Raw genomic sequence first — 251,872 nt, forward strand, 5'->3', positions numbered from 1 at the left:
TTTGATTTAAATACTATTTTACTCCAATGTGTTCAAAAAAGCTGAAGCCAAATATTGTAACCATAGCTAATTTCAAAACAAATGAGAACATTGCAACATAGGATTCAAACCAAAACATGGAAGCTGAATGTTAAACAAGGTCTAGGAGAAAAAACAGTCATATAATTTAAAGTGTCATTCTAAAAAAAAATAATGGACATGAAAAGCAATTTTAAGTAGTCTAGTTAGAAAAGGTAAACGAACAGGTTCTCATGTAATCAAATCCACTGAGTTCTACCTGAAGTGTCAAATTGTGTAACTGTAGAGGTAAGACAAAAGCTCGTTCAGAACCACGACCTAGACTCACCTCAAAGAAGAGGTGAAAGAATTAATATTTCTTTGAAACCCTCAGTTACTTTAGCGCATCATAAGCATCAGATTATTATAAATCTCTCACTAGAAGTATCTACAAACAAAAAGATTGCCAACATCACTACATCTTTTTTTTTCCTTAATCAGCCCAGTCAGAAGTGAATGTGGTTACTTTTTTCTGATGGAAAATTTTACTATTTTAGGAAATTCTGCTAAAAAAGTACTGCTCAGGAAATTGACAGGCAATCACCAAAAAATATCATTTAAAATCGAGGAGGCTTGCAGGCTTAAATAAATATGTACCTGCCAAGCAGGAGTGCGGGCAGACAAATACATATATGACTGTTTCTGAATTTATCAACCGAAGGCTGATCTACTCCCACTTGTGGCCCAATAACTAGTTTGTCAATAGGAAAGTACTGTGTAAATATCAGTTCAAGGGAATCATCAATGTAATTAATTCCAGAATAGGGAACAAGTCAACAAGAGCAAAAAGCACCAAGGCCCTTATACCACAATAGTTTGCGAAGAGAACAAATACATACATCACGGAATTGTACTGATATTATTGCCTTGTCATCCACAGAGAGACTTTTAGTATTAAGACAGTGCATGCTTGTTTTAATCATCCATGGCATAAGCATTCAGGCTATGCCATTTCATTTTTTACTTTGCCAGAAGGAATACTGGTGTCACTGTCTAGTGCTCCTCTTCTGACATATCTTGGAAGGCATCTTTCAGTATGATGTAAAATAGATTAAAATGCTGTTATCAGTAGGAAATGGGATTGAATCCAACAGATTCATGTCATGCCCCTTCCCTGCCCCCCAAGAAGGAAGTTTGTATAGGAAAAAAGTAGGTGCTACATAAAGAGAAACATGATAGAAAAAAAGGGAAGATAATCCAGAAAAAGAGATAAACAGTGAAAAAAAATCTGAACTGGCTGACAAAAGGAATCTTAGACAGCTCTCAGAATTTAACACAATACTATTTGTGAAGCTCAGCTGGAGATTCCAGGACGAAGGAGGCTGCCTACGAGGCCTGTAATATCTTTGATCCTGGGGCAGGCCCACTGAGATGGCAGCATTCACCCCCACCGGGCACAACGCTCCTTCTCACAGCATGGCACTCCTTACATAATAGCTATGTTGGACAAATATCCAGCAAACGTCTCAGAATTGTCTGGAAGGTGTCATCCACTCCTGCAGAAAGCAATAAAGTTTTGAATGTTTTCCCCCCTTGCTCTGGAGGGAGGTAAAAACTCAGAATTGGGGGGGTTGCTCTGAAGAAAGGGGATTCTAAAAAGCATTATTTTGGGAGAATCACACGAAATTTTCTCTTCATGATGTCTACTGAAAAAAATCCTGGCACTTTCACAGGAACAGTCTAGACTGATAGAGAAGCAGAGCACCCAGGTATATTTTTCCCTCCCTTGACTGGCTGCTGAAGGGGCAGGGAGGCTGCAGGGTACTCAGCATCTTCCTCTCACAGAAAGATATTCAGAGGCAAAGAACTCAATTTCATTTTCTTCAGACAGAGTTTTCCTGAGGGGAAAATACTTTCTTTCCCATAGAAAATATATGATTTCACCAAAAAGGGCATTTTATTTAAGAGACCCAGGGGATTTTATCATCCAATAATACCAATTTCACTAATTTTTTTTTATGTTGAAAGGAACAGGTTATTAGCTCTTGAGAAATCGTTACATTGCCTTTCTATTTAGATCCTTTTTTTTTTTTTTTTTTTATAAAAACCGTTTCCAAAGGAATAACTTAAAAATAAGCTTCCTTTCCGACTCGGAGTTACTGCTCTTTCCCATCTCTGCTGCTCCTCCCAATACCCCAGTATTTCACGTGCCTGTCTGGAGCCATTGGGGTCTTTGAGAAGTCCTCAGCCTCATAAGGTGAAATGCTGTCTGTCTTAACATACGAATATGCCTAGACCACCCGTTGTGTTTCCTGGAAGAGGTTCAAGTCATCAGCTGGGAGATTCGGTTACCAAGCATAAACGGTCAGTAAAATTTCCAGCCTCAGACATGACACAAGAACTGGGAAGGTTGAAGTAACTAAAGATTAAATGGAACCTCCACTCTTTAGAGGTTTACACGGAACGATAAGCAGTGTAACCACAGAACCCTCTTGTGCCCCCTCAGCATCATGCAGCGAATCAAGCTCAAGGCCCTTTTAACTTTAGTAGCTGTATTCTTGCTCCATGTTACTAAATTGATCCCTTAATCTCCATGTGCCAAGTGAACTCTTTGTTCTCACGCAGCACACCTCCTCCCAAAGCCCTGCTGGAACCTCAGGGGCTGCCTGTGCTCTCTTGAGGCTCCCAGGTACTTACTGCAGTGATTCATTCAGGAACTTTAAGTTTGTAACCATTAATGCGTAAAACAAACTTTGTATTGGTTTCAGGTTGGGACATTACTTCTTCATTCTTTCTTAAGTCTAATTTCAGTGGTTCTTAACAACTATTGAAAGTATTCCTTAGAAAATCCATGACACAAACAAATCAATGTCACTTCTCTAGATAAATGTGCTCAAAGAATGAGTCAAAAATATTCACTAATTGCAAATAATGAATTATGAATCTCTGAGCGAGGAACATCAAATGCAAAATATCTTAAATGATACAGTTAAATACAGCTGTATTTCCCTTATTCTGCAATGTAGCCAGTACTATATAACAGCACTTTACACTTTGCATCATTTGAAAATTCACCTGTCCTGGCTTTACCAAAAAGTCAAAGTAGAATAAATACCAGCAATTTTATGTGAATTAAATTTGGCTGAATAACAAAAAAAAAAAAAAAAAAACACAACCATATCAAATGCTGTAACAACTCCACCTAGTTTACTGTATGTTTTACTAGGAAACTATGGTTTTCCTGTGCCAAACACCTCTGGAAAGACTACTCTAAAAGAGGAAGCCTTGCAAAAATGCAAATAAGTTCATGTATTTCTTCCTACTCTCCATGTAGCCACAAAATCTTCATACAAATCCTCCCATTTTCAGCTGAACTTGCAGCCCCTTGAAGAATCAGAATAAATTCTTGCCATAGTTAGCTCACTCTGACCTTAGGGAAGTATTGCTCTAGAAAATCAGAAAGCAGCGTGCCCGCTGGCCTTGGGGATATAATCAGATAGATCCGATTCCATCTCATTCTTAGGTCAGGAGCATCTAAGAATAGACACCTAAATTCTTCGACATAAGCTTTCAGGGACAAAGCTACTTCAATTGAAAGCTTCTTTACTGTTCACTCACATGCCTCAAAAGGCTGGGAGCATGGGTTCCTCCTGCAGGTGATACCTCACTCTAAGCTGTTTACACCTTTGGCATGTCCTGAACCTGGGTGCAGCCTGCTACAAGCTCCCTTCATTATGGCAGTTCTCACCACTGGGCAATCAGGAATACAGGATGCTGGGCCTTGCCTCAGCAGCACCAAGCATTTGGAGTGACACCATGGACCAAGGCTTCTGTGAACACCAGCTGTTATCCCACCCAGCAAGGGGATGGGGGAGTAGCAAGTGGAGTTGAGTACATCTTTCCTGGGAGGCAATGGGAGCAGAAAAGCACTAATGAAAATCAAGACTCAAAGGAAAAAAAGTAAAAGCTATGAACAGATGGGAGGGTTTCCTCCCCTGGTGGTATCAATTCTTATTTTAAGAACAGTCTTCACGTCTCTCATCCCTTACAGGACAGGTGCAGTGGGAACATCCTCTGCTGCAGCAGAAATACTTTGCTTGGAAATCACTTCTGGATGTCTGGAGCTAAGACATGGTATCACCTGGTTAATAAGCTACTTCATGGATTTGTGATCCTTTGTCAGCCTTGTACACAACCCCTTGCACATTTCTTTTTACCATTCCTGTAGCAATCGAGCAGAAGCACTGAAATCTTTGTGGTTTTCTGTTCTTGGAAAGGAAGATGAACAAAGCAAGTGCAATCCTGCCTTGTAAGTATTCCAGCAGAGACACCTGATGAGTGAAAGTTCTGATGAGGTACTGACAGCTAGAAACTCAGACCTATAATCATCCTTGGGGTACTTAATAGGCTTAACTAATAATGCCTTTAAATATCAGCTTCATACAAGCCATTAGTTGAGTCATAGATCTCTGTATAAATGAGTACCTGGGAAATCTGAACAACTCTTGCATGACATTTTCAAAAGCTGAAACGTGCCTTACGGAGGAGGTTTCATTCCCTGGTGTAAGAGTCATTGCAGACCTGTATCAGGTACTGCAGACAGTACCAACCCAGCCTCCTGAAGTTAAACACAAGGGCTCATACATAGGGTCAGGAAGGATCCAAAATAGTCACACAATAAGCAGGGGGTGACCGTAAGTGTAGATAATTGAAATGTGATGCCAGGTGGCTGTTGCTGGCTCTGGGACAATTTCCGACCTACTCAACCTGCCTGAGAACAAGAGGCCTGCAGACGCCGCTCTGGAGCAGGTTTCTGCACAGCTCAGCGCTGCACCTCTCTGTAACACCATAGTAACACCATGCCATGCATTTGTTAACACTTAGGGACAGAGATGCACCTCTATTCTTGCTCAAAGAGCACTTGGGGTAAATATACAGTGTTCAAATACAGGGTTTTCCAGTCTTAAGAACTAACTGAAAATGAGTAGAACACAAGAAAGCAGGCAAGTGTATTTTCTTTCATTTTAGACTTAACCTTCCTTCAAACATCAACTGTACCTCTGGTATTTCAATATTTGTCTTGTCCTGAAGTTTCTTTATGGTATTCATTTCTGGAGATGTGTATATACATCTTCCATTTTAATTATAGTTTCAAGGTACTTGTTAACTTATGATTAGCACAGTGTGAAGCTGAAGGGGAGCAGCCATTGGGCCCAGAATAACCTTGTAATTTTCTCCCTGTTCTCAGCTTTCTAAGCTCTGAGGCTCCAGATTGTTTGATTCCTGTTTGGATTTTTAGCCCATCATGAACGTGACACAGTTGCTAAGATACATATCAGTCTGCACCATGTTGATACAATATTATTTAAACACTTTAAAGGGCAGCCTAACAGTTCTCTATAAACACACATCTCCGCTGTAAACTGTTCTCAGCAGAAACAAGCAGCCTGACACCAAAATTAAATCCAGGGTATTTCAAAGATTACTGTGCAAGGCTTCACGAGCATCCTCCCACGACCACCACAGCACCTCACAGACAACACGGGTGTGTTGCCACCCCTGCTCTAGATTCAGTGCGCACACGTCCCCTGGCACAATGCCCACAGCTCCGTATCGAGTGAGATTCCTCTCCTGCTACCGCTGTCACAAATAGCAGGGAATTTGATTTGATGTTAGCAGCCCAGGGACACGAGTTGCTTCAGTAACCTGCCCAAAGTCAGCCCAAGCAGAGCAGCTGGGGCTGAGCTAGGGTTCCTGCCCACTGCCCTCACGTGCTGCCTTGCTGCACACCACCACACCACTTCTCGTGCAGCAGCCAGGGGCCCTGCTCAAGGCCAAAGACCTTGCTGCACCATGTGCTGGTGGAATTTAAATTAGAAGCTTATAAAGCAAGGCAAGAGATTCACATGGTCAGGAGGAAAATACTAGGAAATACTACAGGCCGGGACTGGCGTGCCTTCCTATGTGACCACCCGGTTTCCCTCCGCATCTGACAGCGCCCTGCAAACAACCAATAAACCCCAGCAGCTAGCTCGCCATGGGACAGCCCTGCAACAACACTGATTTTAGTAGCTGTTACAAAAAACAGCAACTCCCATGACCATTTCCAAATTTCTGAAGCTAGTGAGGAACATTTTAACGGCAAAACATCCAGACTTCAGAAGTACATAGTTGGGGCCCAAGCTCCAAGGACGAGAATGTCTCACGGTGGCTGCCAACAGTCATCCCCTGCGCCAAACTGAAGTCACAGCAACAGAACACGTTTTCAAACCAAAAAGTTATCCCAAAACAGTACACTGTTTTCAGTGCGGAAAAAAATATCTATTTACAGCATACCTTGGTGAGTCCAGCATACCATAAGCCTCAGAGCTGTTTCACAAGTGTCAGGCATCTATGTAGGCAACGCAGGTGCTCTGAGTACCTGGAATTACTCTCCCACTTCCTCAATAAATGGTTGCTTTTTTTTAATACATCAAGTGTACCAAGTTTCTTCGCATTGGCTTTAAATTATAACAGTATCTTCGGCTGTTTTCCCAGTGTTATTTAACTGTATTATTTAAGATACTGGTAAATATTTATTGCCTCCCTGTAATTCTTACTTCCTCTACTAGAGCACATCCAGTCTATTCATAAATATTTCCTATTTTTTTGGATTAAACTGCAATTTTTTCAGTGCTTTATTTTCTCTCTCCTGAACACATAGAAAATGCTGCTTTAACTCTGCTTCTTCCTGGTTTCACCTCTGCTTAGATGTTTCTGTTCAGCCCGTGAAGCAGTAAGCTGAAGATGTTGAGACAGCAGCAGCCAGGAGCCCAGCTCACCAGCCAAGCCCACAGCCACCAGGCAGGACAGGGCTGCAGTAGAACTGGAGACCAGACCTACTTCCAAGCTGCTTAAGGAGGGAACAAGCCCCCTGGGCTGAGTTTAAATGCAGCTCCTGGGCCCACGGCAGGTGAGGTGGGTGCCGGAGGCTCCAGGTGTTGCTGGTCAGGACCGATAAAGAAAGTGAGTGTCTATACTGGCCTGACACCACACACACACGACCAGGGGTGTTGCAGTAGGACAGGAATGACAGCAAAGTGTTGCTGCCAGGTGAGATGCAAGGTCAGTTATTCAGGAGAGGACAGAAGGGTGGCCTACAGGTGTATGGCTTTTAAGTTAATACACTCACTTGCCTGATTAGTTAGGCACAAGTTAGGCACTTGTGAGAATCTTCTCCAGAATGAAAACAACAAAATACTCAATATCTATAACATATAAGGAAATACTTTTTTTTTCTTTAATATTTTTCCTGAAAATATTTTCAACCTTCCTAACCCAGGGAAATTATAATGTATTGATTTCTTTTGGGTGCACTATCTCATCTGCCCAAAAGTTCTCAGTTACCATTTGGGCAAAGACCCTGACCAAACTCTTCTCATAAGCATCACAAGCATGATGTCTGGATCAGTCACGTCTACATTAGTCATCTGCCTTCAGAGACCATCAGGCCAGACTCAGGAAAACTTTGTGAGTCTAACGATGGAAATAATACAGTGAAAGCAGCAAATTGAATCAACTCTGACAAAGATGACCTGTCCCTCTGTTGTGTAGAAAGACAGAATAGGCCATGACACTTACTGTTTGTTTCCACGTGGGTTTTTAGGCTCTCGTCATTTTGTGTGCTTGCTCTTTACAGAACAACTGCTCTTCATAAGTCTCAGGGCTTGTTTCAGGGGCATTTTCTTAATACTCATGATCTCCACTGACAGTATGCCCACAGATAGTTCTGAAAGGCCACACCATGGCCACTGACCTAGTGTTAACGTGTCACGAGGTCCACTCCAACTTTTTATTTTTTCTTTGCAGATCATACAATTATTTTAAAACTTGTTTTTAAAACATGTTGCCAAAAGGAACAAGGTTTTTACTCTTTCCTACTCCCAGGTCCTAAACTTCATGAACAGCACCAAAAAGTTGGTTTTGACTTGTTCAAATTTTTATATTAATGTAGAACAGTTACTTAATGTTAAAAATGTATTTCAAAATGTAAAAACATCCTGCTTTGGAAATAAAATCATAGGACACCCCAACATCCAAGAATTGATCCATATTTTTTAATCAAAAACAGAATTTTCTTATGTTTTGGTATCAATACAAAAGGATAACTAGACAATTTTTTTGGCAAGCATTTCCTAGTCAACTGTACTTCCTGTTCTATGCACTTATCCTCCTGGTATGTCCTAACATTTATAATATCTACACAAGTTTTTCTTGGCCACATGGTATTTCATTCCATTGTTAACATTGTCCCCCCTCCCCAGTGAAAATGGAAAGCAATCCAACTAATATCTTCCTTAAAGCCAAGGCTGAGTGATACAGTAATATCAGACCACTAATGGCACGAATTACCCCACCTGGCAATCCTTCATTCTTCTGCTCATCCTGCCAGCCTGGAGCAGTTGCTCGCCTCCTTTCTGCACAGCCACCAGCACTCTGCAAGCCCGGCAGCGCCTCCGAGCATATGGCGAGTGCTCTGGGCTTTCAGCAGTGCGAGATGGCATCAGTGGCCAAACTATTGTACACACGTAGCCGCCTGCTGTAAGCACCTCTCTGCTTGTAAACTGACTGTAGTTTCAAAAAAGTCACTTGCTTCAGGAAGTATGGCAGGAAAACTCTTCTGCCGCCACTTAGCTATGCAGGCATTCTCTGTTTTCTTTTCCCTAAAGATGTCTCTTTGATTTGAAAATCACTATGTAATCTAGGAGGTAGGATGACATGGAATACTTTATTTTTTATGAAGTGCTAAATGACAGAAGACATTACCACTTGTTGATGCTCACAAAACATTTTTTTGTCACAGTAGGGTGTGGCAATTGCCAGGCCTCTTGTGTCGGAGACAGATGACCATGGAAAAGCCATTGGAGATGAAGGAGAGCACAGAGGAAGCACCTGGTCACAACAGAGATGACGCTTGCTAGTACGAGGGCCTTGCTGCACAGGGAGGGAGAACAGGAACTATTCTCTAGTCCTGCTCTGATCTCATGAAACAAAACGTGGAAATTCAGTAAATAAGAACCTTATGGAGACTCATGATGTTCCAATCAATACATTCTAGGATCCATGTCACACTACTACATATTTGTGGGTAAATATTTCCACTATTTTTTAAAGAAAATAAACCAAAGTACTGGTTTAAGATCCTGGTGCTTGGATGAATATTGAACTCAGCATACATTCTTCATCCTGAACTTATCATTAGTAAGTGTCCCCACGTGTTCTTAGGCCACAATGACACTCTCTAGTTAGGAGTTATGAGGAGGGCGATAATGTGAGAAAAATCAATAGTGTTATTTTAAAATGTTCAGCCATGAAAGAACAATCAACGCTTGAAAAGACCAGAAACAATCAATTTCAATGAGCAGTTAATATTAGGTAACAAGGCAGCAAAGTGATAGATAAAGATTAAACTGATGGGAAAGAATATTTAAAGCATTAATTAGATACACTAGAGCTTAATGCCCCCCAGAAGAGTTTTTAAAATAAGGCTCTATCTTAAAGTTTCACAATCCTTTGCAGAACTGCATCAATCAAATAGCACATGACAAATGTGACACTGAAAACTATTTTTTAAAACAATTATAATTTGTTAAACTAAAGTACGTACTGATGGCTGGATTCTGCAAGAGTAGGTGATGACTGATAATCCTTTCCCCCTATGAAGGCAATGTTGTACTCCCCAGAATAAAGTTACTCACACGCCTAAGTGCCTAAATCTATGGTAATGTAAATTACATTCTTAGGATTTCGAGCTGGAGCTGTCCTAACATAAACAGTATGACACCTTCTTAATGTGAAAGACATGAATGCCAAAAAAGCAGATGACCCTACTTTCATATTCTTATTCAGAGGCACTTGGAATCTGGTAATCATTTTCTTGCACTGTATGCATACAAGTGGTACATCCCCTCTTTGTCATGGCAAACCAATGTATTCTTTATTTCAGAGGTTTACAGGAGAGTTTCAAGAGAAGAGAAGCATATCACAAGACATTAAAATAAAATTTAAAAAAAAAAAAAAAAGGAGAAAAAGAAAAAGAAACCAGCTAATAGCAGGAATCTGTAAACCATCTATAAGGTGCAGATAATAGAAAATGGGACTGTATTTAGAAATGGGGGGAAGGAGGCAAGGGCATACTCAGGGCTGAGATCTCCAAAGTTTAAAATGTTCTCTGAAATACAGTGAGACAGGTTGACACTGGACTCACATTAAGGCTTTGATTTACCCGTGACAGTATCAGACAGCCAATAACAGTCTACCCAAAGATAAATCAAACTGGTATAAAATAATCTCTGTCTAGAATAAATCTAAGAGTGCATTCCTCTTAGCTAGCACAGCAGTAAATGTAACATTAATTATTCTTCTCTGTTGTATTATCAAGTGCTCTTCAGTAGAGATACAATTTGAAGGACAGAGGACTCTTTGTCATAAGCAAAAATCCCAGGTCAGCATTTTGCCTGATTTCCTATTAGTTTGTCATGGAAACAGTATAAAAATTTTCTAGGACACGCCTTGAACTAGCAGAACATGTAACAGCTATATTTCACCATACCAAGACACTAAACAACCCTTCCCTCCCCCAGACTCACTAATGTCACTTCACAGAGCATTCATTTATCTTGTGGACATATAGAGAAAGGAACACGTGAGCAAAAAGCACTACATATTTTTTTCAGAGAGAGGGGAGAAAGGTGATTTACATGTGGTAGAAGTCTGTTACCAAAAGCAGTTGTGTCCCTGTGGAAATGAAATAGGCAGTAAGAAAACTTTCTTACAGAAGTACAGAAAGCCTGAGCTCAAATTTGCTTTCCTATGTTCCTGAAGGTGAGATTATGCTTAGATTATGCTAATTTGGATTAAAACTTGTCAAAATGTGAAATTTCTTTTTGGTAGCAAGTCTCAAAATATCACGTGTATTTGAATGCCCAAACCAGATGGAAAGTAGAGAAATCTGAATTTTTTTGGAAAAAAAAATTACATGAAGTGTTACTTAGTTCATTTCAAAAAATGTTATTATGAAGGGTTCTCAGCATTTCTCAGACAGACGTTCAGAGTATTAATTCAGACAGCATACTAGAGATTTGTACATCTCTCTGTATCTACAAAAATAGCCACAAGTGATAAAACAGAGGAGAGCTTCCGAGTAGAAATGAAATGCCAGCAAGAGTACAAGGCAGAACACGTGGTAACTGGTCAAATTCCCAGTACCTTTCAGTACATAGCACTAAATCCCTGACACATGTTGGTAAAACCATTCTAGAATCATCTGTGGTAACTACGTGCAGTACCTGTTTCTGAAGTGCTTACAGTGATACCCTGGTCACACACAAAGGCACACACAGGAATGAGTACAGTGCCAGAGCAGCCCCTGCTCTGGTGTTCCTTTGAGATGTCTGGGTGGGCTTTCCCTCAAAGATACACCAGCTTTCAGCTTTCCATTCCTCAAAGTGATTCTGCAAACCCAAAAGAGTGCTGCAAGATGCTCTAAACAGGATATTCAGGGTCTAGGAGATGCCTAATTAGAATCATAGAATATCCCGAGTCGGAAGGGACCCATAAGGATCATCTAGTCCAACTCCTGGCACCACACAGGTCTGCCCAAAAGTTTAGACCATGTGACTAAGTGCACAGTCCAATCTCTTAAATTCAGACAGGCTTGGTGCAGTGACTACTTCACTGGGGAGCCTGTTCCAGTGTGCAACCACCCTTTCGGTGAAGAACCTCTTCCTGATGTCTAGCTTAAACTTCCCCCGCCTCAGCTTAACACTGTTCCCGCGGGTCCTATCACTGGTGTTACGGAGATTAGGTCACCTGCCTCTCCACTTCCCCTTGTGAGGAAGCTGCAGGCCGCGATGAGGTCCCCCCTCAGCCTCCACTTCTCCAGGCTGAACAGGCCAAGTGACCTCAGCCGCTCCTCATATGTCTTCCCCTCTAGGCCCTTCAACATCTTCGTCGCCCTCCTCTGGACACTCTCCAACAGTTTTACATCCTTTTTGTACTGAGGTGCCCAGAACTGCACACAGTACTCAAGGTGAGGCCGCACCAGCGCAGAGTAGAGCGGGACAATCACTTCCCTCAACCGACTAGCAATGCTGTGCTTGGTGCACCCCAGGATACGGTTGGCCCTCCTGGCTGCCAGGGCACACTGCTGGCTCATATTCAACTTGCTGTCAACCACAACCCCCAGATCCCTCTCTGCGGGGCTGCTCTCCAGCGTCTCATCGCCCAGTCTGTACGTATAGCCAGGGTTGCCCCGTCCCAGGTGCAGGACCCGGCACTTGCTTTTGTTAAACTTCATGTGGTTGGTGATCGCCCAGCTCTCCAATCCGTCCAGATCTCTCTGCAAGGCCTTTCCACCCTCATCCAAGTTCACAACTCCTCCAAGTTTGGTGACGTCAGCAAATTTGCTCAAAACACCTTCTAGTGCTACAACCAAATCATTTATAAAAACATTGAAGAGGACTGGCCCTAAAATGGAGTCTTGAGGGACTCCACTAGTGACCATCCGCCAGCCAGATGTGGCCCCATTTATCACAACCCTTTGAGCCCTGCCTGTCAGCCAATTGCTCACCCATCGCATGATGTTTTTGTTTAGCTGTACGCTGGACTTTTTGTCCAGTAGGATCCTACAGGAAACCATGTCAAAAGCTTTGCTGAAGTCCAAAAAGATCACATCAGCTGGTTTCCCTTGATCGACTAGATGGGTGATCTTATCATAAAAAGAAATCAAATTTGTTAGGCAGGACCTACCCCTCATGAACCCATGTTGGCTGGGACCAATGACTGCATTGTCCCCCAGGTGCGCTTCAATAACTTCAAGGATCATCCTCTCCATAATTTTACCAGGCACTGATGTGAGACTGACAGGCCTGTAATTGCTAGGGTCTTCTTTCTTACCCTTCTTGAAAATTGGCACATTTGCCAGCTTCCAGTCCAATGGGACCTCTCCAGATTCCCAAGATCGTTGAAAAATAGTTGAGAGAGGTCCTGCGATGATGTCAGCCAGCTCTTTAAGCACCCTGGGATGAATTCCATCCGGACCCATGGACTTGTATGGATCCAGGTGGAGCAGCAAATCCCGCACACGTTCAGGGTCGGGTGCACACGTTCAGGGTCGGATTACCCTTATAGATGTTCATTTTCAAACATTTAACTCAGTGTACAGTACCGCAGGTTTTCCCCTGCTGACCACACTCTCCTTGTCTTGCATTGGCAGGTCCTGATTGAGGCATTGCTTGCAGCCTTTAATAGCCTGAACACATAGGATTTCAGTTATTTTGGATATTCCATCTCTTCTTCTGTGGTACCACTAGATTATGTGCCTTTTAAGAAGTTAGGCCAGACGTACTGTCACAATGTTCAAGGGGAAAAATGGCCAGAACATAGCAGGAAGGTTTACAGATGGTGTGTGCAGAAATTTCAGTTGGAACAATTCAGAGGGTGAAGCAACATCCCCACAGTTCATATGGTTATAACAGCACAGCAGAAATGTATGCCAGGAGGACACAATGTTTTCCCCTGGTGCATTCATTCTTTTGAATCAGTCTTTATTTTTTATTCCTGCTTGACTTTCTTCCACTGCTTGAAAATACACAAAAGAGGCCTCATATCTGTATTGTTCAGAAATCTCTCGATCTTCATGTCAGTCTAGAACAGCATCTGCTGCTGCCTAGCCCAGAAACCAGCATCCAGGGGGTGATGGCACAGACTGGGGCAACCTTACAGCCTGCTGCAAATCAGTCAGACAAAATTTTGCATGGAGACCTCATCACGGCTCCGCTTCCCAAACCCATTGCTTCCAATGCCACAGTGTGTCCCAGCACAACCCAGTTCACCACAGCCACCTGTAGGGAAGTGCCACCAGCCCTGCTGGAGCTCGCTGCCTTACTACCTGACAAGCCAGGCACTGTCCGGCCAGGCAAAAACTTGCCATAGAGAATTTATCCTGTCAGGTTATTGCATATGTAGTTTCTGTCACTATATCACGACCTTTCTCACACACAGGATAAGAGCCAGGGGAAAGAAAGTGTTGGGTTCAGACTTCTTGGATGGACCACACAGCAGAAACTCAGGTGAGACTAAAAGCCAGGCAGAAAGTGAATGCCTCTACACTAGAGATTCAGTTGTTGTGTTTACAAGAACAGCTAACAGAAACCTGAAGAATTTAGGAAGGAAAAGAGCTCTTTGATGGGAGCCGAATTCCACAGGAGTTACTTTGAATTACACCAGCCAGCTGGAGACCCAGGGAAGGCTGATTTTCCATTGCCTGGCACCTTGTAGAATCATTTACACTCTTCAAGCGAACATAAAAAAGTTACCAACCATAACAGCACCATTTAACACCCACTTTGTAGAGGTGCTAATGTCTAAACAAAGTATAAGGTCATAGAGCACACGGCCCAGAGAAATTCAATTAGGAGTGGTGGCTGAGGAAGTGCAGGCTCCCCTCCTGCACTGACAGCCAGGGCGCGCCTCCCCCACCTCCCCAGACGGTGCACCGCCTTTCTGTGGGAACACAGCACAGCGGTCAAATAATTTTTCAGAGTTTACCTTTTGGTGGGTGTCACACATGCTGGAGAACTGCACCCCTGTGATCTCCTGTCATCTGGGGTGATGTTTCTGAGACGGCCACAGCGCTCTGCCTGTTTTCACCTCAGCCAGCACAGGGCCTGTCCCCACAGGAAACATGCAGAACGCCGCCATTATCTGAAATGAGAGCACAGGAGGGAGGTTGGGATGCTTCCTCAAGATGGCGGGCATGACCCACAGGAATCTTGTCAGCCCAAAGCCCACTTGGCAGACCTGAGCATGGGGTAGCTGTGCCCCTGCTTGTCTCGCAGGCTGAAGACCAGAGCTCTGACTGCCGGCTCACCTCAGTGGCTTTCTTGCACTGGAGCCTGACGTTTAGCATTTGCCGCCATTTTCCCAGCCATTTCTCACTCCCTAACTCCAACCGCCACACTCCCTCAACCTGGGTTGTGAGACCCAGCCTTTGTCAAGGCATGACAGCCTGTCCCTCACGGTGGGGCTGTCAGCCAGGGAGCCCGAGCTGCTTCCCCCTGTCCTCCTCAGGATGGGGCCCTTCTGTGGTGGCCACCTCACGCCTTTTCATCTTCCTGGAATGCCTGGATTTTTATTTTTTTTTTTATTTTTTTAATGTAACCTTGAGGCAGCAGTTTTATTTTTATTTTGGTTACATCTGTAAAGATGTACATCTATAAATGTGAAGTGGTTTAATCCAATGCATTTCACGTTTCTCTCAAGGATTTAGAAAACATTTCTACTAAATTCAAATTGCATCTCAGAGTAAATCATGTATTCTGGTAAAATGATTCAGTCACATATTATGGCTGGATTTGGATCAAGTGAAGCCTCTGAGCACAAGGCCCAGTTGTGCCAGAAGCACATGTACCATCACTGGCCCGCTGAAGGAAAAGCAACCCAGCTCCCTGAGAAGCCCAGCCCCAGAAGCCCATCCTCTCCCAAATCCCATCATCTCCTGTCATCCCAGCTGATGTGCCCTACACTACCTCCTACAATGCCCCTGCTCCTCAGAGGCTGCAGTGAGTTCCCAGCAGGTTTGTCACCCATTTTGCTGCCTCCAACCCCAGGGCCAGGCACAGTGCAGGAAGGTGCCAGGTCCACACCCGTACCTTGCTTGAAGGTGAAGCTCTTGGACTCCTCTGCCAGCTTCCTCAGGGCTAGGAGAGGTAGGCAGAGCTCCTGAGCCACCGCTGCGGGCTGCTCATGGCGCAAGAGATGTGCACGAGAGAGGTGAGAGCTGGGGGAGAAGGTGTATGGGAAAAGTTTTCCTTAGTTTTAATATACTTCATTTTACTTCCTCCTGGCCTGCGTTGATGTCCTGCCAGCTGCAGTCAGAGAACCTCTCCCCTAATGCCTACTCTTTCTATTCCTCCACCCAAAGTTGCTTTTGGGGTGAGGATGTTAAAGCCCAGGAGAAATGTGACCACCAGCCTAGCCATTAGCTTCGCTGCTGACTGGCTAGTACGCCAGTAGCCATGGCCCAGTATGTAGCTTCTCAGTACCTCCAAGTTTTATCCACTCTTTTTAGGCACGTCTGAATCCCTTCATAAAGCTTGCTGTATATACACTCAGACCAGCAGCGATAAATGTTATTATTTAAAATGAAATTGATGATGCTTCCTGCTCCTGCTTTCTTTGTACATTTTCATGAAGGGTTAGGGAGCATGGAGCCAGCTGAGAACAGAGTACAACACTAAAAGGAACAAAAGAGGAGAGGGGAACTCTCACTGGTACCTACAAATATATTTCCCAAAGCACACCATGAAAGAAATGATTGAGACAGAAAGAGAGAAGAGGACAAAGAAAGATGATGCCACAGGTGGGGAGAGCACTAAAACAATCACCCATCATTGTGCCAAAAATCTCAATTAATAGGTGACAGGTATGTAATTTTGTTTTAAAGGCAAAACTGTACCATAAAAGAGATGTTGGCAGGTTTAGAAAATAAATGCCAAATGTGTTCAGTCTTGCCTTTGAGCAGTGTTTCTTTTCAGTTGTCTTTAGTTTTTGTAAATTTTATTTAGTTTCCTGCAGTTCCCTTGCCAGCTCTGTCAGCTCTGGCCATAGATCAGAGGGATGTTGGCCCATCACTCCTCTAACGGCTGCTCGACTTCTCCGCTTTGCTCAGGGCAGGTTACTTGTTCCCCAGCAAGACAGGCCCCTGCCTGCTTTAATTGCTTCGCAGCCACTCTGGCACCAGCTAAGGTCACTCTGAATGACTGCAGTGAAGAAACAGCAGTAACTCCAGCCAGTGTTATTGTGACAGCTTTTAAAATGCAAAGGGAGCAGAGACCCAAGATATAGCACTGCAGACACCTTTCGACTTTCAAATAAACTTAGAGAAAATGCAAGTGTAAAACTCAACCATTGCTTTTTATGGTCTTGTCTCCTTTTAATTTAAACCTCTTCTGTTTAAGAAACAATGGCACATAGAAAGTGTTTCTGCAGTGGCAAAGCAAGCCAATGCACATATTCTAAATAGGAAAAAAAATCTGATTTTGCCCCAGATTTATGCTCCTTGCTGCATTTGGCAATCCTCCCCCTTCATTCCTTCTCTGGTTCAGTTGCCACTGCCTCCAGCAGTAGTCAGGCATAGCATGGGGAGGGCACGGATGTTGGGGGGCATGCTAGAAGGTCTTTGGAAAGGAGCTAGGAGGCTGGACTTTGTGAACTGTCCTGCTGAAAAGAATAGACACAACCTGACTCTTAAACTGACAGAAAAATACCTTGTTCTCTTTTAGGTCTGGAGATCTTTGGAGAAATCCTTGCAAAACCTTGTTCTGTTCATTTCTAGTCATCCCTATAAGATTTCCCTGTAAAATACCAAGCCTAGGACAAAAGGCCACAGTTTGCTTTGGAGGGTGAGTCACTCTGAACGTCCATGGCAGTGGCTGCAGAGAGGAAGAGGAGCAGAAGGAGGTAGCGAAGCTCTTCAGCTGTTTCACAGGCATTAGCAGTGGGGTTGCTGCTGAAGAGAGAGGGGCTGTGCCTCAGGGAAAGCATGTGGGTCCAGGAGCAGGAAAGCTCTTGGAAAGCACTTTTTGGATATCTGCAACCTGATTCAGAATCAGCTCCTGCAGAAGACAACCAAAAGAGTCCCGCTAGATCCATTCTGCATACAGATACATACAAACATGAATAATGTAGCACTGGTGTCAGTGCTACAGAAAGAACATTACTGCTCCTTACTGGGTTCTTTTTTAAATAGTTGCTTACTTGCTCTTGGAATCTTTATATTATAAAATCTCATCTCAAAAATTTAGGATGGGAGATTCTCAGTTACAGAATCCAGTCTACAAAACTTCAACAAAATCCACGTAATGAAAAACAGCACTAGAATATCAGTATCATTTGCAAGGTTGTACAGGTGCTCTCCTTCCTCCGCAGTTCCTGTCCTGTCCCCCACTGCCCCACGGACGTTCAGAGTGATTTACATCCCAATAGGAGTAAAGCTTCTGGCCGGATCCACATAAAATTACACTGACTTTTAGATAGGTTTTTTAGAGCTTTATGGAGGGTATGATGGGTCCTTCTCCCCTTAGTGGATATTCTACAAATGCGGAGATCTCCAAAGAACAGTCTTTGATGTGACCATCTTCCGTCCCAAACTCTGATAGGTACTTGAAGAAAAATCTTCTGGATGCTCTTCAGAGAAATCTTATCATGAGCATTTACTGGAGGATGGCACTCATGGCATTAGATGCAACCAGGCATGTCTTGCAAATACTAACCTATTAAAGCAATTCATTGATTTCCCTCAACAAATGATGCAATTACAAATGTGCCTAGGGAATTCTATAAATACACATCTATGACTTGACTTTCCTTCCAAGCAATCTCTGCCTAATCCCTAGTGAACAACACAGCTTTAAGATGAAACCATCGAATGAAAATGAACAGCCAAATATTTTAAACTATTGCTTTTTATTATAATTACACTGGAGCACAAATAAATAAGCACTAAAATATTGTAAAATATTGTCAATGCACTAAAGAAAGCAGAATTGATCTTCAAACAACATCTTATTACTTCAGAAGTATCAAAGTACATTTAATTACATCTTACCTAAAAAAATCAAGTACAAAAATGAAAAGAAAATTAATATGTATTTATACTGTGTATATAGAAACGGCTAGTAATATATGATTACAGTTAGCCTCTAGCTACTCCTTACTCCTACACAATCTCAGGCACATACCTGACAATTTCTAATGAAATATGAAAAAAAGCAACATGACATTCAATTTTAAGATATTGGTAAATGTATTACATTGGAATGAACACAGAATGATTTCATTTTATTTAAAAACCCTGTAATTTAAAAACATAGTGCTGTTGTCCACTTAAAAAGAAACAACCCAAACAAACAAAATAACATACCATTTTATACCATTTGCTTTAATTTGTCATAAGGAGCAATAAAGTAGACATACATTGGCTAATATACGTAAACACATTTTTAGTGCAAGAATAACAAGACCTGTGACTTTACTGTGCTTTCTTGAAATCACAGTGCACTTTACACAAATTGCTACACAATAATGTTTAACTTCAGGAGTTTAAAGCAAAATAAGTGCATACCAAACAATTTCATATATACAGTCTTCATAAGTGTGTGTATATATGTGATCTGTATGTATATACAGATTGCATATTTATACAGACTACAGCTTCAATGAGTGCATGTAACTAAGCACTGTCATTCACCCTGTGACACAGAAACTGCTGAGACAATAGGTGACGTGGGAAATGTGTGAACAGCGTTTTGACAGCACGCTCTGGGCAGTACGACGCACCTTTTACTCGAGCGATGGGGCGAGCCAGCAATCACCGGACAGAAGGAAATGCTTGTCGAGCCCAGGCTCTGTCTGTGACCTTTGGAAATCACTCAGCCTGAGCCTCACTCCCCTCCTCTGTAAAATGATTCTCGCAAGCATGAGGTTCAGTCCACATTTCTAAAGTGCTTGGAAGGTAAGTGCTAAGTTATATTTTACTTTTTCATGTGGTGTTGCACTTTAAAACAAAAAGCCATTGTTTCCATGGGATACAATGGAGGTCTGGAAGCACATGGGCAGTTATTTAAGGACAACATAAATAGCATTGAGTAATAGAAGCAAAACATTGAGTGGCTTTTATGGCAGGCTGAATGTACAAGCAAGTGTGTTTACGACAAGAATGCTTCAATTCCCTGATCATTATTCCTATTACGCATTGATATGAAAAGGACACAACATGAACAAACACTTTTAAACACGGTAACTGTTCACATTAATGTTTGCCATCCTCCAAAGGGCTTGACACCGCAGTGCCCGAGCATACCCACGGGTCTGGACTGCAAAGCCAGTGCTTCGGCAGGGCTTTGAAGTGACTGCTCCAGGAGGAGAGCAGCGCAGAGAAGAAGTACCGGGACTGCCTGAATGCTGGCTTTGCTTTTGTTGCCAGAGATTTAGTGCAGCGGAGGGAAGGGGTTGAGCTGAGTATTTCACACATGGTTATGAGAAGTTCTTCTCTTGCCACATAACAAGGAAGACAAAGCATAAACGCTTTCTGAACAATGAACCTGTTATCTCAACAGATTCTTCACGACCAACAAGTCGTCTTCTTTCCAGGAGATTCTGGAACTTTGCGAGATCTCTTGAGTTTTTCTTCTGCCATTTTCTTTCTTTAAAAAAAGAGAATAAGCAGAATGTAGAGTTGGTGTTGTGGATGTAACATGTATTCAAAGATTCCTTCACAGCCTCTGGAGTTTTTCATTTCTTCTGTCATTTGGGCTGTGAGGGGCTCTTTAAATCTGCATTTTAATTGCGTACCCATTCCAGCCACTGTATATTCATAACACACACAAATATTTAATGCACACATTTATGAGTATAAATAGATACATGCATATATACATATATATGTGTGTATACATATGCATATATACATACACAATAATGCTAATATACATAAGCACATATAAACACACACTTTATCTTTTACAGAAATCTCAGTTTGGACATCAAAATATACATTAGTTAGTTATAAAATATTTAAAAACTTTATTTCAGAGGCTGAAAAGAAACTACTACTGATAAAGCATTACTCAAACTCAAAACTTTAGCAATATAGATTACAAAAACCTTCTAAAATTTGATATTTTTGGTTTTTTTTTGATCAGCAATTACAGCTGTGGCAATGCTGTCAATAGAATTTCAAAGAAAAGCCAATATAACAAGAAGTTTCAAACAACACACCTTTTCTTCTCAGAGAATATAATACTAAAATGATTGTTTTAAAGAGGAACTTTTGTGCTACCAAATTTCAGACACATAGAAATTTAAATATACAAAATATATGCCATAGATTTTTTTTTCCATTCCACAATTCCACAGCAGTACAAGTTTCCCTTGTTCTCAACAGCTTCTTTTGGAAGATTTTTCACCTCATAGATTTCACCCTCATAATCAGCATAAGCCATCTTTTTCTCCCGTTAAAACCAGGAGGTCATAATTCTTTGGTCATGACATAATATTCTGCTAAAGTGGGTGTGATATAATACACGATTGTAAGCCAATTGCAGAGGCAGCCAGGGAGACGACGTGGCGTACCTGGGAGGATGGTTATATGGCCTCTGCTCCAAAACCACATGAAATCAAGGGAGATCTCCCTACCAGCTTTTGGGGGTCTGAATGCCAGTCTTCATAGGTAACACAAGGTAACCTGACACAGGACGTGTTGCTGGATTTAAAACTAATAAACATGTAAACAGGTTTTGTCACCTTTATTTTCTGGACCAAAGACAAATGCGGACAGGAGCCGTGGCTGCAGGGCCACGGCCTTGACCTGCTAACGACTGGGGCTCCTCGCCACGGGCTGTACAACACTCAGTCACAGTGAACCATGGTCTCCGCTAGCCAGCTGAAGGTCATGAAGGAGGAGGTTCTGTCGCAGGCTTTTCTGCAGAAAATTTAGTTTCCCTTCTTGGCCAAATAATTATAGCTGGAGATTTTAATAACTGATTAGGATAAAACCAAGGGCAATTTATGTGATTAAGAGAAAACTGATGCAGAACAATTTGTGTTGTAAATGCAACTTGGGCATCCACATCGAGCACTTGTATTTGCATTGCTTGCAGTTTTGTTGTTTCCCACCAAAACTCTCTCCCTTGTCCAGCCCTCCCCCAAAATAGCTAAGGATGTCTAATGAGCACAACTCTAGGTAACTTCTACAGCCCTAGCACCGAGTTGTTTTGTACATTGTCATGTTAAACAAAAGGTACAACCACATGCTTTTGTACAGAGTCCAAATCTAGGCAGGTAAGAGAAATAAAATGGTGGGGGGGAAGGGGGTCAGAGGGGAGCATTAGAATACCACATAGAAAATAGTTAATAAAACAGTATAACAGTAACATTATATAGTAAAATTCTTCATAAATTTTTTTGAATTTATAGATATATATATATATTTAAGCAGTGTCATTAGTTTGGGTGTTTTCAATATATCGGCAAAATATTTACATTCTGATATCTTCTGGATCCAAAAAAATCCTGGATAAATATGTATGTCTTAATCCAGTCAGAAACTTAAATCTCTCTCTTGATTGACAGGTGAGCACTGTATGGGTGTGTTTTTTCCTAGGAAGTTCACCACCTGCAGGTAAGTCTTATGCTAGAGCCTTTGCCTTATTAAGAAAGCTGGCTACCTGTGCATGGTGCAACATGGTGGAGAGGGCATCCTCCACACGCCTGTCAAATTGCAGTGTCCCAGAAAACAGTCTGTTGTTTGGAGTAAGGAGGAGGGCTGTATTTCTTGGTCCCGGTATTCTTTTTCCAACTCGGTAAAATAGGCATGCTGTCCTGTTTGCAGAGTCCTTTTTCTAATTTCTGTCGAGCTTTTATTTCTTTGCAGAGGCAACGTTTTTTCTCAATCATATCCAGCATTGTATGGTCCCCTTGCAACCACTGCATACACGTCACCTGTTAGGGGGAAAAAAGGATAGAAAGAAAGGAAAAAGAAAAAGCATACAAATAACTATTTGGCCATGAATTGATGACATTGTTTCTTTCCAAGTTAGCATTACTCTTGAAATACTCTCATTTGTCTCATGAACAAAAAATCTCTATGCCAACAACAGAAACAAAGTCAGTCTTCACTTCTAACTACTACCCTATGGGGAAAAAAAATGGTAATAAAAGGTCCCCTTTCTAACTTCTCCAGAGCACTGAAAGCTAATAAAGATAAATGTTTTCAGCAAACTAGCACTACTTGGATTTTAAATGATGGAATAGATCTTAAAAAGGCACATGGATCTTAACAATGTCCTTAAGTTGTGGAAATAAAAAATTCTATACACTCAAAACCATGTTTTATATTGCTTTCCAAATCCAATCTGTCACATTAAAAGCATGGTGTTAACACTTGTGAGTGTCAAGCTAAATATAACTCTGTGTTTAATTTTTTTTTAAATGATTTAATGAACTCCATGTGAATTATATGGATTAACCTATCCTCCTCTATGATGATATTTCATTAACTGGAAAGCATCAACTGTTTAGAAACTCCATGTCTTCACACATGTAGAATATTTCCAAACATGATCCTGATCCAGAAAAAGAGGTTAGCATATGTTTAGTTGTAAGTATATGTCACAGCCCTGCCAAAGCCTGAGAAAGTGGCTTCATTAGAGTTCAGTGGGGTGCTCACATGATTGAAAATGTGTGTGCCTTCAAATGCTTTAGACTGGAACTGAAATGCCAAATACTAAACTATCTTGAAAGGGCTTATCGTATTTGGATCACACACTATACCTGCAGAACAGAGAACTTCCTCTGAGCACTTACTTGCAAATCCGAAGTGATTTCTTAAGTCTCCCAAAATCTACTTTCCACATTAGTCATAAATTAGGGATTTGTAAGTAAATGCATGCCATACATTTGCAGGGGCTGTCCAAGTACATCTCTGATCTTGTCATGCAAATGCACATGTACAGTAATACTTTGGCAGCATTTTATGATTCATGAAGGAAACGTGTGTTTATTATTAGGAATATGTGAGTATATTCAACAATGCATATACATTTCGACTACAAATCTGAAAATGCTAAGTGTGGGCATGCACCAAGTTCCTAGCACTGGGGATTGGTCTTCTTAGAAGCCAACAAAGAAACGGTCATTGACTGCTACAGCTTTTGTGGTCAGCTTGAAATGCATTTAGCTTTTATGGATAAATAGATAATGTTCAGATTATAGCAAGAAATAGCAAAAGGAATAAACGTGAACAAGAAAAGGTAAAAACAAACAATGCAGCCAAACAGAAAAATAAAGAGAATACAGAAATGTAGTGTTTTTCAAAAAATACATGTAACAGAATGTTTTTAATGGCTGACACAAAATAAAACAATTTCAGATAAAATTACCTCTCTTTATGAAACAAAAACAAGTTTACCTTGCCTTATACGTTAAATAGTATTTTGGGTACCTTGCTTTATACATTACATAGTATTTCAGGTAGACCACAATAGGAGCTTTGCTCTCAAATGTTCTTAAGAATTTAGAGTTACAGGGGCAAAGTATCTGTGGGGTATCCTCCTGCACGGATGAACTGAAAGACTTCTGGAAGCCCACCACGCCTGCTCTTTCTAATCCCATCCTTGGGTTTCACCTCAGTGGTGATCTAACATGGTGCAGGTGTGAGGCATGCCGTCTGCCACGACCTTCAGACTTTCTCTCTTTGGGTGCCCAGGCCTGGTCCAAAACTCACCGAAATGGAGATACTTGTTCCTCCCCGCCCCCCGGGCGACTCCACGCATCTTTGGACGAGGCCCAATGTGGGGCAGATTTCCTGCCACGCTATTCATCGGTGACGTGTTACTACTTACGCAGCAGTGTCTTCGCTTTGGCTGGGTCCTCCTATGTGAGGCAGCACAGGGACAACACAAGTCTGCACACAATTCGTTAAACACAACATGGACAACACACGGTGGCACACCGCCTTCTGGGCTGAACCTGAAGACAACAGCGCTTGGGTGCCAACTGCCCCTTGCAGACATCAGGAGCACCTTCTCCTCCACAACCATCCCGTCAGCAAACAGCACGCTAACACCAGCCCCTCAGCTGCCTGCGGCTCGCTTCAGTTCCCCTGCATCACGAGCACAGCCCCGGCATGTCCGACAGTGCAAGGTGCTACCACCACGCCACCCACGCTCCCGCCATCACACTACGCGCAGAGTTGCCAGCACAGCGTCTTCTGGTAGCTAATCCATGGGATGCAAGGGCTCTGAAGTGGGATTTTAACATGCTAAGCTCTAAAATACCAGTTGCAGCCTCCCAAAGATAGAAATGTTGTTGCAGAATGTATCAGTTACACCGACACTCTGCCACCCCCTTAAACAACAGCCCCTAAAATAAACCTAAGTGTAGACAGCTCCCAAATCCTATTTTATACTGGCCACCATATTGCGTAGCAGTTAGAGAATCACTTACTATGACGAGTTTGAGTATTCCCACATTCCAGGACAGAGGTTTTTAAGACTAGTGTTTTTTTCAATGTTATTTTTGCTTGAGGGCTAAGCCTTCCATACCATACACAGGTATGACAATAATCACAGAATCATAGAAACATAAGGTTGGAAAGGACCTACAAGATCATGTAGTCCAACCATCCTCCTATCACCAATACTACCCACTAAGCTACTACAGCATATCTTGTAGCACATTGTCCACGTGTTTCTTGACCACCACAAGGGACGGTGACTCCACCACCCCCCTGGGCAGGCCATTCCAGCACCTGACCACTCTTTGAGAGAAAAAGTGTTTCCTGATATCTAATGTAAATCTCCCCAGGTGAAACTTGTGGCCATTTCCTCAAGTCCTATCTTTAGTTATCTGGGAGAAGAGGCCAACCCTCTCCTCATCACAACCTCCCTTCAGGAAGTTGTAGAGAGCAATGAGGTCTCCCCTCAGCCTCCTCTTCTCCAGACTAAACAACCCCAGCTCCCTCAGCCGCTCCTCATATGACTTGCGCTCGAGACCCCTCACCAGTTTTGTTGCCCTTCTCTGGACACACTCCAGGGCCTCGATGTCCTTCTTGTAGTGAAGGGCCCATATTGCTAATATGAAATCCCAAAGAGTGTTATCTAAACTTTCAGTGTCTGTCAGACAAACCATGGGCACCAAGGCTCCCAAGCCAGCACAGCACTCAGCACACTGTGAAATCACAGCAATAACCTTTGATGACTTCAGTAGGGCTACTACTGAGGTGTTTAAAGCTCAAGTGTTTAGCACTGTGGACTTAGGCCTAATCCTTTCTGTGACTGCTGAACCGACGGGGCTCACGCTTCGCTCCAGTACTAATTCTTTTCATATCCTCCCTCCCTTCTGGCTTCAGCTGGCTCCTGTGGTCATGCACCAGGTTGTTAATATCACTGCTCTATCATAACAAAGGATTTATTTAATGTGAGAGACACAAAAAAAAATAATGATGTTACAAGTTAATTTACAGAAAAAAGTAGAGCATTCATTCTATGTACAGCTATATGACTCTCCTGTTCCTGGAGGATCCCAGAGCACATGGGTCCTGTATGCATCCGGCAGCATGTCAGAGCTTGGCTGCAGATGTGGATGTAGGCACACAGGCGCAAAACCCATCACACTGGTGCTAGCAGCCAACGAGACACAGCACAGGAGAAGCAAAGTCGATTTTGACTGAAGAGTCTTGGCCCAAAGCCTGTTCTTACTGAAAAGGGAAGAAAGAGGCAGCATCTACCATGAGGCCTGTAAGAACAGGAGGGCTCTCCTGACCACTCCATATCAGGTGGATCAGGCTGCCACACAATCACTCATGAACTGGGAAATTTGCTGATTCTTCTTCTTGTTAAATTATCTGGGGCCTAAGACACAATTTATCTTCAAAATCAGAGAGAGCAAGAATTTTCCTCAAAAATCTTATTTAAAGCAAATGTTTGTTCCAAACTTGAACATCAACAACAACAACAACAAAACGCAAGAAACCTCTTCCACTACGCAAAAGTGAATTCTTCCACACAGTTTTAAATAATAAGTTTCCGGAAGGCCTTAGGAGATACCAATGTGTTGTCACCTTACTTTTAGTATCTGCCCTTATTCCTCTGATAATTTTATTCCCAAAACATTAGAAGTAACCTTTACGATGATCTGTTAAACACTCTCAGATTTTATGTTGGCAGTGCCACAGAACAAGAAATAACATTATAAACCATCTTTCAATTAAGAAAAAGCGGTAACACCAACAACTTTACACATCCTCAAAACATAATGCAAAATATTTCATCTAAGAAAATCTTTCTGAGTAAAAGATAGAGCCCAAAAGATCACTCCTGGTGAGTGTTTCAATGCTTTATGAAGATCTGAGAGACAAACGAGACAAACCCTATCCCTCGTCACAGGAAGCATGACTGGTGTATTTGTGTGTGTGTAGGTGCCCCCATTAGCAGCGGGCCTGTATTTTTTTCTTCTTACCTCAATGGACTGATATTTTGCATCATTCTAGAAATACAAGAAACAGTCCCAAGGGTTTACAAATTTGTAGTTAAATTAGATTGCCCTGACCAAGATCACAGAACTGTCTTGGGGCAGTGGTTTGATGGGCAGAACATGTACAGCCCAACAGCTCTTAGAGGACAGGTCCTCCAACCAGAGGGCAGTACGCTCCATAGCTCTCCGCCACATCAGAATTTATTGAGAAAAAGTCATAATCCTGGAGAAAACCCAGAAGAGGCTTTGGGGAACAGGCAGTGACTCACGCTGCCAGGCCCTGCCTGGTGTCACAGCAGACTATTTCTATTTTCTCCTGCCCTGGCATGGGCTCTGCCCTGGCCCCAGGCACCCCTACAGCTCTGGCAGAGCGATGCCAGCCCCAGCAGCCTGCACCTGCATTGCTCTGCCCATCAGGCAGGCAGTGGGTTCACAAAGTGCTCAAATGTGGATGTCTAAACAAGAAACTTAAATGAAAACTAGCATAGTTCTTCCCCATTTCTTAACTAAGCACAATAGTTTTGTTCAGCAAAGAGAGTAACAGTTATGGATGGAAAAAAGGTAGAAGGAAATATTCTCCAGTAACATGATTAAGCAGCTACTGATGGATGTGATTTTCCACACCTGCTAGCTGGAGTTAAAAAGTACAGCAAACATCTTGCATCTCTTTGTTGGTGACAACTGAGAACATGGGATAGGACTTTCTGGCCCTTCAGGAATTGGACTTTCACCCAGAGGACACAACGTGCCACACGAAATGCACGAACGCAGTGCACAAGCAGTTCTTTGTGAGTTGCTAAACACATGCACACTACTGAAGAAAGATGCAACGACACCTTTGAGCTTTATACAAACCAAATGATCCCATATAGCACAGCCTTTCCACATGAAAAATACAAGGGCTGTGAAAAGAAAAATGTGGAAGCCAGACTGAAAATATAGAGTGAAATACCCTCAGCACCAGGCCTGGAACTCTGTTTCTTAAGTGTGATTAAATTTTACTTGCTTGTGTGTGACAGATAAATAGATTCATAAATACGCAGATAATCTCTGTCTTGGCAAAAAGACTTATGTGCAACCTAAGTCCCACTCCTATCCTCTTGTCTCGAACCGAGCCCCGTGAAAGATTAATTGTGAGCCCCATGCTTGGGGCAGGCAGGTGCCCTGCGCTCCTGCTGCACCGGGACAAGAGGAACAAGTGCAGGGTGCGACTCTGCTTGTCCGGACCCAAAGAGCATCGTCCTCGCTGCGGGGTCAGCGGCAGCGCAGGGGCCTCTGCTCCCGACTTGGGGACTTCTCTGGAGCCAGGCCAAGCGGGTGAAGCACAGGTTGTATGAATTCATGCTGCTTCCCAGTCATGCTGAGAGGCATTTCAGGAAATGTTTCATTGAAAGGTGCAATACAGTTTCACAAGAGTGCCCATGAAAATACGTGCTGCTATAAATTCCATGGGGGAGAAGACTATTACTAGTCACAAAATTCAAAGACGTTGCCCATTTTCATTAATTTTTGAGCAAACTTTTCTAATATTTGAATTGACCGCTCAATATTTCATGTTCTGAACACTTCCATGAGTGTTTTCTTTTGTGGTGTATGAACCTTTAATGACCTAAAAGAAGTATTTTTCATTATATGAGGGCTTAGACAATACAAAATCTTATTCTAATGCTTTTCCTTGTGACATCTTGGCTGACAAGTTCCTGGTTTGCCTATTTTTATGCTGCTGGTTTTTTGGAAGGTAAATCAGAAGCAATAAATGAGTCCCCTGATACAGTGGTCTTTCCATAATTTGTTCCTAGTACTGTAGGTTCCCAATTACATTGCTGAAATTGTATGGATTATGGGGCTGAAAAAGATACTGCTGTCTTCTGGTCCTTTTGAGTGTCCTCCCTCTCCTACAGGACAGTTTGACTTCACTTACAGGAACGATGGGAAAAACCACATCACACACGTGTGATTGTGGATGCCGTACAAATGCTCTTTTCTTCATGACAACTGCATACCATAGATAAAATGAAAGCCAAAGAGCTGACATGAGGCTGTAACAAAGCGATCTTAAACAAATGCAAATTATACTGAAATAAAAACATTATCGACATTTGGAGGAGGTTATTAGAAATGTCTCCAGTATCAGTACACAAAGTGAGCTATGAGCAGTGCAATCTGTGAGCAGTGCTACACATCACTCAGCAGAGCCAAGCATGCTGGTTTGCCTTGGCAGGCTACAACAAGTGAAGAAGAAAGGCTTTCTGAAAGCCACTTACCATCCTCTGGGAGGAAGAGGTACTCCCTCCCTGTCGCCTTTTCTCATACGGGAATTTCCAAACTCTCTTTCCCACTGAAACTCTCGATGGTACTTGCTCTGATGCAGATGGGTCCCAGCCACCCGGCCGGGCAAGGTATTTCCACGCAGGAGGGTGACTCCTAGGAGGTAGCCGTGTGCCATGGGTGCAAGTGGCGGAGGGCCATGGTGAGTAGCAAGAGTTACTTCACGGTGTGTTATCTGATAGTCTTAGCTTGACGTGGAGATCCTCTTAGCACACGTGCAAAAGGGGAGTTGCCCAGCACAGGAGTTCAGCATGAATCAGGTTTCAAAAGCTCTGAGCGCTGAGGACCTTGCCAGAAGCCAACAGGAATGTGCCCACTGACTTCACGGGTCTAAGAATTCAACTACAGTTTGTTCAGACAAATAGTAAAAAACACTCCAATGTTTGAAAAAGCCTTCTGAAAAGCGGTTGGAAAATGATGCTGGACAAGGTTTCTGTTGCTAACTGTGAGCTATAAACATTGCACTGCACTTAAACGTTGCTAATTCCAGTGGCTGTAAAAGCTGGTAAGTGAGGGTAAAGCTACAGGCTACATCTGCAGCCATATCTCTCTGTGACAGAGGTACTCTGGAAAAATATTGACACAGAAGACCGAGTAATTTGGCCCAGGACAGTTAGCCAGTTATATAGCTCTGTGCTGCTACTCAGTTCTTCCATTACTGCTAAATTCAAAACAACAATTGATTATTAACACAGAGGTGACTAAAAGCAGTAGCATGTTCAGGAACACGCAGCATGTGCACCGTGAGCTGTGAAAGCAGACGCTCTCCATGCAGCCAGCAGTGCATGGTAACGCTACCAGGGACACTTGTTAACGCGACTGCAAATTCTCTGGAAGTGCCTGAGGTGTTTTCTAGCAGGTGTCCTACGATACCAGCAACCGCATGAAGATGACCCCTGTGCAATTCCATACTCCCATCACAAGCACAGGCACACACTATGTGCTAAGCGCCTCACAAACTGCCTGCTCGGTTCTTTCACAACTTCTTCAAGAGACGCAAGTAAACACTCCATTCTCCCTTGAATAGGGCGCGATATTAACTGAAAAAAGCGTAAACAACTGTATCAATGGCCTGCACTAAGCATATGTTTTCATAAACCTTGATAGCAGTACATTTCTGATTGACACACAGAATACACTGGAAGTGGGAGAAAACACAAGTGTGTTCTGCTTTCTCAAGATTTTTTCCCTCTGCATTTCTAATGCAATACAAGCCACTAAAAGCAAATTTTCTATTTTTGTTTTTATAACATCTTTAATGTTACTGGCAGAGATCTGGAAATCAACATTTGCCAGTTAGCCTGTTATGTCTGCTGTGGCAGAAATAATGTAGGTGTTAGGAACACAGAGTCTTACTTGGTACTAGAATCCAGGTGATAATACATCTAAGCACCGGGAAAGGATTCTCCTAGCACACCAGTTTTAATTTTAACAAAATATTTGTGCAGGAAGGAACACCTTGTAATCTTACACCATATATTTAACATTAAAGGAGTTCACTGACACCTGCTATTTCAACTTATAAAACCGCACGTGCATCATATTTTAGGGCTATTATAATATTGTAACATAGGAATTGCTGTGTTTAGTGTTTTGATTTCCATTACTCTGAATTTCTAAACTTCTGGGAATATATTTTCTTCCAAATGATACCACTACAGGAAAAAAAAAAATAGAGTCCGTGTAAAAATTGTTCTACCACTTAATGAAGATCCTGTAACTATACGATGCAATATCGTAAGAGACCTTTTTTAAATATGGGACTCACTTAAAGACTTACTACATCATCTGTGTTCTATGGCCCAACTGATCCACTACTTAAAATCAGTTTAAAAGAATCTTTGGAACTCCAAGAATTCTCAAAGATTCGAGATTATGAACAATTAACACTTATCCTAAAATTAAATTAGCAAATGGTTAGTAAACCATCAGCACCTCTGACTCCAGACCTCCAGTTTCATGATTCATTGCTTCCAATTACTAAATGTCACAGCTACTTTATACAGAATCAGCACTACACACACTCCTATGTCTCAAGTTTTCCAGCTACGCTCAGTTTATTGCTGAGGCTATCAATAAAGCAAACTCTAAATGATAAATTCACCATCCTGCATTTCATTTTCACTCTGACAGTCTGGCTATAGATCTTCCTGACCTTGCATTATTAACATATTTGTAAACATGTATCTGTCTCATCTAAGCTAATTTTTTTAAGCCAAACAACTGTCTGAAATGTACTGCTTGATCTGCTATTAGTTAACACATCCTGTAAATGCTATTATGTTTAAAGTAAAAGTCTGTAGAGCAACTTGTATTAGGCATATCGTGTAAAGTTGTCTCATGCATCTCATTTATGCAGTGGTTCATCACAAAGTGAATTCCTATTGAGATTACTTATGAAAAATCAAAACTTAATCTATGCCTTTGCTAAGCAGTGAATGCAGAACTCAAGCAACCCACCATGATACATCCTTTCGCTCACTGTAAAATAGAAAGGAAAATTCAATGTTGTATTAGGTCAGTCACAGGAGGAACAAAGGACAGAATATCCAGACTTTGGTAGAGTTCAGTGATACAGAGACCTCATGCTAACTGCATTTTGCAGTACAGCACCTGCAGGGTAACACTTTAACATCCCAGATTACATTAAGATGTTACTAACTCTGTTTCCTCACCTTTTCCTTGTGCTAGAGGTTGCTACTTCATCACGTGTGCCTTAACTGTTCATCAGCCAGTCTTAAACAGCAAGATGGTTTGAGGCAGCGACCTCAATGATCACTACAGCTGGCCCTGACTATGATTGAGTAACCATGTCCACAGTACAAAACACCTGTAAGTAGTGTTTCTTACTCTAAATTGTGGTAGGTTTGAAAAACTGCCAGATTCTAAATCTCATACTGTAAGGAAGAGTCTGTCCTCCTTTACGCTCAGATGTGGCATGGAGCAGTGAGAGCTGCTGGTGGGCAAGATCCTTATCTCTGCAAGACCCAACCCTTGCAGGCCGCAAAAGCTCTCATGTAGAAGGGTAGCAGAGTGCACACTCCAGGTCATTGTTTCCGCTCATTCAGCAGCAGCCAAGAAAGACAGAGAAATTAAATACTGAAGAATGAAAACGAGTGCAAACAAGACCAAGACTTTGGAAGAACTAAGAGAAAGTCAACAGTGAGGCCAAGTCTAAAGTTAAAAAAAAAAAAAATGTGACATGGAGAAACCACAAAATCAATGAGTTTCTCTACTTTGGGGAACCTAAATTGGACCTCATTTTATCCAAGCCAGAAACACATACATGAGCTTCAGCACTCTTCCTACTCATGCTAGTATTAGAACTGAATATTTAACTAACCTTCATTGCTATGACAGCTGAAGAACCTCAGCACTCCAGTTTTTCAGCAAAGCCACTAAAGCTTTGCATTTATCTAGCATTTTCAAGAAAATGGTCACAACAATATTTTAAAAATTGTAATAAAAAAAATTAAAATGATCAAAGTAATATAGGAAGGGAGAATGCTTCAGCTCTGAAAGGGCTGGTTGGTGCCTTCAAATCCTCATTTATTATTTAGTGATCTAAACACACTAATACCTCAATTAAAGACTATGAAGTTGCTTTACAGATGAGAAATTTCAATATGTGCTCTTCCATTTCTCCTTTTCTAATGGTGAAATTGAGTCAATGACCATTTTCTTACATTACATGTCATTTTTCAAGTATTGTATTGATTGCACAGGAGAAAAACTTTTTAGGAAAGTATGACTGAAAACAACACAATGTACACAGACGATCTTGTTCTTTTATGTGGTCACATCTTCCTTTTTAAAGACGCATAAAACGAGATTAATAGACAGGGATAACCATTCATGATTCACCACTAACCCCAATTTGAAATGTAGTTAATTAACAGATACTAGACTTATAAACTGTACTGAAAATTTCTAAAGAATTCGAATGTGAGAGATATCCTTAGTATGAGATAAGCCTTTACTCTAGACTCAGAACAACATCGTGTAATCTCATTGATATCAAGAATTGCTAAATAATACAGTACCCAAATCTCATATAGACATGATTTACTGACACACAGAAGAGTTGAAATACAGGCAAGAAAAAAAGGCCGGAGACCCAAGAGTCCACTAATTACCACTCTGACTTTTAAGATCAGGCTGCTGGCCCATGCACACACAGCTCGACTAATGGAATGTGTCCTTTCCCCATCCTATTTTCTGTTGAGAAAAAGCATTCCTTGGACATTCCAGTTGTAGCTTATGCGTTAAATGGGAACTTGCTAATGACGTGAGTGAGGTCAGAATTTAACCTTGCATCTTTAAAGAAAAAAATGAAAAGGATTTTTTATCTTCCACTTTTAGTTGGGGTGGAGGCTCTTCGTAACAGTGGCTGTGTCATGCTAAAAATTCTTTTGTATTTCCTGTATAAGGATCTATCTTCTAAGATTTTTTTTTCCTGAGTAGCTACTGCCACTGTGCTGCAGTAACTATACTATGCACTGAGACTGGCCTGGCTGACAAGATAATACGACGATAAGATTAACTGCAAAGGAAGTAAATTTATCACTCATAGGCCTCAGACAGAAACACATATGATTATCATTGTAGCTCCTATTCAATGAAGAACAAATACACACTCAACTGGAAAACACGTAATTGTCCCCTTGATTTACAGAGATGTTATCTATTTAAGATAACCAGTGCTTCGCTGGCTCAAGGCCGGTTAGCTGTGCCTACATGCAGTTGCATGGTGATTAAGAATAACTTTACAAAGGGCTAATAAATGACTGTTAGCTGTTTCAATAACTGCTTAATCAATTGGCAATTATATGTTACTGTGGACTGCAAACTAAGAGGCAGTTTGAAATCATAGCTGACAACCAGTGTCTGCAATGTTCCTGTTCAACTGACTCATAAGGGATGGTACAGCCACCTGTTTCTACTGTGTACCTGCACTGCAGAAACTTTTCTTTCCAGGCTGAGTAAGGCCCTTCTCTATCCAGTATTGGTATGTGCAAGATGTTACAGACATAGGTTGTCCCCTAGATTTATTGCAAGTGCACCAGCGAATGGAGTTGGGATTTTCTGCATGAGAGTCCAGCTGGGTAAGGGCATCTCCAAACCTAGGAACCCCTGAGCAGCACAAGATACAGCGAGCCAAAGCTACAGAGTGTGGACTGTTATCAAATATTTTTCAACTACAGAAAGCTGTCATAAGAAATACAAGTATCTTTGCATTTTTTTTTCTTTTTTTGCCTGAAGAACTGGAAACCTTAAATTAGTAAAAAATAATAATCTTTTAAAGTTCTCATTTAAAATACATGACATTTTTATTTTCATTGTTTAACAAGACAAAATGAGGATAAAAGTAGATTATCAAAAGTGGGTGCCGGCATTCATACCTCTTCATAATAGGCATATAGAATGTATATGAATAGCCACACATTGCTAGTGAAAGACTATGAACAAACACACATACATATACATAGATATATAAACATACTATACATACATACATGAGTGAATATACATATTTATGTGCATACAGTATACAGACAAGATACTATACAGGTACAGTAAGTGCAATATACTGTATAAGGCTATACAAACATCGAAAGATTCTGGTGAAATGACAACAACCATGAGAACAAAGCTTGGGTGGTTCGTGACTTAACGCAAATGGTGGGGAAAACCTTGCTGTTCTGTGTCGTGTTTTATGCATCAGGCACACACAGTTCGAACAGAAAAGGTGGTGCAATACATTCAGTTCATATACGGAAAAGGTAAGACAAGTGGGAGTGCATGGAGGTAATAGAAATGTGTATGAGCAGACAGATAAGTTTTTTTTCTACCTAGAATACAGAAAGTTTGCTTCATTTACAGAAAATGCCTATATATAAACCCATGCTTTCATGAATTCATGCCATTTTTATTTCTACTTTTTTTTTCCTTTAAGAATATTATAAAATTCTTGCCCTGAGTTAAACATAAATACACACAGAAAAGGGAGAAAAAGGAAATTGCATGCTTCTGTTTTGTTTTGTTTTTTATTCTTTTTTTTCTTTTTTAACCAAGGCACAATGTCTTCAATAGTGGTTGCAACACCATTTGAAATAAACTTTTCAATTGTTATTGTTCTGGTACTGCATCCTTCTTAATGTGACTAAGCTAATTGTTTGCACATAAAAGTCTCAGAACAAGTTTTGAAGTGAATTTACAAGTTTTAGAAGAGAATAAGCAAATTTATGAGAAATGCCTTAAAGAGAGATTCCGTAAAGAGGAAGGAATGCTACCAAATGAAATCCTTTATAGGCAACTTATGGATGCTTAGGCTGAAATTATTTCACATAATTACATTATATATTTTTTACTACTGTAAATTGTTACTTATTTGTAGTAGAATCACAAACATTGCTGTAAGAGCTGTTAAAAATGAGATGAAGAACCTCCAATTAATTTTTAGTTTCTTGTTATAGACAGGATATGACAGTGATCTCACTAATTCAGTGTTTCATAAGCTGCAAGAGGTATTGCTTAGTAACATTTTTCCAATTAAACAGTAAGACTTTCAAGGCATACATCTCCCCATATGTCTCATGGACCTGCCTAAGTCTTTTATTGGGAATATTAGCTCGTTTCTGTTTCTGAATACATCACACTAAATTCTACACCCCATGCAGAACTCTGACTCTCTCAAAAAAAAAAAAAAAAAAAAGCCTGGGCGGAAAGACTGTGCTTTGGCTGCTGTGCCTATGTCTGAGCCCTCTTTGTGGGGTACTGGAGGCATGCAGCTATACAAAAGTCCTACAAAGAGAAGGTGCAAGAGTAAGCCCAAGTTGCTGCCCTGTCAGTCAGGACACGCAGCACCAGGAGCAGGGCACCCTGCCCTTCACTGCCTCCTTCCATCTCAGCTCCTGACTACTTTCTTTCTTTTTTCTTGATAAAAGCATTGTGTGCCCACACTAGGAGGTGCTGATCCGCTTTTGCTTTAAGCATGCTGAGAACCTACTTCCTTTCACTTACAATACAGGACGTACAATGGCCTAGAACTGCCTGTCTTCTTGTCCTCCAACTGATGTAGTCTGTTTTGAACTCCTCACCAGCTTCCAGGGGCTATGGAGTGTAAGTCACTTTCCAGGGAACTGCCACATACATGTGCTGCATCAGCTGCAGTGTCTTTCTCCACACATTTATTTCTCTGTTGAGCTAAGGCTATTTTTCAAAGTACTGAAAGAGTGTCCCAACTCTATCAAAAACAGACACAACCTTCCCACCTCCTCCCTCTCCTCCCCCCCCCCCAAAAAAATGTAGATAATATCTTGATAATATCTTCTTATGCCTGTCCTCTCGATTTTTTAAAAAGTAATCTCCTAGATCTGTGAAACGACTAGGTAAAGAGAAAAAAAAAATGAGAGGGAAGTGAAAACCATCATAAACACTGTATTCCATTCTTTGCCAGAGTATTATTGTATTTGAAAAGTTTCAGCTACTTATGTGAGGGAACAAACCTCTTTCTGTACTCTACTGGCAAGCTTACAAGGCCCATCCAAGAACAACAAGAGATCAGAGCAAGCGAATGCAATATTCTTCCTCCCACTCTCTTCCACTGTATCTTAAATAATGGCAGCCAAGCTGGCACTCGAGGAGTGAGGAAAGGTAGGAAGACAAAATATAGGCCTGGTGCTCAGAGATTGCAAGGTCTGATCACTCTGCTCCCATGTCCAACACCCTCTTTCTGCAGAAGTACATTTCTTAAAGCCGGTCTGCTTCCCCCAACAAAACATGTGCCTCAAATTGTGTGTCCTAAAAGGCCGTGACCATTGACACAGTTGAAAAACGAGCAACAGCGTTGTAGGAGCTCTGCCGCAGTGTGGTCACAGCCCAGAGTGCTCCTGTTCAATACTTTTTGTGCCCAGGAGGCCAAGCAGAAGCCCCGCGCTGTCAGCGACATGGAGAAGTGAGCCACCACCGCCATGCTTGGGCCTAGGGGCCTACTGCGGCCACAGCATGTGCTCGGGCCTCACAGCGTGCGCTTTCTCAGGCTCTTCAAAATACAGGGTCCTGGCAAAGCAGGACCCAGCAGCATAGTGACCTGCTTTTGCTGCATGACCAGACCAGCTGAATACTGAAGAAAAAATTCTGGGACAGCAGCAGCAGGGCTGTCTGCCAACAGAAGGTGGCTCTGACACATTTGCTTCCTGTGCCAATCAGCCAGGCGTGCCTTGGAGGTGAGGGATGACGGATGTGGCAATTCCATCCACTTCAAGGTCTGCATTTTCTTTTCTTTCTTTCTTTTTAATAAGAGTTCTCAGTTTGCAGTTTGTATATTTAGAAACAATTTGCACAGCTTTGGACCCGTGCACTGATTATGTAAGACCAGATTCAAGCTGAAACTCAACATAATGCACTGTGGAGCTTTCCCTACAGCATTAAAATTCTTGTTGTTTCTCTCATCCAAAATGTTGACAGTGTTTTTAGCTGGACTGATGACAGCAGAATTTTGCCTTCATGTATGCAGAGTATTTGTCCTTGCAGGAAAAAAAGATGGTGTACAGTAATCCAATTGCTCCCTCTCGTGGGCGTGGGGCCCTGCTGCACTTTGTAAAGGCATGAAAATACCAGTCTCCAAGATCTTTACTAGTGCAAACTCCCCAGAAGGATGTATGGCATGGCACTTCAGGACACAGGTCGTACCCTAGCACTTCTTTCTAGGTGGTGGCAATTGGTACGATGCCTCATCCCTGTTCTGTGAATATTTGGCCTGAACAAGGCCTGTGGCTCTGAATGACTCGGATTTTCACATACACTCAGGCCAAACTTTGATCAAATCCAGACATCATCTCCAGGTAAAAGTTGGCCCACATCCTATCAGTGAATTGCTGTGCCAGGGGGTTCTCTCAGTACTCCACCTTGGGTTCTTCCATGCCTGTCCATCCTCCCAGGTGGGACCCAGAGGAGCTTCTCCTTCCCAGCCATTTGCAAAACCAGCATTACAAAATTCAGTCTGTGCCTACCTTTGTTTGTTTTCTCCTACGCGGACACTAAAGACATATCCATGGAAGGAGCACTCCACTTCCATAAGTGGAACATTTGAGAAAGAGACATCATCTGTAAACTTCTTCTAATTACATTTACCTTGTTATCTGGTGTTAGACATCCAAACGCATTTCATTATGTTAGTGGCATATAAAACTAATTAAAACCACTGTCAAAGATATATGGATTTTACACCATATAGTTTTGCACTTTCTAATTTCAGTGTAAACCAAAGCTTAAGCAGTCACATATGTACCAATCTATTCCCTTCTACAACTGCTTTCTTTCTCATCTCTTATGCTGGACTTATAAAACCTCGGGTAAGGACAGGATTTGTTCTACTCACATTGTCTACCTACACGGATATCTTATTTATGATATTTAGACAACCTTATTTATGGACCTTATTTATTGTTCTTCAACGCCACAGATGGTATCGTGGTAGATCCTACTGGCCAGCATTAGGAACGCTTTGGAGCTAGTGACTATCCCAAGCCTTATTAAAAGTGATGGTTAAACAGAAGGAGTAATTAAGTCCCTTTAAGGAAACAGCATCACGGGCAACCACCCAAAGCAATAAATGGTGTATAGAAAGTGTAGACCTAAAACCCATGAGACTTCTGATTACAGAGCAAGAGGCTAAGGGACTGTTCCTGCACTGTGGACATACATTTTGAATGAAGAAAAAGATAAGAAGATCAATTAGCAAAAAGGAACAACCACAATGTTGGCTCCAGGAGCACAGAGACAGAGATCTCAGAGCCACTGCACTGGCTGAAGGGGAACACAGACTTTACACATACGAAGAAGAAAACTATCATCACCATCCCATTAATTGTTCTATATGTTTCTACATATCCTACATTCAAAATACAGAGTATACTTTCAAAAATTTTGAAAACGAGGGGAAAAAAAAGAGAGACAGAGAGCCATACCAGAGCAGTAATTAGCACTGTAGCTAGGTATGCCTTTTGAATAGGAATTTGGGACTGCGCTTCACCTAAGATCTTTAACCAGCAACCCAGGGGGATCTTTACTTTCCCTCCAGCCCAGAGAGCAGGTATGACAGAAGTTGGTGCTTTCATTGCAACCCCCTGCACTATTAGAACCATAAAAGCAGAATCATTAGGGTTTGATGTTGCTTTCAGATTGTGATTCTTCAAGGACTGCATCCAGCAAGGATTTACAGTACTGAGCAATGACACTCATTTACGCTATTAGCAGACACTAATTCACTTACTAGCACACTTTTTTTTTTCCTGTTACAATTTCACTAGTCTTCAGACAGGATGAAAGAGTACTCCAGTCTACAGAGTTCTCCATCTACCTGCAATTACTGTACTTCTTTCATACAATGGAAGTTAAAAAAGACTGCTGTGATCAGATATGGAACAGCATGGATCTTCATTTATAGATGTTCGTTTTTCAGCAGCGGAAGTCATTAGATGTGGCAGCCAGGAACCCAGCCCTGCTAAAAGGCCTAACAAGTGCAGGGTGTTTATCGCCTGCGCTGAACTCCTGTACACTATTGCTGGGGAAAACGACAACTTTAAACTGAGAATAATAGAAGAGCACAGATGCATTGTTTGTGCTCAGAGTAATATACAGACCATATGCTTTCAGATGCACATTTGCCAACTAAAGCATGATAATGCCAATTCATTGGGGATGTTTTTTGTCTAGGTGCTTTCAGAAATAATTATAGCCATAATAGTAACAATTTAACCTTCTTGCATTCATTAATTACAGGGTGAACACAGTGCTTACAAGGCATACAAAGACTATAATATGCTTTGTATACACAACGAAGGCCAGAGACATTAAGAACTGGGTTTGCGATACTTAGTTGACCCAGAACAGAATTACTCATGCACTTAGCCATGAGGCAAACACTTGGCTGTGTTGCTGAGGCATGCTCAGTACCTGTCAGGATTCAACTCTGCATTATTTCTCTCAAGTTTTGTGAATTTCTTTCGGTGAGCCTATACTGCACTTAAACTACAGGGCATTGTTCTAAGAATGCATGTGGAGAGCAGCTAAATAGATATCTAAGCTTTTTTTGTGTCATTGTATTTCCCTCCCACCATTCTTTTACTTTACAGTGGAACAATTCAAACTATGTGCTTGGGATTTTTCAGCTAGAGTATAAAATTAAATAGCAGTTGCCCTGAGGATAAGGTCTCACATCAATTTTAATGCGAGAAATTTTTTTTTTCATGATAAAACGTGGGTGTTTTAATTGCATTTTCGTTAGCACCTAAACATTCAGGCTTAAACAAAACGCTATCTATGCTGCTGTGCGGAGGAGTTTGGGATTTAACTGGTGAGAACGGTGCAGGCCCTAAAGCCAGCGCTGCGCTGCAGGGCGCGGGGACTGCACCAGCCAGGGAGCAGCCACGGACAGGGACAGTTTGCAACCACTGCTGCACAAGGCTCAGTCTTTAATGTATCTCCCAGAGACCTGGGGAGGGGTCCTCAGCACACGCCGGGCTTTTCCCCAGGCCCTGCCCGGAGCCTGCCCCGTGCCGCAGGTGGGCTCGGCGAGGGCCGTGGCGCTGCCGGGGCCGCCAGGCGGCGCCGTCGCCTCACGGAGCGCCGCGACCGGACTCAGAGGGCCTGACCGGGCCTCGCTGGGATGGGCCGGGCCGGGCCGGGCCGGGCCGGGCCGAGCCGGGCCAAGTCGGGCCGAGCAGGGCCGGGCTGGGCCTTGCTGGGCCGCTGCAGGCGACAGCCGGCGCCTGGTCGCCCGGCGCAAGCTCCGCCCAAGCGGTGACACGACAGAAACCGCAGAGGGTGTGGAAATAGGCCGGTGGCGCTTGGTACTGATGGGAAACCTTCAAAAACGTCCTCCAGCTGCCGACTGGAAGTAGAAATTCTGCTTTCTGCTTCCTGCAGGCTTTAATACGTACATAGTAGAAAACTACACGAGACAAATCCTGGTTTCTTGCTTTCAGGACTGTGCAAAGCTCGGTTTTCCATTTCCTTAAAACAGCTTTGGTAGTGAGTTCAAACACCAAAAATAAGTACCTAAAATTCTTGCCCATCAAAGACATCCACTCAAATAAAGTGTTGGCAGAGTCCCTTCCTTCGGTGCTAGGCCACAGGGACATGGTCGGGTGTGGGGGCCCCCTCTTGTAATCCCGTACCCGACTGAGGGCACGGGCTGAAAGCTCTGCCCAGCTGCTGGAGGCCCCTTGCCTGCGCTGGGATGAGGGAAGACAAACACTGCCTCAGTCTGCTGCAGGCTGGGGCAGATACCACAGGTTTTGAACTGCATTTTGGGAGGAAAAAAAAAAAAAAGGCCACACAAAAAAAAACGTTCAGTGTTGATTCTCTTTTCTAGTCTTTTCTCTCTGTTCTTGCAATGGAAGTTGAAGCTCCTTCATAGCTGCCTGCCTATCTTTATTCCCTCCTCTAAATTATTCCTTCTAATCTCAGCATGGCTTCTGGATTTTACTTTGATCACCACTGTTAAGTTTAAACCTTCTTTCCTTGCTTAAATTGGAGATAGATATCAGCGCCCTGTCCCCCCCACAAGAAGACACCAGGCCTTGCAAGGCATGCTTGCCTTCCAGAGATTAGGACAGCATACCTCAAGGAGACAAAAGTAAAGGGACTAGAGTGCTGTCTTCCCACTGAAAAGCAAGTAACTAACTGGCAGCATGAGGAGAGGCTGCATATCTGCAGATAAGGTACATAGTTTTGTGGAAATGTCTGAAAGCAGGCTCTGCTTCACAGAAAAGCTGAAATACTGAATTGTAGCTATCAGGGACTTTGTTATCAAAGGGTGTATTTTCCCTGAGGTTGTGGATCATATAAACGTGTGGATCTTTCCTTCAGGATGCGTCTATAAACATGTGCCATTGTGCTGATATACAGCTTAATACACGTGGCTGTCTACATCTTAATGAAATTTCATTTTGCAAAATTCGTTTGCCAATAAATAAATAAATAAAACAGGAGATAGTTCTATTGGCTACTCTTCTTTAAAATAGAATTTAGCAGAATTGTGTGTGTGTGTGTTTCAGAGAAGCCTGGCAGTGACCTAGAGATGGCTTTACGTACATTAAAAATATGGATGCAAGATGCTCAGCTATCCAGCAGGGGGACTTCCACAGTACAGGTTGCTTGAAACATTTTACTCTTTACAAATAAGCATGCTCAGTGCACATATATCCTGTATGTGACATGGATTTTTGATTCCTATGTAATCCTTTGTTACCCTGAGAAGACAGAGAGAATGACAGGAGGCAGGGAACCATTGAATCATTGCAGTGGTATCCATGACTCCAAATCCTTCTTACTTTACGCAAGTGAACAATTCAGTTCACTACAGGTGTGCCCTGCCATGCTTGAGGATTTGCCATTGCAGGGGCAAGAACACCTGAACATGTCTGCTACAGAAGCTGCAGCAATATGGGAGATCATTTATTTACTGGGGCATCCTGGGACCATACTTGATTTCTACTTTATGAACCTCATGTTCTGGTTAACTTCTGTTTTGTCTGCTTGGGTGGCTACAAAAGATTGGTACTTGTTTGCATTTCAATATAATGGTCAAATTCAGATGGACTTCCACTGTTTCTAGTTTTATCCACACATTACTTGATATCTAAGGTGCAACTTTCTTTACTGTCTAGAACACTTTTCCATTCCCTGTAAGCTCTCTGTTAACACTGGAGAACCTCTATAGGGGAACACCTTCTGTGATATGTAGAACACCTCTCCACTACTTACATTCCTCTCTTTAGGGTATACATTTGTATTAGGGTATTTATTTAGTGTATATAGCTATTTGCCACTTCTGTAACTCAAAAATATTCCATACTTCTGCCATATTATAGTTTCATGTTCACAGTTGAATTTTGACTTTTTTTCTACTTCCTTAATTTCTTCAACTTTTTTCTTACACAATAACTTCAGTTACGTGATTTTTTTTGTTTATCCTTCACTCTAAATTTAGTTAATTCATGACTTAATCCAAGGTTGCTTCCTGCAACCATCTTTCAAAATGCCCTCACCATTTACCAGAAGTACAGAACAGCATGCTCTCTGCCTCTGCATGTCTGTAACTGCTGGTCACCACTTCTAAGTGTTACTTTTAAGTGTTCTCCATCAGAGACCAGCCACATAATTCATTGTAAGCCCTTTCTTTTTATTTATAAGTGATCGCTGTAATGCTTACCATCCATACGCCATAAATATGTTCCATAAATATTATCTGGTTAATCCTCACAACTCCTACACCATTACAGAAGCAAGAAAATAAGGCATACAGGAGTTAAATGCCAATAGTTATAAAATTAGCCAGTATTTGTTTGAAATTCAAATTTAGGTTTCCTTAGTTCAGACCTTCTTTGAGTTACTAAGCATTCTTACCACTTGCATGAGTCATTCTGTATTAAAACTGATGAGCCTTGGAGAGCTCGGTTGTACATCTAAATTTTTCTCAAGTTAAATGCTTGAAAAATATTAGTTGGGGATCCATGAAGATTTGAAAAAAACAATCAAAACAGTATTCTGCCCTTTCCCAGATGTACCCCTCTACCTTGAATCCCTGTGTGAATGTCAGCTGTCCCCATATCATCAACACAGAGGTGGATGACAAGAAGCATCCTCTTAATCTTTTGGAAAGCGTAACTGCTGATTATGATGTAGTTAAGGAAACCAGTATCAATATAATCAATAGCCACAGCACGCAAAAACAAATACACTGTATGCCACAATCTGTCAGACTCAGAATGGGCTAACAACCCAGCCATTTCCAAACACATTTCACCCATCATAGATTATTTGCACATTAAGATAGAGTAGGTGTATAAAGAACACAATCGAAGCAATGTTTGTATCAGCCAAGGAGATAATGAGACTTATGTCTTTCAGCTGGAATCAGGGTCAAATCCACACCTTTACAAATTTATGCATTCATAATAAATGACAATTTAATAGATTGATAGTAAGAAATTGACAACTGGAGGGGAAGATGAGCAGAGATAAAGCTTTTACCAGTTTTTGTTTTTTCTCACGAAGCCATGCCCATACATTATTCAATTAACAAGAATACCCTCTACAGTCACTTGAAAATTCCTCTTATCATCTTTGCTCCTTTCTTCTGTATAAAGTGAGGTGGATTTTTCCTCCACAGTTTCAGTGAACCCTGACTGCAGCTTCTAAGAGGCTCATTATCTCTTCTATCACATCAGCTTCTGCTTTCAAGGCTTATTGTTTAGTTCTTAATATAAATTGAGAGACTAAAATGCCTTCAAAACACCCAAGGTGCCTTTGCCACTGAGTATCCAGCAAATCATCATGTCTGACGTGAGACCTGTTTTATCAAAAAAGGTGTACTACATGAACACCAGGGCACTCAAATCCTTTGGAAGTACTATTACCTTAATTTCTTCCTTCAAGAAAAAAAATAAATAAATAAATACTTGATGCACTATTTAAATAGGCTGTCATTTTGAATCTCCATTATGGATTTGATTTTATGTAAAATATGTTTTAGAAACATGCAAGGCATTGTGTCCAGCAGGACTCTAAAGTAATACAGTAGCTTCAGTTCTGCAGTTAAATAATTTTAACCAGTATGGACTAGGCTACACAACTATAACCTTCCTAACAAGTACGTAATGCTCTGGATTGAGTAAATTGACCTTATTCTTCTGGTCTCTGCTTTGGCCAAGAGCTTCTTGAAGCAGCTCACCAAGCTACAATAAACTTAAATAGGGAATTACATGTGAAATAGTCCTAAGGGAGTTTACCACTCAGATCTCATTGAAGTTCAATAGGATTATGGGAACTAATTCCCTGAAAGCCAATTGAAAATTCACCATCTAAATAAGGGTGCTTGTGTGTGTGTGCATACCTGTATGTATGTGCACATATATACATACGTGTTTATGCCTGTGTATACGTACACCCACACACACACACAGCCATGTGCAGGCCCATACATGTACACACAAGTGGTACAATATTGGAGCGCTCTGAGCTTGACAGAAGGTATTCACGTTATGTTTAAGTGAAACCCTTCCTCTCAATTACTACTCTCAGCAGTTCGTTCTGTCAAACTAATAATACAGGTCTGCGCAGCGAAATGATACAATATCAAGTATTAGCATATAAAATAAAGGTAAGTATAGGTTTCCCATGTCTTTATTTCTTTTCCATTTTCTCTCTGTTGGAGAAATTTGCCAAACCCAAACACTTCCATTTCTTTCTTAAGGGTCTGTGTGGCATTATTGTTTCTGATGGGGGAAAAAAAGTATCTCAATTTAAGATATGAGGAGAATTTTACCCCTTTAGTTTGTTTTTTGGTTCCTAACAATATACAATAGATATAACTACAGCAGACTATTTCATAGTCCTGTAAGCATTACATGGCCTAAAGCTGAAGAGAGCTGCCTTAACTAAACAAAACAACTTGCTGTAAGAGCAGTTTTCAGGACAGTGATAAATCACAGTGTAATACAATCATGCACTGAGCTCAAAACAAATGTAAGACTGGCACAAATATTATAGTACGACTGGGCAGAAGTCAAAGGTATGTACAAGTCATTGACAAACATTGGTGCAAGTGCTTTAGATGACATTTAAAAGAAATTTACACTTAAACACAGATTAAATTTATCAAAGTGTGATAAATTTTAAAGACAGTAAAAAAGTACAGAAAACGTGAAAAAATAAAAAATCCAGCAAATTCATACAGTACAGTTTTACTACATTTATATTACAGAATGAAGACAGAAAAGGATACAAAGAATTAAGAGCAAAGAAAATTCTACTGGCTGCATCCAGTGGAATTTCATTGCCAATGAGAGATGCGCACACACAAATGCACGCAGACGCACAGAAAATAAAGACAAGAAAACAAAAACTCATCTACTGTAACAAATGACAGACACAGAGGTGAGAAACGTTTGGCATGTTGCAGCACATGGAGTCATTCACGATTGGCTAACGATGGTACCTGGCTCGGCTGAAGGTCACTGGCTTGCCTGAGCGGAGTAACGGATGGAGGAGGCACACCTGATGTGGACGCAGACCGACCTAATCTGCAACTTGCTTTAGGCTCTGGGAAAGAAGAGAAAAGAAAAGAAACCAGTGAATTGGAGGCTGGTTACCGCTGCATTAACTGAAACATGGTGGACCCAGGATTCACTTGAAATGGAGTCTCCAGGCTTGGGTTCCAGTTCGTCTTGGACATTTGGCCCAAAAGTTGAGTTAGAAGAAGGGGGGTTAGGACAGAACCCATCCAACATCCCGGCTTCTCTCCTTGCTCTCTATCATCTCCGAAGCCGAAGTAGAGAGTATAAAGCAGCAAACAGACAGGCAGCATATCAAAAACTTTCTCTTGCTTTCCTCCTAAGGAAGGACTGTACAAAAGCAGTGAAGATACTGTGGTACTTTGGATTTGGAATGACACCAAAAGCTCTAGGAAATGTGTTAAGAGCAGTAACTTGAGAGACAAGAAAGCAGGAAGAAAGGAGAGAAATTGGAACTTCAACAGTGGTAAATTCCAAACTCAGTTCCCCAGCACTGAGGTGATTACAGAAGCCTTGAATAGAAGAGAACGTTCAGTTTCAGAGAGGAACTGAACAGAAACGACATAGGTATTGCATTTCCCCTCTGTTGTCCATGTAGGCATTTCTCAGAAGGCTCCCCGCTGATTTCCAGTGCAGCCTACTACTGTTAACGTCCTGGCATGAAGGTGACCGTGCAGCTCAAGAGTTCTGGAGGGTTTTTGTGTCTGAGCTATGCTGACACCAGTGTGCTACCCCACAGTGTTCAACACCCCCTGTCTGGTCTAGAAGAAACTGTTGTTTCCTGAGAAAAGGGTCTGCCTGTTTGTGCTTGAGAAAAATAGCTGTCCCTACAATTCGTGTTTATGGCTGAGGAAGTATCTCCTTGCAACCCGTGACTTCTGGCTTAGATGAATGTGTTTGTTCTCTTCATGTTTTATAAGCCTTCCTCCTAACCCTGTAGGTGTCTTTTTTATATAGCGGGTAAACACTGACAACAAGGACACTCTCATTCAGCAGATACACTTTGTACAATAGTAAACTTCCAATTTTATCTGAAATGATAGTGGTTTAATATGAATAACAATTACAATAGTACCATGCCTCCTTACAACGAGTTGAAAGAATTTCTATTTGGTTCTATATTTTCATGAAGAGAAGAAGGACTTATGCCTTCTGTAGTCCAGTTTTAGGAAGTATGCCTTTGAAGCACATATTCTCATATATCTTTTGCTTCCATCTCTCTGAAATATATTTTCTCATTTCTCATTTGCACTGCTGCTTTGTCTGTGTGTGGTTTACATTAATCTCTCTCTCCCACCTGGATCTCTAATATCATCATTAGCCACTGGTCAGGCCATTGTTTGAAAGGAATAAAATTGTCCATCACTAGCACATCCTTAAGGTCACTTGGCATATCTTGGAAACTTGAGGACAGCTGGCACAGTACGCCACCTACGAGCAGTGTGCTGAAATATGTCCTTCTGATCTCACTGATGCTTTTTCATTGTCACCTTAAATGCTTACTTTCATTGGAATTCAGAATTCAATAGAGTATGGAGAAGAGCTATCCACTTAAGCTGGAGCACGTAGACCAGTGAAAGCATCTGTATGGGTGAATATTCATCAACTAAATATTAATAGGTTGGTTAACTTCCAGCTGGCTGAGCAGCAAAAATATTTATGCTGTTTGACGAATGCATTATTCAATTCACTCATTCCTAGTCAGTCTGTAAACATACCACGAGTCAACACAGCAATAAGCAGGCAGAAAGGAGCGGACTGATCTCCCCCATAACCTTGTGTTTTGTACATAATCTGTTGTTTTGCTTTTTTTGGACTCGGGTAGTTATTTCAAAGGTTTGATTAGATTTTTGTTCAGATTTCACAGTCTGCGTGCCAGATTTCTGACTGGTTCTTTCAGTAGTATAGATGTAATAACAGATCTCGTGTCTGTTCCCTCCTAGAATTTTGCTGGGGTTTCAGAGAGGGCAAGAAGTGGGGTTTTTGGTTGTTTTTCACCTACTGCTAAGTAAAGGCTTTTTTTTTTTTTTTTTTTTTTTTGCTGTGACAAGCAAAATCAGACATGCAGCATGTCAAAAACTCTGAGGCATTGTCTGCCATTGCTTCTGAGTTGTTTTCTTTACTTTGGAAAAGCAGAGAGAAGTGTCACAATCTCTAATTTGGATATATATATATTACCATTTCCTTGCCAAAGAGAATCCTTTCATCTAGAATCAAAGAAAGAAAATCTATCACGCACAGATGAAGTATTAGTTCCTTTATCTCCCTGTAATATATTTTACAGTATTAAGGAAACTATTGCAATTTCCATGGTGATCCTCACCAAAGGTGGTTTCAAAGACTGTTCTATCCAGCTTTTTTTTTTTTTTTTTTAAAAAAAAAGTTCGGGAAGTTAGGTTATGCAGTGAAATGGATTTTTTTTTTTTTTTAACAGCCATTCCATTGCTCTCAGAGGGAATATTTTTAGACCAAATAAATACTCTATTCTACTGTAATTAGTGCTCTGAGTAACATCTTCACACTGCACGTTACTGTGGAAAAAATCCATAAGTGATGTCCAACTCACTGTTCTGCATTCTTCGGCATGTTATTTTTTGGCTGGACAGCTTATTCACTGTACTGAGGGTAACTAGATTTTGAGTACAATGGTCATTTCAAATACTAATTTGTACTTTAGGCTGTCTAAAAAGTAGTGAGAGGTTTTCTTGAATGATTTTGTCCACTGTCCAGCAACTTTCAGTATCTTGAACTCTTGATTTCCATGTTCATATGGTCAGTTCAGCTTGTCTGCAAGGTCTGCATATTGATACCGATCCTGGTTCTAGAATGAAAATGGTTTTAATATTTCCTGATGAGAACCTTGAAGGCAGAACAACTTCTGGCAGCAAATCTCAGGGATAGTTTCTAGTGTGAATGATATTGAGATAGCTCACTATTAACATATTGAAATGAGTAGTCATGAGACTTCTTGAGAAGTTCCCTCTGTGACTGTAATACATGGTGTGGAGCAGGGGACATTTTTATCAGGCAGCCTAAGCACATAGGGAAGACTCTGTAGACATCTGTCCTCTGAGGAGGACCCATTTGGTCATGCTCCATCATACTGCTAGCTAAAATATGTCTGGTGGGAGGTGGTGGTGTCACCGTCCCTGGGGGTGTTTAAGGAAAGGTTGGATGTGATGCTTAGGGACATGGTTTAGTGGGTGACATTGGTCGTAGGGTGATGGTTGGACCAGATGATCTTGGAGGTCTTTTCCAACCTTAATGATTCTATGATTCTATACTGATAAAGCTGTCATGGCACCTTAGCTCTGTGCTGCACTTCACTTCACTATGTGGATGTATCCTCTGGTTCGAAAGCAAAACTGCTTGAAAGAGTTCCAGAGTCACCACTCTGAACACAAAACCCTCTCTGCATCCACCACTAGGAGCCTTTTGCCATTGCTGCAAGCTGTTCGACTGCTGACGAGGACTAGCAGCCTACTGCCAAGCAAGGGAACTCATAGGCGTATGTCTAAGTGCTTTACTGGGCGGGGGCCAAAGGATGCCGTGCACTTGAGTAGCCGTTAGAAATGCCCCTTGCAATCAATGGAGTTTGAATTCTGGAGCATGAGGTTGGAATTCAGTAGATTATTCAGGGTAGCTACCGAGCTGCTCTGTAGATTTTATTTAGTTATGTTATGCACAAAAACGTTCATAAGATTCAGTTGCTATATTTAACCTATGAAACTTTTGTGGTGTCATTTTGCACAGCTTCAAATGACACATCCCTCTTACCGTGCCGTGTTACGAAAACCGCGCTGCTCACCAAGTGCCTGAACCACCTCCAGCAGCCAGGTGCTGATGCAGCACAATGCTAGGAGGGGCTGGCTGGTCAGCTGTGTATCAGTCCCATCAGGTCACCCGTTCTGTCACCCACAGCAGCCACAAGATTCCCAGCAGTCCCCGTGGTAGGGAGCACCTCCACCTCCATGTGAAGTATGCCCACAGACATAGTCAGCTGCGCTGGGACTGGCATTACTCAACTCTCAGGTTTAAAGCTGAGTCCTGACAATGCCAGAAGGGTTACATGTGGATATAAGTGAGCAGACAGCCCCAGTAGGACAGCATTGTGGGTGAGAATTTTAGGAGAGAATACCCAACACAGAAATACAGGTTTTCCAATCACAAATAAGATTGCCTTAAAATTGTGTACTTAATTATGTATTTAAGCACTTGCATAAATGACCTCTTTTCTGGAAGTATAACAAAGTGCTGTCATCTTAGCTAAAAGATGTAGAAGCTTGATTGGTTGCATTTAGGGCAGAGGGAGTTGCTGGATTTTTCTCAGTAAAGCAGAATGCTGAGATGAGACAAGATTTTATGGAAATATTTTCTATCAGTTTTATACCAATGTGTTATGGCTTTCTATATTCTCCAGAAATACAACAGCTCTGCACAATTTTTATTTTTGGATCTTAACGGGAAGAGTTCTTTTATTCATCCAAGGAAGACTTCATTCTGCCTATCCTAATCTTAATTCAAAAAAATACTCTGGCTGTCACTTACATTGGAGAAGCTTCTTATCCTGTCACAGTCTCTTCTTTGCACATGAAAAGAGAAATATTGCTTATTTGCTACAGCTGCCAAGAAGCACGTTTTGAATTAAACAAGGCGATGTGACAGGCTGAGAGTAATCACATGCAAAAAAAAAAAAAAAAAGAAAGCATGCATACTGGAAAAATGAATCACACCTATTATCATCATACTGGCCTGGCCATGTTGGTCTCCTAAAAAGGAGTAAGCTGAAACACAACTGGAAATTATGCAACCTTCAGGTGGAATGAAATATATATTATTCTTTCACATACAGAAAGTATTCAGGACTTCACCTTCAGGAGTCACTTAGTGCTGAAAGCACAGGAGCATGTCAAACTGAACTGTTTTCACAAAGGAAGCATCGAACCCATGCAACTCCGTGTTACTAGAAATCAAGAGGCCAAAAGCTTAGCTGTACTCAAAAACAACTCAGATGACAAAAACCATGTCTGCATTAGATGAGGTATGTTTTAAATTAAGATTTGTTCTGAACTGTCATGCTTCAGATCGATGTCAACAACATAAACAATGAGGTAAGGAATAAACTCTGGCAGCGTTTTTTTCTTTAACACTTCTTTCTGTTTTTCTCTGAAGCTTCTGGCATGGATATCCATCAATCTCAGGACTCTGGACCAAAAGGACAATTTGGGAATTGCTTTGTTTCAAACGGCTGTAATGCCACCGCTGCAGAGAGCAGTGCATACATCTGCAGTCAGGCTCTGGCATGGTGTGACCCAGCACACTGGAGATCGCACGCCTGGCTCCTGGCACACTGGGTTGATCCCCATAGTGTACAGTGCCCAGTACTGCTCATTTGGTTTTAGGTGGCAGGTGCTGCTAAGGGAGAGCCTGCCAGCTGAGAACACAGGTGACCAGTGTAGGCAAGCTCCAGCAGCATCGGGTCCTGGCCTGGACCTGGCTGCCCAGTAATGTATACCTCCAGCGTTAAGTTGCCTTTGCTTCAAGAATCCTTGAGGATTTAGTAGCGCAGTGATACCCTGATATTGCTTGAGGAGAAAAAATAGGGTTTGGTGGGAATGCTGTGTCTTTGAGTGAAGCAGCCCTACCTAGCATTAATTGGTACTTTGCCACTATTCCCTTCTTGTGCTAATGAATGTGTCTTGCACCTCAGGCTCCACAAGCATCTCTTCGTTCCCAAAGATCTGGAAGTTAACTATTCATTGCTTCTGCAAATCCACCACAATATGAACCAGTAGTTCCAGTGAAAGGCAGATATTTACTCCCTTCCTGATTATCTGCAACGTTTGCGGCTTGAATACTAAATGGATTGTCTGAGAGACAAGACCATGGAGATTCAAAACCAGTACACAAGAGAATTTGATAAAGGCAGTGCAGTGCCTGTCTCTAGCAGCAGGTGGCAATGCAAAATACTGCTTCACGGTTGCAGTTAGAAAAAAAGAAGCAACATTCCAGAAAATACTCTTCAAAGCTCCTGGAGTGAAGTTATCACAGCTTTCTGTTTCACAGATCTCATTTGGCTGTTCAGTACAATCGCAATGACTTTCTTAAAGGCCAGTGTGTCTCCAAGCCACTTGCATTGCTTACTGTTAAGAAACAATAGGATGACAAGAAACAGAAAGCGGTCTTGACAAATTATGTGGCAGATGAGAGAACAATCAGTCATTAGTGACAGTGCATCTGACAGGCCGTGCTCATTTGAACAAAATGACCAAAAGATTCAAGATCCCATTTGGAGCAGGTTAATTCCCCTTCTGATCTTACTAGCAGGTGCAGAGATCCCACAAAAAAATCCGGTACTCACTCCAGTTCCTAGTTAATCTGTCTCAGCAGAGCTCCCTATTGAACAGACACGAAAAGTCCTTTCAGATTGTTTCTGTTTTACTGCAGAGCAATTCAACCCCATTTTCTTTAAATTATTCCAACAGTGCCCTAACAAATGGTTGGACCAGTGCAAACGAGGAGGTAGGCAGCAAACTGCAGTCTTTCAAGGACATGACCACACAAAAACTAGACTTTTTTTTTTTTTTTCCTCATATCTGTGGTGTTGGAAAGAGAATGAGAACTATACTGGGGATTGCCCTGATTTTATTTGGTCCTGTGGTAAATCTAAGTTCCAAATTCGTAGCACAGAATCACTACCTCCTGGATCCCAGAAAGCATTTATACCCATACAGATGTATTAAATCTCTTTTCTTGCATTCAGTTATGGTTTTAATTTAATTGTAAGAAATGAACTGTTACAGTTCACGTACAAGTTCATTGATGAGAACTGTATACAGCATTTTAAATGCAATGCCCAACCGATTAAAGGTAAACCATGTTGCTCAGGCAACAGCTAGAGACACTGGGGAAAAATACTCCTGGCAGATGAGAGGCAATATTCATCAAATAAAATATCACAAAATCTGTGGGGAAGGAAAAATCATAATCAGCTCACAAATTTTCATGATAAAAAAGGAGTCAAAATTGAGCCAATAAATATTTCTGTAATTTTGCTTTCCGTATGAGTCTTTGGAAGTCTTACTTATGCAGGACAAAGTCACAGTTAACTAAATCAAGGCATGATTCAACGACTATTGCAGTTTGCTGACACCAAACTGAGGCCAAAATGTTTTGTATCCTTTTGGAGATCAACCAACTGTTTAAAGTAAAACTTATGCAGAAAGTTTGGAGAGAAGTGCCATATTTTGCTAAGAACTTGCTCTTTAATTTTCATTTCCCTTCCGTTCTGCTCCATACTGTCACCCAGCAGAACTGAAAATATTCGTACAGACCTTTGGTGTAATTATGAAATGTCCTGATATGATTTGATGCATACCTGCATTAGCACTGATGTCGTGTAATATACCGGGAACAGAATTCTTAGCAAAGCTGTGAGCTAACCTGGAAAATTTCTAGGTACCAGAATGCTTTGTAAGAACAGAAAAGTTAACAAAATGAACTAAAACCTACATTACCCGTGCTGGAGTCATGAAATTTGCAGAAAAGTTCCTTTTGCTGTTACAGGCAGGACTGTTTCATGGGCATGCTGTAGCAAGAAAAGCTGGACTACACAACTGCTGTAAATGATACTTCACATCAGTAAAGGCTGTTCAAGTTATCTACTGAGTTTCTGGTGCAATTTCCGGCAAGGCAGGGAAAATGCAAGTTCCATTATCATACAGGGAAGCAATGCCCTGCATGAGTGCCGAGTAACTCTTCTATCTCAGCACTGTAAAGACTAATCTCTGCCACTGACTGCCCAGCAGACCACTCCTGCAGGAATAGTTTCTTGTTTGAGTAGTTCCCTCATAGCCTTATTTTTATTGAAGACTGGCCATGAGGCTCCAATTCTATATATGCCAGCCGTTTTTAAAGTGTGTATTTTTCACAACCCAACTAATAAGCAATACTCTAAGTGAAATGTCAAATCTCAAAAGTGACAATGCAGTGCTTATCCAATAGCTATGCATATCTGTTTAGATGGACATTCATTTATCAGGTGTGTTTGTCTTATTCAATTTATTAAACAGACTATGTTACTTTTCATGGTTTATGGCAATCCATTATTATATATATATGAAATACGATGGATAAAATGCATAGATATGAATTTGAGACTTCTGAAATCTATAGTCACTTTTATAGAAATTTATGTATAGGCATAAAAAAAAGCGACTGCGTCCACTAACCTAGTATATCAATAAGAGCCTTGTTTCTGCACAGTGTGTTTTTGTTACCATATGTGACATCTGAATTTATGAACTTTTCTCTAAGTTGTCGTTTGCAAAGAGGAGAGGGCTCTCTGCCTTAGTGTTCCTCTTCAATGTCAAATGGATTTTTTTTTAACTTCTTTTAAAATAGCTGAATGGCAAGTTTACAGGTTTACGTTTTCTATCACCATCCCAATCCTGTTCCAGTAGAGAGCACAAGCAGACAGTGCAACGCTTATTACAGCAGCAGCTAATGGGCAGATTCTAGAAGATATCTGGAAGCCTGAAGAATCCAGATGCTTCCCTACATCTTCAGGGATCTTTTAGCTCACAAGGAGATTCATGAGATCTTCCCCCCTCTGCTATTTGACATACCTGAGCTGTTGCTTCCAGCCAACATGGTTGGACTGACAGAGGATCTCCCCATTCTGCTGGAGACCATGGGTGGGCCCGGCGTTCCATCCCATTCCTGAGCTTTCCCTGGCTCCCTGGAGGAAGCTGTCCCATGGTGGCCTCCCCTCTCTTTGTGTTCCAGCTTTGGTAGTGGTTCAGTGCTGTGACTTCTGATCTTCAGCTCATCTAGCGGTTCTACAAAATACACAGATGCATATTTCATAATAGAGTGCCTGCTAATTACCTATATCATATAACAATCTTATGCTCAATATTCCGTATATACCGATCATAAATCTTCTAAGCTCAATTTATATCGATATTTTACTGTCTAGGCCCCAAACTTATAGCTTATGTTGGTTTCAACACACTTTTTAATTAAAACAATACACAATGCAGGAGATGGGTAAATGTGACTTTTCTGCTAAAACTTTTATACACCAGGAAAATATTTCTGAAAATGTTATCCTATCAAATTATGCTTTTATTAACAGTTTAGGGAAATACTTCAATTCTTTTGAGCTGTCATTTATCTGAGAATAAGTTCTTCTCTAGGCACTTTCTAAGGAAGCTGTCTCCTAAGGCAATATTGTGCAAGCAACATATCTCCACTCCTCCATGAGCACTAACAGAAAGCACACAATCCACAAATCTGTCCAGCATTAATATTTTGGGTGTACCCAACACCATAACCTAGGGAATAAAATTTCACTTCACTGAAAAATACTTGGAGTCGTACAATGACTTTCTGCTTGCAACAACATGAGTCAATATAAGGGAAGGAATTCAAAAAACAATTGAATGATTTTTTTTTTTTTTCAAGCAGTGATATCAGCTTTCTACATGGCTGGTGATTTTCTGTTTCTTTCTTGAGACCCTCATTTCTTTTCTTGCAGGTTGAGCAATGCAATGGAGAAACAATTCAACCTTTTCCATCCGTAGCTGTGAAAAATTCACATGAAAAACTATACACAGAAGAAATATTAGATTACTAAGTCATAACAGCTAATCACTGCGGTACTCAGTTATTCAAAGCCTGCTTAACTGTTTAATTCCTTTTAATAGAAAACATTTGTATGAGTCTGGATTTTTATGCATCATATTTAAGCTCAAAAACATCCTTATGTGATGCTCTCAGTTCTAGCCATCCAGGTTTAGAAATCAACCCCCTGATGTACTTTAATTTCAGCGTGTACCAACAGTCTTGGAATTTACACTTAATACAGATGGACAATCTTTCCTTGAGACTTGCCTGGAAATCTTTTTGTGGCTACAAAAGACATTCCAAGATGGAGGAAAGCCAAGTGGAGGGAAAATGCCAGGAGCCATTCACAAGCAGGAGGTGACAGCAGCCCCCAGGGGATCCACGTATCTCAGGCAGCGCTCTGGGTGCGCAGGACTGCCAGAGATGCAGTGCCAAAATTTGCCTGAGTAACCCCTTCCTCTCCTGATCCCCCCAGGGCCTGGAACTGAGACTATCCAGCGGGAACTGCCACTCAGGTGGTACAGTCCCATGGAAATGAACTCTTGATTTGTGGCTCAGCCCTTCTCCCACCACTTACCCTTGCGACAGTAAAAGTGGTAGAGGCAATAGTTGACATCTACATGGGATGACAGGGACAACACCTAGGCACAATGGCAACAAAATCTCGTATTTTGGCTTTGAGTTCTTTGAGATTCCAGTCTGCAGATGAACTTGTTGAAGAGCACCAACACAGTCATTCTGAAGTTTCCTCAAGGAAACATCATATTGGAAAAAAAAAATCTAACTGGATATGCAGTGTAATATATAACCATTACTGTATTTCATGAATTATTATTTATTAATAGTGAAAATTCATGTTAAGGATATCATACCACAACCTCCAAGATTTTATTTATTTTTTTTATTACTCACAGTAGTAACATTCCATCAGAAAAGTACAAAATGATCCCAGTTTAGCAAGTCCCATAAACAACACTCAGTGACATTTGTGTGACAAAGGCTTTCAAAAATCAAACCACTTCCTTGAACTTCTAGGTCACTTACCTACTTTAATGTATGCAAAAAAGAACACTGTAATGAAAATCCAAACTGTTTGTTTTTCCTGTTTGGTACCCCCACAGGGTATAAAGTTGATTAGCAGTCTGTACCAGTATAACATGACATCTGCCTTTCAGGGACCTGTGCTACAAAATGTCTGTAACACAGCTCTGTGACTGTGTAAAGAGACTTGCTAATACAAAGAGCTGTGCAAAGAAATGCTGAGCCCAAATTACTAGATTTGAACTGTTTCACTTACTAATAAAAAGGCTTTTTTTCTGAATATCAATCTATCAAAAATAATTACGCATTTTTTCATATAAGATATGTACACACATCTGATTTTCTTTTTGCCAATAACATGCACTTGGCACAACCAAAATTTCAAAATATTTTGGAAATGCACACAACTCTTTTTCCCACCGATACAAGACTCTAGCTTGCAGTGCTTACACTCCAGCAAAATGAAGAGAAAGCCAAAAGAATAGCAAGCACGTTCAAAAATACTGAAGCTGGCCTTACAAGCACCCCCCAACTCAACGCATCATGCAGTAGAGTTAATTTACTATGCCATTCTACTGGAAATGCTGTGATTGCCTTGGTGAAAACCTTCCCTGTGTGCATCCCATTGACACTACTTGAACACCAGCCCTTGAAATCTCACATGCTCGTGCAGTCAGCCCTTAGTTACAGTGGAAACACTCCATCTGAGTGTGGAGCTAAGGATTTGTCCACTTCAGTTTACTCAACAGAGGAGCATTTGTACTTGGTGCTTGATAAAAATGATTTGTGCATTCCTAGTTTTATTATCAGCTGGATCAAAGTACAGCAGTTCTCTGCAAACAGCTGGAAACTATGGAAGTATTCAGGCTAAATAAAGAGTTGGCTTATAGTCTGTTTCTTTGTAAGGTGTAGAAAATCAGTTTTCAGCTGGCTGTCTAGACTTTGTAAATTTATATTCCACTTTTCTTTCAGGGGGGATTTTCAGTTCTCAGTTTATCTGAAAAGTAATATATCCTAAAAATGAAAAGCAGATTGAATCAGATTATAATGTCAAGCAACCCATCCCAGAGCCCAAATCATTATTATTTTGTGATCATTATCAGTAACACTGATACACAATCAGAAAAACAACCTGTCAGTGTTTTATATAGTTTTCTATAATATTACTTTCCTGTTTACTTCAGAATACATTTAGAAAATAATAAAAAATTGTACTGCTTCACTTTCACTCAAATAATTTGTGCGGAATTTTACAAGAATTTCAGCTTCCTTAATAACTGTCAGTGGGAATCATACTCAAAGTCAGTAAGAAAAAATCACTGTGCTAGTTCTTGCTTGATTAAAAGAGTATCTCACTTTTAACGTGCCTGGGACAGCTCCAGGAGTGCCAAACACTCCTCTCCCAGGTCCTGGAGCAACACTGGGACCTTTTGGTGACTCCCACCTACACTTGGAGGTTTACATATTGTCAGCTACTCTCTGCTGAAAATGCTGCCACATGGAGCAAACTGAGTGGTGGAAATTATTGTCCCTCGTAAAAACATGGTGGTCATGGCTTCGGATTTTCGCTCATGCCGTCAGGCAGGAGGCACTGGCAGACAGCAGAACACACACGTAGCTCCTGGCTGCTGGTACCTATGGAGTGGTGGCCTTATCATCAACTGAAATTCAAACCAGTGTATTTTAAACAGGACAACACTTCAAAAAGACTACAGCAAGATTTAAGAGGCCACTTTATCCACATTGATGCCATACTAAAGACACAAACTCTAACTGGTCACATATACTCTGCTGGAACATAACAGTAGCTGACACACATTTTTTTATTATTATTATTATTACTTTTTGTCTGAGAAGTGCAGCAACACAGATGGGATCTAAGTTACCTCATGCTGCTAAAAACCTTAATTTGAAGTTAGGAGATACTGAAGCTCAGTATTATGCTGGGAATTCACCGAATCATATGATGGCCACAGGCAAATCTTTTCACAGTCAAGTGCTGTATTTTGAAAGCTGAAATTATTATGGAAAGCATCTTTATTGTTCAATAATTCGTAAGCCAAAATAGAACATAAAAATGTAAATTTCAAGAAATAATTCACTGCTTTAAATATTTATGGATACAGTTGGTTGAACTGCCATAAAGGCATTCAAATGCTTCAAGCACTTCCAGGTGTCACTATTTTAATATTCAAAGACATGCATTTTCCTTATTTATATCACGTAAATCTCAGCCTTTTCAATGTCAAGAATAAGATGGTGGCTAGAATCTTGTACAGAGAACATATTTTATTTATAATTGATGTGTACAGTTTCCCCTTTATGAAGGATCCCCTAACAGCTACACACTCGGAAAGGCTGGCATGTGAGCTGGGGGACTGGAAGACTTGTAAATGCTGAAGAAAGTGAGAAACTAACCGGATTAATCAGCTGTAGCTCAGACTAAAGCAGACTGAAAAACACAGCTAAGGAAAATATCTTACCTGAAAAGCTGCCATTCAAATGAATGTATACCCTGTGGTCATTCTGCCGCTAAGCTCTTAAAAACACAAATTAATCTCAGGTTCTGGTGGCCTCTTAGCACAAAGCTAGGTGATAAACAGCAGAACCTTTGTAACCGTTTGGGCCGTTTCTGGGGGAGGGAAGAAGAGTCATTGTCTTAAGGAACTTTAAACGAGGCTTTCTCTCTGCCGTCTTTGTCAGTTGTGAGCTGCAACGTATAAGCTAATCAACCATGCATTATTCATATAGTCTTCTTCTGTGTGTTTGTTATAAACCTAAATAAATAATACATCACTCCAGGCAGAACTCGGATACTTTGGGAAGTAAATGGCACTGCTCACAGGGCCTATATTTAAGCACGAGCAGGCACATGTAAAGCTAGGACAGCCACCTGGGATGGGGCGATGGGGTGTAGATGCAGTGAATGACAAGCCCCAACCACCCCAGCCCCAGCACTACAGGCCTCACCCCACACCTACGGCTGCACGGTGGGCATGCAGGAGCAGTGATGTCCCCAAGGGCACACCTGGCCACCAGCAGCAGTGAGGGACGTCCCCAAAGGGACACCTGGCCACCAGGAGGGATAGAGACGTGGGATCAGAATGCAGCCAGCACATGTGTGAAGATCGGAGCTACCACAGACATGTCTCAGGCTTCAATCCCTTCCTCATCCTTTCCCGCTAGCTCCTGGTGAGGACAAAAAGCCACCCACAGCTCCACCCGTGTCCCACGTCACGTCACCAGCACAACAGCTGCATGTGCCCATCCACTGTGGACATCGCATGCGGAGCCCCTGAGGAAATCCCAGGCCGGTGTTACTTCTTTTTGCACACCAGGAATTTGTATTTATCTGTACTACACATTTCAAAAATAGGATCAGCCTTTTAATGGCTTTCTTGATGTGTGGTTGTCTGATCTGTACAGTCATAAATGTATCACAAGCCTGCCCAAAGAAAACAAATAGGCTATTAATACTGCACATGAGAAATGTGGGTAATGCTTGGTGCTTAAGCCATTTTTCCCCCAAAATGGGAGTATATTACACTGCCAGTGAAAGCCATTTCCTCATCTTTATTAACTACGGTGGTTTGTCTATGCTGACTTCATCTGCTTGCTAATTAGGCAGAAGTTTGCTTTGCATATCAATTTTTAATACCCCTTTTTACAGTTAAGTGAGAGTTGCAGCAGCCAGCTTGTTCAATTAAAAGCAGCTCTGACCTAGTTCCATGCAAAATCAATAGAAAGCCTGAAAGAGTCTCACAAACCATCTAACATTTAAGGAGACATGGCTGAAATGCTCCTCGGTGTTCACTGAGCACATGCTCCTGTGAGCAGCGTGGGGTTTGTTTTTACACAGAGAAATACGGATGAGTTCACATCTGCCTGGTACAGACCTGCCAAGATCAGCCCTGCCTGCTACAGACAGCAAGGGGAGGGGAAAGAGGGACCACTGAAGAATCTGTTTGGTCGATTTTCTGTGGCTATCCCAAAGCTGTTAAGTGGGCAATCCTGGCAAGAACAACGACGAGATAGGAAGAGAAAAAGCCCACACTGCAATTAATTGGAGACCGACAAAAAAAAAAGGGGGGGGGGGGGGGGGGGAGCATAGATTTATAACAAAAGATCATCCAAAGCTTTAGAATAAAAAAACATAAAAGAATACGGTTTAAACACAAAAAAGAAATTTGGAAAAGGAGAAAAACATTGTAAAGGGAGACAGAGATATTCTCATATGTTAACTATATTGAGTAAACTTTTTATTATTCCATATGAAGCTCCAGAAATTTCTGAAGAACCGTTAGGAAAGTAAGCAATATTCAATGAAAAATTAAGATTATTAAGATCTAAGTGAAAAAAAGAATTCTTCAAATTTCAATAAATTTCAACTAGCATTATCAGTCACTTAAAAGATAAAGTTTTAGAAGTTCTGCATTTTAAGACATACATTTAACACTGTTTGATGGCATACAGTAAGAGGAGAAATCCTCTTGTGATTTAGTCAGTCATCTTCTTGATTGACTGAAATATAGGAAAACCTGTTTTTAATCTTACATAAGGAGAGCCATTTAAGACAGTTATATTTTGCCACATATTATAGAAATGGTGACAACATAATACCTCCCGTTTCCAATGGGGCCATCATTATCTCATAATGATTTCTTTCACTCCCACCCTTGATCTTTCACATGTGCCTATTCTGATCCAGTTCACGTCACAGCGTGATCTTTTGACTAAGAATATACCTGAAGTATATGCACTGTTTTACAGCTGTATTACCAAGGCAATTAAAAATCAATGTCCTGGGATTCTCACCGTTAAATCAAGTGGTATTCTTGGAAAGGATGCGTTGTGGTACTCTATTAATAGGTTTACTACTTGCCTCAGAGCAGTCACAATTACGTAATTAAGCAGAACACTCTATTCTCTGATATTCACTCCATATTTGTCTTTTTTCCTCTTTTTTTTTTTTGTTTTAATTCCAGCATTCAAAGCTGGATATATTGGGAATAACCAGAACCTCAACACAAGCCTCTCTGTTCCCCACTGCTTTCTTGGGCAAAAACCTAAGTACAGCAAGTCAAAGGCAATTTTGTTGTTGACCTCAACAAAGCAAGGTCTTTCTTTCCTGCAGTTGTTATTTTGGGCTAGCCAGCTAGGCTGATTCATATGAGTATATAGCATAGTTTCTATGGATGAGCTGCAAACATTTCTCTTACATACTCTGTGCACCCAGATCTCCCACTGATAATCCAGGCTGCCCTTTCAGTCAAACTAAATGTGTGCACATAGAATTCATACTTGTAGATGGGTACATACGTGGTCTATGTCTATTTGCAGCAAACAAGATTTAAGTGCAAGCAGAAGAAAGATGATTATTTTGAAATGCTGGGATGGTTTTGTGGCAGTCTTGAGAACATTACCTCTCCTCCTGCCTTCCCCACTGGTATCACTGACACTGCCCTTGGACTACTCAGCGACATGCGCGTGCAACACAAGCGCATCCTGCCATCCCCACCCTAAACTCAGCACTGATCAAAGAAAACACTGTTAGACAAAATAGGCAATTAAACTGTGGAAATCAGTGACACTTGCTATGAAAGGCTGCCCAACTGTTACTGGCTTTCAATTTGAAAGGAAGATGGAGCCTACTCTTACTTAACTGCTTTCCTTCCCAACCTTGTTCATCTCACTACATGCTCATTCCATTATTCAGGTTCTTAGATGCACAGCCTTCATGTTTTGATGTGGAACTGATGGTTTGATGGTTACTGCATATGTCCTAGCACAGTATGACAAGAAATCAGAAGGCAAGGGAGAGCCAAAAAAGCTGAAATATACAGACATTTTAATAAAAATGTTTTGGAAGAAAGTTCATGACCTTAAGTTTCAAAGCTTCACTTCAAAATACCAAACGTTAATAGAACTGCTGACTATATCAAACTTGGCAATATTTTTTGGTCAAGTTTTCTGCTGAAAAGCAGCCTTTGAACTACAACAGCAGTTCAAATGCACTGTTTTACCATTGTTTGATCACTTTCATATCTTTGAAAGCATACAGCATCATCCACATACAGTAGGAAACAAAAATCTGTCATTGGTCAAAAAAATACGGAGTACGGATGTGTGCACTGGTTGTGAAAACTGGAGACCAAAATACTCACCCTCAAATTTTCATGTAAAAAATCAGACAGAAAGTTGGAAAGAAAATAAATTATTTCTTCTTTTTCTTTTTGAACTACCTTTATAAAGTTATTGATGGTTTTCTCTTTATAGACCCCTTTAGCAAATGAGAAAATTTACCTTTCAATATTGGAACAAATATCTCATCTGTACAGCTTTCCTTCTATCACAGTATGTTACCAGTGAAAGGAAAGACTGAAGTTGTTGTAATGTTGGCTCTACCCGAATTTTGCTCTCAGCCTTACAAAGCCAGGCACAAGCACGTGGACTTTTCAATGCAGACGCTGTGCCAAGCCATAGCTGGGTACTATTCTGCAAGTTCTACCGATTAGAGAATGAAACATCCATACCATTCTGTCTTTCTCTGTCTCTTAACAAAGTTAATGATTTTAGTCCCTCCCTCCTTTCTAATTACTGGTTTCATTTTGTGAAACTGTTTTTTACTCTTGCTAGCTAAGCAACTGTTAAGCCATGGCAGCACAGACTTCAGATCCTGAGGAAATAAGTAAAACCGCAGATGGCCTTACACAGCTTCGGCTGATGCCCGTGCTTGCAAGACATTACTATTATTGCTTTCGCAAGTGCACAGCAAGTGTGTCTGTATGTGTTACAACACATATAAATTAAAAATAAATTACACAAACGTTGCCCAAGCAGTAAAATGGTTGTAGATTTCCTGGAGAAAGGTACTTTTTGAGTTATGAATTCACACATTAAAATAAAGACATTCCCATCTCCAACAAAATTATACATACAGCTTCTCTTTTTCAGATGAATAGTTACAAGAACAATAGTTCTCCTTACTCATTCTTAAATGCCAGATAAAGTGCTAATTGCATGTTACTGTTTTAACAAAAAATAATTATTAGGGATGGATTATTCCATTCAGAGAAGTGAAAGTAACCTGAACCTTCACAGAAAATTGAATGCAAATGAACCTATTTTTTTTATATGCATTATCATCTTGACAATTATTTCTTCAGTGTTCCCGTACTTCTCACCTTATCTATACCTAGGATGTTTATACACTCCTACAGTTTAAGGGTTCAATATTTGAATCAAAGTTATGTGTATAACCCAAATAAAGCTATTTCCAACTCGGTGATTTCTCTTGTTATTGATAAGACTCCTGGCAAGCCCAGAGAAAACTTAAGGAGACCATATCTACCTTTTCTCAATTCAGAGCTTTTTTTTAATTTATTTTATCACAGTATTATGGGTAGATTAGATAATACACTGACAAAAAACATGTAGAATACCATGCAGTCCACATGCTATTTTTTCTTAGTCTTTGTATTATTCACTGTTACATTCCAGAGGTATAAATGCCTTGATTTGCAGAGTGGTTTTGCAAGGAACAACAACCTAATAAAAGGAGAGGAACCCTCTTGCCGTAATTTATAATGGGATCCCCTGAAGTATGTCTTATCTCATACTTCAAGGACCTTTGGATTGGACCTTTAATGATGGGGTTTAAAAATTGAGCTCACTCTGCCAGGAATCAAATCAGACATGCCAGAAAATCTGTGTTTTTAAAAATTGATATATAAGCCACTTAGCCCAAGAAATTGTCAGTCTTCGTTACACAGATCAGCACGGTAAAGACGTTTTAAGAAACATCACGAGCAGTCAGAAGTACTGGAGGATTTTAGAACTGAGGGAGGAAACCTTGTTCTTTCCTTTATTCTTCCCAAAATTCCCACCATCTTCTCTTAAAACCACATAGCTTTTAGAGCAAGAGTTTTTTCACTGTAAGTGCAGATAAGGCATTTAATTAAACTCCACCTCTTGTAAAGATGCAATGACAGCAGCTCAAAAGATCATGAAACCAGGTTTGAAGTCATAAGCTAGCATTCAAAAGACTTGCATTTAAGAATGATCTTGAGCAGCTCCTTTGGCTATGATGCAGATATTCCAATTTCAGGGGCGAGGCGGGGGGGGGGGGGGGGGGCTGTGTTGCAGATTTTTGCTAGTGAAACTTTTTTTTGCGTTCATGGTAAATTTGGGTGAAGTTGTTAAGCTCTGCTCTCTTTGAAACTTGCACACTGTTTCACCTTGCTAAAGCTCTCAGTCCTCAGGTTGGTGGTGGTAGGTTGGTCTAGGTGAATTTGGTTATTTTTCCTAAACAAAATTGTGATCTCATTCCTTGTGATTTAATTTGAGCAAACAGGCTGAAATGCTATCTCCATATGCCTACCTATGGAATACGTCATATCTGCTTAAAAGCACTTTATGAACATTGTTCTTAAAAATAAACACAGACAAAATGTAGGCCTTCCTATTCAAGGTCTCTAGTTTTACTTTTTTTAAACAAAGAAAAATGCATTTGAATCCTAACTAAAAGAAAAACTGGTTCAATTCCAGGTATCAGCACCTGGTTATGAAGTCCAATTCTAAAAGATGCAGCAACTGCCTTGAAAAAGGAGCCCTGTATTGCCAGCCAGATGGCAACCCCAAAATTCATGGCTTCACCCTGACAGCCTGGCTGACTGACCAAAAGATGCACTACCTCACCATCCACTGGTTTGATTCACACTTCTGTGAACTCACTTTATCCCCTTTGGAAAGCTAACATGCACAGATACCCTTTTCGTATGCCCAAACTGCAATTCCACTAAAACTGCTAACTCTCCAATTGCTGCAACACGTGATACGAGTTTAGAAAGGCACTCCATGGAAGTGCTATAAACCAAAGCTGAGTGCCTGATGCCAGACATCTCCTCTAGTGTGAGATTCCATATTATCTTCAAGTAAATTATCTCTAATTCACACCAGTTTAAAAATAATCAGACAGTCCTGTAACACCTCTCTGGGGTACAAAGTTTCAACATGTCCATGCTCGATGCAGCCATTCACTGTTCTAGCAGACAGGAATGAAACGTGGCCATGTATCAAATCCAGGGAATGGATGGCAGCATGGGGTAAGGACAGCCACCCACCGTAGGTGTCACAGCTGCCACCCTTTGAGCTCTGGGCACATCCCCTCCAGCATCTGGCACTGCCAACCTGTGGAGCCACAACACTGCCAGCCTGGCCTCTGCCGTTCGATACAGCCACGCAAACATCCTGAGTAGAGGCTATGCAAATAAAACTACATCATTCCTTTAAACCAAAGTAGTTAGATACCTACCTTTTTTTTTTTCCTTAGTTCCATTGGAGAAGGGAGTACCCAGATACCCTAAATGGATACCACCCTCCCTAAAAAATGCAGTGAGAAATTTTAACAAATTGTATTTATCTCTTTCATTGAAGGTAATATATGCTTACGGAAACCTTCACCAGATTAAATGTCTTTAACTACTTCTACTGAGCACCCACAAATTGGTCCATAATTATGTAGTCCCATTTAAAACAAAAAGACAATAAATTCTCCAATTCACGGTTCTGCTGTATGACTACCCCATTTTGAATATAAGCTGTTCTAGCCACAAAGGACAAATTTATTTTCTTGAAGCCAAAAACACAGATGGTGTAAACTGGAGTACCTCTTCTGACTTCAAATAAGAAGTGGTGATTTATAAGTGCTGAGGATTTGGCCTAAAGGTCAAGATATTTCTCTGGCTTAAAAAGCTTTGTTCAGGGAAAAAGAAAAAAAAAATCAATGGCACTCAAAACTCAGACTCTTATCATTATTCACATCCTTAAGTGCAGCATGTGTTGCTTTGCTTATTGGTGACACAGTAAAATAGGTGCCAGTAACTGAATTAAAGGGGCTTTTTCCTTTATTTTTAACAACTTTCAGACAACTCAACATTATCCTGTTATATTAGAAACCCAAAGAAACCATCTTTTTTAGTCTTTTACCTGAAACCATCTTTTACTTGAAATCTAACAAACAGAAAGTAGCTTTATCTCTATTTTTTTCCTTTTTACCATTTATAAGTTGATTTCTTCTTCATAAAAAGACATGTTGATTAAATTGCTACCCAGAAAGTGTATCAAGCAGTCAAATAATACAAACAGAAGGAATAAATAAATCCATATACATCAATCAGAAACAGCAGCTGTTTCCAGAAAAACCTGAGCAATTATTTATGAAATTATGTCTTCTTCAATGATTCTGTATACGGTCGTGATCCCAAGAGGACCTGATTTTCTGATGAGCCTAAATTGCTGAATTAGAAGAGGAGACAATGTCATGGTACCAATTAGCAAAACCGTTGCATATCATCTCAAAACGCGTGTTTTTTGTTTTAATAACTGTGAGTAACGAAGACATTCATTCATCTCAAAAGTGGAGGGGACATCCCACCTTTTAGTGACTTGACTAATTAAAGGCCCTTTAAATAGACATACTCACTTTTGTGTGAAAGCAGCAAGACGAAAAATGGTGTAGTGTGCATTTCAATCAAGGAATGGGTACCTACTGATTTATCCTTTCGAAACACAAGTTCTCAAACCTGGCATTACCCCTGGTGCTGAGAGAGGACTGCATTACTGGCACGCAATGCACAATGAGGCAGCGACGGCACAGCGAAGGCACCCAGAGACACACAATCTGCCACGGAGCTGCCATGCATCTTTTCACACGTTTCACTTCTTCTTTGTATCTTTGTTCCGCAGCTCAATCTTTCCCACTTAGCGTAAACCTTGGAAACGTTGGTTAGCTTAGTGCTTAGCTGAATAACCTGACTGCCATGTTACGATCTTGCTTTCTGCTTATTTCCTGTGATTGCAAAGTGGGGGAACATATTTCAGCTTTAACAAGTAAGAGGCTCCAGCTGGCCAGACTAGCTGATGCGTATCAAAGTATTTAGCCCATTGCCCACCATCTCACAGTGGGGAATTTAGGGATTACTAGTAAAGGACAACAACAGGTATGGCTGAAGCAGTACTCAACACCACTCAACTGCAAAAGCTATTTATTTATTTATTGCTTCAAAAGCTTGGTTCCTGAAGGATGCTGACCACATCCCATCATTCCTGTGTTTACACTTCCACCATTTTCAGTTCTGTCTCCCAACAGCTATTGCTGGCACCCAGTCATCACAACAGGCACATTCCTTAGCGCAGGGCACTGTTTCAAAGACCTGCTGCCAGCAGACCAGGCAGCTCGTGGCTTGTGTGTGCACAGACATATGCAGCTCTTCTCCTGAACATGCACTTACAAGTGGGCACCTGAAGAAAGCACTTTTAATGCTGCAACGCTTAAGCTTGTTTATATCTCAGTGAATAGCAGCTCAGGGGCAAGAACAGAGACTTCTTCAGGCTTTAACTAAATGCAACAACCTGTGGTAAGCCCACATCCTGCCTGTGGTGAGTGAGTGTCATCCTCATCAAAGCTGGTGTTCTCCTTCACTCTAATCCACTTCCCGCGGCATTTCCCACTGCTCCCTCACCTAAGTCTCTTCTTTCAGATCAACTTTCAGGACTGTCAAACAAGATGTGATTGCTGTGACCACCCGGTCTAACCCCCTGTATATCACGGGTCACTAGACTAGAAAATACAACCTCTAGTGGAACAGCTGCTTCGCCTGTGATGGAGAAGCCAATATACCTCTGGCTCAAAAGTACAGCATCATTCACGAATAATTTCAGGTATGCAGTGTTATTTCTGTTAAACTGTAGCTATCTCAGACTGAACAGAACATTCAGACTGCCTGCAATCAATGGCTATAAAGGGCTGAAGGATTAGGATGACAACCCTCTATATAAAACCACAGAAAATACATTAACCTAGAGGTTAGACATTATTTCAGCTTCTGAATTTCAGTATCTGATTCTGACTGTCAGCTATGCGGTAGCTCAGGAATAGCGGTATGCAATGGAATAGCTCTAACACTTTCTACGGCCAGCCCAGTCTTGTAGGCAAGCCCCACCCATTCAGAATACCAGAGGCTGAGAATGTACCCAAAGTTTTATAAAGTTCAATGGCATGTCAAGTCCACCTTCCTTAAGTCAGCATTTTCCATTCTAACTTCATTAGAAATACATAGACTGAAATCCTGCCCTACGTCCCTCATCCTGCGTTCAATGCAGAGGCGGAGGTTAAGCAACCAAACGAACCCCGTCAGGAGGATCTGCACTTGACTCATTTCCCAAACTCTTTTTCCAACATACTGTTCTACCTAACGGGGACCCCAAAGCTATTTTCAAGCTCTCTGGAAAATAATAGCATAAAAGTAAATAAATAAATTAAAAAGTGCATTTAAAATGTCTCCACTAATACTCCACAAATTCTTCATGGCAGGGCCTCAGCTGTCTGAAATTGGAATGAGCTCCTTTTTAACAAGTTGAACCATTTTTCCTCTCAGCCCTCCATTTACACACTATTTGTGAAATTATAATAAAATATTTTAGATTCCTAACATAGTGGGCACCAGCCAAGAACAGGAAATCTTAATAATCATCCCAATTTACAATCATTTTAACTGAATTTTCAAAGTAGCACATTCACAAATTTCCTCCCTGTTTGTGACTAAAAGCTGAAGAGGGAAACTCTCCATAGGCAAAACCCAGAAGGTACAAAGCCCCACAGAGCAGCTAAGGAAAACTGCAGCAAACTGCCCTGCATCGTGTGTGCCGATCTCATGCATCGTGCACAGGCTCAGAGCATGCTACACAGGTGACTATTAGGTGCAGTTCGTTAGGAGGAACATTCGTAAATTTGCTCAAATCGGGCAGGAGGTTCCCAGGAAGTCAGAAGGAAAGTGGAGCCTTAACAAATGGAAGCAACCAGTACACAAACAAAAAGGTTTGGTCAGCCGTGGCAAGGGTTTACAGGACCATTTTGCCCAGAAAAAAACACTATGAGTGCAGCTCAGATACACAGCAACAGCTTCTGTGCTTTGCTTTCCAGTAGGTAGGTGTGCCTGTATGTGAACGAGTTCAGGTCGGTATTTTCACGGAGCGCTATGCGTTTCTGTGCTGCAGAAAAGAAAGACACAGCAAACAGCTCCAGAAAATCGGAACACTATTCCCACCTTCCCTGCCTCCCTCGCTCCCTAATTCCAGCTTTCTGAAAGGCATGTGTAACACAGAAACTTGGTGAATATGCTACAAGGAAAGGCAACGTGGTGTTCAGCGCAGCTGGATACAGCAGCCATACACACACCTTCCAAAGGCATTAGGAAAGTCCACCGTGTATCCCAACGACAGCAGTTGGCACTCCTTAAACAGTTTCCTCTAACCTCCGAGACTGACATTATGCTTTATGGGGCTCTGCCAACTTCAGGGCATGCTACCATGTTACCTCACACAGTCACTGACAATTAATAACATCTATCTTTTCTATTCTTTCACATTTTTCGTGCTTGACATCTTTCTTCAGTTTTCTGTAGGGTTCTCTCCATCCTTCTGCCTTTCTTTGCGATCTTCCCTATTTTCATTTCTGATTTCCCCTTACAATTTATTTTCCTTTGTTCTTCTCTCCCCACCTTCCTAATTGCGTCTTAATGCATATTTAAGAAGCTAACAGCACACAAGAGAACTTTTACAGGAACAGAGCACAGTAAGTGAGCTGCCTGTAAAATCTAGATACGCACATCACAACAGCAGCCTGAGGATGCCGAGCGCGTTTGGTAACTCGGCTGGGGCTTCACCAGAAACTCGTATCTTCAGAAAATGTGGCCCTGAGGTGACAATCCCCTTCATATCACTGATTTACCCCAATTTCCCACTGTTGTAATTCCAGTGAACTCGGCAATAATAAAATGGAAGAGGGGGGTGGAGGGAGGAATGCCAGAAGAACAAAGAAAATAATACAGAAGGGGAGACAAGGGCAGCTTTACATGACTGGAAATAGGGTTTGTGCAGTTTCCCTCCCCAAAAAGAAACGCACTCAAAAATGCCACGAAATAAAAGCCAGGGAATAAATTCTGAGTCTGGACTCAGGTGCAAAATTTCCGCAAAGTCAGTTGCAGCAATAACAATAAAGATGAGAGAGAATTTTCTCTGTAACTGCTGCAATATTTTCCAAATACACTCATCTGAATATAAAATCTAGTATTGTGCTATTTTTTTGGACTAGCATATGGCAGTGAGAGCTTCAGACAAGTCACAGAGGGCTGAGTCTTGGAGGATTCAATGAGAAAGTTACTTGAGATGTTCTCAGAATAATTTCATATTTTAGAAGCACATATTCTTAGTTTCTTAGCAGAATTTCATAAAGCCACATAACTCTGCTCTTCTGTGTTTTTCTCTTTTTTTTTTTTTTTTAATTATCCTCTGGATTCTGGAAATCTTTCTTTATGTGGAGACCAAATTACACTAAAGTGACAGATATAAAAATGTGGCAGTCCCAGTTAGTCCCGTGCTATGCTTTTGCTCTCTCGTAGTTTAAAAAACTAATCCAGAACTGAATGAGTGCCTTAAGCTTCCAGTGTGATTTACAGGAGCAAGATTTCTTTAACACATCTTACGATTAGTCCAATCTACCCATGGTATCACTACATATCATCATGGTAAGGAAATGTTGTAGTCTGAGCACGTTCTACTTTAAAATCCCACAATTTAGATTTATTTTTTTTATGGTGGATCATTTCAATGCAAAACTGCAGGACATGAAATGCTAGCCCTGTATGTGTTTTTTATGCATCCTAAAAGGACTTCTATAATATCTGAGTATAAACCTGGTTCTTCCTCAGTGCAGTAATCCCATAGGATTAAGGCATACTGTAAATACCAGACAAATTACAATCGGATTAGGTGTGCAGTCAGTTCATTTACTCAACACAGCTGCAGTCCAGAGTCTTTTCACCACTGGCATCCATTTATAAAATGAATGTTTTGTCCTTAAAGTAAAGGAACAAGGTTTCCATTTCATGACTCTTGTATTACCATTCATGACCAATGACGAGCACATTTCTACTTCCTAAAGAGGAAGCACAATGCTTCTTGAGAGGCCAGTAAGAAAAGCCGCTCTTGGTACAGATCTGCAGGGCAAGATTTATTTTAAATTTATCACTGAGATGTCCTTCGATAGTCTGTATTCAATTTCAGTCGAGTGGAATATAGAGATCTTTTTGGAGTTAGGTATGGGACAGAAGCACACGCATTGCCTAAAATTTCCCTGGACTTGCCACACTCACTGCAGGTATTTTCACAGGTTCCAAACCTAGTACTTCTGCCAACATCAGTAAGCATAAAACCATCAAATTTGTGAGGCTCAACACTAGCTCTGGCGTAGCATGGTGTTTATAGAGGACTTCTGGTCACTGCTCAGTAACTAGCATGTTTAATAATGTTCAGTCTTGTCTGCATTTTGCCAAACTCTCTCTACCACTTCACTACAATTATTTATAAATGTCACAGCACATCCCTCATAATTGTTCCCAATTGCAAAAATCACCTTACCTTTTAGGCACAGTTTTGCTTCTACCCAACATACAAATCTGGTGTTTTTGTATTTTTATTACTGTAATCACTTCATAAAACCCTACTGAACCATGGAGCTATGGCTCATATAACAATATTTATGATTGCAGGCTACAACAGTATTACAGCCAGATAAGGAGAGTTGCTGCCCTGACTCATATTCTCAGTATCCTGCTCACTCTCAGTATCCATTCTCACCTCCACCTTCTGATTTCAGTCATTATTCCTGATTTGCAGAGACGCAAGAATAAAACTGCAGGGGCTGAGGCAGAGAAGCCCATAAATGATGAGGAAGGCTTTGTACGCTAACCCAAACCGTTGACACCGAGCTCCTCCATACTTACCTGTTTGCACGTACTTGTTCAGCAGCTGAGGACGGCACTGATGGGCAGCCCAGTTGAGCTGGTGGTGATCGCAGACATTCAGGAACCAAGTGAGATGCTTACCAAGGAGAGGTGTTAGAGGGACACCAGTGCAGTACCTGGTACCGCAGGCACCTCATGATCAACCACTGCTCACCTGAGCTTTGCCACAACCAGCACTATGAAGAGCAAGGTGACCTGGCAACACCAGCCTAGCTTTCTGTGACTGAAGCAGATGTGAAAGGCAGATGCAACCTGCCCATGAAAACCTGGATGGGGAGTTCTTGTGAGCTCCCTGAGTGTGCCCCAAAGCAGCATGAGCTAAGGAGTTCAGCCGTGACCACTCTGCTATCAGTAGGGTAACAGAGCAGCGTAAACACAACTGGAAAGGCATTGGAAAATTCACCTTTTCTGCAGCAATATACTAGCCTGGAAACAAGGATACCCTCTTTTAACAGCCACCCCAGTTTGTCACATGGCACTTTATACATTACAGCTACCAAATAGGTATAACACTTGCACAAACATAAAATTGGCCGTTCTCCAAAAAGAGCTTTTCTTTTAGGCAGGCAGTAAGACTTCATAAACTGATTTTATGGAAGTCAGAGGAGAAAGTGTACTGAGCACACTTTGCTCTCTGACAAAAGGTGTTACGGCTAGCGTTCACGGCAAGACATTGCCTTTGGCACCACTGAGCAGGAACATTTCTTTGCACCAGAAACACTGGTGCCAGGTTTTGCTTTCCCTCACACCTCTGACTCCTGCTGATTTCATTAAGAGTTTCCATATTTCACTAACTCAGAAGGCGTGCTTTGTGTAAACCTGAATGCACACGGGACAATGGTTTTACGATACAGTATATTCAAAGTCAATATTGGCTTAAGGTTTTCCTGCACAACTTCCTCCTGTACTTCTCTCTGTGTGCGGTTAATGTGTTTTAGGTCATGTTGGTTTTGAGATTGATTCACGCAGTATGGCCTCGCAAGCAGTTACACTACCACAGCTGAAAGAGATACTCCATGGCACAGCACAGAAGCCGTCAGCAGGAAGGAGGGGAATGGCTTAAGCTGGTACTTCTGGTTTCCACCATACACATAGTGATCATTGGAAAAGTTAAGGGCGATAAATCTGTCTCTGCCAAAAAACAACTACAGTCTGGTTATTTCACTGCAGACCTCTTGGACAATCACTGCGTCTTGGCATCCGTTGCGAAATTAAGAATGTGAGATACTGAGAGGACCCTAACTCACATGAGACCACTATGACTGTGGAAAAGTTAACGAAACTGACTCCTTTCTCAAGACTGAGCCATGAATTGTACTCCTGCCTGATAGGCTTCTGTAGTAAGGTATACATGCTTAAAAATCTTTAAATTATAACCATATGAAAACTAATTTTAACAATAATTACTTTTCTTCTCGATAAATATATATATATATATACAGAATTCAGACTTTTGAGGGATTTGCTTTTTGCAAATGTTTGATTTAGTAAACTACAGTGGAAGCTGTTACTCTGTGAGGAAGAATGAGGAAAAAATATATCAAGAACTTACTTTCTGCAGGTTCCTTAGATCTTCTGCCACTGGAGGACTTCCTCAGGAGACTTCGTCCTGAGGTAAAGAGGCTGGTTAGTTCCTCCAGAGGACTGGTAGGTGTCCGAGAACGGGAACCACTCTGAGATGACGACCCATACGTACTGACCGAGACATTTACCATCTTTCCTCCTTCTTGCAATGTATTTCTGGCTGTAGAATGAGGCACTGATGGGGAGCTTCTTGAGAGACTTCCTGAATGTACAGAGTCATAAGGTGGAGGTCTTTTGAGGCTTAAAGGGGTAAGAGATCTACCCATACTGACAGGAGAGGGTGAGGCAGAGTGACTTTTAGGATAACCATGTGGAGACTGTGTTCTGTATAAGGTAGAAGGATGAGGAGGTGAGGAGGTGTGCCCAGGAGTGCTAGTTCCATGAGATACTGTCTGCTCCTTCTCCAGTTTTTGATGGCCTGGTGTATGAGGTGGCAATGAAGATGGAGAAGCTCCAGCTTGTTGTTTGATGTAAGACACATTTTCTAAAACGGGAAGCTTTGTGACCTCTAGCGGAGTTAGAGGAGACTCATCAGAATTTGGGGAACACTGCACTGGTGCTGGTGGGAACACCAGCAGTGGAGGTCTGTGAGAAAGCAGATTTGGAAATGGTGGGGGTATATCACAAAGCAAGCCCTTGGGAGTAGATGGCACTGAAGACTTGGTGAAATCTAGGTCAGGCACTGTGGGAGTAGCACACTGAGAAGAACAAGTGTGATGGTCATATTCACATTGACATTTTGAATCTTGGCCTACATCATCAAATATAGGGTATTTCATCTCCTCATAGACTGCTTCACTTTGGTCATCCTCATCTTTTTTGAAGTCTCTGAGTATATTCCCAACCATTTCGATATATACAGGCTCTTCTTCCTCTGTGTCTGGGGCAGGACTGCTGACCTGTGACAAGGAGGCATCCCTAGTGAGTGGTGTCTTCATAGGGCCATGCTTTTTGATATAAGTTTCATCAAAAGATGTGCTTAGCTGAGTGTTTGGATTTCGTTTCGGTTTAGGAGGTGGAATCTTCTTTGTATATTCATCACTGTGAGGTCTTGGTTTGGCTGACACTGAAAACAGAACAAAATACAAATTCATCAGAAATATTTAACAACCTTTGTCAAACGTAGGATGTATGTTACAGTGTCATAATTCTGGAATGGATTTACTGGGAGAAGCTTGTTGCTGGTTCTCTCTAGTATTACATCAGTAGAACACTAGTAGAACACTAGAAAAAAAACATCCTATTAAAAAACAGTCCTAATCTTTCCCAAGGAGGTTGTGACTCTCCAATATTCAGTAGCTAGCGAGCACTTCCATTCCTCTAAGACAACTGTTCTCTCCTAACTCTTTGGACAGGGAACTTTCCATTTTTAAATATTATGCTTTTGAAATACCACTGTAGGATTTAAAAAAAAAAAAAAAAAGAAGTTGCCAAAGACATAAAACTAAGTTTCCAAATGAACTCCTTATGGCTGCAAGAGAACAGTTAAGATCCTGGACTCACGCTGGAATGACAATGATGCAACTCTGCAGTAACACAGTGGTGAATCAAGACTTTTTTATTTGTAGTAACTTTTTGCATAAAGTACAACAATTGTCTGAGCACTGATTGAGAAAGGAAACTCTAACATACAAATACTGTAAAATGTACTGTTGGGATAATCCTAATCATTTATCTGGATTCCATCCTCTGGCTTCACAAGACTTCAGTGAAGTCAAGAGGAACAAAATACCTCACAGATTCAGATTGTTCCCAAACAGGTTGTATCTAGAAATGAGATCATTTTATCTGTGAAATTACAAATCAAAATACAGTACCAAAATTAATTTGAAATGACAGGTTAAGGGTTTCTTAAAAAAACATCCTGATGAATTAAAGACAAAAGAAACTCATTTTGTTCTCTCTCAATGAATTTTTAATAAAATATCTCATTAAATGTTGGGGTTAATAAAATATCTCATTAAAGGCTTGGCTGAAGTCAGTTTTTCTCCTTTGTGGACTCAACAAACTAATTCAGAAATTAAATTTACCACGTATACTAAAACTAATTAGTATTCCAGAGGGTAAACAGTTCTTGCAATGAAAGCCTTGATACCTCTTTTGTAAGTTTCTCAGTTTTCAAAAATCCTAAATGATAGGCCAACTTAGAATGGCAGCTTTCTGGTTTTACCAGACAGTATTGCTCCTTGCAATTCACTGCTACGGATCTGTTGCTGCAAACTCAGCATTCAGAGAATTTCCAGATACTATTTGCTGACCCATCAGACAACAGCTAGTGAATATCTGTTGTTAAATCAACCAGGCAGCGCTCATGGAGTTAAAAATCCTCTTTCAGAAACAGCCTCAAATGTGCTCCTACAGCCAGCAGCTCTGCTAGCTGCAAGGCAGCATTTTGAGGTCTGCTAAGACACCGGCTGTGGGTGGAAGGAGCCTGCACAACAGCATTTTACTGATGTGCTTTGGTCAGTGTCAAAGGAGGTTTCTAATACCATGTTACTGCTTTGTCACTCTTCTGCTTTGATCTGCTAAATAACTCCTCTGCACTTCTTAAAACGCATAGCAACAGAGGCAGGCGTTAAACAAGATTCTAGCTTTGTTTAGGAATAAGAGACTTGAATGTCGGTGTGTACACAACAAGAGCACTCTTATTCAATGCATTTGTTTAAGTTGAACATATAACTAAGAAACGAAAAAGAAATGTAGCCAAAATTAAAAAAAAAAAAAAGAAAAAAAAAAACACAAAGAATGATACTATGCTTTCATGACAGTTCCAATTAATGTGTTCCACTTTGCAGCAGGCTAGGGACATGCAAAAGCTACTACAGATAAGTGCACTTGGTAGCTTGATAGTTTTTCACTTTGTGGATATATCCTAATGCACTTTAAATTTGTCTTTTTAATTAACCCAAATTAATTTTCTTGAATGTCTTAGAACAGACTTTGGGGAATGAGATGTAGGCTACAGGAATCATTTGGGCTTTGCAGCAAGTATTACTCCTCATGTATTTGACAATACTATCAGATTTTTCTTGCTCTGCTCCAGCTAAATCACCATTCCCTTTCTATTTATTATGTTATTTGTATATTACATTCATACAAGTTCTACTGACACAAACTTGATCTCAATCCTCTCCGCACACCTCTGTTAAACTCATTTGCATCCCTGGCAAGCACAATGTTCTTCAGATTGGCGTGATTAAAATGAAGAGGCCGTCAATGAGACTGGCACAAACTGCCTGAGCATTTCTGAACATTTTGCACAGGACCTGAACTCTGCTTTATACCAGCTCAAGGATTACAGACTTTGCTGCATTTGGAAATTGTGTATTTTGTACAGAGGGGCTCCCTGCAGGCTTCAGTTCCCGATGCACCATAATTGTTTCCTGTTCCTCTGCCCTCCGTAGACCCCTGTTCCCTATTCCGTCTTCTACGTCTCTTATGCCGCTGGTGTCACACAGAGAGTGCCATCATAGACATATCCCCGCTCTTCCATCTTTTATCTGGAGAGATGATGATGGACAAAGTAAACAAAAAGACATTCTTGTGCTGGAGGTGATTCAATGCCAGACATTATGCTAGCATTAGTTGACACTAATACCAGTGTCAACTGGTATTTTCACTTAAAAATGGATAAAAGTGGTTAAGAGCACTGTGTTTTCCAACAAATTGCTAGAAATAGCATATTTTGCCTCTTTTTGTCTTCTATTTTCACAATTTTTATCCAAGCTGATGAGGTTCTGCCATGTGGTCTAGACCTTTCCCGAAGTGTTGGGGTTTGCATATACAACAGTCAGACATTACTACATTACAGACAAGGAAATGAGAAATGTCATGGAAAAATGAGTGACATTCTGCCATCTAGTCTTGTAAAGTATTTTTGCATGGGTTGAAATTAACTGCCGCACTGACACACACAGCATTCTCATCTGCCATCGCGTGGTATGTAGCATTAGCCTAAAATATCTTGGTGACATTATCAACAAAAAGGTCAAACGACCCGGTCCTGCTGAATGAACCACAGGATAAAACATGACAAGGTGAAAGATTTGCTTTCCTCTTTCTATTCAAAGCATTTTTCCTCTGCCATAGTTTATTTTATTAAAGCATCTATTGCCAGTATGTTATGGAGATCTTTTTCTCTCCTTAATAAAGAGGACTATTAAAACTAAAAATTAAAACTATGTTCTTTAAATACTTTACAAACCTTGTAAAAGTACAGAGTTACCTCCTATATTCTACTTAGAGTGGGAACATTGGGTCCTGAAAGACTTCCTAGAGAAAATACCAGAGCAAAGAAATCTTTTTATCGTGATTGGGAACAAAGGAGCTGCTCAACACCTACTCAGAACTCCCTTCAGCTGCAATGGCGCATTCAGGAGATAAACTGAGTTAGCTTCAAGAAGGCTATGATGCAAGACACTTACTATGTTTAATGAACTAAGGTTCTACTCCAAAATACAGCTCCATAGCAAGGGCTGCTCTATGGCACACGTGGTTATGGAATACCTGCTCACAAACTCCTGCTCTGTCCCTGAATGACAGAGGAAAAATAGGAATCCCGTAACTGAACAGAGTGCTGCAAAGCTAGCGAAAGGAGCAGGGAGTATTTGCACAGATCCTGTGTTACCAACATTTGGCAGGGATACATGTGCATGAATGCAGAAGGCCTGGCAAGAGCCCATAGCCAATGAGAGGAGATTATTTGGCAGTCTCCTGAGAGGAGCAGGCAAGATTGCTTTAAGTACTTGACATTTATCAGGCAGAAAAAGCATTCAGTGCCTGCTGGGAACATAAACTCCTATGAAAAGCAAACTATGCTGACATATTGGTGATACACACACTGCAGTGGCGTCTGCTCTAAACATGGAGTAATGAAGCGCCTTTCAATATGGATTTCCATGTCCCCAGTGCATTTGTCCCCAGAAACCTACCCTGAGGCTCAGCCACCAGCACCTCAGAGCACACGGGGCCCGATCCAAAGCTAAAAGGAAGAAATGAAAGTTCCTGTGGACTTTGCTGGGCTTTGATCCGGGCCGTGCTTCCTCAAGGCGCTGCTCTGACAGCCACCACTGCCACTGAAGTCCAAGGAAACGGCTGAGACTGCAACTCCTCCGCTCCAGGGACTGTCCATCTGTCTTCTGCAGCGTGCTGTGCATTGCTACCATCTGGGGGATGCTGAGGCATGGAAAAATATTACAGCTGGTCTGTAACCGGAGTTTTCCTTTCTGGAGGATAGTGAGAATCTGTCACAGCTTTTTCAATCAGAAATAAACTTGTTCTTTGTTAATTCTCCACAGATGAGAAGTCCCAATTAATCATGACACTGAGTTTCAAAACAATGTTCACTTTTTTTTTTTTTTAATACTATAATCCCACAGAGGAAGTGTATGAAGATAACTCAAGGCAATGACACATTTGTAACAAATAGTTGTGAAAATAGAAAAAAAAAAGTAAAGCATTTTGCTTCCTTCCCCAAAAGCTCAGAAAGCAGGACATTACGATACAGTCACCTCACTCCCCACAATCCTGTCTTTTTTGCCCTCCCTCTTTGATTTTGGTGGAAATGCACTGTTTGATAGCACTTTTTTGGAAATGCACTGTTTGATGTTTGACTCACTGTATAAATTCCACTTTAAAAGTGTACACATACCAAGATAGACAAGTCTGGTTAGTTTCTGACCCTTGTAATACCATTTTTAACTACCAAGCTGTGAACTGCGGAGACTGGCTTGACACAGCTCTTGGGTTCAGACCGCTGAGCGGGCTCAGGAGGGGAGAAGCCCCCCACCGCTGCCACTCCGCATCTCCATGCCTAGGGCAGGACAGCACTCCAGAGGGAGAGCTGCTTCATGCAGAACAAACACTGTTACTCCAAATATCAAATCTCGTCCAAAACCAAGCAATTTTCCAAAAGGTAAAAAAGTATGCCTGGAAATTTTTTCCTGATTTCTTGATCTACTTGTAAACAGAGAATGAAGCTGAACAGTCGCTAAGAGAGCGCGCTTGGAGTCAGCACAACCTGCAGAAAGCAAGAAGCGGCTCACAGCCGTGGGTTCCCCAAGTCTTCTGTGGTCCCCACACACTGCTGCAGCTGGGATGGGGAAGCAGAGGGCACGGAGCTGGCGTGCTCAGCTGCAGGCTGGCAGAGCCACATATTTTCACATGTTCAGTTTCTCCTGAATTGGGCATTTTTCCAGATCTCTCCTCCCAAAACAAAAGTTTGTGGATTTTCCTTTTCATCTCCAAACAGGGCAGTTCCCTTCCCTCCCCCCTTTCCTCTCCACAAATCCCACATCTCCTCTATAAACCAGCCTCAGGGATCCCCTCAGAGAGATTCTCTGGTTTCAGTCAGCTCTATTTTTCTCCCCACCAGGGTAAGTCATAGAGTAAGATGAAGGCAGGGACACTTTCTCCCCCTGCCAGGTGCCAGCTCTGTAAACTAGCCATGCAAAACTGCCTGACAAAGCCCCTGTGGGCACTTTTATCACAGAGCACAAAACAGATACGCTGCCAGGGCTGCGAGGAAGCAGCGCAGACCCGGGGTGCGAGGAGGAGGACGGCTCGGCAGCTCTGCCACTACCCTGGCTGCAGGAGCTTGGGTGCTGTGCTGAGGGTCCTATTTTTTGGCAATCTGAATTGTCAAAACTACCATAGCTGAAAAACTGGAGGCACCACAGGCCTTGCAAATAAAACCGACCTTCACCGAGTTTACACTTCCTGGGCAGCCACTGCCTGTATTTAATAGCTTTCTACTACCTAGCAATTATCCACCTCTAAGAAACTGCAAAGAAAACCATACAGGCAGGAATAACTTCAGTTCTGATCTGGAAGCAAGCAGCACAGTGCTTAAAATAGCCTTACGGAAGCCCTACTGAATAAGCAGAATATGACATTTTTGAAATGAGATATTTGTAGCGCAAAGGTTATGCATAGCTTTCAGACATGCCCAGATGATCTGTCTTTCACAGTTAATTTTGGAAATACAGAATGCTGCTTGTCATCCTATCCTCTTGAAGTATTTTTTTTTCTTTTTAAGGAGAGAGAGAAATATGAAAATGTTAGTATGTTTTTTTATTATTTGCACACTCTATAAGGAATGAGTGAAAACATCTAAAAACTAAAATGGATTTTATCATTTTCCGTAGTCCTTTCGGTGTTTACCAGCTCCTGTAGTTCAGAGACCGGGATGATTTATTGCATTGTTCACTCTAACAAACAGAACAAAAATATGTGTAACAGGAAAATTCCTTCCTTTCAATTTCTGCAAGAGGCCATAGCATTCAATTTATTTCTAAATGAAGGAATGATTTGAAGCCTAGCAGATTTTGAAATTCTTAAAAATGTTACTTTAAATGCAGACGGAATTAATCAGGCTGCATTTTGAGGGGTACCTCTATCAAAAAGAGCCTCCAGGAGTGAAAGGAAATGGAATTTCTTTAATTAAACACTGAACTTGCTGGGTACCCAACCAAAGACACATAGATTATGATTTACGACACGCAATTTAACAGAGAAGATCCAGCTCAAATGTAACACAGAACCTCTGTGTGTGTGTCAGTTCAAGCCTATAAGTAATCCCACTGGCTTTAATGAAATGAACTGCTTGTTCAAAGTTGCACCTGATTTTAAGTGCATTTGTGCATCGGTGCTTACATTGGGTCTGATTTCATTATCTCTGTAGATGAATTTTGAATATTCTTAGGGAGATTGAATTTAAAAAGGCACAGTCCTCTGAATCGTGCAAAAAATGGGCACTCAGGAGACCTGAGCTTAATTTCTATCTCTGTCATCAGGCCACGGGGCCTCGGGTGTCATTTCAGCCCTTAAAGCCAGTTTTTCACATCTATCTTTTGCTAGTTTAACCTCTGAAGTATTTTAGCAAATGGGCTTTTTTGTTGTTTATATCAATCCTTGCACAGTGGCTCCCATCCTTGGGAAGCCATGGTAGAAACAAAAACAAATGTAAATGCATCTAGTGGAGACCTGGTGTTTTGAGCAAACATCTTTTCTTCTCCAAAGAATTTTCAATGGCAAATGTTCTTACACCATGAACAGCCAGAAAATGTACACACATGGAGACATCTTAGCAAATGACTACAGAAACGTCATCGCTGGGCTGCAGTAACGTCAGAGAGCATCTCTCTGTCACGAAGAAAAACTGGCTTTCAAAATAGCACTGTTCTCATGGACACCAGTCATTTCCCTGCGGGTTACCTCTTGCTAGTGGGAAGAAAGCAAAGAGGGAAAGAACACGGAAGGAATAAAAGAACCATCTGATTCATTCAAACACCTCCGCAAGCAATAAGTGGTTTCAGCACAATGATTTCATGCAGAACATATTTCTTCCACCTCCTGGATCTATTACCTCTTACTGGAAATTATTTGGGCATTTAAAGAAGATAAAACTGTACTCAAAATGAAAGGACTAGAAGTCAGTGTCATAAAATAATACTGACACTAAAATAGCAATACATACTAATGCTAAAATAATCCTCAGATGTCTCAAGGCTATGATTAAGGAGACTTCTTCAAAAGTACTCAGGTCCCGTTATTTTGGCTACAACTTCTTCCAGCTTTTAAAACGATGGATATCTGCTCTAATTCAAAGTGGTGGAAACCTAGAGGCTTCCATGGTGATATTCCAGAACTGAACACCTGTATAACAGCAGAACAGGGCCCTGCAATTAAATTCCATTCTGCACTAATCCAACAACACAACTGATGCAACCAATAGGCACCATGGCTGGAAGACACGCTGCTGCCAGACTTGGTTTAGCCCTTGTATCTGAGCCAAAGAACAAACTTGCAGCATCAATGCCACGGCTCTTTACGGGCCATATACGCCAAGTGAGCCACATCTGCCTGGGATTCACGAAGCCAACCTGCTGCCAGAGCCTGGACCTGGAATGGCGGAGGCTGGAGGTCCTCTGCTCCACATTATCAAGGTAAGGGGAGATCCACAGATGCCAGGAAATTTCAAAAACTTTGCACTCTGGCTTATCAGCATGTTGGAAGGAGCCTGTCCCCACACTGCCAAGCTCCAAGCAGAGCGACTTCCAGGCTTTCTCCTTCACAGCCCTCCACTGCTCTGTGCATTCACCTGATAAACCGAGCTTTGCTCAGCAACCTTTCCGACAGTAAAAGGTCTCCAAAAAGCTTTTAGAAAATTACAACGTGACTAAGCCTCCTTCCAACTGCCCAGCCCCATGCCTTCATATACTTTGAACTTCATATCCTAGTTCTTTCAAAGAACACGTAACTGATGTCCTCAGTTATTCTAGATAACATTGAATAGGCAAAGGAAAAAAAATTTTAAAAAGTGTTGTGAGAAATAATTACAAAATATTTGTGATCAAGCCTTTCCGCAATATTCACTGAAGATAGAAGCTATTGGTCAGTCATCACAGCTCTGGAAAGCCATCACAAGCAAGATTTGGGGTAAGTAAAACAAAAAGCAAAGCCAATTTGTATCATCCTCCTTTTAAAGGAAAACTGACAAAATGAGTGTAAATGGAGGTAAACAGAACCTCACCCTAACTTCTTTGAGGTTGCAATGATTCCTGAGTATCCATTTAGAAAGAGATCCTTGAACGAATACACCTAGACACAAGGGGCCAGGATCTATTTCATTACATGGGTGTTAAGTTGCAGCAACTCCTGTGGAAGCAGGCTCTGAGAGAAGAGGTGGGAGGATAACCGGGGAAATGAGAATCTGAGTAAAGGATCCTTACACTACCCACTCAGCACCCGATGTTGCTGCTAAAGTGTCTGTTTGTTCCGTTTCAGATAGCCTGCAGTCCACATGTGAAACAGATTTTGCAGCCTGTGCAACGGTAGCACTTAAAAAAAAAAAAACAAGGACTGTATATAATTGCAAGGATTTCTAGATATAGAAAGTCAATTGGCATGGCAACTCACCAATAGCAAGCGTAATTAGATGAATTACATGAAGAGTATGTGAATAAAACTACTGAACCATACTTGCTGAGAAATTAATTTACTAAGCATATTCGCTTGTTTGTTCGGTGCTCTGGTGCTCTTCTGCAAAAATCTGTGCAGAGGTGGAGCACTGAAGAGTTAAATATGGTCACAATGGAGTATGGAAAAGCATCCAGAAAACAACATGAGTGAAGCCCTTCAGTTTTAAAACAACATTTATGGTATCTTCACTGTCACCTTGGAGATGGAACCTGAACAGCTTTCACCATTTTATTGTAAATTAATTGTTATCACTCTATTCTTACAGCTACCCACAAACTGACTGCACCTCACACTGAGCACTCGGGCTGAAATCAGCCCCCGCCACCCTCCACCCAGCATCTTCATTACGGAACTGCCATTAGAGCCCAGTTCCAGTGCAGCTGTCATCCTGAGTTATCTGCCCCCTCCCCTCTCCGCAGCTATCCATCTCCCATTCTCAAAGCACCTTGCAAAAGATGGTGAGGCTCTGCATTTTGTCTTACAGGTTGTGCTGTGTGATGAGCCGAGCCGTGCATTAGACACCGATGTCACATCAGTTCGGTATGTATAGGACACCGCTCCGATACTACTCGGCCTTGGAGGGCTTAGGGGCTCTTCCATGCGAGAGCTGCTGCCTGGAAGGCACCAATGGCCCCTGCAGTGTCACTCTGCAAGGCTCACATGAACAAAGGTATATTCCAGTCTGAATGCAACCCCGGGCTTCATGTGAAGAACACTTGTATCAATTACTAGTCATCGTAGCTGAGGGAGATGATGTGTGAAAGCATCACTTGCTGGACTCCAAGGACTTCTTGGAGAAGGAACAGTGCAGAGGCTTTCTGGTCCCAGGCTCACAGAAACACTGAGTGGAACTGATCTCTGCAAGAGTTCCCGGCTCAGTTATTTCTAATACAATAGCTACACCCAAATACTGGAGTTTGAAATGATTTACAGAGTAAAAGGTAAAGAATGAAATCAAGCTGGAGAAGGAGCAAACACTTAAAGAAACAATGAGCTTAGCTCACTTACTTCATTTATTTAGAACAGTATCTTGTATCTGCTGACTTCACTGTTGCTTTGGCCCATAAAAATCCTGCCCAGAATATTAGCAGTGACTATATGCAAATACTTGAATAATTTATCCAGAGGTATGTGACTCTTCATCTTGTAGATCCCCGGTAACGCCTATCTCCTACTTACAGTAAGTAGGTCAAACCCATTACTTGCTTACATAAGTAGCGATCTATTTGCCGAGCTTCTAAAATAATTGAAGCCCATTAAATCAAGCTGGCAGACCCACCGAGGTGATATTGTGCATAACACTGACCCCTTGGGGACTCCAGCAGGAGCCACGGGCCCCACTACTCCACAGGCCTGGCAGCGCTCGCTCGAGCTGCTGTGCTTCCCCAGTGCCTCCCACCGGTGCCACGGACCCAGCAGCCTTCCCAAGCCGCTCTCCCCTCAAGTCTTGTGGACTGTGTACGATTCTTTTCCTTGAGGCTGCGGTACGAAAAGCCTCTCGCTGCTGCTGACTGACATATCCGGCAGGCCTGTCCGCGATGATGTTCGCATTTCAAAACGAAGTGCGATGTTGATTGCAGGGGTCAAACGAGTCACCGCAGCAGGAGCATCAGGGAAGCAAATAACCCGCACTGAGCAAGAAGAGTTCATGCAGAGGGGTGCTCCAGCCTTCCCCAAAAGGACACAAGGTGACCCTGCAGAAGCAGTTTCTGCAGATTGTCACTAGGCATCTTTTGGGGGGTGAACATAATGATAGCTGAAAGGGACAGAGCATTGTCAGAGCAGCTCTCAACCATGCAGCATTGCCCGGAGACATAACACCTCCGTGGTCAGAGGCTGAGCATTGCTGGAACGCTCTGTGCAATCGGCTTTAGGAAAAGAGCCTCGCAGCTATTCATTTTACGTCCTTCTCTGCAGGGGTGACTCCTCTCTCCTCCTCAACTCTAAATAAAGTGTTGACAAAATCACAGACAAGCCACACATCATCAGCTGCCTACCCCTCTGAGCTTCTCGGTGCGCCTGGCATCCATCATTTCACATTGCTTGTTTTTGCAGAGTGGTCAGCTGAAACTAGCAGAGCCAAGTGCTGATCTATAAGGGTCACGCTGCCTGGCCTAACCACCATAAATTCACCTAGTATAGGTGCTCTGTACAGTACCATTTTGGCAGTGTTGCATGCGGCTCCAGACAAGCTTTGAGGGAATTTTCTACTGTTTCAAAGGCCAGACTTAACCTCATTGTGCCACCTGTGAAGTCAGATGGAGGATGAAAGACAAAGATGGAGCACGAAGAGGAACGGAAGAATTGCTGCCAGAAGCTGTTCCAACCTCACCCATGACTGCCAAACCCATTTAGCTCAGGCAGCACTTAAATCAAAGGGTTACTTCCCATCTTATTCACCAAAATCCAAGTATGAAGAGACTTCCATTCTCATTAGCAGAAACCTAATCTCATTAAAATCTTCCCAGTTGAGGAGACAAATCACCTGTACACTTGTGGCATTACCACACTGATCCTAAGTCAAGATTTACAGGGAAGCCACTCTTTTGTATTCTACCAAGAACATCGATGTTCACGGGGAGGCAGCTGCCTTTGCAGTCAAGCATGAACGAGAAGATGCCAGGAATCTTCTTCATCCCAGAAAGCCCTGTTAGGACCAACACCCCACAGGTTATACTGCTCCCTACAAAGAGCTGAGTTTTTCCAGGCATGTTTACGCTCAGAGTCCTGTACTTGCACTACTGTTTTGGTTTTACTACTAGGCATAGAAGGACCTAGAATTACTCAAGTGTTACACAAAAACTGGTTGAGAATTATTCATGACTACCTCAGAGAAGTGGTGGAAGCCATTGCATATATTACACCACTGCACTGGGAAAGGACGTTAAGAGATGTTTCTTGATGATGATCTCTCGATCATCCCCCAGCTTTTTACTTCCTGCATTCCGAGCACCCCCCAAACCCAAACCAGCAACCAGCTGTAAATTGCACCACATTGGACTTCAAGGGATGTGCTTCTTGTCTGAGATGCCAGCAGTTCAAAGTTGTGGCCACTAAAATTAGCACAAAAAATGTGTTTGCGCTTGTTTTCATTTTTCTTTTATTTGTTGTTTGTTTGTTTTTTTCCATGCATCTTTGAAAAGTCCAGGCTTGTACACATTGACCTGCAGGCAAGTTGATGGCATTGCAAAAAAGAAGCTGTGCTCTGCTGAGCTGTCACTGCTGCACACGTTATCCCTACACAGCACTGTTTGTACACATACAAACTGAAAAGCATAAAGTGCCAAACACAGTTCCAGCATGTCAGGCATATGTTGCTTGATGTCACCCAGTATTAAGCCAAGTGGAAGAGATGAAAGCAGCAATTCAGTGCACCAAGCAAGACTATTATACTCAAACAGTCATTAGAAAGAAATTACCAATGAAACAGGATAGCCATGACTGGATCTCACCTGGAGACAGACTTCAGTCTCTTAGGATGTGATTCTGCTAAGCACCGTGCCTTCCCAGCAAAGCCAACATGAGAGTAGGGTGCTTGGCCCTGGTATCAGCCTCTTGGGAGGAAATGCTTTGAGTGTTTGGTCTTCACTCCATAAGGACTTGTCTCGTTTGTTTAAGTGGGAGTGGAGTTAGGACGCCAGTGAAAAATAAGGTAAGATGAAGAGGTGGACATCCAATGCATTTGCTGTGGAATAAGCACTGCAGCTGTTTTCTGTTCTTTAATCCCAAATGACTTTCACCAGCCACCTCTATTGCCACAGACCAGCTCTAAGAGTAAACAGGGACTTTAGGATTTCAGCCTGATTCCTCAAGCCCTTACTCATTTGTCCATAGTGCCTTTAACAGACAATGCCAAAGACGGTATGGAAAATAAAAATGCAGTATGAGCATTCCAAAATTATTTTTGTAGTTTCACAGGCATTTCATTTTACTTAACATATTCCGAAGGGCTGTCAAAATGAGGCAAGAGAATTACCTGGATCTCTCCTCCCCTCCTCTCCTGGCCCTGATTTCAGGGCTGTTCAGTGATGCAAAATAATGCAAGAATCTAGTGTTTCGTAGGATTTCAGCTCACAGGTGTAAATGCTGAGAAGGCCCATTATTATGGTTCCCTGAGGTATAAATAAAATAAAAAATGAAATACAGTCACAAATATTATGACTTAGAGGTTTTTTTCTAGCAATATTCCAGACTTGACATACAGTGACTTGACAATAATGAATGGATTTATTGACTCTATAACCTTCTAGTTACATAGGGGCTGTGTATCGAGGCTGCAAATTAACCATGCAGTGGCCAAAAGCACCCACATGACACCTTTCTGCACAGACTTTCTCTTTATTGAGGTCCTTCTGGTAAAGATTATTGATTCACACCTCAAGAGCAGAGCTGAAGTGCTTTCAGAGCTGGGTTGGCTCTAAAAGCAGCCTAGTGGCCTTCATACAATGTGAAATCTGTGCTAATGCTCTCTCCCAGACCCAAGCCAGCTGCACGAGCAAGTCACTCGTGTTTTCTTGCGCTGCTGACATGTCCAGGAACTGTGGTGACCCTATATAATCAGTGAGCCTAAGGATGCCAGCAGCCTGGAGTCTCCCTCTCAGTAGCTTTGTATTATACTCAACAGTGCGTTTAGGCCCTAGATGGTTTGCTAATTCTGGGGTAAAATGGTGTGAATTCTCAAGCACAGTTTGGACCCCGGGCTGCAACCATGCTTATTAACTCCCCTGAGCCTTGCAGAATACACTGCAGAAAAACCTACGTGCTCTACAGGAATCACTGAGTTTGGCAGGGCTTACTAGCCTTAGCTCAGGGATGCAGCCTCTTCCTGGACTGGCTGCACTTGCAGCCAACCTGGTAAATCAGCACAACACTCCCTGTACTCACATTATGAAGGCTTTTCCATGATCAAGAACATCACAGCTTCCATCACCCTAGAGAGCAGAGAGAGATCTGTACTGCAGGGTGGCTGCACATTTAATTTTGTGCTTTTTTCAAAGGTGCAGTATCTCTCTGAGCAAATGAGTAACATCCTAATGTGAAAAGAGACATGAGAAATACGTGAAGCAACTTTGTTAAATTAAAAAAGAAAAAAAGACACTAAGTACAGAGGATAGACTAGCACAGCACTGCTAAAGTGCCAACTGCCAAGTCCTGGGCACAAGGCAATTCCCAAGTCAGTAACTAGATCTTCATGTCTTTTACCACTGCGTGGTCTATTTTCTGTTCAATGCTTGCAACTTCCATTAACGTTAATGAGTATGCATATGTGCCTTGAGGGTAAGAACATACTCCCTCTGTGGCTTCAAAACTTGTTTATAAATCCCTCCAAAAATCACATTGTGTTCATTGTTCTGCGCAGAAAGCTATTATAACAGCTATTAGAACCGCTGCTTCCATTCCTTCTTTCCCCCTTGCCCTCCCTTATCTGAGGGACCAGAAAACAGGCCCAAAAGATGAAATGCTGCAGGAAATTGTGCACACAGACAAGCAACCCAGCTCTGGGAACTGGCATATGAAAACCAGCCTGCTGCAAGCAGGGACAAACTGAAATCTTGTTAAAAAAAAAAAAAAAAAGCACCAAAAAGCTACCACTCCCCACCCCCAAAAGCAAAGCCTTTGAAAATCTCAAAGCTATCAAGTGGTAGCGATTAGACCGAAATCTTTGCTGTGTGCCTCCTACTAGGGAGCAACTCAGCAGGAACAAGCTGGCATAGAGCCTGGAGGCACTGCATCCATCCCTGCACCACTCGGGCACCCAAGGCAGACCTCTGGAGTCACGTATGGCAGCTATTGTCAAGAATCAGATGAAAGTAGGGGCAGGAAAACCAGTCCTGCTTTACGCATGGCTGCACACTGGCTGGCATCACACCTCCGTAGCTAATAGCCCCACGGTGCTGCACACCCCCCTGCTCCACCACAAGGCACGGTGATGCTACGAGGTGGCTACAAGGGAGCCTAAAATATTCCATTCTGCTGCCTCAGCATGGGGCTGCCAGGTCTGGCAGGAGGCGAGCCGACAGCCCAGAAGCAGTAACTAGTGCCCTTGGCTACACCCACCAGAACTCGCCTGTCAGCCCCTTTAGACTTGCTAGGTCTGAATAGGGCTCATTAGTGGTGTTTCTTCCTTTTGTAGGCACAGATGAAAAGATGCAGGAGTAAGATCTGGCTATAAGGAAGGATATGACATGGTCCTGCAGAGGACACTATTTCAAAGTTCACGTTGAATACAATGTTAGCTAAGGTAGGAAATAAAAGGAAACCAGCACCTTGTAAAAACAGTGAAAGCTCTAACTCCCTTTAACCCAAGTTCTGTTTAATGACAGTAGCAAAAGTTCAAGTTTACAACACAGAGTCACCAGTGTAGCTGACAGAAAACTAGATTTATGAGAGAGACCAGCTGGACTGCAACCCCACTTACAGTTATTGTAATTGCTTTTCTCCAGAGGAAAATTTTCCCTACAAGTCACCCACTTTTAGAAATCACTGAGCAACGGAGAGAGGCTGCCACTGCGTGGGCTTAGAAAGCAGCACGAAGGTTATCTTCTTCCACACCAGGCACTCAGGAGGAAAGCCCTGAACGAACTGAGTGGGTTCCAGAGGTGGGGTCCCTGCAGCATTTTCACTTATCAGACCTAAACATCCCATGGGCTCTGGCAGGAGCAGAATTACAGTGAACCGTATTTTCTGAGTTTTAATGGGCATTTGCGTACATGTTTATGTGTACACACAAGCACAAGCAACTGGCATTTACATTATATACAAATATGTATATTATATATACATAAATTACACTATTATATATATTTTAAGTGTATGTATTTTTATTTTTATATAATGTAGATGCCATCCGCATTACCCAACAAGTTCAGAAATTTTTAACAAAAATTATCTTTCAAAACACAATTCACTCATCACTCTTCATTCATGTTGGTGCTGCAGTAGGTTTGGAACTCTTTCTTGTGGAGAAGCAATGATCACATCAAAAACCACCACTTGAGGCTGGTTACGTTCACCAATTATACTGTTGTATTACTTCCTTTTTCTGTAAGCTGGGGTACTGAGAGCACATCATGTAGTTAAACTCTTGCATTTTCTCATTAAAAAGCCTCTCAGGATCCAGATTAAATACGCCTTCCGTGCTGAAATATGTTATTTAAAATTACCCAGTTCAGTTCACTTCTCACTTCCAACGTGTGATGTAAGGGGCACAGCACATTTGTTTGCTGTTCCTACCAGGGTTTGAAAGCTCTGCAGAAAGGCAGCCTACGTTTCTAAAAACAACTTTCTAGAAATCTGTCTCAGAGGAGAAACGTATTTTGTGAAAGGCTTTCAGTGAGTGCATATGGGAGGTAGCCGGAAGAGCAAAAAAGGAACAGTGAAGCATAGGAGGGGATACAAAAGCATGTGTGGCAACACACCAACAAAATTAAAGTTAAGAGGAATCAGGCCTTCGCTTTGGAGACCGCTCTTTCAGGCAGAGCCAAGGTAGACCACGATGAAACACACAAACAGAAGCGTTATCACACTGCTGCATAATGAGACAGGGTTAACGTGTATCATTACAACTTAAAAATAAGTTTTTCACACTCCCACAAATTTGGAAGCAAGAGCACTTATAGAAAAGTTTACAGAGCTTCTGAGGCTGTTACGGATGCTATTTGTGTTTCAAGAGGAAAAGGTCTTTCAAGCTCATGACCAAATTTTTCATGCCACTTCTGCAGTAAAGTCAGGCTCATATTCAAAACATAATCTACTGTTATGGTAGTTGTTATGATGTGATGGATTCAATATTTTGACTTTACCACGATCAGGAAAAGAATAAAAGTTACCATCAGCAACTGCTTTTGTTGGTACAAACTGGATCATTATCAAAAAACAGAAAGTAAACATGTTCAATAAAAACGAGTGGTAAGGCTGTCCCTGGTTGCCTAGGAAATGCAGCAAATTCCCTTTGAAAGTAGCCACTGGGTCACACAATAGATATTATAGTTTGAATTATTCTGCATTGCCATAAAAAAATGAGCTTGGAACAATTTTTTGACAATGCTTTTGTATAGATTCCGCAATAGTTGATGGAGAAACAATAGGGTTTTTCATCATTGTTTTCCATAGTTCCTGGAGAGAGCTGTAGATATTCAGCCTGCAAATGCCACAAGTACATGCAAATGTGTGAAAGACATATGCATACACAAATATTTGTGTACAATATGGGCAGCAGTAACTGAAATTTAAATCTGGATGTTCTTGCACCTCCATAGGAGAACACGGAAAGCATTTTAGAAACCCAGCCTGTTCATCCAAATACCATACTCTAACACACCTGACTATATCTCAGACTTTAAAATCTGACTGCTTATTTCAAAAAACACCCTACAATGGGACCCCTAAAAATCTGGCATGTATTAAACCAGACACATACAAATAGGACAGATGTTCTGAACACAAGAAGATAATGGCATGATTAAAGGGTTCCATCAGTTCAAAATCTCCAGGGAAATCTATCGTGACTATAGTCTAAATCTATCGTGAGATAGTCTAAAGGCGTCCACTGCTGCACAATATATAAACTAGAAGAACAAACAGAATACAGGTCATATATTAAGCATCACAGAGGTTCTCAATACCCCCTGAAGGAATTTAGTCACACTAAAAGGTAACATTATCTTTCATGAGAGTATTATCTTTCATGAGAGTAATGGAGAGTTACTCATCCACCAGTTCTTTCCAGAGCTCTTGCTATGAATATTCAGCTCTTGATTATAATAATGAAGCTGAGGTGGTCTGCAATACTTGTTGGAGCGTGTGGTAGTACTACGGTCATACTGATTAGTCAGTGAAGACTGCTACAATGCTTCACGTGTCACTGAAAACCATCATGTGATGGGACAGATCGCACTCAACCTGCGCAGAGTGGGAGCAGCAAAGTGGTACTTGGCCTTGGAAACAGAAAATTTTCAAACCTTCAGATCTATCAGAAGGGATGTGACCACATGTTATGTTCTTGGTATCAAACTTCAGATGGCAGGAAGAGATGAGGGAAAGGAAGCAAAACCTTCAGAACCTTGCAAAATGATAATGCTGAAGATCATTTCATGAGGATGTGGACTGCTTAAGGAGTCTGCCGTAACGTCTGTGAGATAGGTAAAAGACATGGATGTATTTCAATTGCTATTACCATTATTCCTACTACTGTAAAGGCCATCATAGTCTCTTGCTTCTCAGTAAATAAGGAAAAGTGCTGGGAGGTAGGTGTAAAACAGACCCCGTTCCTAATCAGTCCAGAGAGAAAACCAAGGTTAGCTACAGCAAAGAACCCAGTGATACAGTGTGACTCAGTCAATACACACTTGCAGGAATATTCATTTAACAGGCTAGAAAATATGAGAACCGATCTTATAGTGCCTTCACTGCAAAATGAGCTTCCTTTAGCCTCTGGGATTCTGGTTGCACAGACTCAGGGCGAAAAAGTGCTAATAAATACTAAAGAGTTATTAAAATATTTTAAAACACAACATTTTTTAAAATAGCTTTTGAGTACCTTCAGAGCTCCTGCCTTTGCTCCTCACAGCCTATCAGACCAAGAAGTTTGTGCCATGCATTCTGTTTCATAATAAACGACAGACTTCAAAGACTTTCTGATACGAGATTTTAAATCTGTCCGTGGCACAAATCTGAATGGTTTCTATGTAGGCTTCGGGTCCAATAAAATTGTGGTAAGCTGTTTTTATTAAGGGCAGCTACTCAATGCTTAGACTTTTCATGTTAGTTGATCAGGGGAGCTTGCGTAGTGGTACTGCAACGAACAAGATATGGAAAGCAATGATAAATGTCATAGGCAAAGTAACTACCCACAGCAGCATAAATAAGCCTTCACAACAGCATAAGTAAACCTATGGTTTTGTTCAGCATGTGTTCATCCTTGTAAGCGCAGACATACATACTACTAGCTGAAATATACATTCCTTTGCACCTTTGTTAACACTGATGACCTTATAAATCAGATTTACCTAAAAGGGGTTGTAGCGTGAGTGTAACTAACCAGTATTTATGGCCACAACCGCAAGCAAAAGGGATATGCACTAAGAGCACAGCATATTGCGCGAGATGTCAAATCTGATATGTAACATAGCAGTGGGAGAGACCAGCACCGATCAAAACCATTTGTCCCTCAGGGTTCCTCCTACAGTTCACACTGTGAAGCAGAGTCATCCTGATCTCTCCTAGCAGGGAGTAGAGCTGGTCCTACTGCCAGACAAAATGTATTTCCAGCATGGAAGAAAGGAAGATCCCTATACGGTTAGCTCATCTGTAGTAGTTCAGAGTAAGGAAGGGGTATCCTCATTCAGTGCATTTTTTCAGCAGATTCAGCATTCAGGAGAAAATAAAATTTAATTGGGAGGAATGGGAAGAGAAATGTAGACTAATGAGCAAAGACAAGTTTGGGGCAATATGTTACACCACCTCAGGTACAACTTTTACCATCAGATGATACTTTCCTGTTGTTGAGTTTCAGGGCCAGACAGTATTCTTTTAAATAATTTCTGCCCTTTACTTCTTTGTTGACCCTCTCCAAAGCAGTGGTTTGCACAGTGCTAGTGACCACAGTGGTGAGTCACTGGCTGGTGTGCAGGCAACAGTATCTTATATGCCATCTGACAGCAGTCTCTTCCCTCCATTTTGAATGAATTCAACTCATTCCCCCATTATATAACAATATAGTAAGTGGTGTAGTTCTGAGAAATGTCACAGTTTGGCAATTAACTGCTAGTCCAGAATCTGGGGAACAGTGATCTACGATACTTGTGCTGGCACTGTGGAAGCATAAAAGTAATACCCACATGCATGATTATCAACCGGCTAATCTTAACGCTGGGTCTACAAAACCCTTCTTCCAGAGAATTATAGTGTTTACCTTCAGTCCTATCCGGTAGTTTCCCACTCTTACTTGTTGTCCCAGTGTTGACTGTTTCAGATGAGGTGCTCAATTTGGTGTTGGGATCTCGCTTAGGTTTAGGTGGTGGCTGCTTGCGAGAGCTGCTGCTTTCATCATCAGTTCCTCCAACAGAATGAAGAGACTGGGATCTCACGGCAAAGCCACTGGAACAAGGATGTGGCAGTCTGTCCTGAGGAGCAGGCATTGTCATAAATCCCATGCGGAAATGCTTCCCCACGTAGCTTCCTTCATTTCCTCTCACTACTTCTCCACCTATGCTGTAAGAGAAAATACACACACAAGTAAGTGATCCGCCTTGCCTCAGATGTACCTGAAACCATGGTCTCAGTTCTGCCTGCGACGAGCAGACTGCACTTTCTGCATTGTAAATACACAATGCTCTTTCCTTAAAACAAGATGACTACTAGAATGGAGTAACCAGTTTTTCAACACAAGTGGCCAATAACTGAAATGTCAATATACTGCTATGCACTCATTCCAAATTTTACAAGAAGAAATTGAGAAAAGCTTTTTGTTCAGGTTTCATAGCGCTGTGACTTGAAATTGCCTACAGAGCAAATTTCAAACATCAGAAGTCAGAACTGAGTTTTTTTAGGATGACAAGAGATTGCCAGTAGGACCAAGAACACTGCTTTAGAAATGCAACATAGTGTATTGATCTGCCCTCATCTTTAACTACAGACATACGTGTATCTTGGGAAATAAGGCTCTTGGGGCCCAGTCAATCATTCCCCTTCAGACTATAGAATGGTTAGAGAAAGTAATGTTCTAAAAATCGTTGGATATAGGAGTCTGCAAATTAACACCTTATCAAATCTATATGAAGCTGCAACATGAGAAGCATCAGACTGGTAAGACAAGTGTAGGTAGGAGATGAAAACACCATGAGCTGTGGAACACTGGGAAGAAAATAACCTCTGGCCATTCAGAAACAGGTACAAGAAGGAAAGCTCAGTTGAAACAAGTGAAACAAGTGCTGTCACATCGAATCCATTATTCTGGGAATGGCAGGACTCAGAACCTGGTGCTATTTCTGCTATACTCGTGCATGGCTATGAATTTTGAAACACAGCTCTTACTCATGCTTATACTGCTAACCCACAGCACATTTCAATTAAGGCCATTCAGCGACAGCGTAAAGAAACCCAGCAACACACACAGGTCAAAATGGACCTGTTTGCTAGGAGTACCTGTTTGCTTTGAAGTAGTACCACTGCAGGCATGTAGTGATGTCAGTATGAGAACTGCCAAGTCTCCAAAAGCCCTATTTACCTCCTTTTTCCCCTTCACACGGAATGAAGCTCTAAGCAGGGTCAGTCTGCTCCTCTCTAAGTTTTTTACTCAATGTTGCCTTGGGCTGGTGTAATTTATTTGGTGCTGAAAACATCTCCCTCTCTAAAAGACAAGCACATTTCTCAATGGTTCATTTGAAGAGTGAGTAAGGTCACTTCATTCCCTGATACTGCCCCCAGCAGATGGTAAATCTTCATCTTCTTTGTAGGTTACACAAAAGCTGTACCTGGTTGCTCTAAAAACATCAGATTGGCACTGTGCAATGCACAACTTTGAGCATGGTAAAACAGAATCTTTATTAGCTTACTGAGGTCCCTGCATTTTTATTTTAATTTCTGCTAGTGGAGAGGTCCACTTTCTAAATTGGTAACAACCAAACAGGTCTAAATAAAGATGTGACACCCTCCAGGGGCAATGACACATACCCACACATGCACACATACACACACGAACCCCCTGCTCACACGCATGCCATGCATACACACACACCAGTCCACATTCAAAACCAAGTTATTACCGAAACCTAATTGGCATCAGTTCCAGAGGGATTTGCAGCAAGAAAGATCAAAAGGTAGAACTCATTAATTTCAAGATTAATAAAAAACCTGTAGCCAATTTAAATGATTAACTATGCCTCTACTAATCTTTCATAAATTGTCCTGAAAATAATATAATCCTCTGATGCTAGACTACAGAAAGTGCCTGCCACTATATTTAAAGAAGATTACTATCCAAATATGCTGAAGAATGCAGGTGGGGAATCTGCTTTTTCCTACCTTTATTGTAGAAATCACATTTAGCAAACAAAATTTCAGTTCACCATATGTCCAACACTATAATTCTTACCAGGTTGCTCTATTTACTCGATGCATTTACTTCGCTTCTGTGCGGAGGTGCTCAGACTACCCATTATAGAGCAGATCCTGTTCTGGATGCACTTACATAAATTCCACTCAGCTAAAAGGTTTGAGTCTTCTCCTAAGAATACACAGAACTGCACTTATATGAAGCTTTTTTTTTTCTCCAAACTTTCATCTTATATTTCAGAAATAAAAACACTATCTCAAAAAAAAAAAAGTCTTCTCTAGTTCCTTCTCTCTCCATCACTTCTTTTTTTTTCTTTTTTTACTGAATTTCTTTCAACATCACAGGTGAAAACCTGCCTCTCCTGCTTCCTACACTTGAGAATAAACAGCCTATAGCCAGAGACAGGTGGTGGGCACAGCTGGAGACATCTTGTTCTTCTGCTTCATGGCTGAAGTAGATCTGGCCTTGCTCTTCTACATCATCTGCTCAGTGACTAGGTAAAGACAGGAGAACACAATCTCCCCCTTTTCAGCCACGTTTAAGCAACAGTCCATTTCTTTTTGGGCATAGGAGCCAACCTGCTGATGGTTGGGTACTGTCAACTCCAAGAACACAAGCCCCTAATTCTTGGTCCTGGACCCTGCTCATTGACCAGGATCCCAAAGGCTTAGCTTACTTAAGCTGGAGATGATGCCTGAATGTCAAGCAGTGGGTGTTTCCTAGAATAGCTTGACTAATAAGCACAAGCATAATATCAGGTGGAGCACCAAGTTCACTTGTCAGTTATACAGGCAGAAATACACCATGGTGTGCAAAGAAAGGAGTCTCTCCAGACTCATACCCAGAGTACAAAAGCAGAATGGCACAAATCAGATGTGGCATCCCCAACCCTCTGGCAGCAGCATGGTGCAGTTCAACTTGGATGTGTGCAACACAGCTTTGCAACGCACAGAGCTGCTGGTGGTACATGATAAAACCAGACAGTGTTAAAGGATTTACTTGTACACTCCTCCTGCTTGCCTCCACACGAGTTGGCTGAAGCTGGCTACTTCCCACTGTACCACAACAGGCTGAAATAGATTTATATGCACCTTGCTGCATAAATGACTACAGAGACAGCTAGGGAAAATAATTGTGGAGATGATCTCACTCCATTATTTCTGACAGGAAGGAGCCTGTGCTCCTCATTGTACTGATAATGGGTTCTATCTCATTTCAAAACTGTATTATGTGAGTTGCTGCAAGTATTAAACAGTTTATTAATATATATGGAAATACAGATTTGGATTATTCCTCTGGGAAGTTTCAATTTGAACTTGGCCAGGTTCAACTGCTTCTCTGACAAAGAATTATGTACAGCGTTCAAATAACCGTTAAAAATGCAACAGACATCTGTCTACAAAAAAAAAGACATGACATATAATAACGAAATTACTCATGTGATCACTCATGTTACACACATAAAGCAAAGCTGACTTTGTGCTGAAATGCGCTTTGGCATATGCCTAAGTCGAGAGACTGAAGCTGCAGTGGATGAAAAAGGGCCGTGCGGTGAGGGTATCTCCAGCCAGCCTTAAGAAGAGGGTTCCGAAGCAGATTTCCATCAAAGAACACGTTCCAAGCCTTTCCCAAAGCCTCCCTAACAAGACCCTTGTAGACCATCGAGTGCTGCCAGATTACACATTTCCTCCTGGGTGCACTGGGAGGCAGGCGAGCTTTCCATCCCTCTCCCTCTTCCACACAGGACTGGAACTGAATTATTACGGCAAATACCAAAACAGTTGAACTTGTCTTAAATCAGTAATAGTGGATTTTAGCTTCCATTTCTAAAATAAGAGCAAGAGCTCCAGTTGATGGATCTGATGAGTCTTGTTGCATCTCCAATGTAGGTTTTATCTGTCAGCTGAGACTTCTGAGGTCAGAAGTGGGCTAGCATAAAACCACACTGAAGCTGCTGTTCCTACCTGCGGTATCATCCTGCCTGTATGTAAGCTGCAATCGATGCAGTCCCGGACACAATATAGCCCAGCCTATTGTGCTCTGCTTGCTCTGTTGGATCAAGCAGGTACTGGAGCATTGACCAAACTGGAACATGGAATAACCGAAATGTTCAAGTGTTTGAACAACTACAGAGGAAAAAGTCTTTTCCATTATTCATTTTATGACACAACACAAGGGGGCACGTTATAGTGGATAGCTAAATGTAAACAAACACAGAAGTACTCTAAATGGGTAAAGCACTAAGAAGGTCATCATCACCTTGCTTTGCTATGAGTCATAATGTTCCTATTGACTTGGAAAGTATTTTCAAGTTGTTAAGTTAGAAAGGCAAGAAGAACTTGTCATCACATTGCTGGAAAAAAACATAGCAAATCAGAAGTATCCAGAGACTGTCTGCCTTAGTCAGTGTGGTCTTTTCAATTTGCATTGTTCCTACTTAGCATTGCAAATAATGGTTTTATTTTCTTGCAAAGTTTCATTACTTGATCCAGGCAGAAATTGAATTAATTCCTGGAAAACCAATGAATAGTTTTATGCAAATTTGTTTTCCTTGATTTTGCTTCTTTAACTGTTAACAGTATGGAATATTAAATCCCTCAATCCAGTTGTAAGGAGCAGGAGAATTCTTGGAATTAAGTCCCATAAAATCAGAATACCCTAGAGCTACATTTTCTTCCCAGCCATCTACCTTCCACTGTTCTTGCTATTCATCCAGAAACTCTCTTTTCAGTTCAGACTTACAGTGGATTAGTTTCATGCCTCAGGCACCAAGAACCACTCGGTAGTTTTCATTATCTTTGTTTGGTTTCCATTTTTCTTCCTGTGCTCTTAATATGAGACTTTCAAACTTTTTATCCACAAGCTCAAAAATGGAACTACACCTGAGTATGAGACTTGACTTCCTAAACAGGAGGAAGGGAAAAGCACCCTGCTGATGGCATGGCATCTTTGAAGATACTTTTGCTCTTTCTATGCTCTGATCCACCCCAGCTGAGGACCACAGTTGGTACCTTTCCTTCTCTGAGTGCTGAAATTCCAGAGAACCAAATAAAGCTGTTGCAATGGCAGCTGTCTGCTCACTCCTCTTCTGAGCAAGGAGGAAGCCTCGGTCACAGATACTGTGTTTTTTAGCCAGGAGCCTCTGCAAGCTCCTCTGCAGAAATGGGGAGAACTGTGAACTACAGGGCAAACAGCCCAAGGGGGTGGCCAAGACTCTCCCTGGCAATGAGCTGCCTGCCCGTGCAGTGCCACCCTCACGTGGCAGGCATCTAATCCATCAGGGAAGCCATCGGACCAGCGAGAGAAGAAAAGAGAAATCACAAAAAGAAGAACTACAATGAATGATTTCGGAAGATTTTTCTCAGTCCATCATGAAAATGACTAACAAACAGCAAAAATACACAAGGAATAAAAATAGTTAACTCAAGAACTGTATATGAGCTGACTTGACTGATCAAACAGCAGTCCATCCCTCACTGCCTCTAGCCTTTTTTGGGTTAAGAGAATATCTACAGTTATTTTAGGCTATTTTTTAACCGCTTACTAACTCTTATAGCAGTGAACATGCAGCTCCTCTGCTCATATCAAATGTTCTGAGTATAAAGGGCTGAAATGGCTTTGAAATGTCTATTCCCCATCAGAATAAATTATACACACATATACCAAGGATGACACATTTTACTTTGTATCTGAGGAGCACTTTCAAGATTAGCATAAATTATATTTGTAAATTAGAGGTTGGATGCCAAAAAACAGAAGATATACTATTTTTATCCCCCTAAACATGATTTCAGCAGACCATGAAATATAATACTGAGGGAAGAAGGGCAGGATCACAATCATGAATTCAGGAACTGCGCTGCAAGTACAGTTTTACACAAAGCTGCACCACTTTTGATTATAGAAATTAAACATACAAACAAATTACATTTCTTCTCTCCTTTTTTTTTTTTTTTCAAGAATCATATTTCAGAGGCTTCATTCCTTGGAAACAAGGAATGATTTTTTCTGCACAAAAAACATAGATGATTTTGTCTGCATTGCTTTGCTGAAAGACTCCAAATGAGTCCCGGTGATCTAACGTCAAGATCATAGGATAAAGCTACCCTCACTTTTAGATAAAGGCTAAAGTGTAAATGAATCATGGCAAAGGTCAAAATTGAGTCCTTTTATGCACCTGGAGGAATATCTACAGTGAGCAACTGATGTGTCCATGCACATCAAACATTCCTCTGCCATATGCCTCTGCTTCTGAGGCAAGAGATCAGGTGCTGCTTAAGCAGGCAGGCCTCTCAGGACACAGAATGCATTAATGCTATAAAGTAAACTTGATTCTGTTATCATACCTGCCAAACCCACAGGTTTGATCCTGCAAACATGCCATGAGCCTATACTCCCTCTGTGCACCTGCATTATTGCACTGGGATATCTAGGAAGCCCTGCAGAAATTGCTTGTAGCCTCTGAATCTGCTCCAAGCAATACCACTTGCAGAGGTGTGCCCACATGGGCTTTCCAACACCAGGTTATTTCCAGAAAATCCTTTCTTCAGGCCAACCTGTATGTGTAACAGAACCCCAACAGGATCCTGCACTGCTGCTGTGAGCCTGGCTCCTGTCATCCAAGGCAGCCCTGAGCTGTGTGTGGAAGCCTGCACAAACTGGAGGGTTAACTGGGTCCCTGAGGAGCCACCAAAGAGCAGCTCGGGTCCTACACACTGCATGAGGGAGGAGGAACATGACCAACCGACTGTGGCCCATAAACAGTCAAACAGCCTCAGAAGCCAACCAAGTGCACTCCCAACGGAGAGCTGCGATCCTGCAAGTCAATTCATACAATCCTTGTAACACAAAAGGTTCAAAATGGTACCAGCGTCTGGGATTTTGAAAAGTTCTGTAGGTAAAACATTGATAAATAAAACCTATACATACAATTCGCACAACAGATCTGACAATCCAGTCAGCTTGGACAGAAGTAACTGAGGAGCAGGGACGCTTCAGAGCCACGGAGTGCTGACCAGAACTGTATTTCATGAGTGAACAGAAGTGCAGGCACCACTTATTGCCCCCAGCGACACTCCTGTCCTCACAGGCTGCCCCAAACAGGGGCCTAACGAAGAGGGTGTCAGGCTGGACGCCCGCAGCGGCCCGGTGCTGCTGCCTGGGGAGGCCCAGCGCCCGATGCGGTACCAGGAGCACGAGGCTGCCAGGGCCCCGGCCCACACAGGGCCGAGGGCTGAGGCATGGGTGTGGGACAGGTGGTGAAAACACAGGCCTGAGTGAAAAGCTCCCTGCTTTTACAGAACTAGACATATCTTTAATTTTACATGGGAGATGCACAGCTAAAAGCCAGAAATGAAATCTCATATGCTCAGTCACCTAGAATTAGACACCAACCATATGCAATGTTTAAACTGAGTGTAAATGGGTGCTCGTGTTAATGGATGGGGGGTTGCATCCTGTCAAAAACGGGTGGAGCTAGAACAAGGTTGTGTTTTTGTCACATTTAGTGGAAAACCACATGGCACAGACTCCATAATGCCTGAGCAACTGGGGAAGAAGGAATTATTTCGATGACATATGAGAATAAATTAACATAGATTTATTTTTTTTTCTTCTTGCAATAAAATGCTTCTTTGGGTTTGAGTAAGAGTTGTAAATGAAGGAAAAATAAGCAAAAGGTAAAAGAGCCTTTTTGTGGATCAGAGGTGGGGAAAAGATAAAGCCTAGACGAATGAAAGGTGCTGATGTTCTAAGAATGGTTATTTGTAAACTAAGTGCACATAAGCCGTGCTGCGCTGCCAAGATATTACACTGTGCCTAACCTTTCCCGATTCAGGCTCATTTCAAACAGTGGCTGTACAGATATTCTTCTGAGTCCCTCGAGCAAACATCACTTGACTTTCCTTTTGAAATCCAAGCTCAAATACAAGGAAATTAAGGTTTTAAATTAAGGTTTTAAGTGCTTCCTAAGGCTTCCAGCCCCAAAGAGAAAGGAGTCATGTCCTGACCTGGCAGGGAACAGGAAAAAAATCTTGTTTTGGAGCAAAACCCCTCACAAACTTCACTTCAGAGTGACCCACAGCAAAACAGAGAAATAGATTTTTTGGTTCAACCAGTGACCTGGAAATCCAGTTATTCTCATAATTCTCTGGTAATTTTGTTATTCACAAGCCACAGTTCTAGATTCACTCCCTGGGCTGACTTGTCTCTCAGCTGCTTTTATTAATGCCAGATGAGTAGTTAAGGAAGAGAGGCATGCACTGCTTGCAGAGCCATGGAGCAGTTCTCATTTGCACAGTCATAGTAGGGATGTTGCAGGGACACAAGCTCCAAGGGAGGGACACTTTTATGCAGATGTTTGTCTTCTGGCAGCTCACCACTCCAGAGCTGTTATATTCACATAAGGCAATTTTGCTTCCAGACATTTCAGCGCATGGCAAAACTTGGGGATTTGCATTCTCTAGAACAGGCATATATCCAAACACTTCAGGTACAACGTTAGGTAATACTTTCATAGATACTTGGGGTCAGTTTGCAGTTACCACAAAAGCATCTGCATATTAGCAATTTAAATTGGACTGAAATGGTTTTAATGTACAAATTGTATTCTGAAATTCTTTATTTAAGAGGAATGCATAGTTTAAGTTCTGACAAATCAAAACAAAGCTTACTTGGATATTTCCTCCACTTACAGTGTTTGTGTGCTGTACTGGTCTTCAAGCACAGGGAACAAAATAGGAAGTTTAACCTACTGTAGCTTACCCTACCTAGCTACATAAACTTTCTGCTGTGCACATCACCTTACTGTCACAGATGCTGGAACCTACAGAAATCATCCCCAGAAAACCCTTTTTTTGTCCTGGAACAGCCTTGTTGGAGTCCTTTGCCTTGACTTTACAGCTAGCACTACCTTGGGGTACCAGGTACACAACCTACCAAATCTCTGCTCCTCCTCAGTTTTGGAGGGAAGGTTTCAGAACATTTGTTGATCACCTTTGTTATTGTCAATAAATAAATGGACAATAGCTCATCGTTAATATCTGTCTGCATCTTGCAAAATGAAACAGACCCTAAAAAACTAAGCACATTTTTCACAGGTGTGTTAAACCCAGAAAATGGGAAAAAGATTCCTTTCCCACAGACTTGTACAACAAGTCATGCCCTCTGTTCTTCTTTCAAAGGTAGCCTCAATAAAACATCCTGAAATCTTGTATGACCTGTACTGACAGCTCTCAGCATAAAAGCCTGAAGAAGATTCTTCACTAAGAAGCAAAGTCCCACTGAAAATATCTCTGCGTGTCACTTTTTTTTTACCCATAGCAAAATGACCATTATTGTCACATCAGAATATTAATGTGCTTCACACCTATATTTAGAAATAATAATAAGAAAAAAATATCTTTCGTTGTCTTGATGGATGTCAGTGACTTAGCCAGGGTTGTCAGATGCTGGTTATTTGTTCAGAGAAATAAATAAAAAAGGACAATATATCTTCAGAAACACAGTTGATTTAATATTGCATGTCAGAGTGTGTGAGAAGCAAGCGTAATATGCATATGAGATGGTGAAAACCCCATGAATTCAGTCATCTCCCTGGAAGAGGCTAGCCAGCAAAAGCACTGCTTGCCCCATGCACACACACGCACACACAGCCAGCCCCTGAAGCACATCCAGACTTGGGTCTTCCAAAACAGTCACTGCAGGTCCATGCATTTCCCTTTGAAATCAGAGGGAATTGGCCAAATGTAAAGTACAGAAATATTTCCTCCTCTGTCTACAGACAGAGCTAATGGGACAGATCCAGGGATTCTAGCAGCCATATACAGGAATTTAACATCAGAGACAACCAGCCATGATAAAAGCTACAAGTAATCTGCCAAAGCTGCCAAAAAATCAGCACATGCTGATTTTCATCACTCACAAAATTACTTTGCAAATGGGGATGTTCAGCTAATTACTGGGTTTTGGTCACTGCTGTTTGTGTGGTGTGTGTTTTGTTGTTGTTTTTTTTCTTCCCCTTACAGGGGAAGCTTTTTGCCAAATAGTAGAGCAAGAACTGACACGGAAGGAAGCTGATATCTAAATGCTCCTTTAGTGGCATACTTACATTGCCCAAAGGACCATCAGTACAGCTTATGAAGCTGCAGCCAAATGAAATTTTGCTTTCAACAGTAAGAATACTTTCCAAGCTGTAAAAATCTGTGTGAAGATTTTTAAGGAGTTAAACGTTAGAACAAAAGAAATAGTAAATATTCATGTAGCCTGCAGAGAAGGAGTATTCAATGGTAACGATGCCAAATAAGCGGGGAATCTATCAGCTTAGTTCACTGCATGAGGGGTGATCAGCTCAATGCTGTTAACAGCACAGGTCTATAAACTCCCTTTATTTCTCATCTAACTCTTTGAGCTGTCATTCATTTAGAGGCATGCTCGAAATATTTGAGTTTGCAAGAAGCAGCACTGAGTGTTGAGGTGGTGAGCTGTGGCAGCTGGGGTTACATGAAGTCAGGACCTCATTTTACAGAAAGATGGCAAACCAGAATAACGTGTTGCTACTTTTCTTTGCACTATGAATTATCATTAAAATCTCCAAATCAGTTGGTAGAAAATTTTAGTGGATGTACATTTCTAGGTCACTTAAGCCCCTTTGAAAAATCTTCTTTCTAGATAGTATAATCCTGACTAATATGAACTTTCATCTCCCATTGCTACACTGCAGGCAGGAGTCTACTTTAAAACAACTTAAGCCAGTAAGGGGCTCAGAGATACCAAGTACTGCAGCCCAAATCAGTCAGCAGACTAGATAACATTGAGGGATATCTGTGTGTCTAGTAGCAGCAATTCAGCTTTTTTAAAAACAACAACAATAACAAAAAGCACCTTTAAATACTTTAAATCCTGCTGTAGGATTCTAAGAGGGAAAACTAAGGCCAATCTAAGGATTGTGAGATACTACAGAAAAAACTCAGGAAATCAAAACTATGGAGTTCAGCAGATGTTTGCGAGTGATTCAAGCTGAACTTTTCAATCTACCCTCAGATATTGAAAGGCAGTTTATTCTTCTTCACAGGTGTATCCAGTAAAATCTTCAGGACAGCTTTGATTCAAGACCCAGATTAACTTCAGTAGGGCTCACAAAATAGTTGCATCAAGGAAAGAAAGCATCTCCCAGGGAGAGAACGTTCCCTGCTGTGCAGGTGACAAAACTGGGTTGTCTAATAGAGTTTCTCAAAAGCTAGCATCTATAATTCTTGAACTGCAGATAAAAATGTAAATTATAACATTTCATAATACATATGAGTTATTTAGGCATATGCTTATTAATCTGTGTTTATTGCCCTTCAAGCTGAATAGAGAAACAATTAGATCCCATTTTAGCAGTAGTATTACGGGGCATGCAGATATCTAACTTTGATTTACGGAGTATGACAGGCAGTCAATGTGCGTCAGAGAAAGCCTGCATCAGCAAAGAGACATGTTAAAGCTGCATTTAAATTTTCTTTTTTAGGACTGAACAGATGACGGTTTCCTTCACATTCTGAGCACAATGGGATTGGGAAATAACCTGAATTTTGGGCTCAGAGAAAACATATTGCTTTAAATTATAGGAAAATGAACAGCATTAATTTTATTCCTCACTTTCAATAGAATCGAGTATACCAGAAAAGGGAAAAGCAGGCGTATCCCAAAGTCTGTCATTAGACCTTTCCACTTGCACATACCACAAACAGTATACAGGAATGACAGCTAGAAGACAACTGCTTTCCTACATTTTTCACTCACATGACATATACATTAATTTCAGCTGATGAACTGAAAAGGAGAAAGAAATTCAATGAATTTTAATTATTTTTTTTTTTTTTTAATGACTAAATAAAACAGGAGTACAGCCAGGAAATGAAAGACCAAATTCCTGTATTGAGTGCAATGAGAGTAGTTAAATATCTTATTTAAAAGACATTGAAACGTTCCATAAAAAGTTTACACCAGTTGTCAGAATATGAACCAACCTCCTATTTCAGCTAGGAAGTGTCTGATTGCAAAGTTACGAAGCTACCAATGAGGCAGGGTTCTAGGAAGCAAACGTCTAAACTGACCAAATCGGTAGCATCTTGCTTTGGAAACCAGAGGGTTGAATTCAACATGATGCCTCAAGCTTGAAAAAAACATTACAAAACCAGGAACCTGAGCAGGGCTCCATTCCCCAGTCCCCACTGTCCCATTATCACAGACATCACATCCTTTGTCAAGGCCAGGCTTGGGACCCTTCCCACCAAAATTTTGCTATCCCTCTGTCCTGCCTTTAGGGCAATCCTGAGACGAAACAGGGACTAAAACACCCTCATAACAAAGCTCTTGCGATTCAAACTCCTCCTAAATTTCCTTTAGGTTCAGAATTATACATACACATATTAAACCCCCCAGCACACACACACGATTTAGACACCTCATGCAAACCAAACCTCATGCACCAAAGCTGCAGTCTCAGCAGGTGTCATTTTCCAATGAAAATGCTCCAATACATAATTTGGTAATTCCACTGGTATTCTTTGGGAATTATGACCGTTGTTGATCCTCCTAGTTTTGCTGCATTTTCTATTTTTTGGGCCAGCTTTTGTTCCTAGTGTTTTGTTATTATTATGGTCATTGCCAAGCCTGCCCGTTATCTGCTCATTAGAACTTCTGTGACAGAAAACATTCCTGCAAGAAACTAATTCTAGTACCTTTCAGTCTATTTTCAGGCTGAGTGAGTCTATAAACTCAGATTATTATTAAGCTGAGTTTGCAGGTGTGTTCGATAAACTCTGAATCTTGCTGTATTAAAGCAAAGGGAAATTCATCCATATAGTTTTAACTTTATACTTCGAAATCTGAACAAAAAATACATGACTCCAAACCCTCAGAAAAGCTTGCCTTCACTGGGATTCTTTGTCCGTACATAAAAGAGGAATCTATGGGCACAAGCAACACAGGGTTGTTCTGATGACTGTTACACAATGGAAACCCCTCTGGAATTCTCCACAGCAACTTCAAAATTCCCAAGAGCAGGCAAGCTGAAAACATACGTGCTTTTAGTTAATATTTCTAATAAAACCATTGAGTAGCTCAGTGAGTTTAACCTACAGTAAGCTCCAGCAAAGCAGAGTTTTTATATGCAATTTGAAAGCTGAGTTCCCTACTGAATAATTTTAGAGTTCTTATTCCACCACAGTTATGACTACAAAATATTAGCAACCTTAAGTAAATTACGAGAGCTTACATGAGAAAGGCCTTCCATCAGTTAACAGCCATGCCTCCAGGCTAACCAAAACAGACCTCATTAATAAAAAAAACAGGGACAAGTAAAGTTATTTACTAACATTTAAACTAAAAAAGAAGCTTAAATAATCATGGTTAAATGATTTACAGCATGCACATTTTTCTCAATTTATTATTACTAACAGCACTGAATATTGACTGTGATTTTACAGGACTGGAAAAAAATAAGCAAATTATCTACAACTTCCAACTAAATTTTAAGCACTCTAGGGCTTTGAATATAAATGACAATTTTATCATTGGCGTTGGAGATACAGAGACATAGTCTTTGTGCAGAGAGAGCCTGGCTCTACCCCAATCATGCCTTAATGAGAAGCTCATCTTTTCTTATTATGAAAGACACCAAAAAAATTTGGTTATTTAGGTCTCACATTGCTGCAAGAGGGGAAATTGCTGCTATTAGTTTATCGCTAGGTATCGCTGGAGTCCATGTCTCAGTTCCCAGGCTCTGGTCTCAAACCCAGAACCACCCTTCCCCTGACAGGCTTGTCTTATTCACTATGTGGTTAGAATTTCACCTGCAAAATACACATCAATACTGGTCTGAGTGCACTGCAGCATGCCAGAGCACAGCTCCAGAGCCCTGTGAGAGGGGAGCATCCCCAGCCGTCACAAATCGCTTGAATTTGGGAAGAAGCTGTTGACTCCACACAGAACCCCTCCAGTCTTTTGAGACAAGTGACAGGGGCAATTTCTCCAGGTAATGCCAAGCCCTTGGCCTGAGAGCACAGAATTGTTTTGCAGTGAGGCCTCAGCAGTGGAAAGCAAGGCTGTAACATGCTTTTGGCTTATCTGCCGACACCATTTCATTCTTTTCCACTTTGTTTTGCGAAGTTCTGCATCATATTGGTAGGGGAAGCAAGTCTGATGATATAAAACACAAGACACATACAAAAAAGATAAATTAAAATACCTTATGGTGTCAATATGATACAGCCCTCAGCCATTGGCCTGTGAGCACGTTTGAGCACCTGGGCATTCTGCTGTTAGCAAAAGGCATGACAGACAGAAATGCAGTGTGTGAGAGCATGCCCGGCAAGCACTGAGAAGCACCAAGGCTGAGGGGCCCAATAAGGACTGCAGAAACACACAGGCAAGGTATTTTGCCTTTCAGGAGGCAGGTGCACAAGAGGAAGAGGAAGAAAGGGGAAGTCCTGCCCTCAGCACACTAAGATGTTTCATGGATGTCTGTGTATTTGCTGCACTGCAGATACACTTACACATAATAAACCTGAATTCATTAATACTAAATATTTACGCTCAGCTTGTAACTGGTCCAACAAAGCAATTATGATACATCATGCTGACAGAGTATAAAAACATTAAAACTTGCATCAGCTGCACAATACAGTGTATCAATGCACTGTTAACAATAATGTTCCTAGTACAGTACATTTGCATGGGGACAATTCAGTGCTTTCTATTAAAGCAATGCAAAACCTAAAAGTTTTGCTGTTACATGTAACCTGACGTAAGACCCCGTTAATTGACAATAAGCTACATTCAAGGCCAGAAATGTAATTTCAAGTGCCCATTAAATCTAGCATTATTTGTCTGGAAACTCAGAGTGAGTTCCTGGACTTCGGTTGTAACACTTTCCTAGCCGCCTAACATTTTACAGATGTCATTCGTGGGGGACTTGGATATTACAGATGAGCTGGTAGCAACAGAACCTTCAGCCTCATGATGGAAGGTGAGGAGTGCCTCTCAGCCTATTGCCAGTCCACTGGAAACTCTTTGAAAAAGGAAGAAACAGTAGCAATAATTCCTCAGTTGGAATTGAAGAGCATAGCTGTCAAAAGCTGGACCTCAAACTGTAACGGTAACATTCAGCAACTTTCTCTCTTTCACAAACAACAGTCTTAAGAGGCTGACTGTGGCATTTTAAAAAGCAACACACTCACTGCGTATTCAACATTGAAGACATTGTCCATTGCGGTGGACTGCGTATGATTTCCAGGTCTGACAACACACTGGACTTGGAATCAAACTCTTATAAGCAGACATAGTAAAAGGTTCTGAAGTTACCAATAGCTACTTCAAAAGCCACATGGTTTAAGATGCAGTCCAAGTACACTGCAGGGAAACAAATGCAAGCTGATGACAGACAGAAGCTTTAAGGGAAGCAGCTCTGCAGCTTGGCACTGTGAATACATTGCTACAACATGACTTAGACAAGTCATGGGTGTCCCCTCATTCCATTTACTCTTCCCTTTGGATAACCCTGTATATAAATACATGGTGCCACTGGTAAAATGTTTGCTGCCAAGATAAATGGTAAAAGACATGGTATTAAATCAGCCATTTCCATGGACCAGATCCAAAGACACTAATCCTTTCATCAGGATTCAAACTGGCAATACTCCACAGAGGAGGACATTTGTTCTCTCTCTGGACTGGATATAAAACCCATCTGTTGAAGAGAGCAAACTCTTTTCTATTTTCAGTTCCATTATTGAATAAAGGGCTAAAACCACAACTGCCTTCTGTGCATCTCCAGAGTAACCAAGGTGGTGACGAATGCTACAGTGACACTACCTGGTTACAGGTTATAATGCTCGGGTCAGCTCAGATATAAGATTTCGTATTGAATTTTGTAAATCCCATCAGTGGAACAGGAGTATATGACATGTTTGATCTACATCAGAATCAAACACCCTTACCTGCTGTCTTTTGATACAGGCCCACCTTTGCACATGATTTGATAAAGGTCCTGAATTCACAAACAAATCCAAAGCTTGGGTTTAGATCTGCTGACATGGCTCTCATTGCTGGCATGGCAAAGGTATACTTCAAAAATTCTCTTTGTTTGCAGTGAGAAAATTAGGCCAGTGTTTTAGATACTGCATCATGCAACTGCTGACTTTTTTTGGTGACACTCATTTCCTCGCAATACTCTCATCTACAGCAAGCAGCCTTCCACAACAGAAATTGCCATTCTGATACAGAAAGACAATCTGGTGATTCAATGACATAAAATGAGAGTCAGGATTACTTCAGAAGAGTCAATCAGTGATCGTTTCCCTGAATTCCAGCTTTGCCATTTCATTTATTCTTGAGGCTAAGCCTGAGAACTTACATCCATGCTCAGATCAAATTGTATGTTGCTACTTTGGGCAACCACACACTGTAAATGTCATTGTACATATAAATCAATAAAGATGTCTTATGTATTTCTCTGCTCGATTCCTCTGCACCATGATGTTTACAAGATGGCCAAAGTCAAATCAGTATTTTCTCTGGAAGGAATGAAATCTGATCATTAACTTGAAAATTCTACTTCACCCTAAAACCATAGCATAAGGATATGATACTACCACTTCAAATAAAGGAGATGTAGGACTATTCCAATGATTCAAACAGAAATCCTAGTGACAGTTTACTTAGATTTAGAAGGAAGTCTTAGATGATATGTTAAATTAGCCTCTACAACGTATTCCAGGTAATTTAATTGCTATGAAGAAATTTTTCCAATTCTAATGTTGGCCATCTTATATCAATGTAATAAATGAAGAACCTCATACTGCAGATTCCTATATGTATAAGCAGAGTATTTTCACTGCAGAGTCTTTTCTATTAGCTTGTGCTTATGAATCATATAATGTCAAATCTGGTTCAGGTAGTTCAGTCCAAAAAATAATTCATTTTTTCTGTACATACTTGCTACATTGAGAAGGAAAACATTTGGATAACAACTGTGTTTTAAAAGTAGTTTTCTCTAGCTCAAAAATAAAGCAAGGCTCAATAAGCCGTGTTTTAGCAACTGCCCAAGGAGAAACCTGCTTTCTAGAAAAATAATTAAAAATACTGCTTAGCAGAAAGCAAACAACTATCTCCCTCCCAAAAAAAAATGGTGCTTTTTTGTACAAAATATACAAAGAAATACTTACCACTGACATCATGCATTGGTAGAACTCATAGTCATAAGATATAGTGTACAAAGCATGAAAACCCAAAACCCTTCAAACTGCCTATTCATAAGTTTTAGCTCAGAGAAGAGTCATAGAAATAGGGTAAAAGAACATTCTTTACTCCTTTTTCCAAGTCAAATAATCCCCATCTCTTCAGTTGTTCCTTACGCTGCTGTCTAGATAGACTTACCTTGTCAACAAAATGTCATAATATTTCTTCAAAGTACTTAAAAATAGTTTCTAAATGCATTCTTTTAGGATAGATTAAAGCACAGTAAGCCATGCCAGTGTCTTGGACAAATTATAACTAGCTTAAACCTGCCTAAATATTGATTCAACTGCTAGAATAAAATAGCTCTTTTGGGTAACCCTAATAAAGGATTTAAAATACTTCCTAAACATGTTTGATCTATTGGGCAAACACAACTGTGAAGGATCCATTCCAGTCTCCTAAGTAACACTTAGCATATTTTATAACTTTCTAGGGAAAACTTTCAGAAGTTCAGTAGTTTATTACATATTTATTATTGAAGTATACCCAGGGACCTAATTTAAACTTCCATCATGTGAGAAGAAATTAAGATTACTGTTCTTTCCCAAGCCTGTACTGTATTTGCCCTGGATCTGAGCAGCATGGATCCAAGTGTTTTGCACCAACAACGTCGTAAAGAATGCTGCTTCCAAGTTCAATAGCACCAGGATTTTACTCTCTGAATTAAAGCTGAATTTTGGCTTCCACTATGGGCTTCCCTCACTGCTGTAGCTTATTATAGAAAGTTACCAGTGAAATATTGCCTCAGCAGCGGAAAGAAACTGAGGAATAATGCTGCTCCTGGTACTGTTGGCTATACAGGCAAAAGCAGGGTGTGCCTTCACAGCAGCAATGCCAGCACTAGCAGATCAACCAGTAAGCTACAAACCAGATCCAGGCTGCTGGATTTTAAAGGCTTTCTAGTGCTCCTGTCTGGGGTCTCCATGTCAGGGTCAATCTGAAAAGCAATCTGAAAAGGCCCAGGGGTAGGCCAAAGCTGGTGATCCTGGCTTGAAGCATCCATGTTACTGCTGGCCAAGATAAAGATCGCATTAGTAGAGCACAACCCTGGCACAAAACTATTTATTCTGCTTCTGTGCTACCCCACAGAGCAGGCTTCACAGCACAGGTTTAAGAACAGCACATGAGGAGAAACAAACCACCTTCAATAACTACTAATCACCTCAGAGTTCCCATGATGGGTGCTATCATCATGGGGCCTTCCCACTGAAGGACTGTTAGCAATCAGTGCAAGGCTGAGCTCTTACCATTCTCCATCTAGATTGAATGCTGTTCCTCATCCCAGTTCCTCAAAATAAAGGGGTTCTGCCTTGGGATGAAAACCAAATTCAGCTGGTACTGTAAAGAGGCCATCTCCTCATGTCTGCTCCCACAGCAGAGAGAGCAAGCTGTAGTGCTTGTATCTGCCTTGTAAAGCCCGGCATACAAACATGAGGTTAGACAGTGTACTGCAGTGAATAGGGAGGGGATACATCTCTTATTTAGCCCACTCCAGCAGGGATGCAAGGAGGCTAGCTGGGAGAGATGACTCATTCAGCCTGCAAGTACAACCCACAGCCCTCACCTTGCCTTTGGACAAGTGAGGCCACCGCCTTCCAGTCCACGCAGCACAAGGCCCAGGAAAACCAGGCAGTGAGCAGCGTCCATGAGACAAGCCAAAAGACAGACTGGGCCTCTGAGGAATGACACAACTGCTTGCTCTCTTCAAGCGACTACATTTTTGCAAGTGAAAATGTTCTGCAGAAGGCGGGAGCTGATCAGGGAGCACAGTTCAGTGCAGCTTGGAAAAGGCAGGGAAAGGAACGGAGCAGAAGGGGCTGCAGAGGTGCACGAGTGTCTGGGAGAGGGGAGGGATGGATGGCATCCGTGTACTCTGTACTCCCTAGACTAGAAAGTTAATTTTGCTTTAGAACAAGAGGAAATACCTTTGGATCTATAACAGTCACTGAGTTTCTTTGTTGTGGCAATACAAGCTTTGAGACCAGCCTTCTGCCTCACCTGAAGTCCTCATGTAGCCTAGCCACTTTGTGGGAGAGTTTTGGGGTGATGAGATGAGCCACTTTAGGAGATGGTTCTAATTCAAAATGGGACTTTTGTGTCAGGAAATCAGGACTTTCCTAGCTCCTTCTCCTCAAACCGGTCTCCAGGGGAATGATATGCAATTACCAATTACCAACTTTCCAAACAGTAGAACAATTCCACTGTCCTTCCCAAAGCATCTCCCACTGCCCTGCGTATAACCTCAGGTAGTTAGGTAGATTCCCAGATTGGCAATTATCCAAGATTAGTCTTAAACCTCAAGGGAAAGAACAGTGATGGAGCTTTTAAAAGATTTTCATGTAATTCACAAAGACTTTATACCCCTCATTACAGTCATCTTAAATGTAGTAGAATTGACTGAGTTGGAGTTTCTGGAATGAAAGGAGATACAGCCTAAAGCATCCTGAACAGCCCTCTCCTGGTCATCTGCCCCATTTGCTACTCACACTCCTTGGGTGATAAATGTAATCTCTCCATTTATTGGATCATCATATTTTATCAAACACAAATGTATGTGTCACTGTACATCTGTGCACTCTCTAGATGGCCTCTCCAGGTTGTGCTAATGAGGCTGCAACACAACAGAACAAGGCTCAAGTCCCCAAAAAGCAAAACTAATGATAAGGAAGGCTGACACTGGGAATCAGATTTCTCTGGGTACTTATTCAGGAAATGTATGGAAAAGAAATGGTTCATTTCTTCAGAAGAGCTCTCTAGTTTAATTCTCAGCTATACAGCAGTGCGGTTTCTATTCTTACTTGACTAAGGAGATCCTGGGGTGAGCACCCCCCAAGAACATGGCTGAGGTAGCAGTGGCTGGTGGCCAGGACTCCTGGGATGGTGGGAGGACACCTCTGCTGTGCACCCATTCACCCTGGCCTGCCACTGGCTCGGATCTGGCTCAGCTTAGGGCTAAACATTGCCAAATCTTCCCAGACAGCAAGATTCAAAGCGAAGCATTCATGCCAGACACCTAACACACTGCTCTGTTACAGCAGCCCTGTTAAAGTCCCTGCTATTGCTTTTCAACTGCAGGCACCCTCAGCGGGCCCATGGGGGACCCAACTCGTCCTACAGACCATCAAGAAGTGAGAACCCAGAGCTAGCCACAATCCCAGGAAACCAGCTCCTGATAGCGGCTGAATTCTGAATTCAAAACCCTCAAAAAGAATTGTTTATGAACTATTTAGTAACTCAAGAATTAGCTATGGAATTATCCAAACAGTTATAAGAAATTTATAAATATAAGGATAAAATCATAAGCCCCCTTAAGAAATTTATAAAGGAGAAAAAAAACGTCAATTATTCGCTGTAAATAATGTTTTCTATTTTAGTTTCTACTTATGTAACTGCAAAAATAAACTATGTACAACCCTGTTGTTTTAGCATAACTGCATTTGAATTTAACTCTTAAAATCAGCTGTTTTTTTTATTTATTTTTTTTTAATCTTTGTGCTTATTAAATATGCGTGGACCCTAGCAAGAGTAGCCTACAGCAAAGGAAGTGTGGACTGGAGGAATTGCAGAAGTGCCTCTGGAGATCCTGGAGAGATCACCAAGAGTCACTGAGAAATTAGTCAGGATTCAGAAATTCCCATTTACCAAAGACAAGAGCCTGCAAGCTCACTCAACGTGCCCTATTTCAAATCTAAACGAGGTTCAGATACAAAGCTAAACTTTATCTCTGTTGTAAAGACAGTGAGAGGAGTGCTAGATCCAAACCCATCTGATGTCTTGTAAAATCTAGTTCTGGGGTCCAACTGTAAGGAGGTTATTCTAGAAAACTCCCGGGACAGAAATACAAAGCTGAGGCAGCATTACAGGATGGAATGTTTTGATGAACAGAGAGACTGAGAAAATGGATGGAGAACAGCTGAGGCATTACATCAAGAAGTAGCTGAGCTGCATTTAATAAACATACAGAGAACTGATTTCAAAGGGAGAGAGAATAGTAAAATGAACTTCATGGGGAAACCCAAAAGGATCTGGATACCTTTGAATGCGTGTGACTCAGTATCACTCATTGTTCCCATCAACTGTAATACTTTGGCCCTATGAATTTCAGCTAATATAAAAATTGGTCAGTTAATTATCCATATTCACATGTAAAATAGATAATAGCATACAGTTATTTTCAGAGTACAGTGAAACCTGTTTCTCGAATTGTATAGCTTCTAAAACTGATATGCTTTTGATATGCAGCAGGAAATATGTGAACTTATTATGTCAGCTTTTACTTAAAACAATTTAAAGTTTGAAATTTTTTCTTACTTGTTAAGCTAATAGCATACAATAACCATAAGAACAAGTCATAAAGTTATCATCTTATTTGAATGGATATCATACTAGAGTCAATGAAATTATTCCAGATTTACACAGTCACTGTGAGGAAGATCAAGCCCACAGTGTATAAACATTAAAAAGAAATCTAATTAGGATCAAGTATTTTTGACAATTTTATTTCCAGATAATTAGCACTGATGTTTTAGTGCTAGGACCTGACTGTGCTGTGTTCCGCAATAAAGAATGATTCATACCTATATTCAAATAAATAATTCAGCAAAGAAAGATGCATAGAAGTGCTTTTGTTTATAGCGCTGTCAAAACGAAACGCTTGGAAAAAAATGTTAATCGCCACGCACTTTTAACAGGTTGAGACTAGACTAAGTGCTATTTACAGAGAATCAGAGAGCCACCCTGCAGACTCAGGATAATGAGTCACCAGAGCAGGTTTCTTGCAATCTGGCAAGTAAGGGCCAATTTCTGGGGTGTGTGTTCAGCCTCCCACATCTGTAACAGGAGCAGCGCTTCTCCAGGTACAACTGGGAGGCTGCGGCTGCAGCAGGATGGTTAAGTGACACCCTAGGTGGCTGCCTTTCTCCAGGCCTTAAAGAGACTGAAGGGGGCTGCTGGTAATGAGAGGAAGAATCCTGCCCCAGATCCTGCAGAGCAGTATGGTTTTGTGCTTGCACAACCTGGTGCCCAAAGGCAGAGCCCAGCTCCAGGACCGTGCTCCACCCTGGGGCTTCTGCGCAGGGCAGAGAGCTGTCCAGGTATCACATACCGGCCGTATGAACGCAAGGGTGCACCAAAGCTGCAGTTACAAGCCTGAGGAAATGGGACCACAGCACTTGGAAATCTGCATTGCCGTGTGTAAAGTCTTCTGTACACACGCAGAACAGTAAAGGCTGCATGTACAAGCCTCAGTATTTAATGTAGAATCTGTAGATGAAGCTACCCAGAAATACACTAACCGCTAAGAAAGGCTTCATGTCTAAAACCCAGAAATATATTGGCAGTTGTAAGCACAGAAACCCAAAGCATTCTCGTGTGCAAAACAATTACTTTATCCAAGGTGATTTTAACAAAGAAATTATCTCTAGGCAATAGTGCTATCAGAAACAGCACACAGTGAAAACAGAACATCAGAACAGTGTCCGTGAGATTGCTGCAAAGGAGAGGACATTCCTAAACTTACATGATGTTCAGGATTTGGAAGATCTCCATACCTCTCTCTGCTTCACCACATACTGCCTGAGCCGCCATTTACATCATCCTTCATAGAAATAAGCCTCAGCTGTGATTCATCCTTTGGAGGCCCCTGTCCTTCCTCAGCAGGTGCCCAGGAAATCCAAACATGTAGCTCTAGTGATTCAAACCATGGGCCTGAATTGGGATGAATCCAAGTTTTTGCCCCATTTCAGAGCTAGGGAACATAGAGATCCGTACACTGTGGATCAGAAGATGCAGAGGTGCTACAATAGGCAACATGTAGCTATTTAAGATAAACCAAGAAGAGGTGCCGTCATCTGTTCGGTACATTAACAAAATCAATTCAACGTGTAAGTAGCAGCAACTGAAAAAACAGACCTGTATTTTTTCTTCAAATTTCAATCAATGTGTATAAAACATCCAAATGAGGATAAGCAATTTTAGTATCTTATTTTGTTCCTCTGGCAGTGGCAAAGCACTGACTTCAGCCGGAGTAACATTCCTATACACGAGCACCTTGTAAAGGATGTTTCTCTTCCTGTGTCTCAGCCCTCCTTTGGGCCAGACCCGCCACTGTTGCAGGCCAGCAAAACTTCACAGCACGCAAGGAACGATGCTGACTTACAGCAACCAAGGATCTCTGCTTTGTCAAGTATGAGGAGGGAAAAGGGGAATTTATTAGTGTAGTTATTTTAAAAGGCCAATTACAATTTTATTAGAGGAAAAGCTTCAGCAATTTCAGTTATTTACAGTTTAACAACCATGCTACAAATTAAATTTATATGGATCATTTTTTTCAAAAAATAATTAACACTAAAACCAATAAAAATGAATTTAGTGTTGATCAAGACAGTTTGGAGTAGACTGGTGGTATTTTTCATTTGGTGAATTCTTTATTATTACCACTTTAATGCCCTGAGCTTAGACATTCTGCTTCCTTTCACCATATGTCACTTGTATTCTGCTCATCTGGATACACGCGTGGGAAGGAGCGGGACTGATGTATATTGGAAAAGTTAACTCAGTCAATTAATTAAAGCCTGTATTTTTACGTAACTAGCATTCATGAAGTGGGAAATAAAAAATTAATTCTAAAGCAGTAATAAAGAATCAACAGCATTAATTAGCCCTTTAATAATGAGTGACAGTAATAACCCAGGAAGAAAAAAATCCATTTCAACTCTAGTAAATAAAAGCTGATGCAATGGCTCGCAGTTCAGGTTAACTCACAGTAGCAGTACTGAGGACAACAACATCTCTGCTGAGGTCCCAGCCCAAGTACTGGATCTGCACAGTGACTTTTCTGTTGGAGGGCAGTACTCAGCTTGATCTTACCCCCAGGTGGCTGACACAACTAGCCTGACTCCAGCATCACACCAGTTTAACACAGCAACATTTCAGTAGTATAATTCACTCTATGAAACCGCCTTGATTCACACTGATAGCTGGGCAGGTGAAAAACCAGGCCACAAGAACAATTCCAGAAGTGAGGTCGCTTTCTCTGGAGACAGAAACACGCACACCTCCCACATACCCATTCTCCACGGTCATTTCAATCCGTTCATCCAGAACAAGCAAACGCCAGCAGAAGAAACGCAGCATTTTCCTTTGTGCTTGGAACCACAGCATGACGAGCTACGACCCATCCTGGCTGCCACGGGCACATTAGCGCTGCTCCTTCTGCCTTGGGGGCCCAAAGATTTGAGGGACGAGACAACTCCATCACTGCCTGCCACCCCAGCAGGACACCGCCAGCATGCCACTGGAGCCTGGGAATGAACAGGTCCTCCCTCCTCGCCCAGCCAGCTGCCAGCACTTCTCCTTCCTCCATCCCCATCTCTGGGGCTGCTCTCCCAGCCTCCTGCTTCCAACAGGCACGCAGCAGACAGGAGCGAAGCGCCCTGTGGCCGCAGCTCCCCCTCAAGCACAGCCCTTCCCACGCAGCACCCCTTCCCTGGCAGCGCTGCCAGGAAGCGCTCTCACCCCTGAAGGGAAGAAGAGTTTTGGAAAGAAGGCACATTTACTTGAAGCAGGCTCCACATGCAGCAGGAGCTGCATCCTTTTTCCACGAGAGCCAGTCATTAAAACCACCTGGGCCTGAATGCCAGACTCTGCTCGCTTGCATTTTATGAAGCAGTCGTGGCAGCTCCTCATTTGCTGCTCCGTGCAAACGCTAGCAATTACAGCTCACACGGACAAGAAATGTAGGTAACCTGGGCCTAATTAGAGCTGAAAAGATTTAAAGACAAATATTTTCCTTAGAGAAAACCCATCTGAAACAATACTTCAGACACTTGCTTGGACAGGTCCTTTGTGCTAAAGCGAGTTATCCACATTACACTGTGCTGGAAACCCTTAAGGAGAGGGAAGGAATCAAGAGCTCAGAGCAAGCTTTAATTCCAAGTACACCACTGATGTCTATATTCCTGTGATCCCTTGACACATTTCTATAACCAGCCAGCTGGGACTGCAGCCAGGCCAGTAACACTATTTTACTTTCAGACTACAGGAAAAGCTATTTGCGCGTTCAGCCCTCTACCATAGATCAGCAACACTAATAATTATCATTGCGTTATATGTAACACTGAATTAGAGCTCAGACAAACTAGCTTTTCAAAGAAGATGCTTTCATTAAACCATAATGCAGCGAGTTTGAAACCAAGTAAAATGCTGTCACCTGTCTCATTTGGGTCGACTTTTACTGTTCTGTATAGTCAGTCCATTGTCTTTTACAGTAATAGGTGGTGATATTTTAATCATCTTTGATCACTTTTTTTTTTTTGTGAAAACAGACAAAAATAAGGAGTGCATGGTACCATGTCATCCTGTCCCCTCTCATACCACTCACACTGATTCCAGAGCTGTGAATTCCTTGGCTGATGGCAGAAATCTTGTAACTTCATCAGAATCAGCGGCATAATGTGAGTTAGCGTGCTTCAACATTTGGCTCAGTAAAGATTTATCTACCGTACAAAAATGTGGTCCCGGATAGCAATTTGCTTCCTCCAGCTAAATTAAAAATCCAAAGTTAAATTTGTTTAAAACACTAAAACAGAAAATCTATTTTCTTCTTGAACAGACCCCATGTGGAAACTTTAGAAGTCTGAATCTTCATAAGCAGATTAACTTTGGCATCTCCCACCATGAAGCTAGAATATTTAAATCTAAAAATAGCATGCTAAAGCTGTTTTAAGTTGGATAATTCAGCTGGAGGTGGCTCTCATTTCATCTAGCTCTACCTAATTTGCTACAGCTAAAACCTATTTGATACATGCTGAGCAAAAGGGACAAGCAGTGTCCCCTTGTCTGTAGCTTAAAGCCCCACATTAAATCTTGCAAGTCATTGCACATATCCTATCCTATATTTAAAAAGTCACATTTGACCAAGCTGTCACTAATCACACATCCGCACAACTCAATCAATTGGTAGAGTGATTATATTAGCAGCTTTCTATAGCAGCATGCAAATCTTTTTGCCCTAGTTCAGCTTCTTTCCAACAAAGCCAAGGCAGTTTAGAGCAGAAAGGTGACGAGCTGATGCTCATCTGTCAGATGAGACAAACATGGGAGATGCCTCTTCTTTTTGTTTTCGTACTCGAAGATCAAGGAGAATGTACATCGGTATGGGGAGGTTGTTGTTTAATTATACAATAGCTGTGGAGAGAGAATCTCTTTGAAGTGCTTTAACTTCTGTGCCACTTTCTCAAGTGAAAAAGGAAAAAAGATCCTCATCACTTTGACTGCTACCAGCTTAGATCTGGGGGAGGAGACATGGGGGTAGAATGTCACATCGAGGAAGATATATATTCAAATTGATTAATAAATGTAAACACATCATTAGATTAACTAGTAGGTTAGTTTCCTGACAGCCTGGCTGTCAGTTTAAAAAAAAAAAATCACAGAAAAACAAACAAACAGCCCCTAAAATGCTAGGATTATGTGGAGCTTGATGTTATTTTCATTCGAGTGGGTGAGAATCCTTCCATCAACTTAAGGCAGCAGGAGCTAGCCCTGGGCTGTTTTCCACAATCCCTTCTATTAGTAGAAATTAACTGTTTCCTACTTTATTCAGCTTATGCATAAATAGAAACTAACTTTTAGCCACAGAGCAATTCCTGCTTCCCTCTCCAGGGCTGGGACCTGAAGTTCTTTTGTGAGGGATTTCTTGTTTTCAGGGAGGCTATTCTGGACTGTGGCAGGTAGCTATGCTGTCCTGCTAGCCACAAAGATTTTCTTTTCAGCTATGGAAATACTTAGGAGTAGTTGGGAAGAAGGAAAATCCCACAAGTGTCTTGAACTGATCATCAGTGACAAAAAAAAAAATACGTTTTAGATAGGTCAATTTCTTGAATGTGGGAAGACAGATCACACTAACCATTTTCGCCTTTTGCTGAAATCCTTTAGTAATGTGCATTCTCAGTGGGAAAACTATACACTTTAAAACAAATCTTTAGAAAAGATGGAAAATCTAGGGCAAGAACATGAACAAGGAATAGAATGAGCTCCACTCTTTCTGTTATTTACTGCGGGATTGAAGATCTCCAGTTGTGAATTTCTCCATTCAAAAACTCGTATTTTTCAGATGTAAGGATGGCTGAACTTACTGAAAAATATGGACTGATAACATAAGCAGTGAAACCATTGCCAATTCAATTACACAGCTGATTAGTACCCAGTAAAGCAGAGGGAAAAAGGAAAGATTATAATTTAAGCACAACATGTGAGAGGACATAAGAACTGATACCTTTTCTTGAGGTCTCCAGATCTAATAAAATAATCTTCAGCTATTGCCTACAGAATTTTGTCCTTTCCATGACAAATACTTATTTGATATTATATACAAGATAAATACTTTTAAATGAAATGCTGCTTTTAAATTAAATGTTGCTTAAAGACAGAAAGCATTTTATTAAATAGTATATCATTTATATGTGCCATAAGACACACATGGTTTGATTATCATAACAATAACTTACATTTATCCGTGTACTTGCAAATACTCCCCAGGGACCAATAAAAGGGCATATGGCATAATGGCATCTCTTTAACTGTCATCATTGCTAGTGGTACATATTAAACTTTTCAAGGTGAACAGAGGGCTTGTAAAAGAGAGATGAGCCCTTTAATACAGATGTTTGGGTTATTTTGTTTCACTGCACTACAATAGGTGGCACATCATTCATTGTTTTACACTCAGGGTGCAGCTGTAGGAAGCACTAGTTTTGGCATCCTATCCTAACTTTCACCATAGCAGGTCAGAGGCATCCAGGCCTTCTGAGCAAGTTATCCAAACTCTCCTCTCAGCATCGCAAATGCTGTATAGAAACAGAGACACTGGCTGAGGAACGCAACCGCAACAACGTCACACATCTCACGGGAATTCTGCACTGTGATTTCTCTGTTTTCATTCTGACACCCAAATAAAATCTCAAATAGTCACTGCCTCAGATCTTCTCGCGAGCTATACTTAGTGACCAGGCTTTCAGAAATGCCACTCTACTGTGACGCATGAGGCTGCTTTTAATCTTCCTTACAGCTTCTGGATGGTGCAGTTGTACAAATATCAGACAATCTTAATATTTATGGCATTCCAAACAGAGATAATTAGGATGCATGTGATTGTTTTTCTCAGCAAGAAGATGCATATTAGTAACTTCAAGGCTCTGCCATGTGTACGTGTGTCTATACACAAGAGATGGGGTCTGCTCATCACTCCAGATGTATGCTGTGCAAGATGTCTGATGCCCACAATAAAGAGAGCTGACATTAAATGTATAGCCATTACTAGCAATTTTCTACCACATTCTGCTTCTCCTCACAATAAAGCAATTCAGTATCACTGTTAACAAACACAGGAGGTTTCAAATAACTGAAAATGGTCTGTTGTCTCAAAATCTATACCTCAACACCTGTTTAAAAAGTACCTTATCCATCCCTTTTGATAACTCATCTATTTCCTGTAATGAAGAGAAAACTGAAAACTTGTTTCTAGTTGTTTTCCTACAGGTCAAAAGAATTAAGTGGTGCCTGAACTGCAGTATCTCTCAGAATCCCCAGTAAGGAATGATACATCTATTTCAGAAATATTCAGTTATTAAAAACAAGCACTGCAAGACAAAAGTGACCCTTGGGTAACATTTTGCCCACTGGAGTGCCACTTACGACAGGTGAGATCAAGCAGGAGTCTCTCCAACCTTCTTCCTATGGCCAACAGGAGACTCCTCACACTTTAACTTCATGTCTTACTTAAAACGAACTGAGGTTTACTTTACATCAGCTCATTTTCATTAAGATTTTTTGAAACACAATTTCCAAAATTTATACACACACACACTTGTACACTGCTTTCCCCTATTACCTTCTCCCTGCTCCTCACCTCTTCTGCCCCAATACCCTAACTCCCCCAGCTCCCCAGCATGGTAATCAAGTGTATCATAGTTTTCATGGAGATAGAAGCATTAAAGAATCACATGCAAAAATAATTCTGTTGAAGGAAAAAAAGGAGAAGAAAAAAAGAAGGCCAATTTGTCATGAAAAAATTTCCTGGGAAAAAAAGAACTGCAGAGAACTGAAAGACACTAGGAGTTTGGATGTACGATTCTTAAGAAGACGTAACTGAACAGTGTCTTTGTGGGCTTCTGCTTGAAGATGTAAGCAGCTACAGACTCAACAGTGCTGCTGTGTTTATGTCAGCAATCACAAAGCGCGACATAAATACTCTTTGTCTCATACAGGAAAGGTATTCCATTTGCTTTGGGAACTGTTCAATGTTATCTGCTACTCTCCTACTTAAAAGTTGCATACAATAAGAAAACATAACCCAATGCCATGATCACATACTAAGAATAACAAACACAAAACTCATGGGTACTCTATAGGCTGAAATTTGTTTGCACAAATTATTCAGTGAGCACTTATGAATAATGAATACATTGTGGAAATCAGGATCAGTTTATGAATGATTTATGAACTGAAATATGGGCTGAATTTGTCAGATAACCTTATTTTCCACAAGTCACTCAACCATCTCTTACATTAAATGGTACCAACTGGTTTCCAAATAGCCCTACCTGCAAAATACCATCTTTGCTTTCTGTGGCATGAGAAGAGCTTTTTAAACCAAACTTCTGGATAACTTCCACATTATTGTCTGTGAAAGTTTTTCCTCAAAAAACAATTATCCAGAACCAATACTAATGCCTCCTCCCCCCAGGTTAATTAGCAAAGACTATATAACATGACAGTTTGGCACCTACCCTATCAAACGCACGTCTGCAAAGAGCACATGGGTGGCAGCTATCTATCACAGAATACTTTATAGACTAGGAGTAGTCCTGCCAATCACAGTGCCTTTAAAGCAATTCATTATTTTTGAGTGAGCTGGCTGTGAGTCTGGAAGAGAAAGAATAACTAAAACAATCACAACTAGGGAATTAATATGACCAGAAATGTAAAATATTTAATTTTGAAATATTTTTAAATGCTTAGGAAATTAACTCAAACTTGACAGCTTGTAACATAGGCTCATTTCTTGAAGAGTTTGCTCTACAGTCAGTTTAGCCAAAGAATCTGAAAGAAACTTATCAGTATATACAAAAGGTTCCTTCCACATGGTATGTAATGCTGGTACACAGGAACTGTTCTACTGGATCAGACCCAAAGCCTAGCTAGCCTACTCTCTTTGATGGCACCCAGTGTTTACAGAAAGCTGTAAAAAATCTGCAGTAAGAAGGAAGGTCCCTGTCATGCTCATAAACATCAGAAGCACAAGCTGCTCCTCTTGGCCCAGTTTCTCCTTGGTGCCAGAGGCATATGGAAGGTGTTATCACTGCATCCCTCTGGACCCAGGCACTGCTTATCTCTGGGCCTCCCACAGCAGCCACGAGGCAGAGCGAGCCTCCTCTTAGTGCCCCCCTTTCCTGAGCACCCCCACAGAGCAAGGAAAAACTTGGCTGAGGGTGAGTCAGGGAACATCCTTTCAAAAAGCATCGCGATTTTACAAGTAATGCCTCTAATGTACAGACAGCAGCGGGTTTAACACACCATTACTGTCAAATGGCGTGTGGGGTCTACTGCCTTCATTTTATGCTCATGATTTGCTGAGTGCACACCAGGATGCAGAGAGCCTGAGCCTGCTAGCCATCGCACGCGATGTCAGCAGCCGCCGGGATTGTTCCTTCACAGCCTGTCACACCTTCAAAGAAAGGGGACATGAAACAGCTGGCGGATGCAGCAGCTTAAGAAGGAGCAACTTCTCAGGTGGGATTTCATCTCCCTTGGGGTGGAACAACTCCACACGGTGGAAAGCCACTAATGATCACGCAGTGCAGAGATGAGAAAGGCAACCTGATAGTACTGTATTTGTTGCTTGCTTATGCAATTGTAAGGAAGGATTGCTGCAGAATTGCAAAAAGACCTGGAGTGCTCGTGACCTTTTGTTTTGCTTACTGCAATCCCTGACAGTTTCAGCAGCATGATGGTTCGCAGCAAACAGCACAAACTGAACTTCTTATTTGAAGTACTAATGAATAATGGATAGGAGCTGAATCAGAACCCCCCACATCAGCATTCTTACTTTAATAGTGCCAAAATGCAACAGGCTACTCACAAATAAACTGTACCAGATGAGGAAAAAATAGCGCTTCCCCAATGATTTATTGCAAACAAAATTCAGGAACAAGTTCGTATTGTTTACACTGATTAGTCTTTGTATGCATACAGATTGCTTGATGCTGGAGTTTTCAGTGCATAAGCCTATGCAGCTGGCATCAAGTTTCCTGGAGAGGAAATCCTTGTGAAAAATCATACTTCCCACTGAAAACAGTCTATACTGGCACTTAAGTTCACATTAACTAAATTATTTAGGAAACCATTTTTTCTCAGATCTCCTTTTGACACTGATCTACTGTTGGTTGGGTGCTTTTTGTCCCATTGCTATCAACAGTCCCTTTGGGAGGCACAGCCCAGGGGCCAACACCACTCTGTCCTACACGGTCTGCAGGACCAGAGCAGGAGGCAGCTCTGGAAGAGGTAGCAAAGCCCAGGCTGAACAGGCAATGAGACAAAACTCAAGCAGACTACGAGGTTATTTCCAGCTAAATCTGGTGCTCTTGGGCCTCCTACAAACACCTTCAGGAGGCTGGAGACACACAACTGCTTCTTTACAAGACCCCAAATGAGAAAACAGAGCGTGTTAGCCAGCTCACAGAACAACCTTTGGCAACGACCTGTTAGTGCAGGGAAGTTTAGCTGTGTGCTTGCATCCATGGGATCTACAGCAAAAAGCAGGTTATAGTTGGGTAAGACTAATAGCAAGAGTGCTGAAAGTCACTTGGAGGTGGCTCCAGCATGGGGTTAACAGAGAACAAAACACCAGAGAATCCAGATTTGTACTGTGGCTGACAGCCCACGCTGCCATATTGCCATTCCCTACACTGGCTAGCTGCAAGCTAATGCAGCTGCACCAACTTCTCACATTTTTTCCTCTGTAGCTTTGCACACCAAACCTTAAAGCTTTCACAACTCCTTTTCATCAAATATGTTAAGTAAATATTAGAGTTAATCCATAACAAATGTTGCAGGCTGTTGTCAGGAACCACATTCAAATACCCCTCATATTTAAATTCCCACTTCAAATGGGCATTACAGATACATACTTCTCAGCACCCATGGTTTTATTTACCTTTTTTTTTTTTAGAGAGAAAGGCTACTTTTAAGATTAAGCTCAATTCATTCCTTAATGCTTGATCAGCTAATAAGACACATTTGTTTGAAAAAGAATACATGACTGGATCTCATGTTTTCATCTATACTCAAGTGAGACCCACAGGCTCCAAGTGGGATCAGAGCATGCCATAAATGCCTGAGCCTCCACAGGATCAAAAATGCTCACATTAGGGTACGTTTCATTATTTCACATGCACACACTCAGAGAAAGATGATAGGGACTGTGAAGAGTGATTTGCCTCACTTTCAGCAGAAGGTATTGCAGAGACCAATGAAGAGGGAGCAGTGAAAACAAAATAACTGCAAAGCTTGAGGTGAGGCAATCGGAGAAGATGAATCATCTGAAGAATCTTGCCACTGCTTGTTAAACAAATTATTCATCGAATTAGTTCTGCTGCTGTTTGACTAGTTCTAATAAATATCCCAAGCTAAAACAAAACAAAACAAGAACAACGACAAAACCCATGCAATTATAAGCCAGTTAGAGTAGACATTTTTATACCCCACGGACTACACAACCACAACTAACAACCAAAATGAAGGCATGTCTGAGGACACAAACAATCACTTTTGATCAAACAACCAGAAATTTTTCTTAGTTCGAAGTAAAAACGATTAATGCTTTGATTTCACGGAGAAGGAGAGAAGGTGAGCAGGCATTATCCTTCTTTCTCATCTTTCTCTACCATTTCATACACTTCCACGCTCAAGTGCCACCCACATTAGCTTTCTTAAGCCTAAATGTAGCCTTTTAAATAAAAGCTCTGGTAAGCCTGCACCATACTGGGACTTGAGTCCCCTTGCAAGTTCCAACACCGAATTACTTACAGCCATACAGCAAACTTTCAGGCAATCCTGCTCATCCAGGTACCTTCTGCTACAACATTAATACCTGAGTCATATGGGTGGAGGCATTTACAATGGGATATGGTGCAAAAACTAAACCTGAAAATGTCTGAATCTGAGCACCATCTGCTCTTGAATGCAGCTGTGCTGTTTGACAAGCCAAGAGATGCCCCACTTGAAAACAACAAAAAGTAAATCTTTTATACCATAAAAGCTTGCAGTCACCAGAATTGCAACCCTCAACATATACAAAGCTATCAAAATAATCATCAATTCACAGGGACATTGCAGCAAAGAGCAGGCAGCAGAAATTTGCCCTGTTTTGACCTTTACAGGTGGAGTCTAAAATTTGCAGTCCAAGCTGGAGGTCTGGGAAGTACTGACGCTGCCCAAGAGCAGCCTGGCTAGGAAATAGCTGTCAGTAGCAAGCAAGCACCTCAGTTTTCTTCACGTGGATATCTGCTCTCCTGCTTTGATCTACGTGACCAACAAATAGAAAAAAATAAAGTCAACTATGCAAATAATAACAGCAATATTAATAATCTTGGACTTAAGCAAGGGGAAAGGGGCAAAGCATATAGAATAAAATGTTTTAAGTGGAAAAAAGAGTTCAGTTTGCTCTTCTGATGAAATTAAGAAGCCCTTCTTCAATGTACAGCGTAGTGCTATAATTTACTGAAGAAAGATTACATCTTAATAAGCCTAAATTATTCTTTATATATTACTTTTCTGTGGTCATTTTGTGCAGATCTTACCTTCTCTTTCTTTGCTGAAAGCTAACGGAAGATTTTCCATATTCTTGAGATGAAAAAGGGAGAGTGGGCTTCCAGTTCCCAAACCAAGAAATGGAAAGGGTGAGTTGTGAGTCCAAGAACTAACAGTAGCTAATTAAACCACTCTGTCCCTTATGCCCTAGCTGAAAATAATTGAGAAATTCAGTTCCTCTGATGGCTTTCTTTGTTCTCCTATCTCTGCTTCAATTACTTTGGTGGTGGAAGGTTTCTTTCCGCAAGGCTGATAACAAGTAGAACAAAAACAGTAGCACTCTGAATCACTGATGGTTCATAAAGCTCATTGAAATAATCATGGCTCAACTAGTGTAGGCCTTCATGCAATCTTAGCCCATTAGGTGTGTGCTAATTCAGGCCTTCTCCACAGCCTCTAGACTTCTGTTTCGGATTAATCTAAATACTGCTGCTCTGTCCTCCCTCATGCACTTCAGTGAAACAATCACATTTCCTTATCACCAGCGTGGAAAACAGCAAATCCCCACAAAGGACAGAACAAGCATCAAAGGCATCTTGCAGATTAACAGCTGTGCCACCTTCCAGGGAGAGGGGATACAGGTGATGGTTTCAAACAAGCAGAATTAATGTTTTCAATATTCCCATTGTACCTCCTAAGTATTGCTCAGACATCTGTGCCAGAGGCTTACCTGGAACCTTCTGACAGCAGACGCACCGCCGTGTAACGCTGGCTTAGCCTCCTGCTGTCCCCTTGCCTCTCTCCTTTCTGGCTCAGGCAGCAGGAGATACCACAACACTGGCTGTATACAGAGCAGCTGCTGCATAAGCATGCTTTCTACCTGAAATCCAGTGCTGAGAGGCCGGTGGTGGCTCTGCCCAGTAAAACTTGATGTACTCAAAGGAGTGACAGGAGGCACAGTGAGAAAAAAGGTTCAGGCTCAGGCAAGCATCTCTCTGGACCACGTGTAATCAGACCACAAGCCATAGAAACACTCAACACGAGTTTGTGCAACCTTGTGAAACCAAACAAAAACAAGTACCAAAAAAGGACCAAAAAGCATCTAGAACATTGAAGGCACTCAAGTACATTGACAGCTATTTCCATCAAAAGCTTCTTACTCTGTCCTAATACAAAATACAACTGAATATATGAAGGAAGTTAAATGATATAGAAAAGTAAAGGGGAAATATTATTCAGAAAATGAACTACATGCCATTTGGACATGGCATTGACCACACAGTAGGAGGTTTAGCATGACAACATGTACAGCACTAGGGGACGCTGGAAGAAAACGTTATTTAAATTATGCATTATCTCACAAACTAAACTACAGTAGTGAACACAATACTGCTAATCATGCACGGAATGATGATTTGCATTTCTTTAATTAATGCAGACATAAGCCACCATACACTCCATCAAATTGTTTAGGGTCACTTTTGCAAATGAATATGAATTAAAATGGCTGGTCTTTATAATAAAACTATAAAAGGCAGGATTATCACTAACATCTCAAAGACAGAAAACATGAAGGGAAAGACCCTTTGAAACAGCCACTCCAGGAATTTCAGTATCAAAGACATTTAGCTCCCTTTTCAGATTTTACTTGTATCATTTCCATATTGTAAGATTAAGGCAAAGAGTAGGTGATTATAGAGAGCAAACTGAAAATTGCGTAGGAAAAGCTGTGTGCTAAAGAAACAGCAAAGGTACACATACCATCATCGCATTCAGTGTCAACAACATCACTGGAGTGTTTATCCCAGTCTTTTACAAAGCACTGTATAATACAAGGTCTACAATAAATATACAGTTCTGATGACCTTGTCATTAAAGAAAGACACACAAAAAAGCTTTTCCTGCCCCTCATTTGCATGAAAGGGGCAAAAAAAAAAAAAAAGGTTGAAAATAACCAACCTCACTTTATGCTTTTTGTCATTGCATTTTATTTGTTCTCAGAGAACACCCTGAAGTAATTCTGCATATGAAAAAAGTAAAAAGCTAGGAAAATCAGAACCAAATCTGAAACTTTTTCCGTTTGAACAGAAGTCTTTTCCATTTTGACAGTTGTACATCTAAAATTTGAAACAGGTAAAGGAATACTATTGAAAGGACATCTTTTTTTCCTGACTACATGTTTATGATAGAGTATAAAAATTCATCTTAGAATAATAAAAAATAATAATAATAAAAAATAATAATAAATAATAATAAATATAATAAAAATAATAATAAAAATAAAAATAATAATAAAATAATAATAATAAATAAAGAAAAAGTAGCAGCAAAGCCCTTCGTGGAATTGCATTTCCTTTCCTTTAAGGTTTTCTGCACCTGACCACAATACCTGGGCGGTGTTGCAGGGACAACCCCACTACTTTTCTTAACCCCACTCCTTTTCTTAAGGCAGCATGCCTTGTCTATGCATCAGCTGTACGTTGGAGCAAACAGCAGATCACTGGGTCCCCAAAGAAGCAACCACCAGGAAGTCCCTCCCGAGCTCCTGTGGCCTAGCAGAGCTTTCCAGAGCAGCCAGCAGGTGTCCTTTTTAATAGGACAACTGGGACTTAATCCTTTGGCTATCCATACGGAGTCCCACTGCTGTTGCTGCCAGCAGAAGGGTGACTGTATGTGAAAGAAGCCAATGTGCCTGCAGCTCTCTTGTTTCTGATGCAGTCTTCAAAAGATGCCTTTAGTCAGAACTTAACCAAGACTCCTTTTGCAGCCACAAGGATCAGAGAATGTGTGAGATGGACGCTCATGGGCTCATACAAATGCTTTTCATTACATCTCTAAAAACTCTGGTGTGCTTCCCTGAAGGAGTGTGTACAAGGCAAGAGGTTACCTCTATCTACAAAAAAAATTGTTGTTTTGGGACAACTTTCTGGTGATCTGTATTTTGTCCATGCTAGAGCTTCATGAAAACATTTTTCTTCTATTCTGATGAACTTCAGCGAGTGGATGGACTCAAAGCCTCTGCTGGACAAGTTGATAAGGCCAGAGATGACTGAAGTCTTGAACAATGCCCTGCTCCAGCCTTCCCAGAGCAATGCCCCCAAAACCATGATGTGTATGGACGTATTTCATCTACTGACCGAATGCCAACTCAGGTTTCAGCTTACTACGAGGCTGGTCAGAAGCACTTCAGTACTGTAGTGAGTTCTTCAGTTTTACAACTATTGTTTCATACTAATGAGAATAAAAATTCATTTTTTAACTAAATAAAAAACAGTGGAAGGTGTTACCATTCTGAAAACAGAGGAAGAAACCTCTGCTGCTCTTTGCACTGTCTGTACCTCATTTATTAGATGCATGCCCTTAAAACCAAGCAAATGAATAGCTTAGGATGGCATAAATCTTACACTGCCTACATAATAGCCACAGTGACACAGAGAAATGTAAGCTTCACTGTGGCACCAACTTACTTTGCACGCAAAATAAATCGCACTACTTATCTCAAAGTGCGAGCGCAACACAAAGCATTTTAGAAAAAAGCGAGTCAATGACTCATGCTGGTCAACCTTAAATTAACATCAGCATACATCAGTAACCTTATCATAACACAGGAATGCTGAACATTGCTACTATTAAAGTAAGACTACCATTTTCAAGAAAGCATAGCTGGAAGTCCTTTACTAGAAAAATTGTACGGTTTATACATTTCACGTGTTTGCATTTTCTGTATCATCAGTTAAAATATATGCAACAAGAATATGCAGATTTGGGGATGGAGAGGGAAATGAAAATAACTGATATACATTTAGAAAAAAACTCACAGGTCACAGTTAAAGCTCTTGTGTCATTTTCAAATGCCCTTTTAAAAAAGCATTTGATAAGAAAATGCATTTTGCCTTATTTTTGTGTATGGCTTAGAATTTAGGCAGTCCACAGCTCTCGCCCTGCTAAGTGTTTGGGAATGGTAAACAAGTTGGCAGATAATTGCATGCTGTCTCTTAGCAACCAGAACTGTCTTGCAATGAAGTTACTGGGCCTTTTTTTCTGATATATTCTGGTAATGACACGATTTCCACAAATTTTAGACCCAGTCAGGCAAACCCCTTTCATATATTATCTCCTGGATGAGCCCATCATTAAGCGACAGTAGAGACCTGCTAGGGAAAGCTACCGCTTCGTTTGCAATCTCTTGGGAAGACAATTCACAATAAACATACACTGAGGACAAACAAATGAGTAAGTAGGAAGAGGCTAGTCAAAATATTTTGTCATGAGCCTAAATAGCCTTTTCCATGGCTGTAACTGCAACGAAATACAATATAGAAACCTGTGGTGGTGTACATAATCCTTGAGATAGCAAAACTTCCAATTGCTTAACTGCAAAAATGAAACTCATATTCTGGAATAGAGGAGAGTCTTAGGCCAGTTTTCCAGAAAAGCTCTGATTTTGGCGACTTCTTTTGCAAATGCAGTCCTGCTTTCAGGCACAAAGGAATTTTGAAAAGCCTGCTCTTTGCACACAGAAGGGGAAACGCTGCTGTCACTACTTCACCCTGCAGATCTAGGACTATATAGTGCTCTTAGACAGCTGAGAGTGGCTGCCAAAATCTTTACTACGTTTCATTGGAGCGGGCAGGGCCTTTGTTTAGTGCCTTCCTGGGAAATCCATGATCTTTAGGTTCTATTTCCCTCTACAGTACCAGAGCAGGTATTAATAAAGTATCACAAGAATGTTTAGAGAGATCAATAGTGCCATAAAATACAATTAAAACTGCAACTTAAAATAGCTTACCCTGCCAAAAGACTTACTGCATCACATTTTAAAACGTCTCCCTACTCAATGCTGATTTTGCATTACAGCCCGTGTGTGCTGGCTGGCAGAGATGCGTGGATGCACACTTCAGAAGAGAGCACCCTTCTCATCCGTGTCCCTCAATGAACATAATGCTGCTTCTCTGCTCAATGGTCAATTTGCGCACAAGTACCTCTCTAAATTAATTCTCAGAGCAGGTTACTGTTCCCTTATTATGGACCATCTCCAAAATGGTAACCAAACTCACTTGAAGCAGAATGCAAGGAACCATTACTCTCTCACTGCCTGGTGTTAGTTACACGTTTGCACCCTGACTGGCTACTTCGGAAATGAAGATGAAAATCTGACTGACTGAAACTGGAAATTGAAAATAGATTTTTCTTAAGTTCAAAAGCAACACCATAAATCACTAAAATTATTAATTTCAGCACACAGACTTGAGAGTCTGTCTCTGTAACTCTTGTTAAATTGCAGCTGCACAGCAGACATGGGAGCTAGCAGTCTTTTCACCATGTTTTTCTGTGCAGAGTGTGGTTCTCCATTTTAGTCAGGCACTTGGAGCTGCACCTGGCCTCAGATGAAGTGCTTGCTACAAAACCTCAGGTTCCAACTGAAGAGAAAGAGAAACCATGCCACTTCGGTCAGGGATCTGACAGAGGAAAGGAAAACGGAAGGAGAAAAGGATTCCCTGCAATAGTACACTGAATAGTACACTGTTCCAGTAAGTAGCTCCAGCGGTGCTCTGAGTGCACCAGCATGCTCCCGTCGGCACCAAGGGCAGCAGAAGAGCTGGTGACACCAGTCCAGCATGCACAGCACCTGCCCTGGAGCAACAGAATCAGGGCAAGATTGCACTTCTGCTGTCCTCCTCTCCTTCAGGACATTAAGGTGCAGGCAGACATAAGTTGTCAACTCCCGCTGGCTTTAATCCATCCCCACCTCCACTTCTCTTTGCCCACCACAAAAACTAGTCCCTCTGCTGATGCTGCTGCCCCTCAGGTTTGCTCATCACGTGCCTTGGGTGACTTCTCCTAGTCGAGCCAAGTCCTGTCAGCCTGCACCTTGCTGGTGGGGAGCTCGAGATCACTGCCATCTCCATCAGCGCGCCTCTGAGCGGATGCGTGTTAAGTGGCAAGGAAAAGCTCTTCTGGTAAGTGCTTTGGCAACACACCATCAATACTGAGATGGATTAGTCTCCCCATCCCCCCCCCCCCCCTTCTTCTTCACACTCACAATTGTATAGGAGTCCACAGGAGGTAACAGCAGACGACATGTCCAGAAAAGCAGCATACTGCTTGTCCCACTGCAGAGACCCTTCAATTTTAATTACACTAATCAAAACCTACTATTTTATTTTCTCAAACAGATTTTTCCAAATGAAAGAAAGTGAAATACCTATAGCAGAGTCTTGCCAACTTTCTTGCTTTTTTTTCTTTTTTTTTCTTTTCTTTTTTTTTTTTTTTTTTTTAAACTCAACACAGAGTCAAAGAGGAACTCCAGCAAGATGATGCTAACGAAGAAATTGCTGTGATGCTCAAATACAGTTTCCCTTTAAGAATCTGCCAGGGCTAGAGCAGTCACGTGGCAGACTGGTGTGTGTATGGGTCTGTGCGTGCCTGTTTAATAAGCCATGAAGCTCTTTGGCTGAACTAGCATGTCTGTCATGTGGTATAGGGGTTGCCATGGCAAGTACATATGCAGTTTTTGATCTACTTCAGAGACTTAGCAGAATTCAGATTAACATGCAGGAATATGATTTCATAGGAAAAGCTGTCCTTTGCTTAGCCTAACAGTTCAGATGTGAAACTGAAACAATTTAAAATATCTGCTGAAAAGTTTTAATCAGCATGTCACAAATACCATTTAGCTCAAAACAATAGCCCTTCAACGTGAATCCCATCAGTTGTCTTTGAAAGCAGCTGTGTACTTGTCACATGTTGCAGTGCATGAATTTCTGTACACTTTTCCATTTAAATTCACAGAAAATTGTATTCCTGCTCCAGCCAACAAAACAAGGACAATTATTCCAGTGAAAAAACAAAAAAAATCCTGTGAAAGGTGTCCCTGATACTGAAGTAGAAAAGGTCTTCAGGTTTTAATACCTGGTACCAAAGTTAAGAAGCTTGCTCATACAACAGGCTGATGCACACCTGCATCACACGGACTTCCACGCAGCAAGAGAATACGGCTGAAGCCACTTGCAACTCAAAGCCAGACTTGGAGAGAGAACTGTTTCTGCAGGAGCAGTCAGAGGACTGTTCTGACTGACTGAGGCCAGCTCCAACCAAACACACCGCTCCTGTACTGCTGGAAACCTCACCATGGTGCCAACAGACCTTCGGCACGCCTTGACCTGAGCTCATCAGTGTTTAGTACATGTTCAGGTGATTTTCATGTGTGCTACTGCTCCAGAGAAAAGATTTCCAAGTCCTGAAATAATTTTTGATGCTACTGAACAAGCTTCAAGCAAAAACATTACAAGGAGTCTAACCATACAGACTGAGTGCCCGAGCCTCTAAGCAATTGAGTAAAGGCAGGCAGACCTCAATACAACACAATTTTTTAATAAAAGTTAGCCCTTTGTTTCCTTGCTTTTCATAAAAAGTCCTTGAAAAAGAATAACCTATATTGAAAAGACAATTGATTCTCGGTGTTTCCTTCCAGCAATGAAACCAAATAAAAACTAAATTTGAGTTAAAGCCAAGTGGATTCCTCTCCCCCTCCTACACTGGCTTCCAAACTCTTCCAACAGCCCCATTCATGCCTGTAATTACCACCAACGCATGTCATCAGGAGATGCAGAGCCTTCCCACCAAGCAGGGAACAAGATGTTGCTTTTGTTCTTTCCCCTTCTTAGAAGATACTGTGTTTGGGTTTTGCAGGTTAATTTTGAATCCTTCTCCTTTTTAACCTTATGCTTCTTACTCCACTTAGATTCTCCGTGTCCCCATACACATCTCACTTCCACTGTGTATCATATCCTTTCCTCCAATAGCAATAAAAGGAAAAATCTCCATTGCAAATCTCTTGCTGATTTAAACAAACCTGAATACTAAAACATGAAGTGATGCTCTAGGATTTCCTCTCCTCTATTAAAATGGGTTGCATTTATTGTTGATTGATAATCTGATATCCATAAAATTGGACACCTGCATTACTACATTTACAATCAAGAGGTTTCTCCCATAGCAAAATTGCCGAACAGAGTATATGGATTTTTACTGAAACTGTTTTGAATCTGTTTACAGAAGATGAATATCAAAATCTAGCCACTGAAGTACTGGATGCAGTTTCAAGATGCAAATAACAAATTTTGCTGCACAACTGTTTTTTGTTTATTACAAAATTGCTGACATCTCTCAGGTTCATCTCATTACCAGAAATTAGAAAAATGAGATCACTAGTCAGAGCTCCTACTAATGTGATTTTGGTGTTAGCAGTCTAATTTTTTAATTAGCCTCTCTTTGTTTCCTGATTCAGACCTGCACATTGTGGAAGGCTGCAGGATTTTCTGTCAGAGTTACAAAGCTGGGCACAAAACAACTTGTCATGCTCCCCAATACCTCTGTTTCAGCCCTGAGCCTTCTGCAGACAGCAGGAATTTGCTTCTCCATAGCTGCATGCAGAGAAGCAAAACAAACTTTATGTTTAATTATAGAAGATTATTCTCTAGATGGGCTACATTTTTAAACAATCTTTTTTGCAATACTAAAGGACTCAGCAGTTTCCTTTTGTCTTTAAAGATTCAATTAAAAGTATGTTTCAGAAATTAAATTACAGCATGAAATTAGCTAAGGGTATGAAATACTGCATTTGCCCTAGCATTCAGGGAAAGGCTGTACAAAGCAATTCACTTAATGGCTCCTAACATGTGATCTCAACTTAATAACTAAAGTGCCCTCAGCTAGCAGAGGATCTACTGGTGAGATATGCCCTATATAACCCACCAAAAGGAAGAATGGATTAAATGCAGGTATATTTTGTTAATTTATGGTAAGCCCCCTGCAGTCATTCTCATTTTTGATCTTTTAAAACATTACAATTTTGTCACATAACATGCTTGTCAGCAGGCGTATTTCTCTGTGTTTTGGCTGGCTGTGGCCCTCTGTCTTCAAGCGTTCCAGAAGCATCTGCCCGGGTCTATTGGAAGCATTTCTTTCTCTCCATCTTTTGGAGAGTACTGCTGGATGTAATTCATCACAGCCACCAGGGATACACTTCAGTTTATTCTGTGGTGTACTAATACAGGGAAGGAAATGAGCAGTCCCCTAACTCTTCAGCTGTCCCTTTAGTCACTGGTTGGGTACAATTTCGACTCGTGCTGTGTGCTGCCCTTGCGCACGCACAGTGTTAGTGCTACGGAGGAGTCTAACCCATTTGGGATCCTTGGGTACTGTGCAATAACAAAACAAAAACCAATTCCACTTACGACTGCTGTTCTGGGACCAGAACAGCTCACTTGGTTCATTCGTAGGCTCCCCAGCAGCACCCGAGCCCAGCGGGGCTCCCCCCAGGACTGAGCGGATCCTGCCCTGCGCTGCTGGCACCGCGGTATTGCTAAAGACTCTGTGCCAACAACACTTTTCACTTTTTTTTTAAAATATATATTTCTAAACTGATTTCACTTAGGATTACAACACAAATTAGAATAGAAAGCCAGAAAAAATAAAGTGAGTCTCAAATTAACTATAAAACCTACAGCTAGTAATGTCTCTGCAATCTATTTCTTCTCTAATCTCTCCTTTCTCCCATTTCATAAAAATCTAATCAGTACAAATGCACATTCCTATTTCATACGCATTTTAGCCACTGATCTAGGTCAATCTGGCAACAAGGTGCCCATCACCTGATGCTTCTGTCGCAGAGGTGGTCTGCTGAAATTCTGTATTTTCAAGGGTATACCTAAGAGCCAACTCTCTTCTTTAGGCTAAGAAAATAAAGATTCTGATCAAATTGTCAAGGACCATACCATGTTTATGTTTTCCTGTGAAGGAAAAGGAGTAAATAAGAAGCATATGTAGCCTGTCAGAAGGGTGCTGAGAAAGAGAAGAGGCAAAGTGAACAAATGCCTACCAGCTGGGTGGGGCATGAAATAATCTGTATTATCATTAACAGGAAAATACATACAGGTGTGATTTATGGCCCCAGAAAGAGCAAGGGACTGAGCTGGTTTGCTGAAATAACATGTTTGTCTTCAACTTTATGAACAGCTATTGTTAAACAATAGATTTTCCTGAAGGTACAGAAGGATTCAGTCGTTATACTAGTGCTAGCACAGATCTTTGGTTCTGCTGTATTGTCTGACTGGTGCTCATTACAGACAGTTTTGGCAGAGCTTCCTACATGCATGTGCATGAACATGCTTTGCGCAGGCTGAGGAGTGTGGCTAGCTGCAATTTTACTGCTTATGGGTCACAAGACTACTTTCTGTATGTCTTCATATTAGTGCTTCAGGCTGTAACATGAATTCTTAATCCAGGTCACAGCCAACGACAGCATTTGTCAGGTGTCACTGAACTTCAGCGTGGAGTACATTGTGGTTACTGGAAGCCTTGAACGAACGAGAACAGATCGATGCTTGCATTCTGCCAGCAGTCCTGGCTAGGCTTGCTAGTGTTACATGACATCAATTGTGCTGTTGTACTGAATGCATTTCTTCATTAATGAACTCCAACCTAGATTAGTTATAAAGACTTTATCTGGGAATGCTTCAAAATAGTCTTGCCCTTTTTTTTTTTTTTAATCCAGTCTTCACAATAGCAGTTTTTATTTTTTTCTGCCATTGGTAAACACTATGCAATTTCACAGTGTATTTGAAGACATTTTTCAAAGCACATGCAAGCCTCTGACTAGAAATAGCAGCACCACCAGAACCCTACAGGCTTATGCAAAACATCTACTTAACAGCTCTACGTGCATTTGTCTTGCTAAGGAGGACTTCTTGGTAAGAGGCAATGCTGGATAATTTTAACTTGAAAGTTAAAATTACAATCACATTCTCTCATTATAGTGTAATAAAGAGATAGTGAGAAAACTAGAAACAAAGTTAGCATAGGAACAAATGGCTGAACTGTACATTATGATCCATCCTCCCCCCAGCACTAGACAACCTTTACAGTCCCTTCCAACCCAAACCATTCCACGATTCTGTGATTCTGTCATCTCCCAGGGGTACACCAGACCTTCTCCGCAATGACTCAGGCTGCTGAGAGCACATGAGACTGTAGGTTGTGTGTGAACATCCGTCCAAATGGAGTTGGACCACGGCCAGCTCACTCATTTACACAGGTGGTCAGACAGCCTGCAATAGCAATAGTGTGGAGCCACTTAGACTGGATCTTCACTAGAAGAGGGCTCTGTAACCCACTTATAAGTCCTTTGGGCTCTCTCTGACCCCATGCTTCTAATTATGCTTTTAAATATAGCAAATGAATCTTGAGCCAAAATGCACCTGCTTATGTAGTGGACCAGTACACGCCTGGGCAATTTGTGAAGTGATGAAGGGGAAGAGATCTCGTACTTCCCCCTGAAAAAGAGTAAAAGGAGTAGGCAGAAGCCCTAAAAACATGGAAGATTTATAGAAAACAACATCAATGTTTAAATACCAAACTGGAGATGATTTTATTTATTTTTAAAAACTTTGGATTACCCAGTTGCTATCAGCAACTATGGTAAGTTTTAAATAGCATCTGTTGCGTGACTGTCCTAAAATAAAACTTCTCAGAAGAGCAGCAATAGCAATATAATATAGTTTGCATTGTGTCTGTTGTTTATTTTCTATGGCAATAATACAGGCAACCATATGGATACAAGCATTTGGAAAGGAGGATTTGCTGGCTAGACCACCACATCTGTTTACTTATAAAATACAACCAAAATACATTTGGAGGTCACTGACTGCACAACCATTTTACTTACTCTTGATGAAAAAACTGTCAATGCTACTCTTTCTAAATCAACTCAACTTCAAAAGAGGCTATCATTCTTATAAGAAAAAGGTTATGAAATCATACTAAAATTAGTCTCTATCGTACCTCATCAGACACTTCAACCATAAAGGCGGTATAACAATATTAATTTAATCCAGGATGAAATCAGCATGCAACACATCCAGGAGAAAGAAAACTGAACCAATGCCACACGCATAACTTTCTTGTAACCCATGCCCTTTGATTAAGGGAGCATATACTACCAACTCCATATCCAAAGCCCACATTCATTGAGGGAACTTACATTTGAATTAAAAACAGAACACCAGAAGCAGCCGCACACATACACAAATCCTCCACACCAAGACAAACCATTAACAACAGGTTCGTAAGCTAGTAACTTACAACATCTCAATGACGTGCTTGAAGGTATTTTAATTGAGCCCCTCACCATGATCAGAAAAAATTATTTTACTTCCTTGACATTTTTCTTGAGGTCTGGCTGTAAGCATATTGTAACCTAGCAAGCATACATTCCAAATTTAGAAATGTCTAGTTCACTATGCAAAATTTCAACTACAGGCAAATGTTCAGAAAAAAAACAAGCAGTATTTTAAACATTATTTTGCCTAAAGTATTTCTCTGATTTCAATACATTATTGAAATTAAGTTTATTATAAACAGTAAGATCATAATGAAATTATTTTCCTTTGGTTATTTTTATTCTGGTAGAAACTTTTGATAGAAACACATAACATGACCTCATACTCTAAGTTAACACACATTTTCTCAGCTAAACAGAGCTTTTGGCTGTGAATAGTCCCATACATAGAAGAATTTTTATATTTGCTTGCTGTCGCCCATACTTGATAACACTTAACTTTTAGCCAAAGGACACAACTTATGTCTTGTTTATGAAGAAACCTAAGGACATAATCTACAGAAAACTACAGACAGGCAATACCTGAACTCAATTGCCTCCACAATCTTAAAAAAAAAAAAAAAAGAAAAAGGGAGAGAGAGAGCAAGAGAAAAATATTATCTTACTTTTGCCGATGGGTTAGTCTTCTTCAATATTTGAGTTGTCATAGAAAGGAGAGGTTAGGATGACAGCTGTTCATTACAATTCCTTCTTTATTACAAGAGCTTAACTCTGCCACTGGCTGGCTGGCCCATTTCTGCTAGCTTTAGCACAAACAGTGCTCTTAAAAGCTCCTCCTCTTGACAGCATCTGTCTGGATACTTCCCTCAACAAGCAGAAACAAGGCTTTGCACAGAGCCATTTAGGTGCTGGGAATGAGCTAGGAGTCAGGGAAACCATCAGAAGCAGAAATATTTTGGTGGCGACATCCAAGATTTGGCAGGCAGAAATGCATGCCTACTGACACCACCAGCTTCACACTAGAGCAGTCACATTTTTGTAGTATTACAAATCAAAATGTCAACCCCCCCAACAAAAACAGTATCTTAAATGATACCTAAAAACCAGAAGCCAAAACTTTGAAAGCATGCATCTCCTATGAAAGTGTGCAACCCCTGCCACTCCCTATGATTAATGCAACATGCCTCAGCCTTAAAAGAAAGAGGAGGAAGGGTTCATTATTTCTTACTAATGCTTTGTACTTACACAATTTTAGAAAAAATCACCAATGAAGTATCACACAAGACTAAATATAATAGATGCAAAGTATTTAAATATATGTATTTCAATTAAGGATGAGTAAGGAAGCAACTGCTTATTATAAGAGGTGCCTTAAGTAAACTCAGAATTCTCACCTTTTCCCTGGCACCCAGAACAGCAGAGCCCAATCTACCTTCTGTTCCCAGAAACACTGCCTATGGCAGATACTGTATCATCGCAAATGTAGGTCTCACAGTACTGCAACTTACTCCCAGTGAAACTAATGCTGCTTCGTAACTTTATTTGTAATTTATAAGCTCTGTGGGCAACATGCCAGTGTATTCTCTTGGTCTGAACACAGCCTCCTGAACAGACAACGATCAAGTAAGTGAGTCCAGACAAATAAAAGAAGGAAGAGGGTCTAAAAATTAGGCTTAAAATGTATGCGCACTAATATTTACTGTGGCTTACTCCCAGCTAACTGATCAGCATGTTAACCTTATTTTCTCTGCATGATCGCTAAGTACTCTACTAAAATTAGGTCAGAAATTCAGATCAGATCAGCTGACTCAGCCCAGCAAGATCAGACAAAGGCTAGTTGTTTTTTTTTCCAATGCGATGCATGGTTTATCCCCTTCAATTTACAATAGATCCATACATTTTTCCCCACAATTAACCTATCAGAACCACAGAGAATGAAATAGCAATCATGCTAACGGTACATCAGTGCTCTTGAAGAAACACAACACAAATGTATCCTTTTGTAAGGCAAAAATATAATTGCACTTTTTTTTTTTTAGGGTCATTTTTCAGATCTTGTTTCCAAACTGCCAATGCTAATGCATTTCAATGAAGTTTTAAGTCATTCAGCATGGTTATCAGATGACTCAGGTAAATAACAGATTCTTTGCAATAATGTTTGTGTGGATACCAACACTGTATTAATATTAAATAAAGCGCTCATTAATTTGTTAATATACATGAACAGCCTACTTCTCAAAGAGACCATCTGAACACCAACACTGAATAGCTCCTCAAAAATTAAATCATCAGACTTATGCAATTTTCAGTAGGTGCCAAAGACTTGCAACTGCTTTATTTTGATTCCTGCCATCAAAAGGAGCGTGTTTGCTGGAACCCCCTCTCCTGCTCAAAATCTACCTGCTGGGAGTCGCAGGGGAAGGCTCCCTTGTTGCTACGGAGATTGTTTTCGGCTGTTGATAGTCTCCAGACTGTTAGCACTGCTATCACTGCACATGTGCACCATTTGCTATCTAGGCCACACTATCAGGAAATAGGGTAATATAAATACCCATGAAGATAAGGTAAAGACATAAGGAAACTAGTACAGAACAAAGAAGAAATCAATAATCCTACTTTACCTTTTCTGACTGCCGTGTTTCAGTAGACATGGGCTTGGGTGAACCTCTGGAGGTTACTACAGGGAGCAGACTTGATTGCAATCAGCCTAAGTGACTTTAGACGTCATTGTTCCTGTAGTCAAATCAGTTGTTTTCCCTTAGTCTGTCATTGCTCTTAGTTGTACTGATCAAGGGTTGATCATGAATATCTATTTTCCGTTCCCAAGTTTACACAGGGAAAAGATAGAAAAAGTCTAGGTAAAGAAAACATTTTCTAAGATTTCCTAGGGTGTTTTTCCTACTCCATTTCCTTAGAAGGATATTGCATGCACACACACACACCAATGCTACTGCAATAAGCCAAATGGGTGGGGAGTAGAGGGGCCTACCGTGAACACAGTTTCGCACAGAATAGTGCTATATCCAAGAAATGTTGGTGCCTATAAATCACATACACACACATTTATGCATGCACAACGCACACATACTGTTCCTCAGATAAACCCACAGCATTGCTGGGAATCTTCCTTGCATTTTCTGACACTACCTGGGGAGCAGAGCTCTGTTTCAGCCATCTCTGTGTAACGTAAGCAGAGAAATTCATGATTTGGCTCAGCCCTAAATCATCAACACTTATCCAGACCTCTTCATCAAATCACTTTGCCAGAATCAATAAACAAAACCACACAAAACAACCACAAGGTTGGAAATACTATTACCACCATTCAAGTTAGGTATGGAGAAGCTTAAGAACCAGGTAGGTCCAAAACCTACTCCCATGCCTCAAGAAACTTATTTACAACAAAGCCTGTTCTGGCATTTAGTGACCTTTATGATCACTCATAAAAGTGCTCGTGAAAGGCTTAGCCAGAACACAGCCTAATTAGCTGTCAACCCTAAAGACCATATTCTAAATAAATATGTATACATTGACAGTTTAACAGCTTATCAAACGAAGTTGCCACCACAAGGACCGAGGAATTTATTTTTGCAGCACTTGTAAATTAATGAAAAAGTGAAATTTCAATAAATTCAAAAAAGTTCAAATTAGATTTGTAAATAATTTTCTTCAGTGGGAAAAGCCAATAATTTAAGATCATAGAATAATTAAGGCTGGAAAAGACCTCTGAGATCATCTAGTCCAACCGTCCACTTACGACCAATATTTCCCACAGATAAGAAGGTACTTTTCATCTCACTACTTTAGAACAGTGGTTTACTGACTAGCACTTTTGCTTAGCAGGTGAGACATTCAAATTTTTCCTCTTCTTCATATAACTATAATTTAACTCCCCCTTACCATCAGACCCTACTCATCCCTCTTGGAAGTTCTGCAGTGTATGTAACTACAGTAGTCAAAAGAAAGAGAAGACTAAAACTGCAGGGTTTCTTGTGGTTGTTATTGTTTTGTTTTTTACTGCTAAAGGCACTCATCTTCAACACAAATTTTCCAGTACCTGCTCCCAGGAACACTAAATGAAACTCGCAAGAATTAAACAAAATGCATAAATCCTGCATAGATCAAAACAAAACAAAAACTGCATTTATTTGATGCAAGAAAAAACGTTTTTCTTTGTCAAGTCACGCATAGCATAGCTCCTGCTACAAGCTACCTATGCCTTTGACTCCTCAACAGTTTGAATCCCTCTAAACATCACCCAGAAGGAACTGACAAGGTAACTAGTCCAGAAGACACAAAAACAAACATTGCATTGGCTCTTATTATTCACTTTAATTACACATTCTTATATCCTCTACAGAAACCAAATTAGTGGAAATCCAGATAATTCTAATTCCTGGAATGTAAAGCAGCCATTATTTTGCTTTATGTTGCTTCTTCTCCTTCCCCCAAACTATATGGGCTGCTCTTTTCCTTTTAACATTCCATCAAAATTACCAGACTACTGAGGCGTCACTGGAATGTTCACAGCACAGCATGTCTGTTATACCTGGATGTACAGTACCCAAGACATGGCATAAAATTTAATCACTTAAGCTGAAATATGGAAAATTCATGCTGGGGGGAAAAAAATTCAAAGGACCCCTACCAGTTTGTGCTCAAGCCATCCATTTTCATATAAAAGTTTAGCATTTAGATGGATGGTTTAATTGTATTACACAATTTGCCCATTTTGAGAAAATACACATTTTGGACATGCAAATGTGTGTGTGAGTATACGTGTACATAGATAAATAACTCTCTAGATAGATAGATAGATAAATAACTATCCCACGCACCCTTCTTTTCCTGTCAAAAAGACTGCAGAGATTTCATTGCTATCCTCTGGCACAAGAGGCCACATCGTGTAAGCGCTCCTCTCATTAACTGTCAATTAAAATTGATGGAATTGTTCAAGAGACATTATGGGGTTATGCCCATCAGGTGTGTGATCCACTTCAAATATTCAAACAAATACAATTTATTTTTTTGTTACTGACTTCAGTGAGCGCAGAATGGTGAAGAAGTCAAATAACACAAGAGAAAATTTTTGTAGATACCAATTAGGGAGCTTTGAAAGCTTATCAGAATCTGTAACCAACTCAAGAAGAATCTGTTTTCATCTGTGAGGCTGTCCCTATTTGCAAGGGTTTGCACAATACATCTTTGCACAAAGTAGACACTGTTGAACTAAAAGCACCAGGTGGCTGAGGACCTATTTTCCATTAGATATAGGTCTCCAATTGCAAACACCTAGAATTTTTGTTACAAATCACACCTGCTGAAGACGCCACACATACTTAAATCTAACACATTTTGATGGGAATACTCTCTTCCATTGAGGAGAGGAGAACCATTCAGTACTGTGTCTATACAATATAATACACATGCAATTAGCAGCCTGACACAGGCCTGTAATGCCTTTTTTTGTGTTTTTTGTTTTTTGTTTTTTTTTTAAACCAACAAGCAGCTGGAAGTCAACTGATCTAAGCAGATTTACCACTGCTGAGACTCTGAGCCCCTCACTGTTCATTCACTCTGCCAGACCACTCATCTTTTTATCAAAATATTTACCGTTTTATTGCTTCTTCTTGTTTTCGGCGTTTTTCGCTCTTTTCTTTCAAGTAAGCCAGGTTTGTTTCATTCCTCATGCGATCATTCTCTCGAGCAATGTCTGATGCATTCTGTATAACCAAGCCATCATAGGCCTTCATCCCCATATCTTCAATGTACTGGAGAAAAGCGCCCAAAGTGACCTCCTCCTGATTAGAACTCATCATCTTGCAGGAGATAATGAACAAAGGAAAGCAACGTTTCCTGCAGGTTGAAAAACACATAATACCTTGATCAGTAGGAAAATAACTTATGGTTTATGACAGCGAGACTGTGTCAATTATAATTAACATCTCTATAAGAACTTTTATACTTTCTCCTGTCTAAAGGACAATAAACAAAGCAATTCAGAACACAGAACTGTATTATTATAGAGACAAGAAGACAAAACCCTACAACCTCTTCTTTCAAGTGATGCTGATCCATCCAATTATATATTGTTCAAATCCCCAAAATTATGTGGATTATAAGGTTTTCTCCCACCCCTTGCTTTTCCTAACAGCTTTCAGTTGCAAGGACATTGTTTTCCCCGAATCTTGGTTTGAAGTGGACTGAAAAAGTTTCCAAGGACAACAGATCCTTTTTACAGTTTAGACACAGCTACACCAAAGCAAATCACCAGAAAAAAATTCCTGTTCTGCAGAATATTTCCACCTCAAAAAACTGAGGTGGAAAATACCGTTCCATTTTTTAGAACAAAAAAGTTCAATTTTCTCTTCAGGTTCAAAATCTAGAAAGAAGTATTGTAAAATAGCTTCCCGTACTTCTCAGTAACACAGAAATGAATCCATGAGCCCCTAGTCATCTGCTGCCCGGCAGCATATTAGCTTGAAGCCCCGAGAACAGACAAGAAAACTCAGCTCAGCTGGGACCTTCAGAACTGTGAAGTGCTTGAGTTCTCCAAGCTTCTGTATTTCTTCCACAGGTATGACAGACACTTGCATTTACAGCACCTCCAGCTACACAGCGTGGAGCTGGCACGCACTGGGATCCCCAGCCCACTTATGGCTCCATGGCAGGAAGCCTAAAGGCTCTCAGAAAGGCCTGAAGGCTTCCCACTCAGAAGCAGACAGCCTTGGAGTCACAACAACCCCGGTGTGCAGGCATCAATAAATACTACAGGTGACTAAAGACAAGGTGTAACTTGAAAAAACATATTGGCCAGCTAAATTCTGTACAACCAGATTAACAAGCTGTTATGTGAGTAATACAGAATGTTAAAAAGCAGGCGTGCACCACCTTATTTTACATGCTGATTGCAGCCTTCCTGCTCTAAGGTACAGAGATGCTACGATCTTGACTGGCGCTGTCCCGCACCCCGCTGTGAGGGGGCCGCCATCTTACAACCGAGGCCTGACGCGGGGTGATGGAGCGAGGCACCGGCAGGCCTGGCGGCTGCACGCCGCTCCAAGGCCCGCTTGCCTCGTCGCTGCGAGAGCAGCCCTCCCTTCCTGCAGAAGGATGCTGTGACTTCTCGGAATGTGCCTGAGAACGGTGCCAGCACTGCTACTAGAAGTGATCTTACTGAATAGGCATTGAGTAGCCTGTCTGCACACAGATTTTTAGGGGCAGAGCCCCTGCGTAATCATCATCAAAATTTTTCATCTGTCTCCTAGCATACTGCCATATTTCTAATCTTTATTACTCTGCTGGACAGGCAACATTCTGATCAGGGTAGGCCCTGATTTATAAAAATAAAATAAAAAAACTAATAGATTCTAGCAATCACTGTGGACATTCGGGCACAGCCCTGAGCACAAGAACAAAATGTTTCCACATCCATGGAGTAAGCAATCTGCAGGGCACGTGAAGGGTAGAGAAATATTTTCCACCCTTTCCCTCCCCCTTCTTGATCATGTGAAGTGGCAATGGCAACAAGCTGATTTTAGACAGTTAATGATTAATGCGATGCACACCAATGACTTTTCCCTTGTTATCTGTTTTTCTATATCAAAATTATTTCTGTTCAGTGGTAAGCTGTGTTAAAAACATGAAGATTCAGAGGTTGGGAAGGGCCTGCTCCCATCACCTCTGCCTCCCAAGAGGACCTTTGCTATCATCTGAGCCTGAACACAAGGATGTTCAGGATCACTGGATTGATCTTACCGTATTTTCAGCAGGGATACAGGTATCTTCTCCTAATCCCTGCAGGCTACAACCAGTAAAGAGGTCTTAGCACAGCCCAAATGTGAACACGTGCCAATTTCACATAGCTGTCGCACTGGAGGTGGCTAGCACTCCACTGGGCCGGAACATGCACTGAGCAATCAGATATATTTACTGTAAGTGGCACAGTGTCCACAAAGGAGTGAATGCTCCAGTAGACATCATTTTAGACCAATTCTTAACCCTTCTGATTAAGAAAAATAAGTTCAGGCACTAGATCCCCTACATGGGGGGCTCTCTTTACAGCAGTGAGGCCTGCCTGATTAAAAGCAATATTACTGGCATGGACTGCTCCAACTCCAGAACCTCAAAGCCTCCCAAATGGTTCCTGCTTCCTGATGGTTAAGATCTAGGCCATTGCCACAGCAGATGTTTATTTCACTTTATTTTTTATTTTGGAATTCTAGTAAAGTCTAGTTTCTGCATTGGTGTTGCATTTAATTTAATTCAGATAAACCTGTAAAACAGAGAAACCCCACTGTAGTGACCTTAATGGTAGTTTTGCCATTGATTTCTCCAAGGACCAGATTTTACTCATGAAATATAATATGAAATTTTATCCTGAAGATAACCTCAGCAGGCCCTCAATAAATGCAGTTCAGATCCATTTTTCCAAGAGACAGAACTTGATCTGCTTTGCACCCTCTTTTATGACAATACTGCATTTTTTTCCATGCCTAACCTTTTTGTTTTTTGGAGGTCTAAAATGAGTGACTCTTAAGGGTATGCTGAATCTCCTTTTATAGTTAAATTTATTTATATACAGAAGGATTAATACCAAGGTTGTTCCAATTAGAAAAAGACTAAAATAAGCAAGTCTCTGGTCACTGCACACAGCTGAACAAATACTTTATATACTGTTTTATCACTACTACAAAGCTCATTCAGAATGCCAAAAATTTGCATGGTATTTAATTAAATAGATCAAAAAGTTCTTTGCCCCAACAGGGGTCCAATCCTGCAACAGTAATGAGAATAGCTGTTGTTATTGAACTCCTCACTGACAGTCAATGCCTGCATGCTACTGACACCAAATTCAGCTTGGGGTATTCCTGGAGGAACTGTTGGGGGGCTCACGGAGACTTCAAAGCCTTTAACCAGCTCTTATGGCACTAATTTTGAAAAGCATCTATACCTACAGCAAGCATTTTCTGGATTAAAACCTGCATATCTCCTGCCTGCATGGTATTTTACAGCCTCATTGCATTTACTAATATCTGATGGCCGTACGTGCTCTGCTTAAACAGGGAATAAAAATGTAAACAGCTGGGGCAAAAAGCTTAACTAATTACTGTAAACATTTTTATAGTATTAGTATTCCTTGCATAGCACATTTAGACCAATTTTACTGAAAGGTAGCAATACCACTTCTGAGATACTACGTTAACGTAGTAAATGCGCTTTCCAACTGCAGTCCACGTGGCCCACCAAGTCATACACATCATTTGCTTGCCACTCTTATCAGGAAATGCTGATTGTGGGCAGCACCGATCAACCTGTGGTCAAAGGTTCTGCTTGCTGGTGAACTCAGGCAGCAAGCAATTCCTACCCATCTGTCACGACAGATACAAGTACAAGCAAGTGTTCTGGGTACATTTATATTTGATTAAAAAATGCAAATGCAAGTTGTTAAATATGTAGTGTAAGCTGTAGGTGAGGCACCACCATTTTGGTAACCCTAATATACACGTTGCGAGCAGATATTTTATTAGCTAGTAACAGGGACCATGCAGGGCCACCTTCTATTTGCAACCAAATTGCATTCAGTACATTTTGGTTTTGAAACCAATACACTCTGGAAAATAGTAACTGAAAGTTGCTCTGTTTGGGATATTCTCCTAATACTCCTTTCTCTTCCCCCCTTCATTGTGTGGGGACAGAAGGAAACATGATGAAAAGCCCTGGATTTTGCCCCTACTTTTTTTGCCCCTATTGGAGCCAACATACTGAGAAAATTGAAATTAATGGAAGGAACTTTGCTGTAAGCATTCAACAAACACTGAACAGTTTTGGAAATTCTCCTGAGTAGAAGGGCACATGTAAGGAGTTGTTCAACGTGTTCACTTTGCCTCTTAGAGGGCTGCACTAACACTATGTGAAACCTCGCTGAGAAATATAGTTGTGTTCGTTGTCACCTGAGCCTCCAAATAGCCACAAACGGAGTTTCACACATCTCCACCTGTAGCTTAATCTTTGCTTTCTAAGCTATAAATAGAGCTTTTACATTTATGAGAACTCTGTACATGTTCTTACAAGTAGCAACATAGGCCAGGTGACCAGACAGTGATTAATCCTACATTTATTACATAATTGTGCATTGGTCCTTTCAATGCTACTATGTTTGTTAATATACACTGATGAATTAAAACATCAAGTGTTTTAGATTTAAGTTCTGTAACAAGTGTTACCATCCTGGGGAAAGATTTTAAGACCATCCAGAAAAGGAGTCTCTGACAATATAATCTTTTTTAAAATTCAGGAAGATAAAATTTCCTCAAAATCTAGAAGTGCTTTCTTCCAAATCAGAGAGACATTTGCAAAGCAGCAGAGAGCAGCTCGCACTGTCGTGGCCTGTGTCATCAGCTGTCAGCATGGAAGGCGTAAAGCAAGCAAGACTTTGGTGGGTGGGTGTCCCCTGTCCCCCCCAGCCAGTACATCTGGCTTGCTGCTGGCAAGGGCAAGCAATCCCCTTACCGGTTTTGCCTACAAATATTTACATAACTGAAGTCACGATCTTTGTAATGATTCAGAAATAATTTATATGTGAGAATAATGCATTGTGCTTCACAAGACTGTTGCACACCTTACTTTTTACTCAGCTATTTGCTCCCATGCCAAACATACAGCTTCTTGATCAAAACCAAACACCTCTTTTTCATGTGATCAGCATGCAAAGATACTGAATTCATAAAATAAAATGCAATTGTCCTACTATCACAATATTGCAGCGCTGCTAGGTGCTACCATTCAGATATGTGGTTCTCCCTCTTATTCACATGAGGATCCCCAAAATATCAGTTGCTTTTCAGCATGCTTGACAGCCATAAGCTGCAGCTGTGCTGCATTGAAAATTGGCAATGCTGACATTAAACTGAAGGAGCTTTTTGAAGCAGTGACAAAGGCACTGATTGCCTTCTTCCTAAACCAGAGGGATTTTTTTGTTGTTATTTTAACATAGGAGAACCAAGCACAGTAACACAACAGTGCAGTTGCCCAAAGTCCTGAGCCCAACCTTCCATTTATAAGAGGTCTACACCTCCCAAGTCCTGCCTGTCTTCCTTCCAGATACTGCCTCCTCTTTGAAAACACATCCACTTTTGCATTGCCTGTCAATTCCCTCAACAAAATATTTCAGGAGGATTCTGCACAAATCAAGGATACTGATCAGCCATTCAGCCCTTAAGTTTGTGCTGTTGTGTTCTAGTCACTTGAAAGGCAGTAAGAGATGAGCAGACAAGCTATATCCAATTTTCACAAACTGCTGACCACAGCAGTGCCAATAAGGACCTAATGGTATTGGGTGTACAAAGAATACTTCCTCTGCAACCAAGAAAAATTCAGTGATGGAAAAAAAATACTAGACTACTTTCCAGAACTCTCCTCTTATCATAACTGTGCCTTATGCCAACTGACCTTTGAAATACCCAAACAGTTGAATATGATGTGAAAAATTTCTAAGACATGCTTTTTGAAGTTGCATTCCCTCCTCATTCTTAATGATCTGGCATCACTATTTTCACACAGTAATGCATTAAATTCTCATGTCAAACAGAAAGTAAAGACTGTCTCAAATAGGCTACAAGTTTCCTGCTATATATCATTTGACAAATTTTTATGCAGACATTTAAAGAAAAATACTACATTCATTTGGAAATACAAAATGTACCCCCATATTTTGACTGGGATTACACATTATATGCCTTGTCCTCATTATATTGTACAGCATGAGCTCTAGCACCTGGGTGAAATCATTGAAGCTAAGTAGTGCTAAGTCCTTCACTTAAAGAGGTTAAAAGTGTCTCCTTCAGGAGAATGAGAATGCTATTGCATGGGTTTAAAGTAATAGCCCATTTCTATAGACATCCCGCCCTTCATATGGGGAAGTCATCCCCCCTGTAGTTTAAAAAAAAAAAAAAAACAAGCCTTGAATTTTGCATCCCTTGGTAGTGCTTTCTGAAAAGGGAAAGGTCTTTGCTAACAATGACTCCTCGATGACTCTAGAATGTAAAGAGCTGTTGTTTACTTTGCAATAAGGCAACACTTCTATCACTTTTATCCCCTGAGGAAAATAATGCTTCCTCCTAACCACACGGATGTTGGACAATTACAAAACTAGATTCAGAACAGCTAGTACTTAAGTATAATTATGACATTTTATCATCCCATTATTATGTGGATGATTTATGAACAAAAAGAAGAAATAAAGCCACACAGGGACATACACACACATATTCTGTATGCAAACAGGAGTGTATTAGAACTCAGAAGAATGAGCTTGCTTGCTGACGGATGTGGGTTTTTTTCTCTCCTTAAAATGAAATGGAGATTTCACTACCACCAGCATCATGTTAAGATGCTGTAAAATATTAATGGTGTAGCGTGTCTAATAAGTAACTAACATAGACGTTAAGAATTATTTCAATTAATTCATCAGAAAATAGCAAAGAATGTTTTTAATTATTTAACAGTGCCTTTTACCAACAAAAAATCCAGCTGCAAAATGTCTCTATTACAAGCACAATCAACACGTGAAGTACACAAAAACAGTCAAATAGACTTCAGCTTTTACTTTAGCAATGGTTTGATTAATACCTCCCTAAAAGACATGCAAGTTCACCATTATGCATTCCAACTACTCATTATTTCATTCTGCAAGTATGATTATTTCTTCATTCTAATTAGCACCATATTTTATCAGCATGCTCAAAGAATTTTCAAAAATATGTACGTACCAAAATTCAAGTCCACGGGGACTGCTAAGTGCAATAATCAAAGGTGACTTTTGCCTGTAAAAGCCCTTTCCTGTGGTTATCTCAGTGCAGTCGGAAGGGATATTTCAGCACCATAAGAAACAGATTTGCAGTTAGGCTCAGTTTTTTCTTCAGTTAAAGTGCATTAAATCTTGTTGGCAAAATTGCCCAGATTGTAGAATTCGGCATCACTGTAAGCCAGCGTTACATTACGGATCTTCTTAACGTATGATTAAAACGGCATGGAAAGTTTGGCTTTTAAAAAAAAGCAGTGGCAAGAGAAGACAGGTGCTTGCTTCTTTAAATCCACATTCAGAGAAGAGAGGGTACAGATAATGGGAGGGTATAAACAACACCCTGCTTTGAGGTCCAGCAGAGAAGAAACTGGATGGTTTTTACCCACTTTACAACATAAAAGATTACAGCACCATCATATGCACTAACACAGAGATTGCTAAGGTGCCTCATTTGAATATGTTCTGTGGAGACAAAAAGAAAGGAATGTAAGGAGTAGAAAACATCCTATCCAAATGGCTTCTTGCGGCAGGAAAGACACTCGCTCCCTCATCGCCACTTAGACACAGAAGGTCTGAAGCAGCCTAGCTTGTGGCATCGCCTCTCTCTCCCCCCCGTGACTACAGGCAGGCTTGCTCCCTCCAGCTGCCTTAGTCTGTTGCTGCCGATTAATCAGGGCTTCTCAAACAAAGAGCAAGCCTACCTTCGGGTGCCAGCAGGACGGCGGGGCTCGGCGGCTGCTGCAATCCGGCTGCCGGCGCGGCCGCATCCCAGCACCGCGGACAGCTCCTGCCGCCTCCCCGGGCCGAGGAGAGGGGGACGGGGGCAGCCACGGCCCCAACCCCAACCCCAAACCCAACCCTAACTCCAACCCCAAGCCCGGCCCGGGGGCTCGGCGCCCCCCCGGCCAGCGCCGGGCTCGTCTCCGCCGCGCTGGGGCCAGCTAGCAAGTCATCCAGCGGGAAGAGACCTGCGGCAAGAGCACTGGCGCGTTTAGCCTATAGGTAGGAAAGAATATGCAACACCACCCTTCCCCCCTCCCCCTCTTCTTTCCTCCTCCCCCCTCCCCCCCCCCAAAAAAAAAAAAAATTTGTTCTTCCACGAAGAATGTGTAAGTTAACCTTTAGCCCGTGTTATGGCTCAAGGAAATGAGCAGCCACTTAAAAGGAACATCTACGCCTCGGTTTGATACCTCATATTGATGTATCTTTTGCACTCACCCTCACTGAAAGCAGTGCAAGGCACACAATTACTGCTGACGCAGATTAGGCTGCTGCTTGGGGAAGGAGGGGAGGAGCTTTTTAACCTCATCAAAACAACCTCCCACCACCTGCTCCCATTGCACGGGAACACAACTATGCTCCTCGGACAGAACGAGCGTGACATTTACGCTGTTTTACTTATAGTGCTATAAGATGCACGCTCTGGAATGAGGCATTCTGTTTGAGAAGCATCCAGGATGAAACCACGCAGGTTTAGGCTCATCCCGAATTTGTAAGCATGGTGCTTTGGAGGGAAACATTTCCTTTTTTTCTGGAGTGGAAACCTGTGTTATAGCTCCTCCTTTCAGAACGTGTGCAGTTTTGCTTTCTCCCCCAACCTGCAGCCTGGACACAAAGCAGAAGTGTTCACTCCCTGCATTAAAGCCAGTAAAAGGGGAGATGTCCAAATATGCACAGAGTGTGTTCCCCGTTAATAAATGTCATTTCAATCTGCCTCCTTTCTCAACTTACAGACATATTTCTCTCACATGAATCTTGGCTCAGATTAATTTATTTCTAAAACTAACAACTGCTATTCTCATACCAGAAATCAAGTACAAAGAATAAACTCCTTTCAAAATAATGCATGTTCACATGAAAAGCAGTGCGAAAACACAAGCCCTCACGTACAGAGCACAGAAGGTACTTCCTGCAGATTTACTAACCCCAGACTGGGATGCCAAAATATCACATCCCCTTCAGGAGCACTCAAGACAGCCACCTAAACAACCACAGCGCAAGACTGGTCACCGCCTTCAGGCAGCATTGGCCAACACTAACATCAGAAGCATGGCCTGAGAAAAGTTTGCTCCTAGACCCCTGCCTGTTGCAGGGAGGACTCTTACAGCTTCCCGTTACAGTGCGCAGCCCAGCGCTCCTCTTACAGCCCTGTAAGGCAGGGAACAGGGCACCGAGGCTTCCACGTAACACCTCCAAAAGAACATTTCAAAAGGATGCTTTAAGAAGGGTTAAAAAGACAGCAAGGCCTGAAGACATGGATGGTTTCTCTTTTAGTCAGGGAAGAAGAAAGGAAAGGAAGTACCTGCAGCGCAGAAGAACTGGAGGCAGCCCTAAAAGAAGAGCTCTTCTCCTAGCCCAGAGGCTAGCCTACAGCTCCACCGCTGATTTTTTTCTCCTTGAAGGATACTTTAAAAGGAAGAGCTGTAGTTGTGCTATAATTGAGGAATTCCTTCTTCCTTTTTTTTTTTGTCAAGTGGAGATTCCTGTCATGTAATAGCCTTTTATTTCCCATATTTTTCCAAAATTTCAGACCTTCCTTATCTCTGCCCCAAGTCAATGTACCACAAAGAGAAATTGCCTACTGAGATTTCTTCCATGTTACTTTAAAAATTATATCCCTGTAAATTCATTATAATTTCATTAACAATTTGAAGAACTATGAATTTTAATCCATAAACTTGAAACACCCAAGTAATGGGCATCTCCATGAATAACTTTGTGGGTAGCTCTAACTCAGCCTCCAGAGGAACAGAAATTGAAAGAAAAGATTCTGATACTGGCTCAGAAATAGAGCTAGCATCTTCTTTTCCAGAGTAACTTTGCTCTTGGCTATGTCTTCACCGCATGATTCATCCCAGTAATTGAACTAACCCAGATACAATCCCCTTGCAGACTACATATGTTACTGCAACTTTTGGCAATTTCCAAGTCTTATCACTCTTGTAACAATGATCCCAGGGACCATGTTTCCATCAGCTCTGGGAGGAAATGTTCATTTTGCTTTCCAGTGTCACTGTGGGAAGGGCACTGGAGAACTATTGTGACCTCTGTAAGGCTGGTGGCTCCATTCCCAGTTAAACCACAGAAAAGCTTCTTGTCTCAGCCAGATAGCATCAGCCCAGGAAAAAGCATCTACGTTATCAATTGCAGGATTTTCTGCATGGATGGCAGAAGGATTGGATCAAAATTCAGGTAACCTGATTTCCACCCCCCACCCCCCCGGAAAAAAAGAAAGCTCATTACAGAACAATCCAAGGATCATCTTTAAATATGTATAAAGACAACGTTAACAAAGCCATGACTAGCTTTGACTCCTTAGTTATAAAGGGGGCCTAACCAGAACAAATATATGCATTTCCAAAGAGTACTACCTATGTTCTCATATTGCAGAGCTCTACACTGGACTTTGTGGTTTCAAGACAGCCAGCAATGGAGAACCATTGAACCATTCCTCAGAGAAGCCATCAAGCCCTTCTCCCCATCTCCTTTGCACTACAACCTTCCTGGAAGTTACAACCATGCAAGATTCTGGCAGACAGATTATTTGCACTCACTTTGAATATCTTAAAAACAAGCAAAAAAAACAACCCACAAACATGCAAGGCTTCATTACATAATAGATACATTTATTTTATTTATGTGCATGTACACACATGCATACATATATATATGTATAAATATACACGAAGTTAGGGGGGACACTTGACCTGTGGTTGCATTTTCACACTGAGAAAAGAGAGGAAGATGAACAATCTGCTGTAGAAATGCACACTGGTGTCTGCTCAGTCTTTTAATAGATGTAGGACACAACAGGGCCAGGCAGAGAGCTGCAGTAAGTAGCCTGGAAGGACAAACCACACAATAGGAGGAGACAGACCTCTGCAGGAGACTTCTTTGCCAAGGGGACAACAAGCTCTTTCAAGCTCAGAGCAAAGTGGATTTGCAAGGCCTGAAGTCTGCAGGCAGAGAGACAAAGGGCTTTCAAGAGGAAGAGAACATTTAATTTAAGATGCTAACTGACCACTTAGTGACTGAGAAAGGCTGTCCGCCTGTCCCTGAAGTAAGGGAAACTTGTAGAAAAATGGATTACAGAGTTTGGGTTTATTGACTCTGTCTCCGCTTGGCTGGAAAATGGAGGAAGGCTCCCCAAGAAAAAGGAAAACCCATGATTTCCAGGTCTGAGCCTGGCCACACATGACTTAGTGCAGAGACCCTTATGTAATTATTTAGATTAATTATATTTATGTAACTATTAACAGGTTTAATCACCTTGAATGACCTCCCCCCCCCCCCAAAAAAAAAATAAAATTCCTTCGTTAAACTAAGCTAAACTTGGCTTGCTTCTTTCTCCTTTACACCCTCCCCTTACCTTCAATTATTTTTTTTTGTCCTGGTTCTTAGTTTCTATTGCTGCCAGTCTTCAATTGCTGCAGCCACACCGTGCTGCTTGTAATATGGATTCCTTGCCTTCCTGACCTCTGAGCACATCTCTTAACCTAAGCCTTTTCTTGCTACTCTGCTTGACTTTTCCAGGCTTGCATTCAACTCCAGGACCTAGTACCTGGTTCTAATTAGTTTTAGCTGATAGGACCAAGTTAACAGTATTAATTTCATTATAATACAATAGTTTCATCACAGAGACTATCATAAATCTCATGTATGAGAGGCAAGTGAAATTTTCAATGGCAATGTTACCTATGCCGCATCCTAAGTCTTGGCTTAGCAATCACGATGACATGCCTTTAGCACTGAACATGTGCATATGCTCACCAGTACACAACAGCCATAGCTCACGTGTCTGCACTAGGGACTGCTCAAATTATAGTTCAATTTGCTTAGCAGAAGGACGCTTTTTAAATACAAAATGATTTTTTTTTGCTTCTGCATAGACTGAGCAAAAAGGAAATTATTAGTATAGAAAAGAAACTGCTTAGATTTTTATCTGGATTTTAACATGAGTTAATATTTTTAAATGGCAGCAGCCTAGAGGAAATATATAGAAAAGTCTCTTGTTTATTACATCACCTTTCTGTTTATTATCATAGGAAGCCTAAGGTAGCTTTTACATGACTGAATGCAAGTATCGTGTCACATAAGGAAGTGGAGCTTTTACTTAGAGAGCAATAAGCAAGCCATGTCTACACTTCGCAAGCTGCACAATTATTACCAGAGCCAGAACGCATACTGCCGCCGCCACAACCACCTGTAGAACTACATAAACTAACACAGTGCTCACTGTAACCCCAACTTCAAGTGACTTTCTGAGGTTTGGTTTGTTCATGCTGTTAGTATCAGGCTATGATCACTCTAAGCAAAGTGAAAACCTAACCATCTCCCTATTTGCAAGTAACTTTCGACATATGCTGAAAGATCACATAGAGACTTCTAGACAACTGTTTCCAAATTATTTCATCCCATGTGTCAGGACAGCTTTAATATTCATGTCTCTTTGCCTCATTCTTAAATGCCTGGAACTTCTGCAGTTGCTCCTTCTCCCAGCCACATTTGGCTCCTTTTGCCCTGCTCTCCCTCCTCACACATCCAGTGCTACCACAACAAGCCTAACAGAGAACACAGACTAAAGGAAGCTCTCATTGCTCTATTGTGGCATTTGTTTCAGCTATTTCACATCCCTCGACAGTGCCCTTTCACTTCCCTGGAGCACACTGGCTCTGCCCCTCCCAGGGATTGACTATCCACAACCACTGCAGGCATTTCTCTTATTTTGGCAAGGCATTTCCAGTATACTGAGGAGTCTTCTAAAGGTACAACGGTAGAGGGGTCCCTACTCATGTAAAAAGCCAATTAAAGTTAAATGCTTAACTGCCATCTGTGCCTTTAAGAAAAATCTCTTAATTTTCCCCAGTGATCAATTTTTTTCACATGGGACCAATTTTGCTGTTATTGCTTAGGCAAAATTCCCATTGAAGTCCTCAGGGAACTTTGCCTGAATACAAAATGTGGAGCGAAACCCTGTGCTTATTTGCATAGAGCACAAATCATAAAGATCATATCCTGATGCAAGTGATTTATCCTATATGACAGTTGGTGCAACTGGGCTATTTTTAACCATGATTTGCTGTAAAATATTTCATGATATTTACCATTCCAAAAAAAAAAGTCAATTGATTCTTTTTCCTTAAACTGGATCAGATTGAAAGATTCTGGCTGCTTTCCAAACCCATTAATTACTAAATGGTACATTTTCAACAGAAATGTTAAGCTATAAGTAGTTCTTCTAGAGCCAGTTTGCTCCTAGCTAAAATCAATTAAAGCTGGTAAAGATACATTTCTCTGGTCAGGTCCCAGATACAGGCATCTATATTTATAGTGTAGTGGATCCTGGCAAAATTGTCCAGCCTAGATGCAGTTGTACAAGCAAAACTGTTTTTACTGTGTAGCTCATGAAAGGGATAAGTAGGTGGCTTTCTGGGATAAATCCAGCTGTGTCAGTAGGGCTGCGCTCACACTGTGCTCTGTTTCTGCTTAGAGTAGCCTCAATCTCCCAGCCCACAAACAAGCAAACACTGCCGTATGGAGTATAAAGGCAAGGCAGTTTAAGCTTGCTTGTCACCACCACACCCCGCTACTCATTCCGATTTGTGTGGCCTTGCAGGGAACTGGGTCATGGAAATGATCCAAAGCAGAAATCATTTGGGGTGGGAACGAGGGGAAACCCAGAAACACAAAGAAGAGGGTGTTCTTTTCAACCAGATCACTTCCTTGCACCACACAATGCAGAGGGCACTTCACAGCGTGAGAAGGAGTACCCCTGCCAAAGCGGTCTGTGACTTTTAAAGTGAAAAGTCCTTATGCTACAGACACCGGTGTGCTTCAGCTTCTATCTGCATGACTCCACTGCACAAACAGCACACATGCCAGAGCTTTTGCACAGAGGCTTGTCCTCCTGAAGCTTACAGGAGCAGAAAATCCCGCAGTTTGTGGGGGTGCTGACAGACACTGCTCACTGCCCTAGAAACCCCAGGACATCTGACAACACAAGCAACCCTCTCAATTAGTTCCAAGCTGGCAGAGAAGGGCATGTGCACAGTGTACAAAATGTGACCATGTTTGTAAGCTGTAAAGTGTTTTATCAGAGCACTTGACAATCTCCAGACATCTCAGGGTTTCGTGTAGCTGCAGTGCTGGCTCACACGCAGAACCAAGAACGCCGGTGTGCTTCCCTCCCAGCCCCTGCTACTGCTCTGGCCTCACGCTGGCAAAGTACTGCTTGGCTGTGTGGTGAAGCAGATTGGCAAAGCGATCAAGCTGAGAACTAGCCTGGGATTTTGGCACTACATGGATGTTATTACTTGAGAGGACCACCCTGCCTATGCGACCAGTGGGCAGCAGAGAGCCAGAGCAGCCCAGCTGATAGAAGGCAGGCCAGCTGAGTCTCATTCAGGAGCAGCCAACTTCTTGTTTATATCCAAGCTACTCAGAGAGCAAGGAGCTCCAGTGAGTCCCACAGCTTTTTGGAACTCCACAAATAAAGTGCCTGGAAGGGCACAGAGAACAAAACCTGTAAAAGCAACCCACAATGAAGTGTACTACAAGAGATCTGGGAATGGGAGGTGAGAGGCAACTTCTTTTCTTGAATTAGGAGGTCTCCTATCTGTATTCTTTAACATCACGTGAAATCCCCACCCCAACACTGCAGGTAAGTCCTGTTTAGTTAGGAAATAGGCACAGATGGGGAAAGTCGGAGTTTCTCACTTTCACAAAACAGAATTTGGACCATTAGATAAAGAAATACTAGAACCTGGAAGACTGGAAAGACTCATAGAAGAAATTGCATTTTGCATTTAAGGACTGACAAATTGACAGATTCCTCTATTAAATAATTAAGTTTTGCTATGTATACTGAGATGACATTTAAGAGTAAGTTGTTGCTATTGGCTAAATTCATTAAGGAATTAATTTTATAAAGAAATTAAAAGACTATGTATTCATTCAGTAAAATATACTTAAGCTTTATAAACCACAAAACTAAATCATTTGTCGAATGTGTTTTCTTTCAGTATTTAAAAAAATCCACACAGAATATTTGTTGCTACATGCTTCAGGACTGGGCAGGAGGGCAAGGACAGTTTGGAAGAAAAAGCTGATAGACCCATAGGGAGAGCATGTACAACTCAATGGCTGGGCAGGGGGAAAAGTGCAACAGGCAAAAAATAACAAGGATGTAGAGATGGTGAAGCTAAAGAAGTGGCAATAGCAGAAAAAAAAAACTGAGGACAAAGCTACGTGAAGTCTTTTGCTTGTTTTTCTTAATTAGACAAAGATAGTCTCATTAACTCGAAGAAAGCGAGGTTTGTGGAAGAGGAAGGCCTTGCACAGGGGATTTCCAGTGGAGAGGGAGGCCAGTTCCCTGCTGCTCTTGGTGCACTGAGGAGAGGCCATGACTACGGAGGTGCTGGGTAGGCCCTGGGCTTCCTCCTGCTCCTGTGGCAGCCAGCAGCAGGAGATCACCACCCCCTGGAGCCAGCTCCTAGCACAGAGAGCCGTGGGCGGACAGTGGAGAGAGGCCTGTCACAGCCAGAAGCCACCGCCAGCAGCTGGCCTCCTCGGCACGGGGCTGGGCTCCATCACAGGCTGCTCCAGGCCCCAACGCGCTGCCGGGATCTAAAGTTACAAAACACGTGTGGAAAGTTGTCAACAGAAGGGGCTGGTGGCAAGGCAAGAGGTAGCCTGGCAGCCCCAGGGCACCAATTCCTCTGGTCACAGCCTAACCAAGCACCAAGGAGGGCAGCAGAGGCCGATTTTATTCTGTTAGTACAGGGAGATGGGCCTCTTTTTAGGGCTCTGTATAAGTACTCTCCTCAGCACCTGAGACAGAAGAAAAGAGCAGTAGCTTCTCTCATACATTTCCAAAAATGTTCATTTCCATACAGTAGCAGGCTGAAGTTCACCATGACTTACGTGTTGTTGCAAACATTTTAGTGGAAGTGAGCTATTTTTCCCCAAGCAATTAAAAAGATCAAATTCTTCTAATTACTATGGAAACAATTTCCTGCAGGCACTCCCTACATACACCGTTAGGAAAACTGCTTTTCTCCACAGTTATAGCTGGCTAATCATCATGTGTCAGTTAACTCATTTCTGTTCCACACATACATACTTATTTTCTTGGAGAAAATATTGTGATCCTTTATATTCTCTCAGTATAATAGCCATTCCTATCAATGGATGAGCTACAATTGCTACCACTCAGGAAGAAAGGAATGCAAATGAGGAATACCAATTAACCTCTTTACAATTAAAAATATCTCTATCTATTATAGCACCCATTAGTGATACTCTAGTTAATGGTCTGTCAACATTTCCATTAGACCTTTTCCCCCTGCTCCCACACAGAACTAAATCCTAGCTAATCACCTTGAATATACCTCTATGGATTTACACAATAGAGATACACAGCTCAAATGAGGCAAAATACAAATTCTGTTATCTTGAGCCATTACATTCTCTTAAGTACCTGTTTTCTAATGTATCAGTCTAAATACTCTGTACTGCAAATACACTAAATTTTACAAGATGATTCCCTGCCCCCTGTTCCCCCAATGTTACAGCTACTTCATGTACCAACCCCCCCAACTGCAAAGACTTGAGATTTGTCCTAAATATACACTGTGGAAATTGTAGGGTGAAAGTGTGTTCACAGCAGATTCCTTTTGTCCAATATAATTCACATCATATATTTCTTAATTAAACACTAGATGTGAGACAGTGGGCTCCGTTTGGTGCCATGCACTGTAATACCTAGAAATGACAGGGTGAATTAAGGACAAAGCATCAGCCTTAATAGGTTAAGATCCCCTGGCATCCTTATGGTCAAACCACACTCTCCACACTACCGTAATGTAGTTTTTGTATGTCTAATTCATTACAAATGTATCACATTCATATATATTGCATTTGTTAGTCCTTCCCACTCTCAAAACACACTTAAGTATTTTATAGTGTGCTCATCAACTGTCCTCAGCAAGAGGGCTGGCATACTAGGAAGGGTAAGCACTGTGTAACCAGTACCCAGATGGAAGAAGAGAAGTCCCCAGTATGAATCCTAAGCTATAGTTAAACCTTTATTTTCACCACAGGATTTCTCAGTAAATTTACAATAGTACTGTTGGTTATCTATATGTACCTTGGCAACATTTTGAGCACTGAGCTTGCACACAGCAATTCAGATATGCCAGGTTATCCTGTCTTGTTTTTAGTCTTAAAATAGAGGATCAATGCTCTGACAGAGGCTAATTAAATGCATGTACACAGACTACCCCTCAGAAATAAACCCTGCACTCTGTGCACCAGAGTAAATGTTTAATACAGAGCGACTGGCTTTTGTTTGGGATTACAATTTGCAAACTCTAATTAGATCAACCGAAAGTGACTTGCATTTTATATATTACAACTGATAAAATACTAGTTGGAAAAACTATGTTTTTTCATTGTCAGCAGGCATACAAACCAATGCCACCACATACATAAATGCTAGAAATACTGCTTTGTGGCAGCCCTGCAGGGATGTCCTTAGTTTTAGAGACTGGTTGAAGTCACTATTCCTTGAATTCACGTGGCTACTCTAGCTCATTAAGTCAGAAAAGTACAGATCTGTTTGCAAATTCAGAGAATGAACGACAGTCCAATTGAAGCTACAGTTCACATTCTCCAATGTGTAAATAAAACTGAAGACCTTAATTTCCTGGAAAACGTGTCTGGCACTACTACAGGCCAGCCCAGAATGACATCTTTCTGTAAAAGCCTTCAGTTGGTAGAACAGCCCTCACACACCAGCTTTTTACCCATATATCTTATTTAATCTTGTATTTAGGAAAATATGATACCATTGCACAATAACAACAATTGCATCTGACATTGTTTATGAATCAGAAATCTATACTTAATAATGAGCTTTTTTTTTTTTTTTTTTTTGTAAGAAAACAGGGTAAATAGGAGAAAAAGTGGAGCTTCCTTATCTGTCTTGAGTTTACATGTTAAAGGCCAGCTGCTGTTTTATTTTCTGGAAATATTTCAAAGCAAAAACCACTTCAAGCTGAAAAATCATTTAATTAAAATCCCAATCAGTTCCATTAAGAGGCACCAACTTAAGTGAGGCCCAGAAAGCGTGGACGATCTCCTGAGGTGTCTGAGGGACATCTTTCACTTAAATATGGTGGCTGTGGAGCAGTGGGCAGAAGTTAAAGACATATCTGAGCTTTCATTTTCAAATGCCATTAATCATTTTGGACCACTAAGAGATCAACAACAATGACTAAATAGGCAGCACAGCCTAGAAATTTAAGTGTGATTTTAGCCCTTTTATTATCTAGATTAAGCATTCAAAAATCTTCAAAACTGACTGAATTGCGTGCCTCTACCTACAGATCTACATAGACCAATTCTGATTCAACACTCACAGTATGCTTTTCTTAAATGAAATTTCCTCCAAACTTACACATTTGGAAGGAATGTTAATGACAATACTTTTTTTCTTCCATTATCAGGAGAATTTTACATTATGGCTATTTAAATGCTTTCCAGTGACCAAAGAGAAATTTAAACAAATAAATGTTTTGCCAGAATTTTCTTCTGGAAGTAAAATAATAATAATAATAATAAATTGCTTCTATTTTAACACAAGAACAGCACAAATGGCATACTTTTCAAAAAGGTTCCATTATATACTTCTCCTGTTACTCAACTTTAACATGAAACCAAAATAAAAAAGCCTTCCTGGGCATGGAAAATTCAGAAGCCTTTGCCATATTGTAAGCTTAGCTAATAAGGTGGCAGTGGGAACATAATCTGTTATTTTCATTTGGCTTTATTTATAGAGGTGAAAAATGCATACTGCAGAATTCCTGTCTTTCAGTCTCCTTGAACAACATCATTCAGCATACCTATTCTCAAATCATTCACCATTTGCCTCTCCCTTTAGGGAATACGCTCTCCTTTAGAGTTATTAGGAAATTGTGTGGCTTGGACAGTACAAAAACAGAACTCAGTCGAGGATGTACTGAATTCAAGGTATTGTCACCGAGACAGCCACGCTGAGAGCTGGAGTACAGCCTCAGCCATGTATGCGAGGAGCAGAGCTGCAGTTTTCCATTACCCCTTCACAGTATACTACTACAGGCAGATAGTGTTGTGGGTCTGTGCAATATGATCTGTCAGCTGAAGACACTGCCTATGTTATCCATCCAAATGTGTAGATCTCTCCAGGAAATCACTACATGCTCTTCTAGGGTGATGTCACTATAAACCCATTTCCCAAGGTGCTACTAAAAGGAATTAAGGCTATTTCCAAAGGTTTTGCTGCAGTCCTTCTGGAGTGGGTTTTTAGACGTATGAAGTGGTTTTTTTTTTCCTACTTGAATAGAGCAATTACATTGTGGGTCTCCAACACATCACAGATGGAGCCTGCTTTCCCTAGTGCAGCATCGAGAATGAACGTGAAGAGCTGGTATTGTTTAAAGGCTCCATGGCATATGAGTCGGTTGATTCCATGCACACACACAAAGGATATGCACGATCAAAAGCAACTCAAGGTTCATTTTATTATTTAAGTTTCACATTGGCTTTGAATACCTTAGTTAACGTTCATTGCAATTCCTTTGGCAGGCTCCTATTGTGAATACCACTGAAGATTTGCTCAGAGATGTTCTGACAAAGCTTTCTCATATTGGAAAATACCAGCTCGTTAAGCTGAAAAGCTTTTGTGGCAATATGAAACTGTAGCAGAAACCTGCCAGGTTAGTGGCAAGCATTAGGGGAACTCAGATCCTTGAAACACCAGCTTTAGGGTTCATGACAAATTATCAGGCACGCTCCCATCCAACATAAGCGACTCCTTCAGGGCTCCCATCTTCTATTACACTGATCACCAGAAACCCTCTGGGCTGCTATATAGCCAGAGTAAACATGGCACTTTGACCGAACTATTTCCTGATTATCTCCTCAATCTCCTGGCACGATGTAGAGAATAAAGAAACAATGCTAATCCCATGGCTTGCTTAAACTGGCAGCAAGAGAACAAGACAGAGTTAGAATGTTTTTGCAGCATTCTGCACAACTGATCAGTGTTGTGTTACATCCTCCAGACACCTCGGGGAACTCTTCAAATGATTACATTCCCCTCTGCATAGGAGCACACTGCTGGGTTTGGTCCTTTGCATCTGATCTTTGGCTTGTTTTTGCCACAGGAACTTTTGCTGAATCTCTCTGCGTTATATCACTTGCCTGTAGTGCTGAGAATTCAGACCTAATGCCTCCACGTTCTTCTCACTGCCAGTCAGTCCACGCTGACCTACCCAAACTTCTCACTTCAGCACACTACACAGAAGTATTTAATGGGATTTTTACTTCCCACTTTCCAGATTGCTAAAAACAAGGCCAAATATAGAGCAGGATACAAATAACATCACATAAATTTTGTGAACCTAAATTGCCAAACATAACAGGACTCAAACTTCTTCCAGAAGTGAGAATTAGCAGCAAACTCCACTGAAAGCAATAAAGAAACATCCCTGTAAAACTAGTGTAAACACGGAAAGAAGCAGGTCCACTGAGTTTTATAGCTCTAACATGTTTTTCTCACATAGAAAAATAATACAAGAGCTAAAAAAGCTGCACAGGGAGTCTCCAGACCCCTGTGATCTCCTGCTCATAAAAGCAAAGCTCAGTGAATGATATTTATCACAAGTGTCTATTATCCATGAACACAGGATTTTCTCAGGCCAACATCTGGGAAGAAATAAAAAGGAAGCGATGTACGGTGTCTCAGCTGCACTCACATGCTACTCAAAATGGGCACATCTAAGAAAAATACAGGAGTCTTCCCCCCTCTTTCCTTTATCCTCATGTGTCTAAGTTAAACTGCACTAGAAATCTCACAGATACTTCTTAATCTGCAGCAAAAGAGGCCTTGAAGTTTCTCATTTCCATAATTAAAGCAGAAATCTAAAGACTGTTCTTTGCTGGGATATTTTTTTTCTTAATCATTCCTGTGAGTCATAAATAGGATATGAAGTAGTAAAAGGTGACGCGAACTCTCTGCCAGAATAGGCACTCCAGAATGAAAGTGGCATTACTGCTTATCTTTTGCTTCTCGTTATTCATCTGTTTCATGTCTCTTCATTGCCAAGATAGTTTAACATTTCTGATGCTTCGTATTTTACTGAGGTTTAATTGCAGAGAGCTTTAAGGAAGGAGGAAAAAAGGCAATAAAGACAGACATGTGCTAAAAGATTTTTGCTTAAACAGTAAATGCTGTTGCTATACAATTTAAAACAAATTAGCTCAGAGGGTGACGCACAGGATTGGAAACAGACTAGACTGCTTCCCGATCGCTAGCGGATGAAGGTCAGGGTGACAGAGGTTACCATAACCAGTGCAGATTGTGTGGCCAACTCCCAATTGTTATGGTTACAAAGATCTCATTCCAAATAATAAGGCACATGTGCATTGAAATAGACTGACTTTCACACTTAAATAAGACAGTCACTGAACATGTTCCCATCTGCTAAAGTGGAAGGGTTTTACAAACAAATGCAAATATAAGAGAAGGATTCCTCAAAAAAAAAAAAAAAAAACGGTCTCAAGAAATGAAGACAACACAAATGTCTCTGTCTAGATTAAAGCTGAGGTTTGGGCATTTACCAAAAGTTACTTGATAGATTCCTACAGAAATACTAACAGCCAACCCCAGAAAGCCCCTTTCATTCTACTATTGGTCAGCACGATATACTAGAGTACTAGCCATTTACAAAGCAATACATGGGATGACATACTCATGTTGGTGTTTTATGCGGAGCTACCACCACACTGTGCCTCAGAAGTAGAGAAAGCAGTCTGTTGTGGCTGGCCCAAATCAAAGCGATATGGATCATGACAGCATTGACTCAACTGAAGAGCACAAAAATCCTTTCCCTGCTATGGATTTCCCACCAAGTTTGCTGCTCTCTGAACAGTAACAGTTGACTTGGACATCCATTATAAAATCTTAGCCCTCTTTTAGGCATACTGGCACATCAGAGTCATCTCACCAGCATCCTAATAGGGACTCACACTGGAGTGCAGAGAGGTGCATCACAACAAAGCGTTTCCTGCAACGCGCAAAATCCCAGTAGCCCCATCTTGAGCAGTTCTTTTCTGAGAAGCCTGACCACCTTGCCCAGCACTCAAGGAGTCCTGTCCAAACACCACAGTGATGAATTCCCCGTTTCCGGGGTGGGAGGGGGGTACACACCACATGCTGACAGCCGAGAGAACCACTGCACTGACATTTCTCATGTACAGCTGGGGAAGCACAACGCTGACCTTGCAAACAACCCCCTCAAAAACAAACAAGCTTATTCAGGAGGGCCAACTTACTCCACAGCAAAATCACGGTTAAGGGTAGTAAGATCACTACTGACTTTGGGACTACAGTGATTCCTACAGAAATTAACTTACTCTGAATTTGTCTCAGATCAGGCAGCTGCTTTCACTAGATTCAAGAAAGGCCCTTCAGAACTGTAACTTGCCAGCCCAGAAACAAAATCGGAGCTGTGGGACCAAATTATCCCAAACCACTGCATTCACCCACGGGGCTTCAGATCCACTGGATGATGAGTTAACTATTACTGGGAGTAGGGTTGCTCAGAGGACAGCTAATCTTACTGTCTATGGAACTTTATGTATGCGCAGTACAGTTCTGCTAACCTGTGGCAGCATTACTAACAACAGCTTTTAAGTTATCTTCTATTGCCCAGCAGTGGATTTCCAGTCTGTCATTTTATTTGTATGTACAGTAATCACACATTGCTTCTGCAGTTGGGAGTTTTTGAGTAACCAGAACAGATCAAAAAGTCTAGTGATGGAATTAAGCCAGTGTAATTACACAGTACCGATATTTGAGCACTCTTAAAATATTTTCCACATATTCATCTACAATTCTGTTACTTCATAAAATTTCAAACTTGAATGAGGTTCTCTGTAGGTCAGAGTGTCTGACCTTGTGCTTGGTGTTTCCCTCAGTCAGGTCTCAGATACAAGCTAACTCCGAACCTTCCATTCCTGTACAGGACAAGTGGCATTTGTCACTACACAACACTGCTGGAAAGCTCCATCGGCTGCTGCTGCTGGATGAGCCAAATGGCAGCAGGTAAAAACGAAGAGCTAGAGAAAACTGTTTGTGCTGATTTAAAAGCGGTTTCCAATTTTAATAACCTTTTATTAGAAAAAAAACCTAGAACTGTTAGACGGGCCTCTTTCTTTCCTAATGTTTTCTAAAAGTTTTGGATCACCTCTGCACTGAAGAGCAAGGAGACCTTGCAAGTCTTCACACACATTTAGCAGTTTTACCAGAAACCTTAATCCATTTTTCACTCTCCCATTCTTCCTTTAGAAAAGACCCAAAACAGCATCTGACATCGCTGTAATATATAACTGCTCTAAAAATATAGTGCTGTAGGCAGCAGCTATGACAGTGAAGACCTGATGGAAAGCCACCAGTCCAGCCCCCGCCACATCTCATTTCTGATCACGCCTTCTCTGCTCCCTCCCTCGACGGGAGCAAGGTACACCAAGCTGCACCCACTCGCAGCCTTCCTTAAATAGACTCAGTGACTTGCCAAAATGGTATTTACACTGTCTCACATGCCACGAAAGTTCATAGCACTCTTGAGTGGATGGGCCAAAAGATGAGGGTGGTAAGGAAGCCTGAAAGAGACTGTGCAAAGGGCCACGTAACTGCAATTCATGCAGCTTTAATTTACACCACGTAATTTTCTGCCCACATTTTGAATCACAAGTGCCAAGAGTTTAGTCCTTTAAACTCACTTATTAGTCTCAAGAGTGGAAGGAAAAAAGAGTTTGACAGTAGCTAAGTAACTCTGCTAGCAGGTCCAGGCTAGGGCTATACAAAGGAAAAGAAAAGAGAGCTCACAACTTTAAAGATCAGGGAAAAAAGCAACCAGGTTTGACTGGAACAAACCGTCATCTCTTCAGCTTACTCACCCAACTCACAGAAACATAGACCATGCAACTGTTTTTCCCTTCCATTTCCATCAAGGGTCTTTTGACCCTTCAACAGTGTGAAGGAAATGGCAGGTTCTGTTTGGGCACCCTTCACAAAACAGGATCTCTGATGGACACATTTTCCAAAACTGTGTTTTTGGTGCCAGCGACTGATGCTACCTGGTCTTCAATCGCTGCCTTCAAATACCCTGACTATTAAAGCAAGAAACCACAGGAAAGATTAAAAGGATTTTTTTCCACCAAACCTAGAGCTTCACAGTGCAGAAACAGTACAATAGCTGCCTTTTATATGTCGTATGAAAAATGCTGGATACCTGCAGGGAATTACATAGACTGCTCCAGGAGTTGTCGGGGCTTCTATGTAAGATATAGAATGGGGTTTTCAGAAGTCCTCACTGCGCTTTTCAGTTGTTGGTGGTGTTGCCTATTTACACACACGTGTTCCTGAGCTGTTACTCACTTTGCACAACGAAGTAGCAGGCAACTAGCACTCCATAGCTGCAGGTGAAGTCAAAAGAGTTTCAGTAGGAGCAGAACTACAGGCAACAGCAGGGTTGTTATCATCAGGAAATGCTGCAACGCATTCAAAGCGTTGATAACAATACCCCTGTCCACATGCAAAGCTTGAAATAAAACTGCCAGACTGAAATACCAGTACAGAAAAACTAATTTCTCCACCTGCCCAAAATAACCTTTAACTTCAAAACGTGACACCTGCCCAAAGCCTGACCTTGCATCTTTGATTTGGGACAAGAACCACAAGGCACAAACATGGACTTAAGCACATTTTCACTCAACTTTGATCTACTAAAACATATGCAAAACAAGTTCAAAGTTACCAATGCAAAAGCAATAGAGAAAATCCTGGCTCATAAACAAAGGACTACAGCTAAGTGTATTTAAGGCACATATGTATGGCTGAATATTTTATTTTCATTTCAGATGCCGATATTCAGCCATCTGGCTTTCCTTGAGGCATTTCTTTCTCTCCCTCTTTTCTTTTCTTTTTTTTTTTTTTTTTAATAGAAACACTTCAATAGCAAGGCATTAACAAGAAAACAAAAAACTAAGTTCTTTAGTGTGAACCACTGCAGGCTACCAACCACCACACCATTGTTAAGCCTACATGAAACATAACATTAAGAAAGTTTCTATTTTCTAAAACAGTTCTTTATTGTCTGAAATATTCATTTTCTCTTTATCCCACTAAACATTAGTCCTAATGGCCATATGGTTGGACATTTATAATTAACAGCTTTTATCTAAATAAATTCAGTGCTTTGAATTTTTAATAGGTTTGTCCATTAGCAGCCCTCAATGCAAGGTGGAAAAAGGCTCTTTTTAAAATAATAACAGAGCAACATGAACTTCAGGAGGTGCCTGCAGGCAGGAAGCAGTAGGTTAGGTAAGGTACTGGCCAAACACTCTCAACAAGCACTGCACACCTGCATGGAAACTTCAGTGTAAAGCTGATAAAATGCCAGATGAATGAGAAGGAGTCTCAGGCGATGGATAAACCACAGTCCTACTGCTTGTACAGCACGGGGATCTGCATGGATCAGCCTTGGAGACATCTGCCCCCAGACATTTGTTTGCCCACAAACAACACAGCACCAAGAGAGCTCAGCTTTTGTATGGCTTTACAGTCTAACCCTGCTGATTACACATGCTTTCTGTTTTTCATGGGATGTGAAAGGCAGAGAACTGCAGCCTTTCCCACAGCCTCCCCACACCGGCACAGTGCTCTGAGTGCTTCCAATGAGGCACTGCACATCGGCGCTGTCTCCTCGTGGCAGGGGCTCGCAGCTTTCTCTATCCATACTGCCACGTTTGGTGCTGTACTAACAACCAAGCTCTTGTTAGATTTCCACATCCACTCATTATTTCCTTTCCTTGTTTATATAAATTACCGTGGCTTGTTATTTGTCAGGATTCATATCTGTGAATTTAATGGAACCGCACTTCTCAAAATCACCCACACTGTCAACAGCTCTAATTTGTTTATGTCAAATCAGTCTTTTTTTTCCCCATTTACCCTTCTGTTTCATACCATTTATATTAGCTTGTCAGCTGGGATTTTATTTATTTATTTGCTTTGGAAGGTTTGCTTCTGTGAAACCCTGATGGCAGAGCTGCACAGCTCAAGGGACAAGTAATGAGATATAAATGCTTTCAACATCAAGCTGTTACTTCCAATTCGGTCCTGGTCAAAAGCAACAGAAGTTCTGGCCAGTTTTTGCATTTACTACAGAAACTGATATGGGGTGCTTTTTTATTTTTTTCCTCCTCTCTGCAGACTGCTCTTCCTTACTATTTTACTAGCCACCACCCTACAAAATGCTCAAGAAACACTTAGCTCGTTAGCGGGAATTTCAGCACCCAGTCCTTACAAGCACCCAGTTTTACAAACTCTCCCAAACATCGGCACACTAATAACTGAGAAGGTTTGCACTGCACGCCACCTCCCCTGGCCACGCGGGCACTAGGGCTGCATCTCTTCTCTCAAAAAGCTCTCAGGCAAGAAGACAAAGAAAACAGAAATATTCTGGTAGTAAGCATTTCCACACACAAGTTTGCCAAGAGGAACTAGTGCGAAGATACTGAAGCATGTATGAATATGTATTCAGCCGAAATGAAAACCACAGTTCATCTGCATGTATAGAATTTGCTTTTCAGTGTCATGCAAGGTCTGATGTTGCTTGCAGTGCCTCCACTGCACTTGGTGCCACAGAAACCCAGAGCAAAGAGACAGTCACAGCTTACACTGATCATTAAGGAAGGACTGAAGCGAACTGCAGCACAGCAAAACTCACCCATGACAAGCTAGATGAATACTTAAAGGATGTGATTTTGTCCAGACTCAACAAGGGAATCAGCGAATTTTTAATTTAATAGTTTAGAAAGGACTGGGAGGGAAGGGAAATACTTCAGGGAAAAACTGGGACCCTCAACCTTAAAGACCAAATTATTGACTCAGAAGGCAGTCCTGGTGATTGTGCACTGTGCAGTAATTCCAAAGAAAAAGAAACCCAACTCAGGCTATGCATTTGAAGGCAGCCCAGCACCTGACCTCTCCTCCTGCTTCCCATGGCCGAGCTGCAGCTTTCATGGCCTCAGAGGCACCCACGTAGCGGCACGCTGACAGCCCCTGCACGAAGAGGCGAGCGCCTGAGCTCCACGAGCACACGCAGGGCAGCTCTTTCTGTTCTCCACCCATTTTTGTGCTATACCAATTTCATCGAGCAGCAAGCTCCTTTTGTCAGGGCTCTCAGGCTGCAGCCTGGCACACCAGCTCATTTGCTGGCCAACTTGCTTTTTAGACTTTTGACAATAGCTCAGTATTGTGAATGCTTTACACATCATATATTCTATTGTGGTGCTTCTGATTTCCAATTCATTTTGGGTACTGATTTTTCCCAGCCGTGGCAAGATTTACATGCTGGCAAGCCTTAACAAAATGATTAATGGGAAGTATTTCTGGATATCATAGCAGAGCTCCATTTAGAAAGAGAACAAAAGTCCTATATTTCAGTTGTCATGCTGAAATTGACGAATTCTTATTACCATTAAAATACTTACTATAATTTTTGTGTATTTTTTACTTTTTTTTTTTTTAGGAGACAATTTACAATTTTAAACTTCACAGCAGCAATATTAGTGCAATTATTGTGTCATCACAAACGAGTACCAAAACAAGCTGCTATTTTAGGAGTACATAGACCTTCCTAGCTGTAAAAAAATAAAAAAGCGCCTTAAGCTAAATTTAGCTCACATGGTTTTCCCATTTATGTGGGAAAGGAAGGCATTTTGAAATCGTGGTGTATCTTAAGACAGTGTGCACACTTTCCAGATTTCAACAGGCCAGGATTTATTCCATTCATATTTGCTGAGTTGAGGCAAAATAAATAAATAAATAAATAAATATGTAGGATCAGATCTTCTTGCTCATTTATACAATGTGTTTTCAGCTGCACATAAGCATAACCTGCCCTAATTTTACAAACAATTTGAAACTGTAATTTAAGCCCGGAATGAGAAATATCCCGAGTACCTCACCAGAGAGTTGCAATCATCATTATTCTCCTTGCAGCACACTGAGATGGGACTGATCCCATCTGCTCAGTCAGTGAAGCCAGAAATCAAACTTGAGATAATGTGAAATCTGGACTGATTTCCTGCTCGTGTCAAAAAGATCTATTCTTTGGGACAAAAACCAGGGTGATTCTTAATCTTGAAATCTACCTTAATATGATTATAGGTAAGATTTGAAAGCCTGCACAAACAATTCTGCTGGACATGAAGATCATCAGTTTAAGAGACTCCACATGCTACGCAATACACAGAAAATAGGCCTAGAAAAGCTGTCATCCATTGCCTTGACCCAAGCCGAGAGGGATAACAATCCAACCCACAGAGGTGCTTTCAACCTACTGTTAAAGGCTTCCAGTGATGGAGAACAGGCCACCTATTTGTCTAAACTACTCCAGATTGAAAATTCAGCTAGCAACTCCTTGGTCTGCTGTCAGGGAAGACAGAGCAGCAGGTCACCTGTGTTTACAAACTTCCACATACCGTAGGTTAACTGCCTCAGCTTCTCATAGCTTGTGTGGTCTAAAAGAGAGCAACAATAAAATATCTAGAATTTTCGTCTACATCTTTCTCAAAACCTGGTTCCCAAAAGAGGACTTCCAGAACTGTAGTAAATGTCTTGCATAGGACCACTCTATTCACTCACCCAAGAGCAATCAAGGAACAGCACAGTACCCAAGCTTTACAAGCAGTTTGTAGTCTGCTGACAAGGTCCAGAACATTTTTCAAAGTACTGCTACCTATCCAGTTTTTCTTCATGTTATATTTGATCCTTAAATCAGCTACTTTTCATTCTTACATGCAGCATCACCTGAGGCTGAATGAACCTCGCAGATGTGTCATCATGCTCACAGGTTCCCTTTTTAACATTGTGTAGGAAAATCACCATTCTTGTAAATATATCTTTTATACAAATAGGCCACTTTACATCAGAAGCCAATGGACCAGACAATCAAGTAAACGAAAATAGCTGTGGCCACAATAGCTTTACTACTCATTCACGTCAGCTTTAGCAATGCATTTTCTTTCATTATTACTGTTCAATTGATATTAAGCACTAATTAGCCTCAGTTCTTCACCAACAGAACCCTGAACAGACTGTGAGGACATGTGAAGCAATGAGGTCAGGACTGGCTGTTCTATGAGTAATAAACTATATTCTGGGATAATCACAAAAAGGAAATATTGCTTTTTTTTTTTTTTTTTAATGAATTCTCTTCTTCACATGAGTGTTACACTGTTTGAACTGAGACATGATCCCTTTGGAGTCTATTAACTCCTCTGGTTACCTACACAAATACAGCAAAGCCAACGAACTGCTTCTATGCACAAACACCAAACAAAGGCTCTGATTTTTCCAGTGGGCAAGAGCCAGCAGCATTATAAAAGATTTGTGAGAATAAACTTGGCTCATTCATTCTGCCTAACACTCGAAGACCATGAGCTGCACAGGGGTGAAAGTATCAGAGCAGAGATGCAAGCTTAAACCTCGCGCTGTAGACCTTTCCCTTTCAACCTGGTTACAAGAGGTCTTTCAAGACAGGAAACCCGAAGTGACTGGATATTGTGTTAGCAACATCACCTCTGTGGCTTCTGCATGCTACAGACCTTGCCCTGCTTTAACCAAGAAAAGGCACAGGAGCCCACCTAGCTAGGGCACAACACCAGCCTCTTTTGACCAAAGCTATAATGCAGTGTAATTTTTTCTCCTCCTCCCTACCCCCCCCGCCCCCCAAAATACAAAAAAATAAAATAAAATAAAATAAAAAACCACCACCATTCTGGAGTTGTATTTACATCTCAAGTAAGTCAGTGCTGATTGCTGACAGGTGTTGAAATTTGGAAGTTTGCTGAACTCCTTTACAAAACGCACAAATGCACTTGAACTCCGCTACTAGAGGAAATGGTGAGGGAGGGATTTCAGACGTATTCAAAACAGGAAACATGATTTAGACCTAGATGAACAGAACAGGAGGATGAATTTACATTTATTTCACTGTAGCTGCTGAGTTATACATCCCTGCAGCACCATTACAGATTTTGAGAAGACCCAGTCTATTACATTTCCAATGATACTGTTAGCATACACGGAGTCAAATAGGATCATAAAACAGGATGATCTGGCTCCCAATTGCAGCTGTGACGCAGCAGAGGTCCAAATATTTGCTTTGCTGCCTGCAATATGGCAGCTCAATGAACAGTTGAAGGTACGTAGCACAGTTGGCAGTGAACATTTGTGTCCAACAGCCCATGCTGTTACATATCCATGTATCTGTAGTAAAGGCTGCTTCTGAACTTGAGGGCGAGTCATTGTAAAACAAGAACACTTTCACCCACAACACCTCTGTTCATTTATGTTCTCACAAACGCCACAAGAATAATAGCCTGGTTACCTTGCTGCTTTGTGAACTTTTCTATCTAGACCTATGCTCATGCTTTGGATTCAAACATCCACCACAATTATCTCAGGACCTTTGCCAGCTTGTGGGGCCAGAAGAACTGAGATAGGAGCATTTCAGATCATCTACTACTACTAAAAAAAAAAAAAAAAAAAAAAAAAAACAGGGCAGAGCAGTACTCGATATTCATTCCTTTTCAAAGAAAAAGAAGTTTCAAACAATAACTGGTTGTATACTTCATAATGATGTTTCTTAGGCGTTTTCTAAAGGACAAAGAAACAAAGAACTTACCTGAAACATCCAAGACTTGTATTTAAGTAAGTGAAAGCAATAATCCCAGCTGGGACCAAAACGTATGCAGTGCATTCCATTAGGGGATTACTTGTCAGTGTACGGTCTGGGCTAATACAAGATCCCTCAGAAACATTATGTTTGATAACAATCATAAGGATTAATTAAATTGCCTCAGATAAGGCTATCAGCTTCCATCAGGTTAGCTAGTTATGCTAACACTATGTGGCAGCAGTTACAAAGCAGATGAATGTGAAAATTTCTACAGAAGTTTTGAGGATATAATGGCAATCTCATTTTGGCTGTTGAGATTAACATGCTTTTCCCCCTCCCCCCCCAGTACCTCAAAAACAGATGTATAAATACATTAAAGACAACAATTTTGAGCTCCTCTTTTTATTTAAAACTTGCTTAATTAAGGCATTTATACTTCTGCAAATTACTGCAAAATTCTTGACCCAGAGGTTGCTCTGAACCTTACAGATGGAAGAATTTACATGAACTTCTCAGTAGCTTTTTTCCAAATTCATTTGGCTTAAAATCCTTTCAAAGGGCTTCTTCTGATCATTATCCATAAATGAAACTTAGTTAGTTAGGCAGAACAGGAAAATATTTGATTATCTCACCATGAATTTGTTCCTTAAAGCTGATTAACTCCTATTTCATAGCAGCTCTAGGCATTCTGTTATCAGCAGTGACTCCCAAATAATCACATTGGACACTTACAATGAAGCAAAATTTATTTTAAAGCAAACAATCACAAATGCAGCATGCTTCAGATTTTATAATGCCATTTTAAGTATTATTGGCTATTAGGAACCACAACAGCACAGCTGAGGCAGCTAATAGAAATGAACAAGTCAGAGTTTTAATTGTAGCCTTAGAGCCATGTTCATTAGAGATGAGCACATCCCCTTCGCACTGCAAGTAGCATGCCAGCGTACCTGATTTCAAAAGGGGCACAGATCTGCACAGACTATTACCCCTGCCTTCCCACACCTATCTGTTGAGGGCAATAATGCTTCTTTCCTAGACTTACCAGTTGTGTAATGTAAAACAGTGCATACCTTAGCCAAGAAAATAAATTATGCTGGTATTTCTTTAATCAAGGCTTTAAAATAAGATGCAATTTAAAGTGAGCTACACAGATACATGGAAATGACTTGCTATTCTTGCTACAACTATCCCACCATAAGAAACTGTTTATTTCCAGTCCTGAGAAAACTATACCTGCCAAGCAAAAAAAATCCTCAAAATCTCAATCCTATCTCTTGGAAACACAAAAAGATGTTACATTATGTTATTTCCTGTGTTGGTAGAGGTCAGCTATTGCATAGGGGGTCATTTACATCTCCGGAGGCAAACAGCGCTTGTAGAGCTCTTAACACCACCCTGTTTATGTCAGTTCATGGAGCCTTCAAGAGTACAACATCTTGTACACTTCCTCAGAAGTCCCAAAGCAGGGTTCTGTAACAACAGCTGGTCACAAAGGCACAGAAAAAAAAACAGGGAAGACTGTATGGGCTTGAAAAGAGGCCAGTAAAGGATCAGTGTAAATGAAATTGGAAACATGGTCTGACATATTTATTTGTAACAGCTAAATACACTACATCTGTCTAAAAAAGGAAAATGATAAAAGCACAGATCTGGGATGCGGCATTGCTGTGATCTGCTAGGTGTCCATAAGCAATTTCCAACCTTCCAGTCACTAGCCTTTAGGGAAGGCAACTCCCAGCGGATGCAGGAACAGTAACAGACTGGAAAGCTTGTCAAATGAAAAGAGATCAAGCTATTAGTTGGCCTACTCACAAGTGGAGTGAAAACTTGAGACCAGCACAGGGCAGAGTCTATCCCTCCAATGGACTCCGGAGTTTCACATCACTATTTATGTGACATGTGGAAAAGCAGAAGCATGTCACTCTACAAAGGTCAAGTATTTCACATATTCAGAGAGCTACAGGAGTCCAAGAGAAAACATTTACATTCCATGTGTCAATAATGTTATAGTCCTGTATTCCTGACTCTTGTTTAAAAAAGCATTATATAAACAAAGAAAAAGTAATCAAGGCTTTATTCTATATAAATATACATGTAGATACAATATATACTGCACTTGAACTCTGAAAAAGGGTTCCTTTTGCATGATTTATTTTTCATTTTCTACTGATAGACATTGCAAGATAGCTTGTAAGGGTCAGTGTACTCCAATGAATCCATATATTATCAATTACAAAACACTGCATTAGCATGTCATCCACAGAAAGTACACACTAAGGTTAATACAGTATGATTAGTCATTTATTAATTAGAAGATAATGTTGAATAATTGTATTCCTTCAGAATGAACACTAGCTTTCTCATTTGAAAGTCAGTACAAACATGAAAGGAAAATAGAGACTACAGAAGAAGGAACATGCAACTATGCTAAAAATAAATTTGGCTGCATTTAAATGACTTGCAATTTACTGGCAAAAACAACCGTCAATTTCACCTAGTGAAAGAAATTCTTTTACTGTTATTAACTAGTTCAGTAGACAGTTGCATTGGCTTCACCATTCCTGCTTAAGTCAACACTGTGGCCTCAACCTCAACAACCTTTAAAGGGTAGTCTCTGAGGAAATTAAGGTCTTTTCAATTCTTAACTCTAGCTCTTCATCTTCATTTATCCATAATGCATCTTGATGCAAGCTGCTAAACAGGAAAATTGTGTGAACAGTAACAGCACCACACTAAAATGGTATTAATAGACTGCAGCCCAATAACCAAAGGTCCAATTAGAAAGGCAAAGGCCTAAGGAGCTTTGTGTTGCAACTTCTCAAGGAGCTATTGAAATAATATAATTGGATTCTGACTACCAAGAGCCTCCTTGAAGCCCTGACTTGAATTTCCTAGCCTATTCAAACTTCATCTTCATCTTTAATTCTCCACTTGGGGTGCACACGCTGTTTATGATTTATGCAATTCACACATTACACTTGAGTGTCCCTGTCCTTCCCCAGTTCCTGTCCCCATTCCTCTTGAACCAGAAAAAAAACCACCTTCAACTACTATGGATCATTTTCCTCCAGCTGCATAAAATGTACCTAGAGAGCAGTATTCCATACATCTTATTTAATGAAATTTAATATTCAGGAAAGCCACGCAACAATACTGCTTTTCTCCTCATATTCTTCCCATAGTGAAAACTGTCCAGTCTATCCATATATATAAATATTTATTTTTTTATTTTTTCCTCCAAGGCACAAGTAAGATCAACTGAAGAGCAACAAGACTTGAGAGGGTCCTGCTGTTTGGTTCCAGGAAGGACATCACAGAGAGCAAGCTTAAGCAGCAAAAGATTGCTATCTGCCTTATTTAGGAAGTCAGATCACTTTTTCACAACAAAATTTCAGTCCTGCTCACTCCCACCCTAAACTGTCCACCTCCTGCTACAGATCTAAAGAAACAGCACAGACAGGTTCACAGACACAAACAAGACACAGCTGAAAGCACTTCTGATGGTTCCACCCTCTCTCACCTCCTTTTCACACCTGTTTCTGATGGTAGCCTCCCCAAGACTGAGCATTTGGCCTTGACACGAAGTGTCAAACACCAAGTCTACGAGAGAGCAGTAACAGAAATTTCAAACAAACAAACAAACAAACAAAAAAAATCACCCAATAATGACCTGCTCTCCAAGATGCTCCCTCATCAGCTCTCAGAAGGAGCTCTACATGCGAGAGGTGTGAGCACTGGTCCCCCACTGCACTCTGAAGAGCACATTTTAGGTGTTTCCCTTCTGCTGCCACTGAAAAGTCACACACAAATGCGTGCTCATTAGCACATCACCCTCCAGGTAGTACACTTCTGTTTTATCTTTTTGTACTGGAAAGACAATTTCCTCATTAAACCTGTGTGACCTCCAGCTAACTGATTCAGTGTCTTACTCCAGCCTGGATTTCTGGCCCCTTTTCATCATTATGTACCTGGAATTTCAGCCAGCAATCACTAATGCTGTCTTTTGTAAAATACAGTCACATGTAGCAGCAAAGCCCTTGAGAAAGGCTGTGAAGAAGAGGGGCAGGGCACCAAAGGGAGAAAAAACAGACAGAAAACTGATGTTTACAGTGCGTAGTCCACAGACCAGAGGCAAGAGACGCACAGCATGGAATTCAGAATTACTGAAGAATTGCAGTGCAGAAAACCATCAGTGAGTCACCAAGCATCTCTATGAAGGCCTCAGGTCAGTGTGATAAATACTGATTAGAAACAGTTTGTTTAAGCACTTAGCTGAATTAGAGCATAGGAATAGCTGTCTTGGATCTTTCCCGCAAGTCACCACCAGGGATGTAGACAGAGTTCAAAAAGCTTGGACTTGTAATAGGCTCGGGAGACATGTTCTTTTACAGAGACCTTTACATAAGGAAATCACTTCAAACACAGGAAACACGGTTGCTGTGGTCTTTATGTTTTCTCAAAGAAGGTAAAACCCTTTACTCCAATCCGAGCTCACCTAAAAGGTTGATTTCCCAGTTTCACCCCAAAGGAGAAAGCAAACTCCCTTTCCAGTCAATAGATAGTCATGTTCTTGCTATCAGAATCAGAGGTAATGAAGGACAGGAGGAAAAACAAAAACAGGATATAACCCACTTCCTTTACAAGATGCATTATTTATTTATTGGTTATTAGGTATCAAATCCTTCCTGGATAATGCAGAGATAAGCACAAAGATAAAGTTAAGAACAAGGCGAGGGGTGTATAACACCACAGACTGCCTGCTGCTTCTTGACACACTGGGGAGAAAGACATCAACAGCGAGGGAGTCCTCCAGTACTCTGCAGTCTTACAACAAAAACTATCAAATTATTAATAAAAAAAAAACAAAACACTGTTAAAGCCATTACAGACGCTCATTAACAAAAGCTGCTAGCAGGTCCTGGTGCCCCTGGCTATAAGGTGCTGGCGGCAGAGGAGAAAAGTCTGTTCCTGAGGCCAGCGAGTCAGGTCCAGGGGCTTCACCCCACTGCCCACACTCGTACATGGCTGTTTGCTAGTACATACCACAACACAGAGGTGATAACAACATGCTGCTGGGGAAAAACAAACAAACAAACAAAAACAACTATAAAGGTAAGCAAAAAACCAGGATAACATCCTGTGTAAAGGCAGTACACTCATGCCCAAGCACTGGTCAAGTGTGAAGTGATGTCTCGTAAAGGAAGGGGGAGTACCTTCCAAATAGGAAGGGATTGCTAACATCTAGACTGAGAGCTTTGATCTTAAAAGAAGGTTAGGGCTTAGACCAGCAAGAGTTCTTCTTGTAAGGTGATAACTGCTTGCCTTTCCACACAAGAAAACACTAGTTTATCTATGGAGACCACACACCAGCACTATGCTGCTGCTCTGGATGTATGGTTGCAGGCAATTGCAGGCCTCTCACAAATCCCTCCCCAAACATACTGATTTTCAAAATATAAAACACATCCAACATGACAGACTATGTTAGGAGGCGCATACTAAGATACCCACACAGCACACTGACTCCCAAAAACCCTTGTCTGAAGACAGGAGCCCCCCAGCTGACAGCCCCAGCCCTGACTGACAGCCCCACAGAGGGGCACCCACCACCTCCATTGCCCAAGCTTCACCGCAGCACTTCAGGAGGCAGTCAAAGCCCCATGGCACAGGGCAGTGGGATGCTTGAGATTTTCTTTAAAAGTTCTTTCAAACTTCCTTCATCTTTAAGAAGCCTCCAGCAGCCCCAAACACCACAGTCTATCCCTCTCTCTATGCCTCAATATGTCCTGAGCAGTATGAGCCCCTCCAGCTACTCCCCTACCTTACCAGCACCCCCGCCTACCTGAGTGCTGCAAGCAGCCAGACACTGTCCTTCATCTCCACTACCGTGATGGTTTAATGGCCCAAGGCAGCTGAGTGACTGGAAGGGCAGCACCACCCCAGCCCTAGTGAGGTGATGTGAGGCAATAAGTGCCACCCTGCCCGCAATGGGCTAGCATGCGGCAGCAGCCATCTGCTACTGCTGCCATCCCCCCAGCAGTGCCTCAGCACCTGCCTCAGTGGAGCCTGTCCTGAGAAACACCAGGAAAGGGGCTTCTGTGGGGAATGCTGGTTGCCTGCAAGCCAAGGCCTGCCTTGGCCTGGGCAGGCTCTTTTCCATGGGGGGTCGGAGAGATTTTGGCTGGGTAGGCGTGGCAGGGAAGGTGTGTTTCATTAAATTAAGTGGTCTCGAGTTTTAGGAGTTTTTAGAGGACTTTTTAACTGCAGTAATTGTTTTTCCTCAGGCAGTGTGCTGGATATACATGAGCAACTTGGTTTAGTAGAAGGTGTCCCCGTCCATGGCAGGGATGTTGGAATTAAATCATCTTTAAGGACCCTTCCAACCCATCCCATTCTATGATGCACATCTTGTGTGAGGAATGGAGACGGGAGGCCTGGAAGTAGAGGTGAGGTGTTTACCAATACAGAGCAGGCCTAGAAAAACATGGGAAGCAACCCACAAAAGCAAGGGTTTGGGTTTGCGTATCCCTCTGGAAAACACCATGAGGTCGCTCAGTGCGGCCTGTCTGTAGGGACTCAGAGTGTGGCCTAGCGGTGCCTGCCCATGGTGGCCCCAGGCCTTCCTCTAACCCAGGGAAGGAGGAGAGGAGCAGGTGGCGGGTGTCCTGAGAGTGAGGACAGAGAACAGCTCGCTTGTGACAACCCATGCGCACTGCTGGAAATGGAGTTGCTTAATAAGTCTTGTTTTTCTGTAAGGTTTTTTTTCTGCAAGTTTTTTTTTCTGCTTCATTTCCTGGGACCATTTGAGGATATTAATTGACAAATGAATACACACTAGGGCTGCACGGTTGTTTTTGTGGTTCCCTCCTCACATCTTACAGTAGACGTTATTTTATGTATCTTTATACTGTTGTTTTTGTTTGGTTGGTTGGTTGGTTTATTTTTTTTTTTGGTGGCATAATAGCTGATTCCGACCTCCTTTTGTAGAGACCATACTTGCCTCTGGCTTCTCCTCAGAGGTTAAGGTGGAGAAGATTAGCCTTGTTTTCTGCTTCAGATGTAATGCTTTCCTGCAAGCAGCTGTGGGCTGGACTGCGGAGTCACTATTTCAGCGTGTTTAAAAATACAAGAGCCGCAATAAATGCAATTGAAAGGTTTGGTAATCGTGAATGAAGGGGATCAAGCTTGTTACTTTGTCCTATTTCCTCAGGGAAATCCAAATGTAGAGCAGTAGTTTAAATAAAAACATAGGGGCTTTTGAATCTGTTTGAAGCACATGTTTTTAAGAATCTGCAATGGAAATCTTTTAGGCATAAATGAAAAAAATATTTCAGGCAACAGGAATTACTGCTGATCCAAAGGGGTTTGGATAGCCTCAGATGCAATGGTCAGGACTTGTATTATGGGGTCAAACTGGGCAAGTCTACTTCCTTTCAGTTGGTAAAGCGGTGGTCTCTTTGGAGTTATGAAGAGTATAAACTTACAGTTCTTGGGATGATGGGAATTATGTTTGTCAAAGCATTTGACATGTAGGTTACCTAAAGATTCTAGATGTTCATATGGTCAGTAACTTTCTACATGTATATAAACCCAAAACACATAGGAGGAATGTTTCCAGTTGTTATTTTCACAACAGTGTAAATTTACTGAGGGAAAACATGACCAAAGAGAATCCCTTCATGTTTTATACAGACTAAATACATTATAAGTTATTGTATTAGACTTAGAATTCATTGTGTTGACTGGAACATTACCTTTGAAAAAGGAAAAAAAAATCATGGATATTGCAACGTGCAGAATACCTTTGTCAGACTCATATCCAGTGCTCTGGCTGTGAGTCAGTTTCTCAGAAAAACTTTTTTTTTTTTTTTTTTTTGAAGGATCTTGGGGATGAGGAATCTCTCTGAGATGCAGGACTCTTGTAGAACACTTTAATTGGATGCTTTGGCTCATGCCTTTCTGTGCTGCTTAAAAATTGAACTGATCATTTTTTATGACATGGGACATATTGCTGCCTGTCTTGTGACAATATTCTTTATAACTTTTTAAAAACTGTATTTAAATCTTATGAAAGATGAGAGATTTATAGCTGTAAACAGAGTGGGATTTTCCAGGCCACTTGAAGGGAAATCAAGCACCCAAAAACTCATCAAACAGGTCTAAAAAATGTTAGTCTTATAGAGGATTGAAGTTAACAATCCTGTTTCCCTTAAAGTACTTTTGCTTTTTCAATATCTCTTTGAAATGAAAACAAAACTTACTAAAAATTATTTTGAATGGTATAGTTTAAAAAAAAAAATGTTTAGCCAAGACTTTTTTGACTTGGGGACACCTGGAAGATTCGATTGTGTGATTCAAAGTAAATCAGGCCACAAAGGGACTTGAAGCCCGATATCTAGTCTGAAAAAAGCTGTCGTGTTAAAATTCTATCACAACAGCCTTCTGAATGGCATGGCTTGAAACGAACAGCATATTTTGTGCCTAGCAGTAGGAGCACTGCTTGTGCATAGCATGTCTTTATTTTACTGCAAGCCTGGTCAAATACTTTTAGGAAGGAACTTTGTGTCTCTTAATTCTTTCCCTAGCTCTGCAAATGGGATAAAATGATAAAATGCTATTGCTTTGGTTTAAAAAAAAAAAAGAGAGAAAAACAAAAAGGAAAGAAAGAAGAGATATGTGCAATCTACAGTATTATTAAATACCTTTTGATCTGTGAAAAATCATCATTGTAATACCGACTTTCTTTGCATGTTGCAGGTCACATCTTCCTTGTATTGGTGAACTTAATCTTGCAAGTTTTGACAATATATATGCTTTTCTGCAATATATTACCAATATATGCTTATGTATAGTATTTATAAACATATATAGTATTATTTTTGTAAAAGAAATTTAAATACTTTATGCTTTGTGATAAAGAGAAATATATTAGTAGCTTCAGCTGTTTGCTGTATTGACATGACATTGTACTGGGAAAGAGTGCAAACAAATCATTTTTATAACTGGGTGAATGAGAAATGATTGTTTTTAGCTTCACTCATCTCTTTTTATTAACTTCAGGCACAAATGCAAATCATCAGCAACCAGATGTGTAGTCTTTGTATTACCTTATTTATGATACATGATTATGAAACAACAATGCTAAAAAAAAATGCATTTATTTTTAGATCACCCAAACTTACATGCCAAGAATTCAAGTCTGATTTGTAAGTAATTCTTGTTTTTGGCTGTATCTCATGTATGTGCTCTGGGTTTTGAGGTTGGAGTTTTCTATAATTTTTTTCCATGATTGGGAAGAGTTGCAGAATGAAGCATTGTTAGACGTAGGAAAGACCTCCTGGAATATCCAGTAAGAGAATTACTTTATCAGTATGTGTTTGCAAGAGCTTTTCAGCCTGCTTCAATAAGACCAAAGTGATCAATCATGTTTCAGCTGCTTTCTCAGGAACAATATTGTTGTTCTCAAATTTTTACCCTGTATTTCACATATGTATTTATTTCCATACTACTTACGCTAAATAATTTCTTCTTCATAGCAGTATTTTGTAGCAGTTTAGTGCATTTATTTTCTTGGTAAATGTTAATTCCTGATGTGCACATCTTTTCACATTCCACTCAAACAGAAATTAACCCTTCAATTATTTCTGTTGTTAATTTGGGGAAACTGTGCTCTGTCTCTGCTGTGCTGGGGAAGAGGTGGCTATGCTGTGATATTGCTAGTCTTGTCAGATCTGGGTCAGGTGGAAGAGGATTAATCTGCCTGTTTAGTGGTTGTGGTTTTGCATATGCCACTCAGTCATGGCCATCTTTCCTCGTGTGAATATTGTTGTATGCTCTTGATGGGCTCCTTGTCTGTGTTTGCCTTCAGGCCTTGTTCAGGTTTAGTATTGATCTATATCCTAAATCCTTGTCCCCCTATTCCTTTTGAAGAGGCAGTTTCTCAAGTGGAATAGTAGGCTTTCGTCCCACTAAGTCCAAAAGTAGTATTTTTCTGCCTGCTTGATGTTTACTTTTGTGCCCCCTAAAATAGAATCTTTCCCTTTACTCCACAGAGGTTTTCAGCTCTTCTGCATCCTTTAAGTGTGCCTTCCAGTTATTTTTCCCAAAGTGTCTCAGTGGCTGATCAAAGAAAACTAATTACCTAAAGATGTTGGTTCTCTGAACAGTGGGTTCAAGATAAAGCCATCAGTGTTGCAATGCACAGCCTGGGATAGGCGATTTAGGCAGGCGTTGCTGTGTATGGCAGAAATGGGAGAGGGTAAAATGCCTCACGAGTCACGTCTTCCTGTAACGTCTTCCTATAATGTGCCTGTTTGCTTGACGAGTTTTCAGCAAAGATTGAATCTCTTCTATTGTAAATAGAAGGTAATTAAAATAGTTGCTATATTTATATAGGCTTCTGGATTTGGTGTCTGTCTTGTTTCTGTGCAACAAGCTCTTTCCTTAAGAGAGACATTATGAATTTACCAGTCAGACAAGTAGTAAGCTTGGAAAATACTTATGCATAACAGCTCCACAGCAGACAATTAAGACAGTGCTCTCCGAGCATCATCTGTTCATAGGATTTCAGAAGCTTTTGAAGCCAGTGATTTTGGAAAAGTTGCCCAGGTTGCAGAGCTTAAGGAGCTGTATATTTCATAGAATATTTTAGTTCAGTTATTTCCACTGCTCTGGTCTTTCCAGTAACTGGAGCATAAAGAATCGTGCTTTACTTTAATGCGTCTGAGGGAATACTTTTAATTTACCTTTCGTTTGTGAAAAGGCAGCAATGAAAAATTGAAAGCCATGACTTTTTCTAGGGAATAAATCATCAAAAAATACTGTGAACAATTTATTTGGGTTTTAACTGGTCAAAGTATTCTTGAATACATACAGACCCAGAAATTTATTCCTGGTTAAGAAATGTGTACTCCCTTTTCCTCATGTATTTTTTAGATTCTTAATCAGCTTGTACTCAGAAGTTCTCATGATCACAAAGTCTGTTTCCATACAGCTATGAATGAAATGTCACAGCTCCTCATGTTGTAGTAACAACGAAATGGAATCAAATTATTTTTTTTCCTGTGGCTAGTGATGAATAACACGTACTTGTGAGTAATTTTCAGTTGCACTTTCTTCCCTTCAGACAGCAAATAAAGCTAAAGAGCAATGATCATTGAATCACTAAATAATTGTTAGAAATAGTTAAAATTTCAGGACAGAGATGCATTCTAATTAAAAAAATAATCTTGGGACTTTCAAATCATTTGATCTTTGTCTTGTGGTTGTAGTATATGTGTATTAGTCATAATTACTGCTGTCAAAGCACAGTTTCCTAGAAGCCATGGCAAAAAGACAGTAAGAAATCCTTCCTCACTGACAGTACCATCACAGCAATGCCCAGCATGGAAAATACTCACGTTGTGAGGATTTGGGATGTACTCTTCCTAGGATTGCATTGTAGCCTGCTGAATTTAGGCTTTAAAACATTTTTCAGATATGTTCCTGGTGAATAGAGGCTCCTGTCCAACTGGAATTAGCCCTCTGAAAGGCTTCAAATTTTGCAGAACTAGCTAGAACGCAAAGCTGCCTTTAGAGCCTGGTTTTGCATAGTTCTGTGTGTTCAAACATTCCTGGAATTACGGGATTCCCCACCAACCCCGCGTGCTGGAAACTGTGTGAAGGCCATTCCAAGGAGGTAGTTGTTCTTGGGACATACATGTGTGTGCGTGTGTGTGTATAAAGCACGGCTGCATGTGCTTGTCAAGCCTACGTGATTCTTCCTGACGAAGAGGGAGTTTGGGGACAGTGATTAATGATCTGCTGGGATGAAATTACAAGGAAAGATTAAATGTTTATAAATCCATTAAGTAGTGACAAAGGAAGGGGTCTGTCGTCTAAGAGTATTTGAAAGCCAAATAGGGCATGAAGGGAAATTAATTGTTTAACATAACAAGAAAATTCATTGTGCTGGGAAAAGGACCATGGAAAGGGAATCAGACTTCTATGTACACTTACACAGAGACAAAGGTATTTTTGCTCTTAGTGTGCAACATGGTCAGCAGAAATGCTGTAGTCATTTATGGAAACCTTTTTCTTCCCTATGATCTTCTTCATCTAAAACAATCCATTCTGCAGTTTGTGCATGCAAATTGTACCACTTTCACCTTTGCCTTTCAGCCTCCTGAGGCTGAAACAGACAGATTAGAATTAGCAGCCATGTACTACGAGGATAATCTTTATCACACTAACCTTTTGTTTTCCTTCCATAGGTGAGAAGAAGGATAATATTTCATGGGCTTTGGTATATCACAAGAAACAAAATCGGTGCAGAGAATGCAAGCAGGTCAGCTCTGATTTAATGAAGTTCTAAGGTCTCTTTTTGACTTGAAGTATTATGGTGATTTTATTGAAATACCAGTTTCCCAGTCTTGAATTTATGAGAATAGCAGAACAAAATTGTTTAATGAAAAACAATCTTTTTTTAAAATTTAAAGGTAGTTTTATTGGAAACATATGTCTCATTCAAGATAAAAGATCCGTGATTGACAAAAATGGAAAACTGAGGTTTTTTTGTGGTTATCATTCATCTGAAAGTTCTTTAATTCTTTATATTACAGTACAGTGTGCACTGTATCTGCACTGTTGCTGTCCCAGTAGGAGGCTATATGCCTTTTGGGCCTCTCTGTAGATTTGTGTTAGAGCAGTTAAAATTCATGCGGCATTAACTGGTAAAATCTGATTCCTTTGCTCCCATTTTTTAGCTGTTTACAATTCATAAAGAAGCTAGAGAGGTTCACGCAGCACTGCAGTAACTGTGGAGCTTGTGCCCTTATTGCTCACGACATCCCCCCTAGGATGACACGGAGCAACAGAGCAGGGCTAGAGCTCACTCGGTTTGCCCTGGGAGGTGGAACCAGTTAATTTGGTGAAAGTCAGAGAAGTAAAAAGAATGAACTTTGTCTGCTAGACCAAGAGAGAGTGGTATCAGCAGAGGAAAGGTGGCTTCTTTCTTTCATTTCTCAGTGTGAAGGTGTCCAGATAAAAACATACGTTTCCTGACTTCCCCACCATCTGTTCTAACCTTCATGTGTACTTCTTGCGTCTGTAGGGAATAAAAGTGCTAACTTCCAATCTAGGTACCTAGCAGCTTTGCATATGGTGTCAAACTGACACCTTTTAACTTGAAACCTGGTTATAGGAAATGAGGAGCCTTGGTGACAAATGTTTCAGTGTATTGTAAGGGAAATGCTTTTGTTTTCACTGCTGGGAAAATTTCCAGGCCTTCACCACGAGGTTTTGGCGGGGTTGACCATTAGTAATTACTTACTGATTTCCTCCAGTAAACTGCTGAGACAAATAATACGGTTTTGAGGATGTGAAGGTGTACTGCACTGCAGTGTAACAGTTGGGGATCAGGCTGTGTTGTGTAACAGTGACTTGATCCTGAAAGACTTGAGGCCAGGGACTAAACTTGCTGGATTAGCAGAACTGGCACAAGTGTGCCAGTTATTTGGGGCCAGAGAGAGCATTTTATACCATCTTCAAGCTGCTTCTAGATTGACTGTCTGCTGATAAACTCCCGATAACTGATGTCTTTGAAGCTGAAGGATAGGAGGGGACAATGGAAGAGTTACTAGAAGTAACTCGGGGTCAGGGTGAAGTGTTTGGGTAACTAAAGTGGTCTGAAATCTAATCCAGTTCTGTTATCTCACAGGTAGTTTTCCAGCTGACTTAGTTCATTGAGACCTGCAGTAGGATTTGAAGTTTTGTTTGTTGGTAGAAGACGGGGAAATTCCTTTTTTAATCACAAGGATTGATTGGTTTGAATGGGATATCAGGCATGATGGATAGCAAGTCCAACCTGACGTAATGGTCTTTAACTGCACACCCTTTGATAATCTGATTGTTTGATCCCTTTCAAATATGAGACAGCCTAGACACAGTTTATCAATAGTTCTTCTTCAGTGAGATTCTTTTTCTTGTTACTCAGAAATTATGTTCTTTATTTCCATAGCTGCATCATTGGAATACTAAATCTGTATGGTCAAAATCACTTTTCTACATTTTATAGAAATAAATAATTTGTAAAGAAAACCACGACTGTATCTCTCCTGTGACAACTGAGTCATCTGCAGCTGTGCAAAATGAGAATCGATGCTAAAAGCTTGGGATGATTTAAGGGAAATGACAACTTCGCTCTCTTGCAATGGTAAAGAACTGTGCTTTAAGAAAGGAAGGGAGGAACCTGGACAGGCACACAGCGGTATGTCTCTAATTTCTCTAATTTATCATGAGGAACTAAAGGTATCTGTATAAACTCAATAGGCGTGACAGAACACTACCTGAGAGTCGTTTTTTGTATCTTGAATGTGAACATTCATTTTTGCACTCCATGGATATTTTGTATTCATACAAACCACAAATATTTATATAATCAATACAAAACTTTGTGAATGCACAAGAGCAGACCAAGTAAGTCCAACAAGAATGGAACTCAAGCCTAAGAGCACTGGTCCTGCAGCAGTAGCCCACATTGGTGGGAAGGACTCAGTGCGTGAGGGCTCAGGCTGGCTGGTCTCTTCAAGCTCTCCATTGGTGGATTCTTCTCAAGGTGTCTGGGTCCAAGAAAACACCTTCTTAGTAATGCTGGCACATGAGCAGTAGGACATAACCGTTCAATAAACAAGCAATGAATTGAGATTTATTAACTTTGATTTTTATTTTTTTTTCAGATATTTACTTATTGGAGCTTGCCATTTGCTTATTAGGTGAATTCAGGAATTCCTTTGGGTTTCTCACACTTTGATCTTGTGTCATCTTATCAGACTGGCTACATTTCCTCAGAAAGAGACTCAAGCTTCAAGTGGGAGTCTAGCTTCTCTGCTAGCTTTTCTTCTTCCTTTTCTTCCATATAGCTATTACCTTTGCAATTCTTGTGTATTAAAAGAAGCACAGTCAGTGTTCCTTATCAAGTTGCTTGGAGACAGTACACCTGAAAACCTCATCTCTGCTTGTTGGGACTTGGTGGTGTTAAAGGATCCAATTCTTTATTGTACAAGTCTAAGTCTGGGGTAACTGCCCTGAGGACAGGGTGTTACCTGCAAAGAAAATCAAGACCAAGGTGCCCTGCTGCATTAGCAGCTCCCTTCTCTCCTTTTGCAGCCCCACCATCCACTGTCCAGCCAGAGACCTCCTACTGCCTGTGATCTTAGGGCCTGACTCTGTCTCAGAGCAAGCTACCTTGTTGTGAACTCGGTCCAGATTTTTGCTTTCTTCCCAAGCTGACACTCATTTGTACACTGCTTATTGGCTAAGATCTGACCTTGAGAAACTAAATGAAGAGGGACAGCAAGAGGAAATCAGTTTGAAAAGAAGGGCCCAGAGGAAGCCTGCCAACATAATCACTACAGTAAGACTTGGGAATAGGGTACCAAAGAGTACTAAGGAAAAGTCTGGTTCTCACAAGGATTCCTGCAGCCTTCTTGCTTGAGGCTTTCTGGACCCTTCCTTATTGCTTGACCCCAAGAGCTCTTGGGTTAACTTCATCACTAAAGAGCAGTTCTTGCAGATTTTCCCAGGCTTGGGCCAATATCCATGTACATTTCTGGAGTTTAACTTTTCCTTTTTCTTCCTTTATTTTTGATATGGGTCACAACAGTTTGACAAATTAACCGTATTATTGAAATTGCTATTTGTTATGTAAAGATTATACCCATATGTGGCATTTGTTTGAGTTTTCATTTTATTTCTGGTTATAATGCCCATGCCAGCCTAATTAAATGCTGTTTTCCTGCTGGAATGTAACATCATCGCAGCCAAATAATTAGATTGGCTGATGATCTGTGACATACAATTTCTTTGTCTCTGCGCTTGTAGCTTTCTTTTGGGGAGCATAACTTTGTTCCAAGTCTGTCAGCAGAGCGAGACCCGAGCACGGTGTGTAAGAGATGCTGTGTGTCTATGGGAGATGGGCATGGCACTTGCAAGGGTCTGGAGCTCCCAGTGAGACGTGGCTTTGAAAAATGTGCAGCTTCTGTTGTGTGTTTGACTTTACCTTTGTGGCAGCTGTGAAAACAGCTGGTGTTTCTTTCTTCCCATATTTCTTTTCTTTCCCCTTCAAAATGCGAATCAAGCCTTAAATGTTTTATTAAATGAAATCTAATTACTCTGGCTGAATGCATATCCTTTGTTTTACTGAAAACAAAAAAACTATGAAAAGAAAGTAATTATGTGAGAAGGTATGCTCTTGTGAGTGACACTGCTTCTTTCAAAGCCTGGGTCCTCTTTCTACTATATTTCTTTGCCCTAATTCTTTCTCTCTGAGCTGGACTTGACAGGACTGAAGGTGATGGGAGAAGCTTGTGCAGGTTCTGGGGCCTGGTTTCAAGGTGTAGAATAACCAGCACAACTCAAAGCTTCCTAAAAACCAGAGGAGAAAGGCTGAAGAGCCCAAATTCACTGAACTTAAGCCATGCTGTAGATATGCTGCAAGGCAGCTGCTCTGGCCCATCTGCCACACTTTTCTAGTGGCATAACGCGCTTGGCACTGGCTGCCTTGCACTGCACGGAAGAGCTTCTCCTGTCCAGCCGGGGAGCACAGCTGTGGCGGTGGGCAAGGGGGGGATTGGTCATGGTGCCACGGGGTGCTGAGCATGCGTGTCGTGCAGGGCAGCGCCAACGCAAGGGAAAGCAGGTGACAGCCCCACGCTCCCAGGAGATGTGCTGTGGGCTGAACACTGATGCTTCTTTCTACCTTCTGCTTTCTTCATTAGCTGGCACCCACATCTTGATATGCCCTGGCGAGGCACAGGTTTCTACATGCTTGGCAGGGTTTGTGCATGGTGGGACTTCTATAATTCCTTTCTTTTTCTGTTTGTAAAAGGACAGACTGAAGGAATGCAGGCTTTTCCTAACTAAATGTGTGCATGTGTACTTTATGAGAAGTGATTGCTGATGAACAATTTTGGCAATGCGTTTTATTTTTATACCATCTTAACGTACAGTATTATCAATCCATGTTTTTACTGCTTGAATTCCTTTTCAAACTGGAAAAAGTAGTAATTTTGCAGAAGAAAGACAGATTAGTGGGGTACCCTGTTCTATAGGAACTGTATTCTGAGAGCAATTTGGGTTTCAGTATGCAAGATTTTTATTATGTACTTTTATTTTTAAATGAAACTGTCTGTCATAAAAATGAATCTCTCTCATAGAGGTTCTCCCTTGCTGTTTTCAGTACCATTTCGTATTAAAATGATGGAACTGGATAATCTAGCTTATGTAGAAAATATTATTCAGCAAGGGAATTATTATCATTCATGTTTGGTGCTGGCACTGAGGTCTCAGTGCATGTACTGCTGACAGCACTTTACCTGTCTTATATTCTCACCCCAGCAGAGATACCTGATGCTGCTCTGGAAGGTTCCAGTCTTACAATCATTAAAATTGATGAGTCTTTCACTGATTTTTAAAGGGATAGAGATTAGATCCTAACTTCATTGGCTGCAGATGCAATACCTTAACACGAGGGAAGGAGAAATCACTTTCCAGTCCATCAATTTATGCCTTAGAACTGAGAATAGATCAGAGGAAATATCTGGACATACAGTGCATGATGAACAGTCCTATACAGCTACATAATTTCAGCCCCTTGTATAATGTTATATAACTAGGTAAGTAAATAATATATAGGAAAAAAATTTCTTCATTATAGTTTCATTTATGGTTTTGCTTTCCTATCTTCCTTCTTTACTAGTAAACAATATGCAGATAAATTATTTTTAAGGTCTTCCCTTTTAGAGAACTTAGCAGTGCTGATTTGAATTTTCATTCTACTGAGCATTTTTAGACCCTAAATAAGTTTTATCAAAACTTTCCCTTGGGTAGGTAAGTGGTCACTTCAGATAAAGCAAAGAATTGGGTTAGAAAAAGTAAAAAGAAATGGATTACTTCAGGATTTTTTTTTCTTAAATCTTTTTTTTTTTTCTAAATGGTACTTTACAAACCCAAAAGCTTTCTGAGAATCATTAAATATTTAAAGTTAGTTCATCAAGAATAAAAAAATATATTTAAGCTTTTAAATCCTTTCATCTGCTCTGATGTGAACTCGAGGGTTTAATCATAGAAACCCTTGGATGCTTGCTGATGATGCACCTGTCAGCTTTCCTTACCAGTATAGAAAGCATGGTAAGTAGGGCTAATCTTTCAAACTGACTTTCAAACTGTCACTTTTGAAATCACTTTTGGGGGTATTGAAATTAATGTGTAAAATGTAAATAATGTTATTTTTAAGGAATATGAAAAAATTAAGCTGGTTTGCATTGAGAGCAATTTGATTAGGAAGCTTTAGAATCATATAATCTGACATTCTTGCCATGTTCTAGTAAAAATAAAAAAAAAAATAGAAAGGCAGAATAGAGGAAGGGCGGGGACAGTCAGCTCCATAAGGATCATTAGGTCTTCTAAAAAAGCAGGCTTGAAATTCACAAGAAAAGAAATAACTTAATGGTGTTTATTGTGCACAGGTTAGGCAAGTAGGAGTCAAACACCAAGTATTTCAATATTATGCTCCTAAAGGGCACAAAGCTGTGTTGTAGTAAAGCTAAAAACTTTTTAAGGGCCTGCTAATCTGTAATCTGTACCCATATACGTCTCCTGCTGACTTCCATTCAGGTACCTGGCAGACCCAAGCTGCACAGCTGCAGTGCCCTAGAAATCCTCTTGCAGTGGCTGCAAGTGCCTTTCGTTTGCTTTGGGTTCACAACTTGCAGCTCGGGGCCTGCTGTATTCTTTGTATTGACAATGAATAAATATATTAGTAACATCCTCATGATGGTTGAACTTAGTGCATCTTCTTAACTGTGTCTTTTCTTAGTGTCTCCTTTATGTAAATTCATATTCCTGTGCCTGTTAATGATAACTGAAGATTTCATATCAGGCTTCTATCACCCTTGTTTGGATTAAGTTGTTGAAGGTGTTAAAAACGGGCACCTCTGTTCCTGGAGAGCTCTAAATTTGCCCTAAGCAAGCTGTGGTGAGCTGTAAATTTCACTGGTGCTGTTTAACTTCAGCTACACCCTGAAAAACTGGGAGATCACCCAGTTCTTTTGGTTTTAATGTGGAGATTACATTCAGTGGATCTGGTCATATCCAATGGAAATTCTTTTCATGTGCGCGCCAGCTTTCTGAGTTTTTGCCGTAAGTAGCATAATCAGGTATCACCCTTCTGAAGGGTGAAGAACTTCTGAAGAGTAAACTGTAAGTTTGTTTCCCCACATATCATCCCTGCCAGAAATTCTTATTACACACAGGAAACAGTTCTGGAGCCACGTGGCTCTGATGGTATACTATCTCAACCAATACTTTTTAGATTTTTTTAATATTTTTTTTTAACTCTGGAATAACTTAAAATAATTTTAAAATAGTGGCTAGATAACCTCCCACAGCGCTTGTGAGAAGGATCAGTCTGCTTTGCTGTGGAAAAGGAATTAAATTCAGCAAATGTGGTCTCCTCAGAAATATTCCTTTTCTATTTTTGGATAAGGTTGTATGTGTGTGTGTGTGTGTATATATATATATACACAATCAGTATGAGGTGTACAAAAATCAAATTATAGTGACAGGTAAGAAAAACAGGTTCTTAAAGATATTTTTGCTAGGTACTGAGCCTCAAGTAGGATAATGTTAAAGTGAATGAACCTTGAAGCAAAAGCTGACACAGGAGGGGAGGCAAGCACAGGAACCATGGTAAGAAAGCTAGATATTTTGATCCAGAAAATTTTAATTGAAAAACTTTTCAAATAGCAGAAAAGATTGATGTCCAAATTCCCGAAGCAGAGCTGCAGGCCAGTAGCCATAAAGATCTATATTATCTATGGAGAAGTCTGTTTAATAATTCTGCCAGTTAAGAAGGCTGATTTCTATAGAAACTTGCAGGAATCTTCTGAGTACAATCTACCTTTCATTTTTAGTGGGTAACACTCTTCAAGGTGGAGCAGGTGCTGCAGGCCGAGGCCTGCCAGGCTGAGGGCCAGTGGGCGGGCACATGGCGGCCTCCCCCTGGGGTACCTCGCTGTGGTACAGGGCAGGGGCAGGGCAATCAACACCAGCAGGTGATGGAGAAAACAGGCCTAAAAGTGCCTTCAGCTACAGACACTGCAGGAGGAAGGCTGCCATGTGGAAATATTTCCCCATTGCTGCTTGCTGGAGTAAATAAGAGCAGTGGTGACAAACTATAGTTGTGTTTTCCTCATTAGCTGCCCCTATTTCTGACTAGAACATCCCCAAACTGCATTGTAGGCAAAACCCCTGTTGTGTGCCAGGAACTTGGAGCTGCTAATGAATGCTGATAGAGGAGAAGGGCTTCAGTAGTTTTTTCATGTAAATGGGATCGACAGTAGGTCAGTGACAAACATGTAAAGGAAGGCAGACATTTAAAGAAAATGATTTAGTGAGATAACTTGTGTGATTTTTTTTTTTCTCATCATACACTGAAAGAAAAGGTTCTGAACATGTAAATGAAAGGAGGCTGCAACTGTCTGGGAAGCTACAGGACTCTGCATGGGAAGGTGACATTTGAATTTGAATTTAGATAACCATTGCATGAGCTAGCAAGCCTTTCAGCTGAGTTTCAGTGGGCAAGAGCACTGCTTTTCTTACCCATTCCTTCCTCTATGTCCCAATCTAATATATGAAAGAAGAAAAATAAGGTTTGGGGCAAGTCATTCTCTCTCATGCCTGCCATGGTAAATTGATATGAATTCCATCATATGAGCCTTGTCTAAGTAACTAGTCAGAACCTCAGCTGGTACAGATTGCTTAACCCCACGGAGGTCACTGTAGCAGGACATTTACACAAATGGTCAGCTTTGTCTTGTGTTATATCCCCTGAGGGGTAGAACACTTCTTTTTTCTTTTTTTTTATCCTCTGGTTTGTCATTCATTAGGTATTTGGTAGATGGATAGTTTAGGAGATCACCTTCTGCACTGTAGCTATTTTTCACAGTGTTCAGCAGCTGCAGGTACTCGATCTAAAGCAACCCAAAGACAGACCACAGTACCAAAGGAATGATGTAGTCAGGAAAATCAGTTTCATAATTAAAGGTATTTATGAAAGGCTGCTTGAAAAGGGATATGTCTAAAGCCAAATTCAACTTACTTTCATCTGTATTACAATTGATACTGAAAATGGGTGGCTATTTTTGTCAAATTTCCTTCTCTATAAAGCTATGGAATCAATGCTACTGTAATCCTCATTTATTGTTTTCCAGGATTTCCTGTTTGCATCTAAGCAAACTATTTTTCCAAACAAAGCCTCTGTGCTTTAAGCATTACACAAAGCTAAAGGTTAGTATTTAGCGCTTCAAAATATGTCTCCTTGAAAACAGAAAGGTTAGCACTTCTGTGATTATACACAACTCTCTTGTATCTGCTGTGTAATACAAAATTCAAAGTTACTCTGATTAGACTTTTTAATGATCAGAATAATTGCCTTTGGCTGCCTAATACTTAATGTTTGTGTTCTGCATCAATATTCAGGTGAACTAAGTATATGACTCCTTCACACTATGAAATGATTGCAGCACTTAATGTGTAAGGGCTTGCTCCAGAGATACTGAGTGCCCTTGTTATTGTTGACTGCTGTGTGTTCAAAGAGCTGAGATCTTCTTAAGAGCTACCTCTGAGTCTCTCTGGATCAGGACCTGAAAGTATTCAGAATAAGCCACAAAGTAAAGCAGTCTTAGGACATGATCTGTGTGAGCCCGTCAAGGATCAGTTCATTATGGATTCTATTAAATGAAATGCCCTCTACAGTTGGCAGAAAGTTGAAAGCAAATTAGTCTATGAACATGTAATTTTAAATTCTGTCAACCTCAAGGAAGTTGGCATTTCCCTTATGAGAAGCCTTTTTCGTCCCTTCACAGGTTTCCTGTCCCATTGTAACAGTTCCTTTGTCTTCTAACCTGCCTCCTTTTCTAGGGAAAAGGCCTGAAGGGACAGATCAGTCCCTTGGGACCACAGAGACTCTGCTCCAAACTCTTGTTTTTCCAGGATCACACTGACAGGTTGAACCTGGGTGGCAGGAGTCAAAGACAAGGGCTGTGATCAGTGGCTTTCAGCTGTTCTGTGGCTATCTTGCAGCATTTCCCAGTGGACACAACTGAGCATTCAATGAGTATGGAGCTGAACCTCATGGTCCCATCTCAAGCACCGCACCTGGTGCTGTTCCATTGCTTCGTCTTGATCCATACTTGCTTGTATAAAGTAGAAGAGTTCTAACAAAGCAGAAAAAAAAAATGCAAGAGTAGTTAATAAGCTGAGTGGGTAGTTACTGGCAAGACAGGTCCAGTTTTCCAGTCAGACTCAGCCATGGCAATACGGGTTTATTAGAAATCAAGTAAAGCTCCAGCAGTTGGAGGTATTATTGGTTGACCTGGACAGAATGTCCCTTCAGGGCTAATGGCTGTTTTCCCTTAATATATATATATATATATATATATATATATAAAAATTGAAACAAAACAACTTTATGATATTAATTTACTAGATTTTTCTCATGGGAAAACACTTTGTTAGAATATTCACCATTAGATCTGCTCATCAAGCTGAAGTTGTAAGTCTTGTTTGGGCCAGGAGCTTGTTGAAGATGATGGCTAGATTGCTTAGGTCTTTGTAAGGCCAGCTGGTATCTTCCTCGTAGTGATGGTTCTGATGTTGAAACCACTGGGGCCCTGCAGTAAAGGAGAGAATGTTTCCCCTTATCCAAATGAAAAACTTGAGCCTTTTTAAAGATTCTATTGTGACCATCTATACTCAAATTCACAATGGAGTGTGAATCCTGTTCTTATTTTTATCGGTAAAAAGCCTTCATTATGCTGCTACAAATGTGTGCGGGCTGAATAGCTGCATTGACCACAAAGACTGTGGGCTATGTCTGAACTCAGTCTGCTGAGTGTCAGCCTAATTGGGAGAACACTCCTGGGAACTATCGCCCCCCTTCCTCCCCCATCTGTATATATATATATATATATGTATATATATATGTGTGTGTGTGTATATAGATATGTATATAGATATGTATGTATTTGTTGTTCATATAACATTCCCCTGTGGTCTCTCCCAAAGACCTGGATGAGCCATTATGGGTAGTCTTAAGTTCTTAGACTCTGAAGGTGACCACGTAGGTCAGTTCTTGGGAGCAAAGTCAGGAAAGCCTACTGTGATATGGATGTATGAGACGCTGATAAACTCAAATCATGTTTATAGCAGCCTAGCTGTTGTGGACTCCCCTAGAGTCCCTATATAGCATAGGCAGAATTATTGTAACCACATTTTTTTAGTTCATTGGCACATACATTTTAGAAAACCTAGAATCAGCCATCATCATTACACTATGTCATATCTTTTGAGCATCTTTAAAGACCCTGTTGAGCCAAAATGTCAGTTGTTATGAAAGTACATGTCTTTGGTGATATTAAGAGATCTCTGGTGATTTATGTGGAGTAGGGATTTGGTGTTACCTTAAAGAAAGAAAGATACTGTGAAATAATGTGATACATGCCAGGTAGCAGCTTATTCTTTTTATCTAATGATTTGCAATGTGTGAGAATAAGATGAATTGGCAACACTTACATACTGTTGAAATGGCACTTAGAACTGATCCAAGTATCAGTGAGAACAGAAGGTTAATACTACCCAACCTTTTCTTCATCTTGGAGTATAGATGGGGAGCTAAAGCAGAAGAAAAACAAAACTGAAACCACGAACATCTTTATATATATGTTCAGTTATCCAAAATAACTTTTTCAAATGCTATAAAAGTTCTTGAAAACAAATCTAAAATTACTTTATTTGAAATTGTTTTTTAAGAAGCTATTTTTTTAAGGAAAAAAAAAAGCTGGAGAGGTATGTACATGAGTGAATAAGAAACTTATGATAAATAACAGTTCTATCTGTTATAATGAATGAAAGCTGAAACTAGACCGTATCGGTGTTATGCAGATGGGCTGGCTTAGCCATTTTTATTAAAAGTCAAAACGTGTGAATAACAAATATATGCAGAGACAATCTTGCAAAGGATATTAAAAATCCTTGTGAATGTTTCTGGTATAAAAAAACTTGGGAAGAAAATGCTTTCACCCTGGGCAATAATGACAGTTTGAAGTAATGGATATCTGAGTGAAATATCTAGTATCGCTTTCAGAGAAAGCGAGTAGGAGAATGAAGTGAATAGAAGGTGATTATTTACTATTTCTCACAGTATTAAGGACAAAGAAATGAACAATGATATGATTGGGTATCAGATTTAACTACTAAAAGGAGGTGCTTTCTATGCACACAAGGTAATTAAATCTTGCAGCTCATTGCCACCGTAGAGACAAGATATAATGGGTTCCAAATTTCTTTTCTTAAAATAGCACTCGGTAGCCTTCGGTCATGGTCCAGTGCAGGAATCTTTTTACGTGTGGATGGCAAAACCTCTGAGGGTCTAGCGAGAGAAGGATGACTTTCAGTTACCCTGGCTCTTAGACTGTTTTTGCAAGCCTCCACTGCTGGCAGCTCTTGGAGGTGGGATGCTGGATTAGAAGGACCTTTCGTCTTACAGTCCATAAGCATTTGTCTATGGTATCCTGGGGATGTGAATATGAGAACAGATTTTTCAGTCTGTTTGAGAGCGGTGCTCTATTTCCCTGTGCCATCTGCAGGGGTACAGCATTCCCGGGAGTAGATGCAGAGTCTGTAGAAAGAGAAAATATTTCAGTGTTTGCACCACATCCTGTCACTGAGGGCACTGTGACTGTCTCTGCTTTGTGATGGGAGCAAAGCAAGTGGTGTTCTGTTCTTGTGTGCCTGGGTTTCCTTCTGCTGGACACCTGGGTACCTGGGCAGAGAAGCTGTGCTGGTTCCCTGATTGTTTCCGAACAGGAAGCATGTCCTTACTGATGCAAAGCAAGCCAACACTAATAGAACTGGGTATGGAAATGAGCACTAGCCTTCTCCAGACCAGAGCTGCGTATGGTGCTTTTTGATGTTGTGTCTGTACACAGATCTGTTAGGATGGGCCATTAAGGAAAGAGCGAGAGCACAGTTATTACCACCAGATCATAACTGAGAACCATGAGGAAGATTAAAGCCTTGCCTGCTTGAATTTTTTGATCCCAGTTTCTTCAAATACAGGAAACTTTTTTTGAAAGCTGAATCCCTAATAACTTCACTAATGAAATGTGACTAAACAGGAGATTTTATATTTTCAAAATGTGCAGTTGATAAAGAATCTCCTCTGACGAGCTATTGTGCATTCAGCTAGTGTATGCGTGGCTGTGAATCTCTAACGAACTGTTATCCTACTCCAAGCTGCCTTACTCAGACTAGGAAATCACTTTGGTGACGTGTAGTATTATATACCCTAATGCTATGTTGTATTTGCTGTGATTATGCATAGCTGCTGCCTGCTGTCATTGCCAGTACGGTAAACTTGATCCACAGCAATGGTTGTGTATGCAAGTCTGAATGTGTGTACACACGTACATCCAGCCAGCGTGTTTGTGTATGCGTGTGTGTGTGTATATGGATGCAGGTGTATATGCACACAGATAGGAACTGTGGGGTTTGTCAGTGTGGTTTGTCAGTGAAGCATTTTTGCAAACAAAAGCACAAGGAAATTATTTTTATAATCATAAATGCACAGTAAACGGCATCTGTACATTACTGTTTATTGCTATAAATCTACATCTACTATGTGCTTACTATAAATCTTGTGAATCTTTTCAAGTGTTTACATTGTGTATTTTAAGAGATAATGCAATCTTCACACCATATTAAACTTCCCCTGGGTATTTCTTCAGAAGAAGCTCTTATCTAAGGACTTTCAAGTTTTTAATTCATTTTCTGCTTCAAAAAAATCTGACACTTCAAAATAGCAATCAGGAACTTCAAACTACAACTTGTGAGTCATGTTCAAATCCTATTAGTTCCCCTAATATGACTCTGGTTTACAGATTGAAAATCACACTGTTTCTTGCATTCTCTGTTTAATTGAGAATGATATGAGATGCCAGAACTTTTTTTGTGTGAAGAAGTCAACAACTTGATGGAAAATAGTCTCCCCTCCTGCAAAATCCCATAGATCGGAGTTAATCCCAGCCATGGCAAATGAAACGTAGGGAGTCTGCTTAGATCATTTGTGAATATTAACAATTAATGTATTTTTAATATTTTTTGAGTGGTAAGATTTTGGCTGATGTCAGTCTGGTAATAGTGAACTGATTAATGGATATAGTATTCTAGAATGTCTCGTCTGGACAGTTTAGTTTTTCTTTGTGGGTTATCATGGTGTCCTTCTACTCTTGTGTCACCACAGTGGAACATCTCTGCTCTCAGGTATCCTTTGCAGCGATAATACTCTAAGACTACAATAGAAGCTCCTGTCCCGTGCCCCAGTTTTCTGCCGTTTTGCCTACCTGGTAGTGTCACGGCTTTAAGTTGGGTCACAGGATCTAAAAGGGGAATGCCTTCAAAAATACTTGCTTAGCTTATTTGTGGCAGTTTGTGAGTGGGGATGAGCAGGCAGATGCAGGGAACTTGCCAAGGTAGCTTTTTGGCAGAATAAAGACAGCTTGGGACTGTACCCAGGTGGCATTCTAATGGCCACACAACCCCGGCCGTGGAGTTGAGGCTGTGTTGTATGCATAGCCTTAACTTTCATGGTGACCTTCAAAACGATGGGAAATGGGTCTTGTTTTGCTTGAGAGTCTGGTTTAAAGAATTTAGGGGTCCAGTCCTCTGTCCTGGTATCCATTTTTGTGCTTCTGGGCAAAGTGCAGTTTTGCACTGGAAAGCCTTACCGATGTCAGTGAGTTTCATCTCAGTTGTTTTCATTACTGGATGGTAAGGAAAAAAAAATATCCTGCTATATGAAGGGACCGTAGCATTATATGAACTAAGTATTTACAGTGTCATAAATTTCTGGTGACAATTTAAGGATGCAAAACCCAAGGAGCAGTGCATGCACTGTGCAAGTGCACCACGTGGAAAATGAAAGTGCTGTTATTGTCAGTCGTAATTGCTGTAGATCATTGGGAGCACCACCTCTGTTCTTGGGCTTGGATATATTTGGACAGGGAGCAGTACATATTTCATGATGCTGGATTTTGCACAATATTCCATTAGTATTTTTGCAACACTCCATTATTTTAATGAAATATGAACATGCATATATTTAACTTCACTCTGTACTTTGCTGGTAAAGAATGTCAAGTTGATTCATGGTGTTTTTTAGGAAGAAAAAGGGAGCATTGCGGATATTATGACTACCTTCTTTAAAGTGCTGCATAATGTACTCTGCCCCACAATCTACTTCGTTGCTTTTGTAAGTATAGCATTCCATTTAGAAATACTTTAGATTTCAATTGTTGGGAAATCTAGTGCATCCCTTGATAAAGGTATCCAAAACGTTAGGCTATCTCACTGTCATTCTTTGAAATGGCTTTTTGTGTGTTTTTTGTTTGTTTACTTTAAATATGTTAGGTCAGATGACAAGCATGGCAGGTTTTTTCAATTTTAAAACACTTCCATTGAAAACAAATTCTGATTTCAACGATTTACAAATGTAAAGCAAGAAAAAACTAAATGCCAAACAGCCTTCAAGTGTTTGTTTAATTCTGGGAATTGTTTCAGATTATAGCGAAATGGAGAATTATTCTCAATGTCAAAATTTCCCATACTTTGTTTTCATTTCCTGATTCACTTAATGATGCTATTCATGGTAGCTTTTATATCAAGAGACTCAATAAGAATGAGATTTTTGTGTTTCTCTGGTGACAATGGCTTTGTGCTTGGGACCATAAAATATCTCATATGAAATCGTGGATAGATCAGCCACATGACACTGGTAAAAATCACAGCCAAGGTTCCAAGAGTCTGAAGGAAATGGCTTTTTCTGTGAAACATGGGGGAGAAAAACTGAACAGCTGGTTGAGGAACCATACGAAATGAGGAAATAGGCAAATCTCCGTATTTTTGTGTTCCTTTTTTGCAGCAGAGCTTCTGCCTAGGGTTTTTCCTGACCTGACTTAGCTTGCTTCCTACTGCTGCTGTACTGGAAAGTGCATTGTGTCTAAGACCCATATATTTAATGAAATTCTCATGTCTAGATCCAAAGTTATTAGAATTGGTAGTGCCAAGTACATGCATGGTAAGAGTCAGGGGACGCAAGTCATTCATTTTATTTTACCAGAAGCAAACAATCTTTCAGTTCAGGCCCTCGCATAATCTTCATGCATGCCTCGCCTTGCTGCTCGAAGTCAGCAGTGGTACACCCACAACTCTGATGGCTGAATAGAGCAGGGGTAAAATTCTGTGATGGTGAAAGTGATCACCTCTAAGAGCTAGGGTCACTTCTGAAAATCTGTCATCAAACAAGCATTTGGGGAAGGAAAAATAGAAAACCATACACACACACAGGGCTTCTTGACTTGAAAAGTCTCAAAACAGAAAATGTCAAAACAGCATGGTTGAAGTGCGCTTTAATGAATGTGAACAATACAGACCCCACTTCTGTAGACAGGCTTTTCAGCTGAATAGTCTCTTCAGTCTACTGCATTTCATTTTGTTAGCTTATCACTGACATTTTAACCAATCCTTCCCGGGGTCCATCTGGTGGTCCATCTGTCTTCAGCATCTAGAGTTCACTGTGACAAATGAGGTAGAGACTATTAAAGAATAACAATTAGTTCCAACATTAACCATAAAGGTTACATAAATTACATACTTCTGTTAACAAAGTGTCACACAAAGGCAGGAAGAATTTGGCAAGTCAGACAGTAAAAGTGTATTTTATTATCACTGAGCAAAATGTATTTAGGTCAAATGATTTTACTGTCTGACTATTTTTTTTTCCAACCCCTCAGGTCTTTTGAGTAACAGATGTTGGCTGTACAGTATTTTGGTTATGTAGAATCTTCTCTAGTATAGTAGTCTTTATTATAAAGGTCAGATTTGCATGCGAAGGAAAATACCCAAATGATTCATCAACCAAATATTTATCACTTCCTATGCATTACTTTAGGACAATCATCTTGAGGCGGGGAAATCTGTAGGATCCTTCTTGTTTCAAACAGCATAAGAAAATTCCTGTACAGTCACAGTGAGAGTGTACCACTTGTTCCATCTCTTCTGGTTCAAAATAATCCCTCCTCTGATACAGGCGAGTTGTGCAGGATCTAAGTCAGATTGCTTGAGATCAAAAGAGGAAAGAACACAACTGAACTTTGGGGTGATTCCTGAGTGTGTCTGCAAACTATGAGTCGGTATCTACGCACAGGGAGAAGAAAATGTGGAGGAAGGCCACAGCACTCCATGTACCAGACATGGTGGAGAAATCATATAGGGTAGGGTATCAGCAAAAGGTACTACAAGAGGAGTGGTGGCATAAGGTTGAAAAAGATGAAAAACAGGAGAAGTGACAGAAGGACATTTTTGCAAGGCGCTGTCTTAGCATGAGCAGGGTTTAGTAGCTCAGCAAGTCTCTTTCAGTTACTTCATGCCAAAAAGTGGCATTCATCCAAATTCCTCGTGTCCTATTGATACATTCTGGTAGGTGCAGCTTGCCCACCTGTTGGCCCCCTGTACAAGAGTATTGAATACTTAATGACTACTTCTCACCTGGTGACATGTCTGACCTTTGCAAATACAGCTCCTCGATTTTGGGAGGCAGATGGAGAGGAAAAATCACTTCCATGCATGCGCATTTTTTCTCCAAATTAAGACCCTTTCTTATGCAGGTTCTCTATATTTTGGCTTTTTATCCTTCAGGATCCTAAAATTCTTTGAAAAAGAAATGTTGTCGTGATAGGCAAGTCTGTTCTCTTCCATCTCTGTCATTCTGGCCCCCTTCTCCTTTTGGAGAGGCCTAGATTGAGCTCCTGCCCCTTCATTCTCCTGCTTTCCCCTCTTCTGTAGCTAACCTCATCACCACCTTGAAGCTCCTGTTCTCTCTGAATAACTGGGTGGCATGTGTGGGCAATGTATGGAGCTGCTTACCGTTAAGTACTCTGTTCTTAAAAATATTCTTTCCTGATGGGGGGGAAAAAAGAATGGATAATATCTGGAGCCCTAGTCAGAAAAGAGTTTTTAAATTGATGGAACTATTATTGCTGTTGCTTAAGTTCTTATTAAGAAGAAACACATTTTAAAAAAAATCTGTACTTGCCTCTGTCTTATCCTATGGGCAGTAACAGGGGTTTCTTCTGCTCCGAATGAAATGAAAGTAGTTGAGCAAAGTAACTTCTGTTTGTTAGAAGTCATTGGACTGTAAATTATTGGTGACATGCAGCTTTTGACCCTTCCTGTGTTTGGCAAACCACCCTAGAATACGTAGTTATTGTCTAACCCTGATTGTTGTGGTGAATTAATATGCCCTAAGGGAAGCACAGAGATGACTAAAGAGATACGGGGCATGCACAAGGCCATAAGGATGTCTTGAAGCGTAAAGGAGTAGTGACCTGATGCGACCAGGTCACTTATAGATCAGTACTAGGAAAAAGGCTGAGAGGGACAGAAATGAGGAAGAATAAGGGTGTAGGAATGGGGAGGAGGAGGCCAAGCTAACCACAGAGCTGTTGTGCTCCTTCTTTAGGTGTCAGGCGAAAGAAAGGTGCTGGGGAGAAGCCTTGTACCTTTTCTTTCCTAGAAGGTAAGAGGGACAAGATGGCAGGTGGAGGCCCGGGAGAGAACGAGTGTCGCTTCCTTGCCACTGTTCTATTTCATAAGACTTCTGAGGGTTTCAGCCCTAATGATGCAAAACTCATACCTGAGCATAAGCTAGTAACTGTCTGTGGAAGCAGCCTTCAAAACAAATGCTCAGGCTGTGTCTGTGTGGTACCAACCCTGGCCATGTTGGAGGAATTGAGCTTGGCCGCTCACTTGTGGACCACAGCTCTGCCTGGGAGCTGGGCCGTGGGAGGGGAGGAGGAGGTGGTCTTCTGGTGAGAAATAGCTGGTCAGCTCTCTGCAGGAGCAGGAACTAGCTGCAGGGGTGAGCTGTAATTCTGTGCGTGGAACAATGCTTAATGTCTTTATTGGTAATCAGGTAGAGAGGATGAGTGGGAGGATGACAAAATTTCCTAATGATGCAAAATTAATAAAGTTAATGCAGGGTAGGCATTGAGGAGAACTTAAGAAATGTTAATGGCACTGGTAGGATGATGGCAATTGAATATCAGTATAGACATGAAACTGTCGTACTATGTCATGTCGGACATGAAACTATGTAAAATTATTGGCGAAATGGCTTCTCTTTTTCATGGTAGGAGACTACCAAAACACCTTTCTATGCTACAAAATGTTTAACAGGGATACCTATCATCTGTGGGGCACAAGTGGCAAGGAATCTCTGCTCCTCAGTAAATGTTGATAAGATTTGTGCCTACTGACAAACATCCCAGTGGTGAACTTCGCTATGTTAGAATTTCCCCTTTCCCTTTTCCATCCTAAAGTGTTGGAGAAAAGTAAAATTGACATTCTTCATTGCAAACATGGCTTTATTCTATGGGTGTGTGAAATGATCCCTGTCTTAATCTGCTTTGTGTGTTCATAAAATATGTAAGCCCATTTGAATCCTTCAGGATGAAGGGCATTCTTGAAGTGCATTATTACAGTCTACCAGATTGTTGCAAAAATAATAATGTCTAATAATTTTCAATAGTAATAAAATTGCTATTGCTCTATTTTCAAATAGCCAAACTGAAATGCAAAAAGGGGCAGGTGCAATTTTTAAAAATGTGGCCTTTGTAAATGCTATCTAAATGTGTGAAGCTAATTGCAGGTTCCTACAAAAACTATTAAAAGCCTTCATACTTCTAAGCACATAGCGAATCCCATGGCTGTATAAGTACTAGCTAAGTGTTTTACTCATTTATTCAGTTTCTGCAGTCAATAGCTGACATAACATTTGTTTTGCTTTTGTTGACTTTCTTAACAACCTAATGCAGAGTGCCTAAATGTTGCACTTAATTTATTTTTCTGCTTGAATGATGAATGCCAATTTGTCTTGAGGCAACAATTTCAGTGTACTATCAGCTAGTATTCCTCTCTCAGCAATAAATGCAGCATATTCTTGAAAGAAAATATGCAGTAGCATTAAGAAAAATTACCACTTGTATGAGAAGTTTAAGAATAAATCTTCAAAGTGTCAAAATTGCTATGATAGTTTTTATCTCTATTTGAAAAAATCATGATCAGAGCTTATAATTTATGAATGACACTTTTTTTAGAAGATACTACTACTCATGAGGTAATCTTGAGAATAGAGAATGAGCGTGTATCCTCCGGCATGGTTATCAGTCTTCAATAGTAAAGCAAAACAAATTTTTTTGTGTACACTGCAACGGTTCCTGTGCAGCCATACGTGGTGTAGGTACCGGTGGTGTTAAAGACCTGATCCCAGGAGGGGTTTCAGCAGGGAGCTGCTGCTGAGCAGCATTCCGTATAACCCTCCTGCCCCTCTTAGATCTGCACCTTGTACCCAAACACCAGATGATCTTGTGTACTCTGCTCTGTGCTGCTTTGGTAACGAAGCTCACTGCTGCTTGCATGTCTACACCCCCTGCAGTCATCCTGCTCAGCTGCAGCTTAGACATCGGTTAGCCTTGTTTGTGGAGTATAATGAACTTCTGTGTAGCCCAGCAAGTGCAAGAAGCAAGCGTCATCCCGCCTGGATGTCGACTGTCTTCTGCCAAACGAAATCCACATCAAGCCTGCCTGTGTCTGTGCAACAAATTGCAGTGTGGTGTGGTTGTGGAGACCGATCTGCGTGGTCTATGCACAGACCTAGAGCAGATGTGACCCCTTCCTAGCCCTGCTGCTTTCAGGTACATGAGCTGTAAAAGCAGATGTTCATTATCTGCATCAAGCTCTCCGTAAGTTGAGGTCTAAATCACCTTTGCCTGGTCCAAAACTAGCCATAGCAGAGCTGCTAGGCTTTTGTCCCACCTCATCACTGCCCTTCATGGAACGGTCAGGCTGCATTGCTTTTTTCATTGCTTCTGAAGGTGCCCAACTGGTAATCTTAGAGAATAAAATCCTCTTTTCCAGCACAAAGCAGATAACTGCCTGTGAAATGGCGGTGCAGGTCTCAGCCTTGACCTGCAAGGAGATGAAGGACTACCCAAGACTGCAATGTTTTCAGGCCATAATCACTCAGACGAGGCTGCCTCCCAAGACGTTAAGTGCATCTGGCAGTGATGCCGTATTACAGACAGCCTGTCCTCCCCGAGATGGAGTGAGATTTCTGCATGTGTTTTTTCAGCTGATGGAATATCCCTGGGATATCCTGGAAATTTTACATTTGCATTTGTTTTCGATGGAAATAAAAGGCTTGTTTTTCTGTGGAAAGGCTAGTAATACTCCTTTCCTTAAAATACGATTTGGGAACAAACAAATATTTTTATGCTAACTTGAAATGTGAAAGGTTTAATACTCTAAGTCAATAATGTTAGATATGAAGCAGCAGAACTTCTAACCAAACTGTTTCTGTGAGGGAAACTAGAAGCACTCTTGGTTTGGGGTGGGCGGGGATTGCCAGCTCTGTTTTTGTAGAAAACCCTTCAGCAGTTAGCGGTGTTCAGCAGGATTGGGGTTGTGATGCTGAGCAGGGAGGGGAGTCAGGCCTGGTACTAAAGCAGCAACTGTCCCTGGCCATCGCCGGTCTGAGGTAGATTTGAACTGACAAAATAAAGATGAAGTGCCGTGGGCTCTCATACCACTTGGTAACGTCCGCTGAGTGGCAGGCTGGTAGGGGCGTACCGGCTTTCCTTCTGATTCCTAGCTGCTCCCCTTCCAGTGCTCTGCACCCGCCTGGTCACGCTGCTTCCCCCTCACTTAATTCATTGATTTCCTTTAAATGGCTTAAAACAGAATTCTGTACCAGCTATCAACACTGGTCCAGTATTTCCCTGTATTACACATCACCTTGTATATTTTAAGTAAATTCAGATGTTAGCTGCAGACTCGGCAGCCCCTTCTCGCAGAGCTTATTGTCACAGAACCTCTTCTTCCTGGCAACTTTCATACACAGGAATCAGGCAGAAATACTGACCATCTCCGTGGCTGCCACAAAGGCGTCGGGAAGCCCGCAGCAGTGGGATGACAGCTCAAGTTATGTTCCTATTTAAACAAACACACTCTCCCAGTGAAGGGCTCTGTGTTTGTACCAGCCTAGACAGGGGTGTTTGTACCAGTCTAGACACAAGTATTAGTGTAAAATGGTCCCAAAGACAGAGTTCACTTATTTCATTCCTAGATGCTTCCCATTGTTTGAAAGCATTTTCCTTGATGGCAGTTGATCTTGCCACTTAGCCAATTTCAGGAATGCTTGAGACAGTTTTTCCTGGATCAGCTTTGACAGCATGTCCAAGCAATTTCTAGAAGCAGCAATACTGAATAAATGGCATGGGGTTTGGTCATTCTTTGAGGCTCGGCTCTATCCACATCTCCTTTCCAATCACATCAAAAGGCCTTGTCGGTGTCTTGTTTGATAATGTTTGAAAGACAAAGCTTCAAATGCAGCATGTGAGTAGGAACTTCACGAGAGGGATGTACATGCCATTGCATGCGGGAGAGCTGATCGAGTGCAGTGCACAGCCATTCGTGAACAAAGCCGCCAGGTCGCATTACTTGCTTCCTGGAAGTATTCAGCATTATCCTGATGCTCGTGGAAATGCTCAAAACTCTTTTACACTTCATAAGCTGGAAAAACATCATTGTCTTTTTCCTGTTATCTTTGTCTTCAATGTCAACGTGTTGTCTTGCTGAATTTTGTCAGTAAAAATGGCTACAGGATCTGACTTTGAGTTCCCAGGATTTTGTGTTGTCAACAGGGAGCAAATACAAGAGGAAAAACCTGTGTGTCTCTGTCAGTTTGCTCCAAGGCCGGCAGCGAGGCCCCATTGTTAAAAGGACCTGTCTTTTTATTGTGTGTACGTACGCTGGGTAACAGTGGGGTCCCCATCAAGGGCTGGAGCTTCTTGATGTTGATGTAACAGATAACGTGAGAAATAATTGCTGTGCTAGCAGGGGAGCAAACTGGAGCTTGGCAGGGATGCTTTCCTCATCCCAGGTCCCTTTTTAAAGGTGCTGGAAAGCTAGCTGTGCGAGTTAGCTTGTCCAGCTTCTGGTACAGAGGGAATGAAGTGGATTTATCCAGGTTTTGCCCGCTGGTGTTAATGACTGTGGTGGCTGGTTTCCTGTGGCCGTCAGAAACACTGAGTAAGGAAGGCTGCTGTCTGTGTGGCACCATTGCATTTGGAAGTGAATTCAGAATAAACTTACATTGCAAGGGCTTCACAGATCTGCCCTGATGTTGTCAAGAGCGTTGCTGTATTGAGAATGCCCTCCTAGGTGAATTTTGTTGTGTGCTGTTTTTTTTTGTTGTTGTTTATTTTTGTTTTTTAATGTAAAAAAGTGTGATGTAGGAGGGGGAAAGAAGATGCTGCAAACCTGGGACAAAAGCATAAATGGAAAAATGTGTTAGAAGACTGTGTCATTCATGGCCTCTGTTTAAAGGTTGAGCAAATAGATCCTGCATGCCTCACCAGTGCTTTGAGGCTTTCTGTCCTGGCAGAAGGGAAGGGTGTTTGAAGAGCCCAGACTCTGCTTATGTGTGTATGTAGACTTCTCAGTCAAATGGTCTGCTATCGCCTGCTTTCTTGCTGAGCAGGTAACTAGAAGATAGTCTTTTCATGCCCTTACGTTCTTATTTATATGGTGAGAGATCTTAAAGCAGCGAGACATGCCCAAAGAGAAACAAAACAAAATCTTTCTGCGTTGGAATGAAGCTTACCACTGCTCAATTTCCTGGAAACAAAAGTCCTCATCTGAAGGGACCAGAAGTGTTTAAAAACAATTGACTGGCTCCCCTTTGCATCATGGAGCATTGGCTGTTTGCCTGGTGCTCTAACAAGAAGCTCAGAGCTCAAAAGATGTTGGAGAGACCGATTCAGGCACAGTTTCTAAGGCCCTGGCACTTCTCAGCATGTGAGAAACTGAACTGGCAAGAAATCAAGGTTTGAAGAGTCAACAAAAGTGACTGCCCCTCCAAACTCTTCAGTTTTGACAAATCATTTTTCAAAAAAATGTTCCTGCAGGAAATGTACGAGTACCCTTGAGAGAAGGGGAGGGAAGGAGAGAGAAAAGATTTACTTTTTATTCTTTCTGCCTTTAATTGAACAGGCCAGGGAGATGCTCTCATGGTGCAAGCAGGGACTGAGTCATGGGGAACTGGATTAAGAAAATTATTAAAAAGAGCAGTGAATGTTGCCAGCGTGTTGTACTCTACAGATGTGATTTGTCTGTTACATTTTGGCTGCTTATTTCTGGGTTAAAGTGGAAACCTCTGCAGTAGATGTGTTTTGTTCTGTGAACGCAGAGCCCCGAACACGGAGCCTGGTGCTCAGTACCCATGGCCAGCCCTTGCCAAGTCCTGGCTGAACCCCTGCCGAAAGCCAAAGGGAAGCCACCCGACTCGTGAGCGGGGTGGAAGTTCAGGCTTAGCATGCAACACAAGTTACAGTCCTGGCAGCAGCTGTACCTCATTTGTGGGTTTGTGCATTATGTTTAGGGCCGAAGATATTTGAAAACCATTTAATTACATGAAAACATTTTCTTTCATGAAGTGGCTGGTTAAGAGACCCAGTGATTTAATCGTTACAATTATAACCCACACAAGGTAACACACAGGGCTCTAACTAAATCTGGTAAATGACTGCTGCTGTTGACAAATCCCTAAAAACAGGAGGGTTCTCTGATGGTCACCGGGTCCAACCTGTTGGTCAAAGCAGGACAACTCAAATTGAAAAGAACCAGCAATTTGAAGCAACTTCCTAAAATATATATATATTTAAAAATAAATAAATAAATAAGTACCTGTGTATAATTTTCATCACTGAGGCTGAAAATGTGAAACTGTGCCAGACTTCAGTTTGTGGCCATCAAGTGAATGTCTGCAATATCCACATTTGATTTTCTACAATATTAACCACAGAGGCTATATAACGATGAATACAAAATTGCCAATGCAGTTGAAGCCAGCAGTAATTAATTAGCATGATGGTCAGGATAATGCTGCAGCTACACCATACTTGAAGTACTGGAGGTGTTTTGTGACACGTGACAAATGCTAAGTCTCTCGCCTAATTAAAATATTTGCCAATCTCCCAGTTCTATTTCTTTTCTTTGTTTTAACTAAAATTTCCAGAAACTTCAGGTTATTACAGCTGCACTGTAAAAAGTCAGATTTTAAGCTAAAGCACAGAATTAATCTGCAAAAGCATATGGTTAATATGGGGTTCAGGAGTAGTGGGTGTGAAAGAGAAGTGAATTTCAGCCAGCATGTGTTTATCAAGCTTTTCCATTGCCAGCTACTTGAAATTCATTTTTTGCCATTTGGAAATGTTAACATTATAATTCTTATGTTTTTCCAGACACAAAGAGCAAACAGATATTTTCTATGTGAATTAGGTTTATTTGATTAAGAGAACAACAAACCAACCAACAGAAAGTCCCCTTGGAAGACTGCTGCAGTGTGTTTCTGAGAATCACAGTGAGGTTTTCTGAGCTCCACAAATAAAGCTCGTCAAGAAATGGGGAGGTGCAGCATGCAGAAAAGGGGCTCCCTTCTGCGGCTGGCCCCGTCGTGCCCTGGGGACCAAGAACAAGGAATGGGAGAAGGTTGGTGGCAGGCCTTCCCGTTAGCTCAGAGGATTGAACCCAGGGCGTGCTGCCTGCAGGCTGTCCTGCATAGGACATGTGGAAATGCCAGCCCTGAGAAGGGAGGAGGAGGGTGGTGAGGCTGATGGAAGGGGCTTGTACGCCCAGGTGGGCTCTGGCCACCGCAGAGCTGATGGGAGCCGTCCCCAGCACAGCAAGAGCTCTGGGGGTATGTGCAAAAACAAATGGGTTTTGTAGCACACTGAGTTCATAACACAGGTCAGGGGTTCTTTGACAGTCAACACAGCTCTTAGTGTTGTCTTCATATCTTCTTTTTAAGTTTATTTATTGCAAAAAAGTGTAGTCTGGAAGAAGTGGAGGTCTGCGTGTTTGCATAACAAAAGGCTTAGTTTTCATATTTCTACTGGAGTAATACATCTAATTTCCCACATCAGATTCACACTTTATTTCTCTAAATATTGTTTATACAGAAGCTTTCTCTGCAAAGAACATCATACAACAGTAATTATTATGCATAATTATTGATAAAAAAATCGCTGAGCTTTGTGCTTTGTTTTTTAAACCACTGTTCCTTAAAGATACTGCCATGGGCATTTTTTATTTCCTCAGGATGAGTGATGTGCTGTGTTTTCCAGGGCTGGCACTATTCTCAGGGGCATGGGTCAAGCCAAACGCTGAGCTAAATGAGAGAGGAGAGGGTGGGCGCCCAGGAGATGCTGGGCTTGGGGGCTGGAGCTGCTGCTGTGGGGATGTGAGCCCCACGCAGGGCAGCTGGGGGAGGCAGGCACGCCGCTGGGCTCCTTGTGAGGGCATGCTGCAAGGAGCTGCTCCTCAACTGAGCCCGGTACACAGGTATCGAGCATCTATCTTGGAACTTAAGACCCACCTTCTTGTTGGGAAAGAAGGTGGAGTCGCTCAGCATTTGGCAATTTAGTCAAAAGCACAAACACAACGTGAAAGGGGGTGTCTGACCTTAGCATATCGTTAGTGGGATTTGGTGTATTCCTCCTCCTGTTTATCAAATGTCCATTCACTTACAAGTTGTTTTGTTTTGTTTTAAAGTCTCAAAGCTCAAAATAGAAAAGGCACTGAAAGCAGAGAGGTCTGTGGAAAAAGCTCACTGACTTGCATCTGTTTGGGTTTATTTTTAGATCTTTAGACTACTTCTTGCCTTTCTGCCTTGCGTCAATGTCAGTGAACACGGATGAGATGCCCCAGCTCCAGTTCCCGTTAGTTATTAGCGCTAAGATAGGAGCGTTTGGAAGAGTTTGGGTTGTGATGCTGTGTTATGTGATGCTGTCATTTGAGAAGGGTGAGGGAGTGCAGATATCTCCTCTTGCAGTCCTACAAAGCTACTTTCATATGCTAGGCAGATTAATGCTAATACTTGTGCTATGAGAAATCCAAATCTGAGACCACACATGCGGCCTTGTAATGTGTCTGCAGGTCCTTCGTGTGTCCCAGCAAAGTTACCACACGGAGCACCCCCGGAGCAGTCTTGGTTTGCACTAAACCACGCTATGTTACTCATTGCAAGCATGGACTGTATGTACAGACATTTTCTAAGCTGGAATAGCAGTTACTGTGAACAGATAGAAAAATACAGTAATTTCTCAGTTCTGACAGAAGTGTTCGCTGTGGGCCAGCAACATCTGCAAGTCCTGTGTGCCACAGTGACAGGTTCTTTAGAAAGCCAGAGACAGGGTGAGATCAAAGAGCATGCTTTGATGTAGCCTGAGTTCAAAACCCAAGATGACACACCAGGACACGTCCTACAGCGGCCAAGTCTGCTCTGTTTATCAGCCTCCACTTGACAAACAAGTGCCCTGAGCACCAGATCGAAGTCATGCTGTAGGCACCGGGGAAGACAGAAGGCAGAACCTCTTCCCCATGCTGGCAGAAGTGTGGGACGCTGCCAACGCAGCATGCAGGATGTCGTGAGAGCGCTTAAATAATGAGTTGGTTTGCGTACCAGGGGCTTCACCAGGTCTCTGCTTTTAAGCTCTTAACACTTCAGTGTGGAGCATCCTGGAGGTGACCAGGTGACACCGTAAGAACGCAGCAAGCTCTTAAAATGGGAGTTTGGGCCCACTGTGCCAGCAGGGAGACTGTTCTTCATACAACATCATTCCTCTGGCTGAAAATCTTCTGTTGACATCCAGTTTTAAGCTAATCCAGGAAAAGCTCACATGCCTTTATTCTTCTGCCAGTGTCTTCTATTTTCACTTAGAGATCTTCCCCCTTCCTGGCATTTATCCCTGTCATGTATTTATAGACACTAATGGGTTTCTGTCCATTCTCAGCTCTCATTTGTTAGCAGAAGCAAGTCAAGCTTCACCAGTCCCCTTCATATGAGCAAAAATTATAGGCAGGATTGTAGTCAAAGCTGTTCAGTGTCCTGTACACTCCCCCCAGGCATTACCTGCATGCTTTTGACGAAGTAGTTCCTTGGTTACTTTCATGGGTGTCACTGTGGCAGCCTGTTGTCATCTTACATTCAGACAGCATGCCCATAGTCTTCTGCAGTCACTTCTACCCCAATGAGCTCCCACGCTGTAGCACAAGTTTTTTATTAGGCTGTTGTGACCTAACACTGTATGCTGCTGAATTTCATTCTGTTCCTATTACTCTGATTCTGTCTAACCTTCTAATCTTCTTTATTGCTGATCCAGCCTAAATTTGTGTCACTGGCAAATTTCATTAGTATGCTTTTTATGGTAAGGTCATTGTTGAAAATATTAAATAAAATTGGTCAGCATAGCTCATTGTCATCTCCTATTTATCCATTTCCCTTGCTCTCTTACAATTCATTTATAAGCCTTCACCTTCTTCATCTCAGCTAATGAACTCCCATGTGGCTTTCTGCTGAACTCCAGACAGACAAGATCTTTCTTGGGGTTAGAACATCAGTTATCTTATCAAAGAAACCTAGATGAAGCCAAGCTAATCTGATACGGCCTGTCATTTCCTGTCCAATTCCAGAATTTGGAGCTGGAAATAACTTAATTCTGTTTAGTGTCCTCAATGCATTATGTTCATTTGAGCTTTATTTCCCTATAGCTCCTGGTCACCCTAATTCCTCAGCCAATTTGCTTTGGCTCTCATATTCTTTTCAGTTTGGGCCATGCTCTATTTTCTTTTTTTTTCCCTGCTGAGTAATAAAGTGTCTTTCGAATGAGCTAAATACTAAACTCTTCCTGTGGCAAGTGAGCCTAGTATGATAGCATATAGTTGACAATATTGACTTATATAATATGAGATAAAAGCTCTTCCTAGTCCTCGTGCTATGTGGTTGTGGATAACAGGCAAAGCAGTGCTAACTCTGCGTCCCAACCATGCAAGAGCAGAAGCAGCTAGCAGGGCCACTGCAAAAGCAAATATACACCATCAACGAGTATAGAGTTCTTAATTTCCTCAGGAAGGTCAGAGACAAAGGTTTAGCCATAGTTAAATACTCTGTCAGAGGGCTAAAGATGAGATGCCCAACTTGCTGTTACTTGTGGCACTCAAGGTGGCAGGCCCAGCAGCATCCAGAGTCCTCTACACCCTCGCTGACGATGGTCCTGTTATCGACTGTGGCTTTGGGCCCTATGGGAGGAGATTTCAGTTGCTGTACCCCTCAGCATAAGCAGTGGACAGTCTCAATACACAGGGCAAGATTTGGAAGTGGAATAAACCAAAAGAAGAGTGGATTTTTTTTCCCTCTTCTGAAAAAATAGTGACTGTAATAATAAAAAGGGAAGATGGGGGAATAATGGAAATGGATGTAGAGTTAGCTACTAGCAGCAAGACTTTGGGGAGTTGCAAAGGAATCTGGCATTCAGCATGTTGAAGGTAATAAAATGGTAAGCGCCTGCTTGCTTTCTGAAAGAGCCCACTAAAAGAGATGAACATTGTCTCTGGTACTGACTGAGCTCAGGAATGAGCCCTCTACATCAGGGAATACCCAGTCCTGGTGCCCCTGCAAGTTTCAGGTGTTTGCTACACCTTCCACAACTGTCCTCAAGTGTGACAATAGCTTTTTAGAGTCAACCCCACCTTTGTATTTTACCTGTTAGAAGGAAGGACTCCGCACTGCAGTTGTGATGTGCCTTGAGAACCTCCTTAGAAGCAGCATAAAACTGTAAATGTTAACGGGATTGATATCACAGCCTTGAAATCCTCAACATCACGTCCACGGCGTTGCTAAAGGAAGGGTCTCAATGAGTTTTTCACAAACAAAAAAAAAATAAAAATGTGGGGAATAATTTCCCCAGTACTGATTTTGGAGGAGTCTCTTGTTTGATCTGGAATGATTTTGATGCAAAGACTTCGAATCTTTAAAGTGTTAAATACAATTTTCTTCTATCTGTTAAATCTTATAATGTTGATTATAGACTGCTTTTGATACATTGCTATTGGCTCAAAAATAAATAGTTCAATAGCTGTTACAGAACAGCCATTTATATTCTTACCCTAACAGCCATCACAGTTTCAATTCAAATTCCTGTTTTCATGGATTTATCATTTGGCTATAAAATGTTCCACACTGAAGCTTGGCATAGAGACTCAGCTAGGGATTGCATGTATTCAATTAATCTGGGGATTCTTTGTATTTCAGAACTGCCACATAATACAAAAAAAAACCAATATTTTTAAGAAGCCTTTTTGTTCAGGATATGAATTAATGCCACTGGGTACCTAAAAGTGAATGCCAAATGCATTTTCTTTACTAACAGTTTTACTGCACAGTGCATTACTTTCAAACCATATTACATGCATTTCTGTCACAAAGCCTGGGACCGAAATATTCTAGACTCACTTCTGTGTAGTGTTAAGGTGGCTTTGTGATGAAGAGCTGCTGTGAAGTTGACAGTCAGGAGCAGATCATTCTAACTGCTCGAGAGTCTTCAGGTGGCAGGGACGTGAAGGAAGCTTGCATGCTAACTTCATAGCTTTAATGCTGCCGCTGGGGTCAGGTTTTGTGTTGCTGACCGTGCATTTCCATAGAAGCTTCTTGAAGACACAGGCTGGTGTCAGCCACTCACTGTCATCACGCTACTGCTGAGAAGTGACTTAAAAACTGTCAGTGTGCAGAAGTTGTCCTTCACTTAGCTTTTTTCTTCTTTTTTCAATCTTTTCCAAGTTTTATTTCATAATTACTAACTGGAGCAAAAGGTTGGAAACAATACCTGGAGTGCAGAAATTGTTTGCAAAGCCAAAGAACAGGGCCACAGAATTGTAAGTTTTAGAACAAACAAACAAACAACTTTTTCCTGACAAAATGTTGTTTCTTTCCTGGCACATGCTATAGTCTAAGTATAATAACAACAAAGGATGCTTGTCATGGAGGGCAACAGCCAGGACCCCCAGCTCAGGGATCTGTCCAGACAACAGTCCATGCACTTGGGGTTCTTGGGGCGTGGGATAGGCAGAGCCTGAGCCATGTAAGAACCAGACACAGCACAGGGACTGCAGCCCGTCTCCTTCTATTCTTTGTCCTTGGGTTAGTATGGTATTACAGCAAAGGAGATATTTTATTTTGTGTATATATGTAGAGATAATTAGAAATCTAAACTATATATGTTAATGCTTCCCTCTCCAAACCCTAAACTCGACCCTAACCCCACACAAAGCCCACCTAAGTCTCCCGTGAACTACTACTCACAACAGAAAACTTTCGGGAGACCTGAACCTCCTTTGGCAGTCTTTACACAATCCCACTGACAACAGGACTCTGCACTTTCTCTCTCTCCAAACACTATCCCTAACCCCAGTTATGACCCCATGCTTAATTAGTTGTTTATGAGTATGGATTAGCTCAGCCACTAACAATATTAACAGTATTAACAATAACAAATCTTGTGTTTTTCAGCATCATTTATCAACAGATATTCCAAAATTCATTGCAGTTATAACCTTATGATTTATACAAACTCTTTGATGTGCACAGAAGTCACTCCCTAATTGCAGGCCAAAGAAAACAGCAAATTAAGTGTAACTATTAATGTATTCAAGCATAGTAACAAGGTCATCTGAAAGTAATAGACTTTAGGGAGAGGAGTTGCCAGTATTAGAATTCAGCATCTCTGGTCTACCATCCTTTTGTAGCAAGTCAGCAGTAATAATGCTTTGAGGTCTTAAAGGATACAAACAGTCCCATGATGTCAGTTTGCAGCCTACTGGAAACATTGCCTTCCAAGTACAGTAACTTGGACCAGTAACTGTTCCAGGATGAGAGAGAAAATGGTTACCACTCATGACTTAGTGAGGAAAAAAAATGACCAAGTCACATGGTCTGCAATTTAAAAATATAAAATAAAATATTTTTTGTTCACCATCATTGTAGGCCTTCAAAACAGTTTTATTAAATATAGTAATCATGCTTCTGTGAGAATTGTTACAATTACTCTGCATTTTAGCTGAACTTCTCAATCAGAAATATTGAAAGTGTCTCCTTAGATTGATTCATACATCCCAGAACAGGAGACACATAGAAGTCAGGAGATGGACTCTCTTTGCTGTAATGAACTTTATCCTTAATTCTTTTAATACCTGACAAGTACAAATACACAATTAAATTGAAAATGTAAAATATATCAGGCCAAGGAGACAAGAAAAGACCTGTGAAGCATAGGAGCAACAATAGCAAACAAGCCAGACCAATTGAATGCAGCTGAAGGATGCATGCCAGGGTCGTATATGACTCATCTCTGGTCACAGACACCGTCCTGGCTGTGCTTGTGTTGATCTCAAAAACAGAAACAGGAGGAAATGTGGGGCAGAGAGATGTAGAGGGAATGGCTACAAGTCAGGTTGCCTTTGCGTATCATTCATCATTATTGCATGGACCTAGAAAGCCATGCCAAGAGATTCTGGACCCAAATAAATGTATCCGTTTGGCACTGGACTGCATAGACGTACTGGCTCTGGTCTCAGAACATAGCTCTGGATTTTCTAAACTACATTCTATTTTTTTTTAGTGCAGGCATGGCTTAAAATAACTTCTTGGCCAGCTCTTCCATCAGCTGTGAACAGTGAGGAACTGGGGACGGAAAGGAAACTTAGCCATGTTGTATCATATTGAGCATATAGCAGTTACTGTGGTGTTACGTGAAACATGCAGCTTTGGGAGCATGGTGGTTACAGCTAGCTAAGACAAAGTATGTAGTTTTTTCTTATGTAAAGAAAAAAACCTCAAGATTTCTCAAAGCATATTGGTATTTCAAGGTTCAGGTGGGAAACGTGAGCACTGCGCAGTAAGAATAATGTGATCTGTAGAGTTGGGACTAGGAGACTCTATACAATGGTACATTACAAGTGTGTGTAAGAACAAATGAGGCCATAAATTAGAGGTGACTGGTAGAATTCAGTTAATTAGAATTTATGATTGTATAGGGGATGCTTTGTGCTACTAAGAGACATTAGGCTACATCGTGTTAAATACAGTCTGTATATATAATTGTGGTCTGGGATTTTGACCCAGTAGTTTTTCCTTACTGTGGGGTTACAAGTTTGCTGTGCTGTTACAAATTTCTTTATATTCCTATAACTTCATCTGATGTTGTTTTCTTGCTGTGACATGCTATAAGAAGAAAAACATTGGCAGCAGTAAGACAAAGCCTTCAGTTCCTCCGAGGTCTGCTCTCTATGCTGATGGTTCAGTAATGCCATCACAGAGCGAGGTGGGCATGCAAGCGTTTGCTCTCCATTTCTGAGCACAGCCTTTATGAACAAACAGAGACAGTCTGCTTCAATTTCTGGTAAATGTTTGTGTGGAACTGCCTAAAAGAGAAGATTTATTTCCTAAGAGATATTCAAGGCCTCCTGCCCTCTCCTTTTGTTGTTAGGACATATTGAAGGTGAAACTCATTCCTCATGAGAAATTCTTTGAAAAATCCTAGTGTATAGGACATGGAAGCTTGTGCCAAATTCTGAATGGTTCCAAACATCTGTGTGCTCCTGCATTGAAATCTGTTCCCTGGTGCTAGCTTTGTGCTTTAGTGCTGTAATGAGCAATCATTACCTTTTTTCCTTTTTTTTTTTTTTTTTTTTAAAGTTCCTCACATACAGGTCATTTATGTTTCTGTGCTATTGGTTTTACAGGGAGATGCAGCTTGGGACTTAGTCCCATTGGCAATGGGGCTAATGACTTTTTTTCAGAACTTTTTAATACAGTCACAACTATTTCTACCTCGCCATTGTTCTGAAGATAACATAACCAGTGATGAAAAAAAAAATACTGGGAAAACATGAGGAATGTTTGAGAGGAAAATCAAGGCCTTTTGCCTAACATGAGAAATTTAGGAACTGTCTTACAATTATGATCATTAAAGATCTGAAGATGATTTTTTTATTTAAGTAGAGCCAAGGTGATATATCTGAATAAGTAATCAGTTGCAATAATGTGTGTGTGTCCTTTCCAGAAAAAAAAAAATCTATGTTAGATGCAGCCAAGGAATGTAAGGTACCTTTGTGGAAAATAATCTTCCAAAGGCCTGTTTGTTTTTTTTTTTTACCTCTTATGTCCTTGCAGCTCTCCATGAATGTTTAAATTTGTCTGCTTGTACTGCCCACCCAGCAGATTATTTTTGTCATGTTGTCCGTTTGCTTTATAGTGTGATATCCTTCATGGATTTTGAAAGAATGCCATTTTTGGAAGTATTTTAATGCTTATGGATTACTGCAGCCAATATGGGATTAGATCTATTGGAATTTTATTCCTTTTCTTCTGTACTACTTAGCCAAGCTGAATACATATCTGGCAAGTCCTGTCTGCTAGCTGATCCTCTTTGATTTGCTGAAGTCAGCCTGCAGACTGCTTCTTTGACAAAGTCATTGTAAACTGGCATCTTTCTGCAATGTCCATTCAGATCCCACTTGGTTACTGCTTAATTGAAATTCTAGATAGAGCACTTGCTCTTGCAAGTGATCTTTTTCTTTGTGTGTGTCCAAAGGCAAAACAAGATCATATCAGTGGTAGGCAAAATCTTTGAATTATAAAGGGAAGGTTACTTGTGATTTGCAACTCAGTAATGCCTTCAAGATCCCATGGTCCTGATGCAGTAGTGTGAGGCATATTGGTGTGAATACTGCCTGGTCTTACATAAGGGCTCTTCCTATCCAGCTGGGACATGCATCCACCACTACTCTCCCTCTTGGTTAGTGACTGGATTTTAAGCCAGAACTGGCAGAAGCACTAGCTTTCACTCAGTTTTGTCAAATCTTGCTGAGTCTCATCCAGATCCACTCTTCATATCTTTGGTTTCAGTAACTGATCCAATCTTGTTAAATGAATTTCCCTAGACTGATCGTCCTGTAAATGAAACTTGTATTTTTTGGTAAGGGAAGTGTTTCACCTGAGACTGCTCTAATTAGCACAAACAAAGCATTGTCTGTCTGTCAGAGGTTACCGTAAAACCTCAGGCTGTTACAGGCTGAGGCTTTAGACTATTTCTGAAAAAATTCTAGTGTGAAGCTTGCTGGATTCATGTGCTGGACTGGCACAAACTTTCATCCAGAAATCAACACTTCAGATCACCCTCTTATCCAACACGGTTAGCATGAGTAGAGGAAATTCAAAATTATCTTTCCAAAACTATACACACTGACTTTTAAAGGTTTTGGTACCAAAACTCTGCTGAGTGGAAGTTGGTTGAATCAGTCCCTTTAAATGACTGAAGAAAAGATAGTTGCTTTTTAAATTATTTGAAGTCCTAATTATATTTTCTCTCCTTTGAGAGAGAGACCCTATTTTACCACACTGATATACACTGATACCTGAAGAGAAGAGGAAAGATAAGGAAAGGAAATTTGAAATGAGTGAATTGGTGTCTGATCATGTAAAAGCCTATCATAAATATCAAAACTTGTGATGTGTATCTTCCCTCAAAGCTATTTTTCAGGATTAAATTAGAGAATTTAGTATTAGCATAAATGTCTAATGAAATAAAGCTGTGCAGTTTCTTGCTTTGGTGGTAGAAACTGATCCTGTTGTAGTCAGTGAATCTAAAGAAATGGAAGTTGTGAAATGTGGTTTTCGAATGAACTGGATGCTGTCCAGGTTTCGTTACTATAGCTGAAGTGAAGTCTGTAGGACACCACTGGGTCTCTCAACAACAAATTCTAATGGAGCTTGAGATTGTGAGCTTTCTGTTCAGGCAGAACAGAGCAACTTTCAAAGGTTGTCAGGGATGAAACTCAAATGGGTGCTGCAAGAGACCAGGAAATAATAATTCAAACTGCCTGATGTTTAACTCATTGATATATAAAAGCATTAAAGGCCAGATGTCATGCATATAATCACAGAGCATTGGGAGAACTTGTAGGAAGTCTGGGCTAATAAGAATATCTAGGCATCATAGCACTTTGTGCCTTAATGGCGCTAGAGAACTTGGATGTGAATGACACTGCAGTAGGAGCCAGAAAAGTGAAACCAGAAACAACTCCTATCCGTAAACTTTACAAGACAACTAAAACCCATGCGAGGTGTATGAAAACCTACCACAAGTATTCAGAAAGTTGATGTTTCCAACATGCCAGTCAGCATCAGATAAGTTAATAATGGTACTGCAAGAGGATGTAATGGCCAGAAAAACAGAACACTGCTACCAGTTTTGCAAAAGCAAACAGGGTTTATCTCGTCATTATTGGCAAGACTTTTTTACCAGGAAGAAGGAACTGAATGAAAAAAGCAAGAATACAAACCAATTTCCCAACTTCTAATGGGACTTTTCTCATCTGTGAAAAATGCAACAACCAAATTATTTTTCCTCACTGCTGCAGCTGGTTTCCTCCTATATGTCATCAAATCCTTTTACAGATATCATTAGCCCACCTTCTCCTTCTTTAATAATATCAGACTTCTTTTCTGTGCTAAATAAATGCAAATGAATATTAATACATGCCTCTTTTGTTTGACTCTTCTAACTTAGAGCTGTAGCAGATGCAAATTTGGGTCACTGTACTTGTACTCAATTAGAACACAAAAGACAGCAGATTTTTCATAGACTTCAATAAAAAATTTAGAAACACAGGGTAGGTAAGATAAGTTTCTTGATATATATGTTGAGCAGCTATGTGAACATAAGATCATCCTAAATAAAAATTTGAGGGGGGCGGGGAGTGCAAGGGGATGGAATCCATCAAAATCCATCATAAATGTTGATCACTGAGTAAGAAGAGCATCTTGTTTTTCTTACATCTGGATTCTGTATTGCCCAGTATGTTTTATTTGCTTTATTTACAAAAGGAAAACAAGGAGGTCGTTTCAATGTAGCATTTTGTTATCATGCGGTTTCAAATATATTATTTGTTTTCTTGGTGTTTTTTGTTTTGTTTTTGTTTTTGAAAAGCAGGAGTGGAATAAAGTTTCTGGACAAAGGTGGTATTTTAACCAGCCTTCCCAATTAATCTGAAGAACAAGAATTAGTAGCTTATGTAGGAAAGTACCAAGGAGAAGCAAAGGACATGGGAAAGGAATATGATGTAACTCAGTCAAGTTATGGAAAACAAGATTTGCTAAACTCTGGTTCCTTTTTTTTTCATATTTTGATCAAAGGAGGACAGTATTGCTGAACTGAACTCATTCCACTCTCACCCCCCTCCATCCCGGAGGATATGTTTGCATGTTTTGCTTTAATCTGTTCTGTGCCAAGCTAGTTTGGAGTCCCCTGCTTCTGCTCTGTCCTTTCCAGTTCTGCCAGACAATTATTTTTTTTCTGTCTAGTATAACAAGATATTTCATTCCTGTGTTTCAAACTTAATATGGCTGTTCACAATGTGATTTATTCTTTAAGCATCCGTCTTTTACTAGATGTCCACCTAAAAGTAATGTATGTGTAGAAAATTAACTTGATGGTGCCCACAGATGTAGAAAGCTTTTGTTAAGATCAGTTCTCAATTACTAAAGTGATGTAAGTGTAGTATGTTTATACTGAAGACCTTTCCATTTAGGGCAGTTTGAAGTATCAGGTGGCATTTGTTTGACTTGAGATGGTCATCAATTTATGCCACAAGTCGGGTGTACACTTCACGTGGTTTGAATGAATTTCCCTTTGGTTAGGCTTAAATTAATTAGGGACAGTATTAAGTTGTAGAAGCATATCAGTAAACAGCTCCAGTATTTCAATATATTATTTCTTCATATGTACTACTGAATGTTCAGTCCACAGCTCTACCAGTGGAACAGAACATGTGAGCATGAAGTGCAGAGGCATAGTTTAGGAAGTGCTTGGGTATTCTACAGGTTTTCTGTTTCATTATAGATGTACTGAAGTTGGACCGAATGAAAAGGGACGATTTATTCTGTCTTCTGTCTTCTCTTTCTCTTATTCTGTCTTCTTCTTGCTTTTGAATCCAGCCTGAAGTTCACACTACTGGGTCAAATGCAAAGGGTTGTTTGGTTTGTGTTTGTGTTTTTTTTTTGTTGTTGTTTTTAACACGTTCATGAGCTCCACAGAGTGCCCATTGAGTGGCATATTTGGCAGCTATAAGATCATTCTTGTCCAGGAAAGCTCTATTTTATCCTAGTTTATTTTAAAAGCATCCTGCCAAGGGAGTGTGTAGCAAGAAGATCATTCACTTATCCTGATATTAAAAACGTATTTGCAGATGCCATTTGAAACTTGTATACAAAGCTATTTCTTCTGCTGCCATTTCTGTAGTTAGCATTTTCTCCTCCTCTGTGTATGTCTGTGTCCTCAGAAAGCTGAAGATCGACCAGAACATGTTTTCCCAGTAGGGCTGGAGTCAAGAGCAGAAACCTTGCTTCAGGTCAGTGCCCTGCTGTGGTGTGGGGAGGTCAGATCAGCAGCCGGGGGGCTCTGATGGTGCCCCAGTGAACTTCACCACCCTGGCTCCTGGGCCTGAGCTGGGGCTGTTGCTGCTGCCCCATCTCTTCTTCCCGGCTGTCTGCAGCTGGAGCATCTGGGCGTACTCGTGTTGGCTGTGACAGCTAGCTTTTAGGTGACTTCACTCCAACTTTCATTGAGGTCAGAGCTGATTTCAAGGCTGATCAACTTTCCTTGAATTCAGGGTATAGCAAAGTCCTCTCATATATATAAGCTCTTCTGTTCCCTTTAGAGGGAGTTAAACGTGGCCTTGAATATTGACCATGTTTAAATTTTATTTTGCATTTATTTTGGATAATTGATGATTCCAGTACTCTAGTCTATCATATGCTGCACTCCCTTTCTTGTTTCTGCCAGCTCACTTAAAAGTGTCAAGTTATACCAGGAAAGGGTTAACAAAGATGCATCACTGTATTCTAGGGATGGATGAACTTTTCTCTCACTTCATTTAGGATGCAGTAAATAATTCATTTTGCTGAGAGAATTAGTATGTGCTTCGTCTAGATTTGGTTAAAGACCCAGCTGAGGGCAGAAATTTTAAGAACCCCAACGTAAACAATAATTAAGCATTTTGGTTATTCACATATCAGGGTCTTTCCAGGACTCCAGCTTGCAGCAGACAGGAATCCAGGTGTTAGAATTTGCATTCTAAAAATTTAAGAATGGCCAAGGCCTCTCAAGCTTACCTAACTTCTGGAAGTGTACAGCACTTTTAAATTGTGATCCTTAAATTATCAACAATAAATTTCAGTGAGATATATGTTGCTAATATTGGGAGTCTATCTGTTCAGATAATGTGAGTGTTCAAACACAGAATGCATAGTCAATTTAGTCATCGGGTTTTGAAAATGTAAGTTGTACTGCACATAAATAATTTGTAATACTACTGTTTTTAATGCTTTGTACTTTTACCTCTAGGGGTTGTTAATCATACCATTGGGTCCAAAAAAAAAAAAATAGCTTGGCATAAAGGAGTCATCTTTTCTGTCTGAAATGTATTTCAGTTTACCACTATACTGCATTTTTAACTCTAAATTGAATTCGTTAAAAAGGGGAGAGTGCACTGGATAGACACCTTTCATTAAATGTCCAATTATATTCATAGCTGGAGCTGTAGTGATTACTCCCTGACCTTTAATAGAGAAGTTGCTCTCCCAATAATTATAATTGCTTATTAAACTAACCTAATAGTGCAGTACCAGCCCATAAAGAGCTGTTTAAACTAGAGATTCAGGTAGCTCTTTCTAATTCTAGGCACCTTTTTTTGGTAAGGCTAATTGAATCATAGCCATTATTCCACTGTCCTCTGAAAAGCAGCATTCTTGCTTTGCCATTCACACTAAATCTTGCTAAACAATTGTGCAGCAGCATGTATAGCTAGGCTGCATTTTTACTAATTTGCGACAAATGCCACTAAACCTAAGTGCTGAAATCAATTCACAAATAGCAGAAAACACTTTAAAATGTTATATTTAAATTTAGGAGTAATACATACTCTGTCATCCAGTTGCCTGAATGTGGAATCCTGCTTATTCAGGGGGAAGGGAGTTCAGATCATGTGGAAGAACTAAGCAGTTCAGTGGCTAGATACTGCTACACTGGAATAAAATAAAATAAATAAAAATAAAAATAAAATAAAATAAAATAAAATAAAATAAATAAGGAAAGTGTGATGCTAGAGAGAAATGCAAACTAATTTTAAACTTTGAAACTTCAGAGCAAAGTACTTCCTACTTTTTAGTTAAACAGTCATAACGACTGTGTAGAGCTGTCCTAAGTGATGAGTTTCCTGTTTGCTGATTAAACTAGGAACAAAAAATTGATTAAATAACTTTAAAGAAAAATTGGGAAGGGTGAAGTTTGAATGAATTTGGTAGTGTCCATGTTTTTTATGTATAAAGTTTTCTTCTGAAATTAACACTTTCCCAGTTTTATTTCCAAAATATTCTTAGGCCTTCCTCCCCTTACTTAAAAAAAAAAAAAAAATCAACAAAATCAAATTTCCAGACATTTTGGCTGACCTCAATCTGCATATTTCAGCAAATTAAATGTTTTCTTAAAGAATTTCCAACAACTCAAAGTGCAAGATGGAGCACTGATTCTCCTCTTGTAAGCTGAATGGAAGCTTACAGCCATGCTTGTACTAAACTGAAAATTAAGAGTAAGTTCATATAAAGCTGAGAGCCTGCTCTGTGTTAAATGATGGGTAAACTTGTAAACTTGGGTAAGTTATTTACCAGTTCCAAGTTTTTCAGCTGGCATGCTCTACAAAGCCCTTGCTTCTGTGTATGACCACTTCACATACCTGAAAAATAAGGGGAAAACATATGATTAGAATCTGGTGTTGCCCCCAGGGAATGGTGAAATGAGCATCCTGTTTGAGGGAGGATGTGGTTTGAAGGTGGCAAAGAGGAACTGGAAATTTGCCAGCGTGAATACCAGTATGGCATTCAAGCTAACTCCATCAACTTCCCAGCCAACTGAAAGTAACACATGCTGCATGCTAATAAACATCATATGGCTCTTCAGTCTCTGGTGGGGAGGGCCAAAGCTGCAATTTTCTAGACAGACCAAGTACTGCTCTGGAATGCAAGGTGATTTAATTCACAAGATTAATTGTAAAGGCAGTATATGAATCAACTAAATTATTTTTCAGAATCACTTCAAGTAGTCATCAGCAATTTCAGAAAGTAAAAGCTTTTTTTTTTTTTTGGTGTTGGTGAGGGGGAACGTGTGGCTAATAAGGTGGCGGCAAGAGAAAATTCAGGCTAACGGGAAACTCAACAGAAACTCAAATGTGAAATGTCTAGGTACGTCTTCCATGGTATCTTCAGGCGCTGAAACAATGTAGTACTGAAATGAAGGAAGACATTTAAAAAAACTTGTCAGTAAGACACTCTATGAAGGTTTATTTGGTAGGTTTATTTTGTCATTTGTTATTTCAATGCTCAGCGGCTACCAGGCAACATAAAGTTCCTTAAATAAGGTTATATTTATGTAGTTTTACTGCGCTATTGTGTTTGTCAGCTTCACTTGGTGATGTCAGAGAGGAGGCAGAGAAGGAGACCCACAGCTGGAGGCTGCAGCTTTTGGTGCTCTGTTTATCAATAAATCTTTTGATCATAATGGTCTCATTAGAATGTGTTGTCTAGTATAAATATTAGCTAGGGAGTTAGAAAGGAGTTAGAAAGCTCTTAAATGTTTGCCAGAAGCGTTAACAAAAATGGTAGGACCTAATTACAGTTGAAAAGGTACAAAACAAGTATTCAGTATGTAGTCACAAATCTTCATTACCAATCTCTTTCATGACCACTTGGGTTTTTGTTTGTTTGTTTTTTAGCTTTCATAACTCCAGTTCCGTATAGTCTGTAACAATCAGTCAATGTATAGGAAGTTAAAGAAGGATCTTATTGTTGGAGGGAATATGTCAACATGGATTACAAATGACAGATACAAAAAATGAGGAGAGAACAATAGGGAATGTTATCAGTCCTTCTGTAAGACTACATCTGATAGCTCTGAATCAGAGAAGAAAAACCTGGACTGGATTCTTAGGCACCCTAAATTGAATTTTCTAGATTAGCATAAACAAAAGAGATTTATAGTAGCTGAGATCTTGTCCCACAGGATTGAAATTTCACAGTATATTTTACAGCATGTCAGAAAACCCCCATTCTTTATTCTGAGAGAAAGTTCTGCTGGTTATTCCTGCAGAGAACTAAAGCAGTCCTGATCTTAGAGAAGCTTTACTACTTTCTAAAAAGAAGAGTGTACAGTTGACTGTCTGTTATGGGCACACATTTAGGATGCACTGTGGTTATCTAGCATCCAACAATGGTCCACAGGTATGGAAGTAATTGGCTTTAGCAGAATTTAGGTAAAAGGAATATATATGCTTTAGTTTCATGAGGAAAATGGGAATTCCACATGAAAATCCATAACATGTACAGCACAGGATGAACACTCAAAATTCAGGAAAGTAGGAAATGAGACAGCATAATAGAAACTGTAGGGTGATATGATCGTAAAGCAAGCTAAGCTCAATACACAGACAGATCATGGCTGCATTAGTCCAGATTCAAGTTTATTTGGGCAAGATACTCAAGAATAAGCCAGTATATATTCTTGAATAAAATAGAATTTCTTTCACATAATAGCTGTTCTTGTACTCAACTTTCTAGACCTTTGGCTTCAAAAATTATCCTGGAAGAGGGAGATTGTATGGAAGCTAAAACTTTATTCTCTTCCAATTTGGAAGGGTTTAGCATTAAAATCTTACAAAACCTTATTTTCCACTGACTCTACTAATGGCAGTAAAACGATTCTAGCAGCCCCTGCAGAGTCGAACTGTTCCAGCACATATGCCGTATGTTTTTCTAGTAACTTTAATGCACCGAGGCATGTCAGTGCAGATAGAAAACTCAGCTCTTTGAAATAAGCCCATTTAGGTCAATGTGTCAGAGAAATTAAATGATTTTAGGTTGTAATTTTTTTTTTTTTGGTGAAGAACTGGTAGATACGAGAAAACTTCCAGTCGTCAGAGTTGAGTAGTGTGTTTATTTGAATCTAAGGCTCTACTGTCATGGAAATAAACTTTTTTTTTTTTTGGTTTATTTAAAAACAAAACAAAAATATGAATGCTGAAAACTATTTTAATTCCACCGTTTGGTTGAGAATATAAACACAGCTGTGAAGAAATTCAGAGTGATGGTTCCCACAGCAACTGTAGTTCCACCACGGAACACACAACAATGTTCTTATATTCTCTTTTGAAAATGAAAGTCTACCACTGTCTGTAAAAATCCGAGCAATTACGCACGCACAGGGAAAGTTATATATTTTTGAAGGAACAACATTATTGAATTTCGAGCTTTAAGAATTTTTCATTTCTCATCTATAATTTTCCATTAAGATAGGGTTTTGTACCACTATTTCTACAGAAGATGACAACACTTTCTTCTACAGGCACTTATTTTTGTAGTATTTCAAATGTGAAGATCAAAGTGATTAATGGATTCCATTTCATTTCAGAAGTACTAAAGAGAACACTTCCTTAGTATGACTTCTGTAATCAGGTTTAATTAAAACAATTTTTTGTACTGCATAAAATGAGATTCAGATATTTATTTGAATGTAACTATAGTCATTTAATTAAATCATTAGCAATCACAGAGATGACATTATTAGTTCTAGCTCACTTAACATGTATTTTAGCTTGAGGCAAAGCCATGGGCTAAATCCAAGACAGGCAACTGATTTTTTTTTCCTTTCTCATTAACATAAAATCTTGCAAATGTGGTGTATTACTATTGTAATCTGAAGTACAGCAAGCTCTAGCCAGTTATACCTAAGACTAGAATCCAGTGTGCTGCATAACAGTTTCTTGGAAAAGAGAACTTTTGCCATACAGTTTGTAGTTTAAGTAGACAATGCCAATGAAGAGCATGAAGGAAAAGAGGCAGATGCTGCTCCCAAACCTGCTACGGCCACTGCGTATCTTCAGATGACCAGCTTTGAGGCAGTAGCCAATATACTCTCCACCAACTCCACAGCAGTTGTGAACCGCCCCTCTTGACTGCACATTATCACCATTTCTTGTTTCTCTGCTTATATTTTGCTTAACTCAAAGGTTTGTCATCACTATTGATGTGAAAAGTTGGAGTGAGCATCTGTCAGTGTAGATGTGTTGCTTTGTCAGCTTCCTTTTATTCTACCTTTGTGCAATGCCAGTTTTCTCCAGATGCTACTGACATTTCCCTTGTTATTTTTGCTGCAATAGGACTTAAAAATCTGGAGGTGAATTGGGCGCAAGTAGTACTTTTGATGAGGAGAAGAGAAAAGAAGAGAAGACTCTCTTGGCCAGTGATGCTCCAGAGGTAGGGCTTATCCTGGGCTCCTGCAGAGCTCTCCGGGGGCACGTGGCATGCCGGGTGCTGTTCCGAGTGCTCCTGCTGTGGCTCAAAGCCCCCACCTTGAAACCAGAACCAAACAAAGGGTTGTTTGGCTATAGAAGAGTTCCAACAGATGCAATTTCTGTATTGCCACAGTTCAACCCTAATTAGTGTTTTAAAACACGCTCTCTTTGAGGTGGGAGAGCAGGCAAAGATGTTTGAGATGGGGGTGGGAGCCAGAAGCCAAATTGCAAAGTATTAGTGTGTTAGTGTGGGAATGATAATAAGAGGGTTCTCCTAAAAGCTGGAAGGACCCGTAGGGAGAACTGGGATACTTGGCTGTGGAGATCTTAGGCAGGAGTGTAATATGCTGGCGGTTTATTCCAATTCTCTCATTTGCAATTTATGAATAGATGAAAAGAGCAACTAAAAACAAAATACAAGTGCAATTGCCTTTTTCAGTCTTCATTAGCATTCTCCTGTTGAACAGATGGGGCTTCACTGGGTATTCTTATGTTAGGTTTTGTTTTGTTCTGGGCAATATTATGTTATTTTAATTATTTAATAGACTTAAATTTATCAACAGAACATCTGAATTGTCACGAACAGAAAGGAAGTTTTTTATTTTTCTCTTTAGAGCAAGGAGAAATACATCTTTTGCCTCAACTCACCAGGATTTTACCTAGCTTTGATTTTTCTTATCAACCTGAAGTCAAGGCCACGTGCAGAAAAAGATTCACTGTGGATTACAGACCACATCTAATTTGAGACTATCTTCCCTGTTAAGTTTCATTACCAGTTTAAAATTTATCTCATATTTTCTAAAATGGTTGCTGAGATTTACAGATATAAAACAGGTCTGCAAACTGCACCAGCTTTACTGTGTTCAGGTGTGTGTGCAGCTGTTCTTTTATTTTGCTGTTTTATTGGTCTGTTGGCAGCATAAAACCTCAAAGATTGAGATAGATCAGCAGTAAATTAACTCTTTTTTTTCTTGTTGTCTTTTTTTCTGTTCAGTCTGCTTGCAGTTATTTGCCTTCACATGGTGTGCTGTGGCTGGGTGGAAAGTTGTTGTTGTCATAACAGCTGCAGAACTAAGTAACTTTTAAATAAATATTAATTATTGGAAAAAAAAATCTGGAAAACCAAGACTGTATTTGTCAAATTTAGCTAATGTTTTCTTTAAGAAAAGGACGTGGGAATTCTGAGCTTTTAGACACCCTTCTCCTGACATTTCATTCCGAAGCTGACAAAACATTTGATTTTAACATTTGAGATGTAATTTGAAATGTGATTTAAGTAATATCAGCAGGTTAATGAGGCTTTAAATTTAAAAGGAAAACATAATTTTGAGTCAAATTAACTGTTTTAACTCTTCATTTTATTGTGAACGTCTAAAATGCTTAATGTTGAATCAGGCTTTTTTCAGACTTTTTTTTTTCAGCTATCAAACCAAAAAGTCATTCTCTCATAGAGCAGGTATATGCGATATCCATAGAAGACAGGAGACAGACTGGGGGAGGACAGACTGAGAAAGAGGCAGAAAGAAAAATGTGTTTTCCTTCCTCATTTTTCGTGTTAGGCTTGACCTTTGCACTTGCTGCAGCCTTGTTCTGTGAAGCAAATGTTCATCATCATGAGATCTGCTCTGTCAGTCACGCCCAACATTAGCTGTCTTCAAAGAAAAATCCTGGTGTGACAGGCATCGATAATTCAAAATGTGTGGTTAAAAGAAAACAGGCTATTACGAGGTGAGAGGTTTACAAAGCTGCCTGACTGAAACTACCCAAAGCTGGTGAAGATGGTACCTGAGAGGGAGGATTTGGGACAAGGTAATCCTTAGTGATTTACAAAGAGACGTTTTCTGGTAAACACAAATCTTAGAATTTGGTTAGTCCCTAGAGGGGAGAGAAGTTGGGAAGTGGCTTGGAAAGAAGAAAAAACACTCAAACGCTCTTGAGTCCTGCTGGGCTTAGTCAAGGAGTGCAGGCAAAGCCGCCCACTGCTGGGAGGGCGAGACAAAGGAGAGGAGAGGTGGCTGCTGAGATGCAGCCCGTACCTGGCTGGAGGAGGAAGCTGGAGAAACAGCTCCATCTCGGCTCCTTCTCACTGAAGAGCTTTCACATTTTGTTTTTATTTCTTTCCAGTCTAACTGAACATAGCACGAGTTTGGCTGTTTCTGTGATTTCCATCTCCTCTTTTCTTTCCTTCTGCTTCAGGCTTAACTTTGCCGTGTTCTGCCTTCAGCATCCTTTTGCCATATGACTCATTTTTGTTGTCTTCCTCTGTTGCTCACCTTTTTGAAACTAACCCAGCATGGTCCCTTACTGTGCTGCTCTCAGAAGGGAAGTATTTGCTTTTTTAAAATTTATGAGGCTGGAGATGGAGGGAAGTTGAATAACCAGAAAAAAATAAGATACCAAGCTGGTAGTTGAAAACAAAAGGGGGAAAGTAACAGACAGATCTTTAAATCAAGGAAAGACTTGGCTGAAATGAATTATGTGATCTTACCAATATTTATTAAAATGAGACCAAGAATAGATACATGGGACCAAAACAAAATTCCACCCAGGCCAGACGGCAGCTCAGGAGCTTCATGAGGCCAAAGTGTTTTTTTGTCTTCTGTAACCATGTGAGTTTTTATGCTACGATCTTTCCCACCTCTCCTTATATCCATGCTGTCATTTAGCATCCATAGCATCCATTTCCCTTTGAACCAAATTGGGATCCTCATGCTTCTCTTTTGCCCCTCTTCTGTGCTCCACTCTTGGTCTCTACACCATTTAAGAGCCTGTTTCCCTGCCAGGTGGTGGGGTGCTGACTTCAGTGGGAATTTGAGAAGCAGTTGGAAAGCTCCGTAATTCAAAAGAAATTGTAATGAAAGCATAAATTGAGAGGTTTGTAATTTCTTCTCTGCCATTGTGCTCTGTTCTAAGATGTTTACAAAAAGAAAAAAAGAAACAAAAGAAAAAAAACACTGCTCTTTCAAAAGCTTTCTGTAAAGAATCTTTGAGAAAAGTGGTATCGTCTCTGTGCAATTGACTGAAACAGTCAGTGTCCCAGGCACTTGACAGGGTACTGTCTCTGGGAGATGGTTGTTTATAACTCTCAGTGTAAAATGAATAGTATCGTAGTATCAACAAGCTATCAAAAGAGGTTACCATAAGCAAAACAAATGTCGGGTCTTGTACAGCAATTAGCAAGAGGAAACATGATGCTTTCTCCTTTACACTGTATCAACAGGTGTAGTAATTCTGCTGTTTCTAGAGAAATGTATTTCTCCATACATTTATTTTTATAGAGCTTTTTGACTGAGTATACAGCACTGTCTGACCTGTTAATTGTTACTTATTTTGCTTCTCTGTAGAGGTTGTCATTGCAGTGCAGACCCCGCTGTGAGAAGCTTTGTACCAGTACAACGGGAAAAGCTGTCTGTGCCTGAAAGACTGCAGTGTCTTCTTTCAGTTTGTTTTGCTTAGAGGCATCTCTGATTTATTTCAGTGTTCCAACACCTAAAATGTGTAATGCAATATTTAAATCCTTGTTCTGCTTCTCTTCAACCTCGGTTTTAAGCGTGTATCTGTACAGGGGCCATAGGCTCACAAGTGGAAAAAACAACAGAGGATCCAAGATACCCTTTGGCCATCTGAGGGCAGGTCTGTGGGATCTGTGAGCTGCCTGGTACTTAAGGGAGAGCCCCGTGCTCCCAGGGGAGCTAAGCACGCAGTGCTGGTCACACTGATGCTGCCTGGGGTTAGGTGCTGGGTAAAGCAGCAGCCATCTGCCTTTTGGAAGCTGGCAATAGTCTCCTGTAGTACCTTCTGGTTCTGTGTGCTGTGGTGGTGCACAAAGGTGGCTGTAAATGTGGGGAGTAAAGCTTAACGTGTTGCCAACATTTTTCTTCTTTCTGTACAAGCAGAGCAAATCCATTCACAGAGTGTGGAGGCAAAGGGATGAGATACTGAGGTTTTGCTGGGAAACTTGAAGTCCTGCTTTAGGAACCTGCTTGGTACATAAGGCAAAGCATTTCTGTGTCCGAGGCTGTACTTTTGCAGTTTTGAAAGTAACTACAGTGATACTGACGTGCACAGTGAAGCCCTTGGTGCATTGCAACAGTCAAGGTCCTAAGCTAGGGGTTGCTATTGTTGGGAGCAAGACCCTAGAGTAAATGCTAGAGAACTGCTATCACCCCAAGTGATTTCTGAAGCCAGAACCAGTGACCTGCATTTTACCCTTACTGTTTATCCACTATTTTCACTTGCATTTTCCTGTCTGGTATTTTAATGACAAATGTCTTGTTTCACATATCTGGAGCCTCCCTTGTGACCTGCGCTGTTCTTGATCTGACTCCCCAGTTCCATTTCCTTGCCTGCCAGCATGTGGTGTTTCTTCTTGACCTACAGCTGGGTCTCTCTCCCAAGAGAAGAAACCCCAGGCCAGCACAGGTCCCCAGACTTCAGAGGCCACATTCCTTGTTACTTTACTGTAATGTATTTATTAACCGTGAGTGAGCTCATGTTTCTCAGAGGTCTTTGTGGGTACCAGGGAGACTGAAGAATTACCCCCTGCCTCTGTTGGCCACAAATATGTTTCCAGTATGAAGCTATGGGAGAGTTGTTTTAATTCTGGATGGAAGGTCTTTTCTGCTGAAAATCTGGCATTGGCTGCCAACAAGTAAGAGAAAAATTAGGAATTCCCAGACTGTTCCTACCATATTACAAATCTGGCTTCTCCAACTATAGTCTTGGCATTCTTCCTCACCATAAAAAGTGTGTGAACATCTTGTCATACTCACTAAACTAAGACTTTGAGAAACGTACTGGAATATTTGTCGAGGGAAACCATGTAACTTGAAAATATGCACATCTTGAATAAATCATTTATTTTTGAAAGAGATGGAACAAAACTCATCTCTTGGAGTCATTTTATTAATATTGCTATTTTTTGTGCTTCATAATTAAACGGAGGGAGTGCTTTTTAGCTGTACATTGTATTTAATTTACCCTATTGATTGGAGACAATTTTATTTCTAGTTTAAAATGTGGTCTAGGGAACATTAAAAATGAAACTGTTAATAAGTGTAACATTATTAAGGATCTATTAAAAAGAAAAAAGGGAAGGGGTCAAGCTGATCTTTGTCTTCTTTAAAGCTAGAGAAATAACACAGATACTGCTATGGTAACAAGAAGTGAGTGTTTTACCCCTAGTAAGTTTATACTGATCCTTTTCTTCCTTTACTTTGTTTGTGGTTGTTGAAGTTCAAGAATGCAAAGATTACAGATGAGGGCCTTACAGGCAGACTAATAAGAAAATTAAGTTCTCTTTGGTTTAAAATAAAGAAAAAGGAAATTGAGTTTTTAAAGTGTTGTCATAATTTTGCATGGGAGTGAAACAGACTACTCCAACATGTTTTTTGAAAAGAACTTCCCCACATTGGCTTTCCTGTTTCTCGCACTTCCTTTGGCTCAGCAAATATTTAATTATCTACCTGAAATGAAACGGTTCCAGCAGGAGAGACAGACTCTATGAAGTCTACTTAATATTATAGCTTCCTTTTACAAAAACACATTGCAGTTACTATTCTGGTATCAAAACGAGCTTGGCCATGACTCACAAGGATCTGGCATTTCCCCCTGCAGTGCCTGTTATCCAGACCCTGTACCTGCTGCCTTTTGCCAGCTACAATCCCCTTGCAGAAGAGAGCAGCTTTTACTCCTGTTTCTGTACAGAAATGGACCATTTAATCTGCCCTTGAACTTAATCATGTTGTGCTGCTAAGTGCCATGTCACAGATACAAGAGCCTTTACCTGGTGAGGGAAATTGTGTGAGTTCATGTTCAGGACATGGTCAAAACAGAGAGGGGTCTGAATCTTCCTTTCCCCTGTGGATGCTCTCTCCACCAGGCTACTATTTAGAAGGAAGAGCTGGCATTTTATAAACAAAAAAGTTCCATCAGAAATTCCGTATTAGTTCTCATAGCAGTTAGCATAGAAGGCCTAATGAAAATATTTTCTGGGTTTAAAAGAGAATAACTAGACATTTCCCTGAATATTCATTTGCTTGGTATGTTATTTGCATGGGTGCTTTCAAATTTTTACTCGTGCTTTCAAATCAACCACTGATCTAAGCCTCTTTGGACCTTTTTGCTATAGAAACTCTTGATCTTCCCAGGGACACATTTAGTTGTTGTTTTACATTCTCTGCTCTGTCTGAGGCCCTTTCCAGCTCCCATTATGCACAACTGAAATAACCCCAAATATCATTTCTACAATCTAAGCATTGCTGCCTTATTTAGCGGCTTTATTTGTCATGTTCCCCATGTTGCCTCAGTCTTTAATAGCTCCAGGGTGTCTTAGTAGGCTCTTGGCCAGCATTGTCCTCTGCAAGAAGCATTACTGATGTAGGAAACAGGTTTTAACTTAGGACTCTTAACTTCTCCACTCAAGAATCGAGCTTGAGTGGTTTATGTTAGGCTGGGCAAATATTCCACAAATCTTTCCCTCTTATTGCTCCATAAGACAGTCTATGTTCAGCCCCAGGACATCCAGGAAGAAAATGCACCAGCCCTGGCTGTTTTGATGGCTTTCCACAAAACTCACTTCATTTTATCTATGTATTTCATTTACTGTGACAATAGCCTGAACGAGCCAGCTGCAGATAATGAGTCTAGCTAACTGGTACGTCTGCCTTCTATGCTACAATATAAACATGCCCTAATATTGTCACATAGTCATTAGCAATAGACGCCCCGTATCTGACAGCTGCTCCCTCGACTTGTCGGAAGAAGGGACATCAACCATCACCTGTGCCTCGGTTCCTGTAGCACATTGTGGTCCCACGCTTTGTCAGAAATAGGCAATACTGGTAGTGGACAGGTATAAATCACCCGCCTTGTGTTTTCCATGTTTGTCTTACTTTCAGGCAGGTGTCTGTGCTGTAATGCTGCTGTACAAACTCTTGTACAGCGCAGCTGCTCCAGAGAGCATTTGTTTGTTGTGGCAGGGGATGTGCCAAGGTCACTGTAAGAAGACGCTGGCCAGAAGCTCCATATTTTGAGAGCAGAGAAGAATGAGCCACTCAGTCTTGAGCTTCTTCTTTGCACCTAGAATTTCATCTGCCCATTGGATTTATTGCTAGCATGGCAGCACAGAAATGGTGACTTCAGAGGAGAACTTGATGCAGGAAATTGTGAAAAAGGAAGATGGTGTTATCAGCACCAGAATGCTTGTGTTTATTTTTTAGGTAGCCTGTTGCTTGGCTTAGTCTGGAAAGACCGGTAAAACTGTTATCACCTGAAATTCCTCTGTATGGAGAAGTGTCTGCCTTGGACCAGTTGCATAGGATCCTTTCTTGCAATGGTATTGCTTTCACTTTGCAAGAAATCTGTGCTGCCCAATGAAGCATTATACTTTGGGAAAGGAGTAACCTCAGGTGCGTTTAGGTGAAGGGTAACATTCTTCTCGGCACTGAGTATTCGTGTTCTAGAATACAAATGAAGGTTTACAGCTGGTCATTCAGCAAAGCTTATTAGAGTGAGCTTCATTAGCTCTTTTGTATGATTTTGCTAAAGGCTAAGCAGCATTCTTTATGTCTTTGTTACTTCTTGCACATGCTTGTATGCAGTCTAAATATAGGAACCTATAGAGATGCAATTGGTTACAGAAGACACAGCTGTGGAGTTATTATTTACAATCACATTAGAGAAGAAGAACAATTGAAGGGAACAGAGACCCCACTAATAACTGCTGGGAGCTTTGATTGAAAAACTGTTTCTTTTTTCTTATATCCAAATGTATCATCACGAGAAAAACAATTCCATATGTTGGCTGTGTTACTGGAGTACGAGATTGTTGTTTTTTCGTTGCCAAAATTTACTTTTATCCACGTTGTTCACCATTTTATAAGATTACTGTCTCAGATTAGTCTATTGCTTTCATTTTTTCTTGTTTTCTTTCCCTTGTGAATTGCTACATTCCACTGTGGCACCCAAAGAAGAAAAGAAAGGAACCCAACATCCCCCTCCCTTAATCCAAACCAAACCGCAGAGCTGGTACCAGAGAAATGAAAGCAAACATCACCTTTCCAAACCAGTGATGTCATTCCAACAAGTTGGTGGCTGGGGAAGAGGCTCAAAGACTAACTCTGGTGTCCTTTATCTCTTCCCTAGAAACAACAAGCTCTGGGTGCGTGTTTATTCTGAGCCCACATTCTCATTGTTCTAGTCTGTTCGGCAGAATTCTTCCAGATGCCTATGCATCGCCATGTTGACTTCATGCACATTTTGTCACAGCATTATCCTGAGGTGTTCGTGTCCTTTAACACCCGCGTTTCTGGTTGTATTTAACACTCTGCTGCAACCTACTGATGCTCAGAGGAACTACATCCTAGGCAATCTCCTATCCAGCTTCTTCCCTCTCCAGCCCCACCCAAGCATAAGGTTTAAAAGACTCTGAACAGTCCTTTTTCAGCAGTCATTGCTTGGAGGGGAACGCTCTTCTATTTTGATGTTTCTGTATTTGAAAGCTCCCTGTAATGCTCCCTGTAAAACTCAGAGTGAGTTGCAGGCTCTGAAAATGGCTGTCATGTTTGATGAGCGCAGCAAGATGAACAGATTGTTAAAGTCATTAACATCATTTTTTTTCCTTCACTGTTATTTTCTTTTAAGATCTTCAGTAAGTCCTCTGAATTATGCAGAACGATTAATAAAATCTGCTTTGATAACAGTTAGTAAGCGGTCAATGTTCAGGCGCAACTTGCTCTGTTAAGCTTCTACTAAGCTACTAAGATAGATAACGTGTAGAAGGCAACATTTCTCTAATAGGAGGCCTCAATACCAAGGTGCTGGGAATGGTACTTGTTCTGTCATGCAATTCCTATGTGCACCTCTTAACAGTCTTCTCAAAAAGACATGGAAATGTAAAACCAGAATTCTCAAACGCATGTAGCTCCTAAGTCTTATTAATTTTGCTTGCGATTAGGGACCCAATGCCGAGCTGGTCTGAGAGACAGAAAGACAAAAACTGTTATGTCTGTACAGCTGAAATGATCGGTGCTTAAGAGTGTGATCGGTAAATGTTAGGATAAGGTAAGCTGTCTGTGGTCCATGAAAAGACTAGCAAAGGTCTATACAAGATACCCGTGCAAAGGTGATAGGTAGATGGGGAAATAGCCAAATACAACTTTTAAAATTACACTGATTTGAGCTGTGGGTCTTTGTCCCATGTCTAACTCTTACATGTTAAATCTGCCATAGCACCATTGAGTAATGCCTTCCTTTGTGTGAAGACCTTTGGAATAACAGAGCCATATCGGGAACTGATTTATATTCCTGCACCTTCTGAATTAGAGAATGGGAACATGTTTCTGTATTTCTTATAACAGACATCAGAATAGAAACAGTGAAAAAGCACTTTAAGGTTTAGCCCGAAAGGAGGATTCAGCAGTCTGCTTCCATACCAAAGAAGACACAGAGGTACTTTGAACACTGACCCCGCTCAAGATATAGCATATAACCTTATTCCTTCCCTGAAGACGGCCTTCAAGTAATTGAAGCCAGCAGCCTGCACCTGTCTGACAAGTTGTATTAAGAAGCTGTATCTCTCTGGTAGTGCGTTCAGTGTGGAAAGCAGTAAGTTGCAAGATGACATGAAGGAGGTGGTTCATGTGCCATGTGCTCCAAGGGGAGACCTCATGTGGCTGTAGCTGCAGAATCGCTGTGGGTCTGGAGGGCAGCCAAAGGGTGGCAGGATGTGCTTGAAATGTCCTGCTGCCCTGGCGTGCCTTGTCCCCTGCTTCCACGCTTGATCCTGAGATGCTCTCTGTTAGTTGTGGTACCAATAATCAAACCAGAATAAGCCGGTTATTTTCCTATTAGGACCTCTAAGTGTCCATTCTACACAGAATAGTCTAGAGGAAAAGCTCCTGAGGAGTGATTATCTGGGAGCAGAAGTTCATTAGGCTGTGGATGGCTTGGGTAAGGACAGCAGGGAGACAGAGGTGTGAAATACTGTATTAGTTCTGGAGCATGGGAACCCCTCCATGATATTCTCTAAAGGGAGGATAATGCTTTTGTTTAACGCTGGCAGTGGAAGATGAATTATCTGGATACTTGGAGGAAATTGTGTGAGGAGATGAGTTAAGAGCTATTAATCAACAAGGACTGCTAAATTGAAACGAATGCAATCCAATGTGCTTCAGACTGTCCTGGGCACCAGAACACTTACACAGATTGGGATCACAAGAAAATAATTTATGCTGGAAAAGTTTCAATCCAGGAGGAAATTATAAGCATGTGTTTTGGGGCAGCTGTAACCTAGAGCATTCTGGAATATGATTCTTACTAATTAATATTGCAAAAGCAAGGACACCAGCAACTGCAGTGCTACCTTTAGTATATTAGCAAATTACTCTTAGTAATAGGAGTCCTCCTAGATAACAGGGGACTTGGAGTCTGATGTTAACAAATTAATTATTGGATCAGAGAGTCCTGCTGTTTAGACAAAATGGCTGAGTAGAAATGGGATAGACAATGTATTATATAGATGGAAAATATACTAGAGGAATGTAAACCATATGGAAAGCATTTTTAAGACTGTGAAGGAGGAAAATCACTGGATCAAACTTGTGGAATCTGAAGTAAGAAATATGCTCTGTGCAGCATTCAAGTTTTAAAGCTAAAGAGAGCTTAAAACTCATGTTTTATTCTGTTGTTTATTCTTTTCTTCCCTTCTGCACTTCCTTATAAAATAATGGTGCTCCTGGGAATGCCCCGGTCACAACCCAGCACAGAGTAGGGCCTGCCCATGGCTGCAGTGGGCTCTCCCTGCTTCTGAAGGCAGTAGGACTTCTCCTTCCTCCACGGTGGCAGCCCTGTCCCAGATCAGCTTGCCCAACCAGTGTGGTGTGCATATTTTGCTGGCAAAATGATATATTATTTTATCCTCTGAAGAGCTGAGATAGTTTAAGTTTGGGAATAGGTAGGAATATCAGTCTGTGAAAGAAAAGAATACCTGCAAATGGTACTTAGGAGGCAAAGATGCTCTGTAAATGCCAGGCTCCTGGGCAGACTATTTGGTAACAGCTTACACCTGCCTTAAGAATGTGCCACAAATCTGGCACAGGAGATGGATGCATTTTCCTAGACCACTGGCTCTAGATAAATGTTTTAGTGCTTGCAATTCTGAAAAAGCAGTTGTCATACTTCAGACCATTGCTTCTTTCCTCTCATTTCTCTTGCAAAACAGTGTGCAGTGGCTTAAAGTCTCTAGCTGCTTGGGGGCACCAAGGGGTAACAGGAGATGACGCCACTGTGCTCAGTGAAACCCAAGCCTGCGGGCTCGTTCCTAGGTGTGTTTGAACACAGCAGGAGTTTAAAGCTAGTTCCCAAAAAGGGATTTGCTACCGAGCATGCAGCCAGGTGGACGTGAGGTGACTGCAGTTGAAAGCTGTGACCCTGAAAACCCTGACGAGCTGCTGTCTAGTGATGTAACACCACGGACACCCCCGTTTGAGTTGATCGTGCCCCATATGTATAATTGTTCTGTTTCTCAGACAACGCACACTGCATGCTGAAAGGAGCAGGCTCAGTTGTGGTTAAGCTTTTGTTTCAACACACACTTCTTAAGCAAAAGGTGTGCAGGAATTCCTTGCCCTAAAATGTCCTCCTCAAACCACTCTGCCTTTCGGTACTTTGCATTTGGGCTGCTCGTGCAGCAAACAGTAGGTCAGAACAGGTTCCCTGAGAGATTTCAACCCCACAGTTTGTATTCCTTTGGCTACACTGTAAGCAGGAGGAACCCTTCTGTCTCTTGTTGCAGCCATAACACTGTACAAACATAATTCAGATCTTTGTGGGAATATAGAAAGGGAACACACAAAGGGAACACAACAGAAGAGTGAGCGTATCCTTGTATTTTGGCAGTCTGCAAGAATGCTGAAGTATTTTGTGTTAAGTGGTACAGCTGTGGTTTTAACTACGTTTTTGATCTGGTCTGAAGTGATTCACTGGAAGCTGCAATAAAAATCCTTGCCAAGGCTGGAAGCCCAGACCAAATTTCCTGCCTTCACGTCTTCCCTTCATACCTGAAACTATTGTGTTCTGACACTGACCATTCGGAAAATAATTTCCTGCCCATTTTTCATATCAATCCATGTTAAGAAGAGATGCCCCGTTGAAGAACAAGCTTTTGACCTTACTGGTGTTAATTTCTGACTAACTTACTGATGTTTGTTACATGTGTATGCACGCAGCTTTTGTGTTTCTTTAGCTTCAAAACTTTCTTAAAGTTTAAAAATAATATGTCAGATGAAAAGCTGAGAAAGCAGGTTATTGGATCCATAGGAAGGGCAACCAGTTTAAGTACTATTTTAACCAATATGGAGGGTTAAATATTGACTAAAACTAGTCAGTTGTAGTTGTAAGTAAGCATAGATGGGGAGGAAGTGGGCCGCTGTGACTAATACATGGTGTCCAATATCCAACTAGATATGGAAGAGGTCACGTTGGCATCAGCCAGATGATATCAACAGGGCTGATGTACCCGAGGATGTGCTGAGTTTAATGTGACATAAAGAATCACAGAACGTTCAAAATTGTAATCAGCCTGACTTTTTCTCTCATTGAATGAAAACAGTGATGTAAATTTTTTAATTCTACAATATATCTATTTGCAAAGCTTTCAGTGGGAGGAGCTCTTAAGCTTCTGTGTATATCCTGTGTATTGTACATTACTTTGTTCGCCAATCCTCGCACATTGATGCACAACTCTTGAATGTTACTGTCCCGTGTGTACATAAAGGCAATGTCTGTAGAAGGGTATACATTTTAGGCTCTGACTTAAAGTCTTTGATCTTCCCAAACTGATATATGGAAATAGCTAAATGCTGCATACTGTAACACGTGTATTAGCACTGGTATCTGCTGTGCCTCTGCAAACTGGATGTAGTTCTCCTCTGGGAGGACAACTGCACAGGTGTGTAAATCAGATGGGGGAAAAACTTTGTCAAACAGACCACATTCTCATGGTGGTACAGAATGGGATTTCACCCATGTATTCAAGCATGCAAGAGTTTTGTGTTTTATATCTTTCCATCATAATTCATAATTCTCCATTGTTAATAGAAGTTGGCTCACTCCCGGCTTTTTGTTATCCTATTGCTGTCATCTCTCAACAGAACTCATTTTTTATTAGAGGAATCTTCAACCAGCATATTAAATTCCTCTGGTTTCCAGACATAGAAATCCAGTGTCTCTGCCCTCCGGAGCCCCTGATAACTAGAAGCGTTGATATGATCTGTGCTTTGGCTCTCACACAGCTGGGCTGTACTAGACTCCTTTCAGCCTTTCAGTGCCGTTCCCACTGTTGGGCAAGCAGCTAGCTACATTGCTAGCTACAAGCTGCCTGGAAGAAAGGGTGTGCAGTGGTCTCAGTAGGAGACATGTTCAGTTTTCACTGTAAAATAGACAAACTTTGACCTTAACAAGAACATAACAAACTTGTATGGTATGCTCCTTGATGCTATTCCTTAAAACAGTTCTACAAGAATTGTTTTGTCTGGTGCTGTATCTCTTTCATTAGCCACTTTGGATAGGTACATCACTGATTAGATGTTTCTGACCAATTTTACTTCTTTGAACCTGTGCCTAACTCTTTCCCCTCCAGGCCTCTGCTTCCACTCTGAACCTTTACCCTGCACTGTGGTGGGAAGGATGTGGATCTGGTCGGGTTTGACTGTTACTTGAAATTCTTCACCATTTCCTAATGGTGATTTATTGAAGTGTTTACCAAAAGCTACTGTGAGCCCCCACCAAATGAGACATACAAGGCACAGCGCAAAAATCTCACTTACTATAGGCTTTAATACCATTTAGTCTTGGAGTACCTAGTAGGTATGTTTCAGATTTTCGGTCTACTGGCCTCATGCTGTTGTCCATACAACAGTGCCCCTATACTGACAGTGAACCAGAGGAGGAGAGGCATATATGTTGTGGTGTTTTTTAGCATCTTGTTTCTTCTCCTGATGTACTGCATAGCCAAGATTGTATAAGTGAGTATAGATATGTCAAATAGTATTTGCATTCAGACAATGAAATTTGCTTCTTTGACAGGCTTACTGGCCTCCCTGAGTAGGGTCATGCTATGTCTGATGAGAGTCATACTCATAACACGTTCCCACATGACATTCTCATAAACAAAGGCAGCACCGTCTCGATGAGATCATCTTTAGCTGAGCCCACAACTGGTTAGAAACTGTCCGAAGACTGGTTTACTAGAAGAGGAGGAAATCTGAAGAGGGCTGTCTTCAGTCTAATTGTAATTAATATTTTCACTAGGTACACAATCTGTTTCACTCCTACGTATTAACATTTGTGGATGACACTGTGCTGTGAATAAGTGCTTTCATACAGAAGATAATATTCAGAAATTTAAGAAATGATCTGAAATTCACCTCTTGAAGGAGAGAAATGGAATAAATAATGCCAAGTGAATTGTATTTTTAGTATTAATGGATTATTAATATTCTTTCTGTTTTAATCATCTAATTGTAACTTAGCACTATAGGTGGGAGGCCATTTCTGGGAGCAGAGCTCATCTCCTACCTGTGACTAATCAGCTGGCAAAAAATCAAGTGCCACCACCCCAAGTGAAGTCTGGGTAGGGGTAGAGCTTTGAAGAGGGACGTTATTGTGTGGGCATACAGAGAAGGCAGAGACTGATAATAGCCATGCTTTTGTTTATGGCATGCATTGTGCCTGATTTGCGTGCATCATTCCACTTTTGTGTAAGTGTAACATGATGAGAAACTGGGCTTAGAAGTTTTAAGCTGTTGGGGTCCACGTAAAAATAACATTAGGAATACAGCCAAGGACTCCCTGCATGTTAGACTGGGAATTCAGAGAACTATAATTATTACTGGGCCATTAGTGATAAGTAATTATGTTCTATTCATAAGAGTATTCTTGATATTAGCCTCCAATGCCTTTGCTATTATATCTCAAAGGAGCTATTATGTTTTACAGATCTGCACTGTCTTACAGCTGAGTAAGGAGAAAATGTCTTATATTCCGAAGAAAAGGTGAAGAAGTGGCCTTAAGGAAGGCAAAGCAGCTCAGAAACAGTGCAGCAGTCTGGTTGTGATGGGCCCAGAGGCACAGCCCAAGCCACCTGGGTAGCTTGCCATGGAGGCAGGTGTTGATGCTGGAGAGAGTTGGGGGGCTGGGAGTTTTATACCTGGCTGCCCAGCCCACTGGTCTAGGGGAAATATATACACAGCACATGCCTGTGAGTATGAGCAGTATCAAACCCCAGATAATACACTGGTACAGCCTGTAATACTTATGTTTTCTGATACCTCTAGTGCCCTTTTACTGTTGCATGTTTAACACTGCATCATTTTTCAGCTTTCTGAATGTAGTCGTCTTTTAAGAACTGTTTATGAAAATGGCACCTTCTCAGCATCCAGGTCTGCTTTTTACACTTATGTGAACTCCACCTGCAGATTGCATTTCCAAAGCATTTTCAGTTTCCTAGTCCCATTAACTCTCCAGATGTGAGTAGAAGGGAAGCATCTGATTTCTATTTCCTTGTCTGCAATCTGCCCACAAGTCGTTCCCAGTTGATTGGTGCCATGTCAACTGCTGAGAGAAAAAGGGGGCTGTAGTGGAACCTCCTTTGGACCTGGATGCTGCAGGGATTTTACCTGCTGGGAATATCTGTCACAATTGCTCATAAACATAGTAAGTAAATGTAAAAAAAAAAAAACAAGACAGCTTGTTTTCATGGGTGCTGAGTGTAAAAGCTGGACCAAAATGAGTGAAGGCTGCCTTTTAAACTTACTTTGTTTTCAGCACTTGTGGAAACAAAATAGGGGCTTTACTTTCCACTGCACAGATGGTAAATTAAAAGGTAGTGTATAGACTAAAGGAGTTGGTAATTAATGTAAAATGCTTCTCTAGACTAAAGGAGTTGGTAATTATTGTAAAACACTTCTCTTAAATGGTATGACCGTATCTTTCCCACACCACGTTAATTTAACTTCTATAGAAGTTGAATGAGAATACACGTGTATGTCTCTGGAGAGAGTTTGTCCCTCAAATTAGAAATGTCTTCAACAGTAATTGGAATCATTTTGCTTATGCAGGAGAGAACACCAAAGCCCAATGAAATTAGTGGATTTTGTCCCATTAACTTTAATGAGATTTGATCAGCCTTAATAATGTGATGTGTCATTAGTATCAACTAAAATGAGCAGTTCCCTAAGAGAAGAATCTGATGACAGCTTCAGAGTACTGTTGCAAGATAATTTTTTAACACTCTTCTCTAGTTACGTTAAACATATAGAGTTACCTAAGTGGAGCATTTCTTATTTTATCTTCTTGAATGTCTTTATTTATGAGTACAGAAAAAGGAGTGAGATGTTGGCATCTGCTGCTGTCACGGTCTGTAAGACAGAACTATTTTACACTGACTGACGTTAGCAAAAGTTCATTTTCAGGCTTTTGCTTGGCCTCCTTGCATTGCTTTTTCTGCTAGAAGGTATGCAGCTATCATCTCCGTCTATGCTTCCTTTTTATAAGAAGTTGTTTCTTAGCATTATCAGTATTTTTCATGCTCTGTTACTATATTTGTACTTCTATACATAGATGTTATTGTGGACCCCCAATGATTCAAGAAATCCATCAAAAAGGAGACATTTCGTTCTCCCACTTATATGAGTTAGTGGTCTGAGCTTGACCTCTGACTCTTTTGCTGGATAGATGAAAAGGATTTTTGTTTAAAATACCATCATTCCACCTAATTTATTACGTGTCTAAATTTAAATTAAAAATCAGCATCTGCTTGTAAATAGCAAGTGCTCAAAGACAAATAACTTAAAATATTTATATGATGCAAGCAAATCTGACACAGAGGCAGGGTCTAAACTGACAGAAATTAGATTAGACTCCAGATTTTTTACGTACTTTTACGTAAATCAGTTACAATCAACTGCTAGGCAAA

At 41.0% G+C, this 251,872-nt stretch overlaps 1 protein-coding gene and 2 long non-coding RNA genes across 12 annotated transcripts; 2 read left to right on the forward strand and 1 right to left on the reverse strand.

The window, feature by feature from the left end:
• Positions 1–18,485: 18,485 nt before the first annotated feature.
• Positions 18,486–184,532, reverse strand: NYAP2 (neuronal tyrosine-phosphorylated phosphoinositide-3-kinase adaptor 2). Of its 9 annotated transcripts, none has more exons than XM_083847817.1 (8): positions 184,295–184,532; positions 147,463–147,705; positions 95,496–95,794; positions 74,571–75,668; positions 55,112–55,324; positions 46,409–46,512; positions 22,266–22,539; positions 18,486–20,243 (listed from the first exon to the last, which is right to left on the reverse strand). In XM_083847817.1, the coding sequence occupies exons 1-7, from the start codon at positions 184,327–184,329 to the stop codon at positions 22,312–22,314; spliced, it is 2,220 nt and encodes a 739-aa protein (XP_083703943.1). In that variant the 5' UTR covers positions 184,330–184,532; the 3' UTR covers positions 18,486–20,243; positions 22,266–22,311. The 9 variants fall into 9 exon arrangements, with proteins under 9 accessions (XP_083703943.1, XP_083703945.1, XP_083703944.1 ...); XM_083847819.1 differs by lacking the exon at positions 184,295–184,532 and adding exons at positions 154,620–155,116; positions 155,873–155,923 and having other exon boundaries at positions 18,486–22,539; XM_083847818.1 differs by lacking the exon at positions 184,295–184,532 and adding exons at positions 154,620–155,116; positions 155,356–155,694 and having other exon boundaries at positions 18,486–22,539.
• Positions 159,102–163,430, forward strand: LOC310903853. Its single transcript, XR_014587875.1, has 2 exons — positions 159,102–162,314; positions 162,676–163,430. It is a non-coding gene; the product is annotated as an uncharacterized lncRNA (long non-coding RNA).
• A 131-nt stretch (positions 184,533–184,663) lies between the features above and the next one.
• On the forward strand, positions 184,664–194,605 carry LOC310903854. Of its 2 annotated transcripts, none has more exons than XR_014587876.1 (4): positions 184,664–185,203; positions 190,704–190,777; positions 192,506–192,697; positions 193,167–194,605. It is a non-coding gene; the product is annotated as an uncharacterized lncRNA (long non-coding RNA). The 2 variants fall into 2 exon arrangements; XR_014587877.1 differs by having other exon boundaries at positions 184,664–184,898.
• Positions 194,606–251,872: the final 57,267 nt, after the last annotated feature.

This window comes from Anser anser (assembly GCF_964211835.1).
Source record: "Anser anser genome assembly, chromosome: 9".
Lineage (NCBI taxonomy): Eukaryota > Metazoa > Chordata > Aves > Anseriformes > Anatidae > Anser > Anser anser.

Excerpts from the sequence above, each read along its gene's own strand:
- NYAP2 (XM_083847817.1), bottom strand. The coding sequence starts at position 184,329 with ATGAAGGACAGTGTCTGGCTGCTTGCAGCACTCAG. Across the intron at positions 147,706-184,294 it reads TGGCTGCTTGCAGCACTCAG|GAAACGTTGCTTTCCTTTGT; the intron begins GTAGGCGGGGGT and ends TTCAACCTGCAG. Across the intron at positions 95,795-147,462 it reads CAAGAAGAAGCAATAAAACG|CATAGGTGGAGAAGTAGTGA; the intron begins GTAAATATTTTG and ends TTTCTCTTACAG.